This window comes from Homo sapiens, chromosome 8, assembly GCF_000001405.40.
Source record: "Homo sapiens chromosome 8, GRCh38.p14 Primary Assembly".
Lineage (NCBI taxonomy): Eukaryota > Metazoa > Chordata > Mammalia > Primates > Hominidae > Homo > Homo sapiens.
This window is the reverse complement of record NC_000008.11, coordinates 11,890,640-12,177,932: the sequence shown is the minus strand read 5'-3', so window position 1 is coordinate 12,177,932 and position 287,293 is coordinate 11,890,640. Positions and strand designations below refer to the sequence as shown.

General features: G+C 43.1%; 7 protein-coding genes, 5 long non-coding RNA genes and 12 pseudogenes across 17 annotated transcripts, besides 15 other annotated features; 16 read left to right on the top strand and 8 right to left on the bottom strand.

Annotated features, from left to right (window-relative positions):
• The first annotated feature begins 665 nt into the window (after positions 1-665).
• Positions 666-4,479, top strand: FAM90A2P (family with sequence similarity 90 member A2, pseudogene; annotated as a pseudogene). The gene is made up of 5 exons (NR_046354.1): positions 666-697; positions 2,106-2,284; positions 2,779-2,978; positions 3,437-3,545; positions 4,210-4,479. The product of NR_046354.1 is annotated as a family with sequence similarity 90 member A2, pseudogene (transcript).
• Positions 19,899-26,970, top strand: DEFB109D (defensin beta 109D (gene/pseudogene); annotated as a pseudogene).
• Positions 26,744-62,151, bottom strand: FAM66D (family with sequence similarity 66 member D). The gene is made up of 6 exons (NR_027425.1): positions 61,608-62,151; positions 55,883-55,946; positions 32,387-32,510; positions 32,233-32,294; positions 31,918-32,001; positions 26,744-26,936 (listed from the first exon to the last, which is right to left on the bottom strand). It is a non-coding gene; the product is annotated as a family with sequence similarity 66 member D (long non-coding RNA).
• Positions 39,084-41,498, top strand: USP17L2 (ubiquitin specific peptidase 17 like family member 2). The gene has a single exon (NM_201402.3). It carries the CDS (start codon positions 39,173-39,175, stop codon positions 40,763-40,765), a length of 1,593 nt encoding a protein of 530 aa, NP_958804.2. The 5' UTR covers positions 39,084-39,172; the 3' UTR covers positions 40,766-41,498.
• Positions 40,588-41,089: an enhancer, noted in NCBI's record as "H3K27ac hESC enhancer chr8:11994353-11994854 (GRCh37/hg19 assembly coordinates)". NCBI's record gives its function as "activates a minimal SCP1, AML or CMV promoter by ChIP-STARR-seq in primed H9 embryonic stem cells {active_cell/tissue: H9 hESC(primed)}" and the evidence as "EXISTENCE:reporter gene assay evidence [ECO:0000049][PMID:30033119]".
• USP17L7 (ubiquitin specific peptidase 17 like family member 7) lies at positions 43,834-45,516 on the top strand. The gene has a single exon (NM_001256869.2). It carries the CDS (start codon positions 43,924-43,926, stop codon positions 45,514-45,516), a length of 1,593 nt encoding a protein of 530 aa, NP_001243798.1. The 5' UTR covers positions 43,834-43,923.
• Positions 48,636-50,075, top strand: LOC392196 (ubiquitin specific peptidase 17 like family member 2 pseudogene; annotated as a pseudogene). The gene has a single exon (NR_003275.2). The product of NR_003275.2 is annotated as a ubiquitin specific peptidase 17 like family member 2 pseudogene (transcript).
• Positions 54,791-55,291: an enhancer, noted in NCBI's record as "H3K27ac hESC enhancer chr8:11980151-11980651 (GRCh37/hg19 assembly coordinates)". NCBI's record gives its function as "activates a minimal SCP1, AML or CMV promoter by ChIP-STARR-seq in primed H9 embryonic stem cells {active_cell/tissue: H9 hESC(primed)}" and the evidence as "EXISTENCE:reporter gene assay evidence [ECO:0000049][PMID:30033119]".
• Positions 62,152-62,416: 265 nt separating the features above from the next.
• ZNF705D (zinc finger protein 705D) lies at positions 62,417-88,595 on the bottom strand. Its single transcript, NM_001039615.3, has 7 exons — positions 88,290-88,595; positions 73,500-73,544; positions 69,728-69,810; positions 67,907-68,033; positions 67,038-67,133; positions 66,419-66,501; positions 62,417-65,359 (listed from the first exon to the last, which is right to left on the bottom strand). The coding sequence occupies exons 3-7, from the start codon at positions 69,737-69,739 to the stop codon at positions 64,775-64,777; spliced, it is 903 nt and encodes a 300-aa protein (NP_001034704.2). The 5' UTR covers positions 69,740-69,810; positions 73,500-73,544; positions 88,290-88,595; the 3' UTR covers positions 62,417-64,774.
• On the top strand, positions 78,398-82,905 carry DEFB108D (defensin beta 108D (pseudogene); annotated as a pseudogene).
• Positions 88,686-89,185: an enhancer, noted in NCBI's record as "H3K4me1 hESC enhancer chr8:11946257-11946756 (GRCh37/hg19 assembly coordinates)". NCBI's record gives its function as "activates a minimal SCP1, AML or CMV promoter by ChIP-STARR-seq in primed H9 embryonic stem cells {active_cell/tissue: H9 hESC(primed)}" and the evidence as "EXISTENCE:reporter gene assay evidence [ECO:0000049][PMID:30033119]".
• On the top strand, positions 90,488-90,537 carry RNA5SP253 (RNA, 5S ribosomal pseudogene 253; annotated as a pseudogene).
• DEFB130B (defensin beta 130B) lies at positions 106,186-113,544 on the top strand. Its single transcript, NM_001195257.1, has 2 exons — positions 106,186-106,243; positions 113,363-113,544. Exons 1-2 carry the CDS (start codon positions 106,186-106,188, stop codon positions 113,542-113,544), a joined length of 240 nt encoding a protein of 79 aa, NP_001182186.1.
• Positions 128,308-134,430, top strand: DEFB131C (defensin beta 131C (pseudogene); annotated as a pseudogene).
• Positions 131,393-134,444, bottom strand: LOC105379246 (uncharacterized). 2 transcript variants are annotated; one of them, XR_948965.2, is made up of 2 exons: positions 134,365-134,444; positions 131,393-131,493 (listed from the first exon to the last, which is right to left on the bottom strand). It is a non-coding gene; the product is annotated as an uncharacterized LOC105379246 (long non-coding RNA). The 2 variants fall into 2 exon arrangements; XR_948966.3 differs by lacking the exon at positions 134,365-134,444 and adding an exon at positions 134,062-134,141.
• Positions 143,293-180,327, top strand: OR7E160P (olfactory receptor family 7 subfamily E member 160 pseudogene; annotated as a pseudogene).
• Positions 146,180-146,679: an enhancer, noted in NCBI's record as "H3K4me1 hESC enhancer chr8:11888763-11889262 (GRCh37/hg19 assembly coordinates)". NCBI's record gives its function as "activates a minimal SCP1, AML or CMV promoter by ChIP-STARR-seq in primed H9 embryonic stem cells {active_cell/tissue: H9 hESC(primed)}" and the evidence as "EXISTENCE:reporter gene assay evidence [ECO:0000049][PMID:30033119]".
• Positions 155,114-155,646: an enhancer, noted in NCBI's record as "H3K4me1 hESC enhancer chr8:11879796-11880328 (GRCh37/hg19 assembly coordinates)". NCBI's record gives its function as "activates a minimal SCP1, AML or CMV promoter by ChIP-STARR-seq in naive H9 embryonic stem cells {active_cell/tissue: H9 hESC(naive)}" and the evidence as "EXISTENCE:reporter gene assay evidence [ECO:0000049][PMID:30033119]".
• Positions 161,778-162,308: an enhancer, noted in NCBI's record as "H3K4me1 hESC enhancer chr8:11873134-11873664 (GRCh37/hg19 assembly coordinates)". NCBI's record gives its function as "activates a minimal SCP1, AML or CMV promoter by ChIP-STARR-seq in naive H9 embryonic stem cells {active_cell/tissue: H9 hESC(naive)}" and the evidence as "EXISTENCE:reporter gene assay evidence [ECO:0000049][PMID:30033119]".
• Positions 163,596-164,257: an enhancer, noted in NCBI's record as "H3K4me1 hESC enhancer chr8:11871185-11871846 (GRCh37/hg19 assembly coordinates)". NCBI's record gives its function as "activates a minimal SCP1, AML or CMV promoter by ChIP-STARR-seq in primed H9 embryonic stem cells {active_cell/tissue: H9 hESC(primed)}" and the evidence as "EXISTENCE:reporter gene assay evidence [ECO:0000049][PMID:30033119]".
• Positions 171,351-175,800, bottom strand: LOC105379245 (uncharacterized). Its single transcript, XR_001745644.2, has 3 exons — positions 175,726-175,800; positions 174,318-174,443; positions 171,351-171,451 (listed from the first exon to the last, which is right to left on the bottom strand). It is a non-coding gene; the product is annotated as an uncharacterized LOC105379245 (long non-coding RNA).
• Positions 173,851-174,533, top strand: DEFB131E (defensin beta 131E (pseudogene); annotated as a pseudogene).
• Positions 177,181-184,759, top strand: DEFB134 (defensin beta 134). Of its 3 annotated transcripts, none has more exons than NM_001302695.2 (3): positions 177,181-177,225; positions 181,635-181,739; positions 183,811-184,759. In NM_001302695.2, exons 2-3 carry the CDS (start codon positions 181,682-181,684, stop codon positions 183,951-183,953), a joined length of 201 nt encoding a protein of 66 aa, NP_001289624.1. In that variant the 5' UTR covers positions 177,181-177,225; positions 181,635-181,681; the 3' UTR covers positions 183,954-184,759. The 3 variants fall into 3 exon arrangements, with proteins under 3 accessions (NP_001289624.1, XP_016869213.1, XP_047278031.1); XM_017013724.1 differs by lacking the exon at positions 177,181-177,225 and adding an exon at positions 177,343-178,094; XM_047422075.1 differs by lacking the exon at positions 177,181-177,225 and having other exon boundaries at positions 181,617-181,739.
• Positions 178,428-179,103, bottom strand: LOC100421446 (nuclear receptor binding SET domain protein 3 pseudogene; annotated as a pseudogene).
• Positions 191,033-191,533: an enhancer, noted in NCBI's record as "H3K4me1 hESC enhancer chr8:11843909-11844409 (GRCh37/hg19 assembly coordinates)". NCBI's record gives its function as "activates a minimal SCP1, AML or CMV promoter by ChIP-STARR-seq in naive H9 embryonic stem cells {active_cell/tissue: H9 hESC(naive)}" and the evidence as "EXISTENCE:reporter gene assay evidence [ECO:0000049][PMID:30033119]".
• On the bottom strand, positions 193,343-195,677 carry DEFB135 (defensin beta 135). The gene is made up of 2 exons (NM_001033017.3): positions 195,549-195,677; positions 193,343-193,512 (listed from the first exon to the last, which is right to left on the bottom strand). Exons 1-2 carry the CDS (start codon positions 195,610-195,612, stop codon positions 193,343-193,345), a joined length of 234 nt encoding a protein of 77 aa, NP_001028189.2. The 5' UTR covers positions 195,613-195,677.
• Positions 195,678-203,333: 7,656 nt separating this feature from the next.
• On the top strand, positions 203,334-203,996 carry DEFB136 (defensin beta 136). The gene is made up of 2 exons (NM_001033018.2): positions 203,334-203,388; positions 203,815-203,996. Exons 1-2 carry the CDS (start codon positions 203,334-203,336, stop codon positions 203,994-203,996), a joined length of 237 nt encoding a protein of 78 aa, NP_001028190.2.
• Positions 219,762-220,277: an enhancer, noted in NCBI's record as "H3K4me1 hESC enhancer chr8:11815165-11815680 (GRCh37/hg19 assembly coordinates)". NCBI's record gives its function as "activates a minimal SCP1, AML or CMV promoter by ChIP-STARR-seq in primed H9 embryonic stem cells {active_cell/tissue: H9 hESC(primed)}" and the evidence as "EXISTENCE:reporter gene assay evidence [ECO:0000049][PMID:30033119]".
• Positions 220,278-220,795: an enhancer, noted in NCBI's record as "H3K4me1 hESC enhancer chr8:11814647-11815164 (GRCh37/hg19 assembly coordinates)". NCBI's record gives its function as "activates a minimal SCP1, AML or CMV promoter by ChIP-STARR-seq in primed H9 embryonic stem cells {active_cell/tissue: H9 hESC(primed)}" and the evidence as "EXISTENCE:reporter gene assay evidence [ECO:0000049][PMID:30033119]".
• LOC112268017 (uncharacterized) lies at positions 227,447-230,639 on the top strand. Its single transcript, XR_002956672.1, has 3 exons — positions 227,447-227,567; positions 229,714-230,057; positions 230,516-230,639. It is a non-coding gene; the product is annotated as an uncharacterized LOC112268017 (long non-coding RNA).
• On the bottom strand, positions 229,374-235,369 carry LOC105379244 (uncharacterized). Its single transcript, XR_001745645.2, has 3 exons — positions 235,181-235,369; positions 233,946-234,211; positions 229,374-229,566 (listed from the first exon to the last, which is right to left on the bottom strand). It is a non-coding gene; the product is annotated as an uncharacterized LOC105379244 (long non-coding RNA).
• Positions 233,979-234,273: a silencer, noted in NCBI's record as "tiled region #12781; HepG2 Repressive DNase unmatched - State 12:CtcfO". NCBI's record gives its function as "represses a minimal TATA promoter and a strong SV40 promoter by Sharpr-MPRA in HepG2 cells {active_cell/tissue: HepG2}" and the evidence as "EXISTENCE:reporter gene assay evidence [ECO:0000049][PMID:27701403]".
• TRE-CTC11-1 (tRNA-Glu (CTC) 11-1) lies at positions 241,991-242,062 on the bottom strand (annotated as a pseudogene).
• Positions 248,370-249,365, top strand: OR7E161P (olfactory receptor family 7 subfamily E member 161 pseudogene; annotated as a pseudogene).
• On the top strand, positions 257,138-258,037 carry OR7E158P (olfactory receptor family 7 subfamily E member 158 pseudogene; annotated as a pseudogene).
• Positions 266,390-266,890: an enhancer, noted in NCBI's record as "H3K4me1 hESC enhancer chr8:11768552-11769052 (GRCh37/hg19 assembly coordinates)". NCBI's record gives its function as "activates a minimal SCP1, AML or CMV promoter by ChIP-STARR-seq in naive H9 embryonic stem cells {active_cell/tissue: H9 hESC(naive)}" and the evidence as "EXISTENCE:reporter gene assay evidence [ECO:0000049][PMID:30033119]".
• Positions 275,200-275,701: an enhancer, noted in NCBI's record as "H3K4me1 hESC enhancer chr8:11759741-11760242 (GRCh37/hg19 assembly coordinates)". NCBI's record gives its function as "activates a minimal SCP1, AML or CMV promoter by ChIP-STARR-seq in primed H9 embryonic stem cells {active_cell/tissue: H9 hESC(primed)}" and the evidence as "EXISTENCE:reporter gene assay evidence [ECO:0000049][PMID:30033119]".
• Positions 275,227-275,466: an enhancer, noted in NCBI's record as "active region_27040". NCBI's record gives its function as "activates an Ori minimal core promoter by ATAC-STARR-seq in GM12878 lymphoblastoid cells {active_cell/tissue: GM12878}" and the evidence as "EXISTENCE:reporter gene assay evidence [ECO:0000049][PMID:35858748]".
• Positions 286,625-286,808: a silencer, noted in NCBI's record as "fragment chr8:11748634-11748817 (GRCh37/hg19 assembly coordinates)". NCBI's record gives its function as "represses an EF-1alpha promoter that drives an FKBP-Casp9 reporter gene in an ReSE screen in phorbol 12-myristate 13-acetate-treated (for megakaryocytic differentiation) K562 erythroleukemia cells {active_cell/tissue: K562(+PMA)}" and the evidence as "EXISTENCE:reporter gene assay evidence [ECO:0000049][PMID:32094911]".

Here is a 287,293-nt window from a genome sequence, read left to right as displayed (position 1 = left end):
GGCAAAACCGTGTTTCTACTAAAAATACAAAAATAAGTTGGGTGTGGTGGGCACCTGTAGTCCCAGCCACTCGGGAGGTTGAGGCATGAGAATTGTTGAATGTGAGACGTCGAGGTTGCAGTGAGCTGAGATCACACCACTGCACCTCAGCCTGGGCACAGAGATTTTGTCTCAAAAAAAAAAAAAAAAAAAAAGACACCAACGAAGAAACAAGAAAAATAAAAGATGCTTGGAAACTACTGAAAAATTAGAAAGTTTGGTATCTACAGATTCACATCTGGGCTCCCTGCCCTGCTGTGAAACTCTCTGAGCCTCAGTTTCCCACATGTAAAGCAGTATAAGACTCTATGGCAGAGAACTGCAGTGAGGATTAAGGAGACAAGATCGTGGCAAGCACAGGGTAAAGGCGACGTACCCCTCCCTGGACTCCAATACCTAGAGTCGCAAGACGAGCTGAAAAAGGAGCCAGGCACTGAAGGACAAAGCGGTGTTGACTTTGTTCATCTGTGTTTCCCAGTGCGGTCCAATTGACGGTGGTTTCCAAGCGCCTCCTGGAGGAGAAAACACATGAGGGTGTGGTCAGGGTTCTCTGCTGACAGACCTACCGTGGGGAAGAAAGAGAAACTCTGAAGATGGATCATGGCCATGACTGCATGTCAAGGAGAATCTCCTTGAAGACACTGAGGCCTACGTCGAGGTAGAGTAAATATGGTCCAATTAAAAGGTGTCTATTTTACCACATTTTTTAAAACAAAACAAAACACAAAAACAAAAAAGATGGAAAAAAAGACAAGGGTACAGGCACCAGTGTTACATGTCTGACGGGGAACATCTATTCTTCAAAGCTTGCAGCTGTACACGTAGGTTTTAGAACGTCTGTCAGCAGTGGACATGATCTTAGAGTGGGCTGTGCAGATAGACCTTTCCGGGACATGTAATTGGATTAAGTTAATTGCAATTAACTTACATGTAACTGATTAGGTTAGGGTACGTTCCACGTCAGGTGACCAGAGGCAGTATAAAAGGCAGCCTGGAAAGCAGAGGTCCTTCTCCGCCCCTTCCTCCGTCTTCCTGGATGCTGCATCACTTCCAGGGGGGCTGCTCCAGCACCTGCCCATCTCAGCGCCAGCCGGTGAAAGAAAGTAGACGTGTAATTTCAGGTTAGTTTCACTGTACAGTTGTTTTTTTCACGCAATCCCTGAGGGGTGGGTGGGAAGAGACAAAGGACGCCGAGAGAAACCGATCACACTGGGCCTTGCTGATGGGGTAGGATGTGTTCTCGTTACTAGTAATTCTTGGAACAGAAAACGAGAAAGCATTTCCGTCTCCACGTGTGGGAGAAGACCAAGATGGGAATGTGAAAAGAAATGTACTGCAGCATGCTGAATTGGTGGGTAAATGGAAAAAGGACTTTGGAAAAAAGGGTGGTTTGCCCTTCAGCGGTGTAAGACGTCGATACGATATGGCACTTATTCACCGTTTGTTTAGATGAATTCGTGTGGCACGTGTAAAATACCAGAAAAATAAATAAAGAGGGGCTGGAGCTAAAGCCAAAAAGATAGAACAGGAAAGACCATCACCTGCTAGTGTGGTAGAGAGGAAGATAACTTCTCTCTATGAATTTGTGTTTGGAAGTCGCCTAATGAAATGGCAAGAGTAGCGATTCAAGTTGTGACAGGAAGCATCCCTTATCCCAGATTTCAAACAGACCTGCCAAAGGGTGACAAATGCCATGCCCTGTGGCTTCGATCATTCTGTCCGTCAAGGGAGATAGAATCATCGTGTCTTCTACCGGAGTGAATCGTAATAGACCTAAGTCCAGTCTCCAGAATCAGTTGTTAGTTTGGAGTTGAAAGCTCAACTCCCCATACCTAGGCCACAGGCCCTGTGGCAGGCGAAGTTTACTCTTGGACTAGGTAATCATGGCAGAGGAACACACAATATCTGAGGATGCACACAGCACATTGTGTTCCACAGATTTGACCGACTGGTGGTGAGGTCTCCTCATGACCACACCGGCAAGGAGTTAGCGGGGGGCTTCCTGTGGGTGTGTGAATATCCAACGTGCTTAACCATCCACATGTGTGTGTTTGTGTGTGTTTCAGGTGACCCAACAGTCAACCCCTGAAAAAGGCGGTCACAAAACCCCCAGGAGACGAAGATGACGGCACGTCGTGACCCCAAACCTGGGGCAAAGAGACTGGTGAGAGCCCAGACCCTCCAGAAGCAGCGGAGGGCCCCAGTTGGGCCAAGGGCTCCCCCGCCCGATGAAGAAGATCCCAGGGTAAGTCTAGCCCTGGATCTCTTGGGTATCGGGGTGGGGGTGGGGACGGGGGGAGGGGCTATCACACGGTCCTCAGAGACTGGGTTGGATTCCAAAGAGTTCTGTCACCACCACCCAGGTTGCTTTTCCCATCCAAGGTGGGCGTGGCTTGGGACCTCCTCCGCGGCCCGATAGGCCCCTTGAGAGACTCTTGGGGGCAACCTCCCTTTCTATTTAGAGTCCTGTGTAGCCACGTTTGGCTGTGCTGTTGACATCGGGTTCACCATCGTGCCCCTTAGAACCTTGAGTCCTGCCTTTTAGAGTTCCTCCGTCACATGGGCTTTGGGAGGGAACATCGCATCCGAACTCTCCCAGCACTTAATGGCCCCCATGCTGGTGTCCCCTCTTTGGAATCCTTATTCAGCTCTGAATTCACAATCCGTCTCAATGTTGACGTGGGATCGCTGCCTGTGGCTTCAGCTCACTCACTGACATCACTTCCTTTCCACCCACAGCTCAAGTGCAAAAACTGCAGGGCCCTTGGCCACACGGTCAGAAGTACCAGGTGCCCCATGAAGTGCTGGAAGGCAGCCCTGGTTCCACCGACCTTGGGGAAAAAGGAAGGGAAGGAAAACCTGAAACCATGGAAGCCCCAGGTTGAAGCCAACCCGGGGCCCTTGAACAAGGATAAGGGAGAGAAGGAAGAGAGACCAAGGTGAGCAGTGGGAGGGGTTTTCACCACTCTTAGGGTACTGCCTCCTAAGGACATGGTGTCTCTGCACCTGCACACCGTGTGCCTTTCCGTCTCCGGGCCAGGGAAGGAACGCTGCAGAGAAATAGGCCGGAGCTCCGTGTCCTCCGGCGTTCCACACCCAGGAGTTCCTTTGGCTCTGGGAGATTCAGGGACGGGGAGAGGCGGGGGTGCTTCGTGCAGATTCCCCACGACAGGGGGAAAAGCGATGGAATCCAAATCACAGTCCTTAGTTAGGAAGCCTAGAGGGCCACCTGGAGGATGGGAAGGTTGGCACGTGAGGGAAGGTGCAGAGGCGGAAAGGGCACCAGATGTCCATTTCTGTATCACAAAACACGGAATGGGACTGAGCCCCAGACAGGGTTCTCCCTGTCTCCTGGGGAAAACCAGGGGCCATGGCCTGACCTTTTTCTGTTCTGCAGGCAACAAGACCCGCAGAGAAAGGCTCTCCTCCACATATTTTCCGGGAAACCTCCAGAGAAGCTGCTGCCAAATCGAAAAGGATCCACGGAATCTTCTGTTTTTCTGAGGGTGAGTGTCACCCTGGGCCCCTGGTCTTTTTGTCCTCTAGGTCACCCTGGTTGATTTCCTTTCAGCTTCCCGTCTGCGGGAGGGAATCGGGGAACCCCTCTTTCTTGCCTTCTTGGGGTCAGGGACTTCACGATCCTTCCAGGTCAATTTGATTCCAGGCGAAGGCATCTGAAGATGCCGTATTTCCTGTTGCTTTCTTTCTGTCCAATTATGGCAAGCCTGCCAACAACATGTTCCTAGCGGCATGAGGAAATTTGTCCCTCAGAGGCCCCAAACATGGAGAAGGCTAAACTCTGGAACATGCATGTGTTCAGAGAAGACGTCCTGAGTACCCTTGAGCCACCAACCTGCCTTCGGAAGGGCATTAGTCTGTTCCACTTCATGGAAGGCTGAGTGGAGGCGCTTTGATCCAGTTAATGCCCAAGACGCGATCTTTTGAACAATGGTGTGCTTAGATCAGCTACACATAGCTCGAGAGCGCATCGTTCATGTGTCTTGTCCTGATCAGCACTCAGGTGGAGGGTCTGTCTCTACTTCCAAGGACCGCCTGTCGATACTGTACTAAGAATTTCATGGCGTGTGCACCTTGTCTTTGGATGTGCTTGATTTTCACGTTGGCTCCATGCTGAGGAACTTCTAACCTGTGTTGTTTCCTCTCTTTCAGGTTGCAAGCCGGCCAATGCCGGTCCACACAACAAGTAAGAGGCCGTGCGTGGACCCTGAACTCGCTGATCGCTCAGCTACCGAAATGTCTGGCAGAGGCTCCGTCTTGGCTTCACTGTCTCCCCTCAGAAAAGCCAGTCTGAGATCCTCCTCAAGTCTTGGACCAAAGGAAAGACAGACAGGTGCTGCGGCCGACATCCCTCAGCCTGCAGTCAGGCACCAGGGCCCCGAGCCTCTCCTCGTGGTGAAGCCGACACACAGCAGCCGTGAGGGTGGCTGCCGAGAAGTTCCCCAGGCTGCCTCCAAAACCCACGGCCTGCTCCAGGCTGTCAGACCCCAGGCACAAGACAAACGTCCTGCGGTGACCTGACAGCCCGGCCCACCAGCCGCCACACACAGCTTGGGCCTAGGCTCCAATCTCAGCTTCAGACCAGGAGCCAAGAGACCTGCCCAGGCTCCGATTCAGGGTTGCCTGAACTTCCCCAAGAAACCGAGACTGGGTCCCTTCCAGATCCCCGAAAGCGCCATCCAGGGAGGTGAGCTGGGGGCCCCGGAGAATCTCCAACCTCCGCCAGCCGCAACCGAACTTGGACCAAGTACGTCGCCCCAGATGGGCAGGAGGACACCCGCCCAGGTGCCCGGCGTCGACCGGCAGCCTCCGCACAGCAGACCTTGCCTGCCTACTGCCCAGGCCTGCACCATGTCCCATCACCCAGCGGCCAGCCATGATGGGGCCCAGCCTCTCAGAGTGCTCTTCCGGAGACTAGAAAACAGACGCTGGAGCTCCAGCCTCCTGGCGGCCCCCTCATTTCACTCTCCTGAGAAGCCGGGAGCCTTCCTCGCTCAGAGCCCTCATGTGTCAGAGAAGTCTGAGGGTCCCTGTGTTCGTGTCCCACCGAACGTCCTCTATGAAGACCTTCAGGTTTCCTCCTCCTCAGAGGACAGCGATTCTGACCTGCAGTGAGACTGCAGGTGGCAGGGGCTCCTTGGCCTCCAGCTCCCGTGACTTGGAGGGGACTGTGGGACTGAGGAGAGCAGAGCAGAGAGCACACTCTGTGCGGTGACTCCGAAGCTCCCCGGCTGTGGCGCTTCTGTGGATGTGGGAGCCCAGGCCAGGCAGGGAGCAGATGCAGGGACTCTGCCTCATTGAATTCTGGTGAGGGACGTTGTAGTTGGCGTGGTTCTCCGGAAACGCGCCAGGAAAAGCTTCCGTGCCAGAGATTCGTTGCCTCAGAAACTGCGTGACGCGCAGGAGTCAGACTTCCGCTGGGACGTCAATAGGAAACTGGGGAATTACTGTGTATTTGCTCTCTAGATGACTGAATAAGGGAAAAGTTAGGGAACCCTGAGAGGTGCAGCCCTTCCGCTGTGCCCCGCCCTGAGAGCAGTGTTTCGGACGCTGGGAAGCGTGCTGTGCGAAGCGCTCTCGGGGTCTTTCCTCAGCCTCGAAAACTGGGCTCTGGAATGCCTTTGTAAACAGGTGTGTTGAATTTGTTTTGAAGTGAATAAAATTCTCAAAAAGATGACGTATTGTCTTTTGACTCTCATTCCGTGTTTGTGTGTAACTGATTTTCCAAGTGAAGGGGTGGCCTGCCCCTCCACACCTGTGGGTGTTTCTAGTCGGGTGGGATGAGAGACGGAGAAGAGAAATAAGACAGAGAGACAAAGTATAGGGAAACAACAGTGGGTCCAGGGGACCGGCACTCAGCACACCAAGGACCTGCACCGGCCTCTGAGTTCCCTCAGTTTTTATTGATTATGATTTTCATTATTTCAGCAAAAAGGAATATACTAGGAGAGCAGGGTGATAATAAGGAGGTCAACAAAAAACATGTGAGCAAAAGAATCTATATCATAATTAAGTTCAAGGGAAGGTACTATGCCTGGACGTGCACGTAGGCCAGATTTATGTCTCTCTCCACCCAAACATCTCAGCGGAGTAAAGAATAACAAGGCAGCATTACTGCCAACATGTCTCGCCTCCCTCCACAGGGCAGCTTTTCTCCGAGCTCAGAGTTGAACAAATGTACGATCGGGTTTTACACCGAGACATTCAGTTCCCAGGGGCAAGCAGGAGACAGTGGCCTTCCTCCATGTCAACTGCAAGAGGCTTTCCTCTTTGACTAATACACCTCAGCACAGACGCTTTACGGGTGTCAGGCTGGGGGACAGTCAGGTCTTTCTCATCCCACGAGGCCATATTTCAGACTATCGCATGGGGAGAAACTTTGGACAATACCCTGCTTTCAAGGGCAGAGGTCCCTGCGGCTTTCCACGGTGCATTGTGTCCCTGGTTTATTGAGACTAGAGAATGGCAATGACTTTTACAAAGTATACTGCTTGTAAACATTTGGTTAACAAGGCACGTCCTGCACAGCCCTAGATCCCTTAAACCTTGATTTTATACAACATAGGTTTTTGTGTGCTCCAAGTTGGGTCAAAGCGGCTGGGGCAAAGTGGCTGGGGCAAAGCTACAAATGAACAACATCTCAGCAAAGCAATTGTTTAAAGTACAGGTCCTTTTCAAAATAGAGTCTCTTATGTCTTCCCTTTCGACATAGACACAGTGACAGTCTGATCTCTCTTTCTTTTCCCTACATCCAAGGACTTGAACATTTCTTGACTTGTTAGCAATCCAAATCGTTATGTCTCCGAAACAGAGTTGACTGAGGGGACCGCAGGGCTGGGCAGGACCTTTGACTTCCTATACATCCACAGGAGCAAGAAAACCTCAGCCCCGCTCTACCAACACGCACCTAGTAAAATTCCGCCAATTGAATCTCACGCACGCTAACACGTGGGGAGCGTTGCTTGCACCACGAGTCCCCATTTGGCTCAACCGCCGATGCCAAGTGTGTGGTTCCGGTTGCGACGGCTCCCCGTGAAGTGGCTTCCGGATGTGCGAATGAACCAGGCAGAGTTTCGCTGGCCAAGTAGACCCCAGCAAAGCTGAAGTTAACTCCCACATTTGGGATGTACTTCAGAGGTGAAACATTCATCCCTCTTCTTTCCGGATGTCTGACACCGGGCCTTTCCATGGTTCTCCCCCTGATCCTAAGAGTAGCTGAGGTAGAGACTCACTGAAAGATCTAGGCAGGGATATCCCATCATGCACAGGCTCTCTCCATTCTCTGACCTGGGAACAACTCTCAGCAGGATTGCATACCTAGGCGGCCTCGGAACTCAGCGGGATTTGCTGAGACACACCAAATGGCTGCTCCCTTTCCGCCGCTTTTGAGGGTCGTTATCTTGATTATCCAGATCACCTACAAAGTATCCGTATCCAGAATCAATAAGATCAACTCTCTGCTCCTCTGACAGCAGAAGGAGCAGGACCACAAGGAACCAAAGAGGGTGGAAGGAAACGATGTGACCGGAAAGCTCGGAAAACGGCCACAGGGGGTCGTCAGCAGGCCTTCCAACCTGAATCATGAATAATTAATGAAGCACAAATCAAAGGGGACTCGAGTTTCAGCAGATGCAATTCATCCAACGGGAGATCGCCGGAGGGCCAACAAGATTGAGAAACTGGGAGTCGGGTGCAGTGTCAAGGGGGACGCGACTGGTTCCAAAGCTCAAGAAGACCATGGGGTCACTTGGGCTACATGAGAAAATGCCCCAGTGTGCTGGTTCATCATTCCGACTCCTGCCTGTCTCTTCCCGTCCAAGGAACATGGACCCTAAGTCGTGCAGGTGCAGATGACCATGGGCAGAATTAGGGGACATGTCACAAAAGTTGAGGGACACGGGAGTTCCACAGAAGGTCCGGTTAATCTTCGCAAATCCAGAGACATGACAATGGGACCCAGGGAATTAGAGCCTCACAGGCGTCCAGGAGACTTTTCAGGCATAATGCCTGGAGTCGCAAGACGAGCTGAAAAGGGAGCCAGGTACTGAAGGACAAAGCGGTGTTGGCTTTCTTCATCTGTGTTTCCCAGTGCAGTCCAATTCACTGTGGTAGAATTCATGTATTTATTTTCCGTCGGCTTGTAGTTGCAAACTTTTGATGTTATTGATTTTTGGTTGGAGAGTTTTGGTTTGAAAAACTAGATATTCTTAAGATGGAGGTTGTCCAAGATTGCATCTCAAGGTGAGTCTACTTGATGCCAGCGAAGCATACTTTGACATATAATGCATATGTTTGAATTATATTTTGTCTTTTTTACCATATTTTAAAAAATCACTTCGTGAAAAATGTCAGAGTTAGATACACCAATGTTAAATTTCTCATCACATGTCCAGAGGCAGTGTAAAATGCAGTCTAGAAGGCAAAATTCCCAGCCACTTCTATGTGGAACTTTCTGCAGAGTGGGATTGTATCCAGCGTTTTCAGGGGGCGCAGGTGTGGTAATAGCTGGTCCTTGGCTTCCTGCTGAAGTTGGAATCCTGCAGATTGCTTAGGGGCGGTTTCAGCCTGTCCCTTCTTTCCAGGTCATCACTAACCTTTCCTGAGCCCCCATGGGGACTCAGAACTTATCTAGAGTCACAGGCCGGCCTGGGATGCTGCCCTTGAGCCTTTGTGCTGTCCATGATGGTTCCATGCCACTGATCTGCTGGGACACATTCTGCAGAAGGATGGGCTGGCAGGAGCTGTCCCTGCCTTTCTGAAAATCACAGAGATTTCTGCTGTCAGAAGCCACAGAGAAATATCTTTGGAGTCTCAGGTAGGCCAGGGATGCCATTCACAGGCTCCTGTTCTTCCTCTTAATGGTAGCAAGAGTGATTTCTGAGTTTCCTAATTGACTTCGAAATAATTTTGTTGATTTCGTTGTGACAAAGACCACTCCTCTTTCTGTGGCATCCAGTTCACCTGTAGTGTTTTTTGGGATTATGTGGAAACTCTTGCATTTTTCCAGAGCCTCACTTCATCCGGGATGTTCTCAGGAATGCACGAGCTGATCCCTGCCTTGGTGGCACCTTGGAACATTGAGGGAGGCCCCTTAGGTCCAGAAGGCACTAGGAGGTCCATCAGGAATTGAGAGGGCATGTGTCTGCCCATCTGTAGCTGGAACTTCTATTTGTCTTCAGAATGCAGATTCTTCCTGAACTAATAAATTATCTTCATCTTGGTGTAAGTAGCTACAATATAATAATTCACAGTAACTCTATTAATAAAAATAACTGAATATCAACAATGAAGATAATAATGACAATGTTAATTGTTATAATATTAATAGCAAAAATAAAAGAAAGTCATTAGGGATTGGAGATTCCCTTAAGTGAAGGACAATGTACAGATATAGGGACACTTGAGTTGTTTGGACTCAGAGTCAAATGAAACGTGTTCCTCAAAGGCAAAGGACATGCAGCATAAGGAAAACACAACGTTCATGGATGACCACATGGGGTACCTTGGAACTCATGTGGAAAGACTGCAGGCAAAGTGTACCTGGTACAGGGACCACCCACCAGCCAGCACCCACCCACCTTCATGAGGTAGGACAGCAAGATAATGGGGAAGGGGTCCATGCAAGGGATGCAAGGCTCGTGTCACACCTGATTCAAAGAAGCACTGCTTCTGACAGATGTTTATCTCCTAACACTGTGTCACCTCTAACTGCCTGGCTGCAAGTCTGCCAACTGTTCTTCTTAGGTCACAGGAGTGACAGACATTACTGTCCACCTATCTGCATACAGAGCCATTGGAGGCCATTACCCTTGTTGCTTCCTCTTTGGAAAGGGGCAACATACCTGGCAGATGCCATTCTCTGTCTCTTTGGAAAGCTTTGTCAGCACATTTAAGGTTTTCTTCAGCCACAGAAAGCCACCTGCTTCAAAGTCTCATCCTCCACAAGTGGCAAGCACACAATCATTAATGGAGGCAAGGGGTACATAGGCTTTGCCATTTGATTCAGTTGGGACAAATAGGGGAGGACTTCTTAGCTCTACAGCTCTGTCCGTGTGGCCAGGTGACAATGTCAGGCTGCACTGCCATTAGACTTGTCCCTTTGCACATAAGGCTTCCCTCCAATCCTTTCCACAGATGTGGATCCTCACATCACTTCCTAATAAACATCCTGCACACTAAACTTTATCTATATCCAGTTCCCTGGGAACCAAACCTGTGACAAAAGTGAAAAGTTTCTAGGGAAAATAGGGTTTCCTTATCAGACAGGAATCAAATTCTGCTGAGCTAGAAAATAAAGTAAAGTCTGACGCCATCTCGTGATATTTTTTTATTAGGACATTACCACTGCCAGCAAGAATTATGTGCATCAATTTGTGGGGACAAACATCATACTGGAGTGGAATGAGGTTGTTGTGAGTTGAGGAGAAATGCTGATGAATGGACTTTACCCTCAACTTGGATTCAGGAGAGGACATAAAAACAGCTGGAAATAAAAGGTGTCCGAAAACATTTTTCTGGTTTTTCAATTTCAGGTTGGGAGACACTCTATGTTTAAATTCTAAAGAGATGTAGCATACTGAGAAGAAATAACTGTAGACAAATTGTCCATTTTATGAATAATACAATTTATGGTATGACAGGAGACCAAGGGACATAACACAAATTTGGAGTTAAAGAAATTAACAGACATTCTCTATAATTCCTCCGCTATTATGGCAGAGATGCTGGAACAATGGATGTCCATGTAGCGTACTTTTTTTTTTTTTTTTTTGGCGGTGGGGGACGGAATCTCACTCTGTAACCAGGCTGTGCTGCAATGGCGCAATCTCAGCTCACTGCAACCTCTGCCTCCCGGGTTCAAGCAATCCTCCTGCCTCGGCCTCCTGAGTAGCTGGGACGACAGGCACACACTACCACACTCAGCTAATTTTTGTATTTTTAGTACAGATGGGGTTTCACCATGTTGGCTAGGATGGTCTCAGTTTCCTGATACCGTGATCCACCTGCTTTGGCCTCCCAAAGGGTTGGGATTACTGGTGTGAGCCACCATGCCTGGCCCTTGTAGCAGTACTTTTGAACTTATTGGCTGAAAGCATCCACCTGCAAACTTACGTATTATATCTGCAAAAGAGTACAAACCATGTGATGAATTTTAAAGGGAAGACAAGCCTGTGGGAATTCAACAGCCATGGCAATGTTTTGAACTTCTTTTTATTAAACATGTAAGAAGTAAGTGAAGTTCAAGACCTAATAGAATTGCCAGGAATTATCTGAGGAATTACCAAGATGACCATAGACACTATGAAATCCTTACGATGCCCTCTGCTGGAGTTTCCTCCTACAGCCAGTGATTTTAAGCCAGAAGCAAATGTATCTGCAGGCACAAGAATTCAACCCAAATGTGCTATTCAATTTTAAATGAGATGACAATGAAATTATGTGCTATATAGCAACAACTTTTTTTTTTCTTTCAGACAGAGCCTTTCTCTGTTGCCTAGGCTGGAGTGCAGTGGGGCACTCTTGGCTCACTGCAATCTCTGCCTCCTGTGTTCAAGTGATTTTCCCACCTTTTTCACAATGTATCCTTATCCTCAAACTCATCCTCCTAAGTAGCTGAGATTATAGGCCTGTGCCACCATGTCTGGCTGATTTTTGTATCAGCAAAATTATTTCTGGGGTGGAGAGTTAGGAATCTTTTTCTCCCACACCCATAACATGTTCTCCAAATGATCTGTCATGAAGAAGGTTCTCTTAATTTTCAACACAAGTTATGGGCTAGGCACTGTGCTAGGTGCTACAGATACGCACTAATATACCCACAATAGTTTTGCCTTATTGCCTTCTATGTTCTAATAATGCACCAAAAGAAAAGTATAGATTAGCTTTTTATTTTTTTGAGATGGAGGTTAATTCTGTCACCCAGGATGGAATGCAGAGGTGGGATCTTGGCTCACTGCACCTTCTGCCTCCTGGGTTCAAGTGATTCTCCCGCCTCAGCCTCCTGAGTAGCTGGGATTACAGGCACGTGCCACCACACCCAGAAAATTTTTGTATTTTTCAGGAAGACAGCTTTCATCATGTTAATCAGGCAGGTCTCAAACCCCTGGCCTCAAGTGATCCACCTATCTTGGCCTTCCAAACTGCTGGGATTACAGTCATGAGCCATAGTGCCCAGCCAAAGAGAGTAGCTTTAAATAGAAAATATGAAACTAAAAGAAATGTATGCTCATCAGTTTTATACTGTATTTGGCCAGGTGCAGAATATCGACATGTAGTAATGTAAGGGAATAAGGTCAATTCACATCTAATTGTTTGGAGAAGTCACCAGAAATCAAAAGTTGGAGGAGTTGTATCTTTTGAGGTGGGTTGCACAGGCAAGCAGCAAGTTGCTATCTCTCCAAAGTCCTAAACTGTTCTATTTGTCCTACTGTGGAAAAATGAGTCTTCAACTTGATTTCAATTTATATAGGAAAATGCTCAATAAAACTAATAAGGGCTACATTCCAGGACACAGCCAGACCACCATATACTGAACCTTGATTCTAGAGACACCTCCTGTTCAATGTAATTGGATTTTCAAGACAACAAATATATAACCCTGACACAATATTGGAGAGCCAAAAGGAAAGGACATTTTGGGTTGAAATTTTTTCTTTTAAAAATGTGTCCTTGAGTTCTATTAACAATAGCTGAAGCCTGGGAACAGCTCAAATGTCTATTGAGAGGAAATTGATAAATTATATGCATATTATGGAGTAATATTTATCAATAAATGGGAATAATCAACTCTATGAATCGACATCATGATCATGGATCAATATAATCTTTCTAACCCCGAGTGGGGAAAGCTAAGCTAAAAAGTGTCCTATAATATAAATAAATGTATACAAAATTCTAGAACAGACAAACCTAATATAAGCTAAAAAAGTTCAGAAAAGCCAGGTGCACTGGGTCATGCCTGTTATGTCAGCACTTTGTGAGGTGGGTGGATCGCATGAACTCAGGAATTCAAGACCAGCCTGGCCAACATGCTGAAGCTACCCCATCTTTACCAAAAATATAAAAATTAGCCCAGTGTGGTGTGGTACGCAGGAGCAGAAAACCAAATATTACATATTCTCATGTATAAGTGAGAGCTAAACATTGGGTTATACACTGTTCAGCTCTCACTTATATGGAAACAACAGACACTGGAGATTCTTAGAGGGAGGAGGGAGGGTTGGGTGCAAGGCCTGAAAAACTACCTATTGGGTATTATGTTCACTACATGTGTGATGAGATCATTCATACTGTAAACCTCAGCAGCACACAATACATCCATGTAACAAACCTGCACATGTATCCTCTGTGTCTAAAATAAAAATTAAAAACATAAAAATGAACAAAGATATATGAGCAAGCATTTGTCGAAAAAGGAGATACAAATGGACAACATATATATAAACAATTCTTACCCTCTCTAGTCATCACGGGAATGCAAATGAAAACAACCAAGAAATATCACCTCACACCTGTTAGAATAGCTATTATCAAAAAGATGGATGATAACAAGTGTTGGTAAGGATGTGGAGAAAAGGGAACCTTTGTATACTGGTGGTGGGAATGTAAATTAGTATGGCCACCTTGGAAAACAGTATGGAGGTTTCTCAAAAATTAACAATAAAAATACCATTTTGTTCCAGCAATCCCACTTATTTTATATATAATATATATATCATATATATAAATATATATATATGAAGTCATTGAAATCAGTATGTGAAAGAGATATCTGCGCTCCTATGTTCCTTTCAACACTGTTCACAATAGTCAAGATCTATGAAGAAGACATACATGTTATCATTCATTCATGAATGGCTGAATTAATGTTATACATATATATATATATATATATGCACAATGGAATATTATTCAGTATTATATAATAATGAAACCCTGTCATTTGTGACAACATTGATGCATCTGAAGGGCATGAAGTCATGTGAAATAAACCAAACACAGAATGACAAATACTGTATGATTCCACTTGTATTTGAAATCTCAAAAAAACAAACTCAGAAGCAGAGGGTAGACTGGCCAGGAGCTGTGGTGCAGGTAAGTGTGTAGGTGTGATTACAGTACAAAGTTTTAGATATACCACATAAATAAGTTCAGGAGGTCTAATTTACAGCTTAGTGCTTATAGCTATGAATACTGTATTGCATACTTAAAATATAATAGGAGGGTGAATTTTATGTTAATTATTCTTACCAATAAAAATAATAATTAGAATGGGAGGGAGAACTTTGGGAGGTGATGAATATGTTTATAATCTTGATGGTAGTGATGCTTTCACAATGTATCCTTATTCTCAAACTCACTGAGATATACACATTAAATAGGTACAGCTTTTTGAATGTAATCATGTCTCAACAAAGTGTTTTTAAGGGGGGTTGGTTAAAAAATTTAAAAAGGAAGGGTAGATGTTCCTTTGCCATTCTCTCATGCCTTTTTTCTCCCTGCTGTCTAGAATTCAGAAATAATAGGTGGGAATTTAGCAGCCAAACTACGACCTTTTCTAAAGTATAGCAGAGCAAAGAGCTGGAAGGGACCTGCATCCCTAATGATATAAGAAAGAATCTGTACTAGCCCTGAATGGTATAACTACAGGTTAATTTTAAGTGAAAAAGAAATCAACTTCTGCCTTGTTTAAGCAAACTTATTCAGGCATTAATTTTATAAACATGTAGAGAATACATACTCCTTATGAGCAGAAACAATGTTTATGCCATATGCTCCATGATGGGTATTCAATAATGTGTGACGATAATAATGAAGACAATAGTGATAAATAAAAGAAAATAAAAAGCAGTGAAACAAAGTGGTTTAATAGCTATACATAGATATTTTGTTGAAAGATTCTGCTGCTAATATTATTCAATATTTTTGTATGCTGGTGCAAGTAAGGAAAATTACATTGTCTAATAAAAATTATTTATCAATTTATAAAACAGTAAAAATTTCATAGAATGGGGCTAAGAATCTGCATTGCAAACTAACTCTTTCAGTTGATTTATGCACAGTAATTATTGAGAATCCCCTTATCTAGATCCAACGGATCTGGACCTACATAGGTGCTATCAAGACTTAAGGAAGAAAATTTTCCTGACTCTATCCATACCTCCAGTTAGTAATAGATCTAGAGATTTAGAACTGAAATCCAGACCTCCTGCTTCCATGTGCAGTGACCTTTCACTGTCCTGTTTTGCTTCACTTGATGAAGAGGATTTGAGAATAAATGACCACTTGATTCAACTCCTCCTCAACTCTGAGGAATATAGCCCTGTCCTGGCAAACAAGAAACTCCTGCAGTAGTAGAGGAGGCAAATATACGTTCACTAATCTAACATACAAGGCAGTAGGCACTGTACCATAAACAAGGCACTGTGGGGGTTCAGACCAGCGGCAAAGTGGGGATTAATAGGGCTAGTAAACTCTGGGAAGGTTCACTAACAAAATGTCTAATCATTAACTAAACTAAAAGGTTTCTCAACATGGCCTAATTAATTGTAACTTAACATAAATGGTTGTTTGTTCATAAACCTTAATCTTTTGCCAAAATATTGGTAGCTTATGTTCCCATTTAACAAGGTTTTCTGGTCAAAACTGTGCACCCACATCATTCTAATGAACTTAGTGTCCAATAAAACATGGACTCTCAGTCATCCTATGAAGGTTATTTTGTGTGCATAGTACATCTCTGTGAATATGCGTAATGAGGTATGGAAGGACACTTATTATCCAAACAGAGACATTCCACTGGTGCTAGAGAGCCACAGACGGAAGTTTTCTCTGTCTACTGGAAATAAAGCCAAGCTTTCTTCTTTCCTCAGCCGTGAGGATTGCTGTCCTCCTCTTTATCATTCTCGTTTTTTTTTTTTTGTTTTTATGAGCCAAGCTCCACCAAATAACAAGATAAACTTTGTGTAAGACTTGGTAAGAGTAGAGTGTCTGACACCTTATTGTGCTATAACACTCAAAGCAAAAGCAAAATCGCCTATGACCAGAAAAGGGAGTCACATAGGAAATCTAGAAGACCTATTGGCTGAGAGACCTGCAGCCTCATAGTTCATTAGCTCTCCATAGCAACTCTCACATGAAATGAAGTCAGTGGTGTTTCAAGTGGTTGAAACCCTCTTTACTCTACTTCTAAATGTGAATTAATTAGGCAAGTTTACTAGCAGTTACTAGACCTCAAAAGCAAAATAATCAGGCATTATTCTATTAAATATTGGTCTCCATAACTCCTCTATTTTCTTTTGGAAAAGTTAGTTAGTCTAAGACATTTGGCATAAAGGCTATGCCAAAGCTTTGGTGGGGTCAGCCAGGAAGGATTCGTGGGGCCTCCTTGAAAATATTGCAATAATCTAAGAAATCTTCAACCTATTGCCCCTCAATACTGTTGGTCCCTTGTACTGGACTTTTCCCCTTAAGTTTGATTCCATTTCCTAACATTATCCTTCCCTCTTCCTCCTCAGCAACTAGTCTTCTAAATTAGAACTTAAACACAATGACCAGATATGACCCTGCAACAGAGCACGCCCTTCTGCATTGAGCATGCAATCATGAATCACAGGTATAAGACCCCTTGAACAGACATGGTTTTGGTGATTCTGTGTAGGACTTATTGCTTTTACCCAAGAAGATGATCAGGCATTCTAAGTAGATCAGAAAATTTTCTGGAGCTCTTGAATGTGTGTAGGCAAGAAAGATTAAGCAACCTGTTGCCTTATATGAGGCAAACTGTCTTCTCATATTTTCTTTTGAATTCAAGATTTCAAGGTTGGGGAAGGAGTGGGAAAGTAGCCATGGACATGTGAGAATGTGGATGATCCTTGTACATTGTCAGGGATGGTCAAATTCTATGCTTCATGTTGTTTGCTAAAAGACACTTTCCAAAGTTTTCAACAGAAAATATGGTGGCACACATGCCTATTCTTCGTGAACCCAGACATTTCTATCTAGTCTGTGATAGTAAATTTAAAAGGACGGCTTAGGGTAAATGAATCCTTCAAGTTATAAAGATGAAGGGCAGTTTTTGGACAATTCCCATTTTGCTGTAGGAAAACTAATCTGGAAGAAGTAAAAGGGAAAGATTGAAGTGGAGAGAACGGAGATAGAAAATGAGTTCAGTTGATCAAATTTTTGTTAAGCGCCCACTGTATGTGGGACCCTTACAAGGAAACAAGCAGACAAAGAAAAAAAAAAGCATGTGATGGCCTTGCTCTTAAGAAGCCAGAGGCCAGTCACCTGGATTGCTACATATCAGGAAGATGTCAACAAGCCCCTACAATACAGCACTGGCATAGGATGAAGAAGAGGTTTCTTTCTATGAGATAAATAGCACACAACCAAAAAAGAAAGCCAAAAGATACACAAGGCTCGAAAACCTAAGGCACCAACCCTTAAGAGATCTGATTGTTGGTGGTAACTTTGGAAGGAAAATTATTATTAGGATTATTTTAGTACTAAGAGTTTTGAGCTGTCTATCCAAGATTGTCATCTGCACCTCTGCCTTAGGTAATACTGTGTGTGTGTGTGTGTGTGTGTGTGTGTGTGCGCGCGCGCGCACGTGTGTGTGCCTTTGCATGTGTTTGAAATATATTCTGTATCCCACACTCCACATAGGTTTGGGGCTGATCTGAAACTATACTCTTAGGGATGGGGTTAAGCTACTCTGTCACATTGTGAAGAGTTGATATGTAAGAGACTCTTAACCTTTTATAAATTACCTTTAAAATGTTTCCTTTTCTGTGAAGGGAAGAATAACAATTTGTAAACAAATGCAAAAATAACTTTAACTAAACAAAAGAACAGTTTGTTAGCCTTGTTATGATTAGCAGAGAGGATAGCTGCAGACACTGTAAAATCACTCAGCAACAAGATTTGACAAAACCTTAAATATGGCTCTATTTTTCCTGTTTTATAGAGGAAAATATTAAGGCTCTGGGAACTGAAGTGCTTTTCTCAACAGTGGAGTAAGTGTCAGAGTCAAGGCTGGGTTTTACATCCCAGCTTTCCCTATACATTCCACCCTATGGTTCTGTTGTGCTGTTCCTTTGTGTGACTCCGTAAAGCCTGCTTAAAGGTGATACCATATCAAATTGTATTAACTCAGTAGCACATAACGCCAGGGAATTGATTTATAAGATGTTTATCCTTGTGGCGTTGCTGAAGACCCATCTGATTAGTAGTTATCAAGTAGTCATCCTGGATAAATATATGGGTTTGATTTTTAATTTTGAAAATGAAAAATATTTTAAAATATATGTCTTACATCCATATCCCAGGAAATTCTAATCAAGTTTTAAAACTTCCAAATTTAGATAAACTAATGGTTTTTTGTTTTAATTTTCTCTCAATGAAAATAGAAGAAACTAATTGGATGGAACAGCACAGCAGAAGCATTACTTATAGCCAAAAATGGGATACAACAAGACTGAAGAAGAAAATGCAAGACAGTGCTTAAAAAAGCAGTCTAATGAAAAGTGAGGTCTCCTCTGGATGTCCTTAGGTAGACATTGCAGCAGAACTGTAAAGTTTTTCTGGAAGGCTGGGGAAGAGAGGAGGAAACAGAGAAGGGGCAAGAGGAGAAAATAGAATGAGGCTCAGAATACCAAGCCTTAGTGCTGTCCCTATCGCCTTCCTCGCTAGATCACTGGGTGATCCTGCGCAAGTTTCTTCCTTTCCCTCAGCTCATTTCCTCATCTCTAATGTAAGTGACTAGACAAGATAGCCTATGCTGTTCATTGTAACTCTAACTTTTCTTCCCAAAGCAAATAGCTGGAAAAGACACTGTGCTTACAATATGCAACAAATAAAGACAAAAGATTTTTAGAAACCCCTAGTGTAACTTGAATTCTTACAAATAAGCAATGGTACATCATAATTTTACAAAGCCCTTTTGTGATTTCATTTTTAAAATCACGTCAAGTTTTATTTTACTTCATAATAAGATAATGGGAGATAAGTGTTAAATGGGTTCATGAAGCAATGTTTGTAAAAGACACAATAATCCAAAATAGGTAATTGTTATATTAGTAGTTCCCTTTACTGGGGGGGAACAGATAAAAGAGTGTTAGGAAAAGCTTCATAAAGTGGATTATATAGAATGTGCTTTAAAAGAGTTTGGTGTTTTATTGAGTGGGGAAAGAGCAATATGGGGAGTTATTGTTCAAGGGTTAAAGCTATACAAAATGAGTCAATTACAGAGATAGGCTCCAAAACATAGTACCTATAGTTAACAATGAGGTATTTTGTATTTAACAATTTGTTAAGAGGGTCGATCTTAGGGGTTCTGACAACAACAACAACAACAACAAAGGGACGTAGGAAACATTTGGAGGTGATGGATATATTATTACCTGGATATTGGTGTGGTAACAAGATAATATATATGTGCAAACTTGCCAAACTATATCCATTAATTATGTACTGTTTGTGTATAACGATTTTACTTCAGTTCCTACTATATTGCCTGGCAAACGATAGATGTATAAAGTGAGATCAATGATTATTGCATGTGCATTTCAAAAATAATAAAGAAAGCAGGTGACAATAAAGACATCCTGAATCTTTGGGAAATAAATTGCATTCACCTGCTTTCTCATCCATTGAGATATCACCACATTTATGTACTTGTGTGTCCCTGGAAGTTTCCTGTGGGAGATTTAGTTATTCTCTTTTCGTTAGGCTTTACTGACCAAGAACAAATCACAGACTCAGAGAGCATCATAAAAAGGCCTAGACCCACGATGCCCAGAGACTCCAGGCTCAACCCACATTGATGCTGGCCCTTCAGCCATGAGACTCCATTTGCTTCTCCTTATTCTCCTTCTTTTTTAAATTCTCTTATCCCCAGGTAAGTTGGTAGCTGATTACTATAAGGTTCTGCAGATCAGAAGGCTATATCTCTGGCCAGACAAGATACTAGAATCAGTCCTGTGGGTTCAAGAACCTAATATTTACAGCTTCACTAGGATTATAATAGGGAAAAATAGAAAAGGGACTCATTTAGCAGTAGCTCCTGTTGATAAGATTCCATCCATGTCTTTTGACCTAGTGAGTGGATATAATAATCGATGCTGCTGAAATTCAATCCTATCAGATGAAACTGCCTACATGTAAATTTCCATGCCCCACCAAGCACCTCAAGATACAAAGTAAAGATACAACAGAATGTGACCTCAATGAGATGCCTTTGCGGGACATGGAAATTTATATGTAGGCAGTTAGATCTGACAGGATTGAATTTCTGTGGCATCTATTATTATATTCACTTACTAGGTCAAAAGAGATGGATGGAATCCTATCAATAGGAGCTACTGTTTAATGAGTGTTGACAAATCTGAAGGTTTTATTTGAAGAGACAAACGGAAAAATTATAATCCTAGAATAAGTGAAAATTATATGAGAGACTTTTCAAAATAAATTATGTTTTATGCGGTTATGAATAAAAAATGATTTGCAAAGTGAAAGTGAAAAGTAGAAAGGAAAGTTAAAGGAACTTCAGACAAGTGAATTAATAAGGAGCAAAGACACCAAGAAGTGCTGCTCATGGTATATTACAGGTAACCACACAGAAATGGGTAACATAACTTTCGATACAAAAATGGCTAAAATTTAATGGGCTAAGCATGCATTTTGGGGGCTTCTGGGAAAAAAAAACAGCATAATAACCCTAAAGAAGATAAAGGGAAAATTATAAATACAAAATATAAATTAATGAAACAAATGAGAAAAAACTAGTATTTTTAAAAATGTTTTTCAAAAAGTCTAATACACTTTATAATAACCTGGCAACACTGAACAAGAGAAAATGAGAACATGCTTAAAATAACTATTGCAGGAATGAAAGGTTAATATCAAAACAGATGTTTCAGAGATCCAAATAATTTTTAAATTTGTGTATTATATTCCCTCTTCGCTGTGTACCTGGGGATTTTCCTGTTGCAGTTCACTATATCATGACCGTGTCATTAATTTTGATGCTAGTAAATTATTACCATCAGCATACAAATATGCTGTTGTTTTTCTGATCTAAGAAAAAGAATTTCCTTGCTTTTCTTCTGATGCCAGCTGTCATCCCATTTTTTGCTCTACTTTTCAACAAAACATCTTAGAATAGTTGTCCATACTCTCTGTCTTCAATTCCTCTCCTCTCATTGTTTCTTAAATATATCCCAATCAGGCTCTTTCTCCCTTTTTCGATCATGATATTGACACCACTTTTGTCAAAGTTACGAATAATCTCCACATTACTAGATCCAATGATCATTTTTCACTACGACTTTAATCGGCCTATTAGCAGCATTTGACACAAATAATCACTTCCTTCTTCACAGTATACTTTCTTCAGTTGGCTTCCAGGACGGCACATTCACTTGAGTCTCAGCCTGTCTCACTGGAGCTACCACTTCGGCTTCCTTTGTTTCTTCCTCATCTTTTGCATCACACCTCCTATAGGAGAGCTGCAGAGCTCAGTTCCTGGTCCTCTTCTCTTCTCCCTCACCACACACTCTTTGGAGGGGCTCAGCAAGTCTCATCCCTTTCAATTCTCCTTTTGGACCTCCTTTTGAACTCCAGGCTTAAATAAATTATCCAACTGCATAACTGGTATATCTACTTGGACACTTGATTTCAAAAGTAATATATATCCAAAACCAAACTCACGATTTTCCCTCATAAACCTCTACATACACATTTTTTCTCTTCTTGCAGAGTGCCATGGTCAGCATTGGAGCCTCTCTTAGCTTTTCTGTCCACTTTCATCCTCAGCAAGCCTCTATCTCTGCACCTCAAGAATCTCTCAGGGCTTCCATCCCTTGCCCAACCTCGGGCAGTAGCTGCCTCACACTCAGTGAAAGACCAGAGAATCTACTTCTCTCAGCTACCTGTCCTGCCCTGCCTTCAGACCTCATCAGGCCTCTCTTCTTATGCACCTGTGAGAACAGAGAGTGAAGGGGGTTTCTCTCTGCTCCCCAACCCACTCCCCAGTAACAGAGGATTTTCCCCGATTCTCACAGTGCGACCTCTACCTTTCTTTGATCTCTAATTGCAGCAGTTCCTACATGCCTGTCCCTCAAAAGTGTCTCAGGTAGTTCTCCTGCTCTCCATCTGATCTTACCTAGGAGCACACAAGATAGGTCATGAAAAAACAATTAGTGGGGCCGGGCGCCGTGGCTCACGCCTGTTAATCCCAGCATTTTGGGAGGCCGAGGCACTGTAATCCCAGTACTTTGGGATCACGAGGTCAGTGGCTAACACGGTGAAACCCTGTCTCTACTAATACAAAAAATTAGCAGGGTGTGGTGGCACGTGCCTGTAGTTCCAGCTACTCGGGAGGCTGAGGCAGGACAATCGCTTGAACCCTAGAGGCGGAGGTTGCAGTGAGACGAGATCGTGCCATTGCACCCTAGCCTGGGTGACAGAGTGAGACTCCGTCAAAAAAAAAAAAAAGGAAGAAAGAAAAGAGAGAAAGAAAGAAAGAAAGAAAGAAAGAAAGAAAGAAAGAAAGAAAGAAAGAGAAAGAGAAAGAAAGAAAGAAAAGAAAAGAAAAGCATTAAAGCATTAGTGAGTGAGTGAGTGTGTTTGGGCCCCTACTGCTGCTAAACTATCACAAGCCCACATTCAGCCTTTCAACATTTGCTTGAGGTTCACTTGTTTCCTTCTTATCTCCATCAAGGGCAGCTTCCTCCTGTTTCTGCTGCTGCAACTCAGGTACACACAAATCATCTGTGGATCCGTTCTTTTTTCAGTAGGCTTTCATTACTCTGAATTTAAGTTAATTAGCTTTTTTTGAGACCTCAGCTCTGTCTTTTAAAATGAAATCTATGATCTATAGATTATCCAGCTTATTCTCTTGGTCAGGGCAAGAGCATTTTTCTATAACTTTCTAAATTCTAAACAAAAGTAAAAGTTCACTTCTTTTCAGGATCCCCCCCATGTCAGAAAGTATTACTATTATCATCAGTTTAGTGATATTTATGGAATTCCAAGTTGACTCTGAGATCAGCTTTTGGGTTAAATTCTTTCTTCCTGATATATAGCCTTTGAAATTTTATTTGCTGCAGATCTCTTGATAGTGAACAATTTTAGTTTTTATCTGTCAATTTCATATTTTTATTTTTGTTCTTGAAAGACAGCATTACTGAGTACCCAATTCTATACTAACAGTTATTTTCTCTCAACATTTGTTGATACTAGTTTACCCATTTTTAGTTTTTGCTTTACTATAATAATCAGATAAATATTATTTCATGATAAATTGTCCTTTTTTCAATGTTTATATGGTCTGGTGTTTAGTTTTAATGTTTTATAATTTATAATTTAACTAATGTGAATTTATTTTTATATCATCTGTTAGAAATACGTTCTTTGAATCAATGGATTTATACTTTCTCCTAATTTCTTTTTGAGAATCTCTTGAAACGGTGAATCCTCTTACACTTCTCTCCCCCCATATTTGAATTAAATAAATGTTAGACCTTGTGTTTCCATGCTACATTCTGGGTATATCATTTAAGCATTTTTTTCTTTACTAATTATCCTGTTACCTATATCTAATATATCATTAATAACTTGCATTTATTTTTAAATTTTTTTTTAATTCAGACCTGCCTTTGTGTTTTGTTTTGTTTTTTTGGAGACAGAGTCTCACTCTGTTGCCCAGGCTGGAATGCAGTGGTACAGTCTTGGGTCACTGCAACCTCCACCTCCCGGGTTCAAGTGATTCTCCTGCCTCAGCCTCCTGAGCAGCTGGGACTACAGGTGCCCACCACCATGTTCAGCTAATTTTTATATATATATATACTTTTTTTTTTAGTAGAGACAAGTTTTCACCATCTTGGGCATGCTGTTCTTGAACTCCTGGCCTCGTGATCTACCCGCCTCGGCCCCCCAAGGTGCTGCAATTACAGGCATGAGCCACCACGCCCAGCCAGATCTGCCCATTTTTTCTATCATCTATATTGTTTTACTATTGATTTTACATCTTTGTAATAGTAGACTGTTTCTTTAAACAATCAATACACAGGTGCTTAATTATTTCTCCACATTGACAATTTCAACACATTTAGTTTTCAAGGATTTAAATGTGCTATTCATTTCATTAACTTTTATTCATGCTGTCTTGCTTACCTGATCATTTTTAATACTGAACTCATTGCTCTTCCTTAATCTGCCATCATTCTACGGTCTGAAATGAGAATGCTATTATCCAAACTTCCTCTGTGAAACTGACTCAATGCTTTATCTCAATATGGAAGTTCCAGGATTAACGAACTGGAATTTCTGATGGCCCAAGAGTCAGTAGTACCACCATTAGCATTACTGATAATAGCAGATCATCCTAGAAGATCTGGGAAACCCTCACCCACCTCCATCAGCTAGCCAATACAAAGTACCCAGTGCTCAAGCTCCAGTTCACAGACTATTTTTTGTATTTGAAAGAGGAGATATTTTAAGAACTTCCCTAACCATTTTCAAGGATAGAAATGTTTCAAAGAGATCCTCTAAAATGTATTTGTTCGATAGCAGCAGTCATTTAAGAACAGCTAACTTGCAATCATGGCCAAAAGCCTAAATCTTTCTTTCATTCTAATCACAGATATTTTGTATCTTTTGGAGATATCTCAGATTCAGATGTATTCATACTATTCTATGATTTGGGACACTGCTATAGATTCTTCAAAATGTTACAACATTCCAGTGGTATTTTGGGAGGTATGGAAGGAGAGGAAAAACAATGGGCTCAAGTCTCCCCTGACTTCTCTTCTTACAACATATTTCATTGTCCAGAACTTTTAGAACTATATTAATACAACATTGACAGTGGGTATTCTTCTTTTCCTTCTGATTTTAATAGGATTGAAGGAAGTGTTTTGCTATGAAATTGCTATATGCGTTGTATTCAGACAAATTTTGACTTTGTAAAGGCAATATTCTTCTCATTAATTTAAAATGTTTACCAGGATTCACAGTATTATTTTCAATTCTCCCCATTCAAAGGCATATTTAAATAACTTGATGAAAGGGGAATATTATATATGTTACTCTACTATGGAAACAGAAAAAACCACCACCAAATTGTATTCTAGATACTTTGTACACCAATTGCACCATCTTTTTTTATCTAAGACATTCAATTCTTCCACAGGCGGAAGCACATGAATTAGCATCATTTACTACTTGTAGTTTTCACTACAGACTTTCAGACCTATGGTACCTAAAGGAAATAGAATGCTTCTAGCTGGGTTTAAAAGCTACAAATAAACAGAGGAAATATACACTATTTTGAAAGTACCACTTGAGTGTTCTGTATGTATTTCAATATTATGTTGCTAATTTTAATTGTTCAAGGTTAAGGAGCTTAAACCTCCTCCTCATACATTCCTGAATCATCCATTACTCCCACACATACATTGTTTGATACAGCATAATCCTAAGTAAGTAAAGAGGTAGCAAAATGAAAAAAAATAAAATAATGTGATACCATTCTCATCTAGGAATGGCATCAGTGGACAGATGTGAATAAAAGTAATGTGATTATAATTTTAAAAATCATATTTAATAGGATCCATTTATTATTAAATGAACATTAAATTACTTAATGTATAATAAATCCTTAACACAATGAAAACTCTTAATGCAGAGTGAGACCAAAATGAAGGTATTAACTGTTTTCTTCCTAATCCTTGCTTTAGTTGTTATTTCCACCAGACCGTCACTTTATTTGAAGGATATTGTAATAGCACAAAGCCCTCAGCTTTACCATTAGAGAGATCTTCCTTAAATTATCTTTGTTGTAATAAAGGTCATCTGGAGGAAATACTGGTCTGAATACAATAATAAATGTTAAGCTTTCTAGTATTTTCCACTTTTAGACACAAATTGAAAGAATCATTTATAATGTCAAAAACACTTTTTTCTAACTAATCTATTCTATGCCTAAGACACTACTAGCAATTAAAGTAGATAGATCAAATCTAAATGTGGAGAGAAAAAGTAATTTCTACTTATGTTTAAACAGATGAAAGCATGAATAAATTGAAAGCCTGAAATATTAGCTTGGGGGAATAACGTCACTTTTGGGGAGCAGGAGCAGGATATACCAGCCTTTAGCTCTACACCCTCCCCGCAAGAAAAATATATATAGATAGTTATGTACAAACCAAAATAGCCCTGGCAGGGTTCAAGGGACCATTTAAGAAACTATGGCAACACAGTGAAGCCAACAAAAAAAAAAAAAAAAGAGAGAGAAAGAGAGAGTGAAAGAAAAAAAACTAGCCATATAGAAAAAACAGCTGCTGAAATCAGCATACCTGAGATGCCAGAAACATCTTTTTTGGCTAGAAACAAAAACAGAAAGGGACTATCTGTATCAGCCACAAGGTGGAACCACCAAGGCCCTCAGTAACCCACTCTGGCAGAAGACACTGGCATTTTTTGCCACTGGAGTAAGCAACATCCCTTTCTGACAGAAAACCCAGAGAAAAAGATGAAGAGGTACCATCTCCTCCCACATCCCTTTTCCCCACCAAAAATGCAGTGACTGTTGGGCCAAACCAGGATTGGAACTGCTACCTTTCTTAAACTGCATGTGTCTCTGACATATGAGCAGCAACCATTTCAAGAGCTCCCACATAAAAACGTTCATACTAAATTTATTCTGTTACTTAAGAGTGTTTATGGATTTACATTCCATTTGTGGACTAATTTTCTCACTGGATCTTCTTTCCTGCAGTAAGAGGTGATTTGGGTCCTGTGGAAGGTCATTGTCTCAATTTGTCTGGTGTTTGCAGAAGAGATGTCTGCAAAGTAGTAGAAGATCAAATTGGTGCCTGCCGAAGAAGGATGAAGTGTTGTAGAGCATGGTGGATTTTAATGCCAATTCCAACACCACTTATCATGTCAGATTATCAAGAACCCCTTAAACCTAAGTTGAAATGAAACTGAGACAAAATAAAAATACATCAAAAGTGAAGTTATTTGCATCTAAGAACATTAAAATATACATATTAAGTAATTCCATCTTGATAACCATCTTGCATTTTCACTTATCAACATAAATGAATAAATACTAATTTCAAATATACCCAAGTACTATTTCTTTGTGAGTCATTAACAGATCTTAACAAAACTTTTAAAAATGAGAAAACTGTTACTTTCGTTTTCCAAGATGGTGGATTGAAGGCATTGTTAGTTTGCCTCTTGCACTTGAAAAGACAAAATGGCATGTAGAGACTCACACTGTGAACTTTCTTTCAAGAAGCAACACAGGAATTTAACAGGAAAATTGAAATAAGCCACAGACCATTTGAAAGAAACGGCAGGATGCAGCTTACACCATAAGCTAGGCAGAAAATTGTAAGTTTCCAGGGTGTGACAGGAGGGTAAACTGACTCTAAGATATACACTTCCACTGGGAAACCTATCAATCCAGGCCGTGAGGGAAGGCCTTAACCCTACTCAGCGCTGGAGCTGATTTAGGGAAGAGTGGTGAGTATATGAGGAGTGGCATTGGGATGTGCTTTGAATCTCCAGCACATTCCCAGTTTCTGGTAGAATGGAGGGAAGCCATTTCTGATTCTACCTCAGACAGGACCTCCTAGAAGTCTGCCAGCTAACTCAGATGGTGGTCACAGGTTGAGACAACCTCCCAACTGAAATGTGTGATATAATCTTGACTGGGGACAAACTCCCCAGGCCAGAACTGAGAGGTGAGTGGGAAGTGTGCTGCAGCAGCAAGCACAGGAGCTGAGGGCCCCTGCTCTGCAGGTGGATCAGGAAGGGTGTGGCCTGAAGTTTGCAGTTGCTGTCTCTATAAGGGAGTCTTATGGTATGGGTCAGTTTTGAGTTCTGAGCTCAGACTTCTTGAAACTTAGCTAGCTACTCCCATTGGAACACTGTGGGTGTGAGACCTGCCTTGCCAAGTGTGTGGGAGCTGGATGGGGCTTACTACCAAGCTGCTACTCCCCATTCCTCATATGGACTCTCCTTGTACAGAGGCAGAGACAGCTTCACTTCTCTCTGGAAAATTACTCCAGTGGCCCAAGAACTGCCTTCCAATTCCCACTGGAGCCACTGCTTGTCCCACACATAGACAGCCAGAGCATCACCTTACCTGACCTAGTTCCCACCTGGCTTTGCTCAACCACCTACCCTGGTAGATTAACACAAATAACAGAAGAAACTTTTAGAAGCTCTATGGCTCCACCTATTTCCTGAGACACCAGAGTGCCTCCCATGGGTAACATAAGGCAAGTCCAAATCTCACCACTACCACCACAGCTGGCAGTCTTTTGGAAGCACCACCTCCTGGCTGAAGGCCTACTGACAGTCCTTTACAGCATCTGCAGGTAGAATAACATAGCACCCAGGAAGGAGAAAAGTTGTGAGTGACCACAACTGTTACCATTGCTTGCATCATTCTGGCTAAGCAGGAGGCCATGAGTCTGTCCATGTGATGAGTTCATTACTACTACAACTGGCATTTGAGAAATCCAATACACAACACACTAGGACTATTTATAACCAAGGAATCTTTCAGAGTCTACATCACTCCCCTGCCATCCCCATCTGATCAGCTGCTGATACACACTGCTGTGAGACTTGAGGACAGATTATATCACTGGATCCATTGCAGATATTCTTGAGCACCAGCCTGGTGTGCGGCAGCCCCACTGGGTAGCTAGACCCAGAGAAGCAGCAGCAGCATATGCAGTAATCTGAATTTCAGGGACTCCTACTCTGAGGAAAGAGGAAGCACACCACATCAAGGGAGCACCCTGGGGACAAAATAATCTAGATGACCTTGAGTCCCAGAACATTCCACTTGTGGGAAGTTGTTTGGTGGTTTGTTTGTTTCTGTTTTTTTTCCAGCAGAGGAACATGTGCATGCTAGGCTCAGCGAGGAAAGTCTGTAGCTATAGCTCAACAATCAGGCAGCCTTGATGCTCAAGAAGAGTCTTGGAGAATGGAGACTTATTTTCCATCTCATACACTACTGCAGACACAATAGTACTGTACTCAGAGCCAGTGTACTGAGGTGAGTGGCCATAAAACCTACTGAGACACCAGCCAGGACAGCTAAAGGAGTACTTGCATTACCACTCCCCCAACCCCAGGCAGCACAGCTTGCAGCTCCAAAAAAGACTGCTTCCTTCTGCTAGAGGAGATTAGAGGAAAGAGTAAAAAGGACTTTGTCTTGCATCTTGGATATCAGTTGAGCCACAGTAGGATAGGGCACTGGTCAGGGTCATGAGGCCCCCACTGTGGATGTAACTAACTTTTTTTTTTTTAATTTTATAGGCTGATAGGCAGAAGGGACTTGTCTCAAATAAGACTTTGGACTTGGAGTTTTGAGTTATGCTGGAATCAGTTAAGACTTTGGGGGACTGTTGGAAAAGCATGATTGGCTTTGAAATATATATAAAAGACATGAGATTTGGGAGGTGCCAGGAGCAGAATAATATGGTTTGGCTCTGTGTCCCCACCCAAACCTCATCTCAAATTATTATCCCCACACATCGACAGAGGGACCTGTAATCGCCATGTGTCGAAGAAGTTTACTTCATGTTATCCTCATGATAGTGAGTGAATTCTTAGGAGATCTGATGGTTTTAAGAGTAGGTGGTTTTTTTTTTTTTTTTTCTGTGCACTCACTTCTCTCCCTGCCACCTTGTGAAAAAAGGTGCCTACTTCTGTCTTGCCTTCCACCATGACTGTAAGTTTCCTGAGGCCTCCCCAGTGATGCAGAACTGTGAATTAATTAAACAACTTCCCTTTGTAAATTACCCAGTGTGGGGTAGTGTCTTTACAACAGTGTAAAAATGGACTAATACAGGTTCCCTGAAATATTCTGAGTCCCTTTGGAGGCAAGAATCTCTTTATACCAGCATGGTATACTGATGAAGTACATCCTGATCTCATGGTCTGAGAAAGAATTTATACATACCCTTTATGTGTCAGCAACTCTATGTGAAGGCTTTTGAGCCCCAGAATGGGCTTTCTTGCCCCATCTAGTCTATCTAACATTTTTCTAAGCCAACTCAATGTCTTTCATCCACACTGGGATAGGTCCTAAATTGCTGTCTGTTGCCCACCTGAGATAATGAGATGTTAAATCAGGTGTGTGTGACCCAGATACATCTATCTGAGTGGCAGGAGAGGGTCTATCTGTTCACAAGAGTCTCTGCAACATTTTCTAAGTCAGTTCAGAAGCTTATTGATTCACGTTTGCAGGAAACGTAGCCATGAGAAAGGTCTCCAAAAATTCCTGACCTTTTGGAAATTTTTAAAGTCTCCACAGGTTTCCAGAGGTGACTGTAGCTGCACTGAAAGTCACTGCCTGGATAACTGGCCTGTTAAAGCAAATGCAAAATACGCTAAGCCCACTAAGGATACCCAGAAGCCATGGTATTCAATTAATTTTTGTCTTTCTTGCAGGTGGGAGAATACTGAGGATTATGCCCTCCTATAGCCAGTGAAGGTTATTCCAGTGCCTAGATGTACCAGTCAAGAGAGGTCATGGGAGAGCAGATGGCAGAAAGGGCAGCCAGGTCCTTTCGCTGGGGTTTACTGTTTGTCATGAGCTCTGCTGCTGGGCAGCATGTGTGATTTCTGACTCCTGCCATGTCCTCAAGAAGCCTTGCCCCATCAGCCAGCTGTACTACCTCCTGAAAGCTGGTGCATGTTTGTTAGCATGGAGATCCAGAACAAGAGTCACTTTAGTATTTATCCATAGAGTCCCAATGTGTGCACATGCTTACCTGCAGGTTGTTTTTCCTATTTTCTGAATGTTAATCCTTGCCTTCTGGAACTCAACATTACCCCCTGTGGCCAAATATGGGATAATTGTAAGGGGAAACTGCTGTTTAGGTCCCAAGTCCACAGGGTTGTATTATTATCAATATTAAAATTGTTAATTATGGATATTAGTATCATAATAATCATCATCATTCCTGTTAATACTCATCAATATGTTTATTATTACTATCATTAAGATGGTTTATTAATGTTATTATTCAGTAATAAATGTTTAGTTTCTCCACTCACTCAGTCAAACTGGAATCTGACTCCCGATATGACTATGGATATGACTGCATATGACTATGAGGGTTACCCTGCAGATATAGACATGAACCGCTGTCCCAGAGACAGCTCTTGCAGGCACTAATTGCTCTTTCATAGGATGAGTTCCTTACAGGAGAGAAGGGCTGATCTCCATGATGTGGTTTCCTCAGGGTCTCATTAAGGGCTGGTGATACAGGAGCACTGCCTACCCCTCTTCCTCAAGTGAGAGTGGTACATTCTCTGTTGTCATGGCTGGGATGGCTCCATCTTGAACATATAAATTCCAGGTTGTAGAAGCAAAAAAGCAAAAGATGCATTGGATCTGCATAGGGAACTGCAAGCCATCCTGCAACCTCAGGACACACTCAGAAACAACCACGTGGACCACATCGCCCAAGCTCAGCTGCATGGCTCTCCGTTGGGGTAGGACAAGGACCTCTTCCACCAGGCTCAACTGGAGTCCTATCCCTGGTCCCAGGACCACAAGGAGCATCTCTTTTTTTGGAATCACACTGCTCCATTCGAAGGACAGCCCTCAGTTCTCTGTCTTCAAAAGAGGCTGCAAATGGTGCTGATTGGCAGGGAGCCGACAGCAGCAACACCCTCTACAACTTTAAAATAAAAATGTCTCCCAGGGTGGGATATTATGCTGACCCTACCTAAAAGCACATTCCCTAGATGTTGCTTGTTGCCTGGAGTTTGAACAGCATTGTCCAAACTTTGCCATTGAAGAACAAGGAAACTTACCTGGGGTAGTTGCAGGAGTAGGCCTAAATCCAGGTGTGAAGATCCTTGAACTGGGGGTGTTTCTGTACCTGTAGAGATTGCAGACTGGGAAAGGTAAGGCTCTGGTCCTGCCAGACTCTCTAGAGGTTAAGAATGTGATCTGCAGAAAGACATGAACTAGCACAGGCAACTGTAGAACATCTGCCCCCAAGAATCATAAATGCCTTTTCACTCATCCTGCAGAATGCACTCTCTACTTTAATGATCGTGTGGGATGTGACTTTAATTTGTAGGCATGAGGATTGATCTTAAGAAAAAGCAGGGAAAGTGCCTTACCTGTTCTGGGACTCTGCTCCACTTGCCAACATTTGAGTGGATTCATTTGTGTTGTAGTCAAGCTACAGGAAATAAAGGGACCAGTCAGTCTTCCACACAATGACACAGAGGCCAATTATCACAAGTCCAAATCTCCATTTGTCATCCAGCTCACATTCCCGTTGTGGCACAAGGACACATGCACTCGTGTCCAACTCCAAATAGTAGCTTCACATAGTATGTCAGCACTCTCCCACCATCATCTCTTCTAGAAGGTCTTCCGCTGGATTGGAAATGGCCTGGGATAAAAGATAATGACCACAGGAAGCAGTTGTTTTTTTAGGATCTGATCCACATGAGAAGGTAGGACATCTAATTTGGTCTGAGGACTTTAGCTATGCTAATATTTCAGGTAACTGTCCCCTGTGTCTATAGAGTTACATTGTGAATGGAGTGAGAGATGATGAAAACTGTTTTCTTTCCTAGTGAGTATGAGGTAGAACCCTTATATCATGCTCTCTGTTGCCTGTTCTCCATACAGAGCCATCTCCCATTTAGAGAGAAGACATGGATTGTCAGTGGGAGCAAGCCTGAGACATGCCCACTGGCAGCTCCCAGAAACCCCTGAAACCTGGCCACATCCTGAAGTTTCCACTGTGGGTCTCATGCCTCCCTTGGTATCTTGAATTCAGAACATTTAATGTCATGGCAGGCCAGGGAACTTCCTCTGCTCTAGTTTGGCTCTCTATCGCACATTCACACCCACACACACACACACACACACACAGTCACACACACTCACACATCAACCTACTGGCAAACCAAGGTAGAAACACACACACATACCTGCTCAATCCAGGCCAATATCCCTGATGAACATTAATGCAAAAATTCTTAATAAAATACTAGCAAACGGAATCCAGCAGCACATCAAAAAGCTTATCCACCACAATCAAGTCGGCTGCATCTTTGGGATGAAAGGCTGGTTCAACATACACAAATGAATAAATGTAATTGATCACATAAACAGAACCAAAGACAAAAACCAGACAATTATTTCAATAGATGCAAAAATGCCTTTGATAAAATTCACCATCCCTTCATGTTAAAAACTCTCAATAAACTAGGTACTGATGGAACATATTGCAAAATAATAGAGCTATTTATAACAAACCCACAGCCCACATCATATTGAATAGGCAAAAGCTGGAAGCATTCCTTTCAAAAACTGGTACAAGACAAGGATGTCCTCTGTAACCACTTCTATTCAACATAGTATTGGAAGTTCTCACCAGGGCTATCAGGCAAGAGAAAGAAATAAAATGTATTCAAATAGGAAGAGAGTAAGTGAAGTTGTCTCTGTTTGCAGATGACATGACTTTATATTTAGAAAACCCCATCATCTCAATTCAAAAACTTCTTGAACTGATAAGCAACTTCACCAAGTTCTCAAGATATTAAATCATTGTGCAAAAATCACAAACATTCCTTTACATCAACAATAGTTAAGCAGAGAGCCAGATCAAGAATGAACTCCCATTCACAATTGCTATAAAGAGAATAAAATACCTAGGGATACAGTTAGGAGTACAAGAGATGTGAAGGACCTCTTCAAAGACAACTGCAAACCACTGCTCAAGGAAATAAGAGAGGACACAAATGAATGGAAAAACATTCCATCCTCATGAATAGGAAGAATCAATATTGTGAAAATGTCCATACTGCCCAAACTAATTTATAGATTCAATGCTGTACCCATCAAGCTACCATTGATATTTTTCACAGAATTAGAAAGAACTATTTTAAATTTCATATGAAATCAAAGAATACCCTGTATAGCCAAGACAATTGTAAGCAAAAATAACAAAGCTGGAGGCATTACGCTACCTAACTTCAAACTATACTAGAAGGCCACAGTAACCAAAACAGCATGCTACTGCTGCCAAAACAGACATATAGACCAATGGAGCAGAACAAAGACCTCAGAAATAACCCCACACATCTACGACCATCTGATCTTTGACAAACCTGACAAAAACAGGCAAGGGAGAAAGGATCTCCTATTCAGTAAATGCTGCTGGAAAAACTGGCTTGCCATAGGCAAGAAACTAAAACTGGACCCCTTCCTTACACCTTATACAAAAATTAACTCAATATGGATTAAAGACTTAAATGTAAAATCCAAAACCATAAAAACCCTAGAAGAAAATTTAAGCAATACCATTCAGGACATAGGCATGGGCAAAGACTTCATGACAAAAATGCCAAAAGCAATTGCAACAAAAGCCAAAATTGACAAATTGGATCTAATTAAACTAAAGACCTTCTGCACAGCAAAGAAACTATCATCAGCATGAAAAAGCAACCTACAGAATGGGAGAAAATTGTTGCAATCTGCCCATCTGACAAAGGTCTAATAACCAAAGTTGACAAGGAACTTAAACATATTTACAAGCAAAAAAACAAACAACCCCATCAAAAGTGAGCAAAAGATATGAACAGAAACTTATCAAAAGAAGACATTTATGCAACCAACAAATATATTTTTAAAAAGCTCAACAACACTGATCATCAGAGAAATGAAAATCAAAATTACAGTGAGATACCATCTCACACCCGTCAGAATGGCGATTATTAAAAAATTAAGAAACAATAGATGCTGGTGAGGCTGAGAAGAAAGAGGAAGGTTTTTACACTGTTGGTGAAACTGTAAATTAGTTCAACCATTGTGGAAGACAGTATGGCGATTCCTCAAGGATCTAGAACCAGAAATACCATTTGACCCAGCAATCGCATTACTGGCTATGTACCCAAAGGAATATAAATCATTCCACTATAAAGACACATGCACACGTATGTTTATTGCAGCACTATATACAATAGGAAAGACATGAAACCAACCCAAATGCCCTTCAGTGCTAGAATGGATAAAGAAAATGTGGTACGTATACACCAAAAAATACTATGCAGTCATAAAAAGGAATGAGATCATGTCTTTTGCAGGCACATGGATGAAGGTGAAGCCATCATACTGAGCAAACTAACACAGGAACAACAACAACAAAAAAAACAAATACCGCATGTTCTCACTAATAAGTGAAAGTTGAACACTGAGGAAACAAGGACACAGTGAGAGGAACAACACACAACACAGCCCGTTGGGGGCTGGGGGTGAGGGAAGGAAACTTACAGGATAAGTCAATAGGTGCAACGAACCACCATAGCAGAGGATACCTATATAACAAGCCTGCTCGTTCTGCACATGTATCCTGTATTTTTTAAATTTAAAAAGAGGAAATACGTACATACGTACATACATGCATACATACATACATACGTACGTACATACTTTTGAAAAACGTCTATACAGCTTGGATCTTCATTCCTGATAAGCCAAGGAACCTGGAGAAACACCAGAATTCTGTCCCTCTGAGAATGCCGGACAGGTTTACCTTCATCACCATAAAATTTTGGAACAAATGTGGTAACTGCAGGTTCTCCCCACAATGAGTAACTGAAAATTGAGGCAGTATTGCAGATCCTAAAAAACTGATGAAGTAATTCACCACACATTTGGGTTGTTTTTGCCTTTTCCTACTATGAAGATTGCTAGTAGGAAGAATGGTGTACAAGTATCTGTTTGATTCCCTGCTTTTAGAATCCTTTGCTTGTTTGTGTGTTTGTCTGTTCCTTCTTGAGACAGGATTTCACTCCAGTCAGCCAGGCTTTTCCAGTGTGTAATTTTTGTTGTTTCCTTTTGTCAAGTTTTAGAAGTTGTTATTTTACTTCTATTGAATTTTAAGGCATTTTTAGATATGTATTAAAACATTATCACACATGCCGTGTGTTACATTGCAATTATCTTCATCGTTCCTTTAAGAAACAAAAGGTTTTAGCTTAGATATCTTCCAATTTGTGAAGCTTTTCTGATTTTGACTTTTTTAAAAATGATGTCATATACAAGAAACCCTTGGATTAAAAATGCCATGAATATTTCTCTCATACACACAAACTGTTTAATATGTACACAATTGTTAAATAGCATTGTTATATATGAAATAAGGCAAATGTTTAGCTACTATCCTAGCCCGGTTCCACACCTAACATATTTGCTCATAATACTGACAAGTAAATCTGCTTCAACTCTTCCATAGTCACAGTGTAAGCAGTGTCCATTAAATTCTCTGAGGAATGCAAGAGGATACAACCTAAGACAAAAAACTTAATTGAATCCTGATATATTATTAGTAAATAGGGTAATTGATGGATAAATGTAATGGTCTCGGTGGGTGGACAGTAGTTATATAAGGGCTGATGCAGCAAGATAATTATTTAAAAGAGTTTGAAAGAAATGGAAACAGAAGAGTGGATGTATTCAGCTAAAATAAAATCCGGAAGCCCTGAAATAAATCTCATTTTGGGTGTAAAAAAATGGCATTAGAGGAGATTCTGGGTCAATCATCAAGCTGTGAAAGCTGCATCTTGGAAGCAGGATCCCTGTAATGCAACGAGACTTGTATATCAGAGGTGGTCTTTCAGTGGAAAAGATTTTGAAGAATGGACCCTTCCTTTTGTGTATTTGACGATTAGACTTCATGCCAAATCTCGGGTTTAAAACTCTATTTAAACATTAACAGAATTAATTAAAATGGCAAAAAATCAAGAAATTTTTTGATTAGGAATCATCACATATTCATTTCTTGTTAGGTACAGTTATCAAAGATGACCTACCAGAGAGAAACGATTGTGGAGAATGGCCCCTTACTTTTGTATATTTGCTGATAAGATTTCATAGTCCATTTATCATTAGGTACAAAGATCAAAGTTGACCTACCAAAGAGTTGAGATGTCCAGGACAGAACTCAGGGCTCGGTAGAACCACAGAATCTTGGGTGAAATATTGCTCAAGAACAAAAATGTGCTTATTCAGAGTGTTTGTGTGTGACATGTGTGTGAATTAAAGTGCAATGAGCATGACACGCAGGCAGGACATCAATTCGGCTCACCTCAAAAGCAGTTATGAGCATTAAAGGACAACAATTCCTAGGTCCCGCTTAAAGAGATAAGACCATCCAACACCCTGTGTGAAGCCACGGCATCTGGATTGCTCATGTTTCTGGGGAACATTCTTCTGAAAATGGCGGCTCCTTTCTCCCTGTGGAGCATCTTTCTAAGCAGTGCTCCTTTCTTCCCCCAGGACACTTTACATCGGGCATAGGAAGCCTTCTGATGAAGCACACCTGGCCCATGAAAAGACAAAGGAAAGAAACAGGGCCAAAGGTCACAGCCCACTCATTTCATCACCATCCTTAAAATCATCCTAATTTCATGGGCCATGAAGCCAGGGCTGTTTCTTTACACCCAGAGGCCTTGGCGCCGGGCCTCAATTCTGCCCTGTTCCTTACTGTCTAAGACATTTTGGGAAAATCCCTAGAGCCAGGATCTTCATTCCTGGTAAGCCAGAGAGCCTGAAGACACACCCAAATGCTGTCCCTCTTAGTTCAGGGAACATGTCCACTTTCGTCAGCATTACAATTTTTGCATCAAAGGTGCTAACTGCAATTCCACCATACAATGCATAACTGGAAATGGAGGGAACATCTCAGAGCATGAACAACCGATGCGAGAATCCAGGAGATACACGGTTTATTTTTGCCATTTCCCAGTGAAACAAGAGCCAGTATTAAAAAGGTTATGCTACCCTCTGTTTCACTCACTGCTTTTAAACGTCTCCGATGTTTTCTTCTTCAGACAGGGCCTCACTCCCGTCACCCGGGCTTTTCTACGGTATAATTTTCCTTGTTTGCTTTTGTCAAAATTAGAACTTTTTATTTCATCTCTATGAAATGTTGATCCATTATCACGTAAGTATGGAAATAGTATCACCCATGCTGTGAGATACGTTGTTTTTATTTTCATCAGTTCTTTAATAAACAAAAGCTTATAGTTGGGATACCTTTGGATTTCTCAAGTTTTTTGTTTCAAGTTTTCTTAAACTGCCGCCGCACGTCCGAAACCACTCACTATACAATGTCAGGACCATCTCTCTTTTCTGGCACACATAAATTTGGGGAATGTCATCAATTAGTCTCTCGGTGATTGCATGATTTCCCCAAAGTCTTTCACAGCCTACTTTGTGCACTGAGTAACTCTTCAAACTTCAGTGCATGTTTCTACCATTTGATGCTTTATTATTTGGCAGCCTAGCTTCCACAAGAGCATTTCATGCAAAGACTTGTCTTGTTCTCCACTGGCCAGTAATTTCACTCGGATAGAGAGTCAATAGGCTGAACGTGGAAAGGTTATCCCTGGAAGGTCTGTTTGATGCCACGGATATCTCCTTTATTATTAAGGAAGAAAATACGCTGTGCTAAATACTATACTTCATTGACTATTCTCAGGTCAGAAAGCGCACTTCAGACTTCTTGTCCTTCCGTCGATGAGAGGATGACGGTAGCTGCCAAAAGTACATACTTGGAAGTTCATCCCAGCACAAGCACACACACACACACACAAACACACACACACACACACACACACAGAGAGATACACACACGGTTTCATAGGTAAAGATTTCTTCCCTGACATTCTTTTACCTAAAATAAGGCAACTGTGTGGCCACTGTCCCAACCCGGTTACACTCATATTATATGTGCCTATCACCCTGAGGAGTAATTTGATTCAGGTGTTCTAGAAGTCATGATGTGGGCTGTGTCTGTTGAATTCCCAGCGATGCAAGGGGACACACCCTGTGACTCATTCCTTAATTGAGTGCTGATATTTGATTGGTTTATCGCACACCTGATGGGTGGGTGGGGTGTTCGCGGTTGGTGGGGGTGAGTTATATAAGGGCTGATGCGGCCAGAGAGCTCGTCATTTGAAGACTCTCTTGGAAGAGATAGCGTCTTGCTGCAACCTGCAGTCCCAGCAGAAAAACCTTGTGATCCTTGTTGCGGGCGACATGGAGGACGACTCACTCTACTTGGGAGGTGAGTGGCAGTTCAACCACTTTTCAAAACTCACATCTTCTCGGCCAGATGCAGCTTTTGCTGAAATCCAGCGGACTTCTCTCCCTGAGAAGTCACCACTCTCATCTGAGGCCCGTGTCGACCTCTGTGATGATTTGGCTCCTGTGGCAAGACAGCTTGCTCCCAGGAAGAAGCTTCCTCTGAGTAGCAGGAGACCTGCTGCGGTGGGGGCTGGGCTCCAGAATATGGGAAATACCTGCTACGAGAACGCTTCCCTGCAGTGCCTGACATACACACCGCCCCTTGCCAACTACATGCTGTCCCGGGAGCACTCTCAAACATGTCAGCGTCCCAAGTGCTGCATGCTCTGTACTATGCAAGCTCACATCACATGGGCCCTCCACAGTCCTGGTCATGTCATCCAGCCCTCACAGGCATTGGCTGCTGGCTTCCATAGAGGCAAGCAGGAAGATGCCCATGAATTTCTCATGTTCACTGTGGATGCCATGAAAAAGGCATGCCTTCCCGGCCACAAGCAGGTAGATCATCACTCTAAGGACACCACCCTCATCCACCAAATATTTGGAGGCTGCTGGAGATCTCAAATCAAGTGTCTCCACTGCCACGGGATTTCAGACACTTTTGACCCTTACCTGGACATCGCCCTGGATATCCAGGCAGCTCAGAGTGTCAAGCAAGCTTTGGAACAGTTGGTGAAGCCCGAAGAACTCAATGGAGAGAATGCCTATCATTGCGGTCTTTGTCTCCAGAGGGCGCCGGCCTCCAAGACGTTAACTTTACACACTTCTGCCAAGGTCCTCATCCTTGTCTTGAAGAGATTCTCCGATGTCACAGGCAACAAACTTGCCAAGAATGTGCAATATCCTGAGTGCCTTGACATGCAGCCATACATGTCTCAGCAGAACACAGGACCTCTTGTCTATGTCCTCTATGCTGTGCTGGTCCACGCTGGGTGGAGTTGTCACGACGGACATTACTTCTCTTATGTCAAAGCTCAAGAAGGCCAGTGGTATAAAATGGATGATGCCAAGGTCACTGCCTGTAGCATCACTTCTGTCCTGAGTCAACAGGCCTATGTCCTCTTTTACATCCAGAAGAGTGAATGGGAAAGACACAGTGAGAGTGTGTCAAGAGGCAGGGAACCAAGAGCCCTCGGCGCTGAAGACACAGACAGGCGAGCAACGCAAGGAGAGCTCAAGAGAGACCACCCCTGCCTCCAGGCACCCGAGTTGGACGAGCGCTTGGTGGAAAGAGCCACTCAGGAAAGCACCTTAGACCACTGGAAATTCCCCCAAGAGCAAAACAAAACGAAGCCTGAGTTCAACGTCAGAAAAGTCGAAGGTACCCTGCCTCCCAACGTACTTGTGATTCATCAATCGAAATACAAGTGTGGGATGAAAAACCATCATCCTGAACAGCAAAGCTCCCTGCTAAACCTCTCTTCGACGACCCGGACAGATCAGGAGTCCGTGAACACTGGCACCCTCGCTTCTCTGCAAGGGAGGACCAGGAGATCCAAAGGGAAGAACAAACACAGCAAGAGGGCTCTGCTTGTGTGCCAGTGATCTCAGTGGAAGTGCCGACCCACACGTAGGGGTGAACGCACACACACACACGCACAAATACACCCACAAGCGCGCACGCAAACACACACACACACACAAACACGAACACCGTCAATCCTACATAAAGTAATGAGGAGTCCAAGTTTCTGTCTCTACAACAGGGACAACTGGATAGTGATGGCTGCATCTCAGGATGAGCCCACACATGGGAAACATCAAGTTTTGGGGTCGTGAGTCTTCCGAACCTCTGGAGAGACTGTCTGTGTGTTTGTGTTCATGGTAGATGACATTCACTGTGTATTTCTGAATATGACCTACTGACGTGTAGGTTTGAGTGTGAGGTTATTGCAGGGGACTCGGTTTCCTATTTTCTCTTGGGGTGTGTTTCATTCGTCAGTTGTTGGGCGGCACGAGAAGGTGAAATTTTGCTCATGTGGCACATCCATGGATCATTCTCGCCACCTTGAATAGTGGAAACTGGAATGCATTTAGAAGATAGGAACGGTGCTCTTCTTTCTTACCCTGGCTCACCGTTTTTACATTGGTTTCTGAATGGACCTCAGGCGCCCTGGGACTTGTGCTCTTGCTGGAACCCACATAACGCCGGAAACAGACAGACCGACTTGCCTGTTTCACGATGTCCAATTCCAATGAGTCGAAATGGAAAATTTTCCCACTGGCATGTCAGTCATTTGGAAATAAGTCGTATTGATAATAAAGGAAATCAAACACAGGAGTGTGTGTATTCAACTGAAATAAATTCAGAAAGCCCTGAAATAAACCTCATTTGGTGTGCTTACAAATGGCATTTGGGGAGATTCCGGGTCATTCGTCCAGCTGCGAAAGCTGCATCTCTGAAGCACAGTCCCTGTCCTGCAATCAGACTTACGTATCCGACGTGGTGTTTCCGTGGAAATGATTGTGGGAAATGGCCCCTTGCTTGTCTGTATTTGCTGATTAGATTTCATGGTCCCTTTCTCGTTAGGTGCAGTGATCAAAGTTGACCAACCCCAGAGGAAAGCTGCCCAGGGCACCACTCAGGGCTCCGTAGAACCACAGAATCTTGGGCGCAACCCTGCTCAAGCACCCAAATGTGCATACGAACAGGGTCTCCGTGTGACGTGTGTGAAAACTACAGTGTGATGAGCATGACTCGCAGACAGGTTATCGATTGGGCTCCCCTCAAAATCAGTTAGGAACATGAAAGCACACCGATGCCCAGGTCCCGGCTGCAGGAATAAGACCCTCCGACGTCTTGTGTGAAGCCACGACATCTGCATTGCTCATGCTTCTGGGGATCATTCTCCTGAAAATGGTGGCTTCTTTCTCCCTGTGGAGCATCTTTCTAAGCAGTGCTCCTTTCTTCCCCCAGGACACTTTACATCAGGCGCACGAAGCCTTCTGATGGAGCACACCTGGCCCATGAAAAGACAAGGGAAAGAAACGGGGCCAAAGGTCACAGTCCTCTCATTCCATCATCCTCCTTAAAATCATCCGAATTTCATGAGCCCTTGAAGCCAGGGCTGTTTCTTTACACCCAGAGGCCTTGGCGCCGGGCCTCAATTCTGCCCTGTTCCTTACTGTCTAAGACATTTTGGGAAAATCCCTAGAGCCAGGATCTTCATTCCTGGTAAGCCAGAGAGCCTGAAGACACACCCAAATGCTGTCCCTCTTAGTTCAGGGAACATGTCCACTTTCGTCAGCATTACAATTTTTGCACCAAATGTACTAACTGCAATTCCACCATACAATGCATAACTGGAAATGGAGGGAACATCTCAGACCATGAACAATCGATGAGAGAATCCAGGAGACACACGGCTTATTTTTGCATTTTTGCCTTTTCCCTGTGAAACAAGGGCCAGCATTAAAAAGGTTATGCTATCTTCTGTTTCACTCCCTGCTTTTAAACGTCTCCGATGTTTTCTTCTTCAGACAGGGCCTCACTCCCGTCACCCGGGCTTTTCTACGGTATAATTTTCCTTGTTTGCTTTTGTCAAAATTAGAACTTTTTATTTCATCTCTATGAAATGTTGAGCCATTATCACATACGTATGGAAACAGTATCACCCATGCTGTGAGATATGTTGTTTTGATTTTCATCAGTTCTTTAATAAACAAAAGCTTATAGTTGGGATACCTTTGGATTTCTCAAGGTTTTTGTTTCATGTTTTCTTAAACTGCCGCCGCACGTCCGAAACCACTCACTATACAATGTCAGGACCATCTCTCTTTTCTGGCACACATAAATTTGGGGAAAGTCATCAATTAGTCTCTCGGTGATTGCATGATTTCCCCAAAGTCTTTCACAGTCTACTTTGTGCACTGAGTAACTCTTCAAACTTCAGTGCATGTTTCTACCATTTGATGCTTTATTTGGCAGCCTAGCTTCCACAAGAGTATTTCATGCAAAGACTTGTCTTGTTCTCCACTGGCAGGTAATTTCACTCGGATAGAGAATCAATAGTCTGAACGTGGAAAGGTTATCGCTGGAAGGTCTGTTTGATTCCACGGATCTCTCCTTTATTATTAAGGAAAAATATACGCTGTGCTAAATACTATACTTCATTGACTATTCTCAGGTCAGAAAGTGCACTTCAGACTTCTTGTGCTTCCATCGCTGAGAGGATGATGGTAGCTGCCAAAAGTACATACTTGGAAGTTCATCCCAGCACAAGCACACACACACACACACAAACACACACACACACACACACACACACACACACACACACACACACAGACACACACACGGTTTCATAGGTAAAGATTTCTTCCCTGACATTCTTTTACCTAAAATAAGGCAACTGTGTGGCCACTGTCCCAACCCGGTTACACTCATATTACATGTGTCTATCAGCCTGAGGAGTAATTTGATTCAGGTGTTCTAGAAGTCATGATGTGGGCTGTGTCTGTTGAATTCCCAGCGATGCAAGGGGACACACCCTGTGACTCATTCCTTAATTGAGTGCTGATATTTGATTGGTTTATCGCACACCTGATGGGTGGGTGGGGTGTTCGCGGTTGGAGGGGGTGAGTTATATAAGGGCTGATGCGGCCAGAGAGCTGGTCATTTGAAGACTCTCTCGGAAGAGATAGCGTCTTGCTGCAACCTGCGGTCCCAGCAGAAAAACCTTGTGATCCTTGTTGCGGGCGACATGGAAGACGACTCACTCTATTTGGGAGGTGACTGGCAGTTCAATCACTTTTCAAAACTCACATCTTCTCGGCTAGATGCAGCTTTTGCTGAAATCCAGCGGACTTCTCTCTCTGAAAAGTCACCACTCTCATCTGAGACCCGTTTCGACCTCTGTGATGATTTGGCTCCTGTGGCAAGACAGCTTGCTCCCAGGGAGAAGCTTCCTCTGAGTAGCAGGAGACCTGCTGCGGTGGGGGCTGGGCTCCAGAAGATAGGAAATACCTTCTATGTGAACGTTTCCCTGCAGTGCCTGACATACACACTGCCGCTTTCCAACTACATGCTGTCCCGGGAGGACTCTCAAACGTGTCATCTTCACAAGTGCTGCATGTTCTGTACTATGCAAGCTCACATCACATGGGCCCTCCACAGTCCTGGCCATGTCATCCAGCCCTCACAGGTATTGGCTGCTGGCTTCCATAGAGGTGAGCAGGAGGATGCCCATGAATTTCTCATGTTTACTGTGGATGCCATGAAAAAGGCATGCCTTCCCGGGCACAAGCAGCTAGATCATCACTCCAAGGACACCACCCTCATCCACCAAATATTTGGAGCGTATTGGAGATCTCAAATCAAGTATCTCCACTGCCACGGCGTTTCAGACACCTTTGACCCTTACCTGGACATCGCCCTGGATATCCAGGCAGCTCAGAGTGTCAAGCAAGCTTTGGAACAGTTGGTGAAGCCCAAAGAACTCAATGGAGAGAATGCCTATCATTGTGGTCTTTGTCTCCAGAAGGCGCCTGCCTCCAAGACGTTAACTTTACCCACTTCTGCCAAGGTCCTCATTCTTGTATTGAAGAGATTCTCCGATGTCACAGGCAACAAACTTGCCAAGAATGTGCAATATCCTAAGTGCCGTGACATGCAGCCATACATGTCTCAGCAGAACACAGGACCTCTTGTCTATGTCCTCTATGCTGTGCTGGTCCACGCTGGGTGGAGTTGTCACAACGGACATTACTTCTCTTATGTCAAAGCTCAAGAAGGCCAGTGGTATAAAATGGATGATGCCGAGGTCACTGCCTCTGGCATCACCTCTGTCCTGAGTCAACAGGCCTATGTCCTCTTTTACATCCAGAAGAGTGAATGGGAAAGACACAGTGAGAGTGTGTCAAGAGGCAGGGAACCAAGAGCCCTTGGTGCTGAAGACACAGACAGGCCAGCAACGCAAGGAGAGCTCAAGAGAGACCACCCTTGCCTCCAGGTACCCGAGTTGGACGAGCACTTGGTGGAAAGAGCCACTCAGGAAAGCACCTTAGACCACTGGAAATTCCCCCAAGAGCAAAACAAAACGAAGCCTGAGTTCAACGTCAGAAAAGTTGAAGGTACCCTGCCTCCCAACGTACTTGTGATTCATCAATCAAAATACAAGTGTGGTATGAAAAACCATCATCCTGAACAGCAAAGCTCCCTGCTAAACCTCTCTTCGACGAAACCGACAGATCAGGAGTCCATGAACACTGGCACACTCGCTTCTCTGCAAGGGAGCACCAGGAGATCCAAAGGGAATAACAAACACAGCAAGAGATCTCTGCTTGTGTGCCAGTGATCACAGTGGAAGTACCGACCCACACTGATGGGTGCACACACACACACACACAAACACAAATACACCCACAAGCGCGCACGGAAACACACACACACCCACACAAACACGAACACCGTCAATCCTACATAAAGTAATGAGGAGCCCCAGTTTCTGTCTCTACAACAGGGACAATTGGATAGTGATGGCTGCGTCTCAGGATGAGCCCACACATGGGAAACATCAAGTTTTGGGTTCGTGAGTCTTCCGAACCTCTGGAGGGACTGTCTGTGTGTTTGTGTTCATGGTAGATGACATTCAGTGTGTATTTCTTAATGTGACCTATTGACCTGTAGGTTTGCGTGTGAGGTTATTGCAGGGGACATGGTTTACTATTTCCTCTTGGGGTTTGTTTCATTCGTCAGTTGTTGGTCGGCAAGAGAAGGTGAAATTTTGCTCATGTGGTACATCCGTGGATCATTCTCGCCACCTTGAATAGTGGATACTGGAATTCAATTGGAAGATAGGAACGGTGCTCTCCTTTCTTACCCTGGCTCGCCCATTTTATTTTGGTTTCTGAATGGACCTCAGGTGCCCTGAGACTTGGGCTCTTGCTGGAACCCACATAACGCGGGAAACAGACAGACCGACTTACCTGTTTCACGGTGTCCACTTCCAATGAGTGGAACCGGAAAATTTTCCCACTGGCACGGAAGTCATTTGGAACTAAGTCTCATTGATACTAAAGGAAATCAAACACTGGAGTGTGTGTATTCATCTAAAATACATTCAGAAAGCCCTGACATAAACCTCATTTGGTGTGTTTACAAATGGCATTTGGGGAGATTCCAGGTCATTCATCCAGCTGCGAAAGCTGCATCTCTGAAACACAGTCCCTGTCCTGCAATCAGACTTATTTATCCGACGTGGTGTTTCTGTGGAAATTATTATGGGAAATGGCCCCTTCCTTTTCTGTATTTGCTGATTAGATTTCATGGTCCCTTTCTTGTTAGGTGCAGTGATCAAAGTTGACCAACCCCTGAGGAAAGCTGTCCAGGTCACAACTCAGGGCTCCGTAGAACCACAGAATCTTGGGCGCAACCCTGCTCAAGCACCCAAATGTGCATACGAACAGGGTCTCTGTGTGACGTGTGTGAAAACTACAGTGTGATGAGCATGACTTGCAGACAGGTTATCGATTGGGCTCCCCTCAAAATTAGTTATGAGCATTAAAGGACACCGATGCCCAGGTCCCGGCTGCAGGAATAAGACCCTCCGACGTCTTGTGTGAAGCCACGGCATCTGGATTGCTCATGCTTCTGGGGATCATTCTCCTGAAAATGGTGGCTCCTTCCTGCCTGTGGAGCACCTCTCTAAGCAGTGCCCTTTCTTCACCCAGGACACTTTACATCAGGCACAGAAAGCCTTCTGATGGAGCACACCTGGCCCATGAAAAGACAAGGGATAAGAAACGGGGCCAAACATCACAGTCCTCTCATTCCACCATCCTCCTTAAAATCATCCTAATTTCATGGGCTCTGCGGCCACGGCTGTTTCTTTACACCTCGAGACCTTGGCGCCAGGCCTCAATTCTGCCCCGGTGCTTACTGTCTAAGACATTTTGGGAAAATCCCTAGAGCCTGGATCTTCAATCCTGGTAAGCCAGAGAGCCTGGAGACACACCCAAATTATGTCCCTCTTAGTTCAGGGAACATGTCCATTTTCGTCAGCATTAAAATTTTGGCACCAAATGTGCTAACTGCAATTCCACCATACAATGCATAACTGGAAATAGAGGCAACATCTCATATCCTGAACAATTCATGTGAGAATCTAGGAGACACACCGCTTATTTTTGCCTTTTCCCACTGAAACAATGGCTAGTATTAACAATGTTATGCTATCCTTGGTTTCACTCCCCACTTTTAAATCTCTCGGATGTTTACTTCTTGAGACAGGGCGTCACTGCCGTCACCCACGCTTTTCTACGGTGTAATTTTTGTTGTTCGCTTTTGTCAAATTTAGAAATTTTCATTTCATCTCTATCAAATGTTGCTCCATTATCACATACGTATGAAAATATTATCACGCGTGCTGTGAGATACGTTGTTTTTATTTTCATCAATTCTTTTGTAAAACAAAGGTTATAGTTGGGATACCTTCTGATTTCTCAAGTTTTTTGTTTCATGTTTTCTTAAACTGCCGTCGCACGTCCAAAACCACTCGCTATGCAATGTCTTGACCATCTCTCTTTTCTGGCAAATATAAATTTTCGGAATGTCATCAATTAGTCTCTCGGTGATTGCATTATTTCCCCAAAGTCTTTTACAGTCTAGTTTGTGCACTGAGTATCTCTTCAAACTTCAGTGCATGTTTCTACGACTTAATGCTTTATTATTCAGCAATCTAGCTTCCACAAGAGCATTTAATGTAAAGACTTGTCTTTTTCTCCACTGGCAGGTAATTTCACTCGGATATAGAATCATTAGGCTGAACATGGAAAGGTTATCGCTGGGAGGTCTGTTTGATTCCACGGATCTCTCCTTTTTTATTGAGGAAAAAAATATGCTGTGCTAATTACTGTACTTCATTGCCTATTCTCAGGTCAGAAAGCGCACTTCAGACTTCTCCTTCTATCGCTGAAAGGATGATGGTATCTGCCAAAAGCACATACTCGGAAGTACATCCCAGCACAAACACACACACACACACACGCACACAAACACACATACTCACACGGTTTCATAGGTAAAGATTTCTTCCCTGACATTCTTTTACCTAAAATAAGGCAACTGTGTGGCCACTGTCCCAACCCGGTTACCATCATATTATATGTGCCTATCATCCTGAGGAGTAATTTGATGAAGGTGTTTTAGAAGTCATGATGTGGACTGTGTCTGTTGAATTCCCAGCGATGCAAGGGGACACACCCTGTGACTCATTCCTTAATTGAGTGCTGATATTTGATTGGTTTATTGCCCACCTTATGTGCGGGTGGGGTGTTCGCTCTTGGTGCGGGTGAGTTATGTAAGGGCTGATTTGGCCAGAGAACTCGTTATTTGAAGACTCTCTCGGAAGAGATAGCGTCTTTCTGCAACCTGCAGTCCCAGCAGAAAAACCTTGTGATCCTTGTTGCGGGCGACATGGAGGAAGACTCACTCTACTTGGGAGGTGAGTGGCAGTTCAACCACTTTTCAAAACTCACATCTTCTCAGCCAGATGCAGCTTTTCCTGAAATCCAGCGGACTTCTCTCCCTGAGAAGTCACCACTCTCATCGGAGACCCGTGTCGACCTCTGTGACGATTTGGCTCCTGTGACAAGACAGCTTGCTCCCAGGGAGAAGCTTCCTCCGAGTAGCAGGAGACCTGCTGCGGTGGGAGCTGGTCTCCAGAATATGGGAAATACCTGCCACTTGAATGCTTCCCTGCAGTGCCTGACATACACACCGCCCCTTGCCAACTACATGCTGTCCTGGGAGCTCTCTCAAATGTGTCATCGTCCCAAGTGCTGCATGCTCTGTATTATGGAAGCTCACAGCACACGGGCACCTCCACCGTCCTGGCCATGTCATCCAGCCCTCACAGGCATTGGCTGCTGACTTCCATAGAGGCAAGCAGGAAGATGCCCATGAATTTCTCATATTCACTGTGGATGCCATTAGAAAGGCATGCCTTCCCGGGCACAAGCAGCTAGATCATCACTGCAAGGACACCATCCTCATCCACCAAATATTTGGAGGGTACTAGAGATCTCAAATCAAGTGTCTCTACTTCCACGGCATTTCAGACACCTTCGACCCTTACCTGGATATCGCCCTGGATATCCAGGCAGCTCAGAGTGTCAAGCAAGCTTAGGAACAGTTGGTGAAGCCCGAAGAACTCAATGGAGAGAATGCCTATCATTGTGGTCTTTGTCTCCAGAAGGCGCCTGCCGCCAAGACGTTAACTTTACCCACTTCTGCCAAGGTCCTCATCCTTGTCTTGAAGAGATTCTCCGATGTCACAGGCAACAAACTTGCCAAGAATCTGCAATATCCTGAGTGCGTTGACATGCAGCCATACATGTCTCAGCAGAACACAGGACCTCTTTTCTATGTCCTCTATGCTGTTCTCGTCGTCACCGGGTGGAGTTGTCACAACGGACATTACTTCTCTTGTGTCAAACTCAAGAAGGCCAGTGGTATAAAATGGATGATGCCGAGGTCACTGCCTCTGGTATCACTTCTCCTTTGAGTCAACAGGCCTATGTCCTCTTTTACATCCAGAAGAATGAATTTGGAAGACCCAGTTACAGGGTGTCCGCAGGCAGAGAACCAAGAGCTCTTTGTGCTGAAGACAATTGAATTGTGGTGAAATAATATGTCATGAATAAATCTTGCAGCAGATTTATTTGTCTCACTTTGTAATCAGTGAATGAGCTTTAACGAATATCAATGCCTAGTGCCTACCCCCCAGAGATAAGAACTTCCAGTTTCTCATGTGTAATCATGGCATCTGGATTGCTCATGATTCTGAAGATAATTCTCCTGTCCCCCAAAGTTTCAGAATCACTTCAGGTGGTAGAAAGAGATAACACATCAGTCCCTTTCTCTCTCTTTTCTCTTCACTCAGGAAAACTCTCACTGGATCAAGGAAAATCCTATGGTTTACTAGGGAGGAGTAGTTTTCTCAGCAGTGAAAATGGTGGCTCCTTCCTCCCTGTCAAGTCTCTTCCTCAGGATTGCCCCTTTATCTCTTCAGGACTCTGCTCATCAGGCCCGAGATGCCCCCTGGTTGCGCATACTTGGCCTATGAAGAAATATGGGGAAGGAATGGTTCCAAAGACCATACTATGCTCACTCCACCATCGCCTCTGACACTATGCTGACTTCATGAGCCCTGGGTCAGAAGCTGTTTTCTTTACACCTCTAGGCCTTGCCTCATGGCCTAAAGACGTCCCCATTTCTTACATCTTATAAATTTTGACAAAACCCTCAGGGCCTAAATCTTCATTCCTCATAGGCCAAAGGGAGATACACCAGAATTCTGTCCCTCTGAGACTGCAGGACATCTCAGCTTCCATCAACATGAAATTTTGCACCAAATATAGTTACTGCAGTTCCACCTCACAATGAGTAACTGGAAGTTCAGAAAACATCTCAGACTCTATACAGTTTCTGGCCAAGCTCATTTGGTTTAACAATGCTTTTACTCTATAAATCAGTTGTGAGAACACTTAGGATTCATATTATTTAGTATTTTAATCAGTCTGTTATTATTTTCAATGTGTTTACTAGACTTTAGTTTAATATTTCTGATAAACTTTGATGCAAAAATTCTCGATATAATAGTGGCAAACCAAATCCAGCAACATATCAAAAACCTTATCCAGCAAGATCAAGTCAGCTTCTTCCCTTTGGTGCAAGGCTGGTTCAACAAACACAAATCAATAAATATAATTCACCATGTAAACCGAACTAAAGACAAAAACCCCATGATTATTTTAGTAGACTCAGAAAAGATCTTTGATAAAATTCAACATTCCTTTATGTTAAAAACCTCAGGAAACTAGGTATTGATGGAACATATCTCAAAATAATAAGAGTCATTTTTGACAAACCCACAGCCAATATCATATTGAATAGGCAAAAGCTGGAAGCATTCCTTTTGAAATTCGGCACAAGGCAAGGATGCCCTCTCTCACCACTCCTACTCCATATAGTACTGGAAGTTCTGGCCGAGGCAATCAGCCAAGAGAAACAAATAAAGCATATTCAAATAGTAAAAGAGAAGTTGAACTGTCTCTTTGTTTGCAGATGACATGATCCTATATCTATAAAATCCCATCATCTCAGCCCAAAAGATTCTTACGCTTATGAGCCACTGCAGTAAAGTCTCAAGATACAAAATCAGTGTGCAAAAATCGCAAGCATTCTTATACACCAACAATAGACAAGAAGAGAGCCAAATCACAAATAAGTTCCCATTTACAGTTGCTGCAGAGTATAAAATACCTAGGAATACAGCTAACAAGGCAAGTGAAGGACCTCTTCAAGGAGAACTACAAACCACTACTCAAGGAAATAAGAGAGGACACAAACAAATGGAAAAACATTCCATGCTCACGGGTAAGAAGAATCAATATCATGAAAATGCCATACTTCCCAAAGTAATTCATAGATTCAATGCTATTCCCATAAAGTACCATGGACATTCTTTACAAAATTAGAAAAAACTACTTCAAAATTCATATGGAATGAAAAAAGAGCCCATATACCCAGGACAATCCTAAGGTAAAATAACAAAGTTAGAGGCATCATGCTACCTAACTTCAAACTATATTACAAGGCTACAGTAACCCAACAGCATGGTAGTGGTACAAAACAGACACATAGACCAATGGAATGGAATAGATATATCAGAAATAAGACTGCACATCTACAACCATTTTATTTTTGATGAAAACAAGCAATGGGGAAAGGATTCCCTATTTAATAATAAATGGTGCTTGAAAAACTGGCTAGACATAGGCAGAAAACTGAAACTGTACCCCTTCCTTATACCTTATACAAAAATGAACTGAAAATGGATTAAAGACTTAAATGTAAAACCCAAAACTGTAAAAAATCCAACCCCATATAAAAGTGGGCAAAAGCTGGGTACAGTGGCTCATGCCTGTAATCCCAGCAGTTTGGGAGGGTGAAGTGGGCAGATAACTTGAGGCCAGGAATTCAAGATCAGCCTGGCCAAGCTGGTGAAACCACGTCTCTACTGAAAATACAATAAATTAGCCGGATGTAGTGGTGCAGACCTGTAATCCCAACTACTCAAGAGCCTGAGAGAGAAGAATCGCCTGAATCTGGGAGGCAGAAGTTGCAGTGACCCGAGATTGTGCCACTGAACTCCACCCTGAGTGACACAGCAAGACTCTGTCTTAAAAAATAAAAATGTAAAAATTTCAAAAGTGGGCAGAGGACATGAACAGACACTTCTCAAAAGAAGACATTTATGCAGCCAACAAACATGAAAAAAAAGCCCAACATTACTGATCATTAGAGAAATACAAATCAAAACCGCAGTGAGATACCATCTCATGCCAGTCAGAATGGTGATTATTAAAAAGTCAAAAAACAACAGATGCTGGTGAGACTGTGGGGAAATAGGAGAACTTTTACACTGTTGGTGCGAATGTAAGTTAGTTCAACCACTGTGGAAGACTGTGGTGATTTTTCAAAGACCTAGAATCAGAAATACCATTTGACCCAGCAATCCCATTACTGCATATATACTCAAAGGAATATAAATTCTTGTATTATAAAGATACATGCATGGGTATGTTCATTGCAGCACTATTCATGAAAGCAAAGACATAGAATCAACCCAAATGCCCATCAATGATAGACTGGATACAGAAACTGTGATACATATACACCATGGAATACTATGCAGCCATAAAAAGGAATGAGATCATGTCCTTTGCAGGGACATGGATGAAGCTGGAAGTCATTATTCTCAGCAAACTAATGCAGGAACAGAAAACCAAATACACATGTTCTCACTTAATAAGTGGGAGATGAAAAATGAGAGAACATAGACACAGGGAGGGGAACAACACACACTGGAGCCTGTCTGTGGGTGAGTGGGGAGGGAGTGCATCAGGATGAATAGCTAATGCATGTGGGCTGAATACCTAGGTGATGGGTTGATAGGTACAGGAAACCACCATGGCACACATTTACCTATGTAACAAACCTGCGCATCATGCACATGTATCCCAGAACTTAAAATGAAATAAAATAAAATTTTAAAAAACTTTATTTTTTCTAACCTTCCAAAATGCAGGGATTACAGGCATAAGCCACCATGCCTGGCCCTGTTTTAACATATCTGAACAAGATTTAAGACATCAGTTTGAAAAGAGCCCCTCTATGGCAGCAACATGAATTCTGTCAAACCTGAAGCAAGAACAAACATCAAATTTACGGTGAAGCTGGGGTACAAAAAATGGTGAAATAAATTATTCTTTAAGAAAAGTCTATGGGAAAAATGACCTGAAGAATCAGTCATTTACAAACGGATACCTTATTCTAAGAAGCGATAATACAATGTTGAAGATGAAGTCAACAGAGGAGGGACATCCATACCAATTTTTGAGAAAAAAAAAATCGTTTCTATGCCTTCATTGAGGAGGATTGACAATTAACAAGAGATACTGTAGCCAACATCACAGACATCTCAATTGGTTCAGCTTACACAATACTGACTATAACGTGAAAGTTGAGAAACTTTACATTTGATGAGTCCCAAATAACCTTGTGCCTAGATCAGCAGTGGACAAAAGCAGAGCTATTAGTAACTATTTTGAGCAAGCGGAATCAAGATCCTGAAGCATTATTTTGAAGAATTTTAACAGGGAGTGAAACTGGCTTTATCAATAAGATCCTGAAGACAAAGCACAATTCAAGCCATGGCTACCAAGAGGTAGAAGTGGTCCAGTCAAAGCAAAAGCAAACTTCTCAAAAGCAAAAGCCATGGAGGTTTTGGGGATGCTCAAGGTATTTTGCTTGTTGACTTTCTGTAAGATCAAAGCACCACAACATCTGCTTACTAGGAGAGTTCTTAGAGAAAATTAGCAAATACTTTTGCAGAAAAGCGCCCTGTAAAGCTTCACTAGAGAGTCCCTCTGCACCACAACAACACTTCTGTTCCTTCCTCTCATCAAACATGGGTAATTTTGCAAGAGTTTTCATGGGAAATTATTAGGCATCAACATTACAGTCCTGATTTGGTTTCTTCTGACCTTTTTTTCCCTAACCTTAAAATAACTGTAAAGGGCACCCATTTTTCTTTAGTTAATAATAGAAGACTGCATTGACACGGTTAAATTCCCGTTACCCTCAGTTGTTTAGCAATGGACTGAATGGCTGGGATCATCCTTTAATGGAGTGTCTGGACCTCAGTAGAGCTTATATTGAGAAATAAAGTTTATATTTATATTTTTATTGTTAATTCCATTTTTCACTGACATTTTTAAATCCCTTCACAATTCACGTTTGTCTCAAAGGTATTTAAATTTAGAAATCATATCAAGTGTGAAATAAAAAAATTATATAGACAGAGGGAGAACAGAATCTATAAATATGCATGTTTGTGTACATACATCCATATACATACATATGTGTGTGCATGCAGTAATTTTATTGCCCTAAAGCAATGCCTCTGCCTTCCACCCTCACTGCACATGTCCTAGTCCTGTGATGTCCCTGGAACTGAGCACCTGATTTCCTTCTCTGCCTCCCACATGAACAGGGAATAGAAATGGAAACCACGTTCTGTGGTTGCTGTTGTGAAAATCCATGTTCCCCACAGGCTGAGTTTAGCATCTTACATTCTAGTTCTCATTGTAAAAAAGCAAGCAACAAACAAAAACTACAAAAGAAAAAATGAAATAGTTGAAAGTCTAGAGCCACAGAGGTTCCGGATCTACCCACCGCCCACGGTGACCTCCACAGCCCTCCAGGCCTGAGGACAGCTATGCCTGAACAGCCTGCCTCTTCACCATCCACGCAGGAAAGTGACTTTAAACTTCAATAGCTATTACTCTGTTCCACAAGGAACCAGGTCAACATTCAAAGTCAGTGGTCTGACAACTCTAAGCTTTGGCCGGAAAGTATTGGAAACATTTAACGTGCAGTGGATGAAGCAGCCCGGCCCCACTGCACACAACACACTCACAGGGACTCAAAGGAAGAGACTCAGGATCCGCTGGGTGGAAGTGAGGACAGACCCAGAAACACAGAGGGTGGGAAGGGGTCAAACCAGGAAGGCTCAGGACCTGACCTCCTCCTAGGCCCTGCCTCTCTAGAACTCGCAGTTTTTTCTGACCTAGAAGCGGATTTCACTGATGGAAAAGAAGTTCAGTATTTCTGTTCCAGCCCAGTAAGCTGCTCCCATTGCCCAGCCTTCCACACCCCTGCAGACGTCACAATCCCTGCACCCACTAACCTGACAAGGGAGCTATGCATCACCTGGAGACAGTCCTAGGCCTGCACTCCTGTGATGGGGTCCAGGGTCTGTGTCCATTTCTGGTTAAAATTGCTGTAAGGCTGGTCGCTGTCTTGGCCTTCCCTGCTTCCTCTCTGTTCAATTCTCCCCTCCTCACCCCATGTGAAGCTTTTACTCAGGAGATGGATTCTCACCCCTCTTGGAACATCAAGGATAGTGCCAGGACACCGCACCATCCCCTTGACCCTGGGATTCTGTAGACCTCAGTCTTCTCCTGAGGTCCCCTCCCTCCCTACCTCATTTTTTCCATACTTCTGGGGCCTGGGCCTGCTACACCTCAGGGTTCCTCTTCACAGTCACAGAGTGAGGGAGCCCCCTTCATCCTTGGGCTCTGGCCACAGCTCACCTGCTGCAGGACACTCAGCAGCTTTCAGTAGTTCATCCAGACATCCAGTTGGAAGTGGGATTTCCTGGAAGGAAAGCAGGAACCCAGAATTACACTGAATTTTAACACCAGGGCCCAGGTTCCCCTTCTGCATGGGAAACTAAGCTGCAAACACTACATAGGCACTTAATGCTCAGCTGTCCTTCTAACATCTGGTCCAATTGTGTCCCTCCTCCTTGGAATATCTCAGAAAATGTATCTCCACCTAGAGTTGTTTGAAAGCATCATCCTATGTGATTCCAGACCATCAGGGGGTGCAATGGGTCCTCACCAGAATTTCCACTCTGCTTGGAAGACTTAGAAAATCCTGAGGCTGCTCAGAGGGTCAGATTCCCATCGCTGTGTTTCAGTAAAACTTCAGTCTTCCCTGGACAAGTGAGGAGACAGAAAATGTCTAGTCTCTGGCACATCTTTTGCAAGCAATGGCAGCTCCCAGGAATCAATACTATCAACGAATATATTTTTGAGATTCTGGTCAAAAGAAGAGTCATCCTGCAATTTCAGGTAGGATGGAGTGGTTCTGTGGCTCCTGAGGTGATTTTGAAAAGATCTTGACTCTCAGAAGGACCAAGGAGGACATTTCTGGCATTTCCAGACCAGGAAGAGTGACTGATGGACCTCCAGTGTTACTTGGAAAAATTTTGTTGGACAGCTTTGTAATAAGAGGATCTTGCTTTGGCTTTCAGGCCTTCACATAGGTTGTTTAGATCATGGAAGTGTTTCTGCATTTCTGCATAGGCTCAGGATGCTTTCTCAAGTCGTCCCTGTAATTATGAGACAGTTGCTTTCTCCAGAGGTCACTTAGAATAATACAAGAGGCTTCACCCTCAAAGGGACACCAGACAATATAGCCACAGTCCAGCCAAGATTATCTGTATTTACATACCTGTAAAGTAACACTCCTAGTGATCTCCATTAACTTGGACATCTTTCATGAATAGGGAAATCTAGTGATTGTTATATAACAGCTGCCACAAAAATTAATCAATAAAAAGAAACGATATATGAAAAATAATTAATAATCATGATAATGAACTCAATAACCTAAATAGTACGAATTTTAATACTGGAGACAATATAAATGTAAGGATACAAAAATTAATGTGGAGCTTCCCCTAAATATATGAAAACTTCACAGACTGTGTCCTCCTTGTGTAATTTGGAGTCAGAGTCAAAGAATTTCTCTATGAAATGTGTTCCATGATGGCAAACATCAAAAACAGGAGGTGAAAGAAAAGCAAGCTGCAGGAGACCATGGGCTAATATGAACATTTGTGTGCAAACCTCTCTCATCAAGAACTACCAGCCAGAGGTGAAGGGACTGTGATTTGTGTCCTGCCCACCACTGGGCACACAAAAGCTTTCAGTAGTGCAACCAGATGGCTGGTTTGGCCTGGCTCCCTGCAAGGAAGACAAGTCTCTGATCCCCACCAGCCCATCAGTCCTGGAACTCAGAATCCTACATGCAGTAAACATGAAGCTCCAACTCCATAGCTGACTTTACCTCCTTACTGACCTTCTGCCATCTGGTGTTTCAGGTGCTCTCCAGATCTGGACTTCTTGGCTCCCCTACCTTTACCAAGTGAACTCAGGATGTATCATTCTCAGTCTTCTCCTGCCAGTCCAAAGTGAAACTCACCAATACAAGCATACCCTGGATGGGCTTTCTTGGAATATTTAGAAAACAATGAGCTTGCTCGGGGGTGGTGTGAGCTCTAGGAGTAGAGTTACAGTCTCCCATGGAAACCTGAGAGGACTTAGAATATTCCCAAAGGCCTAAGCAGTCCAATCTGTCCTGGAAACATCAGGAATGATATACTCAGTCTTCCTGAGGCTCCAAAATTTTTCCAAATAAACTCAGAGATTACAGAACCATTTTTCTCTTGGGAACTGAAGTGGAGTTATTTGCCTTCTGCCAGCATCTCACTTTTTTTTTCTCTAAGTTAGCTTTTGAGCCCAGAAGTAGATATTCCTTGTATTTGATTTACATAGGGAGCTTCCTAGAATGCCCGTGCCTCTGGATAGTTTCTGCATTCACTCAGGTATTGACAAAATACTGCAGTTCTACTGAAAATCTCTGAGATGACCATTTGATCACCTGAGTAACTTTTGAATGTGTCTTCTATGGAAGCCCTGGAGCCTCCCTTCTGGTATTTCATACACTGCCGGTACCAAGTATCCAGGGTGAAACCCTCCATCAGACATTGTTGGCAATTCCAGTATGGAGATGACACTAACGTGATGGGGCTCAAGAATCAGATGGTAGAAGAGCAGCTGGGAGGTGAAGTCTCAGTAGGCTAGGGGCTTAATGTTCGATGCACACCAGACTTCTGAGACTCAGGAGGCGTGTGTGTATCTGTCTGCCCAGTGTCTCTCATCTACAGCCTGGACCAGCTATTTCTTGGGGTGAACTACTGAAGGCTTTTGTACGACCTGTGTCAGGCAAGACTCTGGCCAGACCCTTTGCCATAGTCCATTTGTAATGTATTTCCACATGGCACAGGTATCTCCACTTTTGCCCATGCTCTCATGTGGCTCAGAATTATTCTCCCTACTGCCATTCTTCTTTGCCATCACAGAAGATATTTCAAGGTGTAGCCCTAAGCTTCTCCATCTAATCAATAACATGAGGGTTCGTATGGGAACACTGTCACAGGCTTACAGGAATATGTTCTTAAATATCTGCTTTTCTATTACTCTCTTCATTAAATTGACATTTATATCATCACCATTATGATTGTTATTAATGTTATTATTATATTGGTACAGTTCTTTATCATGGATATATTTGTGGTCGTTTTTATGCAATGTTGAATAATTGTTTTATGTTCCTGAAGACTGTTGAATTTGCTGAAGATGATTAAAAGACAACCTTAAAACATAAATACCACAGCAACCCCAGGAATCCTACTGTACTGCTTGGTGTCCTGTAGAAGAATGGGCTTCCTGAATTATTCTTTTATTTTTCAGGCAAGTACCTATTCATACCAGCATAGGAGACTGATGAAGTGCACCCTCATCTTGCCATGGGCTCAGAAAGAATTCGTACATATGCTTTATGTGATAGCAACTCTATGTGTAGGCCTGTGAGCCCTAGAATGCACTTTCTTTCACCAACTAGTCCACCTAACAGTTTTCTAAGTCAAATCCCCTCTCCATGCTTGGATAGGTCATGAATGGCTTTCTGTTACCCACCTAAGATGAAGGGATATTGCTAAATCAGGTTTGTGGCCAAGAAACTTTTATCTGGAGTGGCAGGAGAGGGCCTACCTGTTCACCAGAGTGTCTGCAACATTTTCTTTTTTTTCCTTTTTATTTATTTATTTATTTATTTTTTAGATAGAGTCTCGCTCCGTCACTCAGGCTGGAGTCCAGTGTCGCGATCTTGGCTCGCTGCAACCTCCGACTCCCAGGTTCAAGCGATTCTCCTGCCTCAGCCTCCTGAGTAGCTGGGATTACAGGTGCGTGTCACCACGCCCAGCTAATTTTTGTATTTTCAGTAGAGAGGGGGTTTCACCATGTTAGTCAGACTGGTCTCAAACTCCTGACCTCATGATCCACCTGCGTTGGCCTCCCAAAGTTCTGGGATTACAGGCATAAGGCGCCGCACCTGGCCTCTGCAACATTTTCTAAGTCGGTGTAGAAGCTCTTTGAACCACCTTTTCAGTCAAAGAACTCATGAAAAAGTCCTCCAAGAACTTGTGACCTTCTGGAAATTGTCAAAATCTCTACAGGTGTCCAGAGTCATCTAGATCTGTATTGCAAGCCACTGACTGGGTTCCAACATTATTAAAGCAAATGCAAAATATGCCATGCCCACCAAAAAAAATCCAGAAGCCATGGTATTTAGCTGTTTCCATCTTTCTTGCCTCCTGCAGGTGGGAGAGTACTGAGTATCATGCCCTCCTACAGCCTCTGGAGGACATGCCAATGTCTAGAGGTACCAGTAGAGAGGGGCCATGAAAGACAGATGACAGCCAGGTTGCTGGGAATGACATTGTCCTGGGGCTTATTGCTTGTCATGAACTCTGCCACTGGGCAACATGTGCAGGTGTGGACCCGTGCCTTCTCTGGATCCCTGCCCCATCAGCCAGCTGTCTTATCTCCTGAAAGCTGATAGGTGTTGGTCAGCATGGTGTTCCAGGACCAGGGTTATATTAACATTCTCTCTTAGGCTGAAACACCAGAAGTTAACACAGGAGTCCCCAGGTGTGCACATACTAACCTCCAGATTGTTTTTCTTCTCGTTCTAGATGTTCATCCTTGCTTTTTGGGACTTGAAATAACCCTACACAGCCAAATATTTATGCCTATTATCCACTTATGGAAAACTTATATGTCCCAAGTCCATAGGGTTAGTATTATTATCACTATTAAAACCATTAGTACTAGTATCATGATGATCATTATTCCTGTTAATATCCATCAATATTTTTATTACTGCCATTGTTAATATGGATTTTTCATTATTGTACAGCAATGAATATAGTTTATCCATTCACAAATGGTGTTCAGTTACCAAAGATGACTACAAGGCATGTTCTACAGACATATACACACACAGCTGTCCTGGAGACCCAGCTTTGCCACCAATTGCTCTTTCATAAGATGAGATCCCCCAGTACCCACCAGTTTTTCAGGACTCGACCTGAGCTGGCTCAGCTAGACCTGGAAAAGTTTCCTATGCCCAAATGTACTTGGAAAAATTTTAAAGTCTCTTCAGAGGCCCAGTAATAGCTTTTGGCAGCTTCTAAGACCAGGGAGGGTTTCTTGGCCATTCAGAGCCATTCAAATATTCCAAGTAAACTCAAGGATCCAGAAACCCCACTCGCAGTCATGAAATACCAGTGAATGGCCTCTGTGAGTCTCTTCAAGGTTTTCAAAGATGACTGCCTGAGAAGGCTGGCCAGGAAGTCACCCAAGCCCAACCTTCTGCAGGACGTTCTATGACAGCCAGGGACCCAGGGAATTGCCATTGAACAGAAGGGAGGAACAGAGACGGCACGCCTGAGCTTCTGGAAACATTCTAAGTGCCCTTGTTGGCCCAGAAAAGACTGGTGCTACCATATGAGGCACAGACTTGGCAACCTACCTACTCCAGGAACCACAGAAGGTTTAAAGGTTCCCAGGAAGTCCCAGGAAGGGCAGCCATAGCCCTTTAGAGCCATCAGATTTTATTCTAAGTCTACTTGGGAGACAGTGCTCTTAGCTTCATAAAAACACCAGTGGTGGTGCTAACACTTGCCCCAGTATCCAGTCTTTTCTACCTCATCTCAGAGCCAGGCAGCCACTATTTCCCAAAGCTGCTGTGCAATGAAAGGGGAATATTCTAGGTGCTCTCCTGTGCCCACGAAATTCTGTGGCTGCGCTGAAAGGCAGGAGATGTCCTCCGGAATGCTCTTCAGAAATCTGACAACACTGGTCAAGATTAAAGAAGCTCAATTCAACGTCATACAAAACCAATCCCAAATATATATATGTGCATAGTGAGACAAAATGATGAACACATCTGCTAATAATCATGAATGACAATAATAACAACAATGATGATCTTAGTGATAATGCCACCAACACTGTTAATGGCAATAACAATAAACCTGAGGTAATGAGTGTTAGGGTCCCTATTCACCGATGTGAAGGATGGCGACAATTTCTGGCCTCACAGAAATAAAGGAAAAGTAAACACCTGGAGGAGGAGGAGGTGAACCTGGAGCTCCCGCCGGCCTCTGGGCGCTCCTTGGTGGAAGGAGAGGGACTTGGTCCTGAGCCTGCCCCGGATCCACCTACACCAGAACCCCGGAGTCCCAGTCCCTGGATGGGCTCAGTCCCACCCAGGCCAGACGCCCCGGAGCCCCGCAGCCCGGGTCCTCCAGCCCTCGCTGCCGCCGCTTCTCGCGGAGCCAGGGCCGCCCCCGCGCCACCTCAGCCTCTGCGTGGCTCTGGGAGGGCAGCGCCGGAGGATGCTCCGGGCCCAGCGGGGGCATCTGGGCCCAGCGGGGGTATCCAGCCTCAGGCTGATACTGACGCCCTGAGGGCGCGGAATAGGGCGGCCTGCGCAAGGCCCGCCGTCTCGGGCCTTGCAAAAAGAGCGGCCTCTCCAACGCCCCTACCGGAACCTCCCCGGAGGCCCCAGCCCCAAAGCCAGGGCGATGGCGCCTCCCTGACAATGGGTGAAGAAAACTCAGGTCCTCCCTGGAGACCCGGCCCGCCGCGGGAGGCAGACCGCGCATGCGCCCTGCATGGCCGGAAAGGTGGGTTTCATTGCCCTCTGCTGGCCATGAGGTGGCAGCACAGGACGTTTGGTCTTAGCGGTGGACCTGAGTCTGAATCACTGAAATTCAGGTGTGGATTATTCAGTACTTTCTTTTGGAAGATCAAATGGAAATTGAGTACGATATCTTGTGCTTTAATTAAAGAAGATGGAAATAAAGAAGCAAATTCAAAAATCAGTATACAAAAGTCGATTGATTCCCTCTATGTGGAGGGAAGACGAGCTTGAATAAGAGAAGCATTCTGTGTTACGCTTTAATAATCGCTGGAGATCTGCCACCATGCATTTGTCAAATCCCATAGAATTTCACAGCACAAATAGTACATCTTAATGTGGCTCAGGAGTACATATAATGTCAGCCACAGTTTGTGGGTAAATTACATATTTAATTAAATAGATTAAACAATAAATAATGATATGAGCTCTGCCTGGACACAGTCCTTGCCTCTCCAACCAGTTTGCCAAGGGCTTGAATTTCTTGCTCATTATCCTCACACTTGACATAAACCCTGGCTGCAGAGTAAAATCAATCACTCGTGGAGATTTTTTAATATGATGATGTGTCAATTTCAACCATGGATAAGGCCATTTAGCCTTAGTAAGGCCGATCGTATTAAGATTCTGCCTGTTTGACAAAATTTCAAGTCATCCCACTTGATATTCAGGAAACATTTTCTCTTGAGTTTTAGGTTCAGTGGTGAGGCTCCTTCACGGACAATACATTTTCCAATTCTGAGGACAAGGCAGAGGAGGGCCCCTCTGTGAGAACTTTCATTTTGCTTCGGGAAAAGTACATTGAATCAAATATAGAAAAGGCTTGCAAGGTGGCTGACAGGTTCGGCTGTTTTATCATGCTGGTGTTTTATCTTCTGGACTGCAGTAAAAGGAGCACAGCTGTGTCTGTCTCTGTGTAATAACTCAGGACTCACCTGAATAAAATGTGGGGTGTCATGAGATGAACTGCTACTTCCAGTTAGAGAGGCTCCAGGGACAAAATTTCAAGAGCCTTCTGAGGGATAGAAGAGAAGAGCTGCCTTATTCTCTGATCCCAGGTAACTGCTCAGAGACAGAGGCAAGAGCTGGGGACACCCAAATGCATATACTAGGGGTCTTTGATACAGCCTCCATTTCCCTGCTAAATCTATGCAATGACAAACTGAGAAATCTAGCAAGTGGGGCTGAAGATCCCTGGTGTGTCAACTCGAGGGTTGGATGGAAACAAGTGGTTTTGGTGGACGTTGAAGTAAAGGGAGGTGAGCTGTGAGGAAAGAGCTGTTGAAGACTGGGGAGACTCAGAAGTTGGGGTAGAATCTCCACCAAGAATCTCACCCAAGGAGTTCAGATGCAAATCAGTTTGTTAGGGCTGCATAAATGAAACAAGGGCTTCACCAACATACTAAGTTTTTTCAACAACAGATTGTATTCTTTCAATATTTGTAAGTATTGGTCTTTTGGAAAAGTTTAATGAGATTTCTTATATAATTCTGCATTCAATTTATTCCTTGGTCACTTTGCTATTATGCATTTACATGCCACATTTTTATGAATAGATATTTTCTCAAATTTCTGAATTATTTTGCTAAAGTATGTGTTAAGAGTTTTTTCTAGAGGTCCACCTTCTTGACTCACTTTTCTGATGAGAAATCTATCAGGTTTCTCCACAGTGATTTTCAAGTTTGATAGCTCCTCAACGTGAGAAACTTAATGTCAACTAAGAAATGAATTACCACTAAAGAATTTTCTTCTTTCAAGATGCTAACCCTGTTTTGTCCAGTGTGAAATCTCACATGTGCCACATGTGTTGCTCTATGAAGAAAGGATTTCTCATGATTTTTCATTGCATAACTTCTCCAGTAAGAAGTATTTGGTATTCCAAGAGAATTCATTGCCCTTGGAAAGACTTTCCCTTGTTATTTAGCTTATGAAGGCTTTCCTCTCTTATTTTCCATTTTAGCAGCATTTTGTCACTCTTCTCTTGTGAACATCAAGCCTGGTGCTTGGCTGAATGTTCATTCACAGAAAAATACAAATAAAGGGTTCATCCAAGTAAAGTTTTCTCATGTTATTTGACAATAAATTGCAAATAAAAACATTTTCACACTGAATGCAGAGTTAGAGATTCTCTACCTGAAAGTCCCACATGTTTTAAGTTAAAGCTGTTGCTGAAGACTTTTAGTTGATTATGCTGACAGTTTCAGCTCTCTCATGTCATTTATGCTCAGATCACTAACAAGTCTTTGGTACATACATGTCATACAATTTCTCTTCCATATGAATTTATTGATGTGGGCTGAAGAATAAAGGCAACTGAAGTATCTTCCATGTTGATTACAGTATTTCTTCAAAATGTGAGTCCTTTGGCATGTTTAGATGCTACAACTACAGCTGAAGTCTCTTCCACATTCCTTACCTTCGTCATTCCTAACACTGTGTCATCTAAAGTCAGAATATGTTCTGAAGAAGTTTATAATTTTCTCTCCAGGGTGAATTTTCTGATGCTTTTTAAGATTAGTACATTGACTGAAGGCTTTCCCACATAAATGGCATTCATATGGCTTTTCTCCAGTGCGTGTTCTCTCATGTCATCTAAGGTCGGAGGACAGACTGAAGGCCTTCCCACATAGAAGACAAGCATGTGGTTTCTCTCCAATGTGAATTATTTTGTTTCCTCTAAAGCCAGAGCTTTGACTAAAGGCTTTCCCACTTTTATCACATTCATAACACTTTTGTCCAAGGTGAGTTCTCTCATGTCTTCGAAGGTTAAAGGATTGAATAAAGGCTTTCCCACATTGATGACACTTATATGGTCTCTCTCCCGTGTGAGTTTTCTCATGTCTTCTAAGGTGAGAACACTGAGTGAAGGCTTTTCCACATAGATGACATGCATATGGCCTCTCTCCAGTGTGAGTCATCTTGTGCCGTCTAAGGTAAAAGCAATTAGTATAGGCCTTTTCACATAGATTACATTGATATGATTTACCTTTAGTATGAATTTGTTTACGTGGTTTAGGGGACAAAAGATTACGAAGGGATTTTCCACACTGTTTGCTGACACAGGGTTTCTTTCCACTGTGAGTTAACAAACACTGAGTTATTGTGGAACTGTGAGTGCAATCTTCTCCCGAATCATTATATTCAAAAGGATCCTCCAGAATGAGAGAGTTCTCCTTTGGGACAAAGATTAAAAGCTCTTAATGGTTTACCCACATATATCTATACATTCATTTCACTACCTTTGAATCCTAGACCAACCATTCAGTGGTAGACCCCAGTTGAAATCTTTCCAATGTTTCTTGTGTGAAAGGAAATTAAATTTGGGGACCCCAAACTCATTTAACCAAAGGGAAAAATCAAGCTGGGAACTGGGTCACACAAACCTGCCTCCCCCTTCTGGTTCCTAAATAATATGACTACAAGATGAAAAGCTACATGCCTCCCCCATATTTTGCCCACAAGGAAATTCCTCATGAGCTGTTAAAATTACACCATGGCAATGCAAACTGATAACTTGTCTTTACAGGTGCAGTCATCCCAAGTTCACCAGACACAAATGCATATCTGATTGTTTCCCTGTCCCCATTTTGCCTATGTTGTCTTATGTAAAATGCAGCTTTCCTGCATTATTCCTCTGCCTCATTTGTTTATGTCATGTTATGTAAAAAAATCCAGATTCACTGAGCCAGAAAAATGCATGAATGACTATTTTTTCTACCCACCTTTTACATGAAAATTGTGTACTTCTCAATATCCCAGCCTTTCCCCTTTGAATTTGGAGCCTTCAAAATCATCTTTGGAGAAAGGCATACACCTGTCCCCTGGGTGCATGTCCTTAACTTTGGCAAATAAATCTCCTAAAATGATTGAGACTTGTCTTGTCATTTTTCTCGATTGACATTTGCATACACATTATCTCCTGCAGACACAGGTATGTTCTCTTCTGTAAGATCTCAACTGCAGAGTTATTGCATAATTGTGATGATATCAATATCTTTCAATGTCTGGGCATGAGCAATGTATATGCACTTGCTCTATTTTAGAGATCTCATGTTATGATTTAGAACAGAGGTCAATGTATTCACTAAATTCAAAGTCTCCAGTTTTTTTCTTTGCTTAGAAAGCACTTAATGCCAGCCTAATTACACTCAGGTGATTGTGCTTCATTATTAACTTAACCCATTACCATATCTTTAACTTAGATGACTGGTGTACACAGCTATAAAACTTACCATTGTCATACTGGTGGATGCGTCTTTTCTGATGATAGGATGCATGGATATCATGTGTTTTTTCTTAAGGGCACTTTCCCTGTCTGAAATAATTGAAAAATAAATTGTTACATTGGTATTATGGTAATAAAATTGTTTGAAAAGCCCCAAGGCCCATTTACTTTTTTTCAAAAATTGACACTTAGATGTGGCAAGTGTGTCAAATGAAGAAACTACTTGAATAGAAGAAATAGATTGTACAGTGTCAGCAATTAGAAAAGATTTTTAAAATTAAAATGTGAAAAGAGTTAAAATGGAGATGAGATATCAGGCAAGTAAATAGAGGGATAGTCTTCACAGGGGTATCAGGGAAAGGGTCAGCATATGAAAGTTTAACCCCAGCCAAGTACATGAATTGTCTTTTTCCCAAAAGTAAAAGAAAAGAAAAAAAAGAGGACACAAGAGTAACATCTGACACATGAACAAAATGATAATAACATCTAAGGAATTCTGCTCCAGTAGCCTAACCTACATTTTAGAAATTATCACTCATTTAATAAAACCACTAATTAATATTCAACTGATATTATTCATTGAGAAAGCACCTCCTCCTATTAGGACACAGGACCCTGTTGCTTACCTGGATTCTGGTCTTGAAGAAATACTCTTCCTTCCCGCCACAGCTCTTTTCCTTGCTCCAGCTGCAAAATTATATAGGATTTGCTTATCTGGTACCCTGTTAGTGGAAAGAATACATGTGTTTTGAGTTCACTGTCAATAAATGTGCATTATCACCAAGTGTAAGGCAGGCTATCAAGGAAGAATAAAAACAGTGAAGGTCAGCTCAGGCCACAAGACCTAGAACACAGAAAACTCCCCAGGATTTTTCTGACCCAACTTGAGACTAGAAAATAAATCCAAACCAAAGGGCCATCAGGAAAAGGAAATTCAAAACAGTCAGGACCTATGAATGCTGAGTCCATGCCTAAGTTCCAAGACACAATGCATAATACACAATCTTTTCAGAAAGAGAGTAATTAAATCTCTGCACATTGTGTTTATTATTATTCTCACGCAGAACAAAAAAAAACATTCGATTTACAAAAATAATTGGTGTTCTATATGGAAAAGATATTGCTATTGTTTTCACTAATTGGTCTCAGCCTAAGCATAGACTAAAGCAGAAGAGTTATTTAGAGAGTAATTTAATACATTGAAAATATTCATTATGTTCCCAGGTCTGTTATGAGTATTAGAGACTGAGTACCAAAGACACCATGAAATACTTGTCAAGATTACATTCTAATTGAGTGACAAACTAAATAAAATAAAATAAAAAGAAAGATATTTATTTAAGATAGATTTAGAGAGTTCAAACTTTTTTCAGATGAGATCTGTGAGAGAATCAGAGAAGAGATTAGAGTGAGATATGGGGAAGCTGTTCTAACACTTATTGAATGAATGAGCGAATGTGTGTCTACATATGTACGTGAATGTTGAGGGACTCACCGAGGGACACCAGGTGACTGATATTTTCCAGCATCACATCTCTGTACAGCTTTCTCTTGGATGTGTCCATCATGTCCCACTCTTCCTGGGTGAAGTCAATAGCTACATCTTCAAAAGTCACTTTCTCCTAAAACATCACAGACATTTTAGTTTAGACAGAGAAATCCCTTTCAATGTCCGGAAGAGGAAGGCTGAGATGATATAGCTAGGAGCTGGGTATGCAGAATACTCAGTGTTTTTGGTTCCAGCCAGTTCATTCTCAGTACTAAGCTGGTATCTGCCTTTCAGATTCACTCACAGAGATATACCCACTCTGAATCCATTAAACTTTACTATAAAGAAATATTGCATGAGGTGTGGCATAATATAACCCAGATATTTTTCAGTAATGTCTTAATCACCTCTACATAACTGCTTATAAAATTTTCACTTGAACATTCATAAATAAAATGAAATTTACCATGAATTTCAAGTAAATTACAGATTTGTCACAAGGCAAATAACCATGATTTACTACTTTTTAAACATGACTGCGATGAAATAAATTATTTCTCTAGATGAACGACAGGTTTCTCCCCAATCAAATGGTTAAAAGACCAATGATGTGTTTTGAATAATCTAATGAACTAATAGAAAATGTGTTTCCTACCTAGCAAATATTTATTAAATATAAGTCATTGGTCCCTTATTCATTCAAAAGTTAGAAAGTAATGAACCAGACTCCAGCATTCTTCAGAACTGAACGCTTTATGCAGAATATAGGATTCAATTCATACATATAGTCTCTCTAATGTTATATAATTCAGGTGTTCATGAAAAGGCTTGAAGACAGTCTAGCAGCACAAGACAAGACTGCTGAGGCTGCTATACTGAGGAAATCTTAGTCCGATGATTCCTGTGATATGAAGCCTCCTGTTCTCAACTTTCTCTCGGCAGTCCAAACATCAGTTATCATTGTTTCTCTTTTAAATTGACCTTCTCACTTCACTTGTTCAAAGATTAAGAAAGCCTCTTCATTGTTTTTTTTTTGTAACCAGCCCTTATAAAGCATTTCCACAGAACCCTAAATTGTACTCTATCTACTATATTCCTTCTTCTGAGTGTGCAACCATAATTAAATAATTATATTTCCTATATGTTACTTTCACTTACCAGAAGGCAAAAAAGTTAATTACCAAAAGGTAAAATGAATGGGGATAAGAATAGTAATGACTTCTTTAGTTGTGCTTTCACAAAGTTTTTAAAAGCTCAAATATATTTTATAAAACTCTTCTTTTCCCTCAACACTGCACAGCTCTTGCCCAAGTCCTATCACACTGGATTTATTGAACTCAGCTGCTAGAACATCAGACTCATTGTTGGGCTGTGATGTTCTGCTCTTCACTCATCTCTGTCGTCTGCATTCATCACAATCCTAAGTCTATTTCAGCCAACAGTACAGTTAATGGGTCAATTATTTCCCTATGAGATTATAGGATGGATAGAAGAAAAAGAAATATATAAATGAAACCTCTCATATCTTTTTTTGTAAATAGTCTTAATAAGGGCTGGAATAAAGTAGTGTAATATTAGAAATTATATTGATAATTTAGGAGTCTTTGACACACGATACCCAACCTAGAGTCCTGAGAAAACTTAATTGGAGGCCAGATACCTGAAAGCCTCCTGACTGCATTTGGAACACCCAGGCTGGGTGGATTTTACATCATAAAAACAAACAAAAAAAGAATAAAAATGAAACACCCATGCAAATTGGAGAAAACTGCCCATTTGCCAGCAATATGGGTATAATTTCAGTAGAAAGAGGCATCCCCTACTCACTAGTGAATGCATTGTCAGGAACTCAGTTTCTCTCTGTCTTCCTCTGGATTTCCACTTGCAGACACTTTAGGCACTAAGAAAAGCTGAGGTTGGAGAAAGAACATGTGAGACACCAGTCTTGTGCACAATTTTCAGATCAACCTGTGATGAAAAGCCAGACTTTCACTGAAGTGTGACACCAGCTGCACCACAGCCTAACCAACAGACACAAACACGCAGAGGCCTCTCCTCTTTTCCCGTGGTCAAAATTAGGAAGCCTATGACTATGGTTGCTAATAAACAAGGAACACAGATATCTTGTGAATGAGAACATCAAAAGCACGGAGTTTTGTATGTTAATTGGCACAAGTCCAGATATTCAATTCCCTCACTGATTTTAAAACACAGGGATCCCTGACTCCATCCACATGTGGAATATGATTTCCACCTATAGATAAACACTGGGATTTCTCAGATTTTATTATCCTAGCTTTATGCCCTAGCAACGTTTCTCCAACACCCACCACAGCCTTCTGAAGCTTTACTCCACTTTTATTTTCACTCAACTCTGACTTTTGTATTTCCCCTTGGAACGTGGAAATAATCAAGTAAGAATCTGTTTTAGGGTCGAGTGCAGTGGCTCACGCCTGTAATCCCAGCACTTTGGGAGGCCAAGGCAGGTGGATCACCTGAGGTCAAGGGTTCGAGACTAGCCTGGCCAACATGGTGAAACCCCATCTTTACTAAAAATACAAAAATTAACTGGGTATGGTGGTGCTTGCCTGTAATCCCAGCTACTCAGGAAGCTGAAGCAGGAGAATCTCTTGAACCCAGGAGGCAGAGATTACAGTGAGCTGAGATCCCACCACTGCACTCCAGCGATGGCGACAGAGTGAGACTCTGTCTCAAAAAAAAAAAAAAATCTGTTTTAGGATGGGGATAATGAATTGAGGGATTTATTTCACTTAGAGGGTCAACACTCCCATCCTGCTAATCTAGCCCTTAAAATCTCCTGCATCGGAAATTAGCAGGAGTACCCTGAGTCATGGTGTTTCTGTCCTGTGTATACAGTCACAATCGTCTAGGATGCTCAGAAAATACAAAATGACATAGGGGTGGGAGAAATTTAGCAGCTCAATCTGATGTTTCACTAACGTGGTATCTAAAATTCTTGCAATCATGGTTTATATTAGTCTTTGTTAGCTGCAATATCTGTGATTATCATGATACATATTTGCTGAGAAATACCCATGTCCATGTATATATTCGTACATAGATATGTAGGTATATAGGTGCATATGTTTATATGAGTGTATGTGTTTGAGACAGGGGGAAACATGCATGTATTATTTCCTTGCTAAAAATATAAAAATAATTAAATATATTTTATGTGCAAGTGATAATTATGTGTCATAAACAAAAAATTTACTGACCCATTTGTACATGAAGTCCAGGAAAAATAAAAAGGGTAACTTTGTATTAATTGTGACATTGTGCTTACAGATGTACATATATTTCCTTATTTAACCCTCATAATAATCCTGCTGATTATAATTTATTTACCAATTTAATAAATGATCAACAGGGTTTGAATAATATGACAAAATTACAAAATTAGAAAATGGCCCAGCAATACTTTTAATTATATTCTGCCTGTCACTGCCTCTTCTTGCTTTTTGACAAAATTACTCCCCTAACCAAGGTTCTCTATGATTCTGGGGACTCCAGCATTTAGACCCCAGTTCCCAAACATCATTGTGTCTATTTTTACTGCCACATTTAATGCACATTTACAGACTTCAACAAGCACTTTTCAATATCAACTTTTTTCTTATTCCTTGAACTATTTTCTACATCTGTTCATCAAGACTCCAGTAACATATGACTCCATCTGCCTGTCCCTTCCATGAATGTACCTGACAGTACATGTATTATGTAGCCTACAATTCAAGCAGAACAGATATTCCTTCAAAAAAAATAAGATATTAGAGAATGCCGACAAAGCTTCAGTGTAACCAGCTGTAACCCTTAATATTATTACCATGTAAACTCTTCCTCGAATATCAAAATAAGATTTGGGCTTTAGAGAATATTTGTGTGTAATTATAACCCAAACATGAACTAAAAGTAATTTAACTGGTCATATACAGACCGTGCCAGGGACAAAAAAGGACAAATATTATAAGAAAGTTAAAGCATACTTATTTCATAAAGGACTCTTGTGTGGAATCTATCAAAACGATTTCAAGATGTAGAGATTAAATATATTTTAAACCACATACATACACAAGCAATCTTTAGGAGAAACTTTTAAAAACTTATGTTATAGGTCTAAAATTTTCATTAATTCATGGAAAAAAAATGTATTGACAAACTTTTCACCAGAGCAGAAATAACAACTTATGTATTTGGTGACTTCAAGATGAGAGCCTGCACAGCTTAGTATCTCCCTCCAGTTGTCTCTCTCTCTCTCTTTTTTTTTTTTTTTTTTGGTAGAGTTTCACTCCTGTTGCCCAGGCTGGAGTGCAGTGGCGCGATCTCGGCTCACCGCAACCTCCACCTCCTGGGTTCAAGCAATTCTCCAGCCTCAGCCTCCTGAGTAGCTAGGATGACAAGCATGCGCCATCGTGCTCGGCTAATTTTGTATTTTTAGTCGAGACAGGGTTTCTCCATTTTGGTAGGGCTGGTCTAGAACTCCTGACCTCAGGTGATCCGCCAGCCTCCGCCTCTCAAAGTGTTGGGATTACAGGCGTAAGCCACCGTGCCCGGCCCAGATCTCTTAAAAAGTCATGAGGAATGAGCCATTCTGCATCCTCAATATTACCTTAATATTTTAAGGGCACCCGTAAAAATTAAGAGGCCAACTTGTGACTTCTTAGCCCTTTCACGGCTATTTAGACACACGTTAGTGAAGTATTAGGAATGCAGTATTAGGTCTCAAGTTCCTGGACAACAAAACCATGTTCTCCAACAGATCTTCAGTAAAAATAGCTGATGTCTATATTGTTTTGCCTGTCCTTTCCCTTCCTTTTAATTCAGAACTGCAGTCTCGAAAAGTGCTATTATTTAGTAGATTCTCTCAATTCTCAACACCAGTGCTATACAATGTTGAATGACATCTGAGGTGCTAGGGAAACAGCAGCTCACATTCTAGCAATGAAAAAATAGAAAAGCAAAGATCACCACAGAGTAAAAGAGAATAGATTTTTTTAAAGTATGAAACCAGAACGAATATATATCAGATTACACTATAATTGGAAAATCCTATTATCTTGACGGGATTGCAAGTCAGATTACACTATAAATGGAAAATCCTATTATCTTGACAGGATTGCAAGCCTCTCATGGCTTCCAACCTCCAATATATTCAAAGCAGTTCAGGAATGGTGAAAGTGGAATGGAATTTAAAATTATTCTAAGGTTTTATGTGTGAAAGCATCATGCCCTGAAACAAAATATTTATTTTTAAAGTGCATAATGAACACTGCATACAAAGTTTATGTAACAGGAGAGAGGAAATATCTCACATTTTAAAAAAAGGAATATGCAACATATTTACATACAATAAAATTAAATTAAATTAAAATACAGCAATGGAAGACAGAATCTAACATCTGAAAATCAAGGGAGAAATCTATTTTAAATAAACTTGTCACAATTTTAAAAGTAAGTTATGAAAAATAATAATACCTGAATATAGTACATAAAAGTACCAATACAATAAAGCTAAAACAATATCGATGGAAAAATTATTTGCTGTGCATTATTTTAAAAAAATAATCTAAGTACTTACCTCAATAGGGTAAAAGAATGAAATTTAAAAATTGCTTGAGAAAATCTGTGAAAGGAAATGAATATAGAGAAGCAGAATATAATTTAACTATAAACCACACAAATAGAATTTAAAAATAAGTGGTAGCCAACATGCCCAACACGATTTTCTGTGATGAAAGAAATTCTCTATATCTGCATTGTCCAATGCAGTAACTACCACACATATGTAGTTACAGAATTTCTAGTTTGGCCAAGACTTTGGCTATTACTACTAAGGATATGTCATTTAGTTATTTAATTATAATTAATTTACAGTTTATAGTCACATGTGACTAGTAGTTACTATATTGGCCAATGCAGATCTAGAATCTTGGAGGAGGCAGTTCAAATAATGAGATATGGTCAAAACAAAAGTGGAAAAGGCACACAAATAGTGAACACAGATTATGAGAATGTGAAGTAACAATTCACACAATAAAATGTAATAATGAGATGCTGCCTTGATGGGACAAATGTCTAATGATATACAAGGCTTGTCTTGTTACAGGTAGAAGAGCATGAGCAGGGCAGGAGAGGGCTCTTCCCCTACCCACTAGAAATGTCAGGTGATGGCCTGTCAATTATCACATTGCCTCTCTAAAAATGATAATTAGGCAGCACCAAAGAGAGGCCATTTCCTGATGGTCTACACCTGTTAACATCAAAAATGTTAGTTAAATGCAGACCTCAGGAAGAAGCAACTTCTTGGGCATGCATGTTAAGAGACAAAAATGGCAAAGCATAATCTTCCGGGGGCACACTCCACCGGAAAAGGAAAGAAAGCTTCAGATGGACATGCATATAACTCCCTAAACACACCGTGCATGCTCAATTTCAAAGGGTAAGGAAAGCACTGTGCAAGCCGGAAACGCTCCCTAAAGTTAGAATCATGGGAAAGAGGAAAACCCATGGCAGGATCAAGGTTAAAGGCTCTTCTCTTTTCTTTCTTGGACATTCAGGCATCTGTTCGGGTCTCTTCCAAGAGAATTTTCCTCTCCTTCCTGTTCTAAAGCCTTTTTAAATAAACTTCCACTCCTGCTCTGAAACTTACCGCTCAGTCTCTTTTTCTGCTGTATGCCCTTCAGTCAAATTATTTCTTCTGAGGAGGCAAGGACTGAAGTTGCTTATGGACCCATGCAGATACGCTGCCAGAAACTGGAATCTCTTCTACTGGTAACAGTATCATTGTAAGGGAATGAGGCCAGTTCACATCTCAGTGCTTGGAGAACTCACCAGAAATAAAAAGTTGGAGGATGCAGTGAACTTATCTACCTTCCAAGGCAAGTCCCACAAGCAAGCAGCAAGACTCTCTTTCCCCAAGGTCGTATAGCAAAGACATGGAATCAACCTAGATGCCCATCAATGTTAGAGTGGATAGAGAAAATACAGTATATGTACACCATGGAATACTACACAACCATAAAAAAATTATGTCCTTTGCACCAACATGGATGCAGCTGGAGGCCATTATTCTAACATAATGCAGGAAGAGAAAACCAAATACCATATGTTCTTAGTTATAAGTGAGAACAAAGCGTTGGTTACACACGGATGTAAAGATCGGAACAACAGATACTGGGGACTACTAGAGGGGGAAGGGAAGGTGGGGACAAAGGCCTTAAAAACTGTCTATTGGGTATTATGTTTTCTATCTGGGTTACAAGATCATCCATACTCCAAGCCTCAGCATCACACAATGTGCCAATGTAAAAACCTGCACATGCATCTCCTGAATCTAAAATAAAAGTTGAATTCTTTTTTTAAATGCTCAAAGATCTGGCTAACACGGTGAAACTCTGTCTCCACTAAAAAAAGAAAAAAAAAATTACAAAAAATTAGCTGGGCATGGTGGTGGGTGCCTGTAGTCCCAGCTACTTGGGAGGCTGAGGCACGAGAATGGTGTGAATCTGGGAGGCGGAGCTTGCAGTGAGCCGAGATCACGCCACTGCACTCCAGCCTGGGTGACAGAGCGAGACTCCATCTCAAAAAAATAATAATAATAATAAAAATGAGCAAAGATCTGAGTAGACATTTCCCAGAAGAACAGATACAAATGGCCAACAAATATGTGAAAATATTCTTACCATCTCTAATCATCAGGGGGATGCAGATAAAAACCACCATGAAATATCACCTGATACCTCTTAGAATAGCTATTATCAAAAAGATGTATAACAAGTATTAGCGAGGATGTGGAGAAAAGATAACCCTTGTATACTTGCGGTGGAAATACAAATTACTATGTCCATTTCAGATAACAGTATGAAGGTTTCTCAAAAATTTTTTAAATAAAACTACCTGCTGATGAGGCTGTTGAGATATAAGAACACTTTTACACTGTTGGTGGGAATGCAATTTAGTTCAACTATTGTGGAAGACAGTATGGTGATTCCTCAAAGACCTACAACCAGAAATACCACTTGACCCAGCAATCCCATTACTGGGTATATACCCAAAGGAATATAAATCATTCTATTATAAAGATACATGCACACATATGTTCATTGCAGCACTATTCACAATACCAAAGACATGGAATCAACCCGAATGTCCATCAGTGACAGACTGGATAAAGAAAATGTGGTACGTATACACCATGGAATACTATGCAGCCATAAAAAGGAATGAGATCATGTTCTTTGCAGGATCATGAATGGAGATGGAAGCCATTATCCTCAGCAAACTAACCCACGAACAGAAAACCAAACACTTCGCTTCTAACTTACAAGTGGGAGCAGAACGGTGAGAACACATGGATATTAGGAGGGGAACAACACACACTGGGGCCTGTTGGGAGGCAGGTGGAGGGAGAGTATCAGGATAAATGGCTAATACATATATGCAATGGAATATTATTCAGTGTTACATAATAATGAAATGCTGTCATTTGTGACAACATGGATGGACTTGGAGGGCATTACGTTATATGAAATAGGCCAACCACAGAATGACAATTACTATATGATTTCACTTGTATTTGAAATCTAAAATCGACAAACTCACAAAAGCAGAGAGTAGAATGGTGGTTGCCAGGTGCCGTGGTGCTGGGGAAATGGGTAGATGTGGTTAGAGCACAAAGTTTCAGATATACCACGTAAGTAAGTTCTGGAGGTCTCGTTTACAGCATAGTGCTTACAGCTAAGAATACTGTATTGCATACTTAAAATTTGCTAAAAGGGTAGATTTTGTATTCTTACCAATATTTCTTACCAAAAAAAATAATAATAAAGGGGGGGGGACTTAGGGAGGTGAAGGATATGGTTATAATCTTGATGGTAGTGATGTGTTCATGGTGTATACTTATCCCCAAGCTCACTGAGATGTACACCTTAAATATGTACAGCTTTTTAAATGTCATCATAGCTCAACAAAGTCGGTGAAAAAAAAACAAGAGGGGTTGGTTAAAAACCTTAAAAGGAGGGGTAGATGTTCCCTTGTTTTTCTCTCTTGGCTTTTTTCCTTCCTGCTGCCTGGAATTCAGAAATGGTAAGTGGGAATTTAGCAGCCAAACTAGAGCCTCTTCTAAAGTATAGCAGAACAGAGAGCTGGAAGGGGCCTGCATCCCTAATGAATTTGGCAAGTATCTGTACTAGCCATGGTAGGTAGAACTATAGATTTAAGTGAGGGAGAAACAAACTTCTGCCTTGTTTAAGCCACTTTGTTCAGACATTAATTTTATATACATATAGAGAACATATGCTCCTTTATGCGTAGGAAAAGTGTTTATGCCATATGGTCCATGATGGGTGTTCAACAATGTAGGATGAGGCTGATTATGATGACAATGGTGACAAATAGCATGAAATAATAAGCAATGAAAAAAAGGTGGCCTCATAGTTGTGTATGGTTACTTTATTTAAAGATTCTGCTGCTAATATCATTCAATGTATTTGTATGCTGGTGGGAGTTTTATTAGATGTAGACTAAGAAAGTTTACATTACTTAATGAAAAATACTTGACCAATTTTTTTTAAAAAAATAAAAATATCGTGAGATGGAACTAAGCATCTGTATTGCAAAGTAACTCTCCCAGTTGATTTTCTGCATAGTAATGATTGAGAATCCCCTGATCTAGATCCAACAGATCTCGACCTTTATAGGTGCTATCAAGGAAGCACCTAAGGAAGACAATTTTCCTGACTATATCCATACCTCCAGTTAGTAATAGATCTAGAGATCTAGAACCCAAATCCAGACCTCCTGCCTCCATGTGCGGTGGTCTTTCCCTGTTGTTTTGTTCCACTTGGTGAAGAGGATTTGAGAATAAATAGCCACATGATTCAACTCCCTCCTCAGTTCTGAGGAATATAGCCTTGTCCTAGCAAGCAAGAAGTTCATACAGCAGTGGATGAGACAAATATACATTCACTAATCTAACACACAAGGCAGTAAGTACTGTAACATAAACAAAGCACTTTGGAGTTTCAGACCAGGAGCAAGTGGGGTGATTAATTCTTAGCAGGGCTAGTAAAGTCTGGGAAGTGTTCACTAAAAAAATGTCTGGTCATTAATGAAACCAACTGATTTCGCAACACAGTCTAATTTATTGTAACAATATAAATGGTTGTTTGTTCATAAACTTTCATCTTTTGCCAAAATGTTTGTAGCTTATGTCCCCATTTAACAAGGTTTTCTGGCCAAAACTGTGCACCCACATCATTCTAATGAACTGGCTGTCCAATAAAAAAAAGGACTCTCAGTCTTCCCATAAAAGCAATTTTGCGTGCATAGAACACCTCTATCTGTGACTATCCCTAATGAGGTACAGAAAGACCCTTCTTATCCAAACAGAGACATTCCACTGGTGCTAGACAGCCACAGAAGGAAGTTTTCTCTGCCTCCTGGAAATGAAGCCCAACTTTCTTCTTTCTTCAGCCGTGAGGATTGCTGTCCTCCTCTTCACCATTTTCTTCTTTATGAGCCAAGTTCTACCAGGTAACAAAATAAACTTGGTAAGAGTAGAGTGCCTAACACCTTACAGGGATTCAATACTCAAAGAGAAATCACCATCACCTGTGACCAGAAAAGGGGGTCTCATAGGAAATCTGGAAGACACATTGGCTGAGAGGCCTGCAGCCATCTAATTCGTTAATTCTCCATAGCAACTCAGTTAAATGAAGTCAATGGTGTTTCAAGTCTTTGAAACCCTCTTATTCCATCTCCATATTAGGCAAGTTTACTAGCAGTTACTAGACCTCAAAAATTAAAAATCAGGCATTATTCTACTAAATTTTTGTCTCCAAAGCTCCTCTAGTTTCTTTCGGCAAAAGTTAGTTATCCTAAGAACTGGCATAAGAGCTATGCCAAAGGTGTGGTAGGCTCAGAAAGAAGGGATTGGTGGAAGAAGTCTCTTTGAAAATATTATTATAATCTAAGAAATCTTTAACCTATTGCTCCCCAATACTGTTGGTCCCTGGGGCTTGACTTTTCCCCTTAAGGCTCCATCTCCATCCCTGGCTTTCCCTCTTCCTTCTCAGCATCTAGTCTTGTAGAATTTAAACACAGGAACCAGGGATGACCCCACACCAGAGCATAGCCTACTGCATTCAGCATGCGAACATTAATCACAGGTATAAGGCCCCTTGCACAGACATGCTTTGGAGAAGTGTGTATAGGACTTCTTGGATTTGCCCAAGGTGGTTACCAGACACCCAAAGTAGATTCGAAAATTTTCTGGAACTCCTGAACATGTGTATTCAAGGATGAATAAGCAACTTATTGCCTCTATTTTTGCTGTTTTATAGAGAAAAAAAATAAGGCCCTGGAAACTGAAGTGCTTTTCCCAACAGTGGGGTAAATGTCAGAGTCAACAATTTGTTTTAATATCCTGGCTTTCCCTATACATCCCACCCTAGAGTTCTGTTGTGCTGTTCCTTTGTTTGACTTTCTAAAGCCTGAAAAAAGGTGATACCATATCCAATCATATTAACTCGGTAGCACACAACATCCGGGACTGACATAAGATTATTATCCCTGTGGCATTACTGAATTCCTGTCTCACTAGTACTTGTTAAATAGTCACCCTGGCTAAATACATGGGTTTGATTTTTTTTTAATTAGTTAAAAATATTTTAAAATATGTGTCTTACATATATAACCCCAGAAAATCAATTCGTTTAATCAAGGTTTAAAAATTCCAAATTTGGATAAACAAATTTTTTTGTTTGTTTGTTTTCACTGTCACTCAATAAAAATAGAAGCAACTAATTGGATAGACCAGCACAGGCGGAAGCACGACTCACAGTCAAAAATGGGATGCAACAAGACTGGAGAAGAAAACACAGGATGGTGCTAAAGAATGCAGCCTAATGAAAGGTGGCATCTCCTCTGGATGTCCTTAGGTAGACATTGAAGCAGAACTGCCAACTTTTTGTAGAAGGCTAGAGAGGAGAGGAGGACACAGAGAGAGGGCAAGAGTGGAAAACAGAATGAGGCTCAGAATACCAAGCCTTAGTGCTCTCCCTATCATCTGCCTCACTCGATCACTGGGTAATCTTGGGCAAGTTTCTTCCTTTCCATCAGCTTATTTCCTCATCTTTAAGGTAAGTGACTAGACAAGACATCCTATGTTCATTGTAACTCTATCTTTTGTTCCTGAAGCAAATGGCTGGAAAAGACATAGTGTCCACAATATGCAATACACAAGGTTCACAAGCAAAGAACAAATGAAAACGAAAGATTTTTAAAATCCCTAATGTTATTTGAATTCTTGCAGATGAACTATGGTACATAATAATTTTAAAAAGCCTTTTGTAATTTCAATTTTTAAAAATAATTTCAACCTTTATTTTAGATTCAGGGAGTGCATGTGTGATTTGTTACATGGGTATATTGTGTGATATTGAGGTTTGGGGTATGAATAACTCTGTCACGCAGGTAGGGTGTACCCAAAGGGTACCTTTTCAGACTTTACTCCCTCTCCCTCCCCTCCTGGTAAGACCCAATCTCTCTTGTTCCCATTTTTATGTCCATGTGCACTCATTGCTCGGCTCCCACTTATAACTGAGAATATGTGGCATTTGGCTTCCTGTTCCTGAGCTAATTTGCTTAGAATAAAGTCCTCCAGCTGCATCCATGTTGCTGAAAAGGACACAATTTGGTCCTTTTTATGGATGCATAGTATTCCGTGACATATATGTACTACATTTTCTTTATTCAATCCACTGTTGATGAACACCTAGTTTGATTCCATACCTTCACTACTGTGAATACCACTGTGATGAACATACAAATTTAGGTCTTTTTACAAGACTGATTTACTTTCCTTTGGATATACACCCAGTAGTGAGATTAGTGGGTCAAATGGTAGTTCTGTATTAAGTTTCTTGAAAAGTGGTTTGAAAATATAATGCTCAATAGAATCAGGTATAGTAAAATAGTACACATGATTCAAAGACCTGTGAACCGAGAGTAACAACAAATTTCCACACAAACATATTGCAAGTTAGAAAATAGCTGTATTTTAATCAATTATTCCACAATCATTTACTGAATAGCTATTATAAGACAAGACTTTAATCAGATTCTGGAATATACATACAGAGGAGAATAAGATATGATTCCTGCCCTCAAGAAATTCATTATCAAGAATTGAGGTCAGATGGGAAAACGCCACCCATAGTAGAATGCAAGAAGTACTACCACAGAGGGATGTCCAAGAGTGATTTATCACATATCACAAGACAGGTCAGTGGTTCATCCTCTACACTATACTAATCTCTTATGACTCTTCCAGCTGCAAAGGGCCAATTTTAGCACAAGGCCAGTGGGCTTGGGTACTACTATACTTAGTAGCTGACTACTTACAGATAAAAGGAAGAGATGGAAAGCTCAGGGATCAAAAAACTCAGATTTCAGCTTGTTTCTACCAAGTGGTCAACATTTAGAATTACCATTGTCTTCAGAAAGGCATGACCTTTATTTCCCAATTTGCCTTATAGATATAAATATGATGTTGCATATATTTGGTCTTCACATCAATCCACTAACTGCTTTGTGACCATTGAAAAGTTAAATGGAATCTAATACATTTGGATTTCAGTTCAATTAAATAGGCATTTATTGAATGTTTATTAAAATTGCTGTACTGATTGAAAGCTATTCTAGAATTGGCTTTTGTGTTCCAGAATAGAAAAAAAAAAAAGGTGCTGGTTTTTATACTTCTCTTATTGCCAAGAAGTTGTCATGGAAAAGGTGCTCTGTGTTACATACAAAGACTGCTCAGAATTAAAACACTTTTCAATCTAAATACCTCAGTGTGTGTGGCCTATCCCCAGAGCAGTGATATTTTCGGACATAAATGAAATACTATTCAATGTTTTCAACAAGTATAGTTTTTAAGCCTTTAAGAAGACCTTGAATGTTTCACTCTTAATATATGCAATGGTTTCTAAAGAAAAATTGCAACCTCAAAGACCAGTGCCAGAGATATAAGTAGTGTGTGAAGTCTCAGGGGGTAACAAGTACTGGCACAGATATATTTGTGTATTAAACACATAGGAATATTGTTCCCTTCAACAGGAAAAGTATCCTCTCTAACAATTAAAGTATATTATCTTTTAGGTCTAAATTTCAGTTCTACTTTTGAAAGATACATCTGTTATAATCTATCATATAGAGTGTGTGTGTGTGTGTGTGTGTGTGTGTGTGTGTGTGTGTGTAGGAGTAAAAAGAGATGAGCCAAAAGAGATTTTCTTCTCTTTCACTCCAGGAAAATCCATAGTACAAGACATTATATTTTTTTGAAAGGCTGAAATCTCCCATCAGTGTTGGAAGATAATAAGGAAGAAATAAACTGAAACTTGCATGCTCTAGAACTTGTAAAGGGGAGCGGGCTACTCACCTCCAGCCTTTTGTCATGTAGGTGCACCCAACATTCTCAGATTTTTCAAGAACACCAAAAAATCCAAATTTTTGTGTGACAGCAGATTTTTAAGTGTTTAAGAAATCAAATAACACACACACACACACACAAATCCACACAAGATTATTTTCAGGCACTGCCCCCTACGTCCATGTAATTCAATACAAAGTAAAGACTGATGAATGCTTACAATAACCCTCTTCTGCTGTAGCCAGGGGCAAATTCAAGGAGATCTGTGAACGTCCAAATGGCTCCTGTCAGGACTTTTGCCTCGAAACAGAAATCCATGTAGGGAGATGTTTAAATAGCCGACCCTGCTGCCTGCCTCTGGGGCATCAACCAAGAATTGAGAGCACTACACACAAAAAGGACTGAAGCCTGTTGTTTTCTGGTGGTTTTAGGTTCTCTTTTTTCTCTCTCCCTCTCCCTATCTCCCTGTCTCCCGTTCCCTCTCTCCATTTTTCTCACAGGGATTTTCATTGAATCCTCAAAAAAGAATAAACCAAAACCAACCAGCACAAAACCTCTTTTAAAAGTTTATATTACTGGCTGGGTGCGGTGACTCATGCCTGTAATCCTAGCACTTTGGGAGGCCAAGCTGGGTGGATCGTGAGGTCAGGAGATCAAGACCATTCTGGCCAACATGGTGAAACCCTGTCTCTTTTAAAAATACAAAAATTTAGCCAGGCATGGTGGCGGGCACCTGTAATCCCAGCTACGCAGGAGGCTGAAGCAGGAGAATCGTTTGAACCCATGAGGTGGAGGCTGCAGTGAGCCGAGATCCCGACACTGCACTCCAGCCTGGGTGACAGAGCAAGACACTGTCTCAAAAAAAAAATAAAGAAAGAAAGAAAGAAAGAAATAAGTTTATATGCCATGTTATGACTTGATTACTGTTTGGTTTCCAGTATCCTTCTATCCCATCTAGATGAGCTCTTAGTTGAAAATGACTTACAGGAGGGTGGGGGAACTTTCAACCATACCTATTGATTTGTCTAGCACTGTAACCCTTCACCCTGCATGTGGGAAGACCACTCCCATTTTTTACAGGGAAAATGCGCCATCCTATTCCATGCAGCCTTGCAGGGGTCTGTCTCTCCCTGATAAAGGTGCACCACATATGAAAATTGCACAATCACGTCAACCAGACTTCACCAGAAATCTAAATTATAAAAAGAGTTGCACTCAGAATAAAGGCAATTTCTTCAGCACCCTTTTCGGAGGCAAATCCCTGGGTCTGTACATGTATGCCTGGCCAAGATTCAGGGAATTCCTTCAGTTCCCAGCTTTCACTGGGCATAATCATTCAGCATTTTCTGCCATCTTTTAAAACACTGTATTGGCTTCCTATGGCTGCTATCACAAATTACAACAAACTTAGTGACTTAAAGCAACACAAATGCATTATCTGACAGTTCTATAGGCTGCAGGTTTCAGATGGATCTCTGTGGGCCAACATCAAGGTGTCAGCAGGGCTGAGCTTTCTTCTGGAAGCTCTGCAGTTTTCTTCCTGCACCTTTATCCCAGCAATGACAGGCTACTCCTGGGAACCATAGCTTCCTTCATCCATTTTCAAAGCCAGCAATGGAGCATTGAGTCCTCACATTCCATCATTCTGAATTCATCTTCTCCCCACTCTTCCATTTTTTAGGACTCATGATTACGTTGGGCCCACCTGGATAATCTAAGATAATCTCCCTATTTTAAGGTCAGCTGATTAACAGCCTTAATTTCACATGAAACCTCAATTCCCCTTTGCCTTACAAGGTGGCACATTCACAGGACCCAGGAGTTAGGATGTGGATAGCTTTGGCAGGAGACAGAGGGGACATTATTCTGCCTACAACAGCCACTGAGTGCTTTTACCACCTGTCACAATTTTGCTCCATTTAGACACAATTTTAGTGGCTTTGTGTGAAGAGATTCTCATTCATAGAGTTTTCTTTTTTGTGTAAAGTAGTGAGGGGCCTCCCCTTGGTCATTGAAAGAGTATAGAATCAAGATATTTAAAAGTATATTAGCTGGATTTTATTTTTCACTATGACTGATTTGGCCAAGAAACAATGTTAAGTTATGTCACATGGACTACTCGAAATCTCAAAAAGTTCAAAACATTGGGTTCAAAATCTCAGAGATTGAGATATATTCCAACCAACTCAACCCTGTGGAAGTGCCAAGTTTTCCTCAGTGCCACTCTTGAAACCGCATCACCAACTGACCCTTTAATATATTTTTGCACTATATAACATTTATTTCTTAGAGTAAGTGCTTCCCTAGAAAAGAAGCAGTTTGGACACGTATATTAAAGCCGTCACCTAGAATATTATCTTCTCATTGCTAGGAGGTGGCCTTCAAGATGGCTGACTAGAGGTACCAGGCACTGTGTCCTCCCAAAGAAAGACCAAAACAGCAAGTAGATAATCATACCTTGAAGAGGGCATGAAAGAGGGCACTAGAATTCAGCAGCAAAGTGACGAGGAATCTCTGAGGCATGGAAGGAAAGGAAAATGAAGCAGCAGCCCAGCCAGAATCAGCTTAAAGCCAGGACAGGCTCTGCAGTGTGGTGAAAAGGTAAAAAAGAGAGCCCCAGTGGTCCATATTCCCACTGTGGACACTGCAATCCTAGCCAAGGGACGGTCTCTCAGCCCTCGCAGGCCCTGAGACTACTATAGGGAGCTGCCTGGAGTGTATGTGATGGTCATTGTCCCAGAGAAGGAGTTGGCACTGGATCATCTGCACCTGCCCCCAGACACAGGCAGCTGTGGCACAATGCCAATTTGAGAGCCCAGCCCCCAAAAGACTACATCCTGCCCTGGGGCCCAACAGCCCCTGCATCTCCACATCTCTGGACCCTCAGTGACATTCCCTCATGTCCATCCAGAGGCCTGCAGAGTCACAATACCAGCTGAACTCACCAGTGTAGCTTGGTCCCCATCACTCTAGCCTACACAGTGTCCTACACTCCAGGGAACTGGCAGTGCCATTCACTAGAGAGGCTGCCCCCAGAACAAAGGGAGCTGAAGCAGGCACTCTTCACAAGTGGAGAGTCACCTTCCCAGGACCACTGACACTGACAGCAATCCTGACCCCCAGGAGCAGGGCCACTGCACACCTGCAGGCATCCTCAGGGGACCTGGGGACTCACCTGCCTGAGCACTATTCCAGGGCCAGAGCACAGGCCCATCCCACCCATTGCTGTCACTACCACTACCCAAGGTCGTTGTCCAGGACGCTGGGGATCAACCCACACTGCTGTCTGTCATTGGCACCTGTGCATGCCTTCTTGTGACCTAAGTATGAGCCCACCCAGCCTGGTGGTGCCTGTGCACATTGTCTGGGAGCCTGGGGATTAATCCACCATGCCTATCACCATCAAGTACCTGTGTGTCTCCTGAGAGCCTAAGGATAGGACTTCCCAGCCTGCCATCACGGCTGCCACCAATGCCCACATATTTGCACCAGGTGAAAGCCTGAGGACTACTCTGTCCATCATGTTGCCACGACTGTTGGTGTCTGCACATGCCATCTGGGGTCACAAGAGTTGACCTGCTATGACTACAGCACAGGGTCTTGAGGGCATGCCTATCTCCCTAGCTCACCACTGTCACTGCTGGCACTTGAGAAAGCCACCTGACTCACGCCTGTAATCCCAGCACTTTGGAAGGCTGAAGGGGGCAGATCACCTGAGGTCGGGAGTTCAAGACCAGCCTGACCAACATGGAGAAACTCCATCTCTACTAAAAAAAAAAAACAAAAAAAAAAAAATACAAAATTAGCCGGGCATGGAGGTGCATGCCTGTAATCCCAGCTACTCGGGAGGCTGAGGCAGGAGAATTGCTTGAACCTGGGAGGCGGAGGTTGCAGTGAGCTGAGAACACACCATTGCACACCAGCCTGGGCAACAGAGCAAAACTTCATCTCAAAAAAAAAAAAAAAAGCCACCTGAAGGCCCAAGGATGGCCTGCCTGAAACTTCAACCACTGGTGCCCACGTTCATCACCCACAAGTTCAAAGACCAATGCAACTGGTGCCCAAGGACCAAACTGCCTGGCCTGTCTTTCCCCAGCAAAATCTCACCACAGCCTCCATTAACAATGAAGGCTAAGACACTGAGGAGCTCACAGACATCAGTGATGCTGATTATAGCTGAAGAAATCATAGAAGTATAAACTACTGAACCAACTCAGAACTAAAGGCAAAGTGTCTTACTGATTCAACAGTATAGATACAGCTACAGAAGTCAGTCTTTTACTACCAAAGCCAATCTATAAAATTAGAAGAAGCAACTGTTTTACCAGATATTCAAATATCAATGTAAGGACATAAGAAACATTAAAGAGCAAGGAAACATAGCATCCCTGAAGGAAAACCAATAATTCTCCAGCAACAGATTTCAATCAAACAAATCCATAAAATGAGTGAAAAGGAATTTAACAGCTGAAATTGAATAATTCAATAAATAAAATAAATAATACAATTTGAGAACCTCAACAATAGACTAGATTAAGAAGATGAAAGAATTTCTAAACATAAAGATCGGTCTTCATATGCAGGATTAAATGGATTAAAGACTTAAGTGTGAAACACAAAACTATAAAAACCCTGGAAGACAACCTAGGCAATACCATTCAGGACATAGGCACGGGCGAAAATTTTATAACAATGACACCAAAAGCAATTGTGACAAAAGCAAAAATTGACGAATGGGATGTAATTAAACTAAGGAGCTTCTGGGCAGCAAAAGAAACTATTAACAGAGCAAAAAGACAACCTGCAGAATGGGAGAAAACTTTTGCAAGCTATGCATTCGACAAAGATCCAATATACAGCATCTACAAGGAACTTAAAGAAATTTACAAAAAAAAAAAACCTTTAAAAATAGGCAAAAACATGATCAGACGCTTCTCAAAAGAAGACATACATGCTGCCAACAATCATATGAAAAAAAAAGCTCAAGGGTCATGAGGGATTATGACAGACAGGAGGCAGAACTAGATGGCAGCTCTGGACAGAGCAGCATGCGGAGGCTTGCGTTGTGAATTTTAGCTCCAGATGGACTGCAAGAGCAGACCAGCAATCCTGACAGGACCCACAGACCCTCCGAAGGAAGCAGACTGCTCTTGCAGGACCTGGGAGACACCCCAAATACTTTAAGTCCCCTAACCACGGAAATGGGAAAGGGAGACCCTCGTCTCATGAACACACACCCCCACTGGAGAAGCTGAAAGTCTGTTTGTGGGAGAAGTTCGTGACTTTACCTGGAGCTGAGTCAAGTTAGAGAGCCGAGCTGAGCAACATACAGGAGTAGAGGAAGTAGCACAAAGGCACTGGAAGGCCGCTGGATCCCCAAGTAGCCCATTCCTGCCTGGCACGGCAGACATCCATCGGGGGGGTGGCCAGAGGAGCAGGGGGTAAAACTTCACAGGGAGAAGAACCTCTCTAGCTGAACTTTGTAAAAAATTGAATGGGGCTGGAAGCCTCCTGGCCAGAACTCGGGGGAGGGCGTGAATCAGGCTTGCAGACTTCACAGGCGGGGTAAGAACTGAAGCCCATTTCTTTGTCAGTCGGGAGGCAGAAAGCCTCAGGTAAGTTTTCAAGCCAGATTCGCCTTCGGCCTGGAAACAGACTCCGGGCTATCACAAGGGGCATTGTGGGAGTGAGACCCGCCTTTCAGCGTGCCTGGAAGCTAGCTTTCCCCAACTTCCCTGACAACCTGCATGACTCAGCAGAGGCAGCCATAATCCTTCTAGGTACACAACTCCACTGACCTGGGAATCTCACCTCCATCCCCCACAGCAGCCAAAGCAAGACCCACCCAAGGAGAGTCTGAGCTCAGGCACGCCTAGCCCCACCCCCACCTGATGGTCCTTCCATATCCACCCTGGTAGCAGAAGACAAAGAACATACGATCTTTGGAGTTCTGGAGCCCTGCCCACCACTGGTCCCTCTCCACAGTGTCCGGAATTGGTGGGTTCTTGGTCTCGCTGAGTTTAAGAATGAAGCCGCAGACCCTCCTGGTGAGTGTTAACAATTCTTAAAGATGGTGTGTCCAGAGTTGCTTATTCCTCCCAGTGGGTTCATGGTCTGGCTGGCCTCAGAAGTGAAGTTGCAGACCTTCGCAGTGAGTGTTACAGCGCTTAAAGGCGGCACGAAACCAAAGAGTGAGCAGCAGCAAGCTATGTTGCAAAAAGCGAAAGAACAAACTTCCCACAGAATGGAAGGGGACCCAAGCCTGTTGAGCTGTGGGCTCCGGTGGCCTGCTTTTATTCCCTTGTCTGGCCCCCATCCATATCCTGCTGATTGGTCCATTTTACAGAGAGCTGATTGGTCCGTTTTGACAGAGTGCTGACTGGTGTATTTACAAACCTTTAGCTAGACAGAGTGCTGATTGGTGCATTTAAAATCCTTTAGCTGGACACAAAAGTTCTTCAAGTCCCCCACCAGATTAGCTAGACCCAGAGCGCTGATTGGTGCATTTACAAAGTTTTAGCTAGACACAGAGTGCTGATTGGTGCTTTTACAATCATTTAGCTAGACAGAAAAGTTCTCCAAGTCCCCAGCGGGCCCAGAAGCCCAGCCGGCTTCACCTCTTGATGGCACTCGCCAGACAGGACTTTGCAGCACCCAGCCCTGGCACTCCAGCAGCCTAGAGAGAGCTCATCCCCCGGTCAAGCCCAGCAGGCACCGGCCAGCCGCCTCAAGTGTGGGGCCCACCGAGCCCGCGCCCACGCAGAACCCGCGCCAGCCCACAAGGGCCACACGCAGCCCCGGCTCCCACCACGGCCTCTCCCTCCACACCCTGCGAGCAGAGGGAGCCGGCTCCGGCCTTGACCAGCCCCAGAGAGGGACCCCCACAGTGCAGTGGCGGGCTGAAGGGCTCCTCGAGTGCAACCAGAGTGGACGCCGAGGCCAAGGAGGCACTGAGAGCAAGCGAGGGTTGCTAGCATGTTGTCATCTCTCAACACTACTACAGCGGATGCTTTCTGGAAAGCGCCATCTCCCAGCAGGAGGCCCATCAGCACAAAAAATAGAGCCTTAAACCACCAAAATGGTGGAAGCAGTTTGAAAAACAGGTTGGCAGTTTTCAAAGAATTAAAAATAGAGTTAGCATATAACCCAGCAATTCCACTCTTAGGTATATACTTAAGAAAAAAGTTTGTACGTAAGAGTTGAAAAATTCTCAGTGAATTCTTATAGCAGCGTTATTCATAATAGTAAAAAAGCTGAAATAACCCAAATGCCCATCAGCTGATAAATATATAAACACATTGTGGTATATTTATATAATACAGTATTATTTATTGATAGAAGGAATGAAATAGCTATATATCCTACAACGTGGATGACCCCCATGGAGTCATCAGAACACCACCATCATTCTTCAGAGTTAGTAAAAACAATTCTAAAATTCATATGGAACAAAAAAAGAGCCCACATATCCAAAGCAAGACAAAGCAATAAGAACAAATCTGGAGGCATCACACTACCTGATTTCAAAGTATGCTATAAGATCATAGTCACCAAAACAGTGTGGTACCAGAAAAATATATACATCAAAATATGTGCACTTTAATAACATAGCATCAAATTTATAAAACAAAAATTGAGCAACCTACAAGGAAAAATGAAAAAATTCCAAACTATAGTGGGAGATTATAACTTATTTTTCTTAGTCATTCAAAGAAAAAGAAGACTTTAAACATCAATAATACATTGGATGTTAATAAAAATTTACTATTTTTGTGAAGGAAATAATTACAAATAACTTCATTCAACAACTACAGAATACAGTTTTAATAGGACATATTGAATATGCACAAATATTGACCATATAACGATTTGTTCTACATGCCAAATCTTAACAAAAGTCAAATAACTGACACTCTACAGAAAGTGTTCATTTATCACACTGATATGAAATTATAAGAAACTGTTCTAAAACCCAGTTAATTAAAGAAAAAAATCTTAGTGAAAAAATAAATATATTGAAATTAAAATATTACTTATTAAAACTTTTTGGATTCCATTGGTATAATATTAAAGAGGAAATTCAGGGTCATAATTGCTAATATTAGAAAATAATAATGGTGAGTCTTTGGCAATACCATCATGAACACTCCTGATCTCATCTGATCTCAGAAGAAAATAATAATAGAAAACAGAAACATCTCAGTCTTTGCAGTATGAATTACAAAGAAAATAAAATGCACAAATAAAAGTAACAGGAAAAAAGGAAGCATCTTTAAATATGCAAAACCATTAACGAAACTTGACAAAATTAACTCAAGATGAAACAGAAAATAAGAATGTTTTCCTGAATTAATAAAGCAACTAATTCTGTAATCAATAACCTTCCAAAAAAGAGGGCACTTAACTTATATTTTCAACCACATTTCAGAAATTTAAAAAATTGTAATTATATCCAACTCTTCTAAGAAAAAAAGAAAAAGGGACACTCCAAAACATCGTATTTATCAAAACAATTTTTATTAAGATAATATTCACACAATGAAATATTCACTATTTCAACCATTTTGATTTGTTTAATTTAATAGATGTTAGTATATTTACAATGTTGTGCAGCCATCACCACTATTTGATTCCAAAACCTTTCCATCACCCCAAAAAGAAACTCCTTCTCTAATCCCCAGAAACTACTAATTTGTTTTCTATCTTTATAGATTTGACTATTCTGGACAGTACATAACTGGAATTATAAAATATATACCCATTTGTGTCTGCCTTCCATAACTTAACATAATTTTTCAAGGTCATCCAAGTTGTAGGATATATAGCTATTTCATTCCTTCTATCAATAAATAATACTGTGTTATATAAATATACCACATTGTGTTTATATATTTATCAGCTGATGGGCATTTGGGTTATTTCAGGTTTTTTTACTATTATGAATAATGCTGCTATGAGAATTCATTGAGAATTTTTCAACTCTTAGGTAGAAACTATTTTCTTAAGTATATACCTAAGAGTAGAATTGCTGGGTTATATGGTGACTCTATTTTTAATTCTTTAAGAAATGCCAACCTGTTTTTCAAACTACCTCCACCATTTTATGTTTCCATCAGAAATGTATGAGAATCCAATTTCTCCACATTTTCCACAACACTTGTTATTTTCCATCTTTCTTGATAATAGTTATTCCACTCGATATCAAATGGTATCTCATTGTGGTTTTTTCATTTCCCTTTCATGTGCTTATAGCCCACTTAAATATCTTTTTCAAAAAACTATTCAAATCTTTTGATCATTTCTTAGATCATTTGTGTTTTATTGTCGTTGTTGCTGCTGCTGATTTGTAGTAGTTCTTTATATATTCTGGATATTAATCCAATTTTCAAATATTTTTCTCATATTCATTGGGCTTTTTTCCCCTTCCTTGGCAGTATCCTTTAATGCACTCAAATTTTTAACTTAAATGAAGTCCAATTTAACTATTTTTTGTGGCTATGTTTTTGGTGTCATATTTAAGAAAGCATTGCCTAATCTAAGGTCACAAATATTTGTACCATTTTTTCCTAAACATTTACAATTTTAGTTATCACATTAAGGTCTTTGGTCAGTTTTGAATTAATTCTCATATATGGCATGAGGTAGACAAATTTTTCCTTTTACATGTGGATATCCAGTTGTCCCAGCACCATTTGTTGAAGACTATTCGTTCCTCATTAAATGCTCTTGGCACCCTTGTTGAAAATCAATTGCATGTAGATGAATGGGTTTATTTCTGAACTTTAAATTTGATTTTATCAGTCTATATGTCTATTCTTACACCATTATCACACTGTTCAGATTATTGTGACTTTGAGGTAAGTTTTGAAATTGAGAAATTTGAGTGCTCCCACTTTGTTCTTCTATTTCAAAATTGTTTTGGATATTTAATCGTCTTTTCATTTCTATATAAATTTTAGAATAATTTTTGTCAATTTCTGCAAAAAGACAGAATTTTGATAGGGGTTGCATTAAATCTGTAAATCAATTTGGGAAGTATTTTCAGTTAAATTATATTAAATCTTCCAACTCATGAGCATGAGAAATCTTTCCATTCACTTGGGTCTTCTTTTTCTTTCAAAAATATTTTGTAGACTCAGCGGACAAGTCTTACACTTCCTTCATTGCACTATTTCCTATGTATTTAATGTTTTATGCTATTGTAAGTATCATTGTTTTCTTCATTTAACTTCCAAGTTGTTCATTCCTATTACAGAAAAGAAATGCAGCTGATTTTTGCATATTGATCTAGTATCTTCAAACTTTGTTGAAATTGTTTATTAGCCCTAATAGATTTTTGTGAATTCTTTTGAGTATTCTACATGTAATATCATTTCATGGCTTAATGGAGATAATAATGCTTCTTCCTTTCCTCCGAATGCCTTTAGTTTCTTCTTAGCCTAATTGCCTTTGCTAGAACTTTCAGCACATTGTTGAACGGAAGTGTCAAGGGCAGACATTCTTTTCTTGTTCCTGTTTTTAGGAGAAAACCTTTTAGTCTTTCACTATTAGGTATGATGTTAGCTACACTTTTCTTATCGATGCTCGTTATCAGGGTGAGAAAATTGTCTTGGATTTATGATTTCTTGAGTGTCATCATGAAAGGACACTAGATTTTGTCAAATAATTGTTTATGTCTTTTGAGACGATTGTGGCTTTTTTTCCCTTTATTCTACTAATATTGATTGATTTTGCAGATTTAAAAAAACTTCTTTTTTTTCTTCTTTTTTTTTTTTTTTTGAGACAGGGTCTTGCTGTGTCACCCAGGCTGGAGGGCAGTGGTGCAATCTCACCTCACTGCAGCCTCTGCTTCTCGGGTTCAAGCGATTCTCTTGCCTCAGCCACCGGAGTAGCTGAAATTACAGTCGTGCGCCACCGCGCCCAGCTAAATTTGTATCTTTAGTGGAGATGGAGTATTGCCATGTTGGCCAGGCTGGTCTCGAACTCCTGGCCTCAAGTGACCTGCCTGCCTTAGCCTCCCAAAGTGCCGGGATTACCGGCTTGAGCCACCGCCCACAAGCCAATTCTTAAAATAAATTGCACTTGGTTGTGGTGTATAATCCTTCTAATGTATTGCTAGATTCCATTTTAAAGTATTTTGTTAAGAATTTTTGTATCTTTATTTATAAAGAATACTGGACTAGTTTTCATTTCTGGTAATGTCTTTGTCTTGCTTTCATATCAGGGTAATACTGGTCACATAAAATTAGTTTGGAAATGTGTCATAATTTTTTAAAGACTGTAGGAAAGCTTAGCCTTCATTATTCTTTAAACGTGATTAAATTCACTAGTACAGCCATCTGGTCCTGGATTATATTTTTGGAAGTTTTTGATCACAGACTCACTACCGTCACTTGTTATATGTCTATCTGTATTTTTTATTTCTTCTTGACTCAGTTTTGGTAGTTTATTTGTAGAAATTGTCCATCATTTTATTTAGGGTATCTAATTTGTTGACATACAATTATTCATAGGGTTCTCTTATAATTTCTTTTATCTATGTAAGTTGGGTAGTAGTATCCCCACTCTTTTTTTTTTTTTTTTTTTTTTTTTTTTGAGACAGAGTCTCGCTTTGTTGCCCAGGCTGGAGTGCAGTGGCGCCATCTCCGCTCACTGCAAGCTCTGTCTCCTGGGTTCACGCCATTCTCCTGCATCAGCCTCCGAAGTAGCTGGGACTCCAGGCGCCCGCCACCACGCCCGGCTAATTTTTTGTATTTTTTTAGTAGAGACGGGGTTTCACCATGTTAACCAGGATGGTCTTGATCTCCTGATCTCGTGATCTGCCTGCCTCAGCCTCCCAAAGTGCTGGGATTACAGGCGTGATCCACCGCGCCTGGCCTTTATTTTTAATTTTAGTAATTTATGTATTCTTCCTTTTTTCCTTGGTCAGTATAGCAAAAGGTTAGTCAAGTTTCTCGATCTTTTCAAATAATCAACTTTTGGTTTTGTTGATTTCTCTACTGTTTTGTTATTCTCTATTTCACTTTGCTCTAATATTTATTATTTTATTTTTCCTGCTTGCTGTGAATTTAATTAGTTCTTCTTTTCCTGGGTTCTGAATTTCGAATGTTAGCTATCTATTTTATTCATTCTTTTTTAAGGTAAGGGTTTACATCTATAAATTTTTATCTGAGCTTAGCTTTTGCTGCATCCCTGATTGTATTTTCATTTTCGTTCTTCTCCAAGTATTTTTCAATTCCCTTTGTGATTTCTTCTTGGACACATTGGTTATGTAGGGGTATGGTGTTTAATTCTCACATATTTGTGAATTTTTCAGTTTTTTTTTTCTGTTACTGATTTTTAGTTTCATCCCACAGTGATTGGAGAAAGTATTTTGTATGATTTTAATATTTTAAAATTTTCTGAGATTTATTTTATGGCCTAACGTGGACTATTCTGGAGACTGTTTTGTGTTTACTTAAGAAAAAAATATGTATTCACCTGTTGTTAATTGGAGTGTTGTATAGATGTCTGTTAGTCTACTGGTTTATAGTGTTGCTCAAGTTTTCCATTTTCTTACCGGTCTTCTATCTAGTTATTTTGTATTATTAAATTTAGAGTATCAGAATATCCATACTTTTTAGCTATTCTCTCTTCAGTTATATTAGCATATATGTATTTCAGGGCTCTCTTATTAGGTGCATACATATTTATAATTATTATATCTTATTAATGGATTGACCCTTTTAATATTATACAATATCCTTTTGGTTATAAAAATTTTGTCTTGAAGTCTATTTTGTCTGACATTAATATAGCTATTTCTGCTCTTTTTTGGTCACAATTTGCATGAAATATTATTTTCCATTCTTTTTTTTCAAACTACTTGTGTATTTTAATCTAAAATGAGCCTCATAGATAACATATAATTGGATCATGTTTTTAAATATATTCTCTCAATCTCTGCCTTTAATTGTAGAATTTAATTCATTTACATGGACTATAATTCCTAATAAGGAAGGATTTCTGCCATTTTTCTATTTGTTGTCTATATATCTTATATCTTTTTTGTTCTTCAATTCTTTCATTCCTCCATTATTGCCTTCCTTTGTATTAAATATTTCTAGTGTATCATTTTAATTATCTTGTTCTTGTACTACTTTTTTTTATTTTTTCATTTTACTTTAAGTTCTGGGATACAAGTCCAAAACGTGTAGGTTTGTTGCAAGGTTTACCTGTGCCCTGGTGGTTTGCTGCTCCTAGCAACCCGTCATTTAGGTTTTAAGCTCCACATGAATGAGCTGTTTATCGTAATGCTCTCCCTCCCCTCGCGCCCCCATCCCCTGACTGGCCCTGGTGTGTGTTGTTCCCCTTCCTGTGTCCATGTGTTCTCATTGTTCAACTCCCACTTATGAGTGAGAACACGTGGTGTTAGTTTTTCTGTTCCTGTGTTAGTTTGCTGAGGATGATGGCTTCCACCTTCATCCATGTCCCTGCAAAGGACATGATCTCATTCCTTTTTATGGCTGCATAGTGTTCCATGGTGTATATTTACCACATTTTCTTTTCCAGTCTATCACTGATAGTCATTTGGGTTGGTTACATGTCTTTCCTATTGTAAATAGTGCTGTAATAAACATATGTGTGCTTGTATCTTTACAGTAGAATGATTTATGATTCCTTTGGGTATATGCCCAGTAATGGGATTGCTGGGACAAATGGTATTTCTGGTTCTAGATCCTTGAAGAATCACCACACTGTCTTCTACAATGGTTGATCTGATTTACATTCCCACCAACAGTGTAAAAGCATTCCTATTTCTCCAGAGCATCACCAGCATCTATTGCTTCTTGACTTTTTAATAATCACCATTCTGACTGGCATGAAATATTATCTCATTGTGGTTTTGATTTGCATTTCTTTAATAATCAGTGATGTTGAGCTTTTTTTTATGTTTGTTAGCCGCATAAATGTCTTCTTTTGAGAAGTGTCTGTTCATATTCTTTGCCAACTTTTTAAGGGGGTTGCTTTTTCTTGTAAATTTGTTTAAGCTCCTTGTAGATTCTGGATATTAGACCTTTGTCAGATGGGGAGATTTCAAAAATTTTCTCCCATTCTGTAGGTTTCCTGTTCACTCTGATGATAGTTTCTTTTGCTGTGCAGAAGCTCTTTAGCTTAATTAGATCCCATCTGTCAGTTTTGACTTTTGTTGCAAATGCTTTTGGCATTTTCGTCATGAAGTCTTTGCCCATGCCTATGTCCTGAATGGTATTGCCTAGGTTTTCTCCTAGAATCTTTATGGTTTTGGGTTTTACATTTAAGTCTTTAATGCATCTTGAGTTAAATTTTGTATAAGGTGTAAGGAAGGGGTCCACTTTTAATTTTCTGAATATGGCTAGCCATTTTTCCCATCACCATTTATTAAAGAGGGAATCACATCATCTGCAAACAGAGACAATTTGACTTCCTCTCTTCCTATTTGAATACTTTTATTTCTTTCTCTTGCCTGTTTGCCCTGGCCAGAAGTTCCAATACTATGTTGAATAGGAGCGGTGAGAGAGGGCATCCTTGTCTTGTGCTGGTTTTCTATCTCTGGTGGAATTCAGCTCTGAATCAGTCTGGTCCTGGACTTTTTTTGGGTGGTAGACTATTAATTACTGTCTCAATTTCACAGCTTCTTACTGGTCTATTCAGGGATTCACCTTCTTCCAGGTTTAGTCTCGAGAGGGTGTATATGTCCAGGAATTTATGCATGTCTTCTAGGTTTTCTAGTTTATTTGCATAGAGGTATTTATAGTATTCTCTAGTGATAGTTTGTATTTCTGTAGGGTCAGTGGTGATATCCCCTTTATCATTTTTATTGTGTCTATTTGATTCTCCTCTCTTTTCTTCTTTATTAGTCTAGCTAGTGGTCTATTTTGTTAATTTCTTCAAGAAATCAGCTTGTGGATTAATTGATTTCTTGAAGGGTTTTTTTGTATCTCTATCTCCTTCAGTTCTGCTCTGATCTTAGTTATTTCTTGCCTTCTGCTAGCTTTTGGATTTGTTTGTTGTTGCTCCTCTAGCTCTTCTAATTGTGATGTTAGGCTGTCATTTTTGAGATCTTTCTAGCTTTCTGATGTGGGCATTTAGTGCTATAAATTTCCCTCTTAACACTGCTTTAGCTGTGCCCCAGAGAGTCTGGTATGTGGTCTTTGTTCTCGTTGGTTTCAAATAACTTCTTGATTTCTGCCTTAATTTCCTTATTTACCCAGGAGTCATTCAGGAGCAGATTGTTCAATTTCCATGTAGTTGTGTGGTTTTGAGTGAGTTTCTTCATCCTGAGTTCTAATTTGATTGCACTGTGGTCTGAGAGACAGTTTGTTATATTTTCAGTTCTTTTGCATTTTCTGATGAGTGTTTTACTGCCAACTATGCAGTCGATTTTAGAATATGTGTCATGTGGCACTGAATAGAATATATATTCTGTTGATTTGGGGTGGAGAGTTCTGTAGATGTCTATTAAGTCCACTAGATCCAGAGCTGAGTTCAAGTCCTGCATATCTTTGTTAATTTTCTGTCTTGTTGATCTAATATTGACAGTGGGGTGTTAAAGTCTCCCATTATTATTTTGCGGGAGTCTAAGTCTCTTTGCAGGTGTCTAAGAATTTGTTTTATGAATCTAGGTGCTCCTGTATTGGGTGCATATATATTTAGGATAGTTAGCTCTTCTTGTTGAATTGATCCCTTTATCATTATGTAATACTCTTCTTTGTCTTTTTTTATCTTTGTTGGTTTAAACTCTGTTTTGTCAGGGACTAGAATTGCAACCCCTGCTTTTTTTGGCTGAGATTACAGGCATGGGCCACCATGCCCAGCTAATTTTGTATTTTTGGTAGACACGGGATTTCTCCATGTTGGTCAGGCTGCTCTCGAACTCCTGACCTCAGGTGATCCGCCCGCCTCGGCCTCCCAAAGTGCTGGGATTACAGGCGTGAGCAACCGGGCCCAACCTAAATCACATCTTTATACATCGTATGATCATGAACATACGTTTATATTTATTGCTTTATGCATTGACTTTCTTTTTATTGTATTTAAGATATACAATATTATGTTTGTGTATATATACATATATATATAGTGCAATGATTGCCATAATCAAGCAAATTAACATATCCGTCATCTCACATAGTTACTTTTTTGTGGTAAAAGTATCTAAAATCTGCTCTGGGCAAATTTCTGGAGTATGATACGTTATTAACTACAGCTCTTGTGTTGTACATGAGATCTCTAGGCATATGTATTTTATATAGCTGAAACTTGTACCCTTTGGCTTTCATCTTCCATCTTCCACACATCTCCCACCTCTTTCTAACCTTTCTATTTCTTAGGGCTTTTGTGGGGCTTTTTTGTTTAGGGTCTACCTATAAATGAGACAATGCAGTATTTTTCTTTCTGTGCCTGATTTATTATTAGCATAATGTCTTCTAGGTTCATCCATGTTGATGCAAATGAAAGAAACTTCTTTACAAAACTGAGTGATATTTTATTATGTATATAATTCCTTTATCCATCTGTTCATAAACACTTAGGTTTTTTCAATATCTTGGGTAATGTGAGTAATGCTGCAATGTGATGTGCAGTTGTTTTTAAATCAGAAGAAAAGAGGATATTGCTTATATATACTAAAGTTCCCTTTATTAAAGATACACACACACACACACACACACACACACACCAGCATTTTTACTCCTTTATGTGTTTGAAATTACTGTATAATGTTCTTTCATTTCAGCCCAAATCACTCCTTGTAGAATTTTTTATCATCCCACTGCATTCTTAAAAGAGGTCAGCTGTAAATTTACTGTGAATCACTAATAACTAATCTTCCCTTATCTGCAATTTTACTTTCCATGGCTTCAGTTACCTATGGTCAACTTTCACCTGAAAATATTAAATGGAAAATTTCAGAAATAAACAATTTTCAATTGCATGCCATTCGAGCAGCATGATGAAATCTCATGCTATCTGGCTTCATCCCACTTGGGATGTGAACCATTCCTTTGTCCAGAATATTCATCCTGTATATGCTACCGACCCATTAGTCAATTAACACCTGTCCTGGTTATCAGATTGACTGTCACGCTATCACAGTCCTGTATTCAAGTAACCCTAATTTTACTTAATAATGGCCCCAAAATGCAAGAGTACTCCCCCAATTTATATAATAAAATTATCAAATTTTAAATTTTGATTAAATGTTATTGTAAGTATGTATTAAAAAACATAATATGTGTATGATTCAGTACTATCCATGGTTTCAGGTATTCACTAGGAGTTTTGAAATGTATCCCTCATGGATAAGAAGGAACTACTGTAAATGATAAGTCTCTTCTCTCCTACTGTTTTCAAGATTTACTCTTTGGCTTTGGATTTGAGCCATTTGGTTATGATATGTCTTCGGGTGGTTTCTTTCAGTTTATCCATCTAGAGTACATTGAGCTTATTGTACATGCAGGTTAAATTTTTTATAAAATTTGGTAAGCATTAGACAATTATATCTTCAAATATATTTTCTGTACCTTTCTCTCTCTCTTTTCTTTTTGGAACTTCCATTATGCATATGTTGATATCTTGATGGTGTTCCACAGGTCTATTAGACTCCATTTATTATTCTTCATTCTTTTCTCTGAGATTTTCCCTAACTGGATAATCTCAATTGACCTATTTTCATGTTCACTAATTTTTTGTACCTCCTCAAATCTGCTGTTTAGCCCTCTAGAGTATTTTTCATTTCCATTATTTTATCTTTCAACTCCAGAATTTCTATTTGGTTTCTTTTTAAAAGAACATTATAAAATAAATAATTTTTTTAAAAAAAAATTATTGATAGCCTCTATTTTGTGAGATATCATTCTCATGTTTTTTTTAATTGTCTCTTGTTGATATTCTCTATTTTTGTGAGATATCATTCTCATGTTTCTCTTTAGTTCCTTAGATGCCGTTTCCTTTAGCTCTTTGAACATATCTAAAATAGTTGATTTAAAGTCTGTTTCTATTAAAGCCAATGTCTGGATCTCCTCGGGATAGATTTCATTAACTGAATGTTTTCTTTTCCATGTGCCATACTTTCTTGGGTTTTTTCTTTTTGCATGTCTCATACTTTTTTTGAATACCAGACATTTTAAACATGATAATGTGGCCACTCTAGAAATAAGATTCTCCGTCCTCCCCACGTTGTACTCCTCATTGTAGTTATTTGTTTGTTCAGTATCTTTTCTGAATAAACTTTTTGGTCTCTATTTTTTGTCACCTATGTCGATTAAAATATTTTTTCCATTAGCTTAGAGGTCAGCTAATAATTTGACAAAGATTTCCATATGTGTTTGGAACTTGCAGAGGGGCTTTGTGTATGTGTTGGGCCCTGCTTTCAACACTCAGACAGACAGATTACGACTCTGCCTTGGCTTACACTTTCTGCTTGTGCAGGGAAGGTAGAAATTTCCCAGGTTTTTTTTTTTTTTTTTTTTTTTTTTTTTTTGAGACGGAGTCTCGCTCTGTCGCCCAGGCTGGAGTGCAGTGGCGCGATCTCAGCTCACTGCAAGCTCCGCCTCCCGGGTTCACGCCATTCTCCTGCCTCAGCCTCCCGAGTAGCTGGGACTACAGGCGCCCGCCACCACGCCCGGCTAATTTTTTGTATTTTTAGTAGAGACGGGGTTTCACCGCGTTAGCCAGGATGGTCTCGATCTCCTGACCTCGTGATCCGCCCGCCTCGGCCTCCCAAAGTGCTGGGATTACAGGCGTGAGCCACCGCGCCCGGCCATTTCCCAGGTTTTTACTAAACATGCACACAGCCTTGACATACACAGTTTTGCAAATTCTCAGAAATATGTTGAAGCTTTTCAAAGCCCACATTCCCCAAAGCATCTCATTCCCAGGACTTCCTCTGAAGACTTTTGTTTAGTCTATTGTTTTCCCCAGTGTTCAGGCGACAGTATTTATAATGTTTTTCTGTAAATGTTTTCTAATACCGCCCCACACCAAGTAGCAGCTTTACCACTGCGTGAGGTCCAGGTTAGGTGAAAAAACAAGGCTTCTGAGAATATATTACAGGGAGTCAACAGGCAGACCAATTTTTCATGAATGAGGTCCATTCTGTTTCTTCTGGCATTGGTGTTAAGAATCTGGGCATTATTTTCAAGCCTGCTGCTTCTCTGTGAAGAATGGAAACAGGGTAAGTTAAAAACCACAAATCGATGTTCTTACTGAGACCAGATATTTTGCTAGAATTAACACTCCCTAGATTGCTGAAAACCTTAGGTTAGTTTTCAGAGTTCTAAAAAGCTTTATGTTGACAGTTGTTGCCAGTTTTATCGTATATTTTATAAAGAGATAAAATTTTGAACATTTTTATTCCACTTTTGCTGATCTCACTATACCACAACCTTTTTATTATACTCTTTGTACCGTATAATTTATTCATTATACTATTATTATTACTTATTAGTCACAACAATTCCCAATATTGAAAATGAAGGACAATAAAATTCTGGCAATTTTATTCAAGAGCATAATGGATTGAACCATGTAAAACTGACATTTTTGAAACTGAAAAAAAAGTTATAGCTACTGTGGCACATTGCATTTTTCAAAAATGCATTTCCAAAAATTTAGTTTTCTAAAAATATATATTCCATCCCACAAGATCTTTTTATAATGTAACATTGATACTCCTCCACTGAGAGGTGAAGTCTATGTTCCCTCTGCTTGATCTGAGGCAAACCTTTGTAACTGCCTTAACTAATAAATACAGTGCAGATGATGCTTTCTGACTTCTCAGGCTACATAATAAAAGGTTATATGACTTCTGTTTGTATCTCAGTCTTCAGAACCACTAGTTGAAAGACTGGAAATCTTAGCCAGAGCAATCAGGTAAGAGAAAGAAATAAAAGGCATCCAACTAGAAAGAGAGGAAGTCAAACTATCTCTCTTCGCAGATGATATGACTCTATAATGAGAAAATTCCATAGTCTCTGCCCAAAGGCCATAGACCTGATACTCAGTAAAGTTGCAGGATGAAAAATCAATGTATAAAAAATCAATATCATTTCTATACACCAAGCTGTGAGCCACACCAAGAACAAAATTCCATTCATAATAGCTGGAAGAAAAAATAAAAATACCTAGGAATACAGCTAACCAGGAGGATGAAAGATCTCTAAATGAGAATTATAAAACAATGCTGAAAGAAATAAGGGATGACACAAACAAATGAAAAAACATTCTATGCTCATGGATAGGAAGAGTCAATATTCTTAAAATGGCCGTACTGCTCAAAGCAATTTACAGATTCAGTGCTATTCCTATCAAACTATCAATGACATGTTTACAGAGTTAGAAAAAACTATTTTAACATTCATATGAGACCAAAAAAAAAAGAGTCTGATGAGTGAAAGTAATCCTAAGCAAAAAAGAACATCACTGGAGGCATCACATTACCTGACTTCAAACTATATGACAAAGCTGCAGAAACTAAAACAACATGGGACTGGTACAAAAGCAGACACATGGACCATTGCAACAGAATCTCTATTCCAGAGATAAAGATTGCTGTAACACAGAAATAAAGCTGCACACCTACAACCATCTGCTCTTTGACAAAGTTGACAAAAATAAACAATGGGGAAAAGACTCCCTGTTCAATAAATGGGGCGGAGATAGCTGGCTAGCCATATGTTAGAAGGATGAAACTGAATGCCTACCTTTCACGATATACAAAAAACTAACTCAAGATGGATTAAAGATTTCAATATAAGACCTCAAACTATAAAAATTCTAGAAGAAAATCTAGGAAACATCATGTTCGACATTGGCCTTGGGAAATAATGCATGACTAAGTCCTCAAAAGCAACTGCAACAAAAACAAAAATTGACAAGTGGAGCCGAATTAACTAAAGAGTTTCTGCAGAGAAAAAAAAAAAAAACTGTTAACAGAGTAAACAGCAAACTACAGAATGGGAGAAAATATTTGCAAACCATGCATCTGACAAAAGTCTAATATCCAGAATCTATAAGGAATTTAAATCAACAAGCAAAAACTAAAACCTTTATTTAAAAATTTGGAAAACATGGACACTTCTCAAAAGCAGACATACAGAGAGACACCCAACATATTTTTAAAATGCTCAGTATCACTAATAACTAGAGAAATGCAAATCAAAACCACAATAAGATCCCCTCTCACACCAGTCAGAATAGATATTATTAAAAGTCAAAAAATAACAGACACTGGTGAGGCTTTGGAGAAAAGGGAATTCTTATAGACTGCTAGTGGAAATATAAATTAGTTCAGCTATAGTGGAAAGTAGTCTGAAGATTTCTCAAAACACTTAAAATAAAAGCACTACTTGACACAGCAATCCCATTACTTAGTATATATCTAAAGGAATATCAATTATTCCACCATAAAGATACATGCATTTGTATGTTCATTGCAGCATTATTCACAATAGTAAAGACATGGAATCAACCTAGATGCCCATCAACAGCGGACTAGATAAAGAAAGTGTGGCATATATGCGCCATAGAATAGTATGCAGCCATGAAAAGAAAAAATCATGTCCTTTGCAGCAGCACAGATGCAGCTGGAGGCCATTATTCTAACCAAATTAACACAGAAACGGACAGCCAAATACCATACATTCTTACTTAAAAGTGGAAGCTATTGGGAGGCTGAGGCAGGCAGATCACGAGGTCAGGAGATTGAGACCATCCTGGCTAACACGGTGAAACCCTGTCTCTACTAAAAATACAAAAAATTAGCTGTGCGTGGTGGCGCACACCTGTAGTCCCAGCTACTCAGGAGGCTGAGGCAGGAGAATCGCTTGGACCCCGGAGGTGGAGGTTGCAGTGAGCAGAGATCATGCCACTGCCCTCCAGCCTGGGCAACAGAGCAAGACTGTGTCTCAAACAAACAAACAAAAAAAGTGGAAGCTAAACACTGAATACAGATGGACACAAAGAAGGGAACAACAGACACTAAGGCCTACCTGGGGTGGAGGGTGGGAGGAGGGTGAGGATTGAAAATCTACCTGTTGAGTAATACGCTGAATACCTGGGAAAATTATCTGTATACTAAACCCCCAGGACACACAATTTATCCATGTAACAAACCTGCACACGAAACACTTGAATGAGTTACATATACAAGAATGAGGGCATAAAAAAAAAAAGGACTTTACTTAGCACCTTTGTCAAAATCATTAAGCATGGATAAATATATATGGTCTTACCCATATGCAGACCATTCATATGATGGTCGTATCCTTGACTCTCTATTATGTTCTGTTGAACTATATGTCTCTTCTTATTTCAGTATCACAGTGTCTTCGTTATTGTAGCTTTGTCTTGAAACAAGGTAGTCTAAATTGTCTGGCTTTGTTCTACTTTTCAAAAAATCTTTTGAATATTAGTCTTTTGGAACATTTATTCAAACCTAAAATTATTAAGGCATAAATTATTAATGAGGAAATAAATTAGCAAATGCTCATAAATACATCAACTAACATGAAAATGATCAAAAGTAGTCAAATAAAAGCTATATAAAAGTTATATATATATGCATATATAATTTTTCAGAAAAGACTGACACCATATATGAAAGTTTACAAATTTAAAAAAATATCAATTCAAGGAAATATGCCAATAAGGAATTGAACAGAAGGTAAATTTGTTTTGGGTAAGTTGGATGTTGGTCAATTGATTCTTGATTAAAGCATGCTCTTAAGCTTTCAATATTTTGTTGCTATGTGGTGGGTTAGGGTGAAAGGTTAGGGGAATCTCTTTAAGCTGTAGGCTCAGAGTCTTTTGAGAGGAGCTGCGCACTTTACTCTGTCTTTTATCTTTCAACTCTCCTGATCTTACTTGTCTTGTTGTATGAGATAATTATACAAAGGATCAATAACGATGAAAAAATATTTGTTTTCAATGTGAATTAAATGTATCCACCTTTCGGATGTGATTAAGAACACCTCAGGGCCGGGCGCAGCGGCTCACGCCTTGTAATCCCAGCACTTTGGGAGGCCGAGGTGGGCGGATCACGAGGTCAGGAGATGGAGACCATCCTGGCTAACACGGTGAAACCCCGTCTCTACTAAAAATACAAAAAATTAGCCGGGCGTGGTGGTGGGCGCCTGTAGTTCCAGCTACTGGGGAGGCTGAGGTAGGAGAATGGCGTGAACCTGGGAGGTGGAGCTTGAGTGAGCCGAGATCGCGCCACGGCACTCCAGCCTGCAACCTGGGCGACAGAGCGAGACTCCGTCTCAAAAAAAAAAAAAAGAACACCTCACACAAGTGACAGCCTTTCTTTTAAGGACTAACTTAGTTAAAAAAAAAAAAATAAGAAAAACATAGCTTTTCATAAATGGACCTTAGAGAATACTCTTGTCCCTCTTGCAAAAAAACAACAACAACAAAAACAAAAACAAAACAAAACAAAACAAAAAAAAACAGTGTATTATGGAAATGTTTCCTTACAAGCCCTAGGACTTTTGCAGTAAGGATGTTCTGTACCCACATGGCTTTACTTCTTAGCCCCATTCAAAAAAGAAAATTAACTACAGGTATTAATTCACCTCTGGTGAAATTGAGAGCCATAGGAAAAGGAAAGGGTTAGCCATCTGGTTTCCTACAATTAGGTTAATTTGTCACAAAATTTAGAGACCTTCGAGTTTGGAAGTATTCCAACGGAAGCTGTTTTATGTCCTTTCTGTTAAGCTTCACTGAGCAAGAGGAACCTCAGGCCCCCAGAATTAAATAAAACCCCTGTGTTCCACCAGCCCTGATCACTCACCTCTCTATTGGGCACTCAACCATGAAACTCCATTCCCTTATTTCTGTTCTCCTCCTCTTTGTGACTTTAATACCAAAAGGTAAGATGGTGAATGATTGTAGAAGTCTATTGGGACGCCTAGACCGGAAGAGGTCTACTGAGATAATTATGCTGTGGCCATCCGAACTCAGACCCCAATTCACAGCCTTAGGAATTCAGAAATCCACCATGTTTCTCTTCTTTGGTACTAATGAGGCCACAATTGAGAAGCAGGACAAGGAGTTCTTTCAACAGAAAATGGGGGTTCAAGAGCTCGATAATTAGAAAATGGGGCCGAAATAGAGTTAGGGGTATAGAAGCTCTGATATGTGATTTAAAGGTTAGTAAATAAAGCAAACAGCTATCATCAAGGCTTCACTCTCCAAAAAGGAGAGTGAAGATGATAGTTCTTGATTCCAACTCGGTAGTGGATGGAAGTGATGTTGAGTCTATTGGTGAGGAATATTTGTGAAGGGTAGCAGTTAGGCAAATAAGACAGAGTTCAACAAGAAAATTTTGCATCAAATTATAAAAGACCAATAGAAATTTGGGAACAAGGGAATTGGGAAAAGAATAAACAGTGGCATGAAGCTTTAATGGCAAAATTTTAAGCATAAGACAAATAGTACAGAAAACCCTTCAAGACTCATAGTTGCATCCTTAGGGTCCACGATTCAGAAGTTTAAATATCGAAATGTAGAATCAAACTGAAAAGGGAATATAGAATCAAACATCTTCAGGGTGTTTCATCCAGATCCTGATAAGATATGATAAAATTATTATCTCCACTGTTAATAGTGGGATGTTCATAGCCCCCAAAATAAAGTGTGTGGTCAATGAGCAAAGATCTCTTCCTCCCTTTATCTCTGAGATTATTTTTTAAATAATTTCAACTTATATTGTAGATTCAGGGGGTACATGTGCATGTTTGTTATGTTGGTATATTTTGTGATGTGAGGTTTGGGGCATGATGGTAATCCCATCACTCATGTAGTGAGCATAGTACCAAATAGTTTTTTAATCCTTGTTTTCCTCCCTCCCCACTCTAGTAGTCTCCCATGTCCCATCTTTATGTCCATGAGTATCCAGTGTTTAGCTCCCACTTACAAGTGAGAACATGCAGTATTTGGTTTTCTATTTCTGCATTAATTTGCAGTCCTCCAGCTCATCCATGTTGCTACAAAGTATATGATTTTGTTCCTTTTTATGGCTTCATAGTATTCCATGGTCTATATGTACCACATTTTCTTTATCCAGTCCACCATTGATGAGCACCTGGGTTGATTCTTTGTCTTTACTATTGTGAGTAGTTCTGGGATGAACATAGGAGTGCAGGTATGTTTTGGGTAGAATTATTTGTTTTCTTTTGGACGATATACCCAGTAGGAATTGCTGGGTGGAATGGTAGCTCTGTTTTAAGTTCTTTGAGAAATCTTCAGACTGTTACATTCCCACCAACAGTGTATAAGCACTCCTTTTCTCCACAGCCTCATCTGCGTTTCTGTTATTTTTTTAACTTTTTAATAATAGCCATTCTCACTGGTGTAAGATAGTTCTCATTGTGGTTTTGATTTGCATTGCTCTAGTGATTAGTGGTGTTGAGCTACTTTTCATGTTTGCTGGCTGCTTCTATTATCTTTTTTTGAGAAGAGTCTGTTCATGTTTTTCATGTCTTTTCCCCACTTTATTTATTTTTTGCTTGTTGATTTAAATTCCCTGTAGATTCCGGATATTAAATTTTTGTCAGATGCATAGTTAGCAGATATTTTCTCCCATTCTGTTGTTTTCTGTTTACCCTGTTAATAGTTTCTTTTTCTCTGCAGAAGCTCTTTAGTTTAATTCGGCTCTACTTGTCAACTTTTGTTTTTGTTGCAATTGCTTTTGAGTACTTAGTCATAAATTATTCCCCAAGGCCAATATCTACAATGGTGTTTCTTAGATTTTCTTCTAGGAGTCTTATAGTTTGAGGTCTTACATTTAAATATTTAATTCGTCATGAGTTAATTTTTTGTATATGGTGAAAGATAGGCATCCAGTTTTATTCTTCTGCTTGTGGCTGGCCAGCTATCCCAGCACCATTTATTGAACAGGGAGTCCTTTTCCCGTTGTTTATTTTTGTCAACTGTGTCAAAGAGCAGATGGTTATAAATGTGCAGCTTTATTTCTGGGTTCTCTATTCTGTTCAAGTGGTTCATGTGTCTGCTTTTGTACCAGTCCCATGCCATTTTAGTTACTGTGGCCTTATAGTATAATTTGGAGGCAAGTAGGATGATGCCTCCAGTGTTGCTCTTTTTGCTTAGGATTATTTTGGTTGTCTGAGTTCTTTTATGGTTTCATATGAGTTTTAGAATAGTTTTTTCTATTCTGTGAAAAATGTCATTGGTAGTTTGATAGGAATAGCACTGAATCTATAAATTGCTTTGGGCAGTATGGCCATTTTCACAATATTGGTTCTTGCAATCCACAGCAGGGAATATTTTTCTATTTGTGTTACCTGTGATTGCTTTCAGTAGTGATTTGTAGTGTCACTTGTAGAGATCTTTCACCTCCTTGGTTAAATGTATTCATGGGTATTTAATTTTTTGTGTGGCTGTTGTAAATGGGATTGCATTCTTGACCTGGCTCTCGGGTTGAACATTGTTGGTGTATAGAAAGGCTACTGATCTTGTACATTGATGTTGCATCCTGAAACTTTACTAAAGTTGTCTATGAGGTCCAGGAGGCTTTCAAAGAATCTTTAGAGTTTCTTAAGTGTAGAATAATATCATCTATAAAATGAGGTAATTTGATTTCTTCTTTTCCTATTCGGATGCCTTTTATTTCAAAAGGCTGATTGCTCTGGCTCGTATTTCCAGTACTATGTTGATTAGGATGGTGAGAGGGGGCACTCTTGTTTTGTTCCAGTTCTGAGATTCTTTGAAGTGCAATCAAAGCTACTCAATTGTTTGATCTTTACCTAATCTGTGGACATGTTGAGATCCACCTCACATATGATTGCCTCCTTCTGAAGGAGCTTATGCAATTCTCATTTGGTTCTCAGCTTTGGTCAGAAGATACCATTGAGGTCAGATACACTTGTAGTGACATGTGATATGAAATTATATGATGGTAATAATTTCAAATTAAAATAAAATTTAGTGGCAGTTGTTTTTATTTTAGATAATAAAACCCATGTACAGATAAAGAATGTGATTTTCCTCCGATCACATAGGTAGTAGCAACATCGCAGCTAAAAGCAAATCTCTTTAATCTGGGTCAATGTTGTTTTTAATCAATCCATAGGTGGAGATATGCATACAAAAACGATAACTCTGATTTCTGCCAGACTTTTTTCTCAGAATCTTCTAATTATATATTGTGGAAACTAAGGAGGTTTTCTACCATATGTGACAACATGGATGAACCTGGAGGACATTATGCTAAATGAAATAAGCCAGTCACAGAAGACAAATAGTGCATGATTGCACTTATATGAGGTACCTAAAATAGTCAAACTCATGGAAACAGGTAGCAGAATGGTGCTTTCCAGGGACTGGGGAGGGAGGAGGAAATAGGGAGTTGCTATTTAATGAGTAAAAGTTTTCAGTTTTATTAGATGAATAAGCTCTAAATATCAACTGTACAATATTATATCTATAGCACTTAAAAATTTCTTAAGAATGTAGATCTCACTTTAAGTGTTACGACCACAATAAAATAAAAGATGAAGAACAAGAGGTTATTTGAGGTTGAAAGCTGAGTTAATCTCCCCACAAATACGACAAGAATCCTTCAGAGGCCTGCCTTTCAAGCCGTGACATCTTCCTGGAGGAATAGAAATATCAGCCCTTCTTTCTTCCTTCCAAATCAGCTATACCAGGAAGAAGGATTAAACAAAGGTCCTATAATTCTGCACAGGAGGGAATCACTTTTGAATAGCCAGGTTTCTTGTGATCAGAGGATATTAAAACCATACATAAAGGTCAAAATACCTTAGTTGTGCATATTGAGATGTTCTTGGACACATTATGAAGTGGGACCCAGAACACTCAGGTCGAAAAATAGGAATTTCAATATCAGTTTTGTATGGTCTCTTAGTACTGAATAGTTAATTGCTGAGCTGTCTATACAATTTAATAACACTGCACTCCAAAAATTCTGATCTTAATCTCTGCTGTGACTGTTGGGCATGTAGAATTTATCAGGTGTCTAGAAGCATTCTGATAATCTTAGAAATTTTATAACTCCTATATAACTTTTATGTCATAAAATTTCTTTTAAGAAAAATTGAGTGGCTAGATCATGAAGAGTTTTGTTAAAGACATTTTTACACCAAAAAAATCCAATTAAGTAAAAAAAGTTATTGTTTTCATGAAAAAATTTCTCCAAAGAAACTACCTAATCTGAAATATTAGTTTATCAGCTTAATGTCTGATGAATATTAAGTTATAGCTACTTGAATATATGTTTTTATATATCCTTATATTTAATCCAAAAAGAATCCATGGTATCCTATAAAAAATTGGAATAGTTCATATAGATTTATATGTACACATAAACATACATATATATGCTGGGAATATGAGTCTAAAGAGGTTAGAATGGCATAAATCTTGGATTGCTGCATTAGCTCTCTGAGAATTAAGAAAATTATAGCATTCTTCTTACACTGACTGTGGAGAATAACATAATATCTAAATACACGACATTGGACAGGAGCAGAAGACAGCCTGAACTCACATTATGTAGAGAAAAGGAAACTGCACTTCTATTTTTTGATTGATAAAGTTCCAGGCAGATCCTGTTCCATTTAAATCCTCTACATCATCCAAAAAAAAAAAAAACTTAAAAGTTACTGACTCAATGAGTTCTAATGCTAAGAAAGTTATATCCTTTTAGAAAGTAGATGAATGCGCTATTAAGGGTATTTTCCAGTGTGATTCTAAGTCCTTCTCACTGCATCCACAGAAATTAATGTTGTGATATAATATGAAGTGAACATCTAAATTGTTTCTTTTTCCAAAGGCACTTATTAAATATGCATCCTTTCCTCAACTGCCGTGTGATATAACCATTATAACATATTAATGTCAAATAAATTCTAAAGTGTATTAGAGAGTGCCTCTCTTCTTTTGCTCTATATGTATATACTTCTGTCAGTAAGTCTGAAAATAAATGTGAATATCTGGGAAGAAATTTCCTTCCTCATGAATGAAGAATATGAATCTGAATCTGAATTAAGTAATTTAATCTTATCTTTTTGACTTAAACTAGTGCCCTCGGCATGACGATATGTCACAGTCATCGGTAAAAAGGGAGATTATAATTCTTTGGCTTCATGCTCAAAGCATACCTCCTTAAATTAAGCTTCCCATGTAGCAAGAAGCACATCACTGGTAGGATGAATTGTTCCACTCCTTTTGAGTGAAGCAAGGGACATCTCCCAAATAGAGGAATTGGCACTGTCTTAGGCTACATGCTGTGTCAGTAGGCTGAACTTTACCGTATAGTGGGTTATGCATCCTGCTGAGAGGAAGTTCACTCTTTTGGCTTCAGCTGAAGATTCACATTCCACCTCATTTTGCATGGGATGCCTCTAAGTTCACACACATAGGCCTCCTTGATACCATACTCTGCCTCTGACTATATCTTTCCCAGTACTAACACCCCCTGATTTTAGCTTCATTTAAAAAGTCTGACAGTGTTGCCAGATGTTAAATGTATGGATGAAGTTATCAGGGAAAAGACCAACAGCTAGCAACAGGTCTGCTATGCTTCTGAGCATGAAGCCTGTGTTCTGTGTAGACAATGCAGTTGAACCAGCACCTTCCACAACTGGCTGGGGAGACTTCAGGTCTCTCTCTGAAAGTCAGCCACTTTCTCTTCCACAATAGTCTTGGAAAAAAGAGAGAATATTACAAGATATTGCCCAACTCCCCCATCATGATATTCTCTTGTGCACAGAAACCCTGAGTTTATGAACTGCTAGTCTGATAGTAGAGTATAATACCAGACTGCACTAGGTTGAAGCTTCTAACAAGAGTGGAAGACAATCTTGCATAGGTTATGAGCACTCAGTTCCAAAAGGTTGCATTGGTTTTTCTGGCTATGGATCTATTTCTACAGAGTAGAGAAACAATAATGATAGCCTAGTTTAAATACAAAACAATAACAAACAACAACAAAAAGATTGAGAGCTGAAACGGCCACCAAACTGTTACTCATCTACAGAAGCAAAGAAGCCAGAGGTAGTATATTAGAGGCCAGTAAAAACAAAATAAGATCCAGGTGTGTTAACAGGATGGTTCAGGAACTAATGTCTGTTAATGAACATCAGCAAAAGTGTTTTTCTTATATAACATCTGCAGTGATATACAGTAGGAAAAATAAACTATGGTTGTGCTGAGAAGGCAAGAGAAAGGATAGTAAGCATAGAGAAAACTACTGAATTAGAGCACACCCTTAGCCATATGCTTCTCCACAACCAGATGAATTAAGAGAACATGTGGATACACTTAAGGGAAAATACCTTTTAGCTCTGTGAGTAATTCTCTGCAGGTGTCTGTCTGTCTATCTATCTATCTATCTATCTATCTATCTATCCATTCCTCCATCTATCTATGAGGTATTGAGCAACATAGGAAAGGTATTTCTTACATAGTTCTGAAATGAGGAAATTAGTTTAGATAAAATCTCAAGGATTGATAGGCTTTCTATGAAAGGAGATGAAGATATGCACATGAACCATTTGATAGGGATGATGTATGCACAGATGGGTATTTGGAGGGACACATACTTCCTTTGAAACTGTTTCTTAGTGGTGGCATTGTTGGTGTTTGGTGCAAGACAATTCCTTAGGTGAAAAATTTAGCAATGCTGTGCTATCTGCTAAATACCAAAGACACCTTCCCTAGGCATGGTGGCAAGAACAAATGGTCCCACACATTTCAAAATGTACTGCAATAGGGGAGGACAATCCCTTTAAAGGATTTTAGAAATTGGCCTATTTCCTCCAAGGTGTATATAATCTACAATCTTAGCTCCCTTCCCATAAAAAGGCGCTGTTTCTGTCTGCGGGTCTGATCCTTTCATATAGACAATGTTTTCTTTCCTATCCCAAAGCCATTCTTCTGGGGGTTTATTGTTTTATGTATATTTTCAATAGTGAATTAATGATGTTCTTAAATTTCTTCCTGTGTAGGAAAGACTGGCGTTATTCCAGGACAAAAACAGTGTATTGCTTTGAAAGGGGTGTGCAGAGACAAACTATGCAGCACACTAGATGATACCATTGGTATATGTAATGAAGGAAAAAAATGTTGTAGAAGGTGGTGGATACTTGAGCCCTATCCAACTCCGGTTCCCAAAGGAAAATCTCCTTAGGTGGGAGCAAACGTTAAGCCCTTTGAACTCCAGAATGGATGGATAAATTTTGCAGACTCCTGCTTAACCCAATTCCTTATTCTTCCTTGACTGGAAATAAATGTTGTCCTAATCCCATGTGTACTGACTGCCTCCTGGAGCATTTCTTCTTGATGCACATGCAAGCCTCTTAAGAACTATAGGAATAAAATAAATAACAGAAGAATCTCATACCCTATAGGTACTTATAAAAAAATGTTTCTAAGAAAAAAAAGATAAAAATATTAAATACGTAAAACAATAAGAATATGAAGTATCAGTAGGCAGTGTTTGATTATTTGAAGTGCAATGTCAGTCTGCTTCCTCATCCAGTTCTGAACAAATATCATTTTCATTACTAATAGAGACCTACTTAGATAATATGGGTTAAAGCCTGCTAATCATGTGACCTTGCTAACATTGCACCTGAGAATTAGGCGCATGACCATTCCAGTCATACCAGCACTTGAAGCAGATCTCCCCTCTGCTGCCCCCTGCCCCTAGAGAAGTAGAAAAGAAGACCCGCTTTCTACAAGTAGGCTCACTAGGAGGAGCTGTAGAGCTGAAGAGTGGCTAACTTATCATGCCTGGTTCTTTCCAAACTCTCCATCAGATAAGTCCATTTCCTGGGGCCAAGAAAATTAAAGGGCAGGGAGGATACCAGGAGTATGACATGGCATGAGTGTCACAAAGATGGAAAACATCTAGAATGAGGCCAAATTACCTCACAAACAAAATTCAAGGGTTTGTATTTTTTTAACCACAGAGCTTATGGTCAATGAATCAGGGGAGGATGGGTTATCTCCCTATGCAGAGGAGATGTCAGGAGTCTATTAAAATAACTCAAATCTCATCTTCATGGATCTGTTTCTTCAATACTAGTCATTAATTTTTCTATATCTTCTCAGAATCACTCATGAACGGCATGTTACTCTGAGATCAGATTCTAAGCTAATCTCAGAATAATACACTAATACAATTTTTACCATATACATTTTACACATAGCTGAAAATTTACATCCTCTCTTCTTTGCCATCTTAAGTTATGTGCCACTACATTATCCAGTGTAGCACATTAGAGATTCTTTGATAATTAAATGACATTAAGAGACTTTAAAAGTCATAAATACCCTCCTATATTAAAATGCTAAAAAAGAAAAACTTCCCACATTTGAATATAAACAAGTGTTCTTATAAAATTTCTAGGCATAAATTGAAGTTCAAAGATTGAATCTCTTCTATCTCTATGTTAAAGCCCAAAGACATTAGAATCCAAATGAATTACTGCCTGAAATTATCTTCCCCTTGTTAAGTCCAAATTTTTCTATTAAATGTAAGCAAAAAAAAAAAAAAAAAAAGTCATCACCCATTTCTTATTCTCCGTCTTAGTGAAATAGTGAAAGTTTCTTCAGAGACTTGACATTGAATTAATATAACATCTCAACTCACTGAAGCAAAAAGAACTTTTTTTTTTGAGACGGAGTCTCGCTCTGTCACCCAGGCTGGAGTGCAGTGGCGCGATCTCAGCTCATTGCAAGCTCCGCCTCCCGGATTCCCGCTATTCTCCAGCCTTAGCCTCCCAAGTAGGTGGGACTACAGGCGCCCGCCACCACGCCTGGCTAATTTTTTGTATTTTTAGTAGAGACGGGGTTTCACCGTGTTAGCCAGGATGGTCTCGATCTCCTGACCTCGTGATCTGCCCGCCTCGGCCTCCCAAAGTGCTGGGATTACAGGAGTGAGCCACCGTGCCTGGACAGAACGTTTTTTATATCTGGGCAAGAAGAAAAAACAGGTAAGGGAAATGAAAAACATAAGGAACAAACAGAATCAGTCCAGAAAGTCTAATTTCTTTTTTTTTTAAGTGAAAGTTTATTAAGAAAGTAAAGGAATAAAAGAATGGGTATTCCATAGGCAGAGGAGCCTCTAATTTCTAATTCTGATTGTTTTTCTTAATTTTCTTTCGGATAATACTCTCGATTTTACCATACAGTATTGGCCATTTACTAAAGAAGTTCAGTGACAGATAATACAATATAAAGTAGAGCAATGTGTCTGATCTCCAGCACTGTCAACATTTTGAGAAGAACAATTTTTTTTTTTTTGCTGTGGGGAGCTTTCCTGTATATTGTAGGATGTTTAGCAGCCTCTCTTGCCTCTAAAACATTTCTCCCACCTGTGACCAAAAAATAAATAACTAAACAAACAAACAAATAAAAATCTCTAACATTACTAAAAGTCCTCTGAGGGCAACATTGTCCCTAGTTGAAAACCACTATAGTAAAGAAATTATCAGTTAAAGTTGAAAGTAAATAGGAGTTAGAAAATTCAATCAAGTAGAGATCTTTGCCTGTAAACTTTCAAAAAGTAGGACAGCTTCACATATAAAATAATAGATAAGAAAAGTCTTCTGACAATCCAAAGATGAATTATATCTCTTTATCTGAAACATATAGATCTAGAGATAACCCCTTTGGTTTTTTTACTGCTGTGCTAGTTGTTATAAATACCTGACCATATCTTAACCATTGAGATTTTAGGGCAATATTGTTCTGATATCTCATCCAGAGGTGCAGAAATCCACGTTTTAGGGACATTTAAAAGATTTCTGGGAAAAGGCTGTCTGTGCCTTTTGATAATAAGACTGGGTGAATTACATGCAATCTGTTGGAGTACTTGACTATATCTTCTGGAGAAGGCCATGTTTACTGTATACAATGATATGATTCTGTGCATGGAACATATTATATTGATACTAATTTATGAGGGCATAGTTGATAAACCCCAAAGGAATTAATTTTACTGTTATATAAAGGCAAAGGCAGGCCGGACGCAGTGGCTCACACCTGTAATCCCAACACTTTGGGAGGCTGAGGTCAGGAGTTCAAGACCAGCCTGGCCAACATGGCAAAACCTCGTCTCTACTAAAAATACAAAAATTAGCCAGGCATGATGGTGGGTGCCCGTAATCCCAGCTACTAAAGAAGCTGAGGCAGGAGAACTGCTTGAACCCAGGAGGCAGAGGTTGCAGTGAGCCGAGATTGTGCCACTGCACTCGAGCCTGGGCGACAGAGCGAGACTCCTTCTCAAAAAAAAAAAAAAAAAAAAAAGACAAAGGCAATACTATATATCATGAAAGCTTGAGATACTCTCAGACCTTTGCCAGTTGTACATTTAGAAGTTCGTTTTGTTCTTTCTATCTTTCTGGAAAATTTGATATGATCGAGACAATAGAGTTTCTGAATAAATGGCAAGTCACAAAAATACTAGAAAATAGTCCAAGTAAAATGGATTTTATTATCACTAGAAAAAGATTGCAATTTCCATATTCAAAATACAAAATAAAATATTTTTGCTGCTGTAAGAACCATAGCTCATATAACCTTGAAAGGTTTTTATATTAGATGTAAAGTAGTATGACACCCAATGATAGACTGTGGTGTAAAGAGCAATACTATGAACACTAAAGCAACTCTTAAATAACACAACAGTTTAATAAGAAAAAAAATGACTAATTACAATGACCCATCTACTTGAAAAAAAGAAGAAAAAGAAATCAAAGAACAAATGAAGCAGAACATCTGTAAGATGGCTAAGTAGAAGATCCCCAGCCTTCGTCCACCCACAGAACACTGATTTGGCAACCATCCATTGATAAAATATCTTTGTGGTAACATCAGGACCCAGTCAGGAGTTCATGACAACCCACTAGAGCCCAAGACCAAGGAAAACTGCTTTGAGAAGGCAGGCCCATGTCCTGGGAGTAGGCTCACCAATCATAGACCTGGCCATGAACACAGAAACACCGCCATCTGCCTGTGGACCCTGCTGCAGCCCTGCTCACAGGTGGTTCCAGATGCAGCCTCAAAAGTCATTCCCAAAAGTCATTCAGGAGCAGGTTGTTTAATTTCCATGTAATTGTATGGTTTTTAGTGATTTTCCTAATATTTGTCTCTATTTTTATTGGGATGTAGTCAGAGAGTGTGGTTGGTATAATTTCGAGTTTTTTGAATTTGCTGATTATTGTTTTATGGCCAATCACATGGTTGATTTTAGAGTGTGTACCATGTGCACATGAGAAGAATGTGTATCCTGTTGTTGGGTGGACTGTTCTGTAGATGTCTTTTAGGTCCATTTGGTCAAGTGTTGAGTTAAGGCCTAAATATCTTTGTTAGTTTTCTCTCTCAATGATCTGTCGAATGCTGTCAGTGAGGTGTTGAAGTCTCCCACTACTACTGTGTGGTTATCTAAGTCTTTTTGTAGGTCCCTAATAACTTGTTTTATGAATTGCGCACACTTGTCTTGGGTGCATATATATTTAAGATAGCTAAGTCTTCTTGTTGAATTGAACCCTTTACCATTATGTAATGCCCTTCTTTGTCTATCTCTATCTTTGTTGGCTTAAAGTCTGTTTCGTCTGAAATTAGAATGGCAACCCCTGCTTTTTTGTTTCTCATTTGCTTGGCAGATCTTTCTTTGAGCCTTTACTTTGAACCTATGAGTGATGGGTCTCACATGCAATGACACTGAAGACAGCATACATTTGGGGCTTGCTTCTTTATCCAACTTGCCACTTTGTGCCTTTTAAGTAGGGCATTTAGTCCATTTATGTTCAAGGTTAATATTGCTATGTGTGGAGTTGATCTTGTTATTGTGTTGTTAGCTGGTTATTATGCAGACTTCATTGTGTGTTGCTCTATAGTGTCACTATCTATGTAATTAATTGTGTTTTGTGGTGGTTGGTACTCTTTCATTTCCATATTTAGTACTCCCTTAAGGACCTCTGGTAAGGCATGTCTGATGGTAACAAATTTCCTTAGCATTTGCTTTTCTGAAAACGATTTTATTTCTCCTTTACTTGTAAAGTTTAGTTTAGATGGATATAAAATTCTTGGTTGGGATTTCTTGTCTTTAAGAATGCTGAATGTAGGCCCACAATCTCTTCTGGCTTATAGAGTTTCAGCTTAACAGTCCACGGTTAGCCTGATGGGATTCCCTTTGTGGGTTTCCTGCTCCTTTTCTCTAGCTGCCTTTAATACTTTTTCTAGGGGATGGTTGTCTTGTGTAGTATCTTGCAGGCATTCTCTGCATTTCCTAAATTTGAATCAACCTCTCTAGTGAGGTTGGGGAAGTTTTTATGGAAGATATCCTCAAATATGTTTCCCAAGTTGTTTGCTTTCTCTCCTGCTCTTTCAGGGATGCCAGTGAGTCATATATCTGGTCGCTTTACATAATTCCCTATTTCTCAGAGGTTTGTTCATTTTTTTGAATTCTTTTTTCTTTATTTTTGTCTAACTGAACGAGTCTTCAATCTCTGAGATTCTTTCCTCAGCATGGCCTATTTTTTTATTAGTATTATACTTTAAGTTCTAGGGTACATGTGCACAACGTGCAGGTTTGTTACATATGCACACATGTGCCATGCTGGTGTGCTGCACCCATTAACTCGTAATTTACACTAGGTATATCTCCTAATGCTATCCCTCCCCCCTCCCACTACCCCATGACAGTCCTCAGTGTGTGATGTTCCCCTTCCTGTGTCCAAGTGTTCTCATTGTTCGATTCTCACCTATGAGTGAGAACATGCGGTGTTTGGTTTTCTGTCCTTGGGATCGTTTGCTGAGAATGACGGTTTCCAGCTTCATCCATGTCCCTACAAACAACATGGAGTCATCCTTTTCTTATGGCTGCATACTATTCCGTGGTATATGTGTGCCACCTTTTCTTAATCCAGTCTATCACTGATGGGCATTTGGGTTGGTTCCAAGTCTTGCTATTGTGAATAGTGCTGCAATAAACATACGTGTGTATCAGCATGCCCTGTTTTGCTGTTAATACTTGTGATTGTATTATTAAATTCTCATAGACAGTTTTTCATATCTATCAGATCAGTTTTGTTCTTTCTTAAAAGGGCTATTTTGTCTTTCAACTCATATCATTTGATTAGATTCCTTAGATTCCTTGAATTTGGTTTCAACTTGCTCCTGAATCTCGATGATCTTCATTCCTATCTTGATTCTAAATTATATGTCTGTCATTTCAGCACAGTTAAGAACCATTGCTGAGGAACTACTGCAGTCCCTTGAAGGTGAGAAGACACTCTGGCTGTTTGAGTTGCCAGAGTTCTTGTGCTGCTTCTTTTTAATCTGTGTAGACTGATGTTTCTTTAATCTTTGGTGTTCTTGTCTGTATTAATCTGTTCCCAAGCTGATAATAAAGACATACCAGAGAATGGGTAATTTATAAGGAAAAAGGTTTAATTTGCTCACAATTCCACATTGTTAGGCTGGGGAGGCCTAACAATCATCGCAAATGAGGAGCAAAATTACGTCTTACGTGGTGTCAGGCAAGAGAGTTTGTGCAGGGGAATTCCCGTTTATAAAATCATCAGATCTCATGAGAGCTCACTCATGGGGGAACCACCCCCATGATTAAGTTATCTCCATCTGGTCCTGCCCTTGACACATGGGGATTTATTCAAGGTGACATTTGGGTGGGGACACAGAGCCAAACCGTATCACTGTCCTTTGGATGGGGTTTTCGCTCTTATATTCTTTGACATCTTTGACGGTTTGATTGTGGAATAAAGTGGGTTCCGTTGACTGGTGTCATTTCTGGGAAACTTCTGGGGGCCAAGGCTCAGCTCATTACTCCTGGGCTGTGTGCCCTAATCCTGGGAAGCTGGTACCAGGCTCCTGGCTTTTTTCTCTTGTCCCTTGAGGTGAGAAACCTGCTGCACTTGACATTGGACATTTTAAGTTCTAACTTAAGTTCTAACCGCAAAAGCACAGACAATGCATTCAAAAATAGACAAATTCGATTATAATCAAAATAAAAAGCTTATGCACACCAAAGAAAACAATTAAAGAGACAATCTGCAGATTGGGAGAAAATATTTGCAAGCCATACATCTGCTAAGGGGTTAACAGACAAAATTTATAAGGAACTCAACAACTCTACAGAAAGAAAACAAATAGTCCAATTAAAAAATGGGCACAGGAGGTGAATAGACATTTCTCAAAAGAAGACATACAAATGACCAATAAACTTGTGAAAAACTGTTCAACATCACTAATCATTAGGGAAATGGAAATTACAACCAGAATGAGATATCAGCTCACACCTGCTAGAATGGCTACTACCAAAAAGAGGAAATGTAACAGGTGTTGGAGAGTATGTGTAGAAAAGGGAACACTTGCACACTGTTGTAGGAATGTAAATTACTGTAGCCATTATGGAAAACTTATAAGTTTCTCAACAAAAATAAAAATAAAATTACCTATGACCTAGGAATCTCACGGCTGGGTATTTACTGAAAAGACTTGAAATTTGTATATTGAAGAGATGTCTGCATTTCCATGTTCATTGCAGCACTTTTTGCAATAGTCAAGTTTTGGAATCAACCTAAGTGTCTATCAACAGATAAATGGATAAAGAAAATATAGTATATATACAGAGTAGAATACTATTCTACCTTAAAGAAAAGAAACTTTTTTATTTGCAGCAACAAAGTTGGAATTGGAGAACTTTATGCTAAGTGAAATAAGTCTGGCACACAAAGACAAATATTACATGTTTCACTTATTTGTGGAATCTAAAACAGTCAAACTCAAATAAGCAGAGAGTAGAACAGTGGTTACCAGAGGCTGGGGATGGTAAAGGGATGAGGATATCATGGTCAAACAGTACAAAGCCTCAGCTGGACAAGAGAATTAGGTTTCTTTAAGATATACTGCACAGCATGGTGAATATAGTAAAAAATGTATTATACATTTCGAAATTGCCAAGAGAATACATTTCAACCATTCTCAAGACAAAAAAATCATGATTTTAGGTGATTGGTGTGTTAATTACCATGATCTAACTTTTCCACATTGAATTCATAAATCATAACATCACTTTGTACCCAATAAATAAGACAACTATAATTTATCAATTTGTAATTAATAATTTGTTAATAAATAAGATAACAGGCAAAAGATTTGAGTACTCATTTCACCAAAGAAAATATGTGAATGGGCATAAACACATGAAAAGATTATCAGAATCATTAGTCATTAGTGAAATGCAAATTAAAACCACAATGAGAAGCCACTTAACACACACTAGAATAACTATAATAAAAATGACCAGTGATAAAATATGTCCGTGAAGATGTGGCTAAATGAGGTCCCTTTACAATGCTGATGGAAATATAAAATAGTATCACCGCTTTGGAAAATAGTTTGGCCTTTTCTTAAAACTGATAAATATGAATATATCATACAATTTAATGATGCTATTCTTAGGTTTCTATCCCATATATTAGTATATGGATAAACAAAATTTACTATATCTATATGGAGAAATACTATTTCATAATAAAAAAGAACAAATACTAATAGATGATACATCATGGATGAACTTCCACAACATTATGCTGCATGAAAAAAGCCAGTGAATGAGTTTATATATAACCCCCACACTCCCAGTCTTCAGATTAAAATGTAGCCCCAGCTGACAGCTTTTGTCTGCAACCTCAACACAGACCTTTAGCCAAAAGCACCCAGTTAAGCCTCATCCCACAGAAACTTGTGATAATCAGTTTGTTGTTTTAAGCCACTACATTTTGGAATACCTTGTTATGCAACAATAACTAATACACTACCCCTGTGAAATTTCTATATTGTGCTTATTCTCTTTCATAAAATGTGTTGAGTAACCACCTAGATCAATCTGTAATCTCAATTATTCTTAAGAAATAGGAATTATCACACTTTGGGAGGCCGAGGCGGGTGGATCACGAGATCAGGAGATCGAGACCATCCTGGCTAACAGGAGGAAACCCCCATCTCTAATAAAAAATACAAAAAAAAAAATTAGCCGGGAGTGGTGGCGGGCGCCTGTAGTCCCAGGTACTCAGGAGGCTGAGGCAGGAGAATGGCGTGAACCTGGGAGGCGGAGCTTGAAGTGGGTCGAGATCGCGCCACTGCACTCCAGCCTGGGAGACAGAGCAAGACTGCGTCTCAAAAAAACAAAAAAGGAAATAGGAATTATCTATTTCTTCAGGATTGTACATAAAATCTTGCTAGTTCTAGCTCCTTTTGGTTGTAAAAGGATAGAACATTGACCACTTGTAAGTTTGTTTTGGTCAATATTATTCATTCGTATTTCCCTAAAAGTGTCCATTTCATTCACATATTCAGCATAGAGGGTTTAAAGGATTCTATCATGATATCAAAACACTTCTCTATCTGTAGTTTATGTTCCTTTTCTTCCCTGTATTATTTTTTTTCTCTTTTTCTCATGATCTTTTCCTAAGACTCATCTAATATATGAATCTTCCCATAAACTATCTAGTGGTCTTACTAAATAACTCTACAATGTTTCTTGCTTTGTTTTGTTTCTTATTTATGTGTGATATTATTTTTGTTTATTGCCTCCTATTTTGTTTCAGGTTTTTCTTCTTTTTATTTTGTTATTTATTTCGATTCTTCAGTTGAGCAGTACGCTGCTTTCATACTTTCATGAATTCTAGTAAATATCTTGAAGATCATAAATGACGGTTTTTATACCACTTTGGCTGCATTCCACAGGATTTCATTTATAGTGCTTTCCGTTTTTTCAGATCTAATTATTTTGTATTCATTTTTATGAATGCCTTAGCCCAAGTGTTATGTAGGAATGTGTTGTGTTTTAATATCTTTGTGTATGAATTTGGGAATATACCTTATTGTTATTGATTTCTGATATTAGCAACTTGCTGCAGGGAGCATGGCCTTTTTGATATCAATTTTATTTTAGAATTTATTCAATAATCATGGAAAGCCTCTCTGAGACGGTGACACAGGAACAAAGCCTGAATGAAATAGGGGGACAGAGTTTCCATAGAAATATCTTAGAAAAGAATAATCCTTGCAATGGTAATAGTAAAAACAGAGGCTATGAGGTAGAAATGAGTTTGAAATGTTTATGGAAGAGCAAGAAAACTAATACGTGTGGAACAGAGTGAAAAGAGGGAACAGTAGCAGGAAAAAAAAGATCGGAGAAATATTCAGCAACCAAATCAGGTAGGACATTGTGTGCCATGTAAACAGACTGGATTTATTCTATGTAGTTTTTTTAAAAAAACGTAATTAGATTTTCAATAAGGAAATAATTTGATTTAATTTGCATTTTAGAAACATATCTCTGGTGTCTGAACATAAATTAGAGTATGCAAAGCTCTGGTAAAAACATAGAGACAAGTTAGAGGGCTCTCTCCAGAGACACCAGTGACTTGGACAATGATGCAATGACAGAGGAAGTGTACAAAGGTTGGATTTAAGACACATTTTAGGCCGGGCCCAGTAGCTCACACCCATAATCCCAGCACTTTTGGAGGCCAAGGCAGGCGGATCATCTGAGGACAGGAGTTAGAGAACAGCCTAACCAACATGGCAAAACCCCATCTCTACAAAAACACATACAAAAATTAGCTGAGAATTTGTAGCTAGCACCTGTAATCCCAGTTACTCGGGAGGCTGAGACACAAGAATCGCTTGAACCTGGGAAGCAGAGGTTGCAGTGAGCAGAGATCGCACCATTGCACTCCAGCCTGGGTGACAGAGTGAAACTCTGTCTCAAAAATTTTTAAAAATAAAAAATAAAAGAGATATTTTAAAGATAGAACTGGGCTTGCTAATGGGTTGTAATTATGAAATGAGAGAATCAAAGGTATGCTCAGAGTTTTTGTTCGTTTTTGTTTTTTAACCTAAACAACTAGGTACATGAGCCCATCATGGAGAGAGCAAGACTAAAGGCAGTGTGAGTATTAACAGAGAAAGTGGTATGAATCAAAAATTCATTTTGGAATTCTTGAGTTGCTTATTAGACATCCAAAAGTAGATGTCAAGTAAATAGTTGAATTTTTTTATTCTGAAGCTTATAGGGAACATCCAGGCTAGAGCTAATACTTCATTTACACAGAGAGAGACAGCAACCTTGTGCCAATATGCTTCTCATAGCTATGAAGAGAATCTATCTATAGACTTGATCAACTCAAGTGCAGAAAGAGAAAAAAAAACTGCCTCCTAACAACTGATGGAGTGATTTGACTCATTTCGTTTGACCTTATGTCTATCATTTATTTTTACCTTATTTTCTATCTTTTTCTCTTATTTTGCTAGTTGAACAAAGTTATTATCCATTTTTTACCTCTACTGGAAAATAGTCTATACTAAGATTCTCCTTTCAATTAACAACGTATTGAAGTAAAGGTTTCACTCGCTCCACATAAGTTAAGCACACCTGCAACTCCAGCAGCCACTTGGGTCAGGAGACCTAGCCAGAAATTGATTTGGAAATAGTAGAGAAGCCCCTTGGGACAATCTCATAACATTTACGTAGTGAAAGTAGAAACACAAAACAATGCCCAAGAATGAAAGGATGATTACATAAATATATTATGAAATATCCATAAGATGGAATATTATGTAGAAAGTAAAAATTACTGTTTAGGAGTATTTGAAAATAGTATAGGAAAATATTTACATTAAAGTAATACTTATTAAATAAATAAAGCTATAGGTGAATCACAAGAATAAGAGAGAGAAATTTAATGGAAAGTAAATAAACTAAAATAGTAATGATCTTTTTAGTGATCAAGTAATGTGTTATATCTATTATCATGATAATCATTTTTTCCAATTTTACATGAAATAATCTTTAGAAATCAATAAAAATAAAATATACATATAGGATATAGGCATACCTGTGTTTGTCTACTCTTAGAGAAAAACTTGTGAGTGATTTAACAAAAGTGTATTCAATGGAAAGCTGAGGGAAAATGTCAGCCACGTGTGGGGTAAGAAGTGAATGAAAGATAACATGGAAATGAAGCGTAGAGACTATGATTTTCCTGAGGGGGAAAGGGAGAAGCTAGGGCATTCATTAAAAAAACAAACTAAATACAGGAAAGACAATTTTGTGTTTTGTTTTTAACGTGGCAGGAACTTGAGGATATTGACAGACTTCAAGTAAGGAAAACAATAGATGTAGAAAGCGGGCAGCGCCGGGCACGCAGCTCACTGCTGTAATCCCAGCACTTTGGGAGGCAGAGGCAGGCAGATCACTTGAGGCCAAGAGTTCAAGACCAGCCTGGCCGACATGGTGAAACTTCATCTCTACCAAAAATACAAAAATTAGCTGGGTGTGGTGGCACACACCTGTAATCCCAGCTACACGGGAGGCTGGCAGGAGATTCACTTGAACCTGGAGGTGGAGGTTGCAGTGAGCTGAGATCACGCCTCTGCCCTCCAGCCTGGGCAACAGAGTGAGACTCTGTCTCAAATAAATAAGTAAATAAGAAAAAGAAAACCGGCATTAACAAGAAGAAAAACAGATAATTAATGCATCAAAGTCCCCAAAGCTGTCAGTACTGCTGAAGGCAGGGTAGGAAAGTAAACAGTGAATACTTGATTATAAATTGTTTATTGAAAATCTGGTGCCTTCCTGGAGAGTTATGTGCAATAAAGCGCTATAATTTCTAGGTCAAATTTAATTATCTAATGGTAAATTGCCTTCTTTCTTCTTCTACTGTGACAGCTTATATTTGATAGGTTGATAGCTATCTGATTTTCTTCTTGGTGTTCTTTTAAGGAAAGTCATTGGTCAGAGCACTTGATCTTTCTTTGCTGAAGCCCTCTGCAATCTAAGCCATCTTTCAATGCTCATCTGGTACCTACTGGTCCACCCCCAGCATGCAATGAACCTTCCTCTGACCCTTCTTTGATATCCCTGATTGCTAGCCCATGGATTACGCAATGTTCTTGGGCTTCCTGGGCAGGATTCCAAGCCTACCTCCTGGCTCCAAATCTCTTAGGTTGGTGCAAACGTAATTGGGATTTTTGCCATTGAAAGAAATGGCAAAAACCACAATTACGTTTGCACCAACCTACATCAGGCTGGCAAACAAATGTTCATAGAAAATATCAAGCAGTGAAAATTATGCCCTTAGTGTTCCATAAAGGATTTCAGTTATTTGTTCTCATAAATTGTATTGCTTTGCAGTGTAAACTGTACTTCCAAAGCTTTTCCTCGTGATCAAGAAAGAAATAATTCTCAGAGAGGTGAGAAAAATCAGTAAATTCTGGATACTTGATCAGAGATACTAATGATCCTAGGCCATTCTGGCTTCAGTAAATGGAACAGTCATCAATAACCAGCACAATGACCCTAAGATCCCCCTTTGAGTTATCTAGGGTGCTGGCAGAGGCTTGTGCCCAGGCACCGCTGCCCCAGCAACTCAGGAGGAAGGACCTGAATGGAGGTTTAGGAAAAAACATCCCCAGAGCTTTCATGCCCCTCACTGGCCCTCCTTAGGCTAAGACTTGGGAAGTTTGCCTCTTCCAAGACCTCCCCATCCCTGACTCAAGATTTCACTTTCAAAGTCTCTAAAGGCAGGAAGGACCTGCTGAAATAATATAATCAGGTGTTCCATTCACTAACACTCTGAAGTATTATAGAAGTAGCACCAAGAAGAAGCCATGGCAGAAAGAGAACTTCCTTCTTGGTACTGAGAAAAGTTACTTCACCTGTAGTGAGACCATCTAGAAAGGAATGAAGGTCAAGTAAGACCAGGAACGTGCATGTACTTTACAGTTTCTGAAGCTGATATTCTGGCCAGATGTGGTGGGTCACCCCTGTAATCCCAGCACTTCAGGAGGCCGAGGCGGGTGGATCACATGAGACCAGGAGTTCGAGACCAGCCTGGCCAACATGGCAAGACCCTATTGCTACTAAAGATACAAAACTTAGCCAGGCATGGAGACGTGTGCCTGTAATCCCAGCTACTCGGGAGGCTGAGGCAGGAGAATCACTTGAACCCGGGAGGCAGAGGTTGCAGTGAGTCAAGATCGCACCACTGCGCTCCAGCCTGGGCAACAGTGTGAGACCCTGTCTATAAATAAAAAATAAATAAATAAATAAAGTTTACTCATACCCTGTTTAAGCATTCCCTACGGCACCCAAAGTATTCTGGTGATTATGTTCATTTCCTTAGTGTCTAAGAAGTAATTTGTACCTCTCTGTCAGAAATATGCTTGTGTTGCATTGCTATTTATTTGTATATATTATTTACTTTCCGAAGTGTATTATAGGTTCCCTAAGGCCCACTCTCCTTTCTTTAATTCCTCTCATATTACATGTAACTGATGTGCAAACAATTTGTGTTAACTTAGATTTCAATATAAAAATTAGTTTATCCCATTCGATCGATTGGACAGAAAGATAATCAAATAAAAGTTTTTCTGTATCTCACTAGTCTGTTTATAATTTCATATTTAATTCCATTGCTTAAGCATGCTAACACACGGTGCCAAAATAGTAATAAATAGGCATGCTGTTGTATTACGTGCTACTTCCTATTATCAGAAAAATAAAATGAATGCTTTTCCTCTATAACTGCTTCCTTAACTTTTACAGTTCCTCCAGAATGCATAAGACAATGCTGATATTTCAAGTCTCTCTCCTGCCTTTGACATGGCTGTGCTTTCTACTACCTTTGCACACACCCTCTTTACCTTTGATAAATGTACTTTAAATGACCGATAGTCGTGATGATTGCATGCTGTCTCCTGATATAAAATCTCATTGAAACACAGAAATGTTCTTGTTCCTGAAGGGTTCAATAATCACTCAGCAACTCACCTCTTCAGAGGAGTGAATATACACAGAAGTCCTCTTCATCTCAGCTACTGATTCTCTCTAACCTGCTTTACCTATTCAAACATGAGGGTCTTGTTTTTCGTCTTTGGAGTCCTTTCCTTGATGTCCACAGTTCCTCCAAGAAAGACAGAAACTTTTTTATTCCAAAGTTCTAAAACTATAAGTAAAAGAAAATGCAAGGTCTTTCAAGAGTCTGAAAATAAATTAGGCATGGGCAGATTTTACTGTACCATGAAGGCTGCTCAGAGGATTGAAGAGTTAATACTAAAGAAATAAATAAGGTGGTTCACTGCAGTGATTTAACCTATGATAAACTCACTCGAGGCCGGGCACAGCGTCTCATGACTATAATCCCAGCATTTGGGGAGTTTGAGGTGGGTGAGCTCAGGAGTTCTAGACCAGCCCGGTGGGGGCAACAGGGTGAAACCCCATCTCTACAAAAAAAAAAAAATAATCATACAAAATTTAGTCAGGTATAGTGGTGCGTGCCTGTGGTTCTGGCTACTCAGGAAGCTTAGGCAGGAGGATCGCTTGAGCCTGAGATGTCAAGGCTGCATTCAGCTTAGGTCATGCCACTGCACACCAGCCTGGGCAACAGAGTGAGACCCTGTCTCAAAAAATAATAATAATAATAAATAAACTTACTTGAGAGTTGTGTTTGATCAAAAGGTGGTGAGAGGATGCACACAGAACACAGGAAATTTAAAGAATTGGAAAAATGAAAAGCGAATGATGACTAGAAGAAGGGCTAGAGGTGAAGAGGTGGATACTCCACCATAATCCTTGGTTCACAGGATAAATTCACCACTGATCCAGGCAAGGACCTAGCCTCTGTGTTCCTTTAAAGTTGAATAAAACTCATATGATATCATTTAATGTATATGGAAATTACTTTTTCTACGGTGAGAGTTAAGATTCTACCTTAATTTTTAACCACATAACTAGTCAATTATATATAAGCATATTTATTAATCAATATGACTTTCCCAAATTAATTTTAAAATTCATCAATACCCCATAATAAAAACATATTAAACTGTGGTTTATACCTGAGATTTAGATTACTGGTTGACTTATTGATCATTTCTGAAGCACATTTTAATACTTCACGATTCAAGATTCCCTCATTTATATAATATTCATGATTCAAGATTCCCTTATTTATATAATTGTAAGTAATTATGCCTTTCCTCCATGAATGTTAGTGGGTTTTTTATATTTTTATTGAGATACAATTTACCATAAAATTCATTGCCTTAAAGTGTTCTATTCAGTGGTTATCAGTGTATTCTTAAAATTGTGCACCCCTCCCCATTATCTAATTCCAGAATATGTTTATAACCGCAAGAAGAAATCTCTCCTCCTCCCAGTCCCTAGCAACCACTGATCTAATTTGTGTCTCTATGTATATTCCTATTCTGGACATTTACTATGAACAGAATAATAAATATGTGATCCTTCATGTCTGCCTTCTTTCATTTAGCATAATGTTTTCAAGATTCATCCATGTTGTGGCATAGATTCGTACTTCATTCCTTCATTCAGTGGTCATCACTGTATCCCACTTTAAGAATCCACTGATACTCACTAAATGGAACACTCTCAAGGAATGAATTTTATATTAAATTCTATCTCAATAAAAATGTAAAACACCAACATTCACGGAGGAAAAGTATCATTCTGTATAATTATATAAATGATGGAATCTTGAAATAAATTTTAAAATGTGCTCTGAGGTAATATGCACCTCAGAAAAGATAAATAAGTCAATTGATAATCTAAATCTCAGGTATAAACCACAGTTTAATATGTATTTATTATAAAGTATTGGTGGATTTTAAAATTAATTTGGGAAAGTTAGATTGATCATTGGTGTTGGTAAAAAAAATTTCATCGTATGGATTATTTAGCATATGGTTGTTTATAACAGACTTTAATGATCCATTGTGTTTCTTTTATATCAGTTGTAATGTCTCCTGTTTTATTTCTGATTTTATTTATTTGGCATTCTCTCTTTTGTTCTTGGTTAGTCTAGCTAGCAGTTTATAAAGTCTGTTTATCTCTTCCAAAAGTCAACTTTTTGTTTCATTAACTCTTTGCATTTTTTAAATCTCGAATTCACTCAGTCCTGCTTTGATTTTTATTATTTCTTTCCTTCTCCTAAGTTTGGATTTCATTTTATCTTGTTTTTCTTGTTCCTTGAGGTGCATAGTAGCTTGTTCATAATCTTACTATGTTCTTGCAGTAGGCATTTATTGCTATAAAATTCTCTCTTAGCACTGTCTTTGTTGTATTCCATAGGTTTTGGTATGTTGTCTTTCCATTTGCATTTATTTCAAGAACATTTGTTATTTTCTTCTTAGTTTTTTCATTGACTCAATGGTTGTTCGGAAGCATGTTGTTTAATTTCCATGTTATCTGTATAGTTTCCAAAGTTCTTCCTAGTATTCATTTCTAGTTCTATTCTATTTTTGTCTAGAATATACTTGATATAATGTTGATTTTTCAAAATTTGTTGAAACTTTTTTGTGTCTTAACATGTGGTCTAGCCTGGAGAATGTTCTATGTGATGAGGAGAAGAATGTGTACTCCACTGCTATTGGATGAAATGTTCTGTAAATGTCTGTTAAGTCTATTTGGTCTGCGGTACAGATTAAATTCGATGATTCTTTGTTAGCTTTCTACCTAGAATGCTGAATGTTCAATGCTGAAAGTGGGGTATTGAAGCCCTCAGTCATCATGATGTTGAGGTGTATCTCTCTCTTTACCTCTAATGACATTTTTAATATATCTAAGTATTGCACTACTGGGTACATATATATACATATTTGGAATTTTTATATCCTCTTGCTGAATTGGCCCTTTTATCATTATATGATGGCCTTCTTTGTCTCTTTTTATGTTTTTTCGCTTAAAGTCAATTTTGTCCAATATAAATATAGATGTATTAGGCCATTCTTGCATTGCTATAGGGTTATCATAAGAAAGTACCACAGAATGGGTGCCTTAAATAACAAAAGTTCATTTTCTCACAGTTGTGGATGTTATAAGTCTAAGATCAAGATGTCAGCACATTTGGTTTCTCCTGAGGCCTGTCTTGGCTTGCAGCTGGTTGCCTTCTTGCTATGTCCTCTTATGGCATTTTTTCTGTGCACATGCATTCCTGGTGTCTCTTCCTCTTCTAATAAGGACATCAGCCATATTGCACGAGGGCCATACCCTGGGAGTCTCATTTTAGCTTTATCACTCCTTAAAAAAAAAAAAAAAACTTATCTTCAAATATGATTACATTCTGAGATACTAAAGATTGGGACTTCAACCTACAGATTTTGGAGGAAAACTTGTTAGACCATAACGATGAATTCATCAATAGACCGATGTGATCAAGGAAAGAATCAGTGAGCCTAAAGAAGTTTAAATAGCAACTTCCAAACTTAAAAGCAAAGAAAAAAGAATTAAAAAGAACAGAATATTTGATAAGTGTAGGCCAATTACAAAAAGGAACAATATATGTGTAATGAAGTATCAGGAGGAGGAGAAAGAAAGGAATAGAAGAAATATTTGAAGAAATTCTGACTGAGATTTTCCCAAAATTGAAAATAAACAAAATATACATATCTAGGAAGCTGAGAGAATACCACGCAAGATAAATACAAAAAAATTTAAACATAGGCATATTATATTGAAGCTGCCAAAAATCAAAGACAAAAAAAAAATCTTAAAAGAAGCCAGGAGGGAAAAAACCTTTATCTATGGACAACCAAGGATAAGAATTACATCAGACTTCTCTTAAACCACATAAGCAAAAAGAGAGGAAAGTGAAATATTTAAAATGTTAAAAAAGAAAAAAAGAACACTATCTTAAAACTGTCTACTTAGCAAAATTATCCTTTTTTTTTTTTGACAGAGAGTCTCACTTTGTCACCCAGGCTGGAGTGCAGTGGCAGTGACCTTGGCTCACTGCAGCCTCTGCCTCCTGGATGCAAGCAATCTCGTGCCTCAGCCAGCCACCACCACGCCTGGCTAATTTTGTATTTTTAGCAGAGACTGGGTTTCCCTAGGTTGGCCAGGCTGGTCTCGAACTCCTGACCTCAGGTGATCCGCCAGCCTTGGCCTCCCAAAGTGCCAGGATTAAAGGTGCAGGCCACCGCACCCAGCCTACCCTTTAAATTAAGATAAAAATACATAATTTTCTTAGGTAAACAAAAATAGAGTTTGTCACCAGTAGTCCTACCTTACAATAAAAGTAAAAAGAAATTATTCACTCATACTCAATGGTAAAAAACTAAAAGCTTTTCTTCTAAGATCAGGAACAAGGCTAAAGTGCCCCTTCTTGCCACATTTATTTAACATGATACTAAGAGTTCTAGCAAGAACAATTAGGCAAGAAAAGGAAATAAATGGCATCCAAACTGTTGAGGGGTGGGAATGAGTAAAGTTGTCTATTTCCAAATGACATAATTTTTTTGTAAAAAGCCCTAAACTTCACTCCCCACAAATTATTACAACTAATAACAAATTCAGTAAAGTTGCAGGATAGAAAATCAACATACAAATATCAGTTGTGTTTCTATAGCACTAACAACAAACAACTGGAAAGCAAGTAAAGAAAATCCCATTCATAATAGCAAGAAAAAGTTAAGATATTTAAGAATAAACTTAACCAAAAAGATGAAAGAGTGGTACATTAAAAATTGCAGACATTCATGAAAGAAATTAAAGAAGACACAAATCAGTGGAAAGATATCCTATGTTCGTGAATTGGAAGACATAATAATATTAAAATATCCATACTATTCAAAGCAATTTATAGATTATATACAATCCCTATCAAAATCCTAATGGCACTCTTGACAGAAATAGAAAAAACAATCTTAAAATTCATATAAAACCACAAAGGACCCAGAATAGTCAAAACAATGAGCAAGAAAAACAATGCTAGGGGCATCACATTTTCTAATTTCAAAATGTATTATAAAGATAGAGTAATCAAAACTGTGTGCTACTGGCATAAAGACAGACATATAGGCCACTGGAAGAGAATAGAGGGCCCAGAAATCAACAGACACTTATACAGTCAACTGGCCTTCAACAAACATGCAAAGAATATATAATGGGGAAAAGACGGTTTCTTCAATACATGGTACTGAGAAAACTGAATATTCACATGCAAAAGAATAAATTGGGCCTGTATCTTACACTACACACAAAAAGCAACTCAAAATGAACTATACATTTAAACATAATTACCTGAGACTATAACACTTATAGAAGAAAACATAAGGAGAAACTTTCATGATGTTGGTCATGGCAATTATTTTAACTTACAAATTGTAACAAAAGGATTTGGGAAGGACTGGTAGGTTTAAAGGGAATATTTATGGGGGATTATGGGTTATAGGCTCCTGTGCATATCTCAGTAACTTCCTCAACAAAGGAGAAATGGCCTTGAGCCCGAATACCCTGGGAAGCTGGAACTAAGACTCAACTCCTTCTGACCCGTTCTCTCAATTAAGGATTCCTTTTTCTCATTTCACCAAGAACAGAGAAGCAACCAAAGATAGCTTTTCCACTTTTCCACCACCATATCTCTTCACATAGTTTTATCTTTATCCGTAATCTACCTTCTCTTCACTGTCTGATTCAAGGCCAACCCCTCCACTTACACTAGATTCCATCCCCAATGACTTTTTCAAGAATTTAACTCCAGAAGTTAAACATTATTTCCTGCATTATGAATCTCTACACTACCCCCAAGCAGGATAATTCATTTTAGGTAGAAATATGTGGTAATAGTTCTCATTTAAAATTCTGTACATTTCCAGCTACTGCCTCATTTACTCCTCTCTTTATAGAAGAAAGCATCGTTTGTCTTTATTCAGCATCTCCACTTTTTCTCTTGCATTCTTTTGCTGTTTTTGTTTTTCTGGGAAAGTTCTTTAATGTTTTTAATTTATTATAAAACATTTCAGACATTTAAGAATAAAAAGTAAGTATATTGTATCGTATAATTTGTCTTCTCCTCTTAAAGCCGGAAGCTTCATTTCTAATGATGAATGTCCTTCAGAATATTATCATTGCAGACTGAAGTGCAATGCTGATGAACATGCAATTACATACTGTGCTGACTTCAGCATCTGCTGCAAACTGAAGATCATTGAAATTGACGGACAAAAGAAGTGGTGAAAATGCTAACTCCATCTTCTTCAGACTCCAGGAGCAAAAACATGTCTTAAACTCTCTTATCTACGAATAATTAACATGATGGATGAAAATTATTATAATTGCATGTTTAGATGGTCAGGTGAAAATGAATATAAATTTTATAAATGCTTACCCTCTATTTTCATGTGTGCATTTTAACATTAACTCCCTTAATTTACATCCACAGCCACATTGCTGTTTCACCCATAGTACTATATCCGATGCGGGGAGTAAGAGCCAGCCCCTCTTGCCCCCCTGGCTCTTAGGACCCCCATTGCAGCGGGGTGAGGCACTCCCCGCGATGCCGGGAGTAACAGCTAGCCCTTCTTGCCCCGCTGGCCCTTAGGACACCCATCGCAGGGGGGAGAGGGGCCCCCCGCGATGCGGGGAGTAAGAGCCAGCCCCTCTTGCCCCCCTGGTTTTTAGGATCCGCGGTGGACTCACAGCCTGTTTATCATACTGTGAGTAATATCATCTCCCGCTCTGGAGATTATGAACTGTTTCACAAACCGGTGTACACCCTGGGTATACAGAGGTTGTACACCCGTCTCTATTGGGAGTCATATCATCCTCTTCCTCCCTGAATATTAAGAACAGTATCACAGAGTTGTTTCTACTCCCTGGGATATCGTGTGTCATATCCTCCTCTCCCACGTTGCAATTAGAAACAATATCAGTGGGGGGGTGTCCACCTTCTGTGATATTGAAAGTAATATCATACTCTTCCCTCTAGGATCGTGGGAACAATATACTTGGTGGTGTCCACTTTCTGCAATATATGTAGTCCTATCACTCCCTCCGCCTTGGAATGTTATTAAGGACCATCTCACATGGGGGTGTACACTTCCTGCGATGTTGGGAGTAATAGCATTGTCTTCTTCCGTGAATATTAGGAGCAAAATCACAGGGTGGATGCACACCCAGTGCTATATTGGGAGTAATATCTTACTCCACACCCTGGAGATTATATTCGGATCAATATCACCGGCTGGGTGTACACCTACTGTGATATTGAACGTAATATCATGCTCTCTCTCTCTCTGGACATTAGGAGCAATATCGCAGGTGGTTGTACACCCACTGAGGTATTAGGGCGTAATATTAGTATGAATTATACCTCATTTATTATTAACATAAATATGAATGACTGATATTAATATTAATATTAATAAATAATTGCTAATAAAAAGTTTACAGATTATTAATATTAATATGAAATATTAGGAGCTAATATTACTGTTTTCTAATGAATAAGATCAATAGTTATTAATATCAGGCGTCATTAATCATTAATATTAATCATGTATTGTTATTGTTAGTATAACTATTTAATATTAATTATCATTATTATCGGTATTGATTTTAAAAATTATATTATGGGTTATTAATATTGATAATTATTAGTGTCAATTAATAATTGAGATTATTAATTGCGGCAAGTCGCATTGCGCCATTCCACCCCTCCCTCGGCAGCTCGTTTACGACCCAAAAAGGGGACACAAATGCCCCTGAGAGAGCAGCGATAGACTGGGATAGATGAGGATGGTCACGTGGTGGAGAGGTGTGTTTTTGGGTACCAGCCCTTCACCTGCATCGACCTTCTCAACTGGAAAAACAATACACCGCCCTATACCGAAAACCCACAAGCACTAATTGATTTGCTCCAAACTGTTATCCAGACCCACAACCACACCTGGGCTGATTGGCACCAGTTGCTCATGTTCCTCTTTAATAGTGAAGAAAGGCAGAGAGTCCTCCAAGCAGCAACTAAGTGGCTAGAGGAACATGCACCAGCTGATTATCAAAACCCCCAAGAGTATGGAAGGACCCAGTTGCCAGGAACCGACCCCCACTTGGACCCACATGAAAGAGAGGATATGCAAAGGTGAAACCGAGACAGGGAAGCTCTCTTGGAAGGATTAATGAGGGGAGCTCAGAAGGCCACAAACGTTAACAAGCTCTCTGAGGTCATTCAGGGAAAAGAAGAAAGTCCAGCACAATTCTACGAGAGAGAATTGTGGGAGGCCTGTCGTATGTATACTCCCTTTGATCCCGATAGCCCTGAAAATCAGTGCATGATTCCCATGGCTTTAGTCCGTCAAAGCGCAGAAGACGTGAGAAGAAAACTGCAGAAACAGGCTGGGCTTGCAGGGATGAATCCATCCCAATTACTAGAAATAGCTAGCCAGGTGTTTGTAAACAGGGATGCAGTAAGCCCTAAGGAAAATGGCAAAGAGAATGGAGGTCAGGCCCGGCAACACGCCGACCTGTTTCTCAGCTGCAACAATCAGAGGGCCCCCCCAAAGAGGCAAGGGAAAGGGGGCCCTGGGAAAGAAACTCAGCTTGGCTGTCAGAGTTTGCAGCATAACCAGTGTGCTGATTGTAAAGAAATAGGACAGTGGAAGAACAAATGCCCTCAGCTCAAAAGAAAACAAGGTGACTCAGAGCAGGAGGCCCCGGACAAGGAGGAAGGGGCCCTGCTCAACCTGGCAGAAGGGTTACTGGACAGAGGGAGACCGGGCTCAAGCCTCCCCAAAGAGCCTCTGGTCAGAATGACTGTCGGGGGTGAAGACATTGACTTTCTTGTAGATAGCGGTGCTGAACATTCGCTAGTAACCGCCCCGGTCACCCCCTTATCCAAAAAGACTATTGACATCATCGAAGTCACGGGGGTTTCAGCAAAGCAAGCTTTCTGCTTGCCTCGGACTTGTACTGTAGGAGGACATAAAGTCATTCATCAGTTTTGGTACATGCCTGACTGTCCCTTGACCTTTTCGGGAAGGGACATGCTCAGCAAGCTGAGAGCCACTATCTCTTTGAGAGAGCACGGCTCTTCGCTGCTAAAGTTACCCGGAACGGGAGTCATTATGACCATTATAGTCCCCCGAGAGTTGGAATGGAGACTTTTCTGAACTGAGCCGGGCCAAGAGAGACCAGCTCTGGCTGAGCGGTGGCCAAGAGTATGGCAGAAGACAACCCTGGGGCACTGCCAGTTAAGACTGGGGCCCAGCCGGTGAGGCAAAAAGAGGAGCCAGTCCCCAGAGAAGCCCTTCAAGGTATCCAGGTCCATCTCAAGCACCTAAGAACTTTTGGAATGATTGTTCCTTGTCAGTCTCCATGGAACACTCCCCTCCTGCCTGTTCCCAAACCACGGACCAAGGACTACCGGCCGGTACAGGATTTGCGCTTGCTTCATCAAGCTACACTGACTTTACATCCAACAGTACCTAACGCATACACATTGTTGGGGTTTCTGCCAGCTGAGGACAGCTGGTTCACCTGCTTGGACCTGAAAGACGCTTTCTTTCCTATCAGATTAGCCCCTGAGAGGCAGAAGCTGTTTGCCTTTCAGTGGGAAGATCCGGAGTCAGGTGTCACTACTCAGTACACTTGGACTCGACTTCCCCAAGGGTTCAAGAACTCCCCCACCATCTTCGGGGAGGCATGGGCTCAAGACCTCCAGAAGTTTCCCAGCAGAGACCTAGGCTGCGTGTTGCTCCAGTAGGCTGATGACCTTCTGCTGGGACACCCCACGGCAGTCGGGTGTGCCAAGGGAAAAGATGCCCTACACCGGCACCTGGAGGACTGTGGGTAGAAGGTGTCCAAGAAGAAAGCTCAGATCTGCTGACAGCAGGTACGTTACTTGGGATTTACTATCTGACAGGGGTCGGAACACAGCCCGGGATCAGAAAGAAAGCAGGTCATTTGCCATCTAGCGGAGCCTAAGATCTGAAGGCAGGTGAGAGAATTCTTAGGAGCTGTGGGGTTTTGTAGACTGTGGATCCCAAACTTTGCAGTATTAGCCAAGCCTTTGTATGCGGTCACAAATGGGGCGGGGACCGGGAACCTTTGGAATGCAGATCCCAACAACAGCAAGTCTTTCATGAGTTAAAGGAAAAACTTCTGGCAGCCCCAGCCCTGGGGCTACCCGATTTGACAAAGCCTTTTCCATTATATGCATAAAAGAGAGAAAAGATGGCAGCTGGACTTTGAACCCAAACTGTGGGGCCCCGGCCGAGGCCTGTGGCCTACCTCTCTCAACAACTAGACGGGGTTTCTAAACGATGGCCCCCCTGTTGGAGGGCCTTGGCAGCAAGTGCCCTGCTAGTACAAGAAGCAAATAAGCTGACTCTTGGGCAAAGCCTGAACATAAATGCCTCCCATTCTGTGGTGACTTTAATGAGTAGTAAAGGACATCATTGGCTAATGAATGCCAGACTCACCAAGTACCAAACTTTGCTCTGTGAAAATCCCCATATAACCAGTAAAGTTTGTAACACCCTACACCCCGCCACCTTGCTGCCGGTATCAGAGAGCTCTGCCGAGCCTGATTGTGTAGAAATGTTGTACTCAATTGACTGTAGCAGGCCTGACCTCCGGGACCAGACTTGGGCATCAGTAGACTGGGAGCCATACGTGGATGGGAGCAGCTTCTTCAACTCCCAAGGAGAGAGAGGTTCAGGGTATGCAGTGATAACCCTGGACACTGTTGTTGAAGCCAGATCACTGCCCCAGGCCACATCAGCCCAGAAAGCTGAACTCATTGCTTTCATTGGGGCCTTAGAACTCAGTGAGGGTGAGACTGTCAACATTTACACTGATTCTCCGTATGTCTTTTTAACCCTTCAAGTGCATGGAGCGTGATAGAAAGAAGACGAGTTTTGAACTGTGGGGGAAAAGACAGAAAATATCAACAAGAAGTCTTTCAATGATTAGAAGCAGTATTGAAACCCCACAAAGTGGAAGTTAGGCATTGCAGAGGACACCAGCGAGCTTCCATCTTGCTGGATTTGGGGAATTCCCACGCTGACTCAGAGGCTCGAAAAGCAGCATCTGTCCCCTTCTGGGCATCAGTGCTCCTTCAAGCACCTGATCTTGGACCTGCTTCTTCTAAAGAAGAAAAGGACTTTCTCCAGGTAGAGGGAAGGACAAGTGATGGAGGAAGGATGGATTTGGTTACCAGATGGGAGAGTAGCTGTGCCACAGCTGCTAGGAGCCGCAGTTGTACTGGCTGTGCAAGAAACCACCCATCGAGGTCAGGAGTCACTGGAAAAGTTGTTAGGCTGGTATTTCTACATCTCGCCTTTGTCAGCCCTTGCCAAAACGGTGAGGCAGTGGTGTGTTACCTGCGACAGCATGATGCGAGGCAAGGTCCAGCCGTTCCGCCCGGCATACGAGCTTATGGAGCAGCCCCCTTTGAAGGTCTCCAGGTGGACTTCACAGAGATGTCAAAGTGTGGAGGTAACAAGTATGTACTAGTTCTTGGGCGTACCTACTCTGGGTGGGTGGAGGCCTATCCAACACGAACTGAGAAAGCTCATGAAGTAACCCCTGTGCTTCTTCATGATTGGATTCCTAGATTTCGACGGGCTTTAGGGATTGGCTCAGACAGCGGGCCTGTGTTTTTGGCTGCCTTGGTACAGAAGATGGCAAAGGTATTGGGGATCACACGGAAACTGCATGCCGCCTCCCGGCCTCAGAGTTCCGGAAAGGTGGAGCGGATGAATCGTACTATCAAAAATAGTAGTATTGTCTTCCCTGCTGGATATTTAAAACAACACCACAAGGGGCGTCAAACCACCTGCTAAATTGGAGGGAATGTTATCCTCTCCCCTCCTCCCCCAGCCCCGGATATTAGAGATAATAACACAGGGGTGATGTACACCCACTGCTTTATTGGGAGTAATATCATCCTCTCCTTTCTTGGATATTAGCAACAATATCACACTGTGCGTGTAGGCGTGTCGCGAAATTCAGTGGAATGTCATCCTGCGCCTTCCTGGATATGACGAACAATATCACGGCGGATGTACAACTTCTGAGATATTGAGAATGATATCATCCTCTCCCCTCTGGAAGTTAGGGACAATATCACAGGGGTAGTGTACACCCTCTGGGATGTTGGGACTCATATCATCCTCCCGCCCACTGGATATTAAAAACCATATCACAAGGGGCATGTACACACACTTCGATAACGGTATTAATACCATCCTCTCCCTCTTTGGATATGCGGTGACATATTTCAGGTGGGGTATACACCACCTGCAATATTGGAAGTAACATGAATTTCTCCCCCCCTGGATATGAGAAACAATATCACAGGGGGTTGTGAACAACCCCTGCGATATTTGGAGTAATATCATCGTCACCCCTCACAATTATTAAGAACAATATCGTAGAGATGGGGGATGTACACCCACTTTCATATTTGATATCATCCTCTTCCCCCCTAGATATTAGGAGCAATATCAGGAAGGGATGTACAGACCCTGCAACCTTTGCTGTCATAGAATTGTCTCTCCCCTAGATAATAGGAAAAAATGTCACTGGGGATGTGAACAGCCCTGTGATATTGACAGTAGTATCATCCTCTCCCCCCATGCATATTGGGAACAACATCACGGGTGGGGTGTACTGCCTCTGTGATATTGGGAGTGAAATTTTCCTCTCTTCCCCTGGACATTAGGAAGTGTATCATAGGGGGAGGGTGTACATTCCCTGCGATATTCAATGTAACTTTATCCTCTCCCTCCCAGGGTATTCAGAACAATATTACAGGAGGGGTGTACACCCTCTGCGATATTGAGAGTCATATCATCCTCTTTCGCTCTGGATGTTAGGAACAATATCACAGGGTTGTGTACACCCCCTGCGGTATTGGGAGTAATATCATCCTGTCTCCCTGTGGATATTAGGAAGAGTATCACAGGGCTGTGGAAACCCTCTGCGATACTGGGAGTAACATCATCCTCTCTCCCTCTGAATATAGGAAGATTTTCACAGGGGGGTGTACACCCCCTGCTATATTGGGAGTAAGATCATCCTCTCCACCCAGGAAATGACTAACAAGGTCACGGGGGGGTGTACTCCCCCTGCGATATTGGGAATAATGTCGTCCTCCCCAAACCTGGATGTTAGCAATGAGATCACAGAGGGGCTGTACACACCCTGCGACACTGGAAGTAACATGATCCTCTCCCCACCTGGATACTGGGAAAGATACCACAGCGCGGGTATACGTTTCCTACACTGGTGGGAGTAATATCATTCTTTTCCTTTCTGGATATTAGGAAGAATATCACAGGGGTGCTGTACAATTACTTCGATATCGGGAGTAATATCATCCTCTATTTTCCTGGATATTGGGCACAAAATCACAGAAGGGTGTACAACCCCTGCGATATTGGGAGTAATAGCATACTCTCCATCCTTGGATGTTAGAAAACAATATCATCAGGGCTGAACACCCCTCGCGATAATAGGAGTCATGGTTACTCTTTCACAGGCCATTTGGAACAATATCACAGGGGGTGTTTACAAACAGGGGTGGTGTACACCCCCTGTGATATTGGGAGTAACATCATTCTCTCCACCTCCAGATATTAAGAACAATATCCTGGCGGGAGGTGGTACACCCCCAGTGATATTGCGAATAATGTCATCCTCTCCTTCCCTGGATATTAGGAACAATATCACAGGGGGTGTACACCTTCTGTGATATTGGAAGCAATATCATCCTCTCCCCCGCTGGATATTAGAAAAAAAAATCACTCACGGTGTACACCCACTGTGATATGAGGGGTAATATCTTCCTAGGGTATTACGAATAATTTCACAGTCTGTACACACATGGTGTACACTCACTGTGATATTAGGAGTAATATCTACCTAGTAGATAACAAATAACATCGCAGGGTGTACACCAACTTTGATATTAGCTCTAGTATTCTTCTAAGTTGTTACAAATAAGATCACAGCGTGTTCCAACATGGTGTACACTCACTGTGATATCAGGAGTCCTATCTCTGTGATGTATTATCAATAATATCACAGGATGTACACCCACTGTATTATTAGGAGTAAGATCTCTGTAGGATATTACAATTAAGATCACAGGGTGTAGAGTCACCATGATATTAGGAGCAATATCTTTCTAGGATATTACAAATAATATCACAGGGTGTACGCCCACTCTACTGTCAGGAGCAATACCTCCCTAGGATATCAAAAATCCTATCACAGGGTGTCCAATCTCTGCCTTCCAGGTTATAAGGGATTCTCCAGCTTCAGCCTCCCGAGTAGCTAGGGTTACCCGCCACCACGACCGGCTATTTTTTTTTATTATTTTCACTGGAGACGGGGTTTCACAACGTTGGCCAGGCTGGTCTGGAACTCCTGACCTCAGGTGATCCATCAGCCTCGGCCACCCAAAGTGCTGGGATTACAGGTGTGAGCCATGGTGCTGGGCCAGCAGTTATAGATTCTATTCATTTGGAAACCCAGCTCCCATTTTTGAGTGTGCATGTACTTTTATGAAGAAATGATGTCAGAAAACCGAAGGATGATAATAAATATGAAAAGTAACAGGCATGTGAAAAGGTCTTCCGATTGAGAATTATAAGGTTCGATTTCGTTTTCAGATAATGGGGTCCTAGCCCTTGTGTCATCCTTTTACATATTCTACATCAATGGAAGTTGTAGCACCGTGTCAGAATAAAGTAGAGTGTATTTCACGGTTTCTTAATTTCTTTCAATTAGACTGAGATCTTTTTCTGAAAGAGAGAAGGACATTTTCATTGCATTGTATTTTTTCTGAAAAGAGTAGGCCATATTTTACTGAGATCACGGATTTGTTATATATGACGTTTTGGTCTTCTAATATTCTCCAGTGGATATTCTCTAAAGTAGTATGTACAGAAAGCCTTGAATAGCAAAAAAGTAAATCACGTAATAATTCTGAGATTTTTGGAATTGTCACAACTGAGAAACATTGCTGGCGGTGTATGGTCCGCAAGTGTGAAGATGTTCCTTGTGAATTGCTTGCATCTAGCATTAAGGGCTGGTTTTTATCTTTTATTTTTCCAATCCTCTTTCCTTCTCAAGGTGTCCAAGACACACAGGGCCACGGAATCTCACAGGTGTCTGAGAATTCCTCCTCCTGGGACTCTCAGAGGATCCAGAACTGCAGCCGGTCCTCGCTTTGCTGTCCCTGTCCCTGTCCATGTATCTGGTCACGGTGCTGAGGAACCTGCTCAGCATACCGGCTGTCAGCTCTGACTCCCCCCTCCACACCCCCACGTAATTCTTCCTCTCCAACCTGTGCTGGGCTGACATGGGTTTCACCTCAGCCACGGTTCCCAAGATGATTGTGGACATGCAGTCACATAGCAGAGTCATCTCTCATGCGGGCTGCCTGACACAGATGTATTTCTTGGTCCTTTTTGCATGTATAGAAGGCATGCTCCTGACTGTGATGGCCTATGACTGCTTTGTAGACATCTGTGGCCCTCTGCACTATCCAGTCATCGTGAATCCTCACCTCTGTATCTTCTTCGTCTTGGTGTCCTTTTTCCTCAGCCTGTTGGATTCCCAGCTGCACAGTTGGATTGTGTTATAACTCACCATCATCAAGAATGTGGAAATCTCTCATTTTGTCTGTGACCCCTCTCAACCTCTCAAACTTGCCTGTTCTGACAGCGTCATCAATAGCATATTCATATATTTCGATAGTACTATGTTTGGTTTTCTTCCCATTTCAGGGATCCTTTTGTCTTACTATAAAACTGTCCCCTCCATTCTAAGGATTTCATCGTCAGATGGGAAGTATAAAGCTTTCTCCACCTGTGGCTCTCACCTAGCAGCTGTTTGCTGATTTTATGGAGCAGACATTGTCGTGTACCTGGCTTCAGCTGTGTCACCACCCCCCAGGAGTGGTGTGGTGGCATCAGTGATGTACGCTGTGGTCACCCCCATGCTGAACCTTTTCATGTACAGCCTGAGAAACAGGGACATACAAAGTGCCCTGCGGAGGCTGCGCAGCAGAACAGTGGAATCTCATGATCTGTTCCATCCTTTTTCTTGTGTGGGTGAGAAAGGGCAACCACATTAAATCTCTACATCTGCAAATCCTGTCCCTTAGTCACATTATTTTTGTGGCTTGATGGCTTTTATTCCTTTCCGCATTTCCTTTGTGAATATTGCTTTCTTCGTTATGCCTTTAACTGGAATGGGTGAGGATTCTGGGATCCTTGGTTTAGCAGAAACCTCATGACAGAATCCTCTATAACGAGGCGGCCTCTTTTAGTTTCTGAGAAATAACACTGTCATCCAGGTGGAATCACAACCATCTTTTTATATACACGAAGTCCTCACTTCGTTTTGGAATTCCCTGAAAACTGACTTTATGGAAACAATGCACAGGAGGTCCTCCAACACCATTGGTTGTTCAAAGTCGTGTAGTTATACTGTGGAAGAAAAATAAGTGGTTTCACTATACATAATTTTGCTTCAAGGTGAAGTTTCCAAGAGACTTTCAAAGATGTTCAGTGAGGACATACTGTACATCAAATTCATATCCTCTTCCACAGTTCATGTGGAATTTCTTTATAAACTGCTTCTAGAGAATCTATTTAGGCAGGTTATGTGTAGAGATCCATGTCGCCGTTCCTCAATCTTGGCTTTGAGTCAAATCACCTGGGGAGCTTAGAAATGATGAGGCCTGGGTCTCAATGCCTGAGATTCTGATTTCCTTGCACCTGTGTGAGTGTGTGGATTTTTTTTTTCTTTTAAAGCACCAGAGGTGGTTCCAATGACGAAGTTTTTAGAGGCGTCAAGCTCCAATGAGTAAGAACAGAAATTAATTGTAATATGATTTCTTCAAATATTATCTTCAAATGCATTGTCCATCAACACCATATAAATTTTATTATGCTGTTTTTTCTTACCATTTCGCATTTTCTATTTATTTATCTTCTTTTTTTTTGAGTCCGAGTTTCACTCTTGTTGCCCAGGCTGAAGTTCAATGGCACGGTCTCGGCTCACTGCAAACTCTGCCTCCCGTATTCAAGAAATTCTCCTGACTCAGCCTTCCAAGGAGCTGGGATTACAGGCATGCGCTACCATGCCTGGCTAATTTTTTTTTTTTTTTTTTTTTATTGTTAATAGAGACAGTGTTTCTCCATTTTGTTCAGGCTGGTCCAGAACTCCCGACCTCAGGTGATCCGCCAGCTTCCGCTTCCCAAAATGCTGGGATTACAGACATGAGTGACCGCGCCCAGCCACCACTTAGCATTTACATTTTACAATTGTTGAAGTTATAGATTTATACACACATTGATTGCTGCTTTGTTATACACTTGCATATACATAAGATTGGAAACAGAAAAGAATAAAATGGGCACAGTATCCCTAAAGTTTCACATTCCGAGGCATTTCAAAAATATTTGCTCTTCAGAAATTTGTTTCAATGAAGAAACTGTGGTATACACACCCAATGAAGTATTATTCAGCCTAAAAAGGAGGAAACTCCTCTCCGCTGCAGACAAAATGGATGAGATTGCAGGTCTGTATATTAAATGAAATAAGCCAGGCACAGAATGACAAATATTTCACGTCCTCACTTCTATGTAGGAAGAAAAAAGGAAACCTTGGCCAGGTGTGGTTTCTCAGGCCTGTAATCCCAGCACTCTGGGAGGCCGAGTCGCATGGGTCACTTGAGTCCAGGAGTTTGAGACCCGCCTGGCCAACATGGTGTAACCTCGTTTCTACGGAAAACACAAACAATGAGCCCGGCGTGGTGACGCGTGTCTGTAGTCTCAGCTAATCCGAGGGCTGAGGCCCAAGAAGAGCTTGAACTCGGGAGGCGGAGCTTGCAGTGAGCCCGGATTGTGCCTGTATACTCCAACCTGGGCAACAAAAAGAGACTCCATCCCAGACACACCTACACACAAAAGGAATCTCAGGAAGGTGGAGAGTATAAAGGTGTTTAGCAGACGCTAGGAAGAAAAGGGGTGGGATAGGGAATGAAGACAGGTGGATAATTGGGTCCCAAAATACAGAAAGATGGAATAAGTGAGTACTACTGTTTGATAGTACAGCATGAAAATTTTAGTTTACAAGAATTGCTTGCATATTTCCAGATGCTTTGGTAAGAAGCTTCCTAACTTTCTCATTATGCTGGTTTTTAAGCTCTTCTCTTTCTGCTCTTGAAATCATGCTGGTTTTTTGTTTTTTGTTTTTTGTTTTTTGTTTTGAGACGGAGTTTCGCTCTTGTTGCCCAGGCTGGAGTGTCATGGTGTAATCTTGGCTCACCACAACCTCTGCCTCCTGGGTTCAAGCGATTCTCCTGCCTCCACCTCCCGAGTAGCTGGGATTACAGGCATGTGCCAGCATGCCCAGCTAATGTTTTATTTCTAGTAGAGACGCGGGTTTCTCCCTGTCAGTCAGGCTGGTCTTCAACTCCTGACCTCAGGTGATCTGCCCGCCTCGGCCTACCAAAGTGCCGGGATTACAGGCATGAGCGACCGCGCCCGGCCCGTGCTGTATCCTTATCTGGTGTCTGTTGTTGTTTGTTTGTTTGCTTTGGAGCCCAGAAATAACTTCTCACCTGTATGTTCAAATGATTTTTCACATGAGTTCTAAGAAAGCTCATTGGTGGAAAAGCAGCCTTTTCAAGAAATGGTGTTGGAGAAACTTGATTTCCACATGCAGAAGAATGAAGGTGGACCCTGTGTCACACCACGTGCAAAAATTAACACAAACTGGATCAAAGACCTAACCCCAAGGACTAAAAGTATCATAAGCCTAAAAGAAAACATTGGCCACACTTTCATGACATCAGATTGGGCAACGTTCTCTGGGTATGACACCAAAAGCATAGGCAACAAAAGAAAATTAGATTCCTTGGATTACATCTAAATGACAGACACTTTTGTGCAGCAAAAAACACTGCAAATTCAGAGAAAAGATAACCCATGGATTAGGAAAAATATTTGCAAAGCATATATCTGAAAAGAGGCTGATATCCATCATATATGAAGAACAGCTAGAACTAAACAACAAGAAACCCAAAGCATCCCATCAACAATGGTCAGAAGACTCGAGTAGACGTGTCCCTAAAGAAGATATCGTAATGGCCAATAAGCATCTAAAATGATGTTCAAAGTCACTCATCATAGGGAAGCGCAAATCAAACCAAGAATGTGACACCACACATTAGGATGGATATGATAAACAAACAGGTATTGGTTAGAACAGAGGGAAGTAGGAATGCTCGAATGTGATCGGAGGGAATGTAAAACCATGAAGGAACCGGGAAAATAGTATGGCGTCTACTGGAAAAATTAGAAACAGAATGATCAGATGTTCCCACAGTTGCATTTGTGGGTACCTGCCAAAAAGAATTAGAAGCCAGGAGTGGAAGACAGATTTGTGTACACCCATATTCATAGCACCATTATTCACAACAGCCAAAATGTGGAAGCAACCCAAGGGTTCGTAGACAGATGAATGAAAAAGCACACTGCAGTTCCTTCATACAATGGAAGACAATTCAGCCTTCAAAAGGCAGGCACTTCTGGCCGGTGTGGTTGCTCACGCCTGTAATCGCAGCGTCTTGGAAGACCGAGGTGGGTGGATCACCTGAGGTCAGGAATTCAAGACCAGCCTGGCCATCTTGGTGAAACCCTGTCTCTACTGAAAATGCAAAAAATTAAATGAGCGTGGTGGCGTGTGCCTATAGTCCCAGCTACTCAGTAGGCTGAGGCACAAGAATCGCTGGAACCCGGGAAGCGGAGGTTGCAGTAAGCCCAGATTGTGCCACTGCACTCCAGCCTGTGCGACAGAGTGAGACTCCATGGGAACACAAAACAAAGCAAAGTCAAACGAACAAACAAAACACAAACAAACAAAAAACAGACAGGCACTTCTGACGCAGGCCGCAACATGGATGAACCTTGAAAACATTATCGTCAGTGAAATAAATAAATCCCAAAAGGATAAACAGGCCCAGGCTCAGTGGCTCGCAACTGTAACCCCAGCACTTAGGGAGGCTGAGCCAGGCGGATCACTTCAGGTCAGGAGTTCGAGACAAGCCTGGCCAATATGGTGAAAGCTCGTCTCTATTAAAAATCCAAAAATTAGCAGGGCGTGGTGGCGCACGCCTGTAATCCCAGCCTCTCGGGAGACTGAGACACAAGAATCGCTTGAACCCACGATGTGGAGGTTGCAGTCAGCCCAGACTACGCCACTGCACTCCAGCCTGGGTGACAGAGAAAGACTGTCTCCAAAACAAAAAAATTAAACAAGGTATGATTCCGCTTATCTATCAAGTGTCTAGAGTAGTTAAACTCATAGAGTTGCAAACTAGAAAGGTGGCCTCCAGGGGTGGGCGAGAGAAAGGAATGGAGAGCTTGGTGAATGGGTGGAATTTCCATTTTGAAAGATAAAACTGTTCCGGAGACGATGGCGGCGACGGTTGCTAAACAATGTGAACTTACTTAATGTCGTTAAACTGTAAACTGAAAAAGAGTGGAAACTGTAAATATTTATACAGACTATTCTCTATGAACTAATATGTATTTATAATTTTTAATATTTATACGTGGTATATTTTCCCATATTAAAAGATGAAAATTAAAGCAGTTGGATGTTTAAAAAGTAAAGAAAGAAGTGAAGAATACCCACCAGCTTTCTCCTGATTAGAGGAAGAGCCCCAAAGCTTCTATGGACACTCACTTTTCTCTTCTTCTTCTTGCAATATTATGAGGAAATCCTTAGAGGTTGGGGAACTTGGGCGACTTTGGCTAATGAGGAGCTCTGGGCCTTGAGCCCCCCAGCCCACAGAATAGTAAATAGTCTGTGCCTCCAGCCCTGCAATGTGAGGTTGCAGTCCTGTGGGCTCCACTCCCGTCACCTGTATCAGGGGGCTGATGACTCACCCTGTCTTCTTGCCAGCCTTGAGGACGGAGTCTGAGCCTCCATGGTGCACCAAGCAGGGAGGACAGTTGAACCTGTTCTCCATGGTCGTGGCCCAGCAGAGGGGAAGAGCAGTTCAGTGAATGTAGGCAAAAGAAAGTGAGATCAGACACTTACTCTGTCTATGTAGAAAGGAAAGACATAAGAGACTCCATTTTGAGAAAGACCTGTACTTTCAACAATTGCTTTGCTGAGATGTTGTTAATCTGTAGCTTTGCCCCAGTCACTTTGAACCAACCACTTTGACCCAACCTGAAGCTCACAAAAGTATGTGTTGTATGAAATCAAGGTTTAAGGGATCTAGGGCTATGCAGGACGTGCCTGGTTAACAAGATGTTTCCAAGCAGTATACTTGGTAAAAGTCATAGCGATTCTCTAGTCTCAATAAACCAGGAGCAAGATACTCTGTGGAAAGTCGCAGGGACCTCTGCCCTTGAAAGAGGCGTATTGTCCAAGGTTTCTCCTCATGTGATAGTCTGATAAGTGGCCTCATGGGAGGAGAAAGAACTGACCATCCCCCAGCTCAACCCCCATAGATCGTCTGTGCTGAGGTGGATTAGTCAAAGAGGAAAGACTCTTGCAGTTGAGAGAGAGGAAGGCCGCTGTCTCCTGCCTGCCACTGGGAACTGAATGTCTCGATATAAAACCCGATTGTACATTTGTTCAATTCTGAGATGGGAGAAAAACCGCCCTATGGTGGGAGGCGAGACATGTTTGCAGCAATGCTGCCTTCTTATTCTTTACTCCACTGAGATGTTTGGGTGGAGAGAAACATAAATCTGGCTTACATACATGTCCAGTCATAGTACCTTCCCTTGAACTTCATTATGACATAGATTCTATTGCTCACATGTTCATTGCTGACCTTCTCCTTTTTATCATCCTGCCCTCCTACTACATTCCTTTTTGCTAAAATAATAAAAATAATAATCAGTAAAAACTGAGGGAACTCAGAGGCCGGTGCCGGTGCAGGTCCTTGGTATGCTGAGTGCCGGTCCCCTGGGCTCACCGTTGTTTCTCTATACTTTGTCTCTGTGTCTTATTTCTTTTCTCAGTCTCTCATCCCACACGACTAGAAATACCCACAGGTGTGGAGGGGCAGGCCACCCCTTCAAGTGAGTGCTGAGGGACGGTCGGGAGCCTTGTTTGTTTCCTCATTCTCAAGACAAACAGGAGAGTGCGGTGGGTAGATGGGAGGAGACCAATATGCAACTCTCTGCTCAGCAGACTGTGGAGTTTCTGTTCTTGGTTGTGGTGGGGGTCTCAGAAATCTTATTCAAAATTTTGCTTTCCTCCCCCACTGGTTGTCCTTTTCATAGATATCTCACCCATGATAGCAGGGAATCAGTCCCTCTAAACTATTCCCTAAGAACAACAAAAAGATTATGAAGGTGATGATGAGGATAAAGAGGATGACGACAGACACCATGGCATCATGAACCCTTACTGAGGGCTTCCTAAAGGCCAGGCTCTGAGTTCTTTGCTGTATGCAGCATATTTCATTTCATCTGCTTAGTCTCCATGTTATTAGTGCACATTTCAGGATGATTTTACAGACTAGAAAAGGCGCAACGGATTTTCATGTAGCTTGTACCAGATCACGAAGTCAAAAAGGGCGAATTCCAATTTGAACCAGGCAGTCTAAGTCCAGACACATGGCATTTGGCCAGTCCTCTCCCTGCAACCAACCGGCCCTCTCAAATCCTTGTCACTCAGGCCGATGCCCCTGCTCACTGTGCCCTTCCCTTTGGGGGTTCCTTAGAGACCAGAGCTAGACCAGTGGGTGCCACAATCACTGTGTCATGTATAGAGAGGGCAGCTGAGATCACATCAACGATTCCAGAAAGAATTGGCACAGGATCATTCGGGATGCATCTCTCCCTTGCCCTGTTCCTGGCTTTCCTTACAGCTCTGGACTTCCTCAAAGGAGTCACCAATTCGGAGTTTGGCTTCCATTCCTATTGAGGAAGATGGAAAGTGTTTCAAAAATGCTCCTCCGATGTGCCTGTGGTTAAGACTTCTTAGCTCTGCTTAAAACTTTTTGACGCTGGGTACGGTGACTCACACCTATAATCCCAGCCCTTTGGGAGGCTGAGGCAGGTGAATCACAAGGTCAGGAGTTCGAGACCAGCCTGGCCAACATGGTGAAACCCTGTCTCTACTAAAAATACAAAAGAAAAAAAAATTAGCCAGGCATGGTGGCATATGCCTGTAATCCCAGCTACTGGGGAGGCTGAGGCAGGAGACTCCTTTGAACCCGAGAGACAGAGGTTGCAGTGAACCGAGATCACACCACTGCACTCCAGCCTGGGCAACAGAGCAAGACTCTGTCTCAGAAAAATAAATAAATAAAAATTACGAATAAAAGTGCTTGGATGGGCTTGGCAAACTTTAGCCATTAGCTCATGTACCACTTTGGAAGGGCATACCTTCAGTCACTTCACCCTTTAATCTCTTTGCTCAAGACTAAAGTTCTGAGAGGAAGTCTAATCGGCTGAGTTGTGTCCATGTGGGCAGTGCAGGAAAGGATGCAGCGGGAGGCGGCTCCAGGGACGTCTTTGGCTTCCATCATGGGGGAGCAGGTGCCTGAATTATCCACCCTAAGAAATCTGGACAAAGGAAAACGAGGTTCTCTGAGGAAGGAGACATAGAGCCCAAGGAGCTAACCAAGAGACAAATAGTCATCCTGTCTTGTCATTTTCTTTTACACATGTGTGTACATTATCTTACACTTATTACTTGTTTTCTTTCTCTCCTTTAATTGCACCCTGCTGCAAAAGTTAAAATAAAATGAAAGTATTGAGATAGCTCAACAACTGACTTTTGGTCAATTGCCTTTTCCTATAGTGAACAGCTGCGCAGACGATTGTCTCTGTCACTGTGCAAATTTGCAAGCATTTGCATGATCACTCCCAATCCCCCATCACAGGGCTGTGTTACAGCACAATTTAGTTCAGTGTTTTGCTCTCTGTAACAGGGAGGTTCTCATCCATTACACGTTGCAGTAAAAACAGGGGTACCATAAGCAACCACCTCTTTCCTCAACGATGTGATGAAAGCAAAAGCCAAGTAGCTCCATGTATCCAACTTAAAAATACAAAAATTACGCCCGTGGGCTGCATTTGGACCTATGGCGGTGGCAGCTGTCACTGGGCCTAGCCCGGGGTGTGGACCTGGGGACTCCCAAGAAGGGCCTGAGGAGGAGGCTCACGGAGTGTCGGCGGAAGGCGCACAGGATGCTAAAGCTTTACAACGGCCTCTCGGAAGGGGAGTCGGTGGGACTCCCCACGGGGCCCGACCCCCTGGACCCCACTGATCGGAACGGGGCGCACTTCGACCGGGAAGTTTACCTAGACAAGCTGCCTAGAGAGAGTCCTCTGGCCCAGCTGATGGACTGTGAGACGGACATGGTGCAGCAGATCCGGGCTCTAGACAGCGACATGCAAACCCTGGTCTATGAGAACTACGATAAGTTCATCCCAGCCACAGAAATTGACAAACAGCATAAAACTGTATGAGGATTTGCAGGAAACCCAGAATTTCCCAGATAACCTTGTAAAAGAAGAACAAAGTTGGAAGACCCATAAAAAAAAAACATATATATATATATACACATATATATATACATATATACGTATATATATATATACATATATATATATAAAGTTGTATTTTCGTTCTGTTGTAAATGTTTAGTAATTTCTATTGTGATTTTTCATTTAACTCATGAAAGCATATTTTTAATTTTGCAAATGTGTGCTTGTGTTTAGCTATCTTTTTGCTGCTGACTTCTAATTTTGTTGTATTGTGGTCAGGAAAATGTGGTTTGGACAAGGTCAATCGTATAGTGGATTTTGTTGAGACTTCTTTATGGCCTAATATGTGGCCAGTTTTGGTGTTGTTGTTGTTGTTGTTGTTGTTTTGCAAATTTGCCACATGTGGTTAAAAGGAATGTGGATTATTTGTTTTTTGTTTTTTTTTTGGAGAGTTTTTATTTTTAAATAGATAAGGTTCTCAGTGTAATTGAAATCTAGCTTCAATTAACAATATGCTAGATCTCTCAAACCTTAGGATGTTAGTCAGTGTAACAATAGACTGCTGCTGAGACGAATAAACCCTGAACTCTCAGTGGGTTGGCACCCATAGCATAGTCTGGTGTAGGGCAGGGGTTCTCCTTGGCGGCCCTTGTCCAACATTGATTCAGAGATTCTGGAGGTTTCCATCTTTTAATTCTGCCATCTCAGAGTTTTTCACTTGTAGCCATATGGATAGGAAGAGAGGGAACATAGCTCACACTTGCCTTTGATAACCTTGGCCCAGAAGTGATTTCTTACATTCGTATTGGTGGGAATGCAGTCACATGGTTCCAAACTAACTGCGAGTGAGGCTGGGAAATGTAGTCTTCCTGCATGTAGAGGAAGAGGAATGGTGTGAACACAGCATTGTCTTTGACACACTAAGCATGTGCTGAAGAGTTCTTAGTCTCATAGGAGGTTTGTCTGTCCTGTGTAACTTTCTCAGTTTTTGCTTAGATAGTTTCAGGCAATGTTGTTTGGTGCATTCAGCTTGATGATTATTATGTCCTCTTGGCAAAGTAGTCAAGATTCCCATCAGTTTGAATGAAAGTGTTTTACAGATAGATCAGGAAATGTTAATACTTTAAAAGGCCCTTCTATTCCTCCACTGTACAGATAAGAACAACAGAGTCCTAGAGAGAGGAGGTCATGGGTCTCACTCATGAGTGGCAGAATTGAAACCAACATGGCAGTAACTTTGCCTTTCCCCCATCATGTTGTTCTCCCTCTATCTTCACTCTGCTGATTTCTTCACTTGCTCCATACAGACCTCCCAGTGCCAAGTGTATAAGTGTGTCCAGAATTGGTGGGTTCTTGGTCTCAATGACTTCAAGAATGAAGCCGCAGACCCTCCTGGTGAGTGTTACAGTTCTTAAAGGTGGCATGTCTGGAGTTTGTTCCTTCTGATGTTCAGATGTGTTCGAAGTTTCTTCCTTCTGGTGGGGTTTGTGGTTTTTCTGGCTCAGGAGTGAAGCTGCAGACCTTCATGGACAGTGTTACAGCTCTTAAGGCTGCACATCTGGAGTTGTTCATTTCTCCCGGTGGGTTCATGGTCTCGCTGGCTTCAGGAGTGAAGCTGCAGACCTTCACGGTGTTACAGCTCATAAAGGCAGTGTGGACCCAAAGAGTGAGCAGCAACAAGATTTATTGCAAAGAGCAAAAGAACAAAGCTTCCACAGTGTGGAAGGGGACCCCAGCGGGTTGCCACTGCTGACTCGGGCAGCCTTCTTTTATTCTCTTACCTGGCCCCACCCACATCCTGCTGATTGGTCCATTTTACAGAGAGCATGAGTGGTCTGTTTTGACACGGCGCTGATTGGTGCATTTACAATCCGTGAGCTAGACACAAAGGCTCCCCACGTCCCCACTAGATTAGCTAGATACAGAGCGTCCACACAAAGGTTCTCCAAGTCCCCACCATAATGGCTAGATACAGAGTGTCTATTGTTGCATTCACAAACCCTGAGCTAGACACAGGGTGCTGATTGGTGTGTTTACAAACCTTGAGCCAGATACTGAGTGCCGATTTGTGTATTTACAATCCCTTAGCTAGACATAAAGGTTCTACAAGTCCCCATCAGACTCAGGAGCCCAGCTGGCTTCACCCAGTGGATCCCGCACAAGAGCCGCAGGTGGAGCTGCCTGCCAGTCCCTCTCCATGTGCCCACACTCTTCATCCATTGGGTGGTCAATGGGACTGGGTGGCGTGGAGCAGGGGGCGGTGCTCATCTGGGAGGCTCGGGCCGCACAGGAGCCCACGGAGGGGGGAGGCTAAGGAATGGTGGGCTGCAGGTCCCGAGCCCTGCCCCGCAGGGAGGCAGCTAAGGCATGGCAAAAAGTCCAGCACAGCAGCTGCTGGCCCAGGTGCTAAGCCCCTCACTGTCCGGGGCCGGTAGCTCCTAGCGCGGGGCTGCCAAGCCCACGCCCACCCGGAACTCCAGCCGGCAGGCAAGCAGCGCGTGTAGCCCCGGTTCTGGCTCACGTCTCTCTCTCCACACCTCCCTGCAAGCTGAGAGAGTCAGCTCCGACCTTGGCCAGCCCAGAAAGGGGCTCCCACTGTGCAGCCACGGGCTGAAGTGCTCGTCAAGTGCCGCCAAAGTGGGAGCCCAGGCAGAGGAGGCACCGAGAGCGAGCAAGGGCTGTGAGGGCTGCCAGCACGCTGTTACCTCTCATAAGGAGTGATTAATCTGAGCTTCTCCAGAAAGTCCATTCCTGGTGGGCACTGGGAATAAGAAATCTCAGAGTATTAAAAAAATCAAGTGGTAGCACTTTTGCGAATGGCTCCCAAATTAGATCCTTTACTTTTTTTTTTTTCATGAAGCACGGTTGCCCAAAACACACTTAGCCTGAGATGAAGCACATATTAGAGAAAGGGTCTCTCTATAGCATTATGTATTACTCGAATGAGCATTAAAAAGAGGAGATGTGACATGCTCTCTCTAGCTATTATTACCTGCACTATAGAGTTGACATACACAAGCTCATTATTGCATTTTGTTTTATTCAACAAAATAACTTTAATGTTGAAGCTTAAATTGAATTCGCTAAAACATCTTTGTCTCCAGCATACTGTGCCTCAAGTGTCTTCTTGGTGTCTGAATTTTCTCCAGAATTATCGTGCTGAAGCTATGGAAATGGTGAAATTATATGCAATCTGAAAAACAATGTGGCTATAACATGGTAATTGGCCTTCCACATAATTAAAGGAACATTTCCTCATCAGAGCTGTTCCATCAGAGACCCAAAGGCTATCGTTGTACAAATCACCCACTTAGGAAAACCTTTATTCCCAGTAGCCTATAAAAATCTGGTTATGCAAACAGATTTGCTTATTCAGTAACATTAATGGCTTCTCATATTTAAAAAGTCATCAATGTGATTGGCCTATAATCTGTTTCCTCTGTGACCAAGTGTCATTTTTATTTTGACAGTTAGGAGCCTTTTGACTCTTTCACAGCTGGCATGAGGCACAGGGAGGGAAATCTCAAAAACCAACAACCTGTGTATTCCCAGCCTATTCATCAATAGAAAATCACTTCAACTGGATTACGGTCTTGTACCTGGCAGAAAGGCTGTTATGGACATTGGAATTGGATTTTTACACTTGATATGACACCTCCTTGAGTCAGATCAGATTCGTGTTTGATAGACTCTTGCCGAAAAATTGCTCCAGGGTCTGTGCAGTAGCTAAAGCCTTTTTGTTGTTGTTGTTTTAAAAGCAGCATTAAATGTTTTCATGAAGACCTTCCCAGCAGTTATTTTATTGGGAATATGGTCTTTAGCTCTGGTCCTGAATAACTCACACTGAGGAAACCTCTAACAAGTGTTTTATTGGAAGATGTCTGATGGATGGTTGGTTTTAATAACAAATCTCTTCCCTTTTTCTGTCCCCTGTGTTCTATTCTCCTTTCTCTACACATTATTCTGGGAGGATTCACCTATTCTCAAAGTCCTTTCCTCTTTATTTCCATTCCAGAGCTCTCTGTATAACTCCAGGCTGATGAATCCAACGGCCCAGTTGTTATCTCTACTTGGCAGTCTTTCTTGCATTGACCTCATCTTACCTTGCCTCTCCTGATTTCCTCTTCTGCCAGGGCTCACCACGTCAGATTCACACCACCATCCACCCAGCGTCCAAAACAGCTGGGCCTCCTCCTTCATTCCTCCCTCTTTCTCAGTCAAGTTAGTCTACTGTCTCCTCTCCATCCTCACTGCCACAGCCTTGGTCCAGCCAACCATCTTGTCTCACTTGGTGTATTGCAGCCTCCTACCTGGTCTACTTACCTCCCACTCTCCTCCAGCCAGGCTGCTCTTGTTCTAGCACAAAGTGGATCATTACTCCCCTGCCTAAAGACATCTACTGTCTCCCTTTGTCTACAGGATAAACACGACAAAGAGCCTTTAAGATTTGGCTCCAACTTACCTCTATATTAGTCACTTTTTATAATTATATGAACATCTCTCAGCTCCTCACCCTCTCACGTCTCGATTTGTGCACATGCTCTTCCCTCTGCTGGGAATGATCTTCCTCACCTCTCCTATCGACCTGGCTAGTTCCTACCATTTTCTAGTCTTCAACCGAGGAGTCCTGTGATGGAGAAGGATTTCTCATCACCTGATAGAGATTGCATGCCCACCCACCTCCAGGCTTTTATTTATTTATTTGACAGAATTTCGCTCTGACCATGCAGGCTGGAGTGCAGTGGCGCGGTCTTGGCTCACTGCAATCTCTGCCTCCCAGGTTCAAGCAATTCTCCCACCTCAGCCTTCTGAGTATCTGGAATTACAGGTGCCCGCCACCACATCTGGCTAATTTTTTTTTGTATTTTTAGTAAAGACAGGATTTCACCATGTTGGCCAGGCTGTTTTCGAACTCCTGGCCTCAAGTGATCCACCCACCTTGGCCTCCCAAAGTGCTGGGATTACAGGCAAGAACAACTGCACCTAGCCAATCAGGTGCCCCTTCTATTTGCTGCCATTGCCCCAGGCATACTTTCACCATAACTCTTACCATTCTGAGTTGAAAATGATTTTTTTTTTTGCTTTTTATTTCTCTCATTAAATGCAAAGCTCATTGAAAAGAGGACAGTGGTTGTTCACTGTTGTACTCCTAACCTTTGACTCAGTGTCCTGAGGTTGGCTCTAGAGCTGTGCACACATGTTCAGACATTGGAGCACATCTTGTCTAGCACCTCTTTTGAGGTGGCTTGGAGAAAAGTCAGTAGGTACCTCCCTAAGGATGAAACAGAAGCTTCACCTAAACCAGTTTTTCAACTTCAGCCTGCATTAGAATCCTCTGACAGCTTGTTAAAAATACCGTCTCCTAGAGCCCACTCTTCAAGAGTCGGTGAGTTTCTTCATCATCAAAATATATACAGAATTCAGGCAGTCTTCAGTGCCAGCCTGGTCTGAGCCACTATGGACTCCCACCTGCAGAATCTCCCTGCTGGTCTCCTTGCTTCTGCTATTACCTTCTTATTACCCATTCAAGTAGCCAGGGTGATCCTTTTAAAAAAATTTTTAAATTTGTTTGAGATGAAGTCTCACTCTGTTGCCCAGGCTGGAGTGCAGTGGTGCTGTCTCAGCTCGCTGCAACTCTACCTCCTGGGCTCAAGCCATCCTCCCACCTCAGCCTCCTGGGTAACTGGGACCACAGACATACACCGCCACACCCGGCTAATTTTTGTATTTTTTGTAAAGACACGGTCTTGCTATGTTGCCCAGGCTAGTCTTGAACTTCTGTGTGCACCCACCTCAGCCTCCTGCATTTTTAGGAGGCCCCTCTTGTAGGGATTTTGATCCAGAGGCCTGGGTGCCTCATGTCTCCTCCCATCTCTCTCTGTCTTTCTGTCTCTGTCTCTCTTTCTCTTTGCCTTATAGCTGCCCTGGGGACTAGACTCTGCCTTAGGCATCCCTCTGACTCTTGTTTGCTTTTACACTGAGGCTGCTTTAAGTGGCACCTTGATCCGAAGTCTTGGACTTCTGTTCCTATTCCTTGCTTTTGTCGGAAGGGCCGTGCAGCTTCTTGACAAATTGCAAAGGTGCCCACGAGTTTCCAAGTCCCCAAGAACGAAACCAGATGACAAACAAAGATGCAGCCCACAGCTGGGGAGACAGATTTCATGTCCACACAGAGACTCCAAGATGCTGAACTGAAATCCACCCTGGAACCTGTTTTCTCTCTCATTTAAGTTCAATGTCAGCTGGGGGCTTGCAGGGCAGGGCTGGTGACCATTCTCAGGGCAAAGATGCTTTGAAAGGGCAACTGAGAATGGTGTGGTGGTTGACAGATGGCACGTCAGAGCATAGATTAACATGGAAAGAGAAACTCAGCCCTTGGGGGGAATGTGTGAGGCTGGCAGCCACACAGAGGGCTTTTCCTGCGAGCTCTTGCACAGATGCAAACAGCCAGGAGGTTTTGCTTTCTGAGCCTGAGTGGAAGCATGTTCCTCCCTGCACATTGCCGCTCTGCAGCAAATGTTTATTCCTGTTGCATTGATTAAAACTGCTTACCAGGCCGGGCACTGTGGCTCACGCCTGTAATCCCAGCACTTTGGGAGGCCGAGGCAGGCAGATCACAAGGTCAGGAGATTGAGACCATCCTGGTTCACACGGTGAAACCCCATCTCTACTAAAAATAAAAAAAATACCCGGGCATGGTGGAGGGCACCTGTAGTCCCAGGTACTTGGGAGGCTGAGGCAGGAGAATGGAATGAACCCAGGAGGCGGGGCTTGCAGTGAGCCGAGATTGTGCCACTGCACTCCAGCCTGGATGACAGAGCAAGACTCCGTCTCAAAAAAACAAAGTGCTTACCGAAGGGGTTTGAGGGCAGTGGTGACAGTGTGTATTATGGCTTTGCCGGCTGCCAGTGGAGCCAGCCGCTCTGCACAGCCGTGCAAGTGTGTTTTGAAAAGTGGCTCAGCCAGCCAGGAGTGACTGGCTGTAAATATTGCTGCCACAACATCTTGTAGCCTGATTGGGGCCGTGTTTGCAGAACCCCTAAACCACTACACTTGTTCAGGCTTAAAAATAAGCTTACTTTTTTTTGTTTGTTTTGTTTTGTTTTATGAGATGGAGTCTTGTTCTGTCACGGGGTTGGAATGCAGTGGCATGATCTTGGCCCACTGCTACCTCTGCCTCCTACGTTCAAGTGATTCTCCTGCCTCAGGCTCCCGAGTAGCTGGGACTACAGGGGTGTGTCATCATGGCCAGCTAATTTTTGAATTTTTAGTACAGACGGGGCTTCATCATGTTGGCCAGGATGGTGCGATCTCTTGACCTCGTGATCTGCCCGCCTTGGCTTCCCAAAGTGCTAGGATTACAGGCGTGAGCCACCGTGCTTGGTCAAACATAAACTTACTTTCTTACCTCTTCTGCTGAACTCTGTTTGCTTCTTTTCTCAACTTCTGCTGAACTCTATTTTGCTTCTTTTTTCTGGATAAAGCTCTTCTTTATCCAGAAGAGCTTTTAGCAACAAAGTTACCCAATGCCCTTCCCTAGTCTCTCCTTGCAACAGGCGGGGAGCGGGGGAGGGGGGGAAGGGGTTGTTAGGAGGAAATCCTTGACAGAACCAATTTACATGACTGTTTGGAGGACTCTGGCTAGCCCCAGGAGGTGTTTGCATTTTTAAATTGGTTACTAGTGTCAGAATGTTTCATGAGTAAGAGCCCAGCCTCTATGTTGGATGCCCTGAATTTGAATCTCAGCATTGCCGCTTTGTATATAACCAGAGGATGGATTGGGGGACCTAATGGATCTACCATGACATGAACTTGCACCAACATTCACCTGACCTCCAAAATGCCTATTCTGACTGGTAGACCCTAGTCTCATCCTAGTGCCAGTTCACAGCCTGTGTCCAGTGATCCTGCACAGGTCCATTAGTTCCTTTTCTCCTGTTCAGTCATCCTGGTAAAAGGCTGTGTATTCCCTTGGAGGCAGGCTGGGAGAAAGATTGACAGTATTAATTTGTGGCAGTGGAGCAGTGTCCTTTCTGCAGGGGACCTGGCTTCCCATTCAGACAAGGGAATCCGGGTCTGTGAACTGGCTTATGTCTGGGAATTGACTGGGGACTGTGACTCTGTTTTTATGATTCAGATTAGACTTCTGCTCACCTGATCTAGAACTCTTCTGCAAACACAGATCCAGTAAAAATGTGGCAGGCTTCTTATCTATTTCACTTCTAGGAAAGCCACGATCAGCTGGCACCGTAGGTCTCTGAGAGTCAGGCTATGCTGGTTGCAGCTTTGACTCTGCTGTCTTTTATGGTAACTGCATCCACCTTGCCTTTGGGGATTGAGTGCTCTGATCACTTGGCCCCAGCCCCTGTAGTGTGCGTATGTCACTTACCCTCTTTATACCTCAGTCTCCTCCTCTGTAAAATGGGCATCCTAATAGCACCCACCCCCAGGACTGCTGTGAGGTATAGATGGATTAGCATATGGCAAGTAATAGAAGAGGATCTCAAAGTCCATGTGTCGTTATCAGAATTATTTCATGATGGGGAGAGCTGGAGGAGAGAGGAAGGTGCTGAGCAGACCCACGTGCTCTCCCACCAGTGTTTCCTGAGCACCTACTATGTGCTGCCCACTGTGAGAGCTGTTAGGGTTGAAATAGGGAGCACAGCAGGGTAGGGGCTGCCATCAGGAGCTTAGTGGGGAGACCGTTGTGCAACATGGTTCCAGCACTTGGGGTGGGGAAGCTCAGGGAGTACAGCGGCCTAGGATCCTGGGCAGAAACATGGAAAGGACACAGCCGCCCCAGCCTCTCCTGCCTCCCCTGCCTCCCTGGCCTCCTCTGCTTCCCTGGCCTCTCCTGCCTTCCTGGCTTCCCCTTCCGCCCTGGCCTCCCCAGTCTCCCCTGTCTCTCCTGCTTTTGAGGTGGGCCAGGAGCTGCTGGTGCTCACTTAGCCTGTCCTGGACTCTGGGTGTAGCACTTCGATGTCCAGAAAATACCCCCCAGTTCAGCCCATCACACAACCTAGGAAGGAGCTCCACACTGACACTAAGGGTGCATCCTGGGCTCATTCATCAGGGCATGCCTCCAAAATACTTCTCCACGTCTCCTCCCTTTGCCCACCTGCATTGTCTCTGTGCCTCAGCCCCAGCTGGAGGCCTGCAAGGATCCCCTATCTCCTCTGCCCCTGCACGGCTCGGTCCCAGGCAATCTGTCTGCCCACCACACCTTTCTCCTCTTGCCCACCACGCTCCAGCCCCACAGTCCTCTTTCTGCTTCTTTCCCAGCCTCTGGGCTTTTGCACAGGCTGTTCCCTCTGCCTGAACACCCTCCACTGGGCTGAGAACAACTCTCTGAGGCCTCTCTCAGCTGTTGCTTCCTTTGGAACAGCCGCTGCTGCTGTCCCTCTCCCAGCTCCAAGACCTGCTGAGCCTCCTGTCTTTTTCAGTTCCCATGCCCCCAGCACTTCTTCTTGGCCTCCTTTTGCCCAATTGACAATGTCCATTCTCAATGCCTTCCCACCCAGCGCTGAGCCCCACTGGGTGAAGGCAATGCCTGTCATGTTCTCCACAATATCCCCTCCCCCATCACCACGCCTGGTCCACAGTGATGCTCAAAAAAGATCTGTTGGTAGGCAATGGGAAGGTGCATTCATGTCATCCTGCAGGCGGAATTCTCCACGAGTTTTGAGCAGCCTCGGGTTTCCCACCACCTCCAAATCATGGAAGACACAGGGTAAGAGCAAAGACAAGGTGGTTGTGGCCGATGTCCACCATCTCGGGGCGTCCTTTCTCTTCTCTCCTCCTTGGGCAGGGAGACCATCGGGTGCAACCTGGCTGGGGCGGGGAGGAGGTGCAGGGCCTGGCCAGAGCGGGCCTGGCCACAGGCAGGGGACAGCGACTGCTTGGGCCTGGGCAGGTGAGAGCCGGGCAGGCCAGTACCCGGCGTGTCCGCGGTGCGCGCAAGCGGCCGGCAGAGGGCGTCAGAGAGCCAGGAGCGGCCCGCGGAGGAGCCCGCGCCCGCCGGGATGCCCAGCCCCGCGCCGCGCTGACCCACCGAGCCCTCGCTCAGACGCCCCAGCTCCGCCGAGAGGCCGCTCGCGCCGGGTCCTTCCTCTTCCCCAGGTGCAGGCAGAGCCCCCGGAGTCATGGCCAGCCCTTCCGGCAGCTCCGAAGCCACTGGCAAGCCCCGAGGCAGGGATGGCCGGCCCAGGAGGGAAGAGGACGACGTCCCTCCCGAAGAGAAGAGGCTGCGGCTGTTGCTGGAGGGGGGAAGCGCAGAACCTGAGGACTGCGAGGACGGGGAGGACGTGCCGCGGCCAGGCAGGGAGGAGACCGGGACCCAGACAGGTGGCGACGGCAGAGGAGTAAGTGACGCGGGCGCGGAGGTCCAGGGGTGCCAGGGGCGCGGGGTAGGGGCGGCGGGAGGCTCCGGGGCCGGCCCTGGGTTGAAGTTGGTAATTGAGCGGCAAGTCCGGCGGGCGCGGAGTGACAGCTCGTGACGGCCTCCGAGACGCCAGCTGCCCCTTCTCGGCTGTGTGGCTTCGACTTCCTGATTCTCCCACGACATCCCTGGCCGGGAGATCCGCTGGACTCTGTGGCTGGCCAAAAGGAGAGGGGGAGCCCCGCGTCCTGGGGGCCCCTAGCAGGGGAAGGGGCGGGGGTTGCCCCGGGCATCCTGTCTGGGGCATCTGTCTGGGATTCTGTCGGTGCCTCTCACCTGGCGAGGGGCCTGTGGTGGGGGTAGGGGGGAAGTCCCTGGCGCCAGGCTTGGCCAAGCCCTGCTCTGCTGGGCTGCAGGCTGGTGGCGCTCACCCAGCTCCTCACCTGTCCCGCATCTTCCTGTTTTTCTTCCCTTTCTGGTTGGGCAGCGAGAGTTGAGAGGAGGCAGATGGCTTCCATCCCAGAAATCGCTCTCCTCTTTCCATCCCTACAGAGAGGGACAGAGAGGCAAAGTTCCTTCCATCCCCCGGGGCGCTGTCCCTGTGAGCTCCCGGTGTCCTGCACACGTGGGCCCCTGAGTCACCGGGCCTGTGTGTGTGGGATGGGGCTGCGTAGCCAGGCTGGCCTCCTGGGGTTCACTTTGTGCTTTCCTACGCCTACTCTTCCTGTGTGGCTTTGCTGGCCTTCCACTGGGGAGGCACATGGGTTTGGAGGGCAGATGAGGACCCACTGGAGAGCCGTACCCCTCAGTGAGGGCTGCCACCTTGATGGTTTTTGATGGATAATGGGGTTGACCTCTTTGTTCCTTCCACATGTTTTTATGTTTGACCATTTGCTCAGCTGAGCTTGTCTTAATAATTGGATTCGTGGTTAATGAGCCCCACATGGGAGAGAGGGCGGCCTTCATTCTGAACCCATTTAGGCAGCACGGGCAGCCCTCCTCGCCGTGGGCTGCATCAGAGCCCCCCTGCCCAGTCTTGGGGTTGCTCCCGGATGCTGTCTGGGAGGCTTGCTCATGGTGACATCCTCATCTCCCTGTGCACGTTACTGCATTCAGAGCTTGGGTCACCTGGACACTGAACTCAGGTGAATTTTCTCTGAGATCCCGGGAGAAGGAGGACAGTTCTTTCGAAGGTTCTCCAGGGCCGATCACGGAAAGGATGAGAAGAGAGAGGTCCTGGTCGGGGACACAATTACGGTGGCAGTGTAACGCCGGGAAACTCTATTGCATGAAGTCCCTCTCACTCCCTCTACCTCCCTCTTTTACGTGGACTCTGCCAAAGACCAGGATACCAGAATGCAGTGGAGTGACCAAGTGTAGTGGGACCTTGGGAACGCGAGTCTGAAGCCAGGCGGCTGGGGTTTGCATCCTGGTTCTGCCCCTCCTTAGCTGGCTGACATGGCACAAGCCACTTACCCTCTCTGAGCCTTACTGTCTTCAGTGGCAAATGGATCTGTCAACAGGCCCCATTGCCTGGGGTTGTTACTGCTGAGATTAAGGGAAGCTCGTCCATAGAAGCACTTAGCGTTGTGCCTGGCACATAGTGTATGGTGGATAAATGAGACTTAGGACTAAAACTCATGCCCTGGTGTGTTTTTGCAGTGATGTTTTGTTCTGGGGTGCATCACAAGAGACAAGGTTCTTGGCTGGGCATGGTGGCTCAAGCCAATAATCCCAGCACTTTGAGAGGCCGAAAGGGGAGGATCGATTGTGCTCAGGAGTTTAAGACCAGCCTGGGCAATATGGTGAAGCCTCCTATCTACCCAAAAAAAAAAAAAAAAAAAAAGCCAGGTATGGTGGTGTGTGCCTGTAGTCCCAAGTACTTTGGAGGCTGAGGTGGGAGGATTGCTAGAGCCTGGAATGTCGGGCTGCAGTGAGCTGTGATCATGCCACTGCACTCCAGCGTAGGTCACAAAGTGAGACCGTTTCAAGGAAAAGAGAGAGAGAGAAACAGACAGACCCACAAGAGTCTTAAGCCAGAATCTTCATGTTAAAATGCTTTCTGGAGGCTAAAAGGATGATATGTTGATAATGAAATATTTAAAAGTCAGAAACCCCACTGAATTGTTTGGTCCACAGAGGGAAATGGGAATCGCATGACCTGAAGGATGATGGAGGAACTGACCAGAAACCATCCTTGTTTCCTGAATCTGAATATGGCACACTCTTTTCACGGTGCCTGTATCTGCTCAGTCTGGCGGCCCCTTGAAAAGAGGGAATCTTGATTTTCAAACTTAAAAGTTGGCCCAAAGCCCACTGCTGCCCACAATGCCCTCCAGACACATTCCTCTTCCCTTTTAGTTCCTATGGGAATACTCTCTTTGAAGAACCCATGAAGCAGTGTCAGGCTGGTACGAGGATCAGCAGTGATTTCTTTGAGGAGGAGAGCCCGTTTCTTCACTCACAGGCCATGTCTGAGTGGATCAAGAAGAACAGAGTGCCCTTTTATGAGATTTTGTCTGCGTAGACCATTAGCTTGGTAAAAATGCCAAAACCATCCTCGTTCTTTAATAGCAGATTATTTTGGACTTTTCTCTGCAAGAAAAGCAGCATGGGCATTCAGATGCTTTTAAGGATAAAATGTTCTTTCTCATCACCAGGCCTGGTGCTCTGGATGGCTGAGGTTTTAATGTGACTGGATGTCCCTTGGAGTGGCTCCTAGGCTGTGCTCTTGTGGTTGGGTGGCAAGGGGTTGCTTTATTAGGTGGTGCCTAGAGGATGTTTTAGAAGGTAAATGGGGACCCCAGGAGCCCCTGAGTGCCAAGTCCTGCTGCAGGGCATGTGTTTATGGTGGGGATGTGGAGGGTGGGGGCATTGATTTCCTGCCAATATCAGAAGTTTCACAGGCTTCTTGTGTATCCACAAACACCCATCCCATTGAGAAGGCCTAGAAAACCTGGCCCTCCCCAAGCCTTTATTGACCGCTTGTGAATGATACCAGGGTGTATCTGACCAACAGCTCTTCCTGGAGGGAGAGAAAAGTCTCTCCTAGGTATTTGGTTATCAACCTCAACCATTTGCTGAGCCTTCCCCAAGACCAGGCACCTTGGCAGAGATTTCTGGGTTGTCAGGCAGAATGGAGCATTCAAGGGTGATAACTCACTGCAGTCCCTGAAATCCCTGATGGATGCACCAGGTAAAAGCATCCAGGGTTGAAACCAGATGACGAAGGTTATTGTCAGCCTGGGGCTCCTGTAGAGGTGCATCCACGTTGCAGGGATTTCCCTTCTTGCTGAGGAGAAACCTGGGTTTCTCAGCTTTGGCACAGTCACAACACTTGGGGTGAGACCATTCGTGGTGGTTGGGGGGGGGCATCCTGTGTATTGTAGGATGGTTAGCAGCATCTGTGGTCTCCATCCTCTAGGTGCCATTCTACCCTCCCGGCTATGGCTACCCCAGATGTCTCCAGACGGTTTCAAATGCCATGGAGCAAGGGAGTGGTACGTGAGCAAAACCACCCCAGTTGAGAGCCATTGGTCTACACTTGTGGAAATGTTTGAGGGTGAGAGTGTCGAGCTTGGGTCCCTGCTGTACCCTTTATGAGCAATGCGGTCTTGGAAAATTAATAGTACTCCAGGGGCCTCAGTTTTCTCATCTATAAAATGGAGATAAATGAGATACACTTTCATAGGAAGGTTATATGGGATTTACTGAGATAATAACACAGTACATGAAAAATGCTGGGCATAGCATTTATTTATTTATATGTCTTTTAAAGATGGAGTCTTACTCTGTTGCCCAGGCTGGAGTGCAGTGGCATGATCTCCGCTCACTGCAACCTCCACCTCCTGGGCTCAAGTGATTCTCCTGCCTCAGCCTCCCGAGTAAGTGGGATTACAGGTGCCCACCACCACACCTGGCTAATTTTTGTATTTTTAGTAGAGATGGGGTTTCACCATGTTGGCCAGGCTGGTCTCAAACTCCTGACCTAAGGTGATCCACCTGCCTCGGCCTCGCAAGGTGCTGAGATCACAGGTGTGAGCCACCACGCTGGGCTGGGCATAGCATTGTAACACAGACAAAGCACAAAATACTTGGGCAATATCTTTTTACATTTAGCTTGTCTAGACTCCATCCTCCATTCCCTCATGCACTGGTGTGGTGCAGACCAGAATATCACCCACCTAGACTGCAGAGTGTATTTGGGTGGCATCTTGGCTTTCTGCACAAGACTTGCCTGTTCCCCACCACATCCCCCTGTTTCTCAGGGTCCAGGATTCCAGGAGGCAGGGATGTGGGCAGGCAGGGTAGGTGGCCCACCCAGTTCCATCCCACGCTGGGGACCTGCAGAGCTGGCTGTCCGAGACAGGGTGTTTGGACCAACATCTGGGTTTCTGGATTTCCATTTGAGCACAGCTGGACTACACAGGCTGAAGCTCTCTCTGCCGAGATATAGATATTTCCCTGGTGACGATCTTTCAAGCTGACATGAAGACATGGCCACCCACTGGAATGTCGTGTGTCTGCTGTGGCGCCCTTGTAATTTGTGAGGCAGGCTCCTGAGGAATGCAGTGCATAAGTGGGAAATGGTGGGAAGTTCTCCCATCCCCCCCGGACGAAAGTGCTGCCTGCGCAGGTTGGTGGACGGTCCTTTGAGCAGGAAGAAGACATGAAGCACATTCCTGTTAGCTATGACAGAGAGGGGCAGGGTACACACTGGACATTTCGCACCCTTCCAAAGAAGCAAGTCTTACTATGCTGGGAGTACTTGTGGAGTGGGGGCTGTGTTGCCCTGGGCTTTAATTATTTCAGGAACATTTAACCACAGGGCAAGCAGGCTGGATCTTGATATGTGTTTCTCAGTTGGAAAGACTTTGGACCATAGGGAGATGTCTTCTCAATTCTTTTAATTTCATTAAGGTGGTCATTTTTCTTCCCGTGGCCTCTGGATTGTGACACAGAACTCAAGGGACAGGAAGGAGATGAGTTGGAGGCTGGGACAGGGGTCCCTGCCAGGGATGCTGGTGACTCACATGACGGTGTTGATGTGTGGAGTCCAGTGCCTGGTTTGGGGAATGTTCGTGGGATATGTTCCAAAGGACCGACGGACCTATCAGGTACTGGAGGTGAATGGTCAAGTCTGATCTCAGGGCTAACAGTGTCTGGAAAGGACAGGAAGTTGATGTTGGACTCATTGGCTGAGGTTGCTGGGGACCTAGGGGGCAATGTGTGCCAGGACAGATAGTTCTGGGGCTAGGAAGGCAGGTTTGGGCTGGAGACCTGGGCTTGGGAGGCATCCCAGGTGGACAGTGGTTGAGGTTGTGGAAATGACCGTGATTGCCTGGGATGAGAGTGGAGACAGACAAGATGGGGGTTTTGCTTTAAAGCCTGGGGAGCCCACCTCCCAGGTTCAAGATATTCTCCTGCCTCAGCCTCCCAAGTAACTGGGAATGCAGGTGCGTGCCACCATGCCTGACTAACTTTTGTATTTTTAGTAGAGATGAGGTTTGGCCAGGCTGGTCTCAAACTCCTGACCTCAAGTGATCGGCCCACCTTGGCCTCCCAAAGTGCTGGGATTACAGGCATGAGCCACCATGCCTGACCATTTTTAAATATTAATTTTTATGAAATATTTTTAAACACATTTTACTGTACATTGGAATAGTCAAGCATGATTTGAAAACTTTATCAAAATCCAATCAAATATCAATTAACCATTTAATTGTGGATAAGTAAGGAGACTGTTTTGACCAGAACATGTTAGAACAATTACCACTTATAGAAATAATCTATGTTTTAATGTTTTAATGTTTTAGTTGAATTAAACAGTCTTTTATATTCTGTCCAGGCGCAGTGGCTCACACCTGTAATCCCAGCTACTTGGGAGGCTGAGGCAGGAGAATCGTTTGCACCTGGGAGACAGAGGTTGCAGTCAGCCGAGATCGCACCACTGTACTTCAGCCAGCCTGGGTGACAGAGCGAGACTCTGTTTCAAAAATAAATAAATAAATAAAATAGAATTCTGAATTTTATTTTTAATAATTATTTTAGTAAAGAGAATGTCTTGTTTTTTGGAGTTGTTGAATTTATTGAATTGGCAAAAATTATGTATAAGAGGTTATACAAAATGACGTGATTGAAGTATGTATACATTACAGAAATGGCTAAATCAAGTTAAATAACACTTCACAATTCAAGATTCCCTCATTTATATAATACTTCATGATTCAAGATTCCCTTATTTTTATAATTATAAATAATTATGCCTTTCCTCCATGAATGTTAGTGGGATTTTTATATTTTTATTGAGATACAATTTACCATAAAATTCATTGCCTTAAAGTGTTCTATTCAGTGGTTATCAGTGTATTCTTAAAATTGTGCACCCCTCACCATTATCTAATTCCAGAATATGTTTATAATCGCAAGAAGAAATCTCTCCTCCTCCCAGTCCTTAGCAACCACTGATCTAATTTTTGTGTCTATGTATATTCGTATTCTGGACATTTACTATGGAGAGAATAATAATTATGTGATCCTTCATGTCTGCCTTCTTTCATTTAGCATAATGTTTTCAAGATTCATCCATGTTGTGGCATAGATTCGTACTTCATTCCTTCATTCAGTGGTCATCAGTATATCCCACTTTAAGAATCCACTGATAGTCACTAAATGGAACACTCTAAAGGAATGAATTTTATAGTAAATTCTATCTCAATAAAAATATAAAACACCAACATTCATGGAGGAAAGGTGTAATTCTGTATAATTATATAAATGATGGAATCTTGAAATACATTTTAAAACGTGCTCTGAGGTAATATGCGCCTCAGAAACGATAAATAAGTCAATTGATAATCTAAATCTCAGGTATAAACCACAGTTTAATATGTATTTATTATAAAGTATTGGTGGATTTTAAAATTAATTTGGGAAAGTTAGATTGATTATTGGTGTTGGTAAAAAAAAATTTCATCGTATGGATTATTTACCATATGGTTGTTTATAACAGACTTTAATGATCCATTGTGTTTCTTTTATATCAGTTGTAATGTCTCCTGTTTTATTTCTGATTTTATTTATTTGGCATTCTCTCTTTTGTTCTTGGTTAGTCTAGCTAGCAGTTTATAAAGTCTGTTTATCTCTTCCAAAAGTCAACTTTTTGTTTCATTAATTCTTTGCATTTTTTAAATCTCGAATTCGCTGAGTTCTGCTCTGATTTTTATTATTTCTTTCCTTCTCCTTAGTTTGGATTTCATTTTTTCTTGATTTTCTTGTTCCTTGAGGTGCATAGTAGCTTGTTCATAATCTTACTATGTTCTTGCAGTAGGCATTTATTGCTATAAAATTCTCTATTAGCACTGTCTTTGTTGTATTCCATAGGTTTTGGTATGTTGTGTTTCCGTTTGCATTTATTTCAAGAACATTTGTTATTTTCTTCTTAATTTTCTCATTGACTCAATGGTTGTTCAGAAGCATGTTGTTTAATTTCCATGTTATCTGTATAGTTTCCAAAGTTCCTCCTAGTATTCATTTCTAGTTCTATTCTATTTTTGTCTAGAATATACTTGATATAATGTTGATTTTTCAAAATTTGTTGAAACTTGTTTTGTGTCTTAACATATGGTCTAGCCTGGAGAATGTTCTATCTGATGAGGAGAAGAATGTGTACTCCACTGCTATTGGATGAAATGTTCTGTAAATGTCTGTTAAGTCTATTTGGTCTGCGGTACAGATTAAATTCGATGATTATTTGTTAGCTTTCTACCTAGAATGCTGAATGTTCAATGCTGAAAGTGGGGTATTGAAGCCCTCAGTTATCATGATGTTGAGGTGTATCTCTCTCTTTACCTCTAATGACATTTTTAATATATCTAAGTATTCCACTACTGGGTACATATATATACATATTTGGAATTTTTATATCCTCTTGCTGAATTGGCCCTTTTATCATTATATGATGGCCTTCTTTGTCTCTTTTTATGTTTTTTTGCTTAAAGTCAATTTTGTCCAATATAAATATAGATGTATTAGGCCATTCTTGCATTGCTATAGGGTTATCATAAGAAAGTACCACAGAATGGGTGCCTTAAATAACAAAAGTTCATTTTCTCACAGTTGTGGATGTTATAAGTCTAAGATCAAGATGTCAGCACATTTGGTTTCTCCTGAGGCCTGTCTTGGCTTGCAGCTGGTTGCCTTCTTGCTATGTCCTCTTATGGCATTTTTTCTGTGCACATGCATTCCTGGTGTCTCTTCCTCTTCTAATAAGGACATCAGCCATATTGCACGAGGGCCATACCCTGGGAGTCTCATTTTAGCTTTATCACTCCTTAAAAAAAAAAACAAACTTATCTTCAAATATGATTACATTCTGAGATACTAAAGATTGGGACTTCAACATACAAATTTTGGAGGAACACTGCTTAGCCCATAACGATGAATTCATCAATAGACTGATATGATCAAGGAAAGAATCGGTGAGCTTAAAGAAGTTTAAATAGCAACTTCCAAAACTTAAAAGCAAAGAAAAAAGAAGTAAAAGAACAGAATATTTAATAAGTGTAGGCCAATTGCAAAAGGAACAATATATGTGTAATGAAGTATCAGGAGGAGGAGAAAGAAAGGAATAGAAGAAATATTTGAAGAAATTCTGACTGAGATTTTCCCAAAATTGAAAATAAACAAAATCTACATATCTAGGAAGCTGAGAGAGTACCAAGCAAGATAAATACAAAAAATTTAAACATAGGCATATTATATTGAAACTGCCAAAAATCAAAGACAAAAAGAAAATCTTAAAAGAAGCCAGGAGGGAAAAAAATCTTTATCTATGGACAACCAAGGATAAGAATTACATCAGACTTCTCTGAAACCACATAAGCAAAAAGAGAGGAAAGTGAAATATTTAAAATGTTTAAAAAAAAAAAGAACACTATCTTAAAACTCTCTACCTAGCAAAATTATCTTTTTTTTTTAGACAGAGTCTCACTTTGTCACCCAGGCTGGAGTGCAGTGGCAGTGACCTTGGCTCACTGCAGCCTCCGCCTCCTGGGTCCAAGCAATCTCATGCCTCAGCCAGCCACCACCACGCCTGGCTAATTTTGTATTTTTAGTAGAGACTGGGTTTCGCTAGGTTGGCCAGGCTGGTCTCGAACTCCTGACCTCAGGTGATCCGCCAGCCTTGGCCTCCCAAAGTGCCAGGATTAAAGGTGCAGGCCACCGCGCCCAGCCTACCCTTTAAATTAAAGTAAAAATACATAATTTTCTTAGGTAAACAAAAATAGAGTTTGTCACCAGTAGTCCTACCTTACAATAAAAGTGAAAAGAAATTCTTCACTCATACTCAATGGTGAAAAACTAAAAGCTTTTCTTCTAAGATCAGGAACAAAGCAAAAGTACCCCTTCTTGCCACATTTATTTAACATGATACTAAAAGTTCTAGCAAGAACAATTAGGCAAGAAAAGGAAATAAATGGCATCCAAACTGTTGGGGGGTGGGAATGAGTAAAATTATCTATTTCCAAATGACATAATTTTTTTGTAAAAAACCCTAAACTTCACTCCCCCAAAATTATTAAAACTAATAACAAATTCAGTAAAGTTGCAGGACAGAAAATCAACATACAAATATCAGTTGTGTTTCTATAGCATTAACAACAAGCAACTGGAAAGCAAGTAAAGAAAATCTCATTCATAATAGCAAGAAAAGGATAAGATACTTAAGAATAAACTTAACCAAAAAGATGAAAGACTGGTACATTAAAAATTGCAGACATTCATGAAAGAAATTAAAGAAGACACAAATCAGTGGAAAGATATCCTATGTTCGTGAATTGGAAGACATAATAATATTAAAATATCCATACTATTCAAAGCAATTTATAGATTATATACAATCCCTATCAAAATCCTAATGGCACTCTTGACAGAAATAGAAAAAACAATCTTAAAATTCATATAAAGCCACAAAGGACCTAGAAGAGTCAAAACAATGAGCAAGAAAAACAAAGCTAGGGGCATCACATTTTCTAATTTCAAAATGTATTATAAAGATAGAGTAATCAAAACTGTGTGCTACTGGCATAAAGACAGACATATAGGCGACTGGAAGAGAATAGAGGGCCCAGAAATCAACTGACACTTATACAGTCAACTGGCCTTCAACAAACATGCGAAGAATATGTAATGGGGAAAAGACGGTTTCTTCAATACATGGTACTGAGAAAACTGAATATTCACATGCAAAAGAATAAAACTGGGCCTGTATCTTACACTACACACAAAAAGCAACTCAAAATGAACTACACATTTAAACATAATTACCTGAGACTGTAAAACTTATAGAAGAAAACATAAGGAGAAACTTTCATGATGTTGGTCATGGCAATTATTTTAACTTATAAATTGTAACAAAAGGATTTGGGAAGGACTGGTAGGTTTAAAGGGAATAGTTATGGGAGATTATGGGTTATAGGCTCCTGTGCATATCTCAGTAACTTCCTCAGTAAAGAAGACATGGCCTTGAGCCCGAATACCCTGGGAAGCTGGAACTAAGACTCAACTCCTTCTGACCCCTTCTCTCAATTAAGGATTCTTTTTTTCTCATTTCACCAAGAACAGAGAAGCAACCAAAGATAGCTTTTCTATTTTTCCACCACCATATCTCTTCACATAGTTTTATCTTTATCCATAATCTACCTTCTCTTCACTGTCTGATTCAAGGCCAACCCCTCCACTTACACTAGATTCCATCCCCAATGACTTTTTCAAGAATTTAACTCCAGAAGTTAAACATTATTTCCTGCATTATGAATCTCTACACCACCCCCAAGCAGGATAATTCATTTTAGGTAGAAATATGTGGTAATAGTTCTCATTTAAAATTCTGTACATTTCCAGCTACTGCCTCATTTACTCCTCTCTTTATAGAAGAAAGCATCGTTTGTCTTTATTCAGCATCTCCACTTTTTCTCTTGCATTCTTTTGCTGTTGTTTTGTTTTTCTGGGAAAGTTCTTTAATGTTTTTAATTTGTTATAAAATATTTCAGACTTTAAAAATAAAAAGTAAATATATTGTGTCATATAATTTGTCTTCTCCTCTTAAAGCCGGAAGCTTCATTTCTAATGATGAATGTCCTTCAGAATATTATCATTGCAGACTGAAGTGCAATGCTGATGAACATGCAATTACATACTGTGCTGACTTCAGCATCTGCTGCAAACTGAAGATCATTGAAATTGACGGACAAAAGAAGTGGTGAAAATGCTAACTCCATCTTCTTCAGACTCCAGGAGCAAAAACATGTCTTAAACTCTCTTATCTACGAATAATTAACATGATGGATGAAAATTATTATAATTGCATGTTTAGATGGTCAGGTGAAAATGAATATAAATTTTATAAATGCTTACACTCTATTTTCATTTGTGCATTTTAACATTTACTCCCTTAATTTACATCCACAGCCACATTGCTGTTTCACCCATAGTACTATATCCCAGCCCTACCACTTATTAACTGTTCAAGCTTGGGCAAATTATTTCTTTTCTGTCTATCTCAGCTTCCTTATTTATAAAATGGGATAGCAATAGGTACCTACACTGTGGTACTGTTAGGATTATGTGAGTTAGTATATGTGAAGTTCTTAAACAGCGCTTGACCCTATTATAGACATTATATAAATGTTAGCTATAGTTTCATGGAACCCAAGAATTTGATCCATCCTATTCCTTTGGGGTTTTATATAATTATTCTGTGTTGCCTAAGAGTTCATGTTTGTTAAAATGTTAGGTGGTTTTGAAAATAAGGTATATTTTTCAGGTTATCAGATATATAATTTTATATAAACACAATCTATTGATGCAACATTATTCTATTCCAGTAATCTAGGACTTGATCACTAGTAGTGAGAACTAAAAAGAAAGAAGAGATACAAGGTGAATTTTAGAATTAGGATTGGCAGGATTTATTGGCCATATGATATATTGAGAAGCCATGAATGATGATTCTGAGATTTCAAAGCTGATAAAAAGATGGATGCCAATATAACTCACTAAACTAGAGAGGCAAGAAGAGAAAGTAGGTTGGGAATGTGGGGAGATTCAATAAAGAGATGTTTTGGCATAATAGGGTTTTAGTCATGTAAGGGATATGTCAGTCTACTAGGCATATTTACAAAAGTATAATTTTCTTTTTCTATAAATTAACTGAATTCCTATTAGGAACCTTATTTTGCCTGGTCACAGAAACTGAAACTTAGTCAATTCATAGTTGATCATATCTTCTCCAAGTTATTTTTAAGTTCCAAAAGAGGTAAGCAGTGATGAGGTATCTCGGAGAGCGTTTATTATGTTAACCTACTAAAACATCTTCATTCTCATCTGATCTTCTGTCACTAATCTAGGTACAACTGCTGAGTTCTGTCTCATTCTTATTTTTAATAAAATTTGTAAAGCTCTTTGGGTGAGGCCCATTCTTTGGTACATTGGTTGGTCCTGCTACTCAAGCATCATCCTAGGTCCTTAGGTTATAAGTAAGTCCCAATAAGGGCCACAAAATAGTATTTCTCTTGAACTACTTCAGAGAGCCCAGCCTCATCTCACCTCAAATTCTTTCTAAAAAGTCTTGCATCATGTCTCAGACGAGTCCTAATATGTGGCATCCACTATTTTTCTTGTCTGTTTCTCTGCCTGCAAGTGGTAATGTCCTGTTGGTAGTGGAAGCACTGGGGTTACCTCTCATTGTTGCTGTGGAAGCTGGTACCAAGTGTTTCTGATGCCTTGGCCCTTTGCGTCCCAAGACGTCTGTGAAAGAAAAGAAAGAAAGAAAAGAAAGAGAGAGAGAGAGAGAAAGAAAGAAAGAAAGAAAGAAAGAAAGAAAGAAAGAAAGAAAGAAAGAAAGAAAGAAAGAGAAAGAAAAAGAAAGAGAGAGAGAAAGAAAGAAAGAAAAAGAAAGAGAGAGAGAAAGAAAGAAAGATTCTTTAGCTTTTTCAGTGTCACTTCCTTACCATAGGTTCTAGCTCCCCAGGCCCTGGCATCTACTAATTCTTCCTGGCTGGCCCAGACTAGATTCAAAGTAGAATTTTTGCTATATTTCAGAACCCCTTTGTCCCAGGAGACAATATAGAAGAGTGGTTAATTAATTTGGGTTCTAGAATCTCTGTAAGACTTATCAGTCCCAGATGTGTGATTTTAGAAGAATTACTCAAATCTCTGCTTCAACATCTTGAAAATGTGAATTGTGAAAATGTCTAGTTAAGAGATCATTTGTAAGATTAAGTGAGGCAATATTAAAAAAAATACATACTACAATCCTTGATGCCTAAAAGTGCTCCAAATACCAGCTGTTAGGAATATATCTGCAGTAGTTCCCCACCCAGCCACAGTTCTAGTTACTTACAGTCAACCACAGTCCAAAATATTAAATACGCTGGGTGCAGTGGCTCATGCCTGTAATCCCAGCGCTTTGGGAGACCAAGGTGGGTGGATCACCTGAGGGCAGGGGTTCGAGACCAGCCTGGCCAACATGGTGAAACCCCGTCTCTACTAAAAATACTAAAATCAGCCAGGTGTGGTGGCAGGTGCCTGTAATCTCAGCTACTCAGGAGGCTGAGGCAGGAGAATCACTTGAACCTGGGAGGCAGAGGTTGCAGTGAGCCAAGATCACGCCACTGCACTCCAGCCTGGGTGACAGAGCAAGCCTCCATCTCAAAATAAATAAATAAATAAACACAAAATTCCATAAATAAACAATTCATAAGTTTTAAATTGCATGCTGTTCTGAGTAACACAAAATCTTGCACTACGCAGCTCCACACACCCAGAATGTGAATCATCCCTTTGTCCAGTGTATCCACACTGTAAACACTACCTGCCCATTAGTTATTGAAATCATATGCTTCTGAGATCCAGCCACTAACATCACCATGGCTCAGTGACCCAGCATCACCCGAAGGAGATGATCCCCCTTCTGAGCTATGGTCAGAAGATTAGCAATAGCCTAATGCTATGTCACAATGCCTATGTCGTTTTCCTCACTTCCTCTCATCACATAGGCATTATATCATCTTACATCAGCACAAGAAGAAGAGTGAGCATAGCACAGTAAGATATTTTGGGGGAGACAGAGTTCACATTCACATAACTTTTATAGTATTGTTATGATAGCATATTGTTATAATTGTTTTATTATTAGTTATTGTTATTAAAATCTTACTGTGCCAAATTTATAAATTTAACTTTATCATAGGTCTGCATGTATAGAAAAAAAGCACTGTATATATAGAGTTCAGTATTATCGACTGTTTCAAGCATCTACTGGGGGTCTTGGAACATAGCCCCATGAATAAGGAATAACTACTATATATTGTAAAGTTAAAGTATAAACCTAATATCTAGAGTTCATTTATTTATTCAACAAATATACCTTTGGCACTGATGGCCTGCTAGACTTTCAGCCCAATACTGGTGTAAAATGATAAATAAGACAGTCATGGAATCTACTCGGATTTCACAGTCTAATCAGAGACACAAATAATTGATATAGTAACAATTGTGACAAGTGCTATGAAAAAAAAAGGAATGGGTGCTGTAAAATTTGTAATGGGAAAGAGGACCATCTCTTCACAGAGGATACAGAAGCTGCTTCCTTCTGCATCTCCCACTGTTGGCTAGAATACATTTCTGTTTATTAGGATTGTCATTTGGAAAGGCTGCATATTGAATCTGTATGGCTCAGGGTCAGACAGGGACATTTCAATTGCAGCTGAGAGTATGGCAGTTGCAGAACAACCACAGATCAGGAAGATGAGAAGAGTAGCATGATGACCCTAAAGAAATACCAAACCCAGGAGGCAGAAGAAAGAGCCATCTAGTCCTAGCGTGGAGCATATTGTACTTCTCCATTTTCTAATCCCAGAGCACCATGTGGCCTTAGGGGAATATATGGATGAAAAGAAAAAGCTGGTGTGCTGGTAAGCCACATACTTGTTTTCAAATGATGCGCACATCTCCCCTCTTTATCTCTAAAGTCTATGAACTAGGTCAGCTCCCAACTCGTGGCACCTACAGTGAACCAGACGCTGAGCCAGGGGAGGTCTAGATAACAAGAGACGATCTCTGACAGTTGCTGAAATTCTTCTTTACCTTTTAGAGCAAAACTCAGAGGCTGTCCTGTTCTGATATTTAAGTAAAATCACGAATTGCTGGTAGTTGGTGACCTAGTCAGTGAACGAGCTCCTTATCAATAGTGGGAGAATGATAGTAATAGTCCGTTCTGGGGAAAAGAATTTGGCACTGTAATGGTCTTGGGGTTTTTTAACTTTGGCTTTGTAAGCAACATTATTTTTGCTTGGGTTAAAGCCTCTTCCAGCTGTTTATCAACATAGATAAAAGTATATTGCTTTATTATTTCTCCTTGAGTCATATTCAACACTTTCTTTGCATGGGCAATGCCAGTATCCCACTGAGCATGTCCTCTCTGAGGTTGAGGTTTCCAGGTCTTTTTTTCTCAGAGTGATTGCTGGCTTCTTTGGGAGCCTCAGCCAGTAATTCTTTATACTGTTTATGACCTTTATACTCCCATACCTGCTTTTCATGAACCCACGCCCTCACTGGCTGGTTGCTAAGAAATTGGACATGATATGACCAGGCACCCCTTGTGTCAATTTTAGTATGAACTTCCAGCTGGGGCTCACTTGAGACCAAGGTAGGAACCTAAGGTAGAAATGATAGGTTCCTGCCTTGGGCTTTTTCTGTTTGGTAGGTTTTTTACTACTGATTCTATTTCAGATCTCATTATTGGTTTGCTCAGGCATTCAATTTCTTTCCAGTTCAACCTTGGGAGGTTGTACTTTTCCAGGCATTTATCAGTTTCTTCTAGGCTTTGTAGCATGTGTGCATGCAGATGCTCCTAATAGTCTCTGAGGGTTTTTTGCATTTCTTTGGGGTCAGTGGTAATATCCTCTTTCTCGTTTCTGATTGTGTTTTTTTGGATCTTCTTTTTTTAGTCTAGCTAGCAGTCTAAATAAGCAGACTTATTCATTCTTTTAAAGAGCCAACTTTTGGTTTCATTAATCTTTTGTATGGGTTCATGTCTCTATTTCATTCAGTTCAGCTCTGATTTTGGTTATTTCTTTCCTCTGCTAGCTGTGGGTTGATTTGCTCTTGTTTTTTTAGTTCTTCTAAGTGTGATGTTAGGTTCTTAATTTGAGATCTCTCTAACTTTTTGGTGTAGGCATTTTCATGCTATAAATGTTCCTCTTAACACTGCTTTAGCTGTGTCTCAGGGATTCTGGTATTGTACCTTTGTTTTCATCAGTTTCAATGAACGTCTCTTTTTTATTTTTTTTATTTTTTTTTTAAGACAGCGTCTCACTCTATCACCCAGGCTTGGGTGGAGCAGGACAACCACAGCTTACTGTAGTCCCAACCCCTTAGGCGCAAGCAATTCTCCCACCTCGACCTCCCAAGTAATTGGGACTACAGTCGTGCACCATCACACCTGGCTAATTTTTTTTTTAATCTTGTAGAGACAGGGTCCCACCATGTTGCACAAGGTGGCCTTAAACTCCTGGACTCAAGTGATCCACCTTCCTTAACCTTCCAAAGTGCTAGCGTTACAGGTGTGAGCCACTGCACCTGGCCCAGTTTCAAAGAATTTCTTGATTTCTGCCTTAATTTTATCCTTTACCCAAAAGTCTTTAAGGAGCATATTGTTTAATTTCCATGTACTTGTATAGTTTTGAGAGATCTTCTTGGTATTGATTTCTATTTTTATTGCATTGCGGTCTGAGAATGTTACTGGCATGCGTTCTTTTTAATTTGTTAAGGATTGCTTTATGGCCAAGCATGTGGTTGATCTTAGAGTATGTGCCATGTACAGATGACAAGAATGTGTATTCTGTTGGTGTGTGGTGGAATGCTCCATAGATGTCTGTTAAGTCCATTTGGTCAAGTGTTGAGTTTAGGTCCTCAATATCTTTATTTGTTTTCTGCCTCAAGTATCTGCTTAACACTGTCAGTGGGGTGTCAATGTCTTTCGTTATTATTGTGTGGTTATCTAAGTCTCTTCATAGGTCTCTAAGAACTTGTTTTATAAATCTCAGTGCTCCAATATTGGGTGCATATATATTTAGGATTGTTAAGTCTTCTTTTTGAATTGAACACTTTATCATTTTGTAATGCCTTTCTTTGTCCTTTTTGATCATTGTTGCTTTTAGTCTGTTTTGTCTGAAATAAGAATAGCAACCACTGTTCTTTTTCTTTTCCATTTGCTTGCTAGATCTTTCTCCATCCCTTTCCTTTGAGGCTATGAATGTCATTGCGTGTGAGATCTCTTGATGACAACATACAGCTGTGGCCCAGCCTTTCTACTCCTGAATATTTGCAAAAGAAAAATGAAAGCATATATCCATACCATGACTTGTACATGAATGTCCATAGCAGCTTTATTTTCAATAGCCAAAAACTGGAAATAATCAAACATCAATCAATACGTGACTGGATAAACACATAGATGTATAGCCATGCAGTGGTGCTCAGCAATGAAAAGGAATGAACAACTAATTCATATTATAGCAAGGACGAATCTCAAATAATTATGCTGAGTAAAAGAAACCCAACAAGAAAGAGTATAGAATATATTATTCTATTCACATGAAATTCCAAGAAAATACAAAGTAATCTATAGTGTCAGCAGAAAAGTTGTGGCCTTTAGACTGAGAGGTGAAAGAGAATCAGGAGGGGAATATTACAGAAGGCATGAAAAAATGTTAGGGGGAATGGATATGTTCATTATTTTGAATGTGACAATGGTCTCACAAACGTATAGATATGGCAAAACTTATCCGATTGTACACTTTACTGTTTGAAGTTTATTGTATGTCACTTATACTTCAATAAAAAATGTTTTTTTAAATAGTAACAATTATTTTAAATGACCTTGACAAAATATTGTGCAACACTTAAAAATACTATTTATGAAGTTTATAGTGACACTGATATATAGTATATATCAAGTTACAAAAGCAGGATACCTAATTATAAGAATATTGTTTATAGCTATGTAAAACAAAATATTAAACAACAAACTAGGCATAAATGAAACTTTCTTTAGAATGACAGTTTGTCTCTGAGAAGAGCAGTTCATCTGTAACTTGTCCATCCTTGTCATGTTTAATATTTTACCAATTTTCTAAAATTAGCAATTACATTTTTATTGGAACAAAAGCCTATCAAATTTTAATTTTACTCATTTAAAAGAGTAAGAGCACATAGTTCTCAGGCCTCCATGTACTTTTGGAAAACCTGGGTGGGAGAACAGTGTCTTTGTCAATAGGAAAAGCTGTCAAACAAGAAAGGGCTGTCCATTTTTTTTCCTCAGATGAGCATTGCCAACACGGCTGCCTCAGGGGTGTTCAGTGTAGCATATCTACCTGAAGCGAGGCATACCCCAGCCCTGAGAGGTTTGTATAGGACTGTGTGCTCAACCTCTTCTCTCTGTTCCCTGACAGCCGATGTCAGACCCTGCCACTAGCCTCCTTAACAGAAGTTCCCAGCCATGAAGCCTCTCCTTGTTGTGTTTGTCTTTCTTTTCCTTTGGGATCCAGTGCTGGCAGGTAAAACTGGCATATTTTGGGGGGTAGGGGTGCTTCATATAGAAGAACAATGCCACTAAACAACCCAATAAACATACACCACCCATGGGCCCTTTAATTTTCAAGCTAGAAAAAAGCATCAACTAGTTTTGATGTCAGCAAGACCTGGGCTTGAATCTGGCTGTCCAACTTGTTAACTATATAACTTTGGACAAAGGTCTAAGCTTCTCTGAGCCTTAGTTTCCTTTTTTTTTTTGGCTGAACTGATCCGCACCAATGAGCCTTAGTTTCTTCATTTGAAAAATGGAAATATGGAAATGAAGAGTCTCACAAGGATTAAATCAGATCATGTATGGAATATGTCCATACATAATATGAAAAGTACCTGGCTCATGAGAGCTATCATTGTATTTTCATTAGTAATGCCCATCCTGTCTTCCTGCTGTTATTTTGTCTCTAATTCAAGAATGTATCTAAGTATAATAGTCAAAACCAGAAAATAGTGACAACACAATTTGTTAATTTTCTAATATACTGCAGTTTCCTACAGTTAATTTACTATTTGTGAATCCATTAGTTACATGAGGAAACAGATTTAGAACGGCTAGTTTCAAGAGAATCACTGAGCTTTATGTGATAGAAGAAATGCCTGATCAGATGAGATAGCAGCCAGGGAGACATGACAGAGAGTGTGAGTGGCCCTGTGCTCTAGCTTCACCATATCCTTTCCGACTTTAGCAATCTCATCTGGAAAATTCTTTTCACTCAGTGTTACTGAATCAGTCCAGTCAGATTGGTTCATCTGCCTAGATGGACTGAAGTGTTTGCCTGAAGTATTCTCCAGGCAAATGAATCACATCTTCAGATTATGTGACTCACCAGGCTAAATTTAAGAATTCATGGGATCAAGGCCTCTTAAAGCTGCTGATGCAACCAATTCCATTACGGTTTATGGCAATGGATTTGTGGCCTCCAGACAAAGAACCCCATATAGTGTACAATATTCCCTTCAATTCCTTTTGCATTCTCATAACTTGTCATTTCCATTGAAAGTTCTTGTCTCATTTTATAGACCATTATATTTCATCTTCCCAAAAGTGTTACAGATTGTCCTCTAGGGCTTCTGTCTTGCAAACTAAGTAACACTGATCCCTTCTTGTTCATGTAGGACAATTATCCTCCAGGGCATTATGACTCAGATAGGGTATGTGTTTGCTCAAAATTTCTACAGATTCCTTGAGCTTCAATAAGACTTCTCAAATCTTCAGAATTGATTTCATCCTCCTTCAAACTCACAAGACCGTTCCACATTGCAAATACATCATTGCACTTGTCATGTTTTTTCCTCTCTCAGAGATATTTTGTATTTCTTCTCTTTTTGTCTAGAATGAAAATTCATTGAGGTTAAGGTCTATATCATACTCAAATCTGTACCCCAACAGTCCTTGATTCACAGGATTTATAAAAATTGGTTTATGAATAATAATGAGTAAGTAATTATTTAAAAAATAATGAATGAATGACTATGTGAATAGCTAGCTTGATTGTTTGGGTTATATTCATTGACAAATTCAGGGAAACTTCCAAATTATTACTTGTTTTAGTCAGCTTGGGCTGCGATAACAAAATTCCGCACACTGTGGCTTAGACAAACTTTATTTTCTCATAGTTCCAGAAGATGAGAAATCCAAGATCAAGGTGCTAGCTGATTCAATTTCTGATGAGAGCTTGCTTTCAAGCTTGTAGATGGCCATCTTTTTGCCGTGACCTTCACTAATAAGACCATCAATCCTATTGGATTAGCCTATCAATCTTATTGGATTAGGGTTCCACCATCATGACCTCATTTAACTTATATTACTTCCTGAAGGCCCTATCTCTAAAGACAGTCACATCAGGGGTGAGGGTTTCAGCATATGAATTTTGGGGTGACACAATTCAGCCCCTACCACTAATTAATTTTTTCAGTTACAGGATCAATTATCATAACCAAATCTCCTTGGTATCCGGTTGGATAAAAATTGAGGGACTAGCAATTTTATGGTCCAAAAAGGCCTGTAGTGAATTATCTTTCTATTCATTTTCCTTCCAGGTATAAATTCATTATCATCAGAAATGCACAAGAAATGCTATAAAAATGGCATCTGCAGACTTGAATGCTATGAGAGTGAAATGTTAGTTGCCTACTGTATGTTTCAGCTGGAGTGCTGTGTCAAAGGAAATCCTGCACCCTGACATAAGAAACCAATGAATGGCCACTATCCTGTAGGCCCTTGATTCTGCCATCTTTCACAAAACCAGGGAATTTAGATCAAACTGTGACACCATGATGTGTCCATGACTACTGGTTTTTAGCATTTTTATAGGCCAGCAGACTCTTGTGGTCTTAAATTTAAAGAGCTGAGCTGTAGCCTTCTTTAAAAGAGCTCGGTTTTTCACAAAAACAATGTAGAAGATATTTTCTCACCTCAACGTGATGTCCAGTGTGCTCATCAGCACCTGTTTCTCCCTCTAATCATAGAGGATATTCTTATTATTTAGAAAGGCTTCAAGGGAAACAACTTTTGACACCTAAGTCGTGTCCTACCTTCGCTTCAGCTTCGCATTTCCCATTTCTGTGAAATTCCCAACTTTAGAGAAGCAGATTTGCCATGGCCTTCTGACAACCTTGTACATCTCTCACATAAACCGCATAGGCAGGGCTTAACTACAGGCTGGCCCGAGTCTGCACTGAGTCTGACCCTGAAGTTCCTTTGGAACAGGAGAGGCCATCTTGTGATGGGCTGGAACAAGGTAATTTCTCATCCACCTCCCTAGTTTCAGTTGAGCAATGGAACTTCCCACCTGAGCCCCTAGGGTTCAGCTACAGGCTATAAGACTGCCGTCCTGTGGTTTAGTGTTGGTTCCTTAGCAGCAGAGTGATGCCACCTCTGCTGCCCGTCATCTGACTCCTCTGGATGGGTGTTATCCTGTGGCTTAAGAGCTAACACCATGCTGATCTTGCTTTGCTATATGTGTAACTAATAAACTGCCTAAATGCATTTGGACTCATGATTTTCTTTACCAATAAACTTTATGAAGGTGTAACAGGAAAACTTAGCAACTTCTGTCATGTTGCTTCTGACCCTACTGGCTACGCTGGTGAATTCTTGCTTGATTTTTCAACAACATTCACCCTTATGGATGCATGAATGTGTGAGTTCTGTATCTGCTGCTCACGATAAAGACTGGGTGGCAAAGGAGAGTAGATTCTGGCTATGGAGCAACTTTCATGATCTTCAGTGCTCGATATGGCTCAGGCTCTCTAGTGATGTGAGACTGAGAGTGTGGGGCTCTTGCCGCAAATAGCTGGTTGCTGATGTGGTACAAGGAAAAGGATACAGCGTCTTAGTTCTGGGGCTGACATGACAGTACTGCCTGCCCAACCACACATGGCTGCTGGGAAGGGATGAAAAGAGAACAGCAGGTGAAAAAGCATGAGGGGTTGTAAGGAGTTCTGTACTTCCAGCAAATGTCCAACCTTTGAGCAAATTCAGTGTTGGTGTCTTTGGAGAGGAAGGTACTAAAAATCCAGTAGAATGTGTCCTCTCTGAGGCCCAGACTCCCTATGTAGACTGTAAGGAGTTTGGTTAAAATTGAATGGGATCAGAGATGGCCTGGAATTGTAACTATGGTTACTAAGTGTGCAGAGTAAATGCATCCAGACATGGCTAGGAAAACTGTCAGACACTGAGGGAGACAGAGGGGTCCCTACTGGAAGAGCACCAAATCTTCTGAAACTTTGGCCTCATAACGTCCTGGACAGTCTTAGGCTTGCTTTTCATCTCACTCCTCCTAGTTGGGTGCAAGTTCTCTACACATACAGATAAAGAGAAACCTGAAAACAATCCAGCCTGCTGACAATCTGAAGAATGAGGTGTGATGACACTTTACAGACTAACTAGAAAGCTGATCCCCAAAGCCAGGGAGTGAATCTACGTTCTCTATGCTAGAAAGTACTCTCTGGAATCTGGCTAAGTCCTGCATGGACAGAACTTTCCACTGCTACATGATATCAAAATAAGGCTATTACATCAGGGCCAGGCAACCTCTATGCCTTAGACCCTGCTCTACTATTCGCACTAGCCAATATTAAACCTGCTTATCCCAACTCCCTGCTCCTTCCAACAGAAATTTGCTAATCCTGCACTGCCTTCACCTTACCCTTGACAAGCCATATACCCTGTCAGGAAATGAACTTTGTAACAACCAAGGTAGCTGCAAACTTTATTCTTTTGAGAGAAAGTGTGTATGTTATATGCACACCCTCCAGCTTTGCTGAAGGAACCTGAACAGATATTCACTAACTTTGGTTGGTCTCTGTACATTGACACTTCCAAAAGAAATCCAATTCCAAGATCCAAAGCTTTTTAAAAAATAATTTAATTATTTACCAAATCTATCTGTATGGAAACAAAATGGGGAAGGGATTTGTCACAATATGGAGCAAACTCTCTTCAAAATTCTTTCTGAATATCGCTCCCTGAAATCTTACTCATTCAGTAGTGAAAACTGCATTGTCTAAAAGCAACATCTAGAATTTATCTGGGATATCTAGAATTCGTAATAGAGATTCTGAGAAGCCTCAAGGGTAAGAACAAGCTCTGTCTTTAGGGAAACTCATTTTTACTTAGAGCTAATTTTTGACATTTTTTCCAATTTTATTGAGATATGATTGCCAAATAAAAATTGTATATTCAAGGTGCAGGACATGGCTTGATTCCATATGCATCATGTAACGATTACCACAAATTTCTATTGTTTCTAAGCCACCCCACCTGAGAAATTTTGCTACAGCAGTTCTAAAAGGCAGAGAGAGCATCTTATATTTTCTGTATTCTGATAATTTGACATCTGAAGTCTTGTTGAACCTGGAGGGTCTGCCCCTCCCAGAGTTAGCCAACTCCTAGAGACAGTATGCTTTTCAAATCATACTTGCCCACAGTGTGCTTTTCAAACCAACCAATTCAGAGTCCACACCTCAACCACCTCCTTTATCAGGCCTTCATACTACGGGACCCTATCCACTCACCCTAATCACCCAAGTACCAGGCAATCAGGGATATTCCCTGGACTCCAGCACCTGCTAAAATTATTCGAATTTTAGCCAATCAATTTAGAGGTTTATTTTGTTAAAGTTAAGAAAAGTGGCCAATGACACAGCCTCAGGAGGTCCAGCTTAATTTTATGCATTTTAGGGAGACAGAAGTTACAAGCAAAGACATAAATCAATGCATGTAAGCTATACATTGGTTCACGGGGCACGGTGGCTCAAGCCTGTAATCCCAGCACTTTGGGAGGCAGAGGTGGGTGGATCACAAGGTCAGGAGATCGAGACAATCCTGGCTAACACGGTGAAACCCCGTTTCTACTAAAAATACAAAAACTAGCTGGGCATGGTGGCAGGTGCCTGTAGTCCCAACTACTCGGGATGCTGAGGCAGGAGAATGCCTTGAACCCAGGAGACAGAGCTTGCAGTGAGCCGAGATCACACCATTGCACTCCAGCCTGGGCGACAGCGCGAGACTCCGTCTCAAAAAAAAAAAAAAAAGAAAGATATACATTGGTTCAGCCTGAAAAGCAGGACATCTCAAAGCAGGGGGAGGGGAGCTTCCAGGTCATAGGTGGATTCAGAGATGTCCTGGGTGGCATTTGTTTGAAGGAGTTAAGCTCTGCCTAAAGAGTTAAAGTCAGCCTAAGTTAATTTAAGGTAAGGTAAGGTAAGGTAAGGTGGGAGGGGGTGGGTGGGATTGTGGAAGGCAAGGTCCCTGTCGTGTAGATGAAGCCTCTAGTTTGCAGGCTTCAGAGAGAATAGATGTGAATCTCTCTTATTGGACCTTAACCCATTTCCTGTTTGCCCTGAGAATATTCTTGTCTCTAATCCTAATGTAACATATACATTTCTGTTGCATTAGGATTACAGACAATTTCTGTTTGCAAATGACTCCAAGAACAGTTTTTATATTTTATTTTCACATTGAAAGTCAGTCAGATTTGCATCAGCTTCAAAAAGCATGTTATATAAAATCATATGAGTACTGGCCATCTGCACTTTTTTTTTTTCTGAATGGGCAATGGGTTAAAAAGTGTCAGACTCTCCTGAAGAGCCCTAGTAAAGGAAGGAGATTCTCTACAGAATGTAAATTTCCCCATCAAGAGACAGCTTTGCAGGGCTATTTCAAAATATGTCAAAGAAATGTATTTCAGGATAAAATACTTTTATTTTCTTTGGGGCCCACTATCTATCATATGATGTTATACCAGATTCAGTTTGGAATTTGGCACAGTCTGTTTTCTCAGCCTTAAGATCGCTGTTTTAATGTTAATGCTGGTCAGTTGTGTCTAAACTCCAAAGGGAGGAAGATATAATAAGGGATCTGCAACACCTCCCACCTTCCCATCATTGCCTGATATAAGAATAGCTACTCCTGCTCTCTTTTGATTCCCATTTGCATGGAATACCTTTTCCCACCATTTTACCTTGAGTTTGTTTGAATCCTGCTGTGTTAGGTGAGTCCCTTGAAGACAGTGGATATTTGGATTGTGATCTTCAATCCATTCTCCCATTCTGTATCTTTTGAGTGGAGCATTTAGGCCATTTACATTCGATGTTAATATTACATTCTATGTTAATATTGAAATATGAAGTACTTTTCTTCATCATGTTAATTGTTATCTAGATATGTTTTCTCACTGTGTTATTGTTTTATAGGCCTGTGAGTTTTAAGTTTTTAAGAGGTTCTATTTTGATGTATATTGAGCTTTTGTTTCAAAGTTTAGAACTCCTTACAGCAGTTCTTGGAGAGCTGGTTTGGAAGTGACAAATTCCCTCAGCATTTGTTTGTCTGAAAATAACTTTATTTCTCCATTTACAAAACTTAGTTTTGCAGGATACAAAATTCTTGGCTGACAGTTGTTCTGTTTAAGGAGGTTGAAGATACAACCCCAGTCCCCTGAGGTTTCTGCTGAGAAGTCTGCTGTTAGTCTGATAGGTTTTCCTTTGTAATTTCACTGCTGCTTTTTTCTTACTGCTCTTAGAATTATTTCCTTCATGTTGACTCTAAATAGCCTGATGACTATATGCCTTAGTGAATGTGTAATGAATTTCCCAGGAGTTCTTTGAGCTTCTTGGATTTGCATATCTAGATTTCCAGGCAGGCGAGGGAAGTTTTCCTCAATTATTCCCTAAAACAGGTTTTCCATACTTACTATTTTCTCTTCTTCCCCAGGAACACCAATAATTCTTAGGTTGGGCCACTTTACATAATCCCATACTTCTTAGAGACTTTGTTCATTTCCTTTTATTATTTTTCTTTATTTTTGTCTGATTGGGTTAATTCAAAAGTCTTGTTTTTAAGCTCTGAAATTCTTTATTCTACATGTTCTAGTTTATTGTTAAAAGTTTCCACTGTAATTACAAAATTACAGTGGAAATTTTGTAATTCCCTCAGTGTGTCTTTCATTTCCAAAAGTTCCATTTGTTTCTTTCTTGATGATACCTATCTCTCTGGAAAATTTTTCATTCAAATCCTGAACTGCTTTTTAATTTCTTTAAGATGGTTTCCACCTTTCTCCAATATCTTCTTGAGTAGCTTAATAATTAATCTTCATATTTCTTATCTGGTATTTCAAAGATTTCATCTTGATTTGAGTCCATTGCTGGATAGCTAGTGTGATCTTTTAGGTGTGTTATAGCACCTTGTTTTGTCATATTACTGGAGTTATTTTTCTGGTTCCTTCTCATTTGGATAGACTACTTCTTCTCGTTATTCTTGAATTTATATTTGATATGACTGTGTTTCTCTTATTTGCTTGTTTGTTTTTAAATTTCTTTTTTCCCCTTAAGGATGAGACTTTAATTCTTATAGTTAATTATAGCCTAATTCAGTTCTTGGTGCTTTAGAGGGTGAAGACCCTTGGTTATAGAGAGTCTTTGTATGATGGTTTTCTTATATGCTAGTTGTAGTAGCAATGTGCTCAGTGTGTGAGCAAGTTCACTGTGTCCTATGGGGTTGGAATGGTAGAGGTCTCTTAAAGCTTATCCCATTCCCCCATAGTGTGGACTTATTTATTTATTAATTTTCCCCCAGTATTTTATTTACTAATTTGATAGTTCAGGCTTCAGGCCAGTAGGGGAGGTGTCCCTGGGTAGGAACCAGCTGTGGCTAAAGCAGGTGGGTGAATGATGTCCCAGGCTTGACAGAGGAGGCCAGAGGAGCTCTCAGTGAGTTACACTGGGGTCTTATTGTGGGAAGGGTTGGAGCCACCTCAGCCCTGCTGCCAGATCACCAGGAAAGTTACCCACCTCTCAGGCATGCTCCTGTCCCAGTGTTCCTGCTGTTCAGGAGCTGACTGACAGGACTTTTTTTCATGACCTTTTTTTCATCTGTAGGAATGTTGATGTTCCAAATAGAGAGGAATTGTGGCTCTGCCTCTCATGCAACCTTGAACCTAGAGGGTGCTCCTCCTGTGGGGATGTGTTCCAGGAAGACTGTCTATAGTTGCACCCACACTAAGCTCCCATGGGAGAAGCCCAACTGTGCCTATGGTGGTGGATAACATGGGAAAGACTTCCTTTTCTCCAAGACCCTTCACATGCGCCAGAGCTGTCTGACTGTTGGGATACAGTGAAGACCTTCCTTGCTGAGCCCAGCACTTCAACTGTGTGTCTACTGAAGGAAGCCTTCCATCTGGTGCTCAAGGCCTGCCTCCTGGATTCTTTTGTCCCACAGGGTGTTCCCTTGATGTGATGCAGTCCTCCTTCCCCTGCAAGTGGGAGTCCCTGGAAGTCCCTGGGAGCCAGGTCACTGTGAGTGTTCTTGCTCCTCTGGGTCTAGCTGCCCAGAGAAGTTGACACACTCGAGGCTGGTGTTGGGGAATGTCTGCAAGGGATCCAGTTATGTGACCTATGCTCAAGTTTCCCTGCAGTGGGTAGCAGCACCAGCTCTAATGGGAGTGGCAAGGTTGTGACACAGATTCTGTGAAATTCCTTTGTTATTGATAGCCTTAGTATGTTAGCTTTCTTGAATGCGGGTTATAGTAGTAATGAACTGGTCATGTGGACGGACTCAGGACCTCCTGTTCAGCCAGAGTGGTGCAGGCAGCAGTGATAGCTGAGATCCCATAGCGGTTTTCTCCTTCCTGGGTGCAATGTTAATCTACCAGGAGATACTGTCAAGGACTGTGTGGGTTGGCCTCCAGCTAGGAGGTGGCGCTTGCAAAAGAGCAGCAGCTGCGGTAGTAGCCCTGGGATTTTTGCTTGCCTGATGTTGCCCAGAGGGGGATACTCTGGTTTCTCCGGACATGGGCGGGGCCATGTCGCTCCCAGGAGACTCTGTCCTTTGCGTTGAGTTACCAGGGCGGGTGGCCGGGCAAAGCCAGGTAGGGGCTGGGTCGGGAGGGCCTGCACACTGGTCTCCGTGTGCAGAGAAAGAAGGAGCTTCTATGGGTATTGGGGGATGGGAGCGGGTCTCAGGCCACTAGGTTAATGTTTCAGAGGGCAGCGTTGCTGCCCCTGCTGCACAGAAGAGTCTGTGCAAGAAGTAGGGAGTAGCAGGCGGTGGTAAGCTCCACAGTTCCTACCCACTTGACAAGGCAGATCCACTCCCACGGTGTTCCACTGGAAGCAGCGAGCTGAGTTCCTGTCAGCCTGTAATCAGAACTCGCGGCTGCCGGGAGTCATAAGCTTTCCCCGCAGAGATTGCAGTCCAGGCGTTCAGGCCACGCCCCTCCCTGTCCGCTGCAAAGCCGGCGTGTTCCCGTGGCTCCTGCACTTGCAGTTTCTGCACCCACGACTTCTGCACCTACGGCTCCTGCACTTGCAGCCCGCTTTTCACCCTCCCCGCCCCGGCCCTGGCCAAGGAAGTTCGTCCCCACCGAGGTTGTACTGTGAACCCCGTTGGGAGATTCTTTCAAACTGCAACCAGCGCCTGAACTTTGTAGCTGGCCGCAAGGCCTCCTGTGAGGAACAGTAAGGAATGGCTGCACTTAATCTACGCTGGGATCTGGAAGTGCATGCAAGGGTCTCCCCCTAAAAGTATGGAATAGTTTATAGTCCATAACCATCCCCAAGTCGGTTCCTGCGTTAGTTCGGGTTAGGGCTTCCCCGCCAGCACCCCCACCTTGTGTCCTGGACTTTCAGGATCCCTAGTGGGGATGTGTATCCCAGAGGCAAATTCACTCTGTCACACTCAGGGGACTCGCAGCCCTTCGACTGACTCAGTGTAGGCTGCAGTCTCCTGCTTCCTTCAAAACATCAATAGATTCCTATGGTTTTCCTGTTCAGTTATTGCGTTGCTTCTCGAAAAATAGTTCACAACGTGAATCTGTACACACTATTTTGTCCTTCCAAGTGGAAGAGGTATGCTAGCAGTTCCTCTAATCCACCATTTTGGAAAAGCATTCCTAATTTTTCAAGGATAGAAACATTTTTATGGCCTGGTCATCCTAAATAGCACAAAACGTCTTTGTCCATTGCAAACTATAACATACTCAATATTTCAACTTAAATATTTTCAATATGACTTTCACTTCATTGTTTTCAACATCAAACCACGAGTGTTCATTAGTAGGTTCCCAAGTTAGACAATCCAATAGAAAAATGGACGAACGTCTTGAAGGGTCATATCACAAATAAGGATATCTAAATGGCCAATAAACATCTGAAAAGGTGCTCAGCTTCATTAGTCATCCATGCAACACAAATCAAACCCCATATGTCATCACTATATTCTCCCTAGAATATCTTTTTAAAGGCATAAAATACTAGATGTGGACAAGAATGTAAAGCAACAAGAATGCTCACACATTGTGGATGAGAGTATAAATTGGTACAACCAATTTGGAAAACAATCAGATGCTATGTATTTACTAAAACTGAATGTATGCATAGCCTGTGCCCTAGGAATTTCTCTCCTAGGTATATAACCCCCACAGAAATCCCTGCACCACAACCCTATTTATAAAAGTGAAAACTGGAAACTACAAATAAGACCATCTTCACTTACAATATTCAAATAAATTGTAATATCTTTCCCAATGTATTACAGTATGCCATTGAGAAGGATAAACTACAATTACATGAAACAGATTAATAAACTTCACAAAAGTAATGTAGTGGGGAAGACGCCAGACACAAAGGAATACCTACAATTCCATTTATATAAAGTTCAAAAATAGATGTCAGCGCCTTCCTATTAAAAGTCAGGCTAGGAATTATTTTGTGTGGAGTAGTGACTGGTAGTGCCTGGGATGTTGTAACATTCTTTTGTGGGGGCAGGATGCTGGTTACACAGGTGTGTTAAATTTGTGCAGTTCATGAGGATGTTTACTCATGATTTGTACATTTTTTAATTGTATGTTATACTTCAAAAAGTTCTTAAGAGACTTTTAAGAAGCGACAAATTAATAAAAAGAAAAATACTCAATACAAGGAATTAGAGTATTTCTGTAAGAGAGACAATAAAGAGAAATACAGCAGACACAGGAACACTGATAGGCTAAAGCCATTGTTTTAATCGAATGGTGCAACTGAGAGGGATCTGGGTTCCCAGAGGAAATCAGCAACAGCTTTCAGGTACTCACAACTATTTCCCAGTCAGTATAGGTAAATATTTTGGGTTTACACAGCACAAATGTATAGTATCACACAAAATACGATATTGTTCGTTTTTTAGACATTTTGGCCGGCAAGTACCTTGCAGTCGCCAACATGAAGCAAAGATTTTTTGTATGTAGACATTGGGTCCACTTCTACCTGCCAAGAGAAACAAAGGTTAATGCACAGTTAGTGTCCTGAAGTGTCATGTTGTCATGGATAAAATTAGACCTCAGACCATAGTTTTCACTTTTTAATAATGAATTAGACGCGATCAAAGATACTCAAGACATTTTATAGCTGGATGCCCCTTTTCAGTTGCTCTTACCTTGTTTTCCAGGGGCCCTATTATAAGCCATTATATGAATCCACAATTAGTTACATGAATTACTGATCAACTGTGTGGAGTTAACAGGACCCAGCATATTCAGCTTGAGACTATTGGCTTCAGAAAGAATATTCAGACATCGAAGTCATCCCAGGAGCCTGCAGAGGTCCCATACCAGGAGGCATGCAGGGTCTGGAATAGCTACCTGAGGCAGTTTGTGATTATCAAAGTGTCAGCATAAAGAAAGAAGGATCACTGAAGTGGAATTTTAGAAGCCTGCACTTCTACCCCTGTATTCCCCAAAAACATTCTGCATGACTTTTTGTCAAGTGCTTAATCACAAGGTACTTAAGAAGTACCCATTCTCCCATGGGTACTTTGCACCCATGGGAGAATGAGTGTGAAATGGTTTGAAATACCTGAGACAAATATGGAAATTTATTGCTAGTAATTTTTCTACACCTTAAGAACTGGGAGCCTCTGGAAACCAGAGGGTGGAGGAGGGGTAATAGGAAGGCAGTTTAAGAGGGTAAGGGTGGCCCTGAGTTGCCCCTACTGTATCACCTGCTCTTGCATGCTAAGTCTTATCAGTTTCTCCACCCAGGTGCCCCCATGAGTCCATGGATTGAACCTTTGTGGTGTGAAAATAATCAATGTGGTATGGTCAAGGGCCGTTAGCAGGCAAACTTGCCCACCATGTGCTCCCTAGACCTCAGGCACTTTTCTGGGGACAAAGGAGTCCAGTAGAGACACACTGCAAAGTGTCGGAGGTCCCACCATGCAGGACATCAGCCATCATCTCAACATGGTCCTCATTCGTATCTGTCTTCGTTTTATTTATTTTTTTTAATTTTTATTTTTGAGATGAAGTTTCACGCTTGTTGCCCAGGCTGGAGTGCAATGGCACCATCTCAGCTCACTGCAATCTCCGCCTCCTGGGTTCAAGTGATCCTCTTTTCTCAGCTTCCCGAGTAGCTGGGACAGGCATGCGCCACCATGCCCGGCTAATTTTGTATTTTTAGTAGAGACGGGTTTTCACCATGTTGGCTAGACTGATCTCGAACTCCTGACCTCAGGTGATCCACTCGACTCAGCCTCCCAAAGTGCTTAGATTGCAGGCGTGAGCCACCGCGCCCAGCCTCATATCTGTCTTTTAAACACTTCACACTTGGTCCTTGAGTGATACGCTTTATATATGAAGGTTTGAGGCAAAGGGTAGGGGCTCTCTGCTGACCCCAGAAAACCACAAGCAAAACAGTTTTGAGAACCTCCACTTTAGTGACTGAAGTAGACTCTTCTCATTATCACCAAGTTGCTGGCTTCTGTCCACAGAATGTAAATTCTGACCTCTCAAACTGATGTTTCATAGGACCTCATCATGCTATAAGTTAGTGTAATACATCTTAACCAGCTGTGTCTGTGGATTCTGCTCAGCATAAAATTTACCTTGGCTTCTAAATGAGTGAAAAATAACATGGGTGGCTGACTGTAGAAGGCAAGTTCTAAGAGCCCTCAAAGAACAGTCTCCTTCTCATCCCCAAGTCCTCGCTATTCTTTGAAAGTCTCATCTTTTTGCTCTGCCCTACTTCTGCCAGTACCAACAGTCCAGCCTTCCCCTCAAACTTCACCAGCTCCTCAAACCAAAATCCATAACCAGTTTCTTTTCTGAAGAGAGCTACCTCCTGTTCTGTGTCCTTTGGATCTTTTCTCCATTCTCTGGACCAGCCCAGCATGTCCATCTCTGCTCACTTTCCTCCCTGTTGCAGCTTCCTTTGTCCAAGTCCTGCCTTTTTCTCACTCTTGTAGAACCTCACACCTTTTTTCCCTTTACTATTCCTAATTCTACAAGGTGGGGACTCCATTTTACCTGGTGGAACATAGAAGAGTAAGTTAAGGACCACGAGGGCCAAGAGGACGCTCCTTGTGGCCATACCAATCAGCAAAGAAGCAGCTGTGACTCATCGGAGAGTCACTCTCTCCGCAGCTTTGAAGAGACGGGGAGCTGCATGGCTAGTGAACCTTTTGGAACAAGAACATCTGCCTGCTCCACTGAGCAATCCAATCAGCAAAATGTCTGTTTGAACATGACATCCCTTCATTAAAGCACACTTCCTGGGTGCCACATGCATGCTAGCAACTGCATGAACACTGTGTAGGCAGCCCTATTCTAGGCCCTGGTAGGGTGCTGTGTAGGTGTCTGTGTATCTTCATTGTACATCCACTAAAATGCCTATAGTGTGCAGAGAACCATAAGGCTGCCTTACATAGTTGACAAAGAGTTTGTTTTTTTTTTCAACCTTACACACACACGAAGTCCAGGTAGGCATGATTCTCTCCATTTTAAAAACAAAAATAAAGAGTCTCAGGTAGAAGAAATGACTTTCTCAAGCTCACATAGATCCTAAATGGTAGCAACATGATTTATAAGCAGGCTTCCCTGACTCCTATATACAGAAGTACTAAAGTATGGCCTTGCCCAGTTCTGGTATAGCTGTAATGTCTTTAGGAAAATAAGAGCTCCTCAAAAACAGCATGGAAAAAGCAAGTCCCCATAACACCCGCAACATGACCCAGGGAAAAACACTGAGTCTATGGCTCCCCATTGAGCATATGCTGTGTGCCGGGTAATGGGGGGGCATACAAAGAATTTATGACAAAAGTCTTGCTTGGAGGGACTAAAGTCGACAGTGTTTGACAGTTTTTGAAGTGTTTTAAGTTTTTCAGCAACTTTATCTGATACTGTATGAAGAACACAAAACCCAGAATCAGAAAGTCTTTCTGGTCTGGACTCTGCATGCAGTAGCTTGACAAGCTTTTAATAAAGCACGTACTTTACCTCACTGACCATCAGTTTTCTCACTTGGAAAGAAGGTTGTACACCTGGCCAGGTGCAGTTGCTCATGCCTATAATTCTAACGTTTTGGGAGGCTGAGGAAGGTGGATTGCTTGAGCTCAGCAGCTCAAGACCAGCCTGGGCAACATGGCAAAACCCCATCTCTACAAAAAATGCAAAAATTAGCCAGGCATGATAGTGAGCGCCTGTACTCCTAGCTACTCAGGAGGCTGAGGTGGGAGAATCACCTGAACCCAGGAGATCAAGGCTGCAGTGAGCCATGATTGCACCACTGCACTCCAGCCTGGGTGACACAGTGAGACTCTGTCTTAAACAACAACAACAACAAAAAATAGGTTGTACTCCATCATTCCCACCTATCAGGAAGGCTTGTCGCAAGGCCAAATGAAGTAACTCTTAAGGCCAGTCCTTTATAGAACATATAGAACATATATTTAAGGAACTATTAGACTCATGTAACAGAAGAAGACATTTAAAACTATAGATATTGGCCAGGTGTGGTGGCATGTGCCTGTAATCGCAGCACTTTGGGAGGCCGAGATGAGAAGATCGCTTGAGGCCAGGCATTCAAGATCATCATGGGCAACATAGTGAGACCCCTTTCTCTATTTAAAGAAATAAAACTAGACATGTTGCTTCTCCAGCTAGAGAGTGAAATAGCCAGGACTAGGAACACATGCTTCCCTCTCTCTGTCCCTGTTTTATTCACAAGAATGCATCAAATGTATGCCACTTCAATGGACTCTTGTTTTCCAACTTCAGGATGTTTGCGATGTGGTTGAGATTGCACATCTGTGAAAGACTCATAAAGAACTGCAGAGCAGAAAATCAGTAAATAGAGAAAGAATAGAGGACCTGAGTTTTGAGGAGCACAAAGAGAAAAGATTAAGCAAGCACAAATGCATTAAGGGACTCTCCTGAGACCCACTTTCCAACCTGCAGCATTAGGCACAGCCTGATTTGCACTCTCTCAGCTGCCATGGTCCTGATCTTCTGTTCTCCAAGAAACTCCCTCTGTCTCCATCTCAACCCTTCCCACTGTGCCGTCCAGAACCACAGTTCTACTATAAACATACCTTCTACTTTATGTCTTCCCCAAGAACACTCTTCCATCTCTGTGTCTTGGCAAAATGCTAGGTCCTTCTCTAAGGACACTGCTTCCTGGCAGCCTTGGTGACTGGAAGCTGTTCATTGACCCAGGCTCCACACACCAGAGGACAAGTAAGCCCCACTTCACAATCTCCTGAACGATACCTGAGATGATCCTGACACCGCCTTTCCCTCACCCTGTCCACATTGAATTGCTCGTCAAACGTTCCCAGTTCTGCCTTCAGCATGCGTTTCACACTCGCCCATTTCCATCTCCACTGCTGCCACTGCGTCCATGCCATCACCTCTGTCACCAAACTCAGTAAATGGCCTCTTAAATGGCTCCCATATCATTTTTAGATATTTACCATTTATTCTCCACTTGGTAACCAAAATGACCTTTTATAAAACTGAAATTGATTTATGCATTTGCCCTGTGGAAAATCCTTCAGGATGGCTTCCCCCTGGCCCCACTCTTCACAGGTCAGGACTATTACAATTCAAGGTGAGTTTTAGGTAGGGACATAGCCAAACCATATCAGCATCCTCTCCAAGTATTTGCTTCTTAAGATGATGTTCTTGTTCTGTATCACATCACAATCTTCCTGGATTGCTTTGTACCTTTCAGGCACATTGTCAGAGTCTTTTCCACAATTCTACCTTCCCTTTTCTTGCCATAAATGCTGATGTGAGGTTTGCTCCTCAATCTTATTTTCTTCTTACTCTTCTGAATCTCTCTTGTTGAATTCATTCATTTTTATGACTCTTTGACTTTTGATTCTAAAATTTATATATGCAATCTCAGTTCCTCTTTTAAACTTCCCAACTGTCTACTTGGCTGCTCCACCTAGACATCCTACAGGAAGCTCAAACTCAACCTATCCAAAACATTACTAATTTTTTTCTCATCCTTCCTCCCAAAACCTCTGGTGTTTCCAGTGAACTTCACCACTGAACCCACAAACTTAAATCAGAAACCTGGAAATTATCCTAACTACCTTTCTCTTTCTAAATTCCACAGATATTAAAAATCAAGTATTTATTTATTTTATTTCTTATTGCTCTTGAGATGAATATTCTCCTTTTTACACTACTGCCAATACTCTTACTTTACTTCTCACTTGATCTTGGAGTCATAAAGCCTTGTAATGGGTCTCCATGACTTTGATTTTACAACACCCTAAACCCATATTAAGACAAGTGTGGACTTGATTCCCCCAGCTTAAACTCCTAAGCACAGCATTAAAATACCCTTAGTGACATTATGCTAAGTGAAATAAGTCAAGCACAGAAAGACAAATACCGCATAATCTTACTTATATGTGGAATCTAGAAAAGTCAAACTCAGAAGCAGGGAGAAGAATGGTGGTTACCAGAGGCTAGGGCCAGGAGTGCAGAGAGGGGAGATATTGGTCAAAGGGTACAAAGTTTCATTTTGTCAAGACGCCTGAGTAAAGACATGGGACACTCTCCCTCTCCAGAAAAAAAGAACCAAAATTGTGAATTACACCTAGGATAGAACATCTATGAGAAAACTCCAGAGTTAAACAGAGAAGTTACAGGAAACACTGGAGCCATAGAAGGAGCAGGATGTGGGTTGGCTAGGAGCCTGGAATGGCTCCCATTTGCTGGGAAAAGGTAAATGAGAGCCTCTCGGGGGTTCACATCTCCATCTCAGACTACTGTAACCCTAGCAGCAGGAGGGCTTTTATCCCACGTGGGCCCTGAGATTAGCGTGGGTGGTGATCAGGATACCTCTCAAGGGCATTGCTCCACACAGGGAAGTCATGTTGAGTTATACACATCTCCTGAGATCTAAGCGGCTGCAGCACAGTGCTAGTGCAAGCGCCCAGCCTCCACCAGAATGAATCCTGTCCTGGGAACCAAGAGGCCCCACATCTCCACAGAGGAGAACCCCCACTGATATCCCCTGACGTCCACCCAGATGGCTGCAGTGGCTCGGCACTGGCTGAACCCAGTGATGCTACAGAGTCCTCAGCACTTTAGCCCAAGTGGAGTACTACTCCCTGGGGAAAGGATGGTGCAGTGCACCCAGGAGACTCTCGCAGGGACAAAGGGAGCCCTACTGGGAGCTTTCCAGAGCCTGACAGCTCCCGTCTGGGACTGTAAGAAGCAACCCTGCCCCCACCAGTAGAATGACATCTATGCTTGGGCTCACCCCCTAGGCCACTGCAGCAGCTGCTGGTCCCGCCAGGAGTCAAAACAAGTTGGTCTGAGAGCTGCCTCTCTGGATCTGTGAATAACACCCTGCCCTCACTAGCAGTACAGCCCCTGTGCTCCAGCCCATACACAGAAGGTGGGGTCTCTTCCTTTACTCCCATGCACAACACTACAGCTGCTGCTGCTGCTACTGGCAGCCAATGCGAGTGAATCCAGGAGCTGCTTGTCTGGGTCTGTGAATAGCGACCACTCCCTGACCAGCAGCAAGGCCTTTGTGCTTGAGCTCACATGCAGAAGGCAGGATCCCTCCGCTGCCCTGAACAACACTGCAGCCACGAGCTGAAGCAAGCACTACTCAGAGCCTGAGAATTTTCTGCTTAGGGCTGTGATCACCAACCTCATCCCTATCAGAAGCACATCCTCTGTGCTTTCGTTTGTGTTCTGAATACAGGCTCCCTCCCCATATACACCATGGCAGCTACTGCTACTGCTGGAAATGAAGTGTGAACTCCCAGAGCCTGAGAGCTCCTTGCAAGGGACAGTTGAGAGCAACCTTACCCATACCAGCAGCAGGATTGCTGTGCTCTAGCACAACCTCTGAGGTCAGGCTCTCCACTCACCACCACAGATCGCTCAGCCCCACCTACTACAGCCTACACTCCTGCACGCCACCAAAGCCTTGACGTCATGCCCCCAGATACTGAGCACCCCATCTGAAGACTAGGAATTACCCGATCCATTCCACCATCTCTGGTCCTTGTACACTCCTCCTAGGGACCTGAAGATGGGCCCACCTAGCCTGCTGCCAACACCACCAACCACAGCCACCCACATGTGTTGCCTAGGAGCCTAGAGACTAGCCTGCCAAGCCCATCATAGCCACCACTAACATTAGGAAGTGCACCTGGGAGCCTGAGTGTTATCCTGCACCACTGCTACCCTCACTCACACTATTCATGCTGCCCAGGGACCTGAGAACCTACCCACCCATCCAGCCCTCCACTGCCACTGCCAGTACCAAGAAATCTGCCTGGGATTGGCCCACCTGGACCTGCTAACACTGGTGCCCACATACACCATCCAGTGACCCAAGGTCACGTATGCATTGTCTGTCATTATCACTACAAGGGCTTGAGGAGTGGCCAACCTGGCATCCCTAACCCCAGCAAAGCCTCACCATAGCTTCCATTAGCAACTGCAGCCAAGCCACTGAGGAAATTACAGATACCACTGATGCTATTCACAGCCAAAGAGATTCATGGGATGGGGAGACAGGTCCTTGGGATTTTACTGTTGTCTAGGAAGCAGAATCTTTTCCAACTTTATTTCGTGTAAAGTGTTCATTACAGCATGAATACAAGATGTATTCAATCCACAAATACAACAGCCCACAGGCATTCAGGAGGTTGTACATCACAAAAGAGAAAAATCAAGACTAACAGCATAATGAACTGTTGTTTGGGGGAATTTGACCATCTGATTCTAAAATCTGTATGGAAATGAAAAGAACCAAAAATAGCCAAGACACTCACACACACAAAAAAGATAAGTGGGAAGATTTGGCTCTGTTGGAGACAGACTCATAGATAGATAGATAGATAGATAGATAGATAGATAGATAGATAGATAGATAGATGATAGATAGATCTTATTTAAAAGTTTATTAACTTATTATGAAGCTATAGCAGTAAGACAGCATGGCATTAGTGCAAGTATAGACAAATAGAACAATAGAACAGATTAAGGTTCCCAGCATCAGACTCACGCATATGTGGAGCCTGATTTAAAACAAAGGTGGCACAGCTAGACAGTAGAGAAACAACAATCTTTTCAATAATTTTTGGTCTTGAAACAATTGGTTTTCCATAGGGGAAAAGAAAACTAAATAGGACCCCTAATTTATACCATACACAGAAATCATCACAGGTGGTTATAGAGCTAAATGAGAAAGAAAAATAATAAAGAAAAAAGAAAGATAATATAGGAAATAGTTTTATGACCTGGGAGTAGGGAAAGATTAGTAAGCAAGAACCAGAAAATTAAGAATATGTGTGCTTACTGTATTGGCTGGGTGGGGTGGCTCATGCCTGTAATCCCAGCACTTTGGAAGGCTGAGGCAAGTGGATCCCCTGAGGTCAGGAGTTCCAGACCAGCCTGGCCAACGTGGCAAAACCCCATCTCTACTAAAAATACAAAAATTAGCCAGGTGTGGTGGTGGGCACCTGTAGTCCCAGCTACTTCGGAGGCTGAGGCAGGAGAATCGTTCGAACCCAGGAGATGGAGGTTGCAGTAAGCCGAGTTTGGGCCATTGCACTCCAGCCTGGGTGATGAGCAAGACTGTCTCAAAAAACAATAATAATAATAATATTGAGTACCTACTGTATGGCAGTGTGCGTGCAAAGCATTTTATAAGCTGTATCTCATTTCATCCTGAAAAAAAACCACGCATAACCTTCCAATGCACTTTTTGAGGAGTTCTTGAGGCTGAGATGCTAAATAATGCATCTGAGGGTCTAGGCCTGCAAAGCAGAGTGTACCCAGGAATACCATGCTCCACTGACACACCACACACAGCCCTGTGGTTGTTGGCTGCCTGCGTAAAAGCCTGCCTTAAGGGTCAGAACAAAATCAAAGTTAGTGTCATCTTCACCCTCAGACATCCCTCATCACCCCAAGAGAGACAGGCCTAAGGGCCCTTCTCCAGGGCTGAGTCTCTGTCACTCCAGAGAAGCCCTGTCTGGCTCCACTCTGGACACTGTGCATCCAACCTTGAACACAGCACTGAACCGACTCTTCTAAGGGAGAGTTTCAACTCCTCAACTCCAAAAAAGAAATCTCTCCTAGAACCTTCAGAGTCCCCTCATCCTAGCCAACGTTTCATACCAGCCATTTGGAGAACAAAGTCCATCAGTGAACTTTTCCAGGACTTTTTTTTTTTTTTTTTTTTGCAGTATCTGCCTTCAGCCAGGTAAATAAGTCAGCTGCTAGACAAGGAAGCTGTCCCTTCTCCACTAGTTCTGAGCCCCTACCTTCTCTTGGTCAGGCCACTGGTTGACAATTTGAGAGACTCCGTGTGTCGGAACTGTCTTTCCAGGCTTAAATTCAGCCTGTGTTTCATAACACCCTTTCTCTGCGCTCCTGAGCTTTCAGTGGTGCTCCAGAGGAAAGGAGAGACAGAGCAGACATTTTCACTGCCATGTTTATATCAAAGTACATTTGAAGGCAGAGGGAAAGCGCTCAGGCCTAGGCATGGGGATCCTGGTCTTTTCTCCTATTCTGCTATCAGGAAACGTGACAGCCTTAGCTGAGTCTCTGGTTTTCCCGCGGTTTGTAGAAAAGGAGGTAGCACTGAAAGGCCAGGGCCTTTTCTTCCTCGAATTCTGCAGAACCCTGTGATCTCCTCAGTCTGCCCCTCCAGGAAGAGTGAGGCCAGGGTCCAGCCCCACCCATCGCAGCCCAGCCCAGCTCTATAAAGGAGCCTCCCAGGCAGACACCACTGGGAGTTCCAACTCTGTGCCCTCTTCGGCCATGAACCTCTGTCTTTCTGCATTACTCTTTTTCCTGGTGATCTTACTGCCTTCAGGTAAGACAGTGGGCGTGAGTCTGAACATAAAAGTGGGTGTTCCCAAAGATTGAGATGCTTAAAAAACCCTCTAACTATAAGCCCAGCAACAGGACACCAATATCAAATGGGCCACCATGTTAGGGGCATGGTGAGCGGACCCCAGCTCCTGCCCTGCTCTGCTGTTGCTGCAGCTGGAAGATCTGCCAGTGCACCGGGGACGGGGGTGGATGTCATTGTGCACACAGATCGTGCAGCCACCCAGATTCCTATCTCCCCTCCAATGCCTCTGGCTACCCTGAGCTTTATCTGCCTTGCTGAGTTGTGATAAGAGGTGAGGTAAATCACAACTAACAAGCCATCAACCAGGAGGTGATGGCAAGCCTAGGATTTCTCCCAGCCTCATTAAGATTGATTTTTCTTTTCTGTGGTCTCTCCCCGCTTCAGGAAAAGGTATGTTTGGGAATGATGGAGTCAAAGTTCGCACCTGCACTAGCCAGAAAGCCGTATGTTTCTTCGGGTGTCCGCCAGGATACAGGTGGATTGCGTTCTGCCACAATATTCTGTCTTGCTGTAAAAATATGACACGTTTTCAACCCCCGCAAGCCAAAGATCCATGGGTTCATTAAAAGGATATGTGAATGGCTCAAAGTACTACACTCCTAATCTGTGTGTCAGGATCTTAGAGCTCGTAAGTGAGCCATGGGCAGAAATGAGGACCACATTCTGACAATTTACTGGCAAAATTCCAGAAACATTTTGTAAAGGCAGCACTGCCATGAAATGCATCCCCTGTTATTTTTCCTACCCTCCCATCTCCAATCACTCATTCCTCTTTCAAATTCAAATTCAGGCCAGGCGCAGTGGCTCACGCCTGCCCGCCTGTAATCCCAACACTTTGGGAGGCTAAGGTGAGCAGATCACTTGAGGTCAGGAGTTTGTGACCAGCCTGGCCAACATGGTGAAACCTCATCTCTACTAAAAATACAAAAATCTTCCGGGTGTGGTGGGTGCATGTAATCCTAGCTACTCAGGAGGCTGAGGCAGGAGAATTGCTTGAACCCGGGAGACGGAGGTTGCATTGAAAAGAGATCACGACACTGCACTCCAGCCTGGACAACAGAGTGAGATTCCGTCTCAAAAAATAATAATAAAAATTCAAATTCTATTGATTAATACAAGTTCACAGGCCCAAGCAATGATATATTCTGGCCATAGAAACAAAAGCTAACCACACACCAGTCACACACTTGAGTGGTTTACATCTATTAGGGAAATTACTCCACACAATAAAATCTACAATTTCTCCCATTTGGCAGATGAAGAATATTTTCCAAGGTCACACGACAAGAGTTAGTCCCAGGTTTAAATCCACAGAGTCTGCACGCAGTGTCTTGAGTGTAAAGTTGCACCACCTCTCCATTAGTAAGCATGGGAATCAAGCTAGATTGTGGTTCCAGTGAGGAGGCAAGAATCCAACTAGACCCCCCGAATGGCAAGACCCTCAATGCTCATCCTGTGGTTTAAAGCCATCATGCTTCTGGTTGCCAAGTTGCTTTCATGGCTCTGTACTCAGTGGCTTTCACGAGTCCCGATCGGTTTCACCCTAAAATCCCACACACCGAACATGCTACTTTCACCAGTGCGGTGACACACTGGACCCTACACCCATTCCAAACCTGCAGCTGTCTGAAGGCAGCACTGTCCAAGAGCACGTCCTCACCATCCACTCCAGGGTTCCCACCTGGAGGCAGAGGCCTCGGGTCTGCATTGAGACCCTCCTCATTCTCTACTAAGAAAACAGAAGGGCAGCTGAGTTTTGGATCTCCCTTCTCCACAAACATGCCTAGCAGGCACACTCTGAACCTCTGCACCAAACGCTAAGCAGGGGTGAGCCGACTGCTCAGAGCCCAGCCTCAACATCGATCACCCAAATTCCAGCAAAGAAGAAAAATCAGAGATCATCATGGTCCATGAGGCGAGCCTCCGAGGGTATCATGCTTCAGCTGATCCCTTCGGGTCTGTGAGTGTGTCTACAGTGGTCCTGTGGCATCAGACCACCTGCACGTGCTCATTTCAAACCACCCCCTTATCAAAAAAAAAAAAAAAAACAGGGAAGGACATTGCAAAAGTTCACAAAAGAATATCAATGCAATGAAATTAACATAAAAATAGAAAATAAAAGAGAAAACTGGGCGAAGGGAAAAAGCAGATATTCTTTCACCAGATGTCAAAAGGATCTAATGCTCAAAAAAGCCAAAAACTCCAACCCTTTTCTTGCAGTTTCTAAGGCCATGGTCACTCCAGCCTGGTGGAGATGCTGCTCTAAGTTTGACAGTGGGGTGCAGAAAAGACACAACTCTCTCCAGCAGCATTCAGAGAGGACTGAAACGTTTACAATTACTTTTGCTGAAAACCCACACAAGAAACAAGAATACTAAATTATCACACACAAACAGCATAATGTATTGACCCTGTAGCCCACTGGGTGTGGACTTTGAGTCAATGGGCAGTGTCTCTGAGGGGGCCACAGGTGTCAATCTCACTCTCCAAGTCCCAGGGCACCCATGAGGAGGGTCCAACATTTAGGCTTAGAGACCTATATCCCCAGAAATTTTACTGGGGTGAATGACAGAATCACATGGGTGCCATTGAGATATCAGTTCGTCCTGGTGCAGCAAACTGTTTCAGGGCCATGACTGGACAGAACAGCCCTGCAGAGCCCCCTTGGTTTATGGGCACGTCTCACATCTATTCTGTGGGGGTAAGATGTATTCCCAGTACACTCTCTGTATGCTTAAGACATCCAGAGTTAATGTCTGTTACTTGAAACCAAGAAATCTGGCCAGGTGCGGTGGCTCATGCCTGTAATCCCAGCACTTAGGGAAGCCGAGGTGGGAAGATCATCTGAGGTCAGGAGTTTGATACTAGCCTGGCCAACATGGTGAAACTTCATCTCTACAAAAATACAAAAACTAGCTGGGCTGGTCTCGAACTCTTGACCTCAGGTGATCCATCCACCTCGACCTTCCAAAGTGCTGGGATTACAGGTAGGCCCACCGCAACTGGCCAAATCACATATATTCAAAAGTACTCAGCTGTCAAATAATAATCACTGAGGACTCCCCATCCTGTGTCTGTCAAGTCACATTAAAGGGTTCAGATCTGGAGCCACGGCACTTTTCCAAAAGCCAGCATCTCTGCCTTTCAAGATCCACGTATGCAGAAGCTCAGTTTTGTTCAACAAACGTCAGAGGCCTCTTACCACCCAGTTCCTGATTTTGCATCTCAAGAACTCCAAAAACCATGCTGGCAACAACCATTTTTAGTGGAATGAGCAAGTGCGAGGAGAGGAGTGAAAAGGAGAGGGCGCTGTTGTATTATTGCCTCTGTGGAGCCCTTCTAGAAACCAGTTCAAGTTCTCCCTCTGGTCATTGGTCTGGAAGTGAGGGGACCTGAGAAGAGCAATCAACTTCTGCACAACAGAACCAGGTCATGTTGTGTCCCCCGAGATCATTATGATGTCCACCATCACTGAGATGGTGTCAAACCCTAAGAAAGGAAGGATTCTGTTAGCAAGACTAGCTGTCCCTACCATTGGATGTTCAGAGATCCCGAATAAGAGCAGAGGTCTCATCAGTTTCCTGAAATTGGCCTTTGGCAGGGAGCACATGTCTCCCATCTCCACGATAACCACCCACTGTGCTGGGCTCATGCCCAGACATCCCAGCAGACGGGACTGAGCATGGCATGGCTGGTGGGTCACAGGCAGACCCTGAGGTTCAGGCCTGGCCTGTTGGAAAGTACGGTCAGCCACAGCGGTATAGAAGCTAAATTCCCTGCCTTCTTTCCCCCGACCATCGAGCAATAGTGAGCGCCACCTGTCGGATCCAGGTGGTGTGTTATCCCCACAAAATCTAGGTGGAAGCCTCTGCTGCTCAGGCCTTCTCTGCTAGCACCAGCAGAGAGCTTCTGACCCGATCAGGCAGGAAAGCCTGGAGTCAACCTGTTGGGACAATAGTGCCTTCCTTATCTGCTGGTGCTTTGGTTTGGGGACACGGACAGCTTTTTTCTCAAATTATGAGACATCCCAGCTCTTCTTAGCCCACTCATCTGCTTCTGAGGACAAAAGCAATTCCATCGCACAGAGTTGATGGGAGTAGCAGTTCCTTAAGCTCCCTCCGAAAGATACCTGAGTGCTTCATATTGCAGCATATTTCACAAGCCATGCCAACCCTCACAGTTAGGGGTTTAAGCAGCCAATGCCAATGGCCACATGCTGAAGGGACAATGACAGTATTCTAGACCTCAGTTACGGCTTCTTCTTTTTTTTTCTTTTTTGAGATGGAGTCTCGCTCTGTTGCCAGGCTGCAGTGCAGTGGTGCGATCTTGGCTCACTGCAACCTCCACCTCCCAGGTTCAAGCAATTTTCCTGCCTCAGCCTCCTGAGTAGCTGGGACTATGGGCAAGAGCTACCAGGCCCAACTAATTTTTTTGTATTTTTAGTAGAGAAGGGGTTTCACTGTGTTGGCCAGGCTGGTCTTGAGCCCCTGACCTCAGGTGATCCACTGGCCTCAACCTCCCAAAGTGCTGGGATTACAGGCATGAGCCACCGCGCCCAGCCTACGTCATGGCTTCTTAACTCAGGCTGGAGCCAGGACGAGGGTGCAATACAGGAGCAACTGACTGTGGGCATGAGGTGTTCAGATGGATTCCTCGCCCTGATTCCTGAGGTTGTATGTGAGGAAGTCTTCCAATCTTATTCTCTAAAATTGGAGCAAATTGGCCGGGCGCGGTGGCTCACGCCTGTAATCCCAGCACTTTGGGAGGCCGAGGTGGGCGGATCACGAGGTCAGGAAATCGAGACCATCCTGGCTAACACGGTGAAACCCCATCTCTACTAAAAATACAAAAAATTAGCCAGGTGTGGTGGTGGGCACCTGTAGTCCCAGCTATTCCGGAGGCTGAGACAGAGAATGGCGGAGCTCGCAGTGAGCCGAGATCACACCACTGCATTCCATCCAGCCTGGGCGACAGAGTGAGACTCTGTCTCAATAAAAAAAAAAAAAAAAAAAAAATGGAGGAAATTGGCTGGGTGCAGTGGTTCATGCCTGTAATCCCAGCACTTTGGGAGGCCAAGGCGGGCAGATCACGAGGTCAGGAGTTCAAGACCAGCCTGGCGAATATGATGAAATTCCATCTCTACTAAAAATACAAAAATTAGCCGAGCGTGGTGGCAGGTGCCTGTAATCCCAGCTACTTGGGCGGCTGAAGCAGGAGAATCGCTTGAACCCAGGAAGCAGAGGTTGCAGTGAGCCGAGATGGCACTACTGCACTCTAGCCTGGGTGACAAAGCAAGACTCTGTCTCGAAAAAAAAATATTGAAGCAGATTACTCAACTAATTGCCAACCCATCAGGGGACCTGATAGTGTAAAATCTTTCATAACTAAAGTACAGGTGTAAAAACTAACATTCAGAGCAGGCAAGACATTTTCCCAGGACCACACAACTCATCAGTGTGCAAAACTGGGATTCAAACACAGATCTAGCCACTCCCTTTCTGCTTCCTGATCTGTAACATGAAGCCTCAGTCTCTCTCAGAGCACTGCTGGAACAGGAAGGGGAACAGGTGAACTGCAGCTTTCTGGAGATGTGGAGTCAGGTTAGAAAAGCATGGGTCAGGATGTCAGGAGAAATTTTCCCTTCAAACCGGACCATGAGGCAGGGATCCTTAAGCTCATAGCCTGGGACTTTGACAGGACCTGACAGGTTGAACCTCGTCTGAGAAATTCCCTTCCCAGTATCTGGGCAGGAGATCTCTAGCTTCTGTCTGGTTTCCCCCACAGGTTAGCACTGCTCAGCTCTGCTCAACTGGGGAGCTAGACAAGAGAGGAACTGAGAAGAAGGAGAAGCTGCAGAAGAAACTGACCTTTCTTTCAACTGCCCTGGAGTTAGCTCACTCCCAGAGGGATAAAAGACCTTGAATCAAAGTCTTTGGGCTGCATTTGATGGTGCTTTTCCTCCCACAACCTCAGGGGCAGGCTGACTCCCAGGTGCCTGGCTGGCTCCAACCTGAGTCCTGACAGGTGCAACCTGTATCTTGATGGCCTTCGATGGGCCTGGAAAAGGGCAGAAGGAGTACAAATGTTGCTGGTGTCTCAGGTCTCTTTCACAGACCAAAACCTCCCTGGACTAGGGAAAGGCGTTTATTGGATTTGGCAGATTATCGAAAGCCTTACACCCTCTCCGTGTACACTCACGAGGCCCTGTCATCTGCAGCTGCAGCTGGGCCTCCTGACACTGAGCAGGTGTTCTGTGTAGAATGCGCCCTTCACACACACCAGAAATCAGTGGCTTTCTGACTTTAAAAGTAGATGTCTTGTGGGCTTGGTAACCACAACCTAAATGGTTTCTAGGGAATGCAGCCAAATCAACTTTCTGAACTTCTATTTGCTGGGTTTGTTTCATCTCAAATGCTGAGAACTGTGAGCCAGGCCGAAATATAAAAGCCCTTTGGGGCTGAGTGCAATGGTTCATGCCTGCAATCCCAGCACTTTGGAACTCCAAAGTGGGGCAGGTTGCTTGAACACAGGCATTTAAGGCCAGCCTGGGCAACATGGCGAAACCCCCTATCTACAAAAAATACAAAACTTAGCCAGGTGTGGTGGCTTGCACCGGTACTCCCAGCTACTCAGGAGGCTGAGGTGGGGGGATCACTTGAGCCTGGGGAGACTGAGGCTGCAGTGAGCCATGATCGCACCACTGTGCACAGCCTGGGTGAGACACCAAGACCCTGTCCCAAAAATTAAAATTTAAAAAGCCCCTCAGGAGACCCAGCCTAATATTACTGAACATGCTTGTGCTTTTCTTCACCTTTGCTCTAGGGGAATCTAAAATCCCTCCCAGTTCTGCAATTCCCTGCTGTGGGCTCAGAAGCCTTAGTTATTCTGGAAGCAGCAAGAGGTTCATTTTAGGCCAAAATCTATTTATTCTTCTCTCAATGTCTTTCAAAGGAAAATGGAAAGTAATGCAGTGCTCCACATCTTCATTGAGGAAGAACATGATGTGTCCCCTTCGTTTCTCTAAAGGAAATGCTGCTTAGGCAAGTGTCTAAGCCGTGAAGATCCCCCACCCTCGCTCTCACTCTCCTTCTCTTAGTCCTCTCTGTCTCACGTAAAGCAGACTCTTTGGAGGATACACAGAGTTATTACAAATAAATACTGGGTTGTGCTGGCCCAGGGTATGCTGACTTTCTGCTCAGCCCATGGCAAACCACCATGGCTAAGAACTCGTTCTCCACACCCCTCTACCCGCTTAGCCCAGGCAGCATCCTGACCTGTGCCTGCAGGACACCTGGTGTGGGACTCAAGAAATATCCGATGACAGAGTGCATGAGAGGCAGTAGGGACAGGGCAAGCAGGGAGCACATGCTGCTCCCAGGGCCGCTGGCTGCCTGTCCTGGGAACAGGGGCCTGGGATGCCACCCAAATGTCATCCATGGGCGCAGGACCATGGGCTGGTTGTGAGTGGGCTTTAGTATTGAACAGCTGGATCTCAAACCTGATTCTTCCTGAGCCACTGATTAGCTGGATGGTTATGAACGAGTCATTTAACCTCTATCAGCTTCAATGTGCTCTTCCCTAAGACAGGGATAATAAGAGAAGTTAATTCACAGGACTGTTGGGAGGATTAAGTGAGCTTAAAAAGTACTGAGCATGGCGGTTGGCAAATAGCAAGTGCTCGATGAGTATTAACCAGTAAATAAGCACTCAGCAGGTAGTAGCTGTCGCTGCTGCTGCTGCTGCTGTTATTTGCAAGTGGGTTTTGCCTTCTAATTCTTGCCGAATTATCTTCCCGCTGCGCCACATCAATGGCACGATGGGTCAGGGCAGCCACCTCCAGTGCCCCGTAGGCTCAGATTCACTAACAGTTAGAAGCACCTGTTCCTAGATGTACCCATTAATGGACAGGAGAGTCTGCGGCCCACCCATTAGGGACAGAGTTCCCACAGCCATCCTGTCTTCCCAGTCATAGCAGCACCCCTCCCCCAGAAGCACCCTTCCCTCAGCAGCCTCACACCTGCCTGCTAGGAGGTCGTGTGGCTCATGAGCAAAGCCCAGGTCTGGGAGCCGGGGGTTTCCTCACCCATGCACTGACCGTGTCTATGACTCTAGGCACGTCACCTCAACTGCCTGCAATGTGAAGGCTTGGACTGAGGTACCATGGTGCTACCTACTAAGGAAGAAAGAGGGCACCAGTCTAGAAAACATCTGGAGACAGTAGACAGTGCCCAGGAAGCACCAGCTCATGACTAGCATGGAGGCATTGCAGAAATACACAGCACAGGGCCGGGTGCAGTGGCTCACACCTGTAATCCCAGCACTTTGGGTTGCTGAGATGGGAGGATTGCTGGAGCCCAGAAGTTCAAGACCAGCCTGGGCAACATAGTGAGACCCCATCTTTACAAAAAATATACAAAATTAGCTGGGCGTGCTGGTGTGCATCTATAATCCCAGCTATTTGGGGGTCTGAGGTGAGAGGATCGCTTGAGCACTGGAGGTCGAGGTTGCAGTGAGTCATGATCACACCACCATACCAATTGGGCAACAGAGTGAGACCCTGTCTCTTAAAAAAAGAAGAAGAAAGAGGAATATGCCGTGCCCCATGGTCAGTTTCCTGCCAGGGGTGAAGGGAAGTGGCATCGTCACAAGAGAATTTCAAAACAATCATAAAAGCGACTAAGAGTCAGTGTATTATTTATTATTACCATGCTCCAGCAATTCTAGACAAGGTCAGTGATAACACTCCCGGGGGTGGGTGAGGGCAATCAGTCCCACTGTCCTCCACCTTGGTGTGCCATCGCCCGGGGGCCACAGCCTCCCACCTCTCCGATTCACGCATTCCCTAAAATGCTCCATGCCAGGGCCCAGCCCCCTTTGCCAGAATCACATTATTTTTCTCTCTGCTCTGGCTGCTGAATGCTCCCCACCCTATCTCACTAAGATCACCTCTAGCTGGGAGCCCTCAACCCTCTTGGGCTCCTGATGTTCCTTTCAGCTTTACTTCCTAACTGTGCCCACTCCCTGCTCTGTACCTGGCAGGGAAACTGGGAAAGTTTCCGGCATCAAAACGGAGTCCCTTGTGTTAAAAAAACCTTAACAAGGCCGGGCATGGGGGCTCACGCCTGTAATCCCAGCACTTTGGGAGGCCAAGGTGGGTGGATCACCTGAGGTCAGGAGTTCAAGATCAGCCTGGCCAACATGGTGAAACCCCGTCCACTAAAAATACAAAAAAAAAAAATTAGCCAAGCATGGTGGCACATGCCTGTAATCCCAGGTACTCAGGAGGCTGAGTCAGGAGAATTGCTTGAACCCAGGAGATGGAGGTTGCAATGAGCCAAGATTGTGCCACTACACTCCAGCCTGAGTGACTCTGTCTCAAAAACAAAAAAACCTTAACAAATAGAGCCAGGGAAGGTTGAGAAGGGAGGGTTGTCTTGCACAAATGCCCAATCAGAATTATCACAAAAACCCTGCAAAAACCACAACCTTGCACAAAAGCCATCTCAACCTTACACACACACACACACAAATATTTTTGTGAGGGCAGCTGTCCGGCAGCTTCCTGTCCAGCCTCAGACAGGTGCCACCCCTGTTATTGATCCTTGTAGCCAAGGATAATTATCTGAAAACAATTATGCGATCTTCCTCATTTTTCCTTTAACAACATTTGTCTTCCTTTTTCCCAATATGCACATAGTTTACTAGGACACATGTAGACATGTAGCCCCATTGCAATGCTCTATTCCCCCCAAATAAACATGATTTTTCTAGAAAAAAAAAAAAGGAGAGAAAAAACATTGTTTCCCAAACCTGCATTACACTTCTCAGTTGGATGTATTCCCATTGCAATTCCCATTCCTGAATAAACATCATTTTCTTTCTGTCTGTTATCTAGGTTGAAAAAACATAGCCAACAAAAGAGAATATAGGCTTGAATATTCATTGCACCAGCTCTGAAATCATGAGCTATTCAAGTAGACTCTCTGAAGCTCGGTTTTCTCATCTATAAATGGAGATGGTTTGTGCCATACCCACTTGTGAAGATCTACTGAGATACTATATATATGAGTCTTTGAAAGAGTTACACAAGTATGAGTTGCTTTTTGATTTGTTTATCACCATTTTCATTATTTTGCTCAGCTCAAGCCCAGCCCTGGGACCCTGACAAGTGCTGGGTCAGGCAAGGCCAGGGCCAAAGATCTGCTTGGAAAATAAGTGGGAGGAGTCGCTGGAGGAATGCTTCCTCTTCTCTCTGTATCTATGTGCTTTCTGCTGTCCAGGTCCTCCTCCCTGAGCTGCCCGAGAGCTTCTGGGACCCAGGAAGTTTGGAGTCACCTTCACACGCATACTTAGGCCTCCCTGCATCACCCACCTGCAGAGTCAATCTCAATTCTCTAAGAGCTGCTGGAACCAGGAGGAGGGGCTGCCCAGTGTTCCCGGGTGGAACAGCCCTGAGGACATTTCTATGGGAATTTCCCGGGTACCCTGGAGGGAGACGATACCCTTTCCCACTGAGAGAAGAGGTTTGGGAAGGAAATGAGGGGGATGGGAAAGGTTCCAAAATGGAATCATCTGTGAGATCTCAAGGGAACAGGCTCAGATGTAAATTTCATCATCAGCTGATCATCTAGAGCCTGCCTGGAGTCAGCGGCAAGGCTGTTTCTCCAGATGCTGGGAGAGGGGGTGCTGATATTGAACATCTGCATCCCTGCTGTGAGTGGCCCCAACAGAGAGCCCCCAAGGGCCTTGGCCATCACTGCCCCCTGCATCCGGAGCCCTCCCCAGGACCCATGAGCCCCCAGCTGAGTGTCCAGGGAGCCGAGGAACTGCACCTGAAGGCCTCTCCCAACAGCACTCTTGAGCGAGGCCCTCACCCACAGAGCACGGCAGGATTCATGAGCTGCTTTCACATAACGTGGACAGAGTTCATTATTCCATTTTCTTTTAGAGAAGGAAACCGCAGCTCAGACAGTAAAATGATCTATACAAAGCCATATAGCTAGTGAGTAGGGGAGCTGGGAGTCCAGGCAGCTGTCCTGACTCGCAGTCTAGCGCTCTTTCCATTCGAATGCAGTGAAAAAAGAAGAACCAGGTTGATTATTTTGGCCTAAGCTTTATCATCTATTAAAAGCTAATCCCAACCCCATCTCCCCAAACTCTTGCTGCCCGGAATGTGTCCAGAAAGTACTCATGGGCTCAAAGATCGAACTTCCAGGGAAGAGAGATGGACATTGCAATTTCTGCCGAGAACCTCAGGACACATATTCCACATCCAACCCTGGGGACCTCCCAAGACAAGTGAGCTCGCTCCTCTTCTCAGCCCTCACTCTGCTCCGATCTCCAGGCTAAAGCACCCAGCTGCGTTGATTCCCAGGACACTACTCAGAGCTGTGTCTGAGCGGCCCCCACTCCTGCTGCACTCCCATTTGTTTCAAGCAGGATATTTCACATCTGGTCCTGCCCGAAGACAGAGAAAGAATGGGATGCTCTTGTCTCTAATCTCAGATTCCAAAATTCCATGAATACAGCTTGAGACCAAACTCATTTTGTGGGAGTTCACACCACTGACTACTCATATGAATTTTCCATCTACAAAAGCCAGTCATGCTTTGTCTCAAAGATGGTAATTAACCTTTACCTTCCCAAAATGGATGCTTATGGTACTGATTTTGGTTTTACCTGAGGGTGCAACCTTCCATTTATCCCAGTTTGACTTCATTTTATTAGACTTGGCCTCTCATGCCAACCTGTTGAGATCGTCTAGGTTTCAGATTCTGCCACCCTCTGGCGTGGCAAGAAACTCATTGTAGGGATGGGAGAGATGGACAGCACCTCTCCCAGGATTTTTTTCTTTAAGAGACAGAGTCTTGTTCTGTCACCCAGGCTGGAGTGCAGTGGCACCATCATGGCTCACTGCAGCCTCAATCCTCTGGGCTCAAGCAATCCTCCCATCTCAGCCTCCTGAGTAGCTAGGACTACAGGTGTGCACGACCATGCCTGGTTAAATTTTAATTTTTTATAGAGATGGGGGGAGGGTCTCACTATGTTGCCCAAGAAGGTCTCAAACTCCTGGCCTCAAGTGATCCTTCTGCCTCAGCCTCATGAAATGCTGCGTTTGGATTACTATTATTTTGGTAGAGAGGTGCAACCAGCTAGGCTTAGGGAACGCCTGTACCCCGCGACTTCATCCTGGGATCCCTGTCTTGAGTTGTGTAAGTTTGGGGCAACAATGAGTAAACTATGAGGTGGGGGAGGTCAAGCTTTATAGGCTTCTGCCCTTGTCTACTGCTGGTTACTTCCTCCTTCACCGGAGCACCTGCCACCCCACTCTCAGCAACGTTCATCTCGAAGAGGCTGAGACAAGCTGAATCCACAAAGGGAATCTCAATTGTAAGGATCAACAAACTTTTTCTGTGAAGGCCAGAGAGTAAATATTGTAGGCTTTGCAGGGCATGCAGTCCACATCACAACTACTCAACTCTGTGATGGAGTCAAAGTAGCTGTAGACAATATATGTGTGAAGCCGTGTTTCAATAAAACTTTATTTATACAAACAGACAGTTGTCAGATTTAGCCCACAGGGTGCAATTTGCCAACTCCTACTCCACTGGGATATTTCAGCTGCTGTGGCCTACCACAGAGCGCCACACAGAGAAGCTTGCACCAAGACTCTGCCCTCAAGCAGCTTCTAATCTACACGTTTGTGAAAGATGAGTAAGTATAGGAAGGGGGAACATGTAATAATATTCTTTCATATCATCACAGCTTTTCCATTCACTCCTAGAGGGTTTACCCTGCACTCGCTGTGTGCCAGGCACTGTGCTCGGCCCGTGGGAAGGTAGAGATGAAGTCCCCACACTGCCCCAGGGAGTGCCCCATTCCCTCTGGAGCTGTGTGAACAAGGCTCTGGCCTTCTCTCCAGGAATACCAAAGGGAGCACAGAGACCAGAGGGCAAAGGAGGAACGGCAAAAATGGAGTGCCTAAATCACCTGCACACCTTCCGTCCTCAGCCCTCCGGTGTGACTTTGGATGACTTATGAGCTCTAAATCTCAGCTCCTCCTCCTATTTGAGGAAACAATGCTTATCCCCAAGGATTGTTATGAAGCTTAAATGACACATGTGCAAAGCACAGGGCCTGAAACAAACTAGATGCTTACTAATTGATACTTTTGTTTCTTTATCTATGAAAGGATAAAAAAATACTTCCCAATGGGGCTGTGCAAGATGGATCACACCTGTAATCCCAGCATTTGGGAGGCCAGGGTGGGAGGACCACTTGAACCTAGGAGTTCAAGACCAGCCTAGGCAACATAGCAAGACCCTGTCTCAAAAAAAATTTTTTTAATTTAAAAATAATTTAAAAATTTTTCAAAAAGCTTTCTGATGAACACTACTGCTGACCATTCCATGCAATTCTGAGTAGTGTTATTCCCTCTAGAGCATCCCAAAATGCCAAAATTCATTCATTTATTCATTCATTCAGGTATTCTTCTTACAAACATATAATTCTCGCCTACTATGTAAGTAGACACCCTCCAAAAAGCCTGGAGGTCTGTCCTCTTTGAGTTTACAGCATAGTAGAGATGATAAACTAAAAAATAAATAAAAATAAACAAGCTAATAATTACAAAAATGGCAATTGTTTGGAAGGAAGAGTGCAGGGAAAGATTTATATATGTACATGTGCGAACGTGTGTACATACATACACACATGTAATGTGCTGCACAACATACGTACCACACTCAGATCAAGGTATCAGATGTTCCCACCACCCCAGAAAAGTCCCTCATGCCATTCTCAGGCATTAACCCTACCAGAGACAACTACTACTCTAAATTCTGTGACCATCAGTGAATTTTGTCTGTGGCTGAACTTGGTGTTAATGGAATCACACTGTGTGCAGTCTCGTGTGACTGGTTTCTTTTGGTCAAGGTTATGTTTATTAGGTTCATTCTGTTTGTGGAAGAGCAGTTCATTCTTTTTTATTACTGTCTATACCACAATGTATCTGTTCTCCTATTGGTGAGCATTTGGCTTGCCTCCACTTTTTGGTTATTAAAAATAGAGCTATTGGCAGGGGGCGGTGGCTCATGCCTGTAATCCCAGCACTTTAGGAGCCCAAAGTGGGTGGGTCACCTGAGGTCAGGAGTTCAAGACCAGCCTAGCCAACATGGTGAAACACCGTCTCTACTAAAAATACAAAAAAATTAGCTGGGTGTGGTGGCGGGCGCCTGTAGTCCCAGCTACTTGGGAGGCTGAGGCAGGAGGATTGCTTGAACCAAGGAAGTGGAGGCTGCAGTGAGCCAAGATCATGCCATTGCACTCCAGCCTGGGCAACAAGAGCAAAACTCTGCCAGGAAAAAAAAAAAAAAAAAAGCTGCTATAAACCTTTTTGTACACGTATTTTTTTTAAATACATGCACTGATTTCTTAGTAAATACCTGAAGTTTCCAAGTTGTTCGCACCAATTTAATTCTCATCAGCAAAGAGGGAGAGCTCCATTTGCCACACATCTTCACAAACACTCAGCATTGTCTGTCTTCTACATTTTCACCTTCTGGTGGGTGTGTAGTGGTATCTCATTGTTTTTTCATGGGTTTTGTTTTGTCTTGTTTGAGACAGAGGTTCCCTTTGTCGCCCAGAGTGGAGTGCAGTGGTGCGATCTTGGCTTGCTGCAACCTCAGCCTCCCAGCTCAAATGATTCTCATGCCTCAGCCTTTTAAAATTATTTTTTGTTTGGCAGGGCACGGTGGCACATATCTGTGATTCCAGCACGAGTAGCATGCCACTACACCCGGTTAATTTTTGTATATTTTATAGAGATAAGATTTCTCCCTGTTAGCCAGGCTGCTTTCAAACTCCTGACCTCAGGTGATCCACCTGTCTCGGCCTCCTGAAGTGCTGGAATTACAGGCGTGAGCCACCATGCCCTGCGAAACAAAAAATAATTTTAAAATTATCCAAATGTGTCTCTTTAAAAATTTTTGTTGTTGTCGTTTTGAGACAGAGTCTCCCTCTGTCGCCCAGGCTGGAGTGCAGTGGCGCAATCTTGGCTCACTGCAACCTCCACCTCCTGGGTGCAAGCGATTGTCCTGCCTCAGCCTCCCTGAGTAGCTGGGGCTACAGGCATGCGCCACCACGCCCAGCTAATTTTTTTTGTACTTTTAGTAAAGACGAGGTTTCACCATGTTGGCCAGGCTGGTCTTGAACTCTTGACATCAGGTGATCCACCTGCCTCGGCTTCCCAAAGTGCTGGGATTACAGGCGTGAGCCACCGTGCCCGGCGAAAAATATTTTTTCACTTCCATTTATCCAACAGTTCCTGCTGTTTTGCATACCTGGCACTAAATGTCTTCTTCCGCTTTCCTGTTCCCCACTTCTTTTGTGGGATCCACTGGAAGCCTCCCTTGTGGACTGTGACTCTTTCCTGCCACCAGGTGGCAGACTTTGCCTGCTGTGCCACCTCTCCTGCCTGCTCAGTGTCGGTGGGAGTTGGGGGTGGACAAGCTGAGAGAGTTCTGTATCTTTTCTGAAGTTCTGCTTGGCGATCAATTGCTTCCTTTTCTTTTTGGTCCTCGTGGTCAGCACAATGCTTCGGATAGAGTCAGCATTCAATAACAAGCAAAGCAGACACAGTTTTTGTTTGTAAGTTAAAGTTCTAGAGGCCTATTGCATAACAATGTGTGTCTATGTAACACGACTGAACCGTACTCTCAAAAGTGGTTATGAAGATAAATTTCATGTTATATGTTTTGCAGCACAATTAAAAGTAAAAAATAAAAAAAAATAGGCCGGGCACGGTGGCTCATGCCTGAAATCCCAGCACTTTGGGAGGCCGAGGTGGGCATATCACCTGAGGTTGGGAGTTCGAGACCAGCCTGACCAACATGGACAAACCCCGTCTCTACTAAAAATACAAAATTAGCCAGGCCTGGTGGCACATGCCTGTAATCCCAGCTACTCGGGAGGCTGAAGCAGGGGAATCGCTTGAACCTGGGAGGCGGAGGTTGCAGTGAGCTGAGATCGCGCAATTGCCCTCCAGCCTGGGCAACAAGAGTGAAACTGCGTCTCAATAAATAAATAAATCAGGCCTTTCTTTACCCAACCCCAACCCCAAGGTGGCGCTCATCATCATGTGCTTACACCTCCTGTTATCATTTCTATCAAAAATAATAACAATAACACAAAATTGAAAAGCAAAGTAGATTAATGGGTTGGGCACGGTGGCTTGTGCCTGTAATCGCAGCATTTTGGGAGGCTGAGGCAGGTGGATCGCCTGAGGTCAAGGGTTCAAGACCAGCCTGGCCAACATGGTGAAACCCTGTCTCTACTAAAAATACAAAAATTAGCTGGGCGTGGTGGCCTACACCTGTAATCCCAGCTACTTGGTTGGGAGGCTGAGGCAGGAGAATCGCTTGAACCCAGGAGGCGAAGGTTGCAGTGAGCCGAGATCGTACCATTGCACTCCAGCCTGGGCAACAGAGCGAGACTCGTCTCAAATAAATAAATAAATAAATGCAAAGTAGATTAATGAAGGCAAAGCCTCTCTTTGCATAATTTCTCTACAAGAATGTCCACTCTCCAAATTCTCTGTGACCTGTTTGCAGAACGTGACAGTTTACAGCAATAAAGGCACACGAGGTTACAGCTGTGGCCTTCCTCTCGCAGCAAGGGGGAGCTAGGGCCCAAATAAACATTCAAACCAAGGAGCACAGCAGTGAGTGGCCTAATGGTGGGATAGCGGGAGGCTGCGCACTGGGTGAGGCCGTCCCAGGGGAGACCCTCCTGCCACTGCTGGGTCTGACGCAGGAAAGCAGCCCCTGCTGTGGGCCCATGAGACAGCTGCCAGAAGGCCAAGCTGCCCATGACAGCTCCTTCGCCTGCAAACACACACACACATGCCTGGAGATGGATCTGGCAAGGCCCTTGGAAATCACCTCTGAAGATGAGTAAACTGAGGCTCGGAGAGGCAAAGGAACATTGTCAGGACCACACTGTGAGGGAGGCCAGAAACCGCACTGGATCCCAGGTCTGCGGAGGGGCAGCCCAGTGCCCCATGCACTACACCATGTGCATTTAAGGAAGGAAGTTGGCAAAAACGATGGGTGGAAATCAGTTTCTGACCACTTAGAAAGTGGAAATCCTTAGCAAAGATAAGTTGATAAGATGTATCAATTGGGTTTAATTCTGTAAAAAGTTGTACATTCAAAATGTATATAAAAGGAAAGACACAAATTTGGAAAACAAGGGAGGTGGAGGCAAAACAAAAATATTAATAATAATCAGTGAAGAGAACAGCACCGTGCTGGCCCAGTGGCTCACGGCTGTAATCCAAGCAATTTGGGAGGCTGAGGCGAGCAGATCACTTTAATCTAGGAGTTCGAGGCCAGCCTGGGCAACATAGAGAGACCCTCCCCCCACCCGCACATCTCTTTAAAAAATAAAAACATAACTGGGGCCAGGTGCAGTGGCTCACACCTGTAATCCCAGCACTTTGGGAGGCAGAGGTGGGCAGATCACTTGAGGTCAGGAGTTCAAGACCAGCCTGGCCAACATGGTGAAACCCCACACTAAAAATACAAAAATTAGCCAGGTGTGGTGGTGCGTGCCTGTAATCTCAGCTACTTGGGAGACAGAGGCAGGAGAATTGCTTGAACCTGGGAGGCAGAGGTTGCAGTGACCCGGGATCGCACCACTGCACTCCAGCCTGGGTGACAGAGTGAGACTCCGTCTCAAAAAAAAAAAAAAATGTAGCCAGATGTGGTGGCGCACACCTGTGGTCCCAGCTACTCCAGGGGCTGACGTGGGAGGATCACTTGACCCCATGAAGTAGAGGCTGCAGTGAGCCAAGATTGCACCACTGCACTCCAGCCTGGGTGAGAGTGAGATCCCTCAAAAAAAAAAAAAAAAAAAAAAAGAGTACCAAGAGAACAGCACTGAAAGATGTTAGAGACTTGGATGCAGTCAGCCTGGGCTCTGCTCAGTGTGTCACTTACTAGCTACATGACATTAGGAAAGGTATTGAACTTTCTGAACTTCAGTTACTCACTGGTAAACAGAAAAATAATAATTGCACAATACAGCATGAGGAAGTTAATGTAGTTAGCCCAATATCTAGTACCTCATGTGAGTTCAGTAGATGTTGAGTGCATCTGATTCTATTCATTGATGATAAGAATTGATAGCACATGTCAGACCTACACCCAGATTCCATTTGACAAGATAGAATTTATGAAAAATCCAAGCTTTGCTGAGGTCTAGATAGAAAATTTGCAAACTGCGTAGGGCTTCCCTCAAAGAGCAACAAATCACAGAAGCGCCAGACAGCAGGGCCAAGTGTTTACAGTGCTGAATGCCCTTTCAGTCCTTTTCATCTTCCATAGACTGTAGGACAGTGTGTCTTCCAAGATGCGTGCTCACATCCGATCACGGAGGAAATCATTCAAAACATTAGCTAGAGAACATTAGCAAGAAGCCTACAGACCGCCCCGCCCCACCCCCCTCGCCCCGCCAACCCCCCACCGCCCCGCTGACATTTCAACCGAGCTCCTGTTCTCCCTTCCTGATTTTCTAACAATGCACAGGCCCTGCCCTCGAGCCACCCACCCACTGCCTCCCGAGCGATGGGCACTCCCAGACAAGACCCAGGCTTTCCTCCCTGCGGCGCCAGCCTGGGAAAAGCAGACAGAGCACGGGCCCTGATGGCCCCTCCGCCGGCTCCCCCAGCCCTTCCCTTCCCTGGCACCAAAACAGATGACTTCATCTGAGGGATTCAGCTATCAGCCAGCCAGCCCTCCGGAACGGGAGCGGAAGGGAGCACCAAGGCTGGCCTCTGCTCTGGTTACTTTGGCACAGGACGGGGCTCTGTGGAGTGTCAGCCACAGCCTTCAAATCAGAGGAGCCACAGCCTTGCTCCAGGGTCCCTGCCACCCGGGGCCAGCACTGCCCCTGCACGTGGCCGCCTCTCCCAGCCTGACCTCCTCCCTCCTCCACACTGCGCTGGGGTGCACAGCAGCTGAGTTAGGAACAGATGACAGAGGAGCCTCCCTTTCTGAGTCCTTGCTCCCCGTCCTGAGCCCCCAGGCTGCTGACCACAGTCCATTCATTTGGTCCACGTTGAAAGTCTCAGTGCAGTCCAGTCGTTTTTAATCCAGAGCAGGAATTAAAGCCTCGATCACTGTCTAGATCCGGGTGTCCACTCTCCTGCTCCTCAGCCCCCTTCCTTGACGGCACCATATGTGACTATGGAGGGGCCCGCAGGGAGTGTGGGGAGAGTTGCTCAGGCAGGTAGTGGCCCCAGGGAAACCGCTACATCCCACCTCGGCATGTCACTGCACTGGTGGCTTTACTGTTGGTCTTTTTCCACCTGGTCCAATGCTTTACAAGTACTGGTGGCTGCCCTGGACGGAATGGAGCACCCCTAAGAGGGCACACACTGGAGTTGGGCTTGGGTTTCCCACAGCCATGTGAGCTTGCACCAAGTAAGTTACCTAACCTTGCTGGACCTCAGTGCTCTCATCTGTAAAACGGGGACATAATTGTTACCATCTCAGCACATTGTTGTGATAATTACTACTTTATGCCCAGTGCATAGTAAGCACTCAATAAATGCGAGTTTTTTTGTTTTGTTTTGTTCTAAATAGAGTCAGGGTCTCCCTCTATTGCCCAGGCTGGAGTGCAGTGACACGATCATAGCTCACTGCAGCCTTGACCTCCATGAGTTACTTTTGTTACCTGGGTCTGTCTGGTGGTGAGGGTTTCTATGATATATGATGGCCTTGGTGGGGTAGTCAGCTTCAGCCGGACTTTCTCAGTTCGACTACACCACCCTTCGAGTGTATAAGTGGGGGCTCTGGACCCCCAAGGTAGCCCCGGACTCCTACGTGCTGGATCGTGGGTTTCAGGTGTCCTTCTCTGTTTCAGCCTGGGATGGGACACACTGCAATTCCTGGTGTCCAGACACATCAGAATCACTAGATGGAGAAGTAGGCTTTGCCCAACATCAGAAGAGAACTGGGCCTGGCATGGCGGCTCACACCTGTAATCCCAGTACTTAGGGAGGCCGAGGCGGGTGGATCACTTGAGGCCAGGAGTTTGAGACCAGCCTGGCCAAAATGGCGAAACCCCATCTCTATTAAAATTACAAAAAATTAGCCAGGCATGCTGGCACATGCTGCTTGGGAGGGTAAGGCATGAGAATTGCTTGAACCAGGGAGGCGGAAGTTGCAGTGAGCCAAGATTGTGCCATCCTGGGTGACAAAGTGAGACTCGGTATCAAAAAACAAACAAACAAACAAAAAACAGAAGAGAACTGTGTCATGCCTCTTCTGCACCCAGAGGGGCAGGTGCCAATGGATGGAGAATGCTCTTCCCTTCTCAAAGCTCCCCAAGAGGGGCAGGTGCCAGTGTATGGAGAATGCCCTCCCCTTCTCGAATCTCCCCAAGTCAATGTTCTCACTCAGACACCACTCCCTGGGAGCAACTTCCTATGCATCTCAGGGCCCCAGAGGCCAGTTTACTCTGTTGAGCCTTTGTGCAGGCTCTGAGTGACTCTCGTTCACCTCTTTGTGGCTGGGACTCATCTCCATGGTAGAGCCTGCTCCTGTCTCTTAAAGGGTGGGTGTGGGACAGGGTCAGGGAGTAACCCCAGGAGCAGGAAGGGCCGTGGACACTGTTTCTCATCAGATTTCACGTTTTTACCCATCTTCTGCCCACCTCTGAGGGATCCTTGCATGTGCATTAGGCTCTTCTGTCTCTCTACCTGACTAGCGTGCGTTCCCTGCCCCACGACACCTCCGCAGATTGGGAGGGTGTTTATGGGTCTCCATCTTGTGCTTGTGAACATGGAAAGGAGAGAGCCAGTGACCACCCCGCCAAGCAGCTTTTCCCAAAATCAGATCAGGGTCTTCTGGTTCTGGTTTTGGAGAGGAGCCCCGACGTCCAGCCAGTTACCCCAAGAGAGGATGCTCACTCTGTCCCTAGAGTGACAGTTGAGTAAGGTCCCAGAGGGCTGACCTCCACGCCTCTCTCTGCACAGCCTGGGAGTCATGGTTAGTGATGACCTGCAGAGATTCCTGCTGAGGCCACGGAGGCCCTGCCATGCGCTGAGCACTGGGGAAGCCCCCAGGCACCTACATGCCCCTAGACGGGAAGACCCTCCAGGCCCACAGTCTTCATGAGATGCCATTTTTTAATGGTGAGAATGAGTGTTGGCGAAAGTGCCCATCAACAGACACTGCCACGCTTCACGGGGAATAGCAAACCCGAAACAAACCTTTTGGGACGCAACTGGACTCTGTAGCTCAAAACACTTAAAAACCAGGTCCCAAAGGCACTTCCAGTGTTCTCCTTGACCCTCCCCTCTCATTTCAAACCTCATGTCCAACTCAAATCTCCTCTCAACACAACTCCAAATCCCTGGCTGCTCTCCTCAGCTTCATTCCTGCCCTGACCCCATTGTTTGCGTTTGGTTTTCTGTGCACCTGACATTAACCCTGAATTGTCTTTTTTTTTTTTTTTGAGATGGAGTCTCACTCTGTTGCCCAGGCTGGAGTGCAGTGGCGCAATCTGGGCTCACTGCAACCTCCGCCTCCTGGGTTCAAGGGGTTCTTGTGCCTCAGCCTCCCGCATAGCTGGAATTACAGACACGTGCCACCATGCCTGGCTAATTTTTGTAGTTTTAGTAGAGATGGGGTTTCACCATGTTGGCCAGGCTGGTCTCGAACTCCTGATCTCGTGATCTACCCGCCTTGGCCTCCCAAAGTGCTGGGATTACAGGCATGAGCCACTGCTCCCAGCCTAACCCTCAATTCTTTTACAAAATTTTGGCTTGGATTCACCTCTCTGACTCTTCCCAGGACAGACGGACCCAGGTAGGATGCTCCCAATGGCCCCTCATGGCTGAGCACATGGCACCCGGGATGTGACTGCTACTGCCATGAGGGTATCAGCTATTCAGTAAATAAGAAAGTAGGCCAGGTGCGGCGGCTCACACCTGTAATCCCAGCACATTGGGAGGCCGAGGTGGGGGGATCACTTGTATTCAGGAGTTTGAGACCAACCTGGCCAACATGGAGAAACCCCATCTCTACTAAAAGTACAAAAATTAGCCAGGTGTAGTGGTGTACACCTGTACTCCCAGCTATTTGGGAGGCTGAGGCAGGATAATTGCTTGAACCTAGGAAGCGGAGGCTGCAGTGAGCTGAGATTGCACCACTGCACTCCTGCCTGGGCGTCAGAGCGAGACTCTGTCTCAAAAAAAGAAAGGGATGGAAGGAAAGGAAGGAAGGAAGGAAGGAAGGAAGGAAGGAAGGAAGGAAGGAAGGAAGGAAGGAAGGAAGGGCGGGTGGGTCTAGGTTGAGCACAATAGCTCACACCAGTAATCCCAGCACTTTGAGAGACTGAGGTGGGAGGATTGCTTGAGCCCAGAGGTTCGAGACCAGCCTGGGTAACATAGTGAGTCCCGGTCTGTACTAAAAATTTAAAAATTAGCCCAGCCCAATGTGGTGGTGTGCACCTATAGTCCCAGCTACTTGGGGGGCTGAAGCAGAGGGATCTCTGGAGTGTGGGAGGTTGAGGCTGCAATGAGCTGTGATTGCACCACTGCACTCCTGCCTGGGTGATAAAGCAAGACCCTGTTGGAAAGGGAAGGGAAGGGGAGGGGAGAGGAGGGGAGGGGAGGGAGGGAGGGAGGAAGGGAGGAAGGAAGGAAAGGAGAAAATAAAAAGTAAAAAGTCAGGCCAGGCATGGTGGCTCACGCCTGTAATCCCAGCACTCTGGGAGGCTGAGGCAGGTGATCACCTGAGGTCAGGAGTTCAAGACCAGTCTGGCCAACATGGCAAAACTCTGTCTACTAAAAATACAAAAAATTAGCCGGGCGTGCGTGGTGGCTTGGTGGCGGGTGCCTGTAAACTCAGCTACTTGGGAAGCAGGAGAATTGTTTGAACCCGGCAGATGGAGGTCGCAGTGAGCCAAGATCACACCATTGCCCTCCAGCCTGGGAGACAGAGCAAGACTCAGTCTCAAAAAAAAAAAAAAAAAAAAAATCTGAGGGTTTGGGGTTTCAATCAGACTGGAGAGAAAATGACTCGGGCTGTGTCTAAGAAAAAGGCCAGTAACTTCATCAACTAGAGCTAAAAATATTAGGCATATATACAGGCAGCCCATAACCAACTTCCAGACAGGCTGCCCCTCAAGTCCACCCTTAATGTTTCTTTCCCCCTTTTTAACAATGTGACATCTACTACCAGTGTTAGGGGCTGCGTAGTGCATAAGTGCAACTTTCTCTGTCCACCCCTCACTAAGGGTGTCCACAGGGGTCTAAGTCCTGAGAGCATGCCTTCCAGAGCATCTGGCCTCCCTCTCCTCCCTCTCCTCCCTCTCTTCCTTCTAGGGCGCTACCATGTGGTGCAAGTTTCCAAGAACATGGCCCATGGCTAGGACCCCAGATTTCAAGTCCAGAGACCTGGGTTCTTTCTTTCCCGTCTGTGCGACCTTGAGTGAGTCATTTAACCTTTGTAGGCTACAGTTTCCTCATCTGTGACAGATACAAGAAGTCTTGCTCTTTCTCCCTTCCAGGTGGTAGGAATCAAACAAGACCACCAATGTGGGCGACTCCACACTCTTCAATGCCTGCCACAGTCTCCAGGTTTCCAGGCAGAGTCTCCCGGGCTCCAGCCTCTCCTCCCAACCCTGGATATGGGGACAAGGAGCAACCTGATCCCGGGCCTCAGATCAAGATAGAACTTCCCGCCATCCTGAGGAAGTGAGAGCCCCACTCACCACTCCAGACGCCCTTCCCCATGACTTCACTTGACATGCAGAGGAAATGACGGCTGGGCACACTGGCTCACGCCTGTAATACCAGCACTTTTGGAGGCCAGAGCAGGAGGATCACTTGAGGCCGGGAGTTTGAGACCAGCCTGGGCAACATAGCAAGATCCTGTCTCAAAAAAAAATAAAAATTTGTTTTAAAAGAACTTTTAAAAAGAAGACAAAATGACTTAAAATGGATAACAAAAGCGACCTGAATCCGTGGGACCAAGACCATAAATATCAGGGAGAGCTGCAAGGGGCTGTGTGCAACTGCTTGCACCACAAGAAGCGGGAGAGACCGTCTAGACTTGCAGTGGCAGGTGAGCCCTGGAGGGCCCCCGAGATAGTGAGGTCCTCGGATGCAGGAAAGGGGCTTGTTCTTTGTATTCTCCAGAACTAGCAGAGTCCCAGGAACCTCCTAAACTGCTGAAGAAGAGGCGCAGGATAGAGCCTGAGAGGTGTGGGAGAGGAGGGATGCAGCGGAGGAAGTGGGCGGCCTTGTTTTCAGGCACCATCCTGCCTGTGTGCCCTGGGAAGGGAAGAAAGGGAGGAAGGAGGTTTCCAAAGCTGCTGTGGCCACCCACAGGCTGAGCCACCTCGCGTCCCTGCTTCCTAGCGAGATTCCTTGGGCCCCGCCAGTTACTCTAATGACTCTGATTTGCCCCACCATCACACTCCCGGTGATTCTGGGCACCGGTCTGGCGCCGGTGTATCCCCAGCACTGCCGCCGCCGTGAGCTGCATCCCCCTCCCAGGCCCCAAGAGCGCCTCTTGCCATCACTGTCTGCCCATTGGGTCTGCTCAGAGCTGTGCACCCACTGCTGGACCCCACCCCAGAACAGCCATCATTGCGGAGGCTTCTCTGGAGGGGCGGGAGAGGCCACAGACAAGCTGTCGGGCTGGGTATTATTGTCCAGACCTGAGAGGCCACTTATCTGAGCAGCCCACACAGGGAAATGAGATAGTCCAGCACTACTTTTCCCACTAATATTCTTATCTTGACTGGAAAGAATACTGTGTTTGTGTGTGAAGACGTGCGCATGTGATTTTGCAAACTCCTGTGTGTGTCTATTTGAGTGTTTTCATCCCATGACTTCTGACCACATGTCTATACATTGGGACCATTTTCTGTGAATCATGTCTGCCTGGGGCGTGCTGTATGAGAAGGAGACGGCAAGAAGGGAGACAAGAAGTGGAGGATGCTAAGGAGAAAGACAACAGTCAGAGGGAAAAAACATTTTAAAAATGGAAAACAACTAGTTTCGGTAAAAGGATGAAGCAATGGGTATTTTCATACACTGATTATGAGGGTGTGTATTGATACAGCCCTTATGGAGAGTAATCTCTAAATGCTAAAATGTTGAAATGTTAAATGTGTCTTCTCTTGATTGGAAGTGTACCTTCCATATCTTCCCAAGAGAAATGCTTGCATCTAGACACACAGAAATATGTACAAGAATGCTCATGCAGAATTCTCTGTAGTAGCAAAAATTATAAACAACCTAAATGTTAATTGACAAGGCAGTGGTTAAATATAGTATTTTGTTGTTGCTTTTATATCTTTCCTTTAGTTTTTTTCTTTGTTTCTTATATCTGATGTTTCCTTAGATAAATTATATTATAGCACAGTATAACAATGCTCTGGAATACTATGTACCAGTCAGAGAGAACAAGAAAAGTCTTTATACCAGAATGAAAAGATTCCCCAAATATGTAAGTTTTTAAAAATTGTAAAATGTATATGGATTATACCATATAAGCAACAAAAAGGAAAAAGCACATATATATGTGTGTGTATGTGTGTATATATATCTCGAGAGAGAGAGAGAGAGCAGGAAGGAGTAAATGCTAAAATGACAGTGGTGGTCACCTCTAAAAGGAAGGACTAGAATTGAAGGTGGGAAAAGTATCTTTTGCTTTCTGTGCATTATCTGAATTATTCTACAATGGAAGTAAGTTTCTGTAATACTTATGAAATTATAAACACTTTTTGATTTTTTAAAATCAGCAAGAGTAGAATCCAGTCACTGTAGATGCTACGATCTAAACAAAAGCCAAGAAAGAAAATAAATACCTTGTTTTCTGTGGCAACTGTGATGTAGCCTGATTCCTCTTCTCCAGGTGAGGTGGAGAGGGACACAGGAGCAGAGGCAGGTGGGAAGAAGGCAGCCGCAATGCCAGGACATCCTGGAAAAATAGCTACCACTGCAGAGAACTCGGGGTCGGGGGTGGCTGGAAGTGTTCCTCAGTGTTAAATTCAGAAAAGGGTTTAATTTGGGTCAACATTGTGTCTTTATCAATGGCGAAACTGAGGCCTGGACTGAGAAAAATGAGGTAGAGTATCACACCCAAAGTAAAAATTAATTTCTGCAAGTCTACAATTATTTCTCTTTCTCTCTGTGTAAGTGGAGGAGGAGAGGGAAATTCAATCTGTAGACACCAATGAGTGTTCATTCCTCCTCCCAAGGAGAAATTCTGGCAAAGTTCTTGAATGTGAGCCGACCCACAGATACTGACGGCCAGCACGATCCAAAATCTAACTCTATGAGGAGAGAGGGGAACCAGGAAGCCTAGAACCAGAAGCTGAAGACTAAAGCTCCCAGCGCCTACTGAACCACCCCATCCCAAATCTCCTTGTCAAGATGGCAACTTTATTCAGAAGGGGGCTTCCAAGGTTAAACAGAGCTATTGAAGAAGAAATCATCCCTCACGCCTCCACCACAGGCCCAAAGAAGAACTATAAGAGGATCCTTTGGAAAATGAGATTGAATTTTGCTCTTGTGGCTACAAGGAATAGAACCAGCATCAAGGGTACATAATGTAATAGTTCTTTCAACTAGTGTCTGTGAGTAGATAAACTCCATCTTTGTATGAACATGTTTTTGGTTTTTTGGGTTTATTTTCCCCCCGTTATTCTCGAGCAGTACCCAGTTTCGTTGGGTATAAAATTCCAGATCACCAGTCATTTTCCTTCAATGCTTATTCCATTGTATTCTGGTTTTTTATAACTGTTTAAAAGTCTATTGACCACCAAAATGCTGTGCCTTGGCCTGCTAATCCATTCTTTCTCTCTAGTTGCTTTAGAAATTTTCCCCCTATCTTTGGTATTCTACAATGCACATGGAAGTCAATTTTTTAAAACCTTTTTAGGACTTGTGTTTCCTGAATCTAAGGATATCTGTCCTTCATCAATTCTGAAAAGCTCTCAAGTATTATCGCTTCAAATATTGCCTTTCCCTAATTCTTTGCATTTCTCCCTTTTGCCTTAGTTTAAGTTCCTATGAAAGCAGAACCTGAAAGGAAGACTTGAGTTAATTTAAGAGGTGATCACGGTGAACAGAAGTGATGGAATCAGAAGAATAAAACAGAAAATCCAATAAAGTTGGATTATGAGCTGGCTACCACTGAGATTCACTGGGGTTCAGTCCTGCTGAGGATTCTTTGAGTAAATTAATAGAGAATGCCTTATATTGTCTCACCAAAGGACAATTGAGTTGATACACTTATCTACTTCTTCTCATCCCTCATTAGTTGAGGGCTGCTGCCAGCTGTGTCAACACCTTCAAAAGTCTGAACTGTTTGTGCATAAGCTAAATGGGCTTTTGCAGTGTTGGGAAAAGCCCAGAGTCAGAAGAACAGAAAGACACTGTGGTCTGCAGTTGAGAAGGGATGCCGGCATTGCCCATGAAATGTACATGAAATGTTGGCATTGAACTGTGGCTGCACAAAATCAGGTGGGTCAAGCGAATTAACACAATGCATTACCAGCATCATCTTCAAATTTATAGTGAAACTTCTCATTTGATCTTTCATATCTCTTGGCTTCATTTCTATATTTTTCATTGCTTTTTAGCTCTGAGCCTCATATGTGGCAGTTTCCTCAGATCTCTATTCTCATTTGTTGATTTTCTATTTAGCCGTGTGTAAATAGCTCATCTTTCTCATAATAGCATTTTCTTATAGTTTCAGCTCTCACATGTTTATTTGCTTGCTTTCACATTGTACCATTATCTCAGTATCTTTGGCAGTAATCCTGCTATTCATTGTGCCTACTGGCTATCATGGCAGGATATTTTTCTATGTGTTTTGTGATGTATTTTCAGTGTGGATTTATTGAACTTTAATTTACTGAACTTTAATTTATTGAACTTTAATTTATTAATTTATTGAACTCTAATTTACTGAACTTATTTTCAGTGAGGATTTACCACCGCACTCCTTGCCATTCTATTGTAGAAATTTATTGAACTATTAATTTATTGAACTTTAATTTACTGAAGTTATTTTCAGTGAGGATTTACGAATTCACTTATTCACTTATTTCAGTGAGGATTTACCACCCCACTCCCTGCCATTCTATTGTAGAAATTCTACACACTGGGAAGAGAATCATGTACTTTACTATTTGATTCTTCCAGATGCTCCACGAAGGATATCATAAACTTGGGATCATTTTTGTCTATTGTGATAAAATACACATAGCATAAATTGACCATTTTAAACACTTTTAAGTGTACAGTTCAGTGGCATCAAGTATATTTGCATTGTTGGACAACCGTCACCACCATCCATTTCCACAACTTTTCCATCATCCCAAACTGAAACTCTGTGCCCATGAAACACTAACTCCCCATTCCACTCTTTCCCAGCCCTGATAACCACAATTCTACCTTCTGTCTCTATTAATTTGACTATTTTAGGTACCTCATGTAAGTAGAATTATACAGTATTTGTCCTTCTGCATCTGGCTTCTTTCATTTGGCATAATGTCCTCAAGGTTCATCCATGTTATGGTATGTATCAGAATTTCCTTTCTTTTTTAAGGCAGAATAATATTCCATTGTATGTATATTCCACGTTTAGTCTGTCCATTCATCCATGGATGGATATTTGAGTTGTTTGGACCAATGTTTAAGTGAATTTCTCAGCTTAGGTTTCGGTTTATTACATGAGAGATATTTTTTCCCCACCGAGAGCCTAAGCAACTGAAGTCTCCCTCACCAGCAGGTAGGATTTGTCTGGTCCCCCATTCACTGAGCAGACAGCTTTTCAAGGGTCCTGACTTTTGCACAAATCTCAGATCCAGCTCCCCTTTCTAAGGCCTCATCACCTGTCCCCATGAGCGTGCATCAGAATGTGCCCCACCCAGGCTCCAGCTCCCGCACATCAGCTCTCACACTTGCCACTCTACCTTTCTTTTCGTTTCTTGTGTTTTTTTTTGTTTGTTTGTTTTTTGAGACGGAGTCTCACTCTGTCGCCCAGGCTGGAGTGCAGTGGCATGATCTCCGCTCACTGCAAGCTCCACCTCCTGGGTTCACACCATTCTCCTGCCTCAGCCTCTCCCAGTAGCTAGGATTAGAGGCGCATGCCACCACGCCCGGCTAATTTTTTGTATTTTTAGTAGAGACAGGGTTGCACCATGGTCTCGATCTCCTGACCTCGTGATCTGCCTGCCTCGGCCTCCCAAAGTGCTGTGATTACAAGTGTGAGCCACCACGCCCCACCGACACTCTACCTTTCCATGTCCTCTTCATCTCTGGCGCCTGGGACTCCCCTTTCTTGATTTGAAGAAATGGTTTTCAATCTTGGCTTATATTTACATTCAACTGGGGACATTTTTTAAAATCCCAAGACACAACCCAGACCGATTACATTCAAACCTCTGGCATAAAAAGTGAGGTTTTAAAAATATATTATACAAATAATCATACAATAGGTACCTGGATATGTAAAAACTCATAAAGGTATAACTTGAGTTATCAAAATATCGTGAGCCCTGCTCTAGTACTGCTGCCTGTGTTAGGTGCTTCTGGACTCTGGTTCTAACAGTGGGAGGTTGTGTTTGTGATCATTCTAGGCACAACTTTAATCTGGAAATAAAATAGTCATTTTGGCTTTCTCTTTCAGCCTCCTACCTGAGAGTTTCCCAATTCTAAGAACATTCTGATGTTCTATGCCACATCTTCCTATGGGGTATGAACAATTTTTCAATAATAGCAAATAAATGAGTCTTCTCAGTGTATCTTCATCTTGTCACTACTGTTGAAGAGCGTGATTCTCCTCTAGCCTATACATGAGCTTCGACTGCTGTTCAGTTACTCCAGTAAACTCCAGGATACTTATTAATGATGGTAACAGCAGCCAACAAGTATTAAGAACTTTTGCTATTAAACTGCCCTGCTACCATTGGGACCAAGAATCTGGACCACAAATTTTCCATTTTTGTTTTTTATTTTCCTTCCATAAATGTAAGTATACAATATATAATGAATATAAAGTATATACTATATAATAAATATATAGTATAATATATACTGTATATTATTACTATTAATATAAACTATATGTTTATTATGAACGATTTTAAACTTAGAGATAAGCACAGAAAAACAGACCTCAGTAGGACCACCTGAAAGATTTAATAGATGTCAATACTTTGGCACACTGGTATCGGATCTTTTGAAAGAGAAACCAAATTGTGGCCAGGCATGGTGTCTCACGCCTGTAATCCCAGCATTTTGGGAAGCCAAGGTGGGAGGATTGCTTGAGACCAGGACTACCCTGGGCAACATAGTGAGACTCCCATCTCTACAAATAAGTAAGTGAAAAAAGAAATGGTTAAAGATAAAACTAAAACCCTTACCACTCCTTCACCCCTACCGAACCCAAGGGTAACTACTATCTTGAAGTTATGTTTACCATTTCCAAGCGTATTTTTCCTCTTTCTACGTGTGCATATATTCATAAATAGCCTATGATGCATGTAAATTTTCTACACAAATTCGATTGTGTTGGAATGACGGGGAGTGACCGAATGGCTGCCTGCTCACGTGCAGCCCCTGCTTGCTCCAGTAGATGTCACTCGGGTCCCAGTCGGCGAGGGCACAGCTGTTCTGTTCTCAGCAGCGAGTTTGGGATTCCCTCTGTGGTAGTGCTGACTTGCTTTGCAGTCTGAGACTGTTCACCTGCAAAATGCAGTAGCTTTATTTTTCAAAACGTAAAGTAACATCGGAAACAATGACACCTCGAATGATTTCAGTTGTGACTGGGTGCGGTGGCTCACGCCTGTAATCCCAGCACTTTGGGAGGATGAGGCAGGTGGATCACTTGAGGCCAAGAGTTCGAGATCAGCCTGGGCAACATAGCAAGACCCGCATCTCCAGCAAAAATACAAAAATTAGCCAGTCTCATAACCCGGTCTCAAAATACATAAATAAAAATTTAAAAATAAAATTTAAAAAATTAACAAAAAGAATGATTTCTTTACCAGAGAGAAAGCTCAAGAGAATGCAAGCACAGGGCAGAGGACGAAGAGCTGCGTTCATGTCCCTCTTGCTCAGCCGAGCAGCAGACAGGGCTTGGGCTGGCCAGGCCCCCCCCGCCTCAGTGCCCTCCTCTGAGAATGGAAGAGTTGGACTGATTCAGGGGTGGCAAATCATCCCATGTCACATGCCGCCTCTTGTCCATTGACAGTGGCTCCCTGGAGGCTGCTCTGGGCAGAGAAAGAAAAGGTTCAGTCCTGGACCAGCAATAGAGGGGCATGAGAGGGACAGGGCCGCATGCATGCTGCTGACCCAGGAGGCCACCTGAGGCCCTCCCAGCATAAAACCCACCTCCTGCCCTCCCCTGTGTGCTGGGGAGCAGCCCAGAGATGCAGACACACGGCCAGGACCATGCTCCCATCTGGGTTGCACACAGGTGTCATTATTTTGGAAGTGGTGTGGCTTACTTTCAGGCCCAGGAAGGCTTAGGAAGCTTGACCTCACAGGTGACAGACTCAGGACCAGGGAGCGCAGAGCCTGAGAAATATCCCCAGGTGCTGTGTGTGCTGTGATCAAGCTCTGGTCTTTCCCACCTGAAACCGCCAGCAGATTAACCCTGGCCCCCAGGTCCACGGCAGAGCCTGAACACACATCCACAACTTCCCCACTCACTCAAACTTGCCAACAGATCCAGCAAATTTGGTGAAACAAAAACAAGTCCAGAGAAGTAAGTGCTGCCAGTTTGATATGGTTCCAGGATGCAGTCATGGCCGGTGTCTTCCTTGGGACATCTGTTGGTCCTAGTGACTGGCCTGGAGGCAGGGGCATGGACAAACTGGTCCCTAGGGCACACTCCAGAGGGCTGAGAGCCCCACTGGCTGAGCCAAAGGCACCAGCAGCCTCCCTGCCTGCTCCTCCTCCTGGCCCCTCCCTGACCTGCCCTCTTGCTGGCCTCAGGGCCCCAGGGGAGGCCTAAAGAGGCCGTGGGAGTTTGGCTACCATTATCCGGCCCTTATCACCACTAACGTTCAAGCTGACACTGAGCCCACTTAGTTCAATGACAAGGAGCTGACCTGGGGGTCACGCCTGTCTCCAGAGAGCCGGTGCTATCTCGGTGACCTGCGGAAACCTTGGCATGAGCTCATGTTTTCTGACGACAGAGGACCCCAGCCATATCACAGGCCCGCGCCCCCACCCTCCGCATCTGGCATGAGCCGGGTGAAGGCTTTACCATTACTTACTGAAATAGCAACACTGATAACCACAGCAGACACAAAGCGCATTGATGAATTTCCATTCAGAAAAGCACCTACTCCGGCCCTGCCCACTGCCTGCCTGTGTCCAACGCGGTGGACAGCCAGGCACAGGCAGAGCCCTTCTTGGACACAGCCCCAAAACATCACCACCCCCAACCCAGCCCCCGTTGTTCGGGAACAGGCCTCAAAATCTGGCCATAAACTGCCCCAAGACTGGCCAAAAACAAAATCTCTGCAGCACTGTGACATGTTCGTGATGGCCGTCACACCCATGCTGGAAGGTTGTGGGTTTACCAGAATGAGGGCAAGGAACACCTGGCCCACCCAGGGTGGAAAACTGCTTAAAGGCGTTCTTAAACCACAAACGATAGCATAAGGGATCTGTGCCTTAAGGACATGTTCGTGCTACAGATAACGAGCCAGACCCATCGCTTTACTTTTGCCCATCCCTTTATTTTCCATAAGGAATACTTTTAGTTAATGTATAATCTATAGAAACAATGCTTATCACTGGCTTGCTGTCAATAAATACATGGGTAAATCTCTGTTCCAGGCTTTCAGCTCTGAAGGCTGTGAGACCCCTGATTTCCCACTCCACACTATATTTCTGTGTGTGTGTCTTTAATTCCTCTAGTGCCACTGGGTTAGGGTCTCCACGACTGAGCTGTTTTCAGCACCCCGTGAAGATACGATGTGTCCATATGCCGTTAGAGGAATATGTATCCCGAGAATTCATGCTACAGCGCACTTTCTCCTCACTTGGGAAAATGCCTTCAGGATAGAAACCTTGTTTGATACATTTGTATGTTCCGAAATTGTCCCCCGCCTCACCAGCACAGGCTGTTCAACATAAACGGGCTGGGTTGAATTGAATCGGGCAGTGTTGACAGAACACAGGACCAGGAAGCAGGTCACCCAAGCTGCTGGCCCTGCCATGGCTCCTGGTGGACGTGAGGGAGGTGAGTTTCCTGTCTATGCTCCAGGTGGAGTTACATTATATGGTCTTAAGATCTGTCTATTAAGAAGAGCACTTAGTGCATTTACATTTAATGTCATTACTGACATATTTGAGTTAAATCTACCACTTCTTTTGTAATTTTCTTTTTTTAATTTAATTACTTATTTATTTATTTATTTTTGAGATGGAGTCTCACTCTGTCGCCAGGCTGGAGTGCAGTGGTGCGATCTCTCCTCTGCCTCCCAGGTTCAAGCGATTCTCCTGCCTAAGCCTCCCAAGTAGCTTGTACTAGAGGTGTGTGCCACCATGCCCATCTTATATTTGTGTTTTTAGTGGAGACAGAGTTTCACCATGTTGGCCAGGATGGTCTCAATCTCTTGACTTCGTGATCCCCTAGCCTCAGCCTCCCAAAGTGCTGGGATTACAGGCATGAGCCACTGCGCCCACCTCTTTTGTGATTTTCTGTTTGTCCTGACTGTTCTATGTTTGTTTCTCTGTCTCTTCTTACCATCACTTTTTTTATTTTTTATTTATTTATTTTTTTGAGACAGGATCTCGCTCTGTTGCCTAAGGCTGTAGTGCAGTGGCATGATCTCAGCTCACTATGGCCTCAACCTCCTGTGTTTAAGCAATTCTCCTGCCTCAGCCTCCTGCATAGCTAGAATTACAGGTGGAAGCCACTACACCCAGCCAATTTTAAAATTTTTTGTTGAGACGGTTTCACCATGTTGACCAGGCTGATCTCAAACTCCTGGGCTCAAGCAATCCACCTGCCTCAGCCTCCCAAATTGCTGGGATTACAGGCATGAGCCACCACACCTGGCTCTTCATCACTTTATTTAATTTTATCATTCCATTCTTTCCCTCTACTAATTTGAAAAGTATATGCGCTATTTTATCATGATTACCCTAGCAATTAAACATACAGAGTTAACTTCTCATCAAAGTGTAAAATTGAGTGCTATTGACTGCGAGTGGTGGCGCTTGCGTGTAATCCCAACATATTGGGAGGCCAAGGTGGGAGGATCATTCTATCTCAGGAGATCAAGACCAGCCTGGGCAACATAGCAAGACCTCATCTCTGCTCAAAATAAAAAGTTAAATAAATAAATAAATAAAAATTAAAAATGAGTAGGGTGTGGTGGTAGTGCACATGTGTGGTCCCAGCTACTATGGAGACTGAGGCAGAAAAATCACTTGAGCATGAAAGGTTGAAGCCATAGTGAGCTGTGATCATACCACTGCACTACAGCCTTAGGCAACAGAGCGAGATCCTGTCTCAAAAAAAATAAATAAATAAAAAATTAAAAAAGTGATGGTAAGAAGGAGAGAAAAACAAACATAGAACAGTCAGGACAAATAGAAAATTACAAAAGAGGCAGGCACAATGGCTCACACCCGTAATCCCAGCACTTTGGGAGGCTGAGGCAAGTGGATCACGAAGTCAAGAGATGGAGGCCATCCTGGCCAACATGGTGAAACTCTGTCTCTACTAAAAATACAAATATAAGATGGGCATGGTGGTACACACCTGTAGTCCCAGGTACTTGGGAGGCTGAGGAAGGAGAACCGCTGGAACCCAGGAGGTGGAGGCTACAGTGAACCAAGATCGTGCCATTTGACTCCAGCCTGGGTGACAGAGCAAGACTGCATCTCAAAAAAAAAAAAAAGAAAGAAAGAAAGAAAGAAAGAAAGAAAGAAAGAAAGAAAGAAAGAAAGAAAGAAAGAAAGAATTTGATTACCTTCCGAATTCTATTATAACCTTTTTTGTCTGGCTACTTTAAGATTTTTTTCTTTGACTTTGGTTTTCTTCAGTTTTATTAAGATGTGTGGAAGTATGTTTTATTTATTCAGGTAGCGATTTATTCTATTAGATTTGATTTGTGGATTTGAGCGTTTTATCAATTCTAGAAAATAATTAACTATTATCACTTCAAGTATTGCCTCTATTCTATTCTCTTTTCTGGGATTCAACTAAACTTATTCTGTCTTCTATATATCTTATCCTTTCTTCTCTGTTTTCCATTATCTCATTTCTTCATGTCACATTCTGCTTAATTTCTTCTGGATAATTTCCTACTCACTAATTCTCTCTTTAATTGCTTCCAATCTGCTGTTACGCCCATTCATTACTGAACTTTTAATTTTCAGTTATTGTATTTTTCATTTGTACAAGTTCTTTTTGCTTCCTTTTAAAATCTGCTGTGTTTCAAAGTCATTGAAAGAGAAGGAAAAAAAATCTGCTATATTGCTCTTGAAAGTTTCCTGCAGATATTTCCTAGCTTCTTCTATATTTCCTTAAGCATGCTAATTATATTTTTGGTGGGTTTTATTTTTTTGTGTGTCAGTGGGAGAGTCCCTCTCTGACTATTCCAGCAGTCCAAGCATTTGTAGGTCTGATTCTCTTGCCTGTTCTTTCTCCTGGTTCTCCTCACAGTACCTTATTTTCTTCTGGTGTCAGGTTACCTTTCATTGTGTGCTGCTCATTGCACTAAAAATATATTTATAGTAATCATTTCAGGTCCAGGATGACACTACCTTGCTCCAAAAACGATTTTGCTTGCCTCTGCAGGGTGCCTAGAGGCTCCCATTAATATTGGTAATATCACCCTCTCACCTTCCAGATTTTAGGAACAATATCACAGAAGGGGTGTACACTGCCTGCGATACTGGGAGTAATAGCATTCTCTTCTTCCATGAATATGAGGAGCAATATCACCGGGTGGATGTACACCCACTGCTATACTGGGAGTAACGTCATACTCCACCCCCTGGAGATTATATTCGGATAAATATCACCGGGTGGGTGTACACCTACTGTGATATTGAACGGAATATCATGCTCTCTCCCTCCCTGGACATTAGGAACAATATCACAGGTGGGTGTACACCCACTGAGGTATTAGGCGTAATATTAGTATTCATTATTACTCATTTATTATTCATATGAATATGAATTACCAATATTAATATTTAGAAATAATTGCTACTAAAAAGTTTTCAGGTTACTAATATTAATATTATTAGGAGCTAATATTACTGTATTCTAATGAATAAGATCAGTATCAGTTATTAATATGGGGTGTTATTAATCAATATCAATCATTTATTGTTATTGTTAGTATAACTATTTAATATTCATTATCATTATTATCGGCATTGATTTTAAAATTATATTATCAGTTATTAATACTGATAATTATAATTAATACCAATAAATACTAATAATTATTAGTAGTAATTAACAATTGATACTATTAATTGATATTAATTCATAATTGATATTAATTCCGATAAGTAATATTGCGCCATTCCACACAGTATCGCAGAAAACGTACACGCCCCCTGTGATGTTGTTCCTAACAGCCAGGGGTAGACGATGCCATTACGCCAAATAACGCACCGGGTGGGCATCCCTTCTGTGATCTTGTAGCTAATATCCGGGCGCGGAGAGGACGGTATTAATCCCAATAATCCAGAACGTGTAGACCTCCCCTGTGTTATTGTCCCTAATATCCGAAGGTGGAGAGGAAGATATACCTCCCAATTTCTCAGGGGTTGTACACCAACCCTGTGACATTGCTCCTAATGTCCAGGGGTAGAGAAAATGACATGACTCACAATATGGCAGGGGGTGAACACCCCCTTCATGATATTGTTCCTAATATTCAGGGGGGAAGAGTATGATATTCCTCCCAATATCACAGGGGGTGTACTCCCCATATCCCAGAGGGTGGATAGTATCCCGATTTGTGATAGACTCCTCCACGATGCGGGGAGTAATGTCATCCCCCTCTCCTTCCCTTGCTATTACGATATACATCGCAGCGGGGCGGGCAACCCCCACGATGCGGGGAGAAATATGACCCCCCCCACCACTGATATGACGAGCCACATCGCAGGGGGGTGGACACTCCCAGTGATGCGGGGAGTCATATCTATCCCCTTTCCCCATGGATATTAGGAGCCACATCGCAGGGGCGTGGACACTCTCCGCTGATGCGCAGAGTAATTTCAATCCCCGTCCCTCCCTTCATGTTACCAGCCACTGTGGACACACAGTGTATTTACCATATTTCCAGTAAGATCATCTTTTCCATTGAACCTTATGAACAAGATCACAGAGGGGTGTACACCTCCTGCGATATTGGGGGTAATATCATTCTCTCCTCCACTGCATACTGGGAACAATATCACCGGTGCTTGTATTCCCCCTTCCATCTTGGGAGTCATATCATACTTGTCTTCCATATATTAAGAACAATAGCAAAGGGGGGGTGGACACTTTGACGATATTGGGAGTAACACCATTCTCTCTACCCCTGGATATTAGTAGCAATATCACAGGGGGATGTGCATTTCTTGTGATATTGAGAGCAGTATTATTGTCTTCCCCGCTGGATATTAAAAACAATACCACAAGGGGCGTCAAACCACCTGCCAAATTTGAGCGAGTGTTATCCTCTCCGCCCCCCTCCGCCCCCGGATATGAGAGACAATAACACAGGGGTAATGTACACCCACAGCTTTATTAGGAGAAGTGTCATCCTCTCCTCTCTTGGATATTAGGAACAATATCACAGCGGGGGGTGTACTGCCTCTGCGATATTGGGAGTAAAATTATCCTCTCTTCCCCTGGATGTGAGGAAGTGTATCAGAGGGGGAGGGTTAACATTCCCTGCGATATTCAATGTAATCTTATGCTCTCCCTCCCAGGGTATTAAGAACAATATTACAGGAGGGGTGTACACCCTCTGTGATATTGAGAGTCATATCATCCTCTTTTGCTCTGGACATTAGGAACAATATCACAGGGCTGTGTACACCCCCTGCGATATTGGGAGTAATATCATCCTGTCGACCTGAGGAGAGAAGCCATTTCTCTGCTGTCTCCTGTATCTGAAGAGAAGGAGGAAGTAAAAGTTGAAAAACAACAGGAATGAAGTCGGTGGCAAGACCAGCCGGTGGCACTGATGAGCCGGCCTGAGGTGAAAAGATTAACCACCCCCACTCTAAGCGCATGTGCTCTCAATCCATCACGATTCTTTCACGTGGAACCCCTTAGAGTTGTAAGCCCTTAAACGGGCCAGGAACTCTGTCTTCCTTTGGGGGTCGGGCTCTTAAGACAAGAGTCTGCCGACACTCCCGGCTGAATAAAAAAATCTCTTCCTCCTTCAATCCACTGTTTGAGGGGCTTAAAATCTCTTCCTTCTTCAATCCACTGTCTGAGGGGCTTATTCTGCAGCTCCTCCTGCTCCATTTCTTGGTTCACATGACTGGGAATCCAACCCAGGCAGCGGCACTGAGAGCGGCAAAGCCTAACCACTAGACTACCAGGGGGACCTAGAACCTTGTGGGAAATAGATTGCTCACAATTAGAAGTGGGTTGGCCATACGAAGGAAGCCTGGACATGTCCCTTGTTTTTAAGGTGTGGCACGAGGTAACTGGTAAAGGATACCTAGACCAGTTTGCATACATAGACACTTGGTGACAGCTGGTGCTAGACCCCCCACAGTGGCTAAGAGGGCAGGCAGCAGCAATACTAGTACCAAAGGGACAGATGGCTAAGGAAGGATCCTGCTCCACCCACCCAGAGAAATCAGCTGCTGAAGTTCTGCTCCAGCCAGCATCAGAAGATCCATTGCAGGAGATGGCACCAGAGATCCCAGTGGTGCCCTCCCCTTACCGGGAAAAGAGGCTCCCCACTCTTGAGCCATCAGTGCTTGCGCCTCTGTAAGACAAGCATATCCCCAGGCCACCCAGAGTAGACAAGAGAGGAGGCGAGGACTCAGGAGAAACCCCTCCCTTGGCAGCTCGTTTAAGACCCAAAATGGGGATCCAAATGCCCCTGAGAGAGCAGTGGTATACAGGGATAGATGAGGATGGTCATCTGGTGGGGAGGTGTGTTTTTGGGTACCAGCCCTTCACCTCTGCCCACCTTCTCAACTGGAAAAATAATACCCCGCCCTATACTGAAAAACCACAAGCTCTAATTGATTTACTCCAAACTAATATCCGGACCCACAACCCCACCTGGGCTGATTGCCACCAGTTGCTCATGTTCCTCTTTAACAGAGATGAAAGGTGGAGAGTGCTCCAAGCAGCAACTAAGTGGCTAGAGGAACACGCACCAGCTGATTATCAAAACCCCCAAGAGTATGGAAGGACCCAGTTACCAGGAACTGACCCCCAGGGGGACCCACATGAAAGAGAGGATATGCAAAGGCTAAACCAAGACAGAGAAGCTCTCTTGGAAGGATTACAGAGGGGAGCTCAGAAGGCCACAAACGTTAACAAGCTCTCTGAGGTCATTCAGGGAAAAGAAGAAAGTCCAGCACAATTCTATGAGAGACTGTGTGAGGCCTATGGTATGTGTACTCCCTTTGATCCCAATAGCCCTGAAAATCAGCGCATGATTAGCATGGCTTTAGTCAGTCAAAGCGCAGAAGACATTAGAAGAAAACTGCAGAAACAGGCTGGGCTTGCAGGGATGAATACATCGCAATGATTAGAAATAGCTAACCAGGTGTTTGTAAACAGGGAAGCAGTAAGCCGTAAGGAAAACAGCAAAGAGAATGAACGTCAGGCCTGGATAAATGCCAACCTGTTTGTTAGCTGCAGTAATCAGAGGGGTCACCACAAAGGGCAAGGGAAGGGGGGCCCCGGGAAAGAAACTCAGCTTGGCTGTCAGAGTTTGCAACGTAACCAGTGTGCTGATTGTAAAGAAATAGGACAGTGGAAGAACAAATGCCCTCAGCTAAAAAGAAAACCAGGTGACTCAGAGCAGGAGGCCCTGGACAAGGAGGAAGGGGCCCTGGTCAACCTGGCAGAAGTGTTTCTGGACTGAGGGAGACCGGGCTCAAGTGTCCCCAAAAAGCCTCTGGTCAGAATGACAGTCGGGGGTAGAGACATTGATTTTCTTGTAGATACCGGTGCTGAACATTCGGTAGTAACTACCCCGGTCGCCCCCTTATCCAAAAAGGCTATTGACATCATCGGAGCCACGGGGGTTTCAGCAAAGCAAGCTTTCTGCTTGCCTCGGACTTGTGCTGTAGGAGGACATAATGTGATTCAGCAGTTTTTGTCCACGCCTGACTGTCCCTTGCGCTGGTTGGGAAGAGACTTGCTTAGCAAGCTGAGAGCCACTATCTATTTTACAGATCACGGCTCTTTGCTGCTAAAGTTACCTGGAATGGGAGCCATTATGACCCTTACGGTCCCCTGAGAGGAGGAATGGAGACTTTTCTTAACTGAGCCGTGCCAAGAGTGAAGACCAGCTCTGGCTAAGTGGTGGCCAAGAGTACGGGCGGGACACAACCCTCCAGGGTTGGCAGTCACCCCAGCCCACATATTCATAGAAGTGAATCCTGGGGCCCAGCCGGTTATGCAAAAACAGGAGCGGGTCCCCAGAGAAGCCCTTCAAGGTATCCAGGTCCATCTCAAGCACCTAAGAACTTTTGGAATTAGAGTTCCTTGTCAGTCTCCATGGAACACTCCCCAGGTATCAGTGCTCCCTCAAGCACCTGATCTTGTACTTCTTCTAAAGAAGAAGAGGACTTTCTCCAGGTAGAGGGAAGGACAAGTGATGGAGGAAGGATGGATTCGGTTACCAGATGGGAGAGTAGCTGTGCCACAGCTGCTAGGAGCTGCAGTTGTACTGGCTGTGCAAGAAACCACCCATCGAGGTGAGGAGTTACTGGAAAAGTTGTTAGGCCGGTATTTCTACATCTCGCCTTTGTCAGCCCTTGCCAAAATGGTGAGGCAGCGGTGTGTTACCTGCTGACAGCAAGATGGGAGTCAAGGTCCAGCCGTTCCGCCCAGCATACGAGCTTATGGAGCAGCCCCCTTTGAAGGTCTCCAGGTGGACTTCACAGAGATGCCAAAGTGTGGAGGTAACAAGTATTTACGAGTTCTTGGGCGTACCTACTCTGGGTGGGTGGAGGTCTATCCAACATGAACTGAGAAAGCTAGTGAAGTAACCCCTGTGCTTCTTCGAGATGTGATTCCTAGATTTTGACTGCCGTTACGGATCGGCTTAGATAACGGGCCTGCGTTTTTGGCTGCCTTGGTACAGAAGACGGCAAAGGTATTGGGGATCACATGGAATTTGCATGACGCCTCCCGGCCTCAGAGTTCCAGAAAGGTGGAGCGGATGAATCGGACGATCAAAAATAGTGCTATTGTCTTCCCCAGTGGATATTTGAAACAACACCACAAGGGGCGTCAAACCACCTGCTAAATTTGAGGGAATGTTATCCTCTCCCCACATCCCCCGGCCCCGGATATTAGAGACAATAACACAGGGGTGATGTACACCCACTGCTTTATTGGCAGTAATATCATCCTCTCCCTTCTTGGATATTAGGAACAATATCACACTGTGCGTGTAGGCGTGTCGCGAAATTCAATGGAATGTCATCCTGCGCCTCCCTGGATATGACGAACAATATCACGGGGGATGTACAATTTCTGAGATATTGGGAGTGATATCATCCTCTCCCCTCTGGAAGTTAGGGACAATATCACAGGGGTAGTGTACACCCTCTGGGATGTTGGGACTAATATCATCCTCCTGCCCACTGGATATTAAAAACCATATCACAAGGGGCGTGTACACACACTTCGATATTGGTATGAATACCATCCTCTCCCTCTTTGGATATTCGGTGCCATATTTCAGGTGGGGTATACACCACCTGATTTTGGTGTATACACCAATACACCACCAATATTGGAAGTAATATGATTTTCTCCCTGTTGGATATCAGAAACAATATCACAGGGGGTTGTGAACAACCCCTGCGATATTTGGAGTAATATCATCGTCTCCCTTCATGATTATTAAGAACAATATCGTAGGCGTGGGGGGTGTACACCCCCTTTCATACTGGATATCGTCCTCTTCCCCCCTGGATATTAGGAACAATATCAGGAAGGGATGTACAGACCTGGCGACCTTTGCTGTCATAGAATTGTCTCTCCCCTAGATATTAGGAAAAATGTCACTGGGGATGTGAACAGCCCTGTGATATTGAGAGTAGTATCATCCTCTCCTCCCTTGCATATTGGGAACAACATCACAGGTGGGGTGTACTGCCTCTGTGATATTGGGAGTAAAATTTTCCTCTCTTCCCCTGGACATTAGGAAGGGTATCAGAGGGGGAGGGTGTACATTCCCTGTGATATTCAACGTAACCATGTCCTCTCCCTCCCAGGGTATTCAGAACAATATTACAGGAGGGGTGTACACCCTCTGCGATATTGAGAGTCATATCATCCTCTTTCGCTCTGGATGTTAGGAACAATATCACAGGGTTGTGTACACCCCCTGTGATATTGGGAGTCATATCATCCTCTCTCCCTGTGGATATTAGGAAGAGTATCACAGGGCTGTGGAAACCCCCTGCGGTACTGGGAGTAATATCATCCTCTCTCCTTCTGAATATAAGAAGATTTTCACAGGGGTGTGTACACCCTCTGCGATATTGGGAGTAAGATCATCCTCTCCACCCAGGAAATGACTAACAAGGTCATGGGGGTGTGTACTCCCCCTGCGATATTGGGAGTAATGTCGTCTTCCCCAAACCTGGATGTTAGCAACGAGATCACAGAGGGGCTGTACACACCCTGCGACATTGGAAGTAATATGATCCTCTCCCCACCTGGATACAGGGAAAGATACCACAGCGCGGTGATACGTTTCCTACGCTGTTGGGAGTAATATCATTCTTTTCCTTTCTGGATATTAGGAAGAATATCACAGGGGTGCTGTACAATTACTTCGATATTGGGAGTAATATCATCCTCTATTTTCCTGGATATTGGGCACGAAAACACAAAAGGGTGTACAACCCCTGCGATATTGGGAGTAATAGCACACTCTCCTTCCCTGGATGTTAGAAAACAATATCATCAGGGCTGAACACCCGCCGCGATAATGGGAGTCATATTTACTCTTTCACAGGCCATTTGGAACCATATCACAGGGGGTGTTTACAAACAGGGGTGGTGTACACCCCCTGTGATATTGGGAGTAACATCATTCTCTCCACCTCCGGATATTAAGAACAATATCCCGGCGGGAGGTGCTACACCGCCAGTGATATTGCGAATAATGTCATCCTCTCCTTCCCTGGATATTAGGAGCAATATCACAGGGGGGATGTACACCTTCTGTGATATTGGAAGCAATATCATCCTCTCCCCCGCTGGATATTAGAAAAGAATATCACTCACTGTGTACACCCACTGTGATATTAGGAAGAATATTGCAGGGTGTACACCCACTCTGACTTTAAGAGAAATAGTTCCCTCAAATGTCCCAAACAATATCACAGGTTATACAAGGATATTTCCCTAGGATATTACAAATACTATCACAGGGTGTACATGCACTGTAATATGAGGAATCGTATCTCCCTAGGTGATATTAGGAGTAATATCTACCTAGTAGATAACAAATAACATGGCAGGGTGTACACCCACTTTGATATTGGCTGTAATATTTTTCTAAGTTGTTACAAATAAGATCACCGGGGGTACCAACATGGTGTACACTCACTGTGATATCAGGAGTCGTATCTCTGTAATATATTATGAATAATATCACAGGGTGTACACCCACTGTATTATTAGGAGTAAGATCTCTGTAGGATATTACAATTAAGATCACAGGGTGAAGAGCCACCGTGATATTAGGAGAAATATCTTTCTAGGATATTACAAATAATATCACAGGGTGTACGCCCACTCTACTGTCAGGAGCAATATCTCCCTAAGATATCAAAAATCCTATCACAGGGTGTCCAATCTCTGCCTTCCAGGTTCTAAGGGATTCTCCTGCTTCAGCCTCCCGAGTAGCTAGGGTTAACGCCACCATGCCTGGCTAATTTTTTTTTTTATTTTCACTGGAGACGGGGTTTCACCACGTTGGCCAGGCTGGTCTGGAACTCCTGACCTCAGGTGATCCATCAGCCTCGGCCGCCCAAAGTGCTGGGATTACAGGTGTGAGACATGGTGCTGGGCCAGGAATTATAGATTCTGTTCATTTGGAAACACAGCTTCCATCTTTCAGTGTGCATGTACTTTTATGAAGAAATGATGTCAGAAAACCGAAGGATGATAATACATATGAAAAGTAACAGGCGTGTGAAAAGGTCTTCCGATTGAGAACTGTAAGGTTCGATTTCATTTTCAGATAATGGGGTCCTAGCTCTTGTGTCGTCCTTTTACATATTCTACATCAATGGAAGTTGTAGCACGGTGTCAGAATAAAATAGAGTGTATTTCATGGCTTCTTAATTTCTTTCAATTAGACTGAGATATTTTTCTTAAAGAGAGAAGGACATTTTCATTGCATTGTATTTTTTCTGAAAAGAGTAGGCCGTATTTTACTGAGATCACGGATTTGTTATATATGAAGTTTTAGTCTTCTAATGTTCTTCAGTGGATATTCTCTAAAGTAGTATATACAGAAAGCCTCGTATAGCAAAAAAGTAAATCACGTAATAATTCTGAGATTTTTGGAATTGTCACAACTGAGAAACATTGCTGGCGGTGTATGGTCCGCAAGTGTGAAGATGTTCCTTGTGAATTGCTTGCATCTAGCATTAAGGGCTGATTTTTAACTTTTATTTTTCCAATCCTCTTTCCTTCTCAAGGTGTCCAAGACACACAGGGCCACGGAATCTCACAGGTGTCTGAGAATTTCTCCTCTTGGGACTCTCAAAGGATCCAGAACTGCAGCCAGTCCTCGCTTTGCTGTCCCTGTTCCTGTCCATGTATCTGGTCACGGTGCTGAGGAACCTGCTCAGCATTCTGGCTGTTAGCTCTGACTCCCCGCTCCACACTCCCGTGTACTTCTTCCTCTCCAACCTGTGCTGGGCTGACATGGGTTTCACCTCGGCCACGGTTCCCAAGATGATTGTGGACATGCAGCCGCATAGCAGAGTCATCTCTCATGCGGGCTGCCTGACACAGATATCTTTCTTGGTCCGTTTTGCATGTATAGAAGGCATGCTCCTGACTGTGATGGCCTATGACTGCTTTGTAGCCATCTGTCGCCCTCTGCACTACCCAGTCATCGTGAATCCTCACCTCTGTGTCTTCTTCGTTTTGGTGTCCTTTTTCCTCAGCCTGTTGGATTCCCAGCTGCACAGTTGCATTGTGTTACTATTCACCATCATAAAGACTGTGGAAATCTCTCATTTTGTCTGTGACCCCTCTCAACTTCTCAAACTTGCCTGTTCTGACAGCGTCATCAATAGCGTATTCATATATTTCGATAGTACTATGTTTGGTTTTCTTCCCATTTCAGGGATCCTTTTGTCTTACTATAAAATTGTCCCCTCCATTCTAAGGATTTCATCATCAGATGAGAAGTATAAAGCCTTCTTCAACTGTGGCTCTCACCTAGCAGTTGTTTGCTGGTTTTAGGGAACAGGCATTGGCATGTACCTGATTTCAGCTGTGTCACCACCCCCCAGGAATGGTGTGGTGGCATCAGTGATGTACACTGTGGTCACCCCCATGCTGAACCTTTTCATCTGCAGCCTGAGAAACAGGGACATACAAAGTGCCCTGCGGAGGCTGCGCAGCAGAACAGTGGAATCTCATGATCTGTTCCATCCTTTTTCTTGTGTGGGTGAGAAAGGGCAACCACATTAAATCTCTACATCTGCAAATCCTGCCCCTTAGTCACGTTATTTTTGTGGCTTGATGGCTTTTATTCCTTTCCGCATTTCCTTTGTGAATATTGTTTTCTTCTTTATGTCTTTAACTGGAATGGGTGAGGATTCTGGGATCCTTTGTTTAGCTTAAACCTCATGACTGAATCATCTATACCTAGGCGGCCTCCTTTGGTTTCTGAGCAATAACCCTGTCATCCAGGTGGAATCACAACCATCTTTTTATATACGTGAAGTCCTCACTTCATTTTGGAATTCCTTGAAAATTGACTTTATGGAAACAATGTACAGCAGGTCCTCCAACACCACTGGTTCTTCAAAGTTGTGTAGTTATAATGTTGGAGAGGAATAAGTGGTTTCACTATACCTAATTTTGCCTCAAGGTGAAGTTTCCAAGAGACTTTCAAAGATGTTAAGTGAGGACATACTGTACATCAAATTCATATCCTCTTCCACAGTTCATGTGGAATTTCTTTATAAACTGCTTCTAGAGAATCTATTTAGGCAGGTTCTGTGTAGAGATCCATGTCGCCGTTCCTCAATCTTGGCTTTGAGTCAAATCACCTGGGGAGCTTACACATGATGAGGCCTGGGTCTCATTACCTGAGATTCTGATTTCTCTGCACCTGTGTGAGTGTGTGGATTTTTTTTTTTTTTTTAAAGCACCAGAGGTGGTTGCAATGAGGAAGTTTTTAGAGGCATCAAGCTCCAATGAGTAAGAACAGAAGTTAATTGTAATATGATTTCTTCAAATATTATCTTCCAATGCATTGTCCATCAACACCGTACCAATGTTTATTATGCTGTTGTTTCTTACCATTTAGCATTTTCTATTTTTTTTCTTTCTTTTTTTTTTTTTTCTTTTTGAGGCAGAGTTTCACTCTTGTTGCCCAGGCTGGAGTGCAATGGCACGATCTCGGCTCACTGCAATCTCTGCCTCCCGTATTCAAGTAATTCTCCTGTCTCAGCCTTCCAAGTAGCTGGGATTACAGGCATGCGCTACCATGCCTGGCTAATTTTATTTTTTATTTATTTATTTATTTATTTTTTGGTATTTTTAGTACAGACAGTGGTTCTCCATATTGGTTAGGCTTGTCTTGAAGTCCCTACCTCAAGTGATCCGCCCGCTTCCACCTCCCAGTGTTCTGGGATTACAGGCGGGAGGGACCGCACCCAGCCACCACTTAGCATTTTCATTTTACATTTGTTGAAATTATAGATTTATACACACATTGATTGCTGCTTTGTTATACACTTGCATATACATAAGATGGGAAATAGAAAAGAATAAAATGGGCACAGTATCCCTGAAGTTTCACATTCCGAGACAAGTTAAAAATATTTGCTTTTTAGAAATTTGTTTCAATTGAGAAACTGTGGTATACACACACAATGAAGTATTATTCAGGCTAAAAAGGAATAAATAAAATTCTCTCCACTGCAGACAAAATGGATGAGATTGCAGGTCTGTATATGAAGTGAAATAAGCCAGGCACAGAATGACAACTATTTCATGTCCTCACTTCTATGTAGGATCAAAAAAGAAAATCTTGGCCAAGTGTGGTGGCTCAGGCCTGTAATCCCAGCACTCTGGGAGGCCGAGTCGTACGGATCACTTGAGGCCAGGAGTTCGAGACCCACCTGGCCAACATGGTGAAACCCTGTCTCTACTGAAAACACAAACAATTAGCCAGGCGTGGTGACGCATGCCTGTAGTCTCAGCTACTCGGAGGGCTGGGGCCCAAGAAGCGCTTGAACTCGGGAGGCGGAGCTTGCAGTGAGCCCGGATTGTGCCTGTGTACTCCAACCTGGGCAACAGAAAGAGACTCCATCACACACCTACACACAAAAGGAATCTCAGGAAGGTGGAGAGTATAAAGGGGGTTAGCAGATGCTAGGAAGAAAAGGGGTGGGATGGGGAATGAAGACAAGTGGATAATTGGGTCCCAAAATACAGAAAGATGGAATAAGTGAGTTCTAGTGTTTGATAGTACAGTATGAAAATTTTAGTTCACAAGAATTGCTTGCATATTTCCAGATGCTTTGGTAAGAAGCTTCCTCATTTTCTCATTATGCTGGTTTTTCAGCTATTCTCTTTCTGCTCTCGATATCGTGCTGGATTTTCTGTTTTTGGTTTTTTGTTTTGAGACAGAGTTTCACTTTTGTTGCCCAGGCTGGAGTGTAATGGTGCAATCTTGGCTCACCACAACCTCTGCCTCCTGGGTTCAAGCGATTCTCCTGCCTCCATCTCCTGAGCAGCTGGGGTTACAGGCATGCCCCAGCACGCTCAGCTAATGTTGTATTTGTAGTAGAGACGGGGGTTTCTTCCTGTCTGTCAGGCTGGTTTTGAACTCCTGACCTCAGGTGATCCACCCGCCTCGGCCTCCCAAAGTGCTTGGATTACAGGTGTGAGCAACTGTGCTCGGCCCATGCTGTATCCTTATCTGGTGTCTGTTGTTGTTTGTTTGTTCTGGAGCCCAGAAATAAGTTCTCACCTATATGTTCAAATGATTTTTAACATGAGTGCTAAGAAAACTCATTGGTGGAAAAGCAGCCTTTTCAAGAAATGGTGTTGGAGAAACTTGATTTCCACATGCAGAAGAATGAAGGTGGACCCTATGTCACACCAGGTGCAAAAATTAACACAAACTGGGTCAAAGCCCTAACCCCAAGTGCTGAAAGTATAATATGCCTAAAAGAAAACATTGGCCACGCTTTCATGACATCAGATTGGGCAATGCTGTCTGGGATATGACACCAAAAGCATAGGCAACAAAAGAAAATTAGATTCCTTGGATTACATCTAAATGACAGACACTTTTGTGCATCAGCAAACACTGTGAACTGTGAAAAGATAACCCATGGATTAGGAAAAATATTTGCAAATCATATCTCTGAAAAGAGGCTGATATGCGTCATATACAAAGAACAGCTAGAACTGAACAACAAGAAACTCAAAGCATCCCATTAACAATGGTCAGAAGACTCGAGTAGACACGTCGTTAAGAAGATATAGCAATAGCCAGTAAGCATCTAAAATGATATTCAAAATCACTCATCATAGGGAAGTGCAAATCAAACCAAGAATGTGATACCACACATTAGGATGGATATGATAAACAAACAAGCATTGGTGAGACGAGAGGGAAGTAGGAATGCTCGAATCTGATTGGAGGGAATGTAAAACCATGAAGGAACAGGGAAAATAGTATGGTGTATACTGGAAAAAGTAGAAACAGGATTATCAGATGTTCCCGCTGTTGCACTTGTGGGCACCTGCCAAAAGAATTAGAAGCCAGGAGTGGAAGAGAGATTTGTACACCCAAATTCATAGCAGCATTATTCACAAGAGCCAAAATGTGGAAGCAACCCAAGGGTTTGTGGACAGTTGAATGAAAAAGCACACTGCAGTTCCTTCATACAATGGAAGACTATTCTGCCTTAAAAAGGCAGGCACTTCTGTCCGGTGCGGTGGCTCACGCCTGGAATCCCAGCATCGTGGAAGACCGAGGTGGGTGGTTCACCTGAGGTCAGGAATTCAAGACCAGCCTGGCCATCTTGGTGAAACCCTGTCTCTACTGAAAATGCAAAAAATTAGATGAGCGTGGTAGCCTGTGCCTATAGTCCCAGCTACTCGGGAGGCTGAGGCACAAGAATCGCTGGAACCCGGGAGGTGGAGGTTGCAGTGAGCCCAGATTGTGCCACTACACTCCAGCCTGTGCGACAGAGTGAGACTCCATGTAAACACAAAACAAAACAAAACCAAAAAAAAAAAAGAAAAAAAAAACACCCAAACAACCAGACAGGCACTTCTGACACAGGATGCAACACGGATGAACCTTGAAGACATTCTCATCAGTGAAATAAAGAAATCCCAAAAGGATAAACACGACCAGGCTCAGTGGCTCGCACCTGTAACCCCAGCACTTTGGGAGGCTGAGGCAGGCGGATCACTTAAGGTCAGGAGTTCGAGACCAGCCTGGCCAATATGGTGAAAGCTTGTCTCTATTAAAAATACAAAAATTAGCTGGGCATGGTGGCGCACGCCTGTAATCCCAGCTACTTGGGAGACTGAGACACAAGAATCGCTTGAACCCACGATGTGGAGGTTGCAGTCAGCCCAGACCACGCCACTGCACTCCAGCCTGGGCAACAGAGAAAGACTCTGTCTCCAAAACAAACAAACCAAAAAAATTAAACACGGTATGATTCCACTTATATCACGTGTCTACAGTAGCTAAACTTATAGAGTTGCAAAATAGAATGGTGGCCCCCAGGGGTGGGCGAGAGAGAGAGGAATGGAGAGTTTGGTTAATGGGTGCAATTTCCATTTTCAACAAGAAAACTGTTCTGGAGATGATGGCGGTGTTGGTTGCTAAACAATGCGAATGTACCTAATGTGATTAAACTATAAACTGAAAAACAGTGGAAATTGTAAATGTTTATACTGGCCATTCTATATGAAATAATCTATATTTATAATTTTTAGCATTTATACATGGTATATTTTCCCATAATAAAAGATGAAAATTAAAGCACTTGGATCTTGTAAAAGAAAAGAAAGAAGCAAATAATACACACAAGCTCTCTCCTGATTAGAGGAAGAGCCCCAAAGCTTCTATGGACACTCGCTTTTCTCTTCTTCTTCTTGCATGATGATGAGGAAATCCTTAGAGCTTGGGGAACTTGGGCGACTCTGGCTAATGAGGGGCTCTGTGCCTTGAGCCCCCCAGGCCATAGAATAGTAAATACTCAGTCTGTGCCTCCAGCCCTGCAGTGTGAGGTTGCAGTCCTGTGGGCTCCACAACCGTCACCTGTATCGGGAGGCTCATGTCTCACCCTGTCTTCTGGCCAGCCTTGAGGACGGAGTCTGAGCCTCCAATGTGCACCATGCAGGGAGAACAGTGGACCTGTTCTCAGTGGTCGTGGCCTAGCAGAGGGGAAGGGCAGTTCAGTGAGTGCTGAGGGACAGTCGGGAGCCTTGTTTGTTTCCTCATCCTCAGGACAAACAGGACAGTGCGGTGGGAAGACGGGAGGAGACGAATGTGCAAACTGTCAGCTCAGCAGACTGTGGAGTTCCTGTTCTTGCTTGTGGTGGGGGTTCTCTCTCAGGAATCTTCTTCAAAATTTTGCTTCCCTCCCCCATTGGTTGTCCTTTTCATAGACATCTCACCCATGATAGCAGGGAATGAGTCCCTCTAAACTGTTCCCTCAGAACAACAAAAAGATGATGAAGGTGATGATGAGGATAAAGAGGATGATGACAGACACCATGGCATCATGAACCCTTACTGAGGGCTTCCTAAAGGCCAGGCTCTGAGCTCTGTGTTCTATGCAGCTTGTTGAAGCTTGTTTCATTTCATCTGCGTAGTCTCCCAGTTATTAGTGCACATTTCATGATGATTTTACAGACTAGAAAAGGAGCAACATATTTTGTTACAACTTGTACCAGATCATGACGTCAAAAAGGGTGAAGCCCAATTTGAACCAGGCAGTCTAAGTCCAGACACATGGCATTTGGCCAGTCCTCTCCCTGCATCCAACCTGCCCTCTCAAATCCTTGTCACTCAGGCCGATGTCCCTGCTCACTGTGCCCTTCCCTTTGGGGGTTCCTTGTAGATCACAGCTAGACCAGTGGGTGCCACAATCACTGTGTCAAGAATGGAAAGGGCAGCTGAGATCACATCGAGGATTCCAGGAATAATTGGCACAGGATCATTCAGGATGCATCTCTCCCTTGCCCTGTTCCTAGCTTTCCTTACAGCTCTCGACTTCCTCAAAGGAGTCATCAATTCGGGGTTTGGCTTCCATTCTTATTGAGGAAGCTGGGAAGTGTTTCAAAAATGCTCCTCTGATATGCTTGTGGTTAAGACCTCTGAGCTCTGTTGAAAACTTTTGGAAGCTGGGCGCGGTGGCTCACGCCTGTAATCCCAGCACTTTGGGAGGCTGAGGCAGGCGAATCACAAGGTCAGGTGTTCGAGACCAGCCTGGCCAACATGGTGAAACCCCGTCTCTCCTAAAAAGAGAAAAATATTAGCCGGGCGTAGTGGCAGGCCCCTGTCATCTCAGCTACTCGGCAGGCTGAGGCAAGAGAATAGCTTGAACCTGGGATGCGGAGGTTGCAGTGAGCCGAGCTCACTCCACTGCACTCCAGCCTGGCAACAGAACGACTCCATCTCAAAATAAAAAACAAAAACAAAAACAAAAAAGAACCCAAACATTTTGAGGGTTGGGAGACCATCAAGTATATTGCCCGGGACTTAGAGTCTGGCCATTAATTTTCAATACCACCCTTTCTGCTTATCTGTATGGCAAAGGGTGAGACGTCCATCCTCTGAGATTCAGCACTCTCATCTGAGTTGATTTCTAGTTGATCCAATGGAAGTGAGCAATGATTAAACCGATCGTGGATGCCCGCTGCGTGATCTCTATGTGATGGACGCGTAAAGTAAAGGCAAAGTGAATTTTAGATACATTCGTTAATATTTTAAGCTTAAACTCCATACGGTTCAACAGAAATATCCCCTGACCTGAAGTTCTGGTTTCCCTGCATTCCAGACAGGACATTTTGTTTTTTCCTTCTCTCAGTAAGGACTGAGTACTGTGAGAGGAACAAGTGAGTCTCTTTTGTTTCTGATTCCCCAGAGCCTATATCTTGCTTGGCACATAGGAGACAGCAAAAGGAAACGCCTATGTGAATTATTGAATTGACACTTCCTTGGTTCACAAAAATTGGCTGTCATCAGTGTGACGTCAGTGTGACAGAGCGTGTGTTTTTGGTTTTTTGTTTTTTGAGACAGAGTTTTGCTCTTGTTGCCCAGGCTGGAGTGCAGTGGTGTGATCTCGGCTCACTGTAGCCTCTGCCTCCCAGGTTCAAGCCATTCTCCTGCCTCAGCCTCCCGAGTAGCTGGGACTATAGGCGCGCGCCGCCATACCGGGTGACATTTTTGTATTTTTAGTAGAGGCGGGGTTTCACCATGTTGGCCAGGATGGTTTTGATCTCCTGACCTGGTGATCCACCCTCCTCCGCCTCCCAAAGTGCTGGGATTACAGGCATGAGCCACGGAGTCCGGCCCAACTTTCCGATGAGAACTCTAAGTCCACCTAAGCTGAGGACAGGAGTTATAGCTTACATGAATTTTAACACAAGACGCACCGATTTGAGTAAGCAATTACTCTCGGGAAGGAGAAAAGTCAGAAAACATAATGATGAAATCACTAGGACCTAACTGGCATATGGAAATATTTTCTGCTTAGGAACTACCAACTGTAATTTCATTTCCAGATGGCATGGTCTCAGCTGTTATACAGTGTTTATAAATGTTCTAAATCGGAATTTGTATCAATCTATTCGAATCAAATAAAATATTTGAGTTCTTAATTTCCTTTAATTAGGATAACCATTTTCTTAAAGTGAAGAGAATGGTTTTATTACATATTTTTCTTCGGAAAAGATAGGCTGTATTTTCTAGCAATTATGAATTTGTTCTATATGACGATCTGGTTCTTGGAGCATTCTTGAATCTAGTATCTCTAAGGCAGGTGTGTACAGCAAGAAGTGAATAACACAGAAATCAATGATGAAAGCATTAGAAGACAATTGAGTTTGTCAGAACTGCAAAATATTGCTGAGTGTGGATTGCTCTGAAATCTGAAAACATTACTTGTGAATTGCTTCTATCCAAAATGCAGACACAATGCTGGGTGTTGGTTTAGTTGTTTCCGATTTTTCAACCCTCTTTTCTAGGCAAAAGCTGTCCAAACTCTACAGACCCACAGAATCTAACAGATGTCTCTCTATTCCTCCTCCTAGAACCTCACAGGATCCAGAACTGCAGCCGGTCGTCACTGGGCTGTTCCTGTCCATGTGCCTGGTCACTGTGCTGGGGAACCCGCTCATCCTCCTGTCTGTCAGCCCTGAGTCCCACCTCCACACCCCCATGTACTTCTTCCTCTCCAACCTGTCCTTGCCTGACATCGGTTTCACCTCCACCGCGGTCCCCAAGATGATTGTGGACATCCAATCTCACAGCAGAGTCATCTCCTATGCAGGCCGTCTGACTCAGATGTCTCTCTTTGCCATTTTTGGAGGCATGGAAGAGAGACATGCTCCTGAGTGTGATGGCCTATGACCGGTTTGTAGCCATCTGTCACCCTCTATATCATTCAGCCACCATGAACCCGTGTTTCTGTGGCTTCCTACTTTTGTTGTCTTTTTTTTTTTTCTCGGTCTTTTAGAAGTGCAGCTGCACAACTTGATTGCCTTACGAATGAACTGCTTCAAGGATGTGGAAATTCCTAATTTCTTCTGTGACCCTTCTCAACTCCCCCATATTGCATGTTGTGACACCTTCACCAATAACATAATCATGCATTTCCCTGCTGCCATATTTGGTTTTCCTCCCATCTCGGGGACCCTTTTCTCTTACTCTAAAATTGTTTTCTCCATTCTGAGGGTTTCATCATCAGGTGGGAAGTATAAGGCCTTCTCCACCTGTGGGTCTTACCTGTCAGTTGTTTGCTGATTTTATGGAACAGGCGTTGGAAGCTACCTCAGTTCAGATGTGTCATCTTCCCTGAGACAGGGTGCAGTGGCCTCAGTGATGTACACGGTGGTCACCCCCATGTCACCCTCTGTGACATTAGGAGTAGCATCTTTCTAAAATATTATGAATAATTTCGAAAAATGTACACCCCCTGTGACATTAGAAGTAACATCGCCCGAGGATATAAGAAATAATATCAGATTGTGTACCTGCATTGTGAGATCAGTAGTAACATCCCTTTAGGGCACTACGAATATTATCAGAGTGTGAAGACCTTCTGTGACATTAGGAGTAACATCACCCTACAATATTGGGAATAATACCCCACGATGTACACCACCTGTGACATTGGTGGTAACATTTCTTTAGGATATTACGAATAGTATGACAGGGTGTACAGCCCCTGTGATATTAGGAGTAACATATCTGAAAAAACTTTACAAATAATATCACTGATTGTACACCACGTGTGACATTAGGAGTAACATCCCCCGAAACGATTATGAATAACTTCACAGATTGTACACCCTCTGTGATATTAGAAGTAAACATCTTTCTAGAATGTGAAGAATACCATCGCAGGGTGGACACCCCCGTGACATGAGGAGTAACATCACTCTAGGATATTAGGAATAATATAACAACGTGTACACAATTTGTATGGTAGGAGTAACGTCCGCCTGGGATACTAGGAATCATAGCACAGAAAGCACACCCCCTGTGACAATAGGAGTCACATCCCCTTAGGATATTACGAATAATATCACAAGGTGTACACGCACTGTGACATTAGTAACAATAACCAGCTAGTAGACTGTGAATAATATCACAGCGTGCACAGATTGGTGACATTAGGAGTAACGTCCCCCTAGAATATTACGAATAATATCACAGGGTGTACACACCCTGTGACTTTAGGGTAATCATCACCCTGGATTACTACAAATAATTTCACAGGATGTTAAACCCCTGTGACAATAGGAATAATATACTTCCACGATATGACGAATAATATCACAGTGTGTACACCCACTGTGATATTAAAAGTTATCCCTCCCTCAGATATTGTGAGTAATATCACAGGGAGTACACCATGTGTTCACACCCACTGTGATTTTTAAAGTACTATCTCCTTAGGATATTACAAATAATTTCAAGGGGTGTACACACCCCATGACATTAAGATAGCATCCCTTTAGGATATTCAAAATAATATCCCAGGGTGTACACCCCATGTGACATTGCTAGTAACATCTTCCTAGGATATTACCAATAAGATCCCACGGTTGACACCCTCTGTGATTTTAAAAGTAAAATCCCCCTAGAATATTGCTAATCGTAACACGGGGTGTACACCCCATGACGTTAGGAGTAACGTCCCCCCAGGATATTACAAATAATATCACAAGGTGTACACACATGGTGACATTCGTAGTAATCTCCCGTTAGTATATTGTGAATACTATCACAGGGTATACACACCTGTGACTTTAGGAGTAACATCCCCCTACAATCTTGGGAACAATATCACACAGTGTACACCCCTGTAACGTTAGGAGTAACATCCCCCCTGAATATTGCTAATAATATCACAAGGTGTACACGTATTGTGACATTAGTAGTAATATCCTGCTAGCATATTTTCAAAACTATCACAGAAGGAACACACCTGTGACATTAAGAGTAACATCCCCATAGAATAGTAAGAATAATATCACGGGGTGTACACCCCCAGTGACATTAGGACCCCTGTGGCATTAGGAGTAACATCTTTCTAGAATATCACGAATAATATCACAATGTCTACAACCCTGTGTCATTGAAAGTAAAATTGCCCTAGGATATTACGAAATAGAACACAGGGAGTACAAGCGTGTGACATTAGAAGGAACATCCCCCGAGGATATAACGAATAATATCAGAGAATGTACCTGCATAGGGACATCAGTAGTAACATCTCTTCAGGATAATACGAATAATATCAAAGGATGTACACGCATCGTGAAATGAGTAGTGAACACCAGCTAGCATGTTATGAATTTTATGACAGGGTCTACACGCCCTGTGACATTAGCAGTAACGTTTTCCTAGACTATTACGAAGAATATTAAAGGGTGTACAGAACCTGTGATTTACGAGTAACATTTCTATAGAATATTGCACGTAATATCACTGTGTGTACACCCCGTGTGACCTTAGGGGTAACATCCCACAAAATTATAACGAATAATTTCACAAGGTGTACACCCTCTGTGACATTAAAAGTAACAATTCCCTAGAAAATGACGATAATATCACAGAGTGTACGCCCTCTGTGATATGAGGAGTGACATCTTCTAAGGATAATACGAGTAATTTGACAAAGTGTACAAACCCTGAGACACAAGGAGTGACATCCCTCCAGGATATGATGAATAATATCAAAGGGAACATATCCAGTGTGACAATAAAAGTAACCTCCCCTTAGGAGATTAAGAAAAACACCACAAGGTGCACACACATTGTGACATCATTACTAACATTCCCCTAGGATATTGGGAATAACATCACAGTGTGTAGAGTCCTGTGACATCTGGATGAACATTCCCCTACAATATGACAAATAATATCGCAGGGTGTCTATCCCCTGTGACTTTAGTAGTGGTAACTCGCTAGAATATGGAAAATAATGTACCAGGTTGTTAACCAAGTGTGGCAGTAGAGAAAAGATCATAAGAATACTTGAGTAATATCATCCCCCTCTCCCCCCCCTGGATATTACGATCCACATCGCAGGGGGGCGGAGACGCCCCCCGCGATGCGGGGAGTAATATCACCCCCTCTCCACCCTGGATATTACGATCCACACCGCAGGGGTGGGGGAGACACCCCCCGCGATGCAGGGAGTAATATCACCACCCTCCCCACCCCCGGGTATTACGATCCACACCGCAGGGGGTGGGGGAGACACCCCCCGAGATGCAGGGAGTAATATCACCACCCTCTCCCCGCCCTGGGTATTACGATCCACACCGCAGGTGGGCGGAGACCGTCCCTGCGATGCGGGGAGTAATATCACCCCCCTCTCCCCCACTGGATATTACGATCCGCACCGCATGGGGGGAGGAGACGCCCCCCGCGATGAGGGGAGTAATATCTCCCCCCTCTCCCGCCCTGGATATAACGGTCCACGGTGGTCACACCGCTTGTGGACGTTATTGTCAGTAATATCTTCTCCACCTCTGGAAATTACCAACTATATCACAGACGGGTGTGCATCTTCTGCACTAGTTGCAGTAATAGCATCCTCTTCTCCCTCGATATTAAGAACAATATCACAGGATTGTTTTTACCCCCAGCGGCATTGGGTTTGGTATCATCCTCTCCCACGTTGAAATTAGGAGGAATATCACTGGGGGCGTGTCCACCCCATGCGATATTGATAGTAGCATCATCCTCTTCTCTCCTGGATCACGGGAGCAATGTCACTGGGGTGGTGTACACTTTCTGCGGTATTGGGAGTAAGATCATCCTCTCCGCCTTGAAATATGAAGGACCATATCACAGGGGGGCTGTACACACCCTGTGCTGTAAGAAGAATGTTATGCTCTCCCGCCCTGCACATTAGAAAACATATCGCAGAGTGGGTGTACTCCTCCTGTGATATGGGAGGTAATATCATCTTCTCTTCTTCTGGATAGTAGGAACAATATCACAAGGGTTCGTACACTTTCTGTGGTATTGGGAGTAATATCAACCTCTCTGTCTTTGAATATTAAGAACAATATCACAGACTGGATGTACACCCCCTGCGATATTGGGAGTCATATCAGCCTCTCCTTTCCATGGATATTAGGAATAATATCCCAGAATGGGTGTACACCTCCTGCTGTATGGGAAGTCATATCGTCCTCTCCCTTCCTGGCTACTAGGAACAATATCAGAGGGTGGGTGTACACAGCCTGCGATATTGTGAGTAATATCACCCTCTCCCCCTCCGGATATTAGGAACAATATCACAGAAGGGGTGTACACTTTCTGCGATACTGGAAATCACAGCATTCTCTTCTTCCGTGAATATTAGGAGCAATATCACCGGGTGGATGTACACCCACTGCTCTATTGGGAGTGACGTCATACTCCACCCCCTGGAGATTATATTCGGATCAATATCACCGGTTGTGTGTACACCTAATGCGATATTGAACGTAATATCATGATCTCTCCCTCCCTGAACATTAGGAACAATATCACAGGTGGGTGTACACCCACTAAGGTATTAGGTGCAATATTAATATTAATTATTCCTCATTTATTATTCACACGAATATGAATTACCAATAGTAATATGAAGAAATAATTGCCAATAAAACGTTTTCACATTATTAATATTAGTATTATTAATATTAATATCAATCATTAGGAGCTAATATTACTCTTTTCTAATGAATAAGGTCGATATCGGTTATGAATATCAGGCGTTATTAATCATTAATATTTCTCATTTATTGTTATCATTAGCACAAGTATTTAATATTAATTTTCATTATTATGGATATTGATTTTAAAAATTATATTATCAGTTATTAATATTGATAATTACAATTAATATCAATTACTAATAATTATTAGTATTAATAGTTGATATTATTGATTGATATTATTTATTCATAATTGATATTATTGCGATAAGTAATATTGCGCCATTCCACACAGTATCACAGAAAACATATACGCCCCCTGTGATGTTGTTCCTAACAGCCAAGGGTAGACGATGCCATTACGCCAAATAACGCACCGGGTGGGCCTCCCTTCTGTGATCTTGTTGCTAATATCCGGGCACGGAGAGGACGGTATTAATCCCAATAATCCAGAACGTGTAGACCTCCCTTGTGTTATTGTCCCTAATATCCAAAGGTGGAGAGGAAGATGTACCTCCGAATTTCGCAGGGGTTGTACACCACCCCTGTGACATTGCTCCTAATGTCCAGGGGTAGAGAAAATGACATGACTCACAATATGGCAGGGGGTGAACACCCCCTTCATGATATTGTTCCTAATATTCAGGGGGGAAGAGTATGATATTCCTCCCAATATCACAGGGGGTGTACTCCCCATATCCCAGAGGGTGGATAGTATCCCGATCTGTGATAGACTCCTCCACGATGCGGGGAGTAATGTCATCCCCCTCTCCTTCCCTTGCTATTACGATACACATCGCAGCGGGGCGGGCGACCCCCACGATGCGGGGAGAAATATCACCAACCCACCCCCGATAAGACGAGCCACATCGCAGAGGGGTGGACACTCCCAGTGATGCGGGGAGTCATATCTATCCCCTTTCCCCATGGATATAGGAGCCACATCTCAGGGGCGTGGACACGCTCCGCTGATGCGCAGAGTAATATCAACCCCCTTCCCTCCTTGCATGTTAGCAGCCACTGAGGACATACAGTGTATTGACGATATTTCCAGTAAAATCATCTTTTCTAATGAACCTTATGAACAAGAACACAGAGGGGTGTACCCCTCCTGCGATATTGGGGGTAATATCATTCTCTCCTGCACTGTATACTGGGAACAATATCACAGGGGCGTGTATTCCTCCTTCCATATTGGGAGTCATATCATACTTGCCTTCCATATATTAAGAACAATAGCAAAGTGGAGGGGGGTGGACACTTTGACGATATTGGGAGTAACATCATTCTCTCTACCCCTGGATATTAGTAGCAATATCACAGGGGGATGTGCATTTCTTGTGATATCGAGAGTAGTAGTATTGTCTTCCCCGCTGGATATTAAAAACAATACCACAACGGGCGTCAAACCACTTGCCAAATTTGAGGAAATGTTATCCTCTCCGCCCCCCCTCCACCCCCGGATATTAGAGACAATAACACAGGGGTAATGTACACCCACTGCTTGATTGAGAGAAGTATCATTCTCTCCCTTCTTGGATATTAGGAACAATATCACGGGTGTGGGGGGCTGGTGTACTGCCTCTGCGATATTGGGAGTAAAATTATCCTCTCTTCCCCTGGATATTAGGAAGTGTATCAGAGGGGGAGGGTGCACATCCCTGCGATATTCAATGTCATCTTATGCTCTCCCTCGCAGGGTATTAAGGACAATATTACAGGACGGGTGCACACCCTCTGCGATATTGAGAGTCATATCATCCTCTTTCGCTCTGGATATTAGGAACAATATCACAGGGTTGTGTACACCCCCTGCGATATTGGGAGTAATACCATCCTGCCGCCCTGAGGAGAGAAGCCATTTGTCTACTGTCTCCTGTCTCTGAAGAGGAGGAGGAAGTAAAAGTTGAAAAACAACAGGAATGAAGTCAGTGGCAAGACCAGCCGGTGGCACTGATGAGCCGGCCTGAGGTGAAAAGATTAACCCCCGCCCCCCCACTCTAAGCACATGTGCTCTCAATCCATCACGATTCTTTCACGTGGAACCCCTTAGAGTTGTAAGCCCTTAAACGGGCCAGGAATTCTGTCTTCCTTAGGGGAGCTGGGCTCTTAAGACGAGAATCTGCCGACGCTCCCGGCCGAATAAAAAGCCTCTTCCTTCTTGAGTCTGCTGTCTGAGGGGCTTTTCCGTGGCTCCTCCTGCTCCATTTCTTGGTTCCCTGACCGGAAATCAAACCCGGGTAGTGGCAGTGAGAGCGCCAAAGACTAACCACTAGATCACCAGGGGGACCTAGAACCCTGTGGGAAATAGATTGCCCACCATTAGAAGTGGATTGGCCATCAGAAGGAAGCCTGGACAGGTCCCTTGTTTCTGAGGTGTGGCACAAGGTAACTGGTAAAGGATAGCTAGACTAGTTCCCATAAATAGACACTTGGTGACGGCTGGTGCTAGACCCCCAACAGTGGCTGAGAGGGCAGGCAGCAACAATACTAGTACCAAAGGGACAGATGGCTAAGGAAGGATCCCGCTCCACCCGCCCAGGGAAATCAACTCCTCAAGTTCTGTTCGACCCAACATCAAAAGATCCATTGCAGGAGATGGCACCAGTGATCCCAGTGGTGCCCTCCCCTTACCAGGGAAAGAGGCTCCCCACTCTTGAGCCCTCAGTGCTTGCGCCTCCACAAGACAAGCATATCCCCAGGCCACCCAGAATAGACAAGAGAGGAGGTGAAGACTCGGGAGGAACCCCTCCCTTGGCAGCTCGTTTATGGCCCAAAATGGGGATCCAAATGCCCCTGAGAGAGCAGTGGTATACTGGGATAGATGAGGATGGGCACATGGTGGGGAGGCGTGTTTCTGGGTACCAGCCCTTGAGCTCTGCCGACCTTCTCAACTGGAAAAACAATAGCCTGTCCTATACCGAAAAGGCACAAGGTCTAATTGATTTGCTCCAAACTAATATCTGAACACACAACCCCACCTGGGCTGATTGCCACCAGTTGCTCATGTTCCTCTTTAACACAGATGAAAGGCGGAGAGTGCTCCAAGCAGCAACTAAGTGGCTAGAGGAACATGCACCAGCTGATTACCAAAACCCCCAAGAGTATGGAAGGACCCAGTTACCTGGAACCGACCCCCAGGGGGACCCACATGAAAGAGAGGATATGCAAAGGCTAAACCAACAGAGAGAAACTCTCTTGGAAGGATTACAGAGGGGAGCTCAGAAGGCCACAAATGTTAACAAGCTCTCTGAGGTCATTCAGGGAAAAGAAGAAAGTCCAGCACAATTTTAGGAGAGACTGTGTGAGGCCTATGGTATATATACTCCCTTTGATCCTGATAGCCCTGAAAATCAGCGCATGATTCACATGGCTTCAGTCCGTCAAAGCGCAGAAGACATGAGAAGAAAACTGCAGAAACAGGCTGGGCTTGCAGGGATGAATCCATCCCAATGATTATATGGTATGAGGCCACCACTTCTCCTGTTGTCCTTCCCAGTTTCTCCCCAACCTCCCCTTTTCCCTAGTTTATAAGACAGGAGAAAAGGGAGAAAGCAAAAAGTTGGAAATAGAAGTAAGATAAATAGCTAGATGACCTTGGCGCCACCTCCTGGCCCTGGTGTTTAAAATAATAATATTATTAACCCCTGACCAAAACTACTGGTGTTATCTGTAAATTCCAGACGTTGTATGAGAAAGCACTGTAAAACTTTTTGTTCTGTTAGCTGATGTATGTAGCCCCCAGTCATGTTCCTCATACTTACTTGATCTATTATGACGTTTTCACATAGAACCCTGAGAGTGGTAAGCCCTTAAAAGGGCTAGGAATTTCTTTTTCAGGGAGCTCAGCTCTTAAGACACGAGTGTGCTGACACTCTTGGCCAAATAAAAAAACCTCTTCCTTCTTTAATCCAGTGTCTGAGGAGTTTTGTCTGCGACTCGTCCTGCTACATTTCATGGTTCCCTGACTGGGAAGCGAGGTAACTGACGGAGAGTCGAGGCAGCCCCTTAGGCGGCTTAGGCCTGCCCTGTGGAGCATCCCTGCGGGGGACTCTGGCCAGCTAGAGCAACGCACATGCAGAGAGCACTGCCGGGTAGGCAATTGCCCGGGTGGAACGCCTCGTCAGAGCAGTGTGTGGTAGGCCCCTGTGGAGGATCAACGCAGTGGCTGAACACCAGGAAGAGGCACTTGGAGTCTGGACATTTGAAACTTGGTAAGACTGGTCTTTGGAACTTGCCCACTCCATTTGAGTGGAAGCGTGGCCTGATCACCCATGGCGTGCCTGTACTGGCACTTTGGTTTTTGTTTTTGATTTGACTTGAATTACTTGATACTTTGGTTTTGGTTTGACGTGGCTTGGATTTCTGGATACTCTGATTTTGGTTTTGATTCTGGTTTTGTGAAAACTGAAAAAGCGTGTGTGTGCCCTTTTTACCCATTCTTTGTTCTGTGGTGTGCGTGTGGTGTGAGCTTGGTGTTCTGTCTCGAGGAAACGTGGGTCAGACACAAAGTAAGCCTACTCCGCTAGGAACTATGTTGAAAAATTTTAAGAAGGGATTTAATGGAGACTATGGGGTTACTATGACACCAGGGAAACTTAGAACTTTGTGTGAAATAGATTGCCCAGCTTTAGAAGTGGGTTGGCCATCAGAAGGAAGCCTGGACATGTCCCTTGTTTCTAAGGTATGGCACAAGGTAACTGTTAAGTCAGGACACTCAGACCAGTTTCTAAACATAGACACTTGGTTACAGCTGGTGCTAGACCCCCCACAGTGGCTGAGAGGGCAGGCAGCAGCAGTGCTAGTAGCAAAGGGACAGATAACCAAGGAAGGATCCCGCTCCACCTGCCCAGGGAAATCAACTCCGGAAATTCTGTTCAACCCAACATCAGAAGATCCATTGCAGGAGATGGCACCAGTGATCCCAGTGGTGCCCTCCCCTTACCAGGGAGAGAGGCTCCCCACTTTTGAGTCCACAGTGCTTGCGCCTCCGCAAGACAAACATATCCCTAGGCCACCCAGAGTAGACAAGAGAGGAGGTGAAGCCTCGGAAGAAACCCCTCCCTTGGCAGCTCGTTTAAGACCCAAAATGGGGATACACATGCCCCTGAGAGAGCACCAGTATACTGGGATAGATGAGGATGGGCACATGGTGGGGAGGCGTGTTTCTTTGTTCCAGCCCTTCACCTCTGCTGACCTTCTCAACTGGAAAAACAATACCCCGTCCTATACCGAAAAGCCACAAGCTCTGATTGATTTGCTCCAAACTATTATCCAGACCCATAACCCCACCTGGGCTGATTGCCACCAGTTGCTCATATTCCTCTTTAACAGAGATGAAAGGCAGAGAGGGCTCCACGCAGCAACTAAGTGGCTAGAGGAACATGCACCGGCTGATTACCAAAACCCCCAAGAGTATGGAAAGACCCAGTTGCCAGGAACCAACCCCCAATGGGACTCAAATGAAAGAGAGGATATGCAAAGGCTAAGCTGAGACAGGGAAGCTCTCTTGGAAGGATTACAGAGGGGAGCCCAGAAGGCCAACAAACGTTAACAAGGTCTCTGAGGTCATTCAGGGAAAAGAAGAAAGTCCAGCACAATTCTAGGAGAGACTGTGTGAGGCCTATTGTATGTATACTCCCTTTGGTCCCGATAGCCCTGAAAATCAATGCATGATTCACATGGCTTTAGTTAGTTAAAGCGCAGAAGACATGAGAAGAAAACTGCAGAAAAAGGCTGGGTTTGCAGGGATGAACACATCACAGTTATTAGAAATAGCTAACCAGGTGTTTGTAAACAGGGACACAGTAAGTCATAAGGAAAACCTCAGAGAGAATGAATGTCAGGTCCGGCAAAACGCCGACCTGTTAGCTGCAGCAATCAGAGGGGTCCCCCCAAAGAGGCAAGGGAAGGGGGGCCCCGGGAAAGAAACTCAGCCTGGCTGTCAGAGATTGCAGCTTAATCAGTGTGCTGATTGTAAAGAAATAGGACATTGGAAGAACAAATGCCCTCAGCTGAAAAGAAAACCAGGTGACTCAGAGCAGGAGGCCCTGGACAAGGAGGAAGGGGTCCTGCTCAACCTGGCAGAAGGTTTATTGGACTGAGGGAGACTGGGCTCAAGTGTCCCCAAAGACTCGCTGGTCAGAATGACAGTTGGGGGTAGAGACATTGATTTTCTTGTAGATACCGGTGCTGAACATTTGCTTGTAACCACCCCAGTCGCCCCCTTATCCAAAAAGTCTATTGACATCATCAGAGCCATGGGGATTTCAGCAAAGCAAGCTTTCTGCTTGCCTCGGACTTGTGCTGTAGGAGGACCTAAAGTCATTCAGCAGTTTTTGTCCACGCCTGACTGTCCCTTGCGCTTGTTGGGAAGAGACTTGCTTAGCAAGCTGAGAGCCACTATCTCTTTTACAGAGCACAGCTCTTTGCTGCTAAAGTTACCCAGAATGGGAGCCATTATGACCCTTACTGTCCCCCGACAGGAGGAATGGAGACTTTTCTTAACTGAGCCGGGCCAAGAGAGAAGACCAACTCTGCTTAAGCGGTGGCCAAGAGTATGGGTGGGACACAACCCTCCAGGGTTGGCAGTCAACCCAGCCCCCATACTCATAGAAGTGAAGCCTGGGGCCCAGCTGGTTACGCAAAAACAGGACCCGATCCCCAGAGAAGCTCTTCAAGGTATCCAGGTCCATCTCAATCACCTAAAAACTTTTGGAATTAGAGTTCCTTGTCAGTCTCCACGGAACACTCCCCTCCTGCCTGTTCCCAAGCCAGGGACCAAGGACTACAGGCCGGTACAGGATTTGTGCTTACTTCTTCAAGCTACACTGACTTTACATCCAACAGTACCTAACCCATCCACAGTGTTGGGGTTACTGCCAGCTAAGGACAGCTGGTTCACCTGTTTGGACCGGAAAGATGCTTTCTTTCATATCAGATTAGCCCCTGAGAGCCAGAAGCTGTTTGCCTTTCAGCGGAAAGATCCAGAGTCAGGTGTGACTACTCAGTACACTTGCACCCGGCTTCCCCAAGGGCTCAAGAACTCTGCCATCATCTTCGGGTAGGCGTTGGCTCGTGACCTCCAGAAATTTCCCACCACAGACGTAGACTGCATGTGGCTCCAGTAGATTGATGCCCTTTTGCTGGGACACCCCATGGCAGTCAGGTGCACCAAGGGAACAGATGCCCTACACCGGCACCTGGTGGACTGTGGGTAGAAGGTGTCCAAGAAGAAAGCTCAGATCTGCTGACAGCAGGTACATTACTGGGGATTTACTATCTGACAGGGGGAACACAGCCTGGGATCAGAAAGAAAGCAGGTCATTTGCAATCTACCGAAGCCTAAGAGCAGAAGGGAGGTGAGAGAATTCTTAGGAGCTGTGGGGTTTTGTAGACTGTGGATCCCAAACTTTGCAGTATTAGCCAAGCCTTTGTATGGGGTCACAAAGTGGGCAGGTACCAGGAACCTTTGGAATAGGGATCCCTACAATGGCAAGCCTTTCATGACCTAAAGGAAAAACTTATGTCAGCCCCAGCCCTGGGGCTACCCGATCTGACAAAGCCTTTTCCATTGTATGTGTCAGAGAGAGAAAAGATGGCAGCTGGACTTTTCACCCAAACTGTGAGGCCCTGGCTGAGGCTGGTGGCCTACCTCTCTAAACAACTAGACGGGGTTTCTAAAGGATGGCCCCCGTGTTTGAGGGCCTTGGCAGCAACTGCCCTGCTAGTACCAGAAGCAGATAAGCTGACTCTTGGGCAAAACCTGAACATAAAGGCCCCCCATGCTGTGGTGACTTTAATGGATACTAAAGGACATCATTGGCTAACGAATGCTAGACTCACCAAGGACCAAACTTTGCTCTGTGAAAATCCCCGTATAACCAGTAAAGTTTGTAACACCCTACACCCCACCACCTTGCTCCCCGTGTCAGAGAGCCCTGTCGAGCCTGATTGTGTAGAAATGTTGGACTCAATTGACTCTAGCAGACCTGACCTCCGGGACCAGGCTTGGGCATCAGTAGACTGGGAGCCATACGTGGATGGGAGCAGCTTCTTCAACCCCCAAGGAGAGAGAGGTGCAGGGTATGCAGTGATAACTCTGGACACTGTTGTTGAAGCCGGATCGTTGCCCCAGGCCACTTCAGCCCAGAAAGCTGAACTCATTGCTTTCATTGGGCCTTAGAACTCAGTGAGGGTGAGACTGTCAACATTTACACTGATTCCCGGTATGTCTTTTTAACCCTTCAAGTGCATGGAGCGTGATAGAAAGAAAAGGGCCTATTGAACTCTGAGGGTAAAGACAGAAAATATCCACAAGAAATCTTGCAATGATTAGAAGCAGTATGGAAACCCCACAAGGTGGCAGTTAGGCATTGCAGAGGACACGAGCGAGCTTCCACCTTGATGGGTTTGGGGAATTCGCATGCTGACTCAGAGGCTCAAAAAGCAGCATCTGTTCAGAGGTACCTTAAACCAAGTCCAAAGTTTGATGTTCCTTGGTCCACCCAGGCAATGAGAACTTTAGCTGATATCCCCCAGAAGGACTGGTATATATCTGGTTTACCTTTACTCTAGAGTTGTGACCTTTTGCAATCCTAGCCTCTTGTAGGGGAAATTTCCTATTCAACTTCCCAACTTTCATGGGCTTAAATATTTATTTCCGTCTGGCGTCATCCATGAGACTGTCAAAGGAAAGTCTAAATTTGTCAGGATCAAAAAGTGCCATCAAGGCAACAATGATTTCCAAATTCTGTTTACATCTCTCAGTTCCTATTTACGTTTCAATTTTGGCCGAATAATTCAGTACTTACGTGGGTAAATCCCCAAACTCCTTCCCGTGGCTGAGCCCTTTCCGGTCACATCTCTGAGCTCTGACTCCATCCTTCCTTAGGCCTGAGCTGCCTGCCACCTCCCAGGCCCCCACTTCTGCCCCCACAGCCAGGAGACTGCCACCAGCCACCCGAGGCCACCCTCTTGGCTCTATCTGCAGCCATGTCTGGCCCGGGCGTCTCTGAGAAGCTCCCAGGCTGGGGCCAATGGGCATGCAGGCAGCGTCATGGGGACACCGTGGGGAGACAGAGGGTGCCAAGGAGTGGGAGATGAAAACAGGAAGGTGGAGGTGATAAGGAGAGAGTTTCAAGGGAACTATAACGTATTTTTAAAAATACCAAGGCTTGGGGAAATCCCGGCCTAAAGAATAGCAGTGCCTGGTCATCAGGATCAAAGCAAAGCTGAAACACCCCTTGGCACAGAGCCGGGAAGAAGAGGCAGCTGTGTGCTGTTGGGAGTGGCTCCTCCAAGAGGTGGGACCATTCGTTCATTCAATCCAACATTGATCGAGGTCTTATTTTTTTTTTATTTTTTTATTTTTGAGACGGAATCTTGCTCTGTCACCCAGGATGGACGGCAGTGGCGTCATCTCCGCTCACTGCAAGCTCCACCTCCTGGGTTCATGCCATTCTCCTCCCTCAGCCTCCTGAGTAGCTAGGACCACAGGTGCCCACCACCATGCCTGGCTAATTTTTTTGTATTTTTACTAGAGACGGGGTTTCATCATGTTAGACACGATGGTCTCGATCTCCTGACCTTGTGATCTGCCTGCCTCGGCCTCCCAAAATGCTGGGATTACAGGAGTGAGCCACCGAGCCTGGCTTCAAGGGCCTATTTTTTTTAGGTTTTGCACAAGCACAAATCTGGCAGGTCCCCCTGGGCCATGGCACCTGGCGAGTACCCAGGTTTATTTTTCCTGGGCATCCCAGGCACACTGCTGCCTCCACACCTTCGTACTCACTTTTCCTCTGCCTGGAGGGCACTTTCAGTTATATCTACACATACCACTCCTTTCCTCCTCTTCTTTAGTAAAATGTCACCTTCCCTGCCCATTCTACTTAAAATTGCAGTGACACCCCACCCCCCCGTCTCCATATCTATCTTCCCAGTCCTGTCCCTAACATTTGGAAAGCCTGGAAATAGATTAAAAATGGGCTGGGAATGGGGGCTCATGCCGGTAATCCCAGCACTTTGGAGGCCGAGGTGGGCAGATCACCTGAGGTCAGGAGTTCAAGACCGGCCTGGACAACATGGTGAAACCCCATCTCTACTAAAAATACAAAAAATTAGAAGGCATGGTGGTATGTGCCTGTAACCCCAGCTACTCCAAAGGCTGAGGCAGGAGAATCGCTTTAACCCGGGAGGTGGAGGTTGCAGTGAGCCGAGATCACCGCACTGCACTCCAGCCTGGGTGACAGAGCAAAACTCTGTGTCAAAAAAAAAAAAAAAAAAAGAGTAAAAATGATGGTTTACCCCCTTTCTCTTCCCACACCCATTTTCATCCTGCACCTCAGTCATACAAGTGAACATCCCAGCTACATCCCCAGGAAACAGTCACCTCTTGACTGTACTTTTGGCTTACAGGTACATTCCACTCTCTCAGGGTCAGACCTATGGGAACACAAACAAGCCCCGAACATGGGTTCAGTGCCATTTGAGCAGGAACTCTTGAGGTCTTGGATAACCAGAGTGAAACCTAGAGAAGGATCTTGGGCTCCCAGGGGCCACATCCCCTTGTCCTGGCAGACTCTTTGCCCTGGAGGGGCTTAGAGAAGGGTGGAGCTTGGGGAAAGGGACCCTCTTACCCAGGTCTAAGGATAGGACTGTCCCTTCCACTTTATTTTTCCCCAAACACTCAACACCGTCGAACATACTATATATTTTAAGTATTTACTTTGTTTATTGTCTGAATGCCTCCAGTAAAATGTAAGTCCCATAGAAGGCAAGGATTTCTGTTTTGTTCACTATTATACTCTCTAAACTTAGTATCTGGCACATAGTAGGTGCTCAATCAATATTTGTTGAATAAATAATGGATTACCAGGTTTGAGGTTCCAGGATAGAAGATAGGCTAGAGGCACCTAGTCTTCATAAAACTCCTTTGTTCTGCAGAGCGCTTCTGGCAAGAAGAATGTTAGGTGCATGGTGCAAAACCCCATCTTTTCAAATCTGCAAACCCTAGAGAGGAATCTATGCATTCTGCTCATTTAGAAGATAGCAGCACCCAGGCACGGTGGCTCATGCTTGTAATCCCAGCACTTCGGGTGGCCGAGGCAGGCAGATTGCTTGAGTTCAGGAGTTCAAGACCAGCCTGGGCAGCACAGCTAAACCCCATCTCTAGAAAAAGTAAAAAATTAGCTACGCCTGAGGGTGCCATGTGTACCAATCAAGTGGAGAGTTCAGATGCATAAACCAATAGCCAAATATAAGACAATAAGTACCGAAATTAAAGTGTGGTCAAGGTATCATCGACAACCAGGTGAGAGGACAGTAAACGCTGCCTGTCTGAGTCACAGAGACCTCCAGGGCGGAGTGACATGGGCTGCACTTTGACGGATGGGTAGGAGCTTCCGCTTTCGAGAAGCTCAGTAACCGGCTGCAGAGGCGTAACTTCTCCACACTAAAAGGTGGTTAGTACACGTAGTCCATGTATGTAAAATACATATATGTATTTGCACAGAAAAATGTTTTTAAGTCTAAGTAATACATTAATTAAAAATTAATAATAGGGGCACAGCGCAGTGGCTCATGACGGGAATCCCAGCACTTTGGGAGGCCAAGGAAGGCAGATTGTTTGAGGCCAGCAGTTCAAGACCAGCCTGGCCAATATGGCCAGACCCTGTCTCTACAAGTATATATACATAAAATAGTTAAATCAGAATAGTGGAATAATTCAGGAAAGTGGGTGATACTTTTTCTTTACACTTTTTGTGTATAGAAGAGCACATATAATTAGAAAACATTAAGATAATAATACCCCACATCTACACATCCAATATGAACATTTGTGTGGATCTCAGGAGGGCTGGGGGAGATGCCTTCCAGGCACCACGGATGGTGTGGAGGTGGGAAACCGTGGAGATATTTCAGAGGGACAGTGAGCCCCTCTGGCTGAGTAAAAAGTAGATGGAGTCGGCCAGGCGCAGTGGCTCACACCTGTAATCCTAGCACTTTGGGAGGCCAAGGCGGGTGGATCGTGAGGTCAGGAGTTCGGGACCAGCCTGGCCAATATGGTGAAACCCCATCACTACTAAAAATACAAAAATTAGCCAGGCACGGTGGTGTGTGCCTGTAGTCCCAGTTACTTGGGAGGCTGAGGCAGAAGAATCTCTTGAACCCAGGAGAGAGGTTGCAGTGAGCCGAGATCGTGCCACTGCACTCCAGCCTGGGTAACAAAGCAAGACTCCATCTCAAAAATAAAAAAGTAGCTGGAGTTGAGGGTAGAAGAGGAGGCCAGTCTTGGTGGCTCACGACTGTAATCCCAGTACTTCAGGAGGCCAAAGCAGGAGGATCACTTGAGGCAGGAATTTGAGACCAGCCTGGACAATATAGTGAGACCTTCGTCTCTGCAAAAATTCAAAACTTGGCTGGGCAGGTGGCACTGGCTTGTCCCAGCTTCGCCAGAGGTTGAGGTGGATCACTTGAGCTCAGGAGTTCGAGGTTGCAGTGAGTTATAATCGCCCCACTGCACTCCAGCCTGGGTGACAGAGTGAGACTTGTCTCTAAAAAAAATAAATAAATAAAACTGGAAGAGGAGACTAAGGCCCAACTGCGGGGCCGTAAATTTCAGGCAAAGGCTTTTGGCCTCTGACCTACCTCCCTGGCATGGCTTGCAGCAAGAAGGTTTAGCTTTCAACCGGGGATGTCTCTCTGCACCCCGTTTCCCAGATGGCAAGAAGCTCAGACGTGGCCGAGCTGAGCCTGGATCCCATCTCTGGTGACTGCAAGGCCTGGGTAGAAGGGCAGGGCAGGGGCAGCGGAGATGGAGGTGCAGGTGCCCCATCTGCCCGCAGATGCCCTCCAGTCACAGACAGGAAGGTCCCGAGACATACCTCACGGGAGAGCTTCCCAGTCCCGCAGACACAGCCCCGGCCACAGACCCTACTCGCGGAGGGAACGCTTGCGTCACAACAGAAGCCACAGAGGCGGGCCTCAGGATGCTCCAACAGGCGTGTGTGTCGCCATCTGTCCTCGTGGGAAGGCTCCTCCCCGCCGGGATGGTGTCCACCGGATCGCGACCAAAGCGGGGCCCTCCCCACTCTCTCCGCCTCCCCGCTTCCTTGGAATGAGGTGGCCGCTGTTTCCCAGCTGCCCGCTTGGTGGCGCTGCCAGCATTAATCGAGGGCGGCGCCGGGCCCCGCAGCCGCTGGAGCTCGGTGGAGAAACGCTCCGTGGTGACTTACAGTGGCCCAGAGGCCTGCATCACTTAAGCCCTGCATTAGACTCAGATCCAGGCCTGGAGAGGCCTGTCAAACCCACATAAGGTAGATAGGACAGAAATGGTGGCTGTCCATCATTCAAGGACATGTGGTCCCTTGAGGTTATGAGATCCACTCAAGTTTCCTTGGCTCAAATATCCAGCAAGCCACGCGGGGCAATCTAAAGAGACTCATCTCGACAAAACATGAAAAAAATTAGCCAGGCATGGTAGCAGGCATATGTAGTCCTAGCTACTCCCGAGGCTCAGGTGGGAGGATGGCTTCAGCATGGGAGAAAGAGGTTGCAAAAAGGCATGACCACAGCACTGCTTTCAAGCCTGGGCGACAAAGAGAGACCCTGTCTCAAACAAACAAACAAAAAGTCTAGTAAACAGAATTGCTTCCCTTTTTGTTGTTTGTTTTCTGAACAGTGCATATTTGTGCAGTAAACAAAAAGGCAGGGCTCAGGGGGATCAACAGGGTATTGGTGGGTCCAAACTGTCACCAACAGGACTCCAGTAGAGAAAAAAAGCAGACAGCCTTGAACTTTGATTTCAGAGCTGGGAAATTGTGGGAGGTCGCTACTATAAAATGCAGGAGACAGCGCTGGGAATGGCTCAACGTGGGTCTCTGGACTGAGGAGAGAGTCAAGGCCATGAACTGAGCCTGACTCTTCCTCCCAGCCTCTCAGGACCTGGCTCAGTTTAACTGTGAAGTGGGAACACTGGCCAGTGCCCTGCTCAGCTGGGAGGGAAGAAGTCTGGTAGGCAGAAAAGACTTTTAAAATTATTACATGCTCAATGAAGATAAAGAATTATTAATATCACCATCTTAATCATCATTATTGGAAAAAGACATCTCATCCAGTGCCCAGGAACAGCAGAGCAAAGACCATGAAGCACACACTCCTGGCTGCTCCTACTTTACATGGACATTAACATAGATGGGATTCAACTTTGGTGTTTTCACTCTGCAGCCAAATTTCCTGGTAATTTATAAGTCATCAGCTTGAGGGATACTCAACCTGGAGCCATTTGGGTACTGGGGCCAAAGGATTTCTGGGGGAACCCAAACTCAGTGACCTCCCCCATCACAAGGGCCCCATTTCAGAGGTTATGATGCCATAACCTTGACCTTGCCTCTCCCTCTTCTCTACCCTCTCCACCTCTGCCATATGACTTTGTTTGCTGCATTTGCCCCAGGTCGTCACAATTGCCCTCCACCTCCACCAACAGATTTCTAGCCACAATGGCGGCAGCAAGCTGCAGAAGTCAGGAGCAAAACTGGACAGGGACCACTGAATAACTGTCTTGTTTATAACACCCTTTATATTTCTCATTTCACTCATGTAGAAGTAGACAAATGGCCCTATTTCAAAAAAGGCTTGAACAAACATCTCACAAAAGATGTATGAATGGTTACTGAGCACACGAAAAGATGCTCAATGTCACTAATCATCAGGGAAATGCAAATTAAAGCTACAATGAGATCCTACCGCACACTCACGAGAGCAGTTACATTAAAAAGACTGACCACACTGATTGTCGCTGAGAATGTGGAACAACTGGAACTCTCATCGCTGCTGGTGGAAGTATAAAGTAGTACAACCACTTCAACACAGTTTGATCATTTCTTTAAAAGTTAAGCATGTAGCTACATATGATCCAGTGGTTTCACTTTTAGATATTTACCCAAGAGAAATGAAAACACAAGAGTTGCAGTAGAATGGCCACTGTGATTTTCCTTATAATGGCCAAGAAATGGAAACTCAAACTTCTGTCAACAGGTAAGGAGATAAACAAATTGAAGTCTATCTATTTGATGGAATACTACTCAACAATGAAAAAGAATGAAGTGTTGATACAGGCCCCTGTATAAAGGAATCTCCAAATAAGAACCCAGACCCCCTGGGAAAAAAAAAAGCATACTATGTGATCTCATTGATATATAATTCTAGAAAATGCAAATGAATCCCAAGTGAGAGCAGAATCAGTGGTTGCCTAGAGATAGAGGTGGAAGGAGCAGGAGGGAGGGATGATAAATGGCCACCAGAAAATTCTGGGAGGTGATGAGTGTTTTCATTGTCTTGGTTGTAGGGATGGCTCAGAATGTATATTCATGAGTGTAATGTTATTGGCAGGGCATGGTAGCTCATGCCTTTAATCCCAACACTCTGGGGGGCTAAGGCAGGAGGACCACTTGAGGCCAGCCTGGGCAACACAGCAAAACCCCACCTCTACAAAAAAATAAAAAATTATCCAGGTATGGTGGTGTGTACTTCTACTCCCAGCTACTCAGGAGGGTGAAATAGGAGGATCACTTGAGTCAAAGAGTTAAAAGTTGGAGTGTGCCATGATCACGCCATCGCTCTTCAGCATGGGCGACACAGCAAAACCCTGTCTCCAAAACAAAACAAAACTTATCAAAGTGTACACTTTAAACACATGCAGTTTGCTGTACATCAGTTATACCTCATGAAAGCCGTTAGTATTTTTTTAATTTTTAAAAAAGACAAACCACTGATACTCGTAACAGATGGATGATTGTCAAAATCATTCTGTTGAATGAAAGAAGCCAGACATGAAAGATAATGTTCTGTGTGGTTCCATTTATTCAAAATGCCTAGAAATGAAAACTAATGGGGGCCAGGCATGGTGGCTCATGCCTATAATCCCAGCACTGTGGGAGGCCGAGGCAGGCAGATCTCCTGAGGTCAGGTGTTCAAGACAAGCTTGGTCAACATGGGGAAACTGCATCTTTACTTAAAAAAAAAAAAATATATATATATATATATATATATATATATATATAAATTAGCTGGGCTTGCTGGCACATGCCTTTAGTCCCAGCTACTCAGGAGGCTGAGACAGGAGAATCACTTGAACCTGGGAGGCGGAGGTTGTAGTGAGCCAAGATCGTGCTACTGCACTACAGCCTGGGTGACAGAGCAAGACTCCATGTCAAAAAAAAAAAGAAAAGAAAATTAAGGGGAACAGACAATATCAGTGGCTGCCTGGGGCAAACGTGGGCATAGAGACAGATTGCATATAGTTGTTTAAAAATACATCAGAGGCTTCAGGAGGCTGAGGCAGGCAGATCACTTGAACCCAGGAGTTCAAGACCAGCCTGGGCAACACGGTGAGACATCATCTCTACAAAAAAAAAATACAAAAATTAGCAGGGCATGGTGGCATGCACCTGTAGTCCCAGCTACACAGGAGGCTGAGGCGGACGGACCACCTGAGCCCAGGAAGTCGAGCTGTGATTATGCCATTGCATTCCAGCCTGGGCGACAGAGTGAGACCCTGTCTCAAAAAAAATTAATAATAAAAATACATCAGAGCAGCCGGGCACAGTAGCTCATGCCTGTAATCCCAGCACTCTGGGAGGCCAAGGTGGGCAGATCACTTGAGGTCAGGAGATCAAGACCAGCCTGGACAAAATGGTGAAACCCCACCTGTAATCCCAGCTACTCAGGAGGCTGAGGTAGGAGAAACGTTTGAACCCGGGAGGAGGAGGTTACAGTGAGCTGAGATTGTGCCACTGCACTCCAGCTTGGGCAACAAGAGCGCAACTCCGTCTCAAAAAAAAAAAAAAAAAAGAAAATGCTGTTCCTGTATTGACTGTTTTTCAGCAGCCAACACCGACATCCACGTTCGCTGGCAAGATGAGCAGTGTTGTACTTGGAGCTCAAGACAGCTCCGGCAATCCCTGCTCCTGGGAGTCATACCCCTGTGCTTCCTCTCTGGACCTTGGTCCTGCCCAGCGACCTCAACTTCTGCTGATCCTCCTGTACTGCACAGGGCCGGACTGTGTAGCCACTGGGATATTGCAGAAATGACCGTGTGGCATCCAAGACAAGGTCCTAAAAGACACTGCAGCTTTTGCCTTGCTCTCTTTTGTGTCACTCGCTCAGGGAGAAGCCAGCACCACGTGGAGAAGGTGCTCAAGCAGCTCAAATGAGGAGAAACGGAGGCCTCCTGGCAAGAGCCAGCACCAACTTGCTGGCCATGCAAGTGAGCCACCTCAGAAACAGAAGCAGCAGCCTCATCAAGCCTTCAGATGACAGCAGCCCCCAGCAGACCCCTTACAGAGATTCCATGAGAGACCCTAGGTCAGAACAGCCCAGCTACACCACTCCCAGATCCTGAATCACAGAAACCATGAGATCATAAATGACTGTTGTCTTAAACCACTAAGTTTGGAAGTAAACTGCTTCTCAGCAAAAGATAACTGGGATAAGCAGTGATGGGCAAAAGCACAAACCATGAGATAGCAGAGATGTGTTTCAGTTCCTGTGCTTCCACTTACTGCTGTGCCTGTCTGAGCCTCAGTGAACTCACCTAAAAAAGACAATAGTGTGAAAATACTACTGGCTTCACAAGTGTGTTAAAGGATCAAACATATATAAAGCGAACAGCGCAGTGTTAGGCCCAGAAAGGTAATAAATGCTGTTTCTCTTCTTCAACCACGCTTCCCACCCCACCATTCTCCCACTCAGTGGCAGATTTTCTCATCTGTAAAATGGACTTGAAACACCTCCCATGAGATTGCTGTGGGGATCAAATCAAAGTCTGTCTTTGGAGAGGCTTTGTAAATCCTAAAGTACTCACCAAAGGCTCTTACTAGCACGTAAGGACCTGTCTCAGGAGAATCTGCCTAGCATGACTTCCTTTGTTGAAGGTTACAATCAAGGGCTCCCCCAAAAATCTATTTTAGGTTGGAGTCACGTAGACATGAATGGAAAGTGGCAGGAAGACTGTTCCCCACTGCTGACACCAGGCCCACAAACCAGCTATTGGCAAAGAGTTGCAGTTTTGAAAAGCTCAAACTCCAAAGTAGATACGGGCATGTGATTCCGTGGTCAGGAGACACTGAGGTCACTGTGCAGGCCAAAGATTCAGAGAGGAAGCAAAACTACAGAAATGAAAGCTCCTTTCTAAAGACTTGTGAAGAAACAAGTGGAGTTTCGCTGTGTTGTCAAGTTTGTGCCCTCTCTTTGCCTGTGCGTGGACAGGTCTGACATCCATGGTTCGGCAGCTCCCCCCGCCCCCCTGCACCCTGCCCTCAAGTCCTTCTGGGGAGGGAACTGGCCTGTGGGGGCGTCCACTCAAGGTAAGCAAACAACCCTCTTAAATCATGCCCTGACAGCAGGCCAAGAACCACGCAGATAGGGGGACAGAAAGAGAAAGAAAAACAACCTGGTCGAATGACCTGGTCAAATTATGCCTGAAAGTCCCTGTGAAAGTTTTGCTCTCTGAAATTTTGCCTCAAGATCTGGATTTCTTGAAAGATGGCTGCATCTGGGCCAGCTGAGCGGAGGTTGCAGTGAGCCCCGGTGTGGCTGAGGAAGACTGGAGAGGCACTGGCTGCTGGGAGAAGGGGAGTATAATGCTAAGATGCAAAATCATCAACCAGATGATACTATACTATCAAGGAAAATGTAGCAACATTCAGTATCATAACCAGAAAAATTAACCAACTTCCACAAGCAGAAAGGGATCTGTGTGAGCATGGGATCGACATATATTGGACTGAACACTGCCCTTCATGGCTTCATACCAATGTCAGTGAGCCCCCCTACCCTTTTTTTTTTTTTTTTTTGAGACAAAGTTTCACTCTTTCGCCCAGGCTGGAATGCAATGGCGCATTCTCGGCTCACTGCAACCTCCGCCTCCGTGTTCAAGCAATTCTGCCTCAGCCTCCTGACTAGCTGGGATTACAGGCACCCACCACCATAATCGGCTAATTTTTTTTTTTTTTTTTGAGATGGAGTCTCGCTCTGTCACCCAGGCTGGAGTGTAGTGGCGCAATCTCGACTCACTGCAACCTCCGCCTCCCAGGTTCAAGCAATTCTCCTGCCTCAGCCTCCTGAGTAGCTGGGATTACAGGTGCCTGCCACCATGTCCATATAATTTTTGTATTTTTAGTAGAGATGGGGTTTCACCATGTTGGTCAGGCTGGTCTCGAACCCCTGACCTTGTGATCCACCTCGGCCTCCGAAAGCGCTGGGATTACAGGTGTGAGCCACCGTGCCCGGCCATGATCAGCTAATTTTTGTTTATTAGTAGAGACGGGGTTTCACCATATTGGCCAGGCTGGTCTTGAACTCCTGACCTCAGGTGATCCACACGCCTCGGCCTCCCAAAGTGCTGGGATTACAGGCGTGAGCCACCGTGCCCAGCCAGTGATCCCCCTTTGGACAGCATGCATCTCACAAGGGGTTTGTGAGTTTATTTTTGCAGGCAGGTGATTTGAATTTTGAAACCTGTACCATCAAACGGCATGCATTGGCTGGCCTTCTTTTGGGTGGTCTGTACCGGTTTTATAGGCTATACCTATGAATGGTGGCCTAGCAGTCAGGCATGACTCAACCCTGCTACCTGGGAAAGAAAACAGTTTACTGGATTAGAATGTCTATGCTCATCTCCAGAAATATGTTATTTCCCATTTTGCTTCAGACTGTGTTTGCAGTAAACATTGCAAACACAATATAGAAAATATAAACCACTTATAAAGATATAGAAAATATAAAGATATAGAAAATATAAACCACTTATAAAGATATAGACCACTTATAAAAACATAAGCCACTTATAAAGATATAGAAAATATAAACCACTTATAAAGGCCCTTCAGTTACCTGAAGCTGGCCTAGAAATTCACTGATTTTAAGGAAATATGTACACAAAAATAAAATGGTTCCCCCAAAAATGTTAATCTAAATTTCTTTTATTCAATTTTCCTATCATATTTTTCCACAGAAGTGAAATAATCAGCACATTAAAATTTTTTGTGTGCTTCTGCGAGCAGAGCTTTTAAATTTTTTAAATTTTAATTTAAAAATGTTTTTCTTTAAAAATTCTTGTCCAAAGTTGATGCAAAAAAATTTTTTAAATAGAGATGGAGGCAGGTCATGGTGGCTTATGTCTGTAATCCCAGCACTCTGGGAGTTCGAGACCAGCCTGGGCAACATGGTGAGACACTGTCTCTACAAAAAATAAAAATTAAATAGAAGTGGAGCAAGATGGCCAAATAGAAGCCCCCACTGATCATACTCCATACAGGAACACCAAATTTAACAACTATCCACACACAAAATTACCTCCATAAGAACCAAAAATCAGGAGAGTAATGACAGTACTTGGTTTTAACTTCATATCGCTGAAAGAGTCACTGAAGAGTGTGGGAAAGACAATCTTAAATTGGCGATCACCTCCCCCGACCCCTCAACATCCCCTGGCAGTGGCTGGCTGCGTGACATGAAGAGAGAATCTGTGTGCTTGGGAGAAGGAGAGCACAGCAATCGCGGGAACTTGAATTGGAATTCAGAGCTACTGACATAGGGCAGAACTCAGCCAGTGGCCCTGGAGGGAGCATGTAGACCAGTCCTAGCCAGAAGGATAGATTCCAACCCATCCCAGAGGTTGGAACTTGAGTTTTGGCAAGCCTCACCACCATGGGCTAAAGTGCAGTGGGGCTCTAAATAAACTTGAAAGATGTTTAGGCCACAAGGACTGCAAATCCTAGGCAAGTCCTGGTGCTGTGGTGGGCTCAGAGCCAGTGGACATTGAGGGGCACATGAGCTAATAAGACACCACCCAGGGTGCCTAAGGGAGTGCTTGCAGCACCCCTCCCACAATCCCAGGCAGCACAGCTCACAGCTCCAAAACAGACCCCTTCCTGATGCATAGGAGAAGAGAAGGAAAACTAAAGAGGACTTTGTCTTGCAACTTGGATACCAGCTCAGCCACAGTAGGATAGGACACTAGTCACAGTCTTGAGGGCTCCATTCCAGGCCCTATCTCCTGGATGACATTTCTAGACACACCCTGGGCCAGAAGGGAACCCACTGACCTGGAGAGAAGAGCTCAGTCCTGGAAGAATTAATCACTTGCTGACTAAAGAGCCCTTGGACCCTGAATAATCAGCAGCAGTAACCAAGTAGTACAGGCAGTTGGCCTTGAGTGAGACTCTGAGACGTGCTGGCTTCAGGTGTGACCAGAAGCACATTCACAGTTCTGGTGGCTACGAGGAGAGAGTCCTTCTGCTTGAGAAAGAGAGAGGGAAGAGGAAAGAGCACTTTGTGATGAGCTTAGGTGCCAGCTCAGCCGCAGTGAGGAAGAGCACCAAAAGGGCCCTTAAGGCCCTCGATTCCAGGCTTGATCCAGCAGAAGAAAGAATGAGTGAGCTTGAAGATAGACTACTTGAAAATACACAGTCAGAGAAGACAAAAAAAAGAGAGAATAAAAAACAACAAAGCATGCCTATAAGACCTAGAAATTAGCCTCAAAAGGGCAAATCCAAGTAATTGTTCTTAAAGAGAAAATAGAGAGAGATTGGGTAGAAAGTTTATTCAATAAAATAATAACAGAGAACTTCCCAAACCTAGAGAAAGGTATCAATTTTAAAGTACAAGAAGGTTATTGAACACCAATCAGATTTAACCCAAAGAAGACTACCTCAAGGTATTTAATAATCAAACTCCCAAAGATCAAGGATAAAGAAAGGATCCTAAAATCAGCAAGAGAAAAGAAACAAATGACATCCAATGGAGCTCCAATCCATCTGGCAACAGACTTTTCAGTGGAAAGGCCAGGAGAGAATAGTATGACATATTTAAAGTGCTGAGGAAAGAAACTTTTACCTAGAATAGTTTATCTAGCAAAAATATCCTTCCAACATGAAGGAGAAAAACTTCCCTGACAAACAAATGCTGCGGGATTTCATCGACTCTAGACCTGTCCTCCAAGAAATGCTAAGGGCCGGGGTCGTGGCTCATGCCTGTAATTCCAGCACTTTAGGAGACTGAGGCAAGCGGGTCACTTGAGGCTAGGAGTTCAAGATCAGCCCGGTCAACGTGGCGAAACACCATCTCTACTAAAAATATAAAAATTAGTCGAGCGTGTTGGCGTACGTCTGTAATCCTGGGTACTCGGGAGACTGGAACATGAGAATCACTTGAACCCGGAAAATGGAGGTTGCAGTGAGTCAAGATTGTGCCACTGCACTGCATCCTGGGTGACAGAGTGAGACTCCATCTCACACACAAAAAAAAAAAAAAAAAAAAAAGCTAAAGGAAGTTCTTCAATCTGAAAGAAAAGGACATCAATGAATAATAGGAAATCATATGAAGGTGCAAAACTCACTGGTAAGTACACAGAAAAACAGAAAATATTATAACACCATAATTGTCGTGTGTAAACTACTCATGTCTTAAGGAAGAAGACTAAAAGATGAACCAATCAAAAATAATCACTACCATGACTTTTCAACTCATAGACAGTACAATAAGTTATCAATAGAAACAGTGGGCCAGATGTGGTGGCTCATTACTGTAATCCCAGTACTTTGGGAGGGGGAGGCAGGTGGATCACCTGAGGTCAGGTGTTCAAGACCAACCTGGCCAACATGGTGAAACCCTGTCTCTACTAAAAATACAAAAATTAGCCAGGCATGATAATTTAAAAATTAGCACACACCTTAATCCCAGCTACTAGAGAGGCTGAGCCAGGAGAATTGCTTGAACCTGGGGGACAGAGGTTGCAGTGAGCTAAGATAGTGCCACTGCACTCCAGCCTAGGTGACAGAGTGAGAGTCTGTCTCAAAAAAAATAAATAAATAAGTTAATACGTGGGGAGAGCAAGTTAAAGTGTAGAATTTTTATTAGTTTTCTTTTTGCTTGTTTGGTAGTTTGGTTTTTGTTTATGCAATCAATGCTGTCATCAATTTAAAATAATTGTTTACAAGATATTTGCAACCCTTACAGTAACCTCAAACCTAAAAACATACAACAAATACACAAAAATAAAAAGAAAGAAAGTGGCCAGGCGTGGTGGCTCATGCCTGTAATCCCAGCACTTTGGGAGGCCAAGGTGGGTGGATCACCTGAAGTCAGAAGTTTGAGACCAGCCTGGCTAACATGGCAAAACTCCGTCTCTACTAAAAATACAAAAATTAGCCTGGTGCGGTGGCGTGTCCCCTCCTGTGGTCCCAGCTACTTGGGAGGCTGAGGGAGGAGAATCACCTGAACCTGGGAGGCAAAGGTTGCAGTGAGCCAAGGTTGCTCCACTGCACTCCACAGCCTGGGCGACAGAGCAAGAGTTCGTCTCAAAAAAGAAAAAAGAGAGAAAAGCAAACAAAGGCTGGGCGCGGTGGCTCATGCCTGTAATCCCAGCACTTTGGGAGGCCGAGGAGGGCTGATCACGAGGTCAGGAATTTGAGACCAGTATGGCCAACATAGTGAAACCCCATTTCTACTAAAACTACAAAAAAAAAAAAAATTAGCCGAGTGTGGTAGTGTGCGCCTATAACCACAGCTACTCGAGAGGATGAGGCAGGAGAATTGCATGAACCCAGGAGGTGGAGGTTGCAGTGAACTGAGATCTCGCCATTGCACTCCAGTCTAGGCAACAGTGTGAGACTCTGTCTCAAAAGAAAATAAAATACAGAGGAGAGGAGAGGAGGGGAGGGGAGGAGAGGAGAGGGGAGGGGAGGGGATCTTGGAGAGCTATCCAAACTTCTCATTTCATCAGGAAGGAATCTGAGGGTTTAGTAACAAGGGGCCTCATCCCAGATGACTCAGATTTACTGGTCACTTCCTTTTCTGTTCAGGGAATCTGCCTCAGGCCAATACTAATTGGACCCCAGAGAGTCTTTATTCTACCATCTCAAAAACCTTGTTTAGGATTGTCTTAGCTATTTACTGCTGAGTGACAAAGGAGCATAAATTTGGCACCTAAAACAACACACATCGGCAGGGTGAAGTGGCTTACACTTGTAATCCCAATACTTTGGGAGGCTGAGGTATGAGGATCACTTGAGCCCAGCAGTTTGAGACCAGCCTCAGCAACATAGTGAGATACCATCTCTACCAAAAAATAAAAGTTGTTAAATTAGCTGGTCATGGTGATGTGTGCCTGCCATCCTAGCTACTCAGAAGGCTAAGGCAGGAGGATCACTTGAGCCCAGGAGTTCAAGGATGCAGTGAGCTATGATCATGCCACTGCATTCCAGCCTGGGTGACAAAGCAAGATTCTGGCTCACACACACACACACACACACACACACACACACACACACACACGTTTTCTCACAGTTTCTGTAGGTCAGGAATCTGGACACAGCTCAGCTGGTTCCTCCATTTTATGGTCTCTCACAAGACCACACTCAAGGTGTCAGGCAAGGTTGAGTCTTATCGAAAGGCCCAACTGGGGAGAATCTGCTTCCAAGCTCACTTTTTGGTCGTTGACATGACTCAATTGCTTTTAGGCAGTTGAACAAAGGGCCTTGATTCCTAGGTGTTTTTTCCCAGAAGGCACCCTGTGTTTCTTGCCTTGTGGGCCTCCCCAATCAAGCAACTTGCTTTATGAAAGCTTATAAAGGAGAGAGTCTGCCACCAAGACACAAGTCGTCATCTTATATTTACAGAGGTGACATCCTATCATCTTTGCTCTTCTCTGTTTGTTAAAACCAAATCGAAGGTCCTGCCTGCACACAATTGGGGACATTACACAAGGGTGAGAACACCAGGAGTCAGGGACCACAGGGAGCCATCTCAGAGTTCACTCAACACAAAGATATTAATCTTCATTAAGCTCTTTCTGCCCCAGAAAGCAGCCCAGCTTTTGTGGATGTTGTGAGGCCTGTCTCCCAGAAGGGCATTTATTAACCAAACAGTATACAAGA

Excerpts from the sequence above, each read along its gene's own strand:
- DEFB130B (NM_001195257.1), top strand. The coding sequence starts at position 106,186 with ATGAAACTCCATTCCCTTATTTCTGTTCTCCTCCTCTTTGTGACTTTA. Across the intron at positions 106,244-113,362 it reads TGTGACTTTAATACCAAAAG|GAAAGACTGGCGTTATTCCA; the intron begins GTAAGATGGTGA and ends CTTCCTGTGTAG.
- USP17L7 (NM_001256869.2), top strand. The coding sequence starts at position 43,924 with ATGGAAGACGACTCACTCTATTTGGGAGGTGACTGGCAGTTCAATCAC.
- ZNF705D (NM_001039615.3), bottom strand. Across the intron at positions 66,502-67,037 it reads TCTTCAAGACCAGAATCCAG|ACAGGGAAAGTGCCCTTAAG; the intron begins GTAAGCAACAGG and ends CAATTATTTCAG. Across the intron at positions 65,360-66,418 it reads CATCCACCAGTATGACAATG|GAGAACTCTCTCATTCTGGA; the intron begins GTAAGTTTTATA and ends TTTGTCCCAAAG.
- DEFB136 (NM_001033018.2), top strand. The coding sequence starts at position 203,334 with ATGAACCTCTGTCTTTCTGCATTACTCTTTTTCCTGGTGATCTTACTG. Across the intron at positions 203,389-203,814 it reads GGTGATCTTACTGCCTTCAG|GAAAAGGTATGTTTGGGAAT; the intron begins GTAAGACAGTGG and ends TCCCCGCTTCAG.
- DEFB134 (NM_001302695.2), top strand. The coding sequence starts at position 181,682 with ATGAAGCCTCTCCTTGTTGTGTTTGTCTTTCTTTTCCTTTGGGATCCA. Across the intron at positions 181,740-183,810 it reads TTGGGATCCAGTGCTGGCAG|GTATAAATTCATTATCATCA; the intron begins GTAAAACTGGCA and ends TTTTCCTTCCAG.
- USP17L2 (NM_201402.3), top strand. The coding sequence starts at position 39,173 with ATGGAGGACGACTCACTCTACTTGGGAGGTGAGTGGCAGTTCAACCAC.
- DEFB135 (NM_001033017.3), bottom strand. The coding sequence starts at position 195,612 with ATGGCCACAAGGAGCGTCCTCTTGGCCCTCGTGGTCCTTAACTTACTC. Across the intron at positions 193,513-195,548 it reads ACTCTTCTATGTTCCACCAG|GTAGAAGTGGACCCAATGTC; the intron begins GTAAAATGGAGT and ends TTCTCTTGGCAG.